We start from the raw sequence: 263200 nt of genomic DNA on the forward strand, positions 1-263200 counted from the left end.
CTGATATCTGCTGGCTGCTCCAAATCAGGCGGCGGTGACCATGGCGTAGACGCGAAGGGCCACGCTGGTCGGGCAAACAGCGTGGCGAGCGCCACCGCACGGAAGGAAACGGAAAGGCGACAATCCGCGCACCGCAGCTTTCAAACTGAAAGGGATCTAAAAACGTTGGAATCAACGTTACTAGAACCAGTCTAGTAACGTTGGTCAGAACAGCTGCAATTTTTTTGCTGTTCTGACCAACGTTACTAGACTAGTTCTAGTAACGTTGGTTCTGACCATTATAGAGAAGAGTTGGTCCGGTGGCGCCATGGGTGGCGCGGCCGCGCTGCTCTGCAGCTCGACAACGACTTCAGCAAAATCTCTCTTTTTCGCTTTTAGATGGCGCTACCATCTGCTAGTCTGCGAAATGGTCATTGGGATTAATCAGGGTTTGAAGCGGAGGCGGATTCCTCAACTACTATTCATCCACGAACGTGACAATGTTTTGGTTCCATTTTTGTTTTTCAACATCATCTGAACTGTTCTCTGCATTTCTTTTTCTGTTGTTTTGTTGCCAGGCGCTTGGGCGTTTTATCGATCACCTCGGAGTTTGTACTCACCACAAGCGTCGCGACAATCTGCTAGCCTTCGCATTTCAGCCTAATCGGAGGTTTAAATAAATGGACGTTCTGAGAAGTATCGCAACTGGCATAGCTTTGGTCCGAGTCCGCGTGCAGTTGGTTCGCTTGTTGTAGTGACGTCAAGGCACAATAATTGTCACGTGACTGGTCCAGTCGCCCTGCACAAGAAAGCTCCATCGCTTCATGCTGCCACCGCAGTGGCGTGCATTTGTTTACGTTTCGTGTGGAGCCCGCAGTCATCGGCGTTACTGGGAGATCCACCTCAACTGTGCATAAAATCAAAGAAGTTCACTTTTGGTAAGTAAAGAAGAGCCGTTGAGTACAGCTACGGATCTGGCGGAAAATTGAGAGCAAAGGCGCTATATATGTGAGAACTGGGAAGGTTGATTTACGATCAAGCAGAAATGCTCAAACGGCCGTCACTTCTGCTGGGCGCCACTGACACAGAGCAGGTATTTTTTAAGCAATCCGTATTAGGCACTTTCGGAGTAGTGTCAGGAAAGGCGACGTATCGCTGAGGCGCGACGTCTTGCGCCTCGAGCGGACGGGCTTCCCTGCGGAGTGCTTTCCTATGAAATTACTGATCCATTGATGTCCTGGAACTCGAGAACAGCAAGAATATTGACCTTTTTCTTGCTCAGCGTAGCGCTTACCGATATGGTGGCACTCTTCGTTCTAGTAATCACGAAGAGAATTGTGACAAATGCATATTACACGAAACGAAACCTCGGAGAGGCTTCCCCACATAGCAATATCGACCGCAACATGGCGGCTCCAGCAAGAATACCAGCAGCAAGAATTCAGCATTGGTAGAGTGAAGTCTTGCGATGGGGTAGCGTGCACGCTCATGAGTAATGTAATCACGAAAGCAACAGCACGCTAACCGAAAAAAAGTAAAACACTAATTATGCACGTAACTGCAGTTTCAAAATTCTGCGATACGCAATGGGAAAAAGCTGTGTGGGGTAGCAACCTTAACGAGCGCATGCGTCCACCTGTTGAGCGGCTGTCAAGTAAAGCCGAACGTGGTGCTAACCTCACCTACCGTACTTCGTGCCCAAATGTATAGATTTAATTTTTTACTTGATTTGAGCGTAGCTTCAGTGGTCCGAATGAGCCACAGCCGTGGTGGAAATAAAGTTGGAAAAAGGGAGCGACTCCGTGAGCGAGCTTCCCTGCATCAGAGACGTCCCTAAACGATGCAGAAGAGTTTGGGATAGCTCTGTCAGTGCGCGCAAGTTCCAAACGCCCGCGCCTGTTCAACGCGCCTTCGTATGAGTGGTGGCCAGTGCGCGTCGCCAATAGTTCAGAATACAAATACAAATTTTAGAAAGAGAGGACATAAATATTTATTTAAAAAAAAAGTACTTTCAGAAATTACCCACGAGCAAAACGGCTTATTTGGCATGATCCTCTAGTAACATATAGAGCACAGATTCAGAAAGATATTGAAATGACACAGTATAATACTGTCAAACTATGCCCATTTATCTATTACAAACAACACTGTTCTACATATACAGTTCAAACCCGATCTAACGGAACCCGATTTTACGAAATTCCCGATCTAACGAACAAATTTTGATTCCCCGCCGAGCACCCATAGGGTGTAATGTTCTTACCAACCTGAAATAACGAAACAAAACAATCTTGACCACCAAATGGGATCTTACGAAATTTTTTTGTGAACATTTGAGTGAAAGTAAAAAAAATGGTGATTTCTAACTTATTTTGAACACAGCGTCTTGCACCTTGTTGGCAGCATGCCAGCAGTAACAGCTATACGTCCTAGTCACAGCCCTAGATTTGTTTTGAAGGGGTTGGACACTGTGTGCTGCACAGAACACTGGACTCAGCAGTTGGCGGCGCTTCCCGCCTTGGCTTCGAATCCGTTCTACCAGATGGCACTTTCACACACAAGCGATACAAGTGACTGGGACCGCCTTTGCGGAGTTTTGTGCATGCAGGCACGGGTTTGGAAAATACGATGCAGTTGTAGCTTTTGGGTGTCGCTACGTTACAATTTTAAGATTTTGAAGGGCCGAAAAATATTGTTCTCGATTTTACGAATTTCCCAATTTAACGAAACTGTTCACAGCTCACATCATGTTTAAATTAAATCAGGTTTTAACTGTATGTTGAGAAATTTCTCTTAACACACTGAGATTTATTCGTACAAAACAGATAAGTGCCGTGTTGAGTTCAGACAGGCTAGTTGATCGTCAGAAGAATTCATGCTGGTCTTTTCAAATGACACAACATTCAGTACATACATGGCGAAAATGTGATACAATAAGTTCAGCAAGATAACATAAAAGGGATTACCAGCAGTTGCTTACTGCAAACCTTTGTTGTAACAAATTTGATTAACCTGAAGCATCATTTTGTTCAAAGTTTTGCTGAGGTCCCAGTTGTGAGGTGTGTGTTGTATATTGGATTGCTTGAAGTGCTGGAGCTGCAAACATTGCTTGGCATAAAGAGCAAAATGGTGAAACCATAAAGGCCTGTATGGAATGCAACATTGAAACATTGCTTAGCATAAAGAGCAAAATGGTGAAACCATAAAGGCCTGTATGGAATGCAACATTGAAACATTGCTTAGCATAAAGAGCAAAATGGTGAAACCATAAAGGCCTGTATGGAATGCAACATTGAAACATTGCTTAGCATAAAGAGCAAAATGGTGAAACCATAAAGGCCTGTATGGAATGCAACATTGAAACATTGCTTAGCATAAAGAGCAAAATGGTGAAACCATAAAGGCCTGTATGGAATGCAACATTGAAACATTGCTTAGCATAAAGAGCAAAATGGTGAAACCATAAAGGCCTGTATGGAATGCAACATTGAAACATTGCTTAGCATAAAGAGCAAAATGGTGAAACCATAAAGGCCTGTATGGAATGCAACATTGAAACATTGCTTAGCATAAAGAGCAAAATGGTGAAACCATAAAGGCCTGTATGGAATGCAACATTGAAACATTGCTTAGCATAAAGAGCAAAATGGTGAAACCATAAAGGCCTGTATGGAATGCAACATTGAAACATTGCTTAGCATAAAGAGCAAAATGGTGAAACCATAAAGGCCTGTATGGAATGCAACATTGAAACGTTGCTTAGCATAAAGAGCAAAATGGTGAAACCACAAAGGCCTGTATGGAATGCAACATTGAATTTTTTCATATCCTCTTTTGGTCTTTCCCACTTTCACTTGAGAAAGAGGGATAGAGAAAAAAAGTGCCCTAAATGTTATGCTGCTGTGCCATGCCAGTTTCCTTAGACTTTACTGCTTTTACTGCATGGTGTCGAAAGGGAGGAGCTGGAAGTGACAAGAAACGTTGAAATTCTGAAACCACCTGCTCAGATATGTCAGCTTGGCAGAGGCATCACTGAGGTCAGCGGCCATCCCCTGATGTGGTGGCCAGTGGTGTCGTCTCCCTCTGTTCCCCCTTCAAGCCCTGCTTTAATGTGGAGCTTGCACTGTACCATGTGCCAGCAAATTAAATAAAGCATAACGTAATATACCAGGTGTCCCAGCTAAATGTAACCAAGCTTTTAAAAAACACGGGATGTCCTAGCCGTCTGAAACCAAAGGAGGGTTGTTTAGAGTCGCCTGACCTAGTCTGAAGTATTTTTTTCATTCTTCAAGGCTGACTAATTAGTTAAGCTTAATTAACTAACTTTTTAATTATTGACTTGAGGAACAAAGTCAATGGAAAAGTTGTAGATCGCTTTGAGAAACAGCTTACTAAGACATTTGCAGCAAAGTAATATTTACGTAAAGTAGTTTTTTTACCTGCCTTTGGCCATAACCCGCACAATAAGAAAAAGCTTCCACATGACAACTGTGTCACTTCAACGTCCCAAGACACGCCTTAAGAATAAAATCCATTTTTTCTGAAGTCCTCTCCTCGATAAGACTTTGGGTGCACATTGGGGCAGAGAAGTGAGCGAACAGCTGGTCACGTGACAACTTTGTTTTAAGGCCAATAAATGAAGCTACGTAAATCGTAACTTGACGAAAACAGCACTACTAGCGGTTTTTCGAGGCGATCTAAAACATTTTCATTGACATTTTCTTCCTGAAGTTAATAATTAAAAAGTCTGATTTAATTATCTAACTTTTTAATTATTAACTTCAGGAAGAAAATGTCAATACTGAACTAATTAATTAACTTTGAAGAGCGAAAAAATACTGAAGACTAGGCCACGCGACTATTAACAACCCTGAGTTGGTTTCACTGGACTAGGACACTTCGCCTTTTTTAAAAGTTTGGTTACATTTAGCTGGGACACCCGGTATATGTGTGCGGGTGCATGTATGTGTGTGTGTGTACATGCATGTTTATGTGTGTGTGCGTGCATGTGTGTGTGCATGCATGTTTATTTTTTCAAGAAGCAGAAATACAAACTTTTAATATTTTTTTATTAAAAGAGCACTAAACAAGAAATAAACTCGGTAAACGTTTCGTGACATGGATGGATGTTTTTATTGGCCCTGCAATTCAACATTAATATGGGTGGGGGGGAAAAATGGTGAGAAATGGAAATGTCTGATCACGAAAAAATGTGTGTATCAAGAAGTATGTGTTAGAGTATGTAGTATGATCGTGGAAAAATGGTGAAAAATGGTGAGAAATGCAAATGTGTGATCACGGAAAAATGCGTGTATCAAGAAGTATGTGCTAGAGTATGTAGTATGTGTTAGAAGGAAGACGAAGACGTTGTTGAGCCTACTGTCACCTCAGCTCTGGTTATTCACCTAATTTTGCCTATTTTACCCAGATTTATTTGAATATTCGAGGACGGCTGCATCTGCAAGGCGGTACAGTCCCTACGGAAAGGGTACGGCTGCTCCGGCGCCAGCGCTAAAGGGACCCGCCAATCTAAGAAGGCTGGCTCGGAAGAGGTGGCCATGGCTTCCGAGGCCGTGGAGCAACCAGAACATGGAGACGACCACCCGTCCAGTGAGACCTCTTCGCTCAGTGGGGATGAGTCAACGATCGGGGACGGTGACAAGTCCGTGGCCAATATGGATGACGTGGACAATGAGGGCTTCACGTTGGTGAGTCACCACTAGCACCGAACGGTCGGGATCCCGGTAGTGGTTGAGCCCACAGAGAAAGGGGTTGATTTAAGAGAGAGGAATCCCATCTTGCTTTTTGCGGCCGTTCAATCACTGCTGCGTTCAGCTCCGATTCGTAGTCGGGTCACCATGCAAGGGGCTCTTCAGCTGGATGTTTCAACGGAAGAGCAGGTTAACAGGCTCCTGCAGTGCTCTCAGATTGATGGCATCAAGGTTAAAGTGCGGTTGCCCCATTGCTACATGAAGAACACCTGTGTTGTTAAGGGTGTACCAAAGTGGTATTCAGAAAGTGACCTACTTGATTACTTGTGACCACAAGGTGTTCTGCACGTGAAACGACTTGTGCATCGTGTGGAGTCTCAAAAAAAGGAATGGGCTGCGAAACCTACCAACTCTATTGGGCTGAAATTCGCTCCCAACTCAGAGCGCCCTGAAAATATTGATCTGGGATTCACAAAACACGCAGTTGCCGATTTCACTGCGGCTCCTCCACGGTTTTTTAGATGCCAACGGTTTGGGCATGTGGACAAAGTTTGCACAAAGGATCAATGCTGTAAGCGGTGTGGTGGCGACCACGACTTTAAAGCCTGCAAGGCCGATTTTGCTTGTGCCAATTGCGGTGGTGACCATCTAGCGAGTTTTGGAGGCTGCCCCTTCCGTGTGAGCGCTCTGCATCGTCCAATATCCTTTATTGCTGGTCCTAAACCCCAACCAACTCAGAAGCCTGTGCCAGGACTTGACGAGTTCCCAGTGTTGGAGTCTTAGGTTGTTGCATCACCCAACAATGTCCCTAAGAGACCTGAGTCCAGCAAGACGCCAGCGTCCATTGCGTGCGAGTCATTTGTTCGTCCTCCAGCAAAAAGTGTCCCTGTTCCTGAGCGACCAGATCACAGCCAGGCTCGACGGCAAGGGGGACTGTCATATGCACAAGTGACGAGAAAACCCGCTACTGCGCCCAAGAGTATGTCCCCGTCGGCATCTTTTGTTGAAGTTGCGAGTGCGTTGTGCAAAATAAGGAGCTCAAGAATCAAGGTGTGTCTGACCTCCTTCATATTTTGTTTGGGGCCCTGCGTTCACATGTTCCAGCGATGCCACCTGGTAACCTGAAGAGTTTCCTAGAGCTGGTGCTTTCTTTTGAGTCCATGATTATCACCTTCGTAGCAAACTTCCTTTCGATCTAATATGGATGGTGTTCAACCTCATGGATCTAATACCCAAAGAAAAGTGCCGTTTATACTGCAATGGAACTGCGCTGGGATATTAAGTCGGTTATTTGAACTGAAACTGTTCTTGAAAAAGACTTGTGTTCCGGTATTGGCCCTGTCGCAAGCTGGCCTGCCAAGCGGGAGACGTTTGACTGGATATGTCGCCCATAAAAACTGCAGCATAAAGTCATTCCCCGCAGGAAGTGCCACGCTTTACATTAGAAGGGACATTCCACATGTTTCTTGAAGCAATGCCAATCTTTGCACGGATGACATCGAGGTAGCGGCTCTGAGAATACATCTCAGCTTTCGAACCCTGTCTATTGCATCTGTGTATGTGTCCCCGCGGAAGAAGGTTGCATTATATTTGTTTCTACAACAGCTCTGCGACCGCTGCCCAATACCTCGAATCATCTGCGGTGATTTCAACGCCCATCATGCTGTCTGGGGTGACATGAACACGGATTCCCGTGGATGCCAACTTGTAGACGTCATTGACAGTTTGGACCTGTGTGTTGCCAATGACGGAAGCCCCACTTTTTTCCGGCCTCCAACCTCAGCGACAGCTATAGACCTGACTTCGCATTCACCTTACGTCCGCATGAGGTGGTCAACAGCGCCTGACCGCATGGGAAGTGATCATTATCTGATTTTTGTGTTCGCGCCTGACTTTCGTATGCGCGGTCCTAAAATCAGCCATGTGGTCAACTGGGACAAGTACAAAGAGCACCTGGAACGTGTTTCTGGTGATGTTATTGACAAAATGATTTCGAGTAAGACGGCAGCAACTACGGCGGTCAAGTTACCTGATCATTTTCCGGCCCCGGATTTAAAACTCAAGAACCTTTCCGCAGCAAGAAGAAGGGCGGAGTGACAACTCTTGTGGAAGAAAGACGACAGGGACTTGAAGACGACCTTCAGCAGGCTGAATTCTGCCATTCGACGGCACACGAGCAAGCTCTACAGGTCACAATGGGCCTCATTCTGTGCTGTGTTTTCACCGATGACGAGAATATGGTGAGTTATTGGCAGCCTTGCTGGAGAATCTCGCCCTTGGAAGCATTTTGAAGCTCTTGCAATGCGCAAGGAAAAACCTATTGCGTACTTAGCAGAGGAATTTGCAGACGCACTTGTACGTGCAAATTCTGGAATGGATGTATATACACCACCTGCTTCCTCCAGGTTTATCATGGGCGTCCCGTTCACGCTTAGGGAGCTTCAGACTGCGCTCAGTGGCCTGCAGCGCCGGTGTGGACCAGGTCCCGACGGTATCACCAACCAAATGCTACATAATCTGCCCTTGGACCTCATGAAGGAGCTTTTAAACTTCATCAATCGAGTTTGGGAGACTGGCGATGTTCCTCCGTCATGGAAGGTGGCATATGTAGTTCCAGTTCTGAAGCCTGGCAAAGACGTGACGGACCTTGCTTCGTATCGCCCTGTGTCATTGACCTCCTGTGTAGCTAAGTTGATGGAGAAGCTGGCAAATGAATGCTTATTATGGTGGCTTGAGGACAGCAAAGCACTGCCATCATGTATGACAGGATTCCGCCGAGGTCTTAGTGCCCAAGATAGCGTCTTAGACTTGGTGAATCACACTGAACACCAGAGAGCTTTCGGCCTTTCCACCTTAGCCAGACTTCTTGACGTTGCAAAAGCTTATGACAACGTGCTTCAGAGCTCAATTCTGAACACTTTGCAAGGCATGGGCATACAGGGCCACGTGTTAAGATTCATTTCCTCGTTTATCAGCGATCGTGCGGTTCGTGTACGGTTAGGGAGTACCATAAGCTCCGAAAGGGTTCTATCACAAGGTGTGCCTCAAGGAAGTGTTCTTTCCCCCACGCTCTTTAAAGTCGTGATGGCTGGCCTTCCCGATTCATTGAAAAAGAATTGCAGGCAAGTGCGTATGTCAATATAAGCTGACGACATTTCTATTTGGATTACTGGCTATCAACACAAGCGATTAGCCCTGATAGCTCAACACGCCCTACTTTTGGTGCAAGCTTACCTTCAAGGTGTGGGATTGTCTCTATCAGTGGAAAAATCTGGCTTTATTCTGTTTCCAGGTGTAGGAAGGCGTCAAGTGCGGTTACGGATAGACCTTGGTCACTCTTGCATTCGTCAATGAAATCACATGCGTTTTCTGGGCGTCATTATTGACTCCCGTCTACAGTGGCGAAAAGCTGCCTACGCGATTATCTCTTCACTATCTTCGCATCTCAATGTGATCCGTAGAATTGCTAGTGAGCAATAGGGAAACCATCCTTCTATGGTTCATCTTCGTGAAGCGCTGTGGTCAGTCGCATAATGTATCAATTACCTTTAATTTCCCCCTCGGCCTCTCAGCTTGAACGTCTCGAAGTTTTCCATAGAAAGGGCCTAAGAAGAGCCATTGGAGTTCTTCAGGCGGCTTTGAGCAAGGAAGTACTTCTTGAGTCACTATCAAAACCGCTTAACCCTGTCGCTTCACAGAGACTACTACTGCATCTTGGCCACTTAGGATAGACGGTAGCTGGGCAATCCCTTCACTAGTGGCTCTGCAAGAGATATGAGTCGAAGGCCTACTTGGCACTTAATACTCTTAGTTCTTTAGACCTTAATGTTCCAAGGCAGAGAAAACGGTTGAAACCACAGTGGTCTTTTCCGACCCTCGACTGTAAGGTCACAATTCCCCATGTGAGCACAAAGCGCAGCTCTCCTTTGGCAGCAATTCGTTTCTTTGTACTTGAACATTTGGAAAAAGAGTATGACCGCCATCTTCAAATTTTCACGAATGGTTCTGTGGACAAGGTCAAACAAGCTAGCACAGAGGCTTTTTACATTCCTTCTTTTGCCTGTAAGTGGTCTGTACGCATTTCTGCTGTCGTATCCTACACAATGGCCGAAATTGTTGCTATTGAGGCGGCTTTACGGAAGTTAGGGTCTTGTCCGGCTCAACCTCTTGTCATCTTAACTGACTCAAAATCTGCCCTTCAGAGGTTAGAGCATGGGTTCCCGACTGACACCTCCTTTATAAGCTCTCTAAGCTTGGTAGAGAATCTGTACAACAGAGGCTTTACTCTATACTTAAAATGGGTGCCCTCTCGCGTAGGAGTCAGAGGCAATGAGGTGGCAGATAGTGTCGCCCATAAAGCTCTGTCACGAAATTCATCAAAACAAGTCCCTCCAGATGCGAAACGTTTCTTCAGAAAATAGGTGCTCGATTATTTCAGTACCCTGTGGAGTGCGCCCCACAAGCCATGTGTGACCAATGGTCTGAGAAGATTCCAGGCCACTCTACTGCATCGAATTCGAATGGGCTCTGCTCGTACTCCTGCCTGAATGCATAAGACGGGCATGGCATTGTCTCCGCTATGTTCTACATGCGGTGTGTGCGGGGATATAGAACATTATATTATGTACTGCCCAGAGTACAACGCGGAAAGGTCTGTGATGTTGGCTTCCTTCAAGAGGACAGGAGCCCTTCACAGTACAGTTCAGGGCATTCTCTACCCGAGTGGAAATCAGACATGCAGAAGAGGAGTTGACGCCTTCTTTTAACATTCCTGCAGGACACTGATCTTGACTCTAAGTGGTGACAGCAGGGACGGTCTATGGTCTTGTGTGATTTAATGTGTGCGTAGATGGTGCCTTCTGGAGTGATCTATGTTATTCTGTGAGTGAATGTGTGCATGGATGGTGTCTCTGCAATGGACTATGTTCTACTGTGACTGAATATGTGTATAGATGGTGTCTTCTGGAGTGGATAATGTTCTGCTATGAGTGAATGTGTGCACAGATAGTGACTGTGGGAGTGGCCTACATTCTATTATAAGCGACTGTGTGCATAGCGGGGCAGATCTGACCAGTTTTAGGACATTATTAACATATAAGTGACAATACGGTGGAGCAATCGCCGCCAGAATAAGCAAGGCTAATTCCACCTGTAGCTTAAAACAACTCAACTCAACTCAACCCTGCCCTGCTTGCAAATTGTGTGAGAGAGAGGAACAGGTATCTTCCCTCAGCCCCCTGCAACATTTCGAACATGAGAACCCAAGTGAAAAGTGTCATCACAGTCTTCTCCTCTGCACCTCATCTCAGCGTTGCACCCTGATGTGGTGTACACATGCTGGCAATGCCTCCACCACACCAGTTTTTTTTGTTGCACCAAATGACACTAAGACAAACGTGATGACTAAAGCACACTGAGCAAGATGTCAAAGTGAAAAATGGGTGGGAATGGGTAACACAGTCTGCGTGAAAGAGGTGGGCTCAAGCACCCTTTTGTGACATTAGGAAAGGCACTGCACCACAAGATGTTCGGTAGGAACACCTGTCAGATACCGTTCACAATGCTTCTTGAAACCTGGTAAATTTGCCATTGCATTAAGGGAGCATTCATGCTTTGCGTCTGCCTGAGTGGAGCCGCAGACCAGGACAAATTTTTCTTCAACTACGAAGATTTTGAGAAAGCTGCCTAGTTTTGTCTTTTGGTCACATGGCTGTGCACAGGTGAGGGCTTCTCTGACCAAAGTCTCCCCCACCTTGGGGAGCTGCTCCAAATATATAGGACTGGTGCCTCCACAGTGTTGACAACAAGCATGGATTCGCTTCACAGTACAGCTAGACTTTGTTTTGCAATTTACTTATTTCTTTATTCTGTGTTTCACTGACATAGTGACTTATAGTTCTTGCTAATTTAAATTAAAGATGTATTTGTAATGCATATAGAAGAAATTGAAATGGGCAGCATTATAAAGATGTACAAACAAGAAGTGATCGGCTGCACTGAAAATTTTACAAATAGTCTCTTTCAATTCTGCCATTCATGCTCATCAACAAGGGTAAGACAATCAGCGAAGTCTGTCTGGACATAATTGGTTTAGGTTACTGAAACGAAATGTTTTACAACTGGTGACGAAGCCAAGTAGCTCAGCCCTAGGAATCTGATCTGAGCACAGTTAGAGATGAGATGGGGGGGGGGGGGGAGCCAACCACCTGTGAAAAAATGTTGAGAGTGGGATCACCCCCTTGCCCTTCCCCTGTCACTGAGTATTTTATGTGCTTGTACAGCGCACATATCACATATCATGGTACATTCAGCGTAATGGCAAAGATGCTTTAGAGCCTGTCCGCTGTTATCAGTATATCACGTGCAGTGAAGTCCTCTTGCCTTCAGATGACTTTTCGCCAAAAAGAGCCTGCTGCATATGGGGAACGAATGGGTGCTCAAAGCAGTTACAAATGGAAGTGCATATCTAAATGGTTCAAGGACAGTTGTCTTATTGTTTGAGTGAAGTGTTGGCAGCAAGTGTTGGCAGCAACTTCATGGCAGCAAATAAGACCATCATTTTCATTCAATAAGAGTGACACGTGCAGATAATAAGGCTTGTTGAGAACAGTGTTTGATTATACTACTGTTTGCTTTCCAGGATATCATGGCACCAGGACAAAACATGCTGCGGTCGCACGCTGCCAACTTGAAGAACCTGTGTCCCCAGTTGCCAAGGACATCCAAACTTGTGCACATGCTTTGTCCAACCATTGCCAGCTCCAACGACTGCAGTGCTGTGTTCGCTATATTTTGCTCAGGCACCGATAGTGGTTGTTCAGATGCGTGCCAGATATTCAAGCACCTGCCTCTCTGCAACAGGCTTCTCCGCTTCATCAACCTGGAGCTCGTGGAAGCCAGTCCGTGGAGCCTAGCTTTCGTCTGTCATGAGTTCCCCATGGATTTGGCGAGCAAGAGCAAGAATTTCATTCGTGCGGCCATCTTGTTCCACTGGCTGCTCTCGAAGCACCAGTGCATTGATTCAGTGACCATAGAATGCAACACATTCGAGCAGTACCCTCAGCTCTTCTCTGACGCCATGCGACGGAGCACGTCCCTCAAAACGGTCCGGTTGGCCACAAACGACGATGAACTCTGCACAAAAAGCGACCTCGTTGCGGCCATTTGTGAAACCAGACAGCTGGAGGAACTCGAGTGTGATGTTAAGCTCGTGGACAATAGCAGGAAGCTTGAGGCTAGCTTTGCGGACTTTGTGAGGAACTCAATTTCACTCAGCAAGCTGAAGCTGCCTCACAGCGACCTGTTCGGCAGTGCCAAAATGGTGATCCAGTCCCTGGAGGACAATTTGAGTATCGCAAAGCTACACATCACGGCTGCCTACCTGCAGCCAGACAGCGGGTCCACCTTCTCCAAGTTTCTCGCAAACAACTCTGTGCTGAGAGAGCTGACAGTGTCGGGTAGACCCAGCGAAGAATCACATGACATGAGGACACTGTGCAAGGGCCTGGCCAGGAACCGTACGCTTCGCAAGCTTGTCTTGAAGAAGTACACATTTAACTTGGCTGATGCAACCGCATTCTCTGACCTGCTTGCTGTGAACACAGCGCTCCAGGAGATCGATGTGCTGACTTGTAAATGGACGTTCCTTTCACATGTCTGCAACAACGAGCAGCCTGCAAGTGAGACAGCGAACAGTACCGAGGCGAAGAAGTGGGGTCAGTGGTGGCGTGTAGAACCATTTGCTAGAGCTCTTAGGAAAAGTTCTTCTATTAGGAGGCTTCAACTCGGGCAGAACCACTTCAGTGATGATGAACTGAGCAGACTCTTCACAGCGGCGAAGGAAAGCCACTCACTTCGTGAGCTCTGTTTCTGCCACATTGAAATGGACCTTTGCAGTTTTCTGAGATGTTGTTTTGACGCTGGCATCATGGACAAAATTATTGTGTACAATAGCCTCTCCAAGCCGATATGCTTTGCTCAAACTTTGAAATTGTTCAAATATTTGATGCCTATCAGACAGCATTGGTTTGACACAACTAGCTCTGTGCACCTACGAGATGTCTGTGACACACTGACTTCATACGACACCATCACTGCAGTTGGCTTCAACCTCGATCTGACAAAGCAGGAGGCCATAGACGTAGAGTGTACTAAATCTCTCGCTGGATACTTGGCGACAACAGACACTCTCAAAGACCTCAAGCTGACCATTAAAGGCCAGAACGCATGCTCTCGCTGCATTATTGAAGGCCTCTCAATGAATAAATCTCTCGGGCAACTCGCCATGGAAAGTTGGAGCCCACATAACAATGACTTGACCACCTTCTGCAGATGGCTTCAGCAGAGCCATACACTGCACAGCCTTTTCTGCACCTTCATCTTCACCGAGACAGCCGGTTTGTTCCTGTTGGAGCTAGCAAAGCGCCTGCGTGAAAACTACACGCTGACTGTGCTTGATGGCGACCAGTTTGATGAGGACCCAGATCGGTGGCTGGCAGTCAAGAGTCTGCTTCGGCGAAACACATCGCTCATCAACCGTGCTGCACATTTCGTTCTCGGCTCAACGATGAAGCGCTGTACCGTTGCGTTTGAGCTCGTCTCATGGCACCCACTCGTTCTGACCAAGGTGCGGGAGCTGGCGCCAGTGAGTGGAGAACTGGCGCAGTTGAAGCTTGAGAAGAGCAAGAGGCGTTTGTTGATGGACTTCTGGCAGTTGGCGGGTGTTGTGAAAGAGCACCTCTGCTGCCACGAGAGTGCGGACGGCAGTATCCAGATAGACGAGCTGGGAATCGATGCCTGGATGGCCATCCGAAAGTTCCTAAGTGTGGGTGATGTCCTTGACAGTGAACCAGAAACGCACAGAAAGGCACGCAAGAGAACTGTTTGTGAGTAGGGCTCTGTGAGGTCTTGCTTTGCCACGTTGCTGCGATGACTGAACTGCGTTTCTTTCCCTCCAGAAAATGTTTGTGTCATGTGATCGCGACAGAGCAATGCAGGTGGCAGCAAACTGTGTGCGTTAAAGGTGATGTGTTGCAGACATGTGCTGGTTAGCTTGAGGCACGAGAACAAAGCTTTGAAATTCCAGTTTACTGGTGTCAAGCTGAGCCTGTGGGGTTTTACTGTGCTGTTCTCTTAGTGCCAGCAGTGGTTTTCAAACGTATAGCTTTGAAGAGATTGGTGCCTGTGTGGATTCATTCATTGCCAAACAGAAGACAGCTTGTAGTGTGACATAAATATTCTTTGATGGGAACAGCTTTAGCCATATCAATGATGACAGTGTGGCTGCTCTGTCAAAGGCCCACATGATGTGCTGGTCCATATGCGAGGCATCGTTTTTTCATGCCAAATGCACATTATCTAGTCCATTGTTCTTTGTTCATTGTGCTTTGTTTTTAAACTTGTGCAAATGCTATCAGAGCTCTTTAATTTCACCACTTGCAAAACTTCCCATAGGGTCCATGTATCAAAAAACAGTGGTCCAAATCGGCCAATATTCTGTGTTTTTACTGATTGCACACACAACCGTGGTCAATAACTTTACTGTATTCATGCTGCAAACTTCGAATTTGTTGATAAATGCCCAGAGGCCTGCCAATAAAGTGAAAGAAACAGAAAATCTATAGATACTAAAGTCCAACGTATAAATTAAGAGGTAATTAAAGAATCAAACAAAGGAATGCTTTTCAGAAGATAATGGTGACCTAAGACAATAGCTTTTATTTGCCACTGCTAGGTGGTGCCACCATCTATAAGCACCGAAAATATCGCGACTGGGACTAGTCACTTTTTTGAAGTGAAGTTATCAAAGAGCTCTGATTTCCATGGCTATTAAAGTGCATGCTGACTGTTGCTGCTGAGACATCAGAATGCAGACAGAGGCAAGTAATGCAGTGAACAGGATGGAACTGCCGTGTGCCCAGAGCAAGACATTGCTGGATAGTCTCTCACACCAGTTTTTTTTAAAATCTTTTTGCCAGTTTCTTTTATGAATCGTCGTAAACGTTTACCAACCTTTCAACAGGTGCAACCAAGTGTGTAATGTGACCTTGAAAGTGACAGAACCAGCTACCTCGACTTAGATACGTACTGCCAGCAAAAAACAGTGGGAGAGACAATTCTACAAGTTTGCAGTGATTGAGCAAACTCTGCTGCCGCAGTGTTGCAACTGAGCTTTGAATTGCATCTGTTAAAATGTGCATGTTGTTGTGCATAGCTCTGTACGTGCATAATTCCCAGTGAGTCAACTGAGACCTTACGGGAGATATAGGGCATTTTTCCTCCTTGCTTGAACCAAATTTGCATTAAAAAGAAACTGGGCTCAGCTCACAATGACTGCAATTTCTGCGGTGTATAACACATCTTTAAAGCGAGCCATCTGTGATGATCTGTGGACTCAAAGCGAGTTCAGTCAGATGCTGGGCTATGCTGCGACCGAAATGGCTCACAATGGCTCGAAATGGCTTGTGCATCTGTCCTGCTCGTTTTTAAAAATGAGCAGGCAATACTGTCTTGTCTTCGATTTGCTAGCTCGCAAGCTGATGCCCTTGTTCTTTAGTCAAGTTTTGCTTATTCATATATATTCTTATTTTGCACAAGGCTGGTGAATATATTCACAGCCTATAACTTTGCGATGTTAACTTTGTCAATAAGCTTCTACACATCCCATAAAAGATTTCAAATGCAGCACAAGCTCTGATGAAATGTTGCCGACAACGCATGAAATTCAGGTCAGTTTTGCATAGGAAGTCCAAATTTGAAAGCACTTAAAATGTAGCCGGGAAAGATGCCAGTTGAGACCAAGCTTGGAAGGTTCTCACCTTGTTGCATTGGAACCGTCACTGTATTCAACAGAGTGTGTCCTAAATGAATTTCAGAGATAAGTCGGCAACACTGATGGCTGTGCTGATCTAGGTAGTGAACAAACTCTCCAGCCGTGTCCTAAGTTAAAATTTAGCTTGTCTGAGATAAAGCAGCTTCTTTCCAAAATATCTGAAATAGACGTTCACATCTCAGACACTGTGTTGCTTGACCCATTCACAAGAAATTAGATACTAAAAATTTGATGGGTGGAACTCGGCCAGCTGCGTGCTTGGCCAAGCCTAATTGCCTGCATGAACAATTGCATAGTTTGACAAGGGCAGTGTTTTATCGTATTTGCCAATGGTCTTACTAGAAATGTAGCAGCTAAAACTATGCTAAGGGCTGTGAGGTAGGCTAGTTGGTTGAATTGCATAGCTTTAAAGGGACAGTGAGGAGAGCACTATTAATATTTTTTTTATAGCAAAATCCGATAGTTCGGCATGTCATGGCTTTGTTGCCACTTGGCCGGCAGCGAAAGATGCATTTATTTCTAAGAAATTTGGATTCGAAGTTGAAAAGTTTTTCCCGCCGCTCTGATTCAAACTTGGGATTCTCCTATGACGACACAGGACTAAGTGACGTAAAACATAACGTGAACATGACGTAACGCAGACTCCGTGATTTCTGATGCCCAGCAGTGCGGCCTAGCAGCAGCCGAAACAAAAGCTACCGCCGGCCACACGTTGAAGGCATCTATCGGCTATTGCGGCCGTCGCTACAGTCGCTTTGCTTACGTTTGCACTGGCGTTTTGCCAGTGTTACAATGGATCTCGTTCTCGAAGTTGTCAACGAAGTTCTCGCAAATAGACACCTTTAGCCTGCCTACGGGCCGGTGAGCAGGCGCTGATTGGTCCCGATGCCTCAGGCGTGCGCGTAGCTGCCGGGCACGTGGCGCCATCTGGCGACGTCAAGGAGATTTGTGCATGCATTGGCTGCGCCTCAGTGATTTACGGCTTCTCGGGTCCTAGAGTTGCTAGAACCATTGGTTCTAGCAACACTGCTTTGTCCTATGACGTCATCACGCTTGTACTTGCGAGTTTGGCCTGTGGCGGCGATACCTGTATTTTGGTTCTTGCTCTTTTCTACGTTACAAGAGCTTTGTTGTCAGTATGAGTGGCGTTTCTGTAATCAGGAGCTGGTATTCTGCCGATACAAGCCAACTTCAATTTCTCCTCAGTGTCCCTTTAACAGTACTAAGACAACAGACGAACAGAAAAAAACAACTAAGACAACAGAGAGAGATAAAGAGGAAGAGCAAAGGCAGCGATGTTAAGCAGAAGGGTGTTCCGGTTGGCTACCCTGCACTGGGGAGGAGGGGACTGAGAAGGGAAATGAAGAAGGGGCGAGGAGCGCGATCACAATTTGTCACGCAAGCCAATCATGCTCAGGTAGACGAGCAGAAAAAGACAATGCGCTGACTTCCAACTTGGCTTCACTTTGGACATTACGTGCATAAACTTCATGAGGATGGGCAAACAATACTTATAGGCATATAAAAAAACTGAAACACAAAGCCAATGCATGACACAGAGCTTCAACTTCACGTTGCTGATGTCTTCAAGTATGATTGCTCTTTCCCACATTAGCATTATCTCAAGAAAGGAAACGACCAGGTCATGGGAAAAGCTGGGAAAGCTTGTACAAATGCAGAACTATGTGATTCCTGTGTCAATGCACCTTTGATGATGCTATCCAAGAAAGAGCAAGTGTACTTGAAGGCATCGACGATGGGCAGTTGAAACTCTGCAGTGGTTTTGTGTTTTTCTTTTTCCTGAGCACTTTAGGGCCTGTTAGTAGGGGTGTGCAAATAAGCGCTTTCTCAAAACCGAATCAAATATAAATAGGCTACCTTTGCTTCCAAATCAAATACGAACGGTGTAGTTAAAAACTGAATCAAATATGGACCGAATAGTGAAACGGCCGAATCAAATACGGATCAAATGTTTGCGTGATTGTTTGCTGCTTGTGCAAATATTCATACAAAACCAATATTCATGCGAAACAATAAAGCACTAGTGGCAGCAATAAAGCTCTAGCTGTCGAAAGACGCCTCACCGATTTAGGCTAATGGGCGCACGAGATGAAGTCAGACTATTGACTCTATAACCGCCATGCCGTACGTTTAGGAAAATTACCATTTGCTATTGATGACAGTGAACAAACCAGCACTGCACTTGTTGATCAGAGGGACAGGAGTTCGAGCCATGGCCTCCATAATTGGGCATAAAGGCAGGGTTTGCTAGGTGGCTGAACACTCTTACGCGCCCACCAATCTTGAAGGCCATATGTACGAGTATTATGAATGTAACCGCTTGAATTGACCCCGTTGCAGTGCTGAACCCTCCATCCAGCACTGACCGATTGCAGCAGCATGCTTTGCGGTCTCCGAGTAGGCACTGTTTTTGAAACAGTCGGCGAAAAAAATTTTGGTGCGCTGCATTGAAATTTTCGTCAGCTGTTCGAAAACTTTAGAATGAATTCGACTTGTTTCGAGTAATTTTGAGCACGCACTGTTTGATTTGTTCAGTGAATCAAAGAGAAGGATATTCGATTCGCTATTCAAAAATTTTAAATGTTCGCACACCCCTACTTGCTAGCCATTCCTTGCACATCTTCATGAAGTTTATGTGTGTAATGTTTAAATTAAAGTGCAGTTGGCCGTCAGTGGCTTGTCTGACAGTTTGTCAATTTCACTGGCTCTAGTGCTGCAAATGCTACGCAAGGCACTGCTCTGTGCTTTGTGTGTTAGCATCTTGGCATTTCTGCCTAACCTTTAAAGTAGTATTCACCTATAGAAATACCTTAGCATTTTCTCTCTTAGAGCCATTGAGAGTGCATTAAATTATATGGCAGAAATCTTGTTTTCACGATGGTTCAGAGTGTTGCAGGAAGACATCTGCCAAGTTTTTTCTCATGTAGCAGAAGTATACAGCAGGTGGTATTGAATGTGCACTGTTATCAGTTATGGCATGCTTGGAAGAGAATGGAATGTGCACAGTATGGAATTAATATAGGGCACAAAAATAATATGTGCAAGGTATCCACCACAGAATACCAATAGCAGTGGTAGACAGCAGTTAAAATTGAGGCTATCTGACATTGCCTTATGTATCAATTGCTTTGCCCTGCCATGTGCAATTTGGGCAGCTAAACAGGCATTCCTTGTTTGAGTGTGGCCCTGAACATCTTGGCGCCCTACCAGTTGGAAAGAACCTTGAATGTTGTTGATAATGTTTGTGTGTGTGTTATGAAAGAAAAGTGAGCTCTTCTCTGCTCTTTAGGGTTCAGTGTCTACAGCAAGTTCCATGAAAGTAATGGAGTGTCCATTTTAAGTGCAGAGTAATCTCCACAGCTTTCCGCATCTGATATGTCACACGCGTAGAAGCAGAGGGTAAAAATACACTTAATGATTTATAACTGTGGTAAAATAGACCCATATTGACTAATTTATACCCCCTTATTACAGAGTATGAACTGAGCACCATTAAAAAATTCACAAAAAATGTATTTTCATTTCATATTTGCATAATTTAGCACGAGAAATTTGTTTAACCCTGGCTTGCATTGACAAAGATGCACTAACAAAGTTTGTGAATCAGATGGGCACCAGAACTATGAGGATTACACAATAGAAAGTGCAGCATGTTGAGTCATATGGTTGGCACCGTTAGTCAATGCCAACTGAATATCCTGCCATGGATATCCAGCACTTCCATGTTTGGTTTCACTTTAAGTGCGAAAGCACATCTAGCCATACTCCCCTGGTTCCAGCGATGTGCATCCTTGGGAACCCTCTGAGGAGAAAGCCTTTGAGCAAGGCTCACTGGGTCATTGGACACCTCAATCACGTTGTGAGTAGATGGTGGTGTCCAAATACAAATTGAGGCACTTGAGTGCCTTTCCTGTTGTCAAAACTAGGGGAAGGTTTAGACTCCGTTGGTTTTGACGAAAGGGAAGGCGCATAACTGGCTCCCTGGGTCAGTGGACACCTCAATCGTGCTTTGAGCTACATGGGGGTACTGACAGAGAAATGTGCGCTGCATGCGCTGTCATTGACAATGTTGTGGCCAAAACACGCGGCACTGGAGCAATAGGACGCTGGCGTTCATTGGCATTGGTGTTGACAACATTGTAGACTTCGACTCCGTTCACTTTGAGGAAAGAAAAGGCACATAACTGGCTCCCTGGGTCAGTGAACACCTCAGTCGTGCTTTGAGGTATGGTGTCCACTGGCAAAAGACCGTGCTTTCGCAAAATATTTCGTGCTTATCAGTGTTAAACCACTAGTCATTTTTTTTTTTTTTCAATGTTTCGCCATGCAACTTACAGTGCATAAAGTGCCAATATGTGGCAGCATTCTTTGTTGCTGATGAAAGACTTCACAACATACAGGTGCCCACAAAAGTTTTCGGAACACGAAAATTGCAACAAAACCGAATTATTGAGCAGCCTAAGCATGCAGTCATAAAGTGAAGTATGTGCTTTGTAGTTCCCAGCGTGACCTGCACAATGCATCCTTCAGTACCTGGTTGTGCTTCTAGTCAGCGAGGAAATTGAGGCTTTTAGTGATTTCAGCATTCCGAAAACTTTCGTGGGCACCTGTATACCAGAACGACTTGGAAAACTTGGCTTGCTCTGCATGTCGCTTATTCCCTTGGCATCATGCTGCGATGTTTCACAGCACGCTGTTGTGGTACATTTTATGTATATTTTGAAGCCTATACCTTGGCCATAAGAGACACCAGAGTGAGAACTTTCTGTCCATCTGTGGTTCTTGAATATGCACCAAAATTTGTGTATAAGCATTTTTACGTTTTGTCTCCATCAAGAGTGTGGCTGCTCCAGCAAGAAATCAAACTTGTAATCTCTTGAGGAAGCTGTAACTAATTGGTATGACTGTTCGTTACTGACCTGTGCTAGTCTGTTGTCATGTCCCTGCACTGCCCCTGCAAGCAGCAACCACCCCTGGCAATGACAGTGTTGTATTTCATGTTCAAAATGAAAAAAGAGCACTGCTAAAGAAGCTGACGCGCACAAAAGACGAGAGGAAATGCAAGCACTGAATCTTGACTGCAAGAGAGGTTGTGATGAGAGCATGTAAGATACCTAACACACACACAAAATGAAACCATGTTCAAGAATGGTGCACTCCACTGACTAGCATGATGCACTGTACAAAGTCATCCTGGCATATTAAAACTGCTGTACGAGTCTCCCACTTGAGCACTTTTTTTTATGCGTGTGTGCGTGTGAAGGGGGAGCGTGGTGTGTGTGTGAGCCCCGATAGTCGGTAGATGTGTAAATGCTGTAGCCAAATTAAACAGCTAACTGGAACTTCCAAAAACACAGTTCGTACTAATTCAAATTAAATTGCTTCCAGTTGGCTTCTAAATGATTTCAAAGGAATGGTCTTCAGATACTGCAGCCGAAATGCCAAATGCAAAGTTTATGGGTGTAGAATAGTTTGTACTAACAATTGTTTTCTGGTCATAATCTGTAGCAAATACTGTTTGTATTTATGTTTGGCATCAAATGCTATTCCAGGTCACAAAAGTTAGAAGAAGCCTGAGGTAACCAGTCTACTGAAGTGACTTTTCCAGAACAGGCGAAAAATTGCTGCTAACAAGTTTAAGTTACACCTGTTCAGATTAAGAAACTGCCACAGCTAATGGCCATTTTTCTAGAAAGGCAGCTTTTCTGGAAAGAAATGTACACAGCTTGATATTTCACGATTATTACTTTGGCTGTGAAAACTGGGAAAGGCTGTTTTGTTCTTTCAAAAACAAGCTCTAGTTATAGTAAGTCAAAGTATAAATGTTCCTTTAAAAAATCCTAACTCAATTCTCCTTACAGTGTTGACCACTTGTCAAGTTGGAAATGCTAATGACTTCACAAATCAGGCAAACTGCATGTATGGAATCGCACGTTTTGCTCACTTTGATCACACGTTTATTTCTCATAGATCCCATCGTCGGGGAAATAAGTTTATGCATGTATGCATGTTCACATATAGGCCGCATTGTATAGTTGTATTTATAAAAAGCATGCTGCAGCTAACTTGTACCAAGATTTTTTAATTGCAATGATTTTCAAGAAATAGAGCCAAATGAATGAGTGAGCCATCTTTAAAAAAATGGAGCTGGCATGAAATGAATCTTGTTTTATAAAATGTGTGGCAGCATCTAGCACTTTTGCCACATGCTTAATTAACTAACTGGGCCACATTATTTAGCAAATTTTTTTGGCTTTTGCTTACAGTGCTGACGTGTCAGTAAGAAAGTTGTGTATGGAGGTCGTGTGGGTTTAGTTCCCACTGGTGGCATATGTGGTTACTTTCTCTTCTACTTTTGATTTGATTACCTTTCAGCCATAAAATGACAGTGCTACTAATTTTTCCCATTGATCAACACCACACATTAATAAACACTGAACTATTCCCCTATGCTTTCCTTGGTTTCGGCTTTCAAATCACGGAAATCTAAAAAAAATCGAAGTTTAGAAAAACACGGATTAGATTTTGTATCTATAAGGTCTTTTAACACTTCGAAAGATTTTTCCCAAAAACAGCCGCTCAGAAGTGACTTTAAAAAATCTTTTTGTGACCGTGGGAGGCATAAAAACTGGCTGAGATCTCCGTGAAAATGCCAGTTTACTCACAAGTGTTTCTTGACCCGACTGCCCTGCTTGCAGAAAGCATAGCATGACAACGGCTTCATGGATATGTATGCGTTTTGCTGCATTGTGTTCCTTGGTAAATTCTTCATGCAGTGGCATTCTTATATTTCTAGATTACTCTTATTTTTTCACTCTGTCACTAATTTCACATGATGGTAACGAGTGTATTAAGCAAGCTTTATGCAAGCATGTTCTGTGTAGAAGAAACTCGGGTTGATAAAAATATTTGGAGAGTGGCACTGCATGAACCATTCCTTTGGCTAAAATTAAAAAGCGACTTCAGGCTCCTCTCATGTTGTCATGCCAGGCTTTCTTCAAGTTTGGTACAGCAATATGAAGCACATAAACATTAATAATGTCAAATTTACTCAAGATATATGAGTGAAAATTTGCATTTATTCATTTAGTGCACTTCCCAATAATCATGCCAAATTCCATCGCTCTACGCCAAAAAATAAAAATTTCACACCCGGAACACGCGTCCCATGGATATTTAGATATGTAACAAGTGAAGGTGGGCTAGTTGGTTGTTGACAATGGAGTGCATATTGCAAACGCGCAAAACGACGAGGGACGAAGAGAGGAAAGCACAGGACAAGACGCGGAACTTCAACTAAGGTTTACTACAAGGAAAACCACATTTATACAAGATTTATCAGGTGTGATTACGAATCTCGTATAAATGTGGTTTCCCTTGTAGTAAATCTTAGCTGAAGTTCCGCGTCTTGTCCTGTGCTTTCCTCTCTTCGTCCCTCGTCGTTTTGCGCAGTGCAGCTGGCACGCTTTATTCACATTCACATTTTACTCACATTTATTTTTATTTCGGGCGCGCTTAGGCCATCTGGTCAGATACCCACAAGGCTTGCGGACCATGAACGTCGAAGAGAGCAACAGTTAAGCAACAGATCCCTTCGAAAACCGATACAGCCCACCGGCTGAACACTTCGGAGCAAAAAAACGCTATTTGAATGCCCGCGCAACTGTGACGGGCCTCGTCGTCCTAGGCTTAGAGTATCTCAATAATAAAAAACTCTATGGCTCTAGGGGGCGTGTTAAAAGCAACAACAGTTTCATTTTGTAAAAATAAACGCTCACAAAACAATAAAGTAAGCATTTAAAGCAATTCACTATCAAAAATAACTGCCCTTAATAAGCTGCATGTTGTTAATTTTGGAATAACATAACAGGTAACATGATTGAATAACTCGGGCGGCTTGGGCAGGCCTCTGTGTAAACTGTCACAAATGCAGAAAGTCACCTGACTGCGGCCTGCTCTCGGCAAGGAGCGCGACGCTGGTCTTGTGACTGATTCTAGTCAATTTTTCTTGGCGCCGCTCTGTGTCCCTGCGCTAACCCGAGCATGACCAGCCAAAGCCAAGGGGTCCAGCAGCTCCTCGCCGCCGAGAAGAAGGCCTCCGAGAGGGTCGCCGAAGCCCGAAAACGTAGGTCCGAACGCTACGCTCGGAGAGGACACTCACGTGAGGAGTTCGTCCGTCGGTTCGGTTTCTCACCTGCGGGCAGCTCTGGCTCCTAAAACTTACTTTCTGTATTGCTCCAGTTTCCCATTCGTCACTGCAAAACCTTACGTGCATACTGTAGCGCATTTTACCGCCGTGAGTGCTGGCGATAGGCAGCGACCATTGGTCTCCGTCCTGTGGGACCTTAATATGTTAACGACGTTGACCAAGAAAATCTCGAAAATCTCACCCCCTTCCGTAGTTTAGTAGTGCAAAACGTAGCACTTTCGGCATTCGTGTATTCGCAGCACCCCAACGGAATTCAGTGAACCCCTTTTTGACGCTCTCCCACTTTTTTTTCACCTTTCTTGGTGGGCGTTCCCAGTCAGCAGCGGGAGAAAAAAAAAAGTCTGCCGCTTCCTCGGTATCTTCTCGCGTAGTTATACTAGTTAAAACTGGGCCGGATTTGCGTCGTGCTTAATTTTGTGGCTGCGCATGACTTCTTTGTTACTACGATGGTTTCGCCCGTCTCTCCTAGAAGTAAATTAACTCCGAGGAGCTTTCTCAAGCAACTGTGAAATGAACCGGCCTGGTGGGCAGTGAACTACGACTAGAGCGCAAAGCGCTAACTGCGTGCAATTGTATTTCCCTGGAAGCGGAGGGAGAGAGGGGACTGGAGGGGAAGGCAACCGTACGTTCACTTTCGGATAGGGCAGTACCGTTTCAGCGTTACATTATAAGGTCTGTTCGATTCAGAACTGGTTCTCTGCACCAATTCTGATAAAGTTCCGTTGGTGCCGACGCGGTGCAATTCCAGTTTCTTGGTGCCGGTGCAGCGCGTCAGCAGCGCCACAAATCACTGGTGCGGAGATTTTCAATCGAGCGCGTGCACTCACGGGCCTTTTCGTCTGCTATCCGATTCTAGTGCAGGAGGGATCACGGTCCGTCGTGGTGTGTTGTGTTGCGGTGCGTCGCGTCTGTTTTTCGTGCCTCGTGTAGTCATGGACGACGAAATCGGCGAATCCATTTTTATGGAATTTTTGGAGTCGTCAGACAGCGAAGATGAGGAAGCAGACGTGGTGCTTTCTTTTGCAGCAACACAGTAAGTTCGGAAAGACCGCAACAGAATTTCAAACTACTACGAAAGCGTAGTAGCTAGGTATTTCAATTCAAGAGGCTGTTCAGGCTGTCACGAGAAAGGGGAGAAACTTCCTTTAGTTGCCCATTGATGTTAACAAACAAAACGCCGGCTGCGCGCGTCATCTGCTTACGCCGTCAAACACGTGCACCACTATCCTGCACCTCCGTCTCTGAGGGTGCCGCGGTTCTTTGCACCGAAGCGGCACCACGACTGCACCAAAATCAATCACGGACGGTGGTGCAGAGGACGCTGTGAATCGAGCGCTTTGGTGCAGCGCACCGTGAACCGGTTCCGGCGGTGCAGAGAACCACGGCTGAATCGAATGCAGCTACTATCGCGATGAAAACAGTGCCATGTTAAAAATAAGAAAGCCATGGTTGTTGTTTTTGTGGGGAAACGTTATGACGTCAATTTTTTTTTTTTTTCACGGACAGTACAGTCCTGTGGAGTATGCGCCTTTTAGTGTCTTTGTTGTAAAGAAATGTAGTTTCTTGCTTAGTAGTGCCCGGCACTCTCAAGGCTGTCTCCACAGCCCTTGTGCATAAGCCCCGCTGTGGTGGCTCAGTGGTTACGGCACTCCTCTGCTGGCCCGAAAGACGCGGATTCAATCCCGGCCGCGGCGGCCAAATTTCGATGGAGGCGGAATTCTAGAGGCCCGTGTACTGCGCGATATCAGCGCACGTTAAAGAACCTCAGGTGGTCGAAATTTCCAGAGCCCTTCACTACGGCGTCCCTTGTACTCGTAGCCTGAGTCGCTTTGGGACGTCAAACAGCAATAAAATAAACCAAACATTGTGCATAAGTTTCTGAACACTTGTGACAGATTTCTGAGTAAGGTGGTGCTTTTGCTTGACCACATTATCATTTGTGCTGAGCGTTGCTGCGAAAAAAAACTGATATGGTCACGGAACTTGAGCTGATTCTGCAGCTGAACCCGCTGTGCTGTGCAGCAGATTTCACAGCATTGTAGCTAGTCCTGCCAGCGTTTCTTTCCTCAGAACCTGCTTCTGCGTACTTTGAACAAAAAAACCCATGTGATATGTGACAGTTAACTTTGAACTATTACTTTCTCACTCTGCAGAACTGAGAAAAAATGGTGAAGAGAATGGGGCAATAAAGTAAACAGGCAAGTCTCGGGTAGTAAAGCCAATTACAGGAGAGTTGAAGTCGTGCTGGTGTAAAGAGTGTTTCAGTAAAGGTGAATTTAAGTTGCCATTGTATGTGGCACATGCGCCTAATACATATTTGCTTGCGAAATGAGCAAATATGTATAAATTGCAAGAGCTATCAGAGTAAATCATTTTCTTTTCATAACTGTATGAGTTGCGGAAAAGCAGTTTTATGAAGAAAACATTCTTTTACCCTAGATTAGTCAGCGAGGATCATCCATTGCACATTCTGTGGGTCTTTCATGAGACCTGCTGCAGTAGCTCAGGGGCGTCGGCATGGCTGCTAAGTTCAAGGTTGCAGAATTGAATCCCGGCCACTGCAGCTGCATTTCGATGGAGGTGAAATGTTGATAGGCCTGTGTGTCAGTGCGTGCTAAGGTACCCAGGTGGTCGAAATTAATCCATAGACTTCTGCTGTGGCATTCCTCTAGGCCACATGCTACTTCAGGACATTAACCCAAACATTCCTTTAGGTTCTTTAAATGGACTTGTGAATCAAACTGGTATGTTATTTTAAAACCTTGGTTATCATTCAGCCAGAAGAAAAGACCTATTTAACCTTGTTTGGTGCATGGTAGTCCTAGCTCCTTGTGTGGCGTAAAACCCAACCAACATAACTCTTTTCTGCATGCCCATATACATCGTTTTTTTTTTCCTAAAATTTTGTGTAAATGTTGGTGGTCATTGACAGAATTCATTGTAGCCGTTGAATTTCTGATACTTTGCAGGCAAGGCCAAACGACTGAAGCAAGCCAAGGATGAGGCTGAGGTGGAGATAGGCAAGTTCAAGGCTGAAAAGGAACGCCAGTTCAAGGAATACGAGGCCAGGGTATGTTTCAAACACCTGATGACCACGATGGCATTCCAAGTTGGTCCTTTTCAAAGCTGTTTGGTGTGCGCACAAATTTTAAACAAATGAGAGCAGCCATGAAAGGAAAATGTGGGACTGAAAATGCATACCATCAGTTCGACATTGACCCGCCGTGGTGGCTCAATGGTTATGGCACTCAGCTGCTGACCTGAAAGACATGGGTTCGATCCCGGCCACTGAAGTCGAATTTTGATGGAGAAGAAATTCTAGAGGCCCACGTACTGTGCGATGTCAGTGCACGTTAAAGAACCCCAGGTGGTCGAAATTTCCGGAGCCCTCCACTACGGCGTCCCTCATAGCCTGAGTCACTTTGGGATGTTAAACCCCCATAACCCCGTCACCACCCCCCTTCCCAAAAAAAGTTCCAATTTGACGGCAGTTTTGTGTGTGTATGTCAAAATTACATAACAGCAGATTAAATGTAGGCAGGAATAAAGACGCAGTGATACAGAACTCTTCATGAAGCAGTGCTTACGGACACAGACAGAGGGTGAGACAAGACAGACTGATACCCCTGTTACACGGGCGTTTTCAACGGCAGTTCAGTTGACTGTCAGTTGAACTGAACGGCAGTTAGCAGTGTTACACGGCAGCGCTAACTGCCGTTCAAATCTCAACGGCAGTTGAGTTCGACTGAGATCGGGGGTCCCAGTTGAACGGCCAACGGACAAGATGGCGTCCAACGGATAAAAAGATTTCCCGTAGTGGATTGTCTTGGCTCAGTGTATTGCGGCAAACTAAGAAAACACTCCAAATAAAACTGGTGACGCATTAAACACAGGTAGACATAGCGCGTGCGTCGAGCAGTCGAAGTGAGAAAACACAAAAAAACGACGACGACCAGCGAACCGACCCACATCGGATAGTCTTGGCTACGAACCGACATCGTCAAGCAAATTTTTGCCCAAAAGCAAAAAAAAAGGCACAAAATTTGTCGCTATAGGAAAGAATATGTACAAGACGATCATTTACTACACACAAAAAAATGTATACGCTGTTTTTCTTTACTTTCGTTTCGCTCTAAAGGCGACGTCACGTGGTTAGTGTGCTAACTGAACTGAACGCGAAGTGCTTGTGTAACAGCAAGCGAATCCAGTTGAAATCAACGACAGTTGAAATACTCAACTGAGGGTTAACTGAACTGCCGTTGAAAACGCCCGTGTAACACGGGTATGAAGGCGCTGAACTTGCAACTGAATTTTAATTCGAAAGTAAGCAGTCATTTTATACACTTACACACGCGTAAAGGCGTCTTGTCAAACAGATGCACTGCATTCATTTCATTCATTCATTTATTAAATCCTCAAAGGCCCCATTTAAGGGGTATTACATGAGGGGCGGGCGGGGAGTACGGCAGTTATGACAAAAAAAAATGATTTTCGATGGCAGTCTTGAATTGTTGAAGATCTTCAAGGGAAGCGATATGGCCGGGAAGGTCGTTCCAGTCCAGGGCAGTAGTGAGGAAAAATGATTTTTGGAACGTTGTGGTATGGGCGCGCTGGGGGTAGACTGCTCTGAGATGGCTGTGACGGGATAAACGATGGGCTGGGCGGATGAGTGCGTTGTTCGGTGGCAAGCTGTGAAGAAATGTATGATAAAGAGAAAGGCGAGCTGGTTGACGACGGGATGCTAGGGTACGAAGTTCAAGTCGAGATTTTAGTCCAGTTACACTAGCGCGATATGAGTACTCTGAAAGAATAAATAGCGAAGCGCGATTTTGAATAGATTCCAGTAAATTCGACAGGTTGGTTTGGTGAGGATCGAATATAGAACTAGCGTACTCTAGTTTAGGTCGGACAAGTGATATATAGGCAATTAGTTTGACGGAAGGGAGTGCTAAGGAAAAGTTACGCCGTAAGTAGCCAAGGACGCGATTGGCTGAGTTAGCTATATTAGTAACATGACTGTGCCAGGATAGGTCACTGGAGGTATGGACACCTAGGTGCTTAATATTGTCGGTTTGAGTTATGGGACAACCGTAAAGGAGGTAGTTGGGAAGTGAGTAGTTATGTCGGCGGTGGAAAGAGACTAAAAGGGTTTTATTGACATTTAGTTTCATGAGGCAGGTATCGCACCACTCTTGCACTTTAACGAGGTCGTTCTGTAGGACGGCAACATCTGATTGGTTATTTATGGAGCGGTAAATCACACAATCGTCGGCAAACAGGCGTATGTTCGATGACATGTTATTTGGCAGGTCATTAATATAAATTAGGAAAAGAAGGGGGCCTAAAACAGTACCAAAGCCACCCATCGCTTGTTTTATCGCATGTGGGTGGTGGCAGTGCATCTGTGTTTGACAAGACGCCTTTACGTGTGTGTGTGTAAGTGTATAAAATGACTGCTTATTTTCGAATTAAAATTCAGTTGCAAGTTCAGCACCTTCAGTTTGTCTCGTCTGATCCTCTGTCTGTGCATGTTAGTGCTGGTTTTCAATACGATGGATCACCACCAACTCGCCCAATCCTCAGTTCTTATACAGTTCATCTTATACAGAACTCTGTTTTGTTTGTCATTCCTCGGCCTTGTACGTATTCCAGGCAATGTTTCCTAATTTTAACATGTGCCAGCTTACTTCGTTCCAATCAGTGCTTCAGCTGGGTGAGCATTTGTTAAAGATGCGAATACCACAAGAATTTTAAGGTTTTGAAACACTAAAGTAGTAACGCTGCAGTAAATGGAAGATGCACTCCTGGAGTTATCAGTAAGAATGAGACTACTGTTTGCACTGAGCCACCACCGGGGGGGCCCGCCGTGGTGGCTCAGTGGTTATGGTGCTCGGCTGCTGACCCGAAAGACGCGGATTCGATCCCGGCCTCGGCGGTCGAATTTCTTTGGAGGCGAAATTCTAGAGGCCTATGTACTGTGCGATGTCAGTGCGCGTTAAAGAACCTCAGGTGGTCGAAATTTCCGGAGCCCTTCACTGCGGCGTCCCTCATAGCCTGAGTTGCTTTGGGACGTTAAACCCCATAAACCAAACCGCATTCCCCCCCCGCCGCGGTGGCTGAATGGTTACGGTGCCCAGCTGCTGGCCCAAAAGACGCGGATTCGATCCCAGCCGCGGCGGTCGAATTTCGATGGAGGCGAAATTCTAGAGGCCCATGTGCTGTGCGATGTCAGTGCACGTTAAAGAACCCCAGGTGGTCGAAATTTCCGGAGCCCTTCACTGCGGCGTCCCTCATAGCCTGAGTTGCTTTGGGACGTTAAACCCCATAAACCAAACCACATTCCTTGGTGGCGGTTAAGCCTGCCGACACCTATGAACACTAAAACGGCTCGCGGTGGTAATTACATGCGCAGCTAAATCTGTTTTTTTTCCTTGCTCGATTTTTAGCGTACTATGCTGATGTTCAGGTGAATGAGCGCAACAACTTCCCCTCTACAATTGGAGGCAATAGAGACCCAGACCTTGCGCTTTACAACCGTGGCCCATTCCCTAATGCAATATTTATCTACAAGAAACATATTGAGGCTCATTTAATTTTCTCTTTTATGCTACTACGCAGACCCCATAGTAATGCAGCTGGTCAATACAAGCTCCTTTTGCAGTGCTCGGACATGATGCAGCCACACAGTCTTTCCAATAGCTGCTGCAGCTGCGTTAGGCACGGGCAGGCAGAACCTGTTTTGCATACTGTGTGAAAGTCTCTACTGGGAGCAGCACCACCGCATCTTCGTGACATCACAACGCGTAGGAGGTGTATAGTGCTACACAAAATTGGTGCAACGGAGTGGGGAGTCATAGAACTGCTACAAACAGACAGGCATATGGTTGATGCGTAAGCAGGAGTAAAGTTGGTCTTGATAAAGGTTTATGGCAGTTTCTGTCTCGCGCTGCTTTTCTGCAAAGATGACAGCAGTGCTTCGGGGTCATTTTGTCCCTCTATTGGTGCTAGGTATTGCAAAGAATATGAGCTGAAATTGGAAAGAACATTTTTGTCATAGTTAACCAAATTCTTGTGGTAACTGAGTGAAATTGCCTTTGGTTCTCAATTCTTTTCTCCACCGCTTTCGTTGATCCACTAGCGGCTTTGTTTTTTATCTCCGACCTACTGGCCCACTTATCTACTTTGACCGATTTGTAGGAGGACTCTGCTTGCTCTCAAGAGGGGACACAGCGTTGAAATTCCAAGAAATGGCCCAAAAAATTATTTTGATAATTTTTGCAATCCGCTTATATGCCTCATTTTTTCCCGAAGTGTCATTGCTAAAATTGACTGGGAAGTACCGTAAAAAAAATAGTTTTGTGAACAGTGGCGGCTTGGAATTGTGGGGAAACATTCGAACACAAGGCATTTTTCTCTGTTAGTTTTCTTCCTAGATACTCACATTATGAAGCAGATTTCTTCAAAACTGTTTTACTTGTTTTGACTCCGTTTCAGTTGCTGGAGTCTTAGGGCCGTAGTGCAGATGTTTTTCAAATTTGTCAATTTTAAATTTCGTGTACGAAATTTTTGTTCTCACTCTAGGTATGTCAATGAGCACTGCACCACAGAAAGTGAAAAAGCAAAATTTATGCTTTATGCAAAAAAAAAAAAAAAAATTCTAGAAATGTCTTGATCGCAATGACAGTTGAGTCAGCTTTCTGCCACGTTTTCTTAATGCTGCAGCCTTTTCACAACATTCAGAGAAAAAAATATGTATTAAAAAACAATTTTCTGGAGATTTAAGTATTATTTTGTGAAAGTGGTTATAAAATTACTTCTGATATGCTGAAAAATTTCACGTGAATACATCAAGAAATACAAAAAAAAATTGTTGAAAGCCGCGTTCCCCCTTAATCACGAAATTGTCTGCCTTAGTACAGAGAAATTTAAGCATAACAGGATCTGGCTCCTGCTGAACTGTCAGGATTTTGCCTGGGTCTTTTGACACCTTTGCACTGGTCGTGATACTTCAGTGCAAAGGTATAAACACATGGGCGGAAGACTGCGCGCAGCGCGGTGCCGGCAGCAAGCCACTTGTCATGATTCCTGCTGTGACTGTGGGTTGATCTGCCGCGCATCTAATGGGTCAAGGAGCCATTTTCGACAGCTTGCCGTGTGCCGTGGAGCGGAGAGACCAATAAGGGGCACCCGGCTTAAGTCACGTGGGGAGTGTCTGCGCTGCCACCTCTTGGCTTCTACTTAAGTTACACTCCAACGGTGGCACGGGTCCGCGCGTGCTCATCCAGAATCATGGACCTCGACCGGTTTGGCATGGAGAGAGCTTCGCACTGTGGCGTTTTCCCGCGTACTCCTCACCGCCGGTATGGCCGTCCCTTTCACGGTGGGGGTTATGCCGCCATTGGCGTGCCGCGCGTTTTTCCGTTAGTGTGTTCATACCTTAACATTGTGGTAGATCCTTGTACACCATCCAAAGTGGTTGCGCCACGATGCTGCATCAATTAGAGGGCACTCTTTTCTATTAAAAGAGGTAATGGTGTCATTCAGTACACACATAGACCACAACAAACATGAAGTTTGAGTGCCACCATTTCGAAAGTTCTGTGACACCATCTGTTGAGTGCGGACTTTCGGTCTATCACACAAGGTGACAGAACACAGGGCGCATACATGAGCAGCGGTTAAAGAGCACTACGCAAACTCTGCACGGTGCCGTAATTGAAGACAATATTTGCAGTGACTGAGTTTATTATCCTGCGACTGACTTCCAGTGAGGCTGTTGTGTCCACTGGCGATGGCCTTTGCCAGCCATTTGTCCACCACTGGGGCAAATGCCTCCGGAAAGAAAAATGTTAGGTGTAACGTTAAGAGATCGGAAGCGGGTGGAGTGGGTGAGGGAACAAACGCCGGTTAATGACATTCTAGTCGAAATCAAGAGGAAGAAGTGGGCTTGGGCAGGGCATGTTATGCGAAGGCAAGATAACCGCTGGTCCCTAAGGGTAACAAAGTGGATTCCAAGAGAAGGCAAGCGTAGCAGGGGTTGGCAGAAAGTTAGGTGGGCCCATGAGATTAAGAAGTTTGCGGGGATACGGTGGCCACAACTGGCAAAGGACAGGGTTAATTGGACAGACATGGGAGAGGCCTTTGCCCTGCAGTGGGTGTAGTCAGGCTGATGATGATGATGAGTGCAAGAACTTCGCATGCGATTTTCTTAAACCATGTGTTGTTAGAAGTCTGCGAAATGAAGTGGCAGGGTTCAATAATGCAGAGAGCACTGCTATTAAGTGTTCGTCTGCATGCCTGCCCTTTGCGCGTTAATTCGGGGATACATGTATGGATAGCAGGTCTGACATGGTTTTGTCAAGCCGCTATCTCGAACCCTCAGAGGCTGGCACTTGGAGAGAGCCATGAATTACGAACGGTAGTAGCCGCGATATCACGAAATCCGGGGATCATGGCGGATCATCCCACTCGACCGAATTCACTGCCTTCTATGTCGTACTGCAGGCCACCGTGCAATTTGAGCGCGACCACATAGATCGATGCCGCTAACATGCAGACACAGAAAACCGCAGCTGGGGCTGCACTTGTCCTTTTGTGTCTGAGCAGCAGCATTGGCACAGGGTTTCACTCGGTCGGTATTGTGGTTACTGCAGTGGGTATGGACTGTCAGTCACCGTGGGTTCGAGATATGCACGAGCCGAAAGTCTGAACCAGCTGTCGCTGCGTGTACACTGGGGCACCGCTGCAGTGTACGCAGCCTCCACAGGGAGGAGAGCGGCAGCGTTGCACACAGCAAGGAAATGGGCCTCCAGGCCCATAAATGAGACGTTTATTCACCTTGTCCCGAATGCTCAGAGCGTGCCTGCATGTTCTCATAACACCGTCACTGAATGCTAAACGTATTGCAATGGCCACACAGCTAGATTGACAGTTTCAAACAGTCTTACATTTCAAGTACAGTACTTGCTCGTGCTTTTTTTACTTGCCATTTATTTATTTTGTTGTATTCACCGCAGCATGTTTGATGCTGGTCGCAATTTTAATGCCTGTTTGGAAACGATGCAGGCTGAACACTCCACGGCAACACAGCTCTTGACGCATGTTGCGCTCATTGCACATAGCGCTGCACAACCCCTCGGCTTCTTTTCCTCTGGCTTCTAATGCATGCGTAGACAATGCGGTGGTGCCCAGATAACTTCTTATACATCCAGGAGGATTGTAAAGCTCGCTCGTTGGGCACGGTGCAAAGGCACATCGTAGCGTTTTGGCAGCCCAGCAGAAGAATGGTGACTGATACCTGAGGTTGATAGTACATGCGAACCGTTCCCAGTGCGAGAGTATCATATTCTGGTCTATAGCTTCAATGGTCACCGACCTCATCTTGTCATGTTGAACGTGTACGAAGGTGCTTGTAAAGCATTGAATTTGTCTATTTTATGCCTATTCTGTTTGAATGTGAATTGATAACTTTTGCTAATTATGTTTCACTGTTTTCTTAACTTTAGTAATTGTCACTTCAGTCGTGACATTCCTAACCCAGCACCCTATCTTCCATGTTGTCAAATTTTTGCATGGCAGTATGGCTGCTAGCTGTCCTCCACTAGTTCCTCTCACAGTGGCTGGATGTGTCCCTGTATGAAATTTTGAGGGAGGTTTCATGACCGGTAGAAGGTTCCGGAGGACCCTGGTGTTTGACTTTTCCATTTTTTGAGAATTTACAACTTTGTGTTGTTTGCCTGTTGCGTGAAAGCATTATTGTAGACGTGCATTGAAGCACACGCCTCTGTGTAAAATTGTACATGCCAACATACGGCGTGACATAAGATGCACTTTCCTTCTGTGCAGCACATGGGCTCCAAGGAGGACATTGCAGCCAAGATCGAGGCGGAGACCCGTCAGAAGATGAACGAGATGAACCAGCTTGTGGCACAGCACAAGAAGGCAGTCATTGAGAAACTGCTCAGCCTGGTGTACGACATCGACCCACAGGTGCACCGCAACTTCCGGCCCACCCAGTGAGCTCAGACACTGCCGACTTCTGGAGAGAGGACGCCAGCATTCCGCCACATTCCTCCATGCGCCCTCCTCCCCCCCCCTTCCCCCCATTCGGGTGTATTGCTTCTGTCTGTGTGTGTGTAGTGAATAAAAACTGTTTGCCCCAATTATATTGGCCTGTTGTTGCCTGTACAATGTCTCGTACAGCTTCTGTGTAGGTGCTCCCATAACTGGACTAGATTGTTTGATATAATAATGCACTGACTGCATACTGATGAAAGTTTTGAAGAGGATTTTTTTTGGGGGGTTCATCGCCATCAGTCGGGCGAGTTCAGCTTAAAAATTAAGGTGGAATTAAGAGCTCAGTTCTTAATGTTGTCAGTTCTCCAATCGACGCAGATTTCTCTTTTGCGTTACGCCGGCGAATATGATTTTCAAATAAAGAGGTTTGGTTTGGTTACTAGAGGCCCGTGTACTGTGCAATGTCTGCACGTTAAAGAACCCCAGGTGGTCGAAATTTCCGGAGCCCTTCACTACGGCGTCCCTCATAGCCTGAGTCGCTGTAGGACGTTAAACACCAACAAACCAAACCAAATAAAGAGGTGAAAGTTTTGGTCTGCTCAAATGTGAAGGGGGAACGGTAAAAGGCGGTCACGACCCGCTAGTAAGCCGCGTTGGAAGGATGAACGGATAAGGCTGAACCCTCGAAATCGGGCGGCGGCTCACGCCCCCTATTTGTAACTCGTAATATATTTTGTACTTGTATATTTTGTATTTCGTAACAAATCCTTAAACTGGAGACTGGGAACCGCGGTGCTGGGAACCATGCTGGGAGCCATATAATTTCTGAGAACCATGGAGGAAGGAAAAAGGAAATTTTTCTTCCTCCAAGCTGAGAACACTCCTCTTCGCGTTTAGCACGACCTCTATCCTTCAAGGTGGGGATGAAATTTCACTCTTGACTTGATTTTAGCTACCGATCAGATGTCCTCTGCAATAATGTGAATAAATCAACCCCGTTGTTTTGAACTGGGGCTGAAAGCCCTTTACAGAAAGGTGTCAAGTGTTCAGCCGTTTCTTTACGTTGAGTTAGCGCACGCACTTTGCGGCACCAAAATGCTCCTGCACAGCACAAACAAGACCTTTTCACACGTGCACTACATTTTTTTTTCAGGTTTTATTGCGACAACTATGAAGATTTAGCGCAATTTTCTAGCCAACTTTTTTTTGTCCGCCTACAACACTGCCTCAGTCCACTTTGCCCCCCTCGGACGTCTTGTGCCATCTGTCTTGTACTCCATACCATGAACGCATGGTGTTTTTGGAAAGGCAGAGCCACTGATCTCCACTAGGGGAGCTGGATGCCGCATCGGGCGCCCGAAAGTGAAGCCACCGGAAGTAAGCGGCCTTGTCCCGGAAGTCAGCCTTTGGCAGTGCATGAAATCGGAGCTCAGCACGGTTTTTCAGTTCCAGTTTTGTTTTCCCACTTGGCATTTCGTCTTTTCGCCGTTCTCGTCTTTTTCCATGACAATGCCTACCTTTTGCGCCGCCAACTGAGCGAGGAGACCAGCGAAGTCTTCGGGAAGGACGTTTAAAAAATAAGGGCCCATTGCATTTCAATGGGGCGACACTAGCAGACGACAGGACGCCGCTACGCACAGCAAGTATGGAGCCTCGTCTACTCGGCTCGGTGTCGTCTCGTTTGCCTAGCTTCGCCAACTGTGCTCTTTACTGCGATGCTTGTTCCCACGCTCAAGCCCAAGTTATGCTATCAATGGGGGATGAATATAAGAAAGAATAGGTTGAAACATTCACCAGGCAGCTTACTTTGCAGCGACCATTTTACCGAATTAAGTTTAGACCGAACCGGAGCGAGGGCTAGGCTACTATCTTGTGAGGTGTCGACGGTGTTCGGTTGGTTCACATTAGCGCCTCCAAAAGGTATTGTACTGCTTTTTCGACGGAGCGTGTCATGTACTGTTTCGTGTTGTAGCAAGTTAAGCCTGAATGGTCTTTAATTCGTGGTGCTTGGTGCAGTTGACTTCTAACAGCGCTTCTCACGCGCACTGCACCGTTCGCCTTTCTTGTCAGTCGTTCCTCTCGCGCTTGCCTTTTCTTTACTGCACGAAAATTCGGTTTTAAGGTGACCTAGCCTCATCGTCATTCCACTACTTCTCCTTTACGCTCGGAATACACGAACCAGGCAAGAACATAGTGTTTAATGCACGTACCCCCTTGCCGAGGCAGGGTGAGACCTGCATGCCTGTTTTCTTCGCTTTCGCAGAAATTACAGGGTTCTGCACACAATGCTCACATTTCTCGCGTTCAGCTTGCTTCTTCCTTTCATATAACAGCAGACATCACACGAAAACCACGCAAAAAACTGAGAACGAAAGGGCGAAAGACACGACTTTTCGCATTGAAATACACAGCAGACACCCGACTTCCGGGACAAGCGGTCCAACTTCCGGTGGCTTCACTCGCGCTCGTCTCGGAAAGCGGGAATGCGGCATCCAGCCACCTAGTGGAGATCAGTGGGCAGAGCAGCGGTGACAGCGGCGCGGGAATTTTCCTTCCTTCGTGACCTCGGTAGAGAACTTGTCATGACAGTGCTGTTCCTTAGTTGTGTTCATGAGCTGTAAAGCCAAGGGAGCCTGTGGCCACTCCAAGTGTAGCCACAAGTGGTCCTGACTCACTTTGCGGCAGGTAGGTAAGTTCTTCGGCGCCGCTATGGCGCCGCGGAGGACGCCATCGGTCAAGGTAAAAGTGTCTTACAGTATTTTACATGCTGCGCTTCGATAAAGTGGCCAGAGTTACTTTGTTAGGTTACTATATGGAATCGTTTTGATGTGAACTCTCGCAAAGTGATCCCGAAGATGTATTTCGTCGTCGCGTTCAAACTCTCCGTTTACCTGCATTCTCCCGGAGGCCGTTTCAGATTCTGTCTAGCTTGACCTGTAACACTGCAAGCGATGACATGGGAGGACGAAATGGAAAAGTGCCGGAGTGTTCTGAAGGGGACTGCATCGCATGGAAACGAACGGAGCGCGGAGAGGAGTGCGCTGTTTATCTTCTTTCTCCGCGGACCGTTTCTTTGTTTCCAAAATGAAAACGTGCTTTTACGCTTGGTCGGAGGTGCTACAGACACGAGTGCCAACTGTGCACACGACTCTGAGATGTTCTTCGCATGCTTGACGCCCCCTTGTAGGCGTAGTCGTTCGTTGCTGCGTGAGCCGCGTCGTTGAGTTTGCTCTCCGGAACTTTTTCTGCACGCAACTCGCGTCGCTCTGCGCTCTGGACGTCGTTATCATTTTGCCTCGGCACTGCTTTTTGAGAAACGCTAGCTCCGAAGAAACGCCTTCACGATTTGAGGCTCTCACCTTAATCAGGGGTGCAACAGCTGAAATAGGATTTGTAGCAATTTCTGGAGCAGAAAAATCTTAGTTTTGGAGCAGTAAAATCCATATTTGGAGCAACTTACGGGAAAAATATTCGGCATTTTGGAGCTAATAGGCACCCTGCACCCGCCAGGCACCGCCACCGTCGAGGCTGCGTTCAGCTCCCCCGCGCGGCCAGTTCCTCGTCCCTGTCAGGAAGGCTCGCCCCGCGACTTCGAAGGGATGGCGTCTGCTAGCGGCTGCCGCTTTTCGTAGAGGCGGGATTTCGACCTATTCATTCATGATGCTGAAAAATTCCTTCGAGGAGCGAACGTCAGGAAAGGAACGAAGATTTTTGAAGCAGGCCATGTACACGTGAAAGAGGCGGTATCTTGAGACGGGAGCGAAGTAGCAGCGCGGTGCACTGCGCAGACAAACATCCCTGCGCCACCGAAAACGACCAAATTAACGCTAAGAAATATTTGTATCTGGTGCCTGTTACCGCTGAACTCTCACTCATTTTTTTTTATGTAGCTATATTCCAGTAGACAGCTTGTTACCGCAAGCTGTAGTTGCAAGGCAGGCATCGCAGGCAAATGTAAATGCGCTGCTACCGTTGCCGTGTTTTTGGAGCGGTGTGAAACGCACTGCAAAACGAGCCAACCGCAAGCCTGGAGCGTTCCTGCATTTAAAAAAACTTACCCTAAACTTTTAAAGACGGCCAGGCGGTATAACATTGAAGGTAATTAGAAAAGTCCAGTTTTTGAGCGAGCGGTGCAAACTTGACTTCATAACATTCTCGTCTGCTGCACCTTCGGTGTTCGATGTGAAATGCCCTGTTCAAACTACGCCTTGAAATGATGTACCCATGGCGTAATCTGCCGCTCATATTTTCTAATTTTTCCAGCAACTGTCAGGTCCTTGTCGTTGCAACACGTGTGTCAGTGTTTTGATGATATGAGATGTCCAATGAACGAGCTTTTGCAAGCAGAAAAGGATGCAAGCTGCGGCGAAGCGCCTGTGCGGACTGAAACTCCTGCGGAAAACAAAACTTTTTGACTGGGATTGTGCAAAAAAGGAGCATCCCAGCTATTTCATGCAGGATTCTTGCAGAAAGCGTGTGCTCAAAAAGCGGGATTTCATTGCAAGCTTTGTTTAATCTCTACACATTCAGTACAAGTACCCTAAATTTTCGACATTAGCATTGTACTAAATTATCGCCCAGTCGTTCAGATGTGGAGGCAAAGATTTATCAGGAACATGTTGCCGTTCCCCTGAAAACATGCCTTTACTGTCGAAAAAGACGCTGGACGACAAGGCGCAGTGGAAGCGAGCAAGGATTCCGCGCATAACTGGAAGTAAGGTAAACGATTCTTTATTGCGCAAAATTCGGGCTTCTTCCTCAGGCGTGACTGCGGGAGAGTTATGCGTGGCTTTTTAATACCACATATTGTTTACATATTGTTTACAGCCATGCATGAGTCAAATAAGCTTCTGCACGGGTTTGACCATTGCTAGACCAGAAACCGCGCGTGCGTGTTGCCCGTCGCGAAGGGCGGGCAGTCTCCCAATGTCGCTTCGGAAATCCACAAAACCTTGTCCCAGGCGAATTTATATACGCATTATTGCATCCTGTAACACAGCAGTGTGTCCTGCTGTTGTTATGTGCCATTTTTTCTCCGTAAGGACGCCCAAAACTGCTTCGGGACGGCGCGCGCAGCACAGCGGGAGCTGTCCGACTGCTCCCGCCTTCCTGACAGGGACGCGCGCGCGCGTCGCGCGGGAGTTAGATGCGCAGGGTGCCTATATTCATAACATGGAGCAATTTCACGGGAAAGAAGCCTTACTTCCTGTACAAAAATAAGATCTGAACATCGGACTATATACATGTGAGCCATAAAATCTAGTTGGTTTATTTTTTAAGGCTGTCTCACTTCAATTATGCTTTAGCTTCATTGGGCAAGGATCTCCAAATCATTTACAAATGAACGCTTGAGAAACACATAAGGTAGGGATCTATGCACAAACCTGTAAAAAAGGTTAATCCGTAGGTACAGGTGCGGCCAGAATAATACGGAGCACAGGAAGGGTCGCGGAGCAGCGGAAACGTGCTCATGCGCGCTGCCTAGCAGTGGCGACAGGAACTATCTTAGTTTGGACGCGGCGAGATGGTGCCGGTAGCACGGACCCACTTTTTCCGCAGGCCTATCAACATCCCAGCATATAGTATGCAATACCTTGCTCTCTGATCGACTGATACTCTGCTGACAGCGCCATGCGCTTCGTTGCCCCGTTTCTCGCATCGAGGAGCGGCGCGCGCTGTAAACGTGCGCAAGACGGCCGCTTTGGCATTACGTGTTATCTCGGACCTTCAGTCCGCGCGTCCACCGAGGCTGGAGTGAGCACGCCTGGATGAAGGCAGCACCTGGCGGTGTTGCCCGAACCAGCTCAGCATCTTTCGAACAGTGATAACGGCAGGGTTACAGGAAAGAGGGGGGCTCGGCGGCAGGCACTCTCGCTGCACGCGGATTGCCAGGGTTGTCTTTGTTGTGCTGATAGGTGGCGCTTAGATGCAGTTTCTGCTAGCTTGGCCGCCTTCCGCGTGCTCCGTATTATTCTGGCCGCACCTGTACACTATACAAGACCAAGCAAAGGAACATACAAGAAATAGTTTGCATCAACACTACAAAAAAATTTCTTGCAGTTCTAATCACATGTAGACAGGAATATCGACTAGAACACATCACGACTAGCACCAACACCAAATAGACAAGAATGTCCACATCATGACTAGGTGCAAGGCAAGCTAAGCCGCTCCTGCACTATTACAATATACATGTCTAGTGTAGATGTTGTTTGCATGTCAATGCCTCGCCTTTTTTAACATTTGCTTTTCCAGTTCCTTGAGGTCTTTAAGGGCTTGCTCAAGGTTTCCATTCCCTGTAGTCAACAGCAAGCGACCACTTTCAACCTTGTCCATGTCTTTCTCTTTCTTTGATGCCGAAGTTTATCATCTCTTCAGCCCTAGTGAGCAACACCTTGCTGGCTTGCACCTGGCCTTCCAATGCTTTCTTCTTTGCTTCAAGAGTACACTGGTTTGAAACAGCCTCCTCTGCTGCCCGCTTGCTTGTGCTTTCTTCAGCGCTCATCCTCAGAGCATACTTCGCTCGTGACTGCCTCACGCATCTCAAAAGGTTAGAGCTGAGGGGCACCTTACTTGCATCACCATCATAGCGCTGAAGATAACTTTTAATGTGGCGCATTCCGTTAACACTAGCGATGTTCAGAGAGCTCCGTCCATCTAAAAGGTGCTTATTTTCACTGAAGCCTCGTTCTAGGTCAGCATTTCCGTGCGGCAGAGAAAGAACTGCTTTTACAAGTTTCGAAAGCATGGGATACTTTGTTTCACCTGTTATTGTTTTCATGCAAAATATCTTTGCCCAGCCTTCCTTCCAGGGTGCCTTTGCTCTGATCGCACTTCAGCATGAGCCATTCATCAACGAGAGATGACACCTGACCATCACCCAAAACCTGAGGAAGTTGCCCCACAATGTAGCGTAAGGACCGCACTTCCTGCTCAGCATTCTCGTATTGTAAACCCAGGAACCTTGCATGCATGACCACTTTATTTGTGAGGGGGAGCTTCTGAAGCAATGCTTTCGAACAAGCAAGGTAAAATGCCCGAGCTCCGAGGCGGAACCTTTTTTTCTCCGAAGGGTCCCAGCCTTCCATAGCTTTTTCTGTGTCCACGCCAACTTCCGGTCGTGCCTTCCAAAAGGCAGCATCATCCAGGTTAAGCTTGGTTAACTCCTCTGCACTCTTGCTACAAAATATTTCGCTTCTTAAAAACCGACTCAAAACTCGTCGCACTAATCCTAGAATTTCTTCATGAAGGACATGCAGAAGTGCCTTTGGAAGAGTTTCTGGAACCCGGTGAACAGCTCTGCAGCATTCCTCAGAAACAGTACCTTTGCATAAAGGTCCGTGCTGCCAAAAGCTGCAGCAAGTCTGCTGTGTTGGGTCTGCACACCTGGTCGCAGTCTACCACAGTTCCCCCCAAAAAAGGACTGCAAGGCAGTGAATTGTTCTTCCACACGGACTAGAGAATCTTGCAATGTCAGCCAGCGATTAGAGACGTGTCGGAGGAAGACATGAGGCTCTATCCCCAAAATCTCTTGGATGTTCTTTCAGGCCCTCGGCACGCACAGGATGCTTAAAATAATAATAAACATCCCTGACAAGTTCTTCAACATCAGAACAAAATGCATCTAAGCCCTTCGAAAATGCATTGTGCACTTTGTGCAAAGTCACTCCCCAACATCAACAAGATTTGGGTTTATCTTTTGTTTCAGCTTAGATTTCACGCTCTTCATGACATTAGGGCCATCACTGAAAAAGCAAAGAAACCCTTGTTTTGGCAACTCAGTTAGGGCATCCTCTATGCACCCTACAATTATATCCCCAGTGGCACGACCGAGGCTAAAAGAGTTCAAGTGCTCGACAACAACTTGCTTTGCACTTTCGGAGAAATATCTAACCAGCAAATCCAACTGCTGTACACGCTGTTCAGGTTTTGGAGTTTCGTCAATCATTAACGAAAAAAAAAAACATTTGGCCGACACAACTCTGTCAAAAGCTTTGACTTGAAGTAAGGCCCCAGACCATCTGAGATGACATAAGAAAGTTTTGCCCTTCCACAGGTAAAACTCTTGGCCACATCACTGTCGGGAAACATCCTTTTATAGATGTGTGTTGCTGTGTCACCCTATGAGTAGGGAATGCCTTTTGAAACAACAGACATTGCAAATATGGTTTCAGCCTCACAAACTTGGTCTTGCAACGAGGAACGAGGCCTCCCCCGTGAAAAATCTATCGTGGCTTGCACGGTCTTGGGCGCCAGTAGCACACCACTAGAATCTCTATGCTTTGCCGCTACCTCCACATGCTTCTTCATGTTTGCATGGCGCTTGACAGCAGCAGTACCATGCTGAGCACAGCAAATTGTCCCCACAGCACCCACCCGAGGTAAGAGTTGGTGAGTTGCGGAGTGAGCTTGCGCCCACTCCTTATGAGCTCGGCCTTAACTTTCTGCCAACAACCCTCGATGTGCTGCGTGTGGGTGCTGGTTGCGGGGTCCACAAAGTTCGTCGAGTGGTTCACGGTCTTGTGGGACAGGCCCATGGAGACACCGTTCCCGTCGACGAGTCCTGGCACGCACCGGTAAGCGGCCCACTCATCGCTGCAGATGGTGGTCCCTGGGAGGACGTTGGCAGCAAATCATGCCGAAAATCCATGGCCCTCGGTCGACGCCGCCGCCATAGTTGTTCTGGCGATGAGGCGGCACGTTGTCGCCGGCCATAAGCCGGCCGCGGTTATATTTTCTCCTACCTCGCATCAGGCATTCGTCTACCTGAACTTCTTCACCCGGGCCACCCATCGGAGGCGCTCGCTGGAGCTCCTTGCAGCACACCTCCCGGACGTAGTTGCTCCAGTCTGTGCAAGCGTCCATGCCTATATCGCCACCCTGCATTTCCATGGCGACACACATCGGCATCCCTTTTGCCATGCAAAACGTCAGGTACAGCACTTGTCCCCTTGACACTTTCACGTTAGGGCGACCCAAACGATCTTTGTTAGCAAAGAAGCTTGCAGAGTCCCCTCCACTTGTCTGAAGAGCAGCGGTGCCGTGTAGTTGAGAGAGCTGCTTCCGGCATCGGTTGCAGCGAAACTGGGCCCGCTTCCCTTTAGTTGAAGGGCGATAGTAGGTTACGACCTCGCCGTCACAGTTGGGCCGTTGGTCATTAAATCCTAGCTGTCTGCAGACTCCCCAGTATTCCGATGTGGCCGGCCGGCCCATGGAGGCTGCGGAGGGCTGGGGTCGCACTACCGACGACTGCGGCGCCAGTTTGAATGTTTTAACGAATGCTTCCTGGACCTCGTCGTCCTCTGTGATGCGACCCATCTCGGCGAACTTTGGGTCCTCTCGGATGGCAGACATGCTTCGGAAGGACGCGCTCACGATAGATGCCGACAAACCACGAAACAGCGCAAAAGGAGCCCGGTGGGCACAGTTCTAGCTGGCCTGTAAAAAATAGCAGTCATCGATGTTCGTTTTGTTGATAGAGCTAATCAACCTGCTTAATGCTGTAAAAGCCCCGCCGCGGTGGCTCAGCGGTTATGGCGCTCGGCTGCTGACCCGAAAGACGCGGGTTCGATGCTGCGGAGGCGAAATTGTAGAGGCCCGTGTACTGTGCGATGTCAGTGCACGTTAAAGAACCCCAGGTGGTCGAAATTTCCGGAGCCCTCCACTACGGCGTCTCTCATAGCCTTAGTCGCTTTGGGACGTTAAACCCCCATAAAATCAAATTAATGCTGTAAAGCCAAGAAACAAGTGTTATTCACTTTGTGCAGTAACTCAGCAGAGTCCATCACCATTACTGTGCCTTTGCATTCGGAGCATGCATCCCTCATGCAGCCAACAGATTAGATGCATGCATAGTTTTCCTTTGGTGAAAAAATTTGGGCAGTCCTGTTGATATCCATTTTTTTACTGAATTTGTCGGGCATAGATGCTTCATAGAGGCACGTCACCAGTCTGGAAGTGCCCTGCTTCTACAGGCTCTTGTTTGCAGCCTGTTAGTGAAGTAAAATTTAAGTAGCTGTAGGCAACTTGGAATGGTCAGCACTGCGTCAGCACCACCAACGCCGGCGCCAAGTATTTGAGGCGGTTGACACGGCCGGGTTGCTTTCGAGTTGTGCGGCGGGAATCATGTCTGTCGTCATTTTTTTTGGTTTCAAGGCCATTGAAGACCTTCAGAGCTATTTCCGACCACCGATACTCGTGAAAGGATGCCGCCTATTTGAGAACGGTCATGTCTACAACGTGAAAGAAGTCTTAAGGGTAAACTTCGTGAAAGACGAAGGCTGAAGGTACAGAAAACACAGTACAAGCGCTGCCTTCCGTCTTAGTTTTTTTGCTCTGTTTACCCTTATGAAATGTATCACCAACTCTTCCGTTTGGTTATAGTGATGAAAGAAGTCGACTGGAAGGACCCCACTCAGCTGACAGCTGCTGAATGTGGCTTTTTAACGCAGCACACCAAGAATTTTTTTTTTTGCAGACATTCATCCATTGTGACAAATAGTAAGGTGCATCGACCAGAAACCTTGTTACTGTGAAGCATGAAACCGCACAGACACTAAAAGGTCATTACTACAGAGTGCTTATTTTTACAGTGCATTTCGCTAATATTCTGCATATACAAATACGAGAGGCTGAACATATAGCTGAGGCACTTGGGATTTTGTTCTCATCGCTGCCCGTATTAACAAGACAAAAATACACGAGTCCCAATGGGCCCCTAGCATTTTCGCTTTGCCCATTGTCCGGGCAGTGAGTTTTTATATTAACGAGGCGTAAATACATTGGAAAAAGTTTGGTCCCCAGCAAAACTGTCCGTAATTCAAGTCGTCCATATTAATGGGGGTCGTATTAACTGGGCACAACTATTGAGTTACTGAGTTCGCTCAGCACTTGATAACTGACTTAGTCATTCCTTGCAACTGATTATTGGCAGCTTGAGATTTGCCAGTTTGCAGCACATATGAAACACTTCTGTCATGCAAGGAATTAGTTCAGTTGGCAGTCTGTTGTTCAGTATGTTATGTCTTAATTCTTGAGATCATCCTTTCAACATGGATCCTAACCTGTGCTATGTTTTCATTTCATTTTATTACCTTTAAGGCCCCAATAAGGGGTGTTACATAGGGGGTGACAAAATGTAAAGAAAAAGTTACGATATGAGGAACTTTCTTACATTTTCAGCAAACTATGATTAGCTTTTGGTTTGGAAGGCTATTCCAATCTGCCATTCCAAAGGAATTTGAAAACGTGACAGTGCGAGAATGACCATGGGCAACTTGGTGGGGTGTGATATGATATAGGGGGAGATAATAAGGAAGATAATAGAGCTATGAAAAATTGTTTGAAATAAAGATAGGCTGGCAGTTCAAGGATGCAGCAATAAGGGTGATAATCCAGATGCTGTTTTCAAGGAGGTAACGCTGATGTCATAGGAATACGAAAAGTGAATGAAATGTGCACGTGATTTTGAACAAGTTTCGAGAGAGCATTAACAAGATAAGCTTGACGAGGATTCCAAACGGGCGATGAAAATTCTAGATTAGGCCTGACGAATGATTTGCAGGCTAATAACTTTACATGTGGGGGAGCATGATGTAGATTACTTTTCAAGAATCCTCACGTCCTGTTCTCTGATACTATGTTAGTAACGTGCAAACTCCAAGAAAGACCTCTAGCAGTTGTTATGCCTAAATACTTGTAGGGCTGTAATAGTTGTACAGGAACTTCAGAGATTATGTAAGGAAAGATAAAAGGATTATGGTGACTGTGGATGGACTGAGATTTACACTTGTGCTGGTTAAGTTTGTGGGCGATTCCTCTGCGCGGGGACGCACAGGCAGTGACTCGAGGCAGGTCTTTGTACAAAAAGGTTTATGCTCTCACATTGCAGGGGGGTCGGTCGTCGTTGGGGCAGCGGGGTCAGGTGGTCCTCTGGCAGGGCTGGTCCAAGAGAGAGAGAGCCTTCGCGGTCGCGTCTTAAGAAGGCTTCCTCCTAGCCTCGCTCCCCCCGCCCCACCACACGGGAAGAAGGGGTCCAGGCTACCCGCGGTGAGCGGCGCGGGATTTGAGCTGCCCGCGAGCAGACCCTACATCTCCCCCCCCCCTCAAACGTCCGTCCTGGGGTCCGCCAGTAGGCGTTCGATGACCTCCGGAAATGGGTCGTTATCCATGGTGTCGTCGAAGGAGGGAGGGGAGCTCGCCGGGGGGCCGCTCACCGCTAGCTGGATGGGCTCCTCACGAGCCGCCTGGGGGAGCGAGGCGCCTGGCCCCACGTTGGGCGCCATTATTTGTGGGCGATTCCTCTGCGCGGGGACGCACAGGCAGTGACTCGAGGCAGGTCTTTGTACAAAAAGGTTTATTCTCTCACATTGCAGGGGGGTCGGTCGTCGTTGGGGCAGCGGGGTCAGGTGGTCCTCTGGCAGGGCTGGTCCAAGAGAGAGAGAGCCAGCCTTCGCGGTCGCGCCTTAAGAAGGCTTCCTCCTAGCCTCCTTCCCCCCGCCCCACCACTCGGGAAGAAGGGGTCCAGGCTAGCCGCGGTGAGCGGCGCGGGATTTGAGCTGCCCGCGAGCAGACCCTACATCTCCCCCCCCCCCTCAAACGTCCGTCCCGGGGTCCGCCAGTAGGCGTTCGATGACCTCCGGATCCGGGTTGTTATCCATGGTGTCGTCGAAGGAGGGAGGGGAGCTCGCCGGGGGGCCACTCACCGCTAGCTGGATGGGCTCCTCACGAGCCGCCTGGGGAAGCGAGGCGCCTGGCCCCACGTTGGGCGCCATTATTTGTGGGCGATTCCTCTGCGCGGGGACGCACAGGCAGTGACTCGAGGCAGGTCTTTGTACAAAAAGGTTTATTCTCTCACATTGCAGGGGGGTCGATCGTTGGGGCAGCGGGGTCAGGTGGTCCTCTGGCAGGGCTGGTCCAAGAGAGAGAGACAGCCTTCGCGGTCGCGTCTTAAGAAGGCTTCTTCCTAGCCTCGCTCCCCCCGCCCCACCACTCGGGAAGAAGGGGTCCAGGCTACCCGTGGTGAGCGGCGCGGGATTTGAGCTGCCCGCGAGCAGACCCTACAAGTTCCATTAGCCACTTGTTACATTAGCTACTTGTTACGTTGTACGTGTCCCTGACCTCCTGAGCTGTAAATTGGGCACCATGCAAGGATGGAGGCATAACAAGCACAGCGTTGTGGTCCCCCAAAGCTGTGCAGATGCCAGGAAACGAGGTAATAATGCCGTTTAGAACTATCTGGCACTGTAGCCTGAATTACTGTGGCTGGGGGACGAAAATTCCATTTTCTGGTCTCAAATGGCATAGCCTTCAAAACACTTTTAAAGTGCTGTGTAACAGATGTTTCACTTACTGCTGACAGACTGGCTAGGGATGAATAGCTAATTCCAAGCTTCAGTTCCAGCAGGAATATGAGCACCCTGTTTTCCATTGGAACGTCATGTTTTCGCTCGGAATTACTCGAGAGCAAAGTACATCAAAGAAAACACAACATGGCTGAAATTGCAAAACACTTTTAAAGTGCTGTGAAACACATTGTTACGTTCGAGATTTCGAGCGTGTCTTGCTCGGTCTTTCGGACTGGGGAGCAGTGCCTGGCGGGTCGTGCCTCGGCAAAGTCCCCCGCAGTTCGTCCGACAGAGGAGTCAGAGATTCAAAGTCATGGACTTGGACTACGCGCTCATCGCATCGCATGGGGTGGCGACAGCGACGCGTACGGCTACGACCATTACGACTAGGTGGCAGAGCCGGCTCTCGTCCCAATAGCCTGGCGGGTCGTGCCTCGACTTCGTTCTGAGAGTAAGCTGCTCAGCTCTGATCTGGACGGGATGAGCGAGCCTCTTTTTAAGGGGTCTCCCTGACCCCGCAGATATTGTCCCAGGGGATAAGGGGAAGGGGGAGAGTGATTAGGCTCCCTCGCTGCACGCTCTCCCGCCCGCTGCTTCATGCGCCATCTAGCCTACGCTGCCGTCACTCTGTGCACCGCTGGTGCCGCCACCTCTCGTGCATGAACGCAAGCCTCTCATTTTATTTTCGTAACAATATTTTCACTCGGAATGCACTGGAAGCATGCTCAAGAGCAAAGTACATACAATAAAACACAACATGGCTGAAATTGCAAAAACACTTATAAGTGCTGTGAAAGATATGTTTCACTTACTGCGGACAGAATGGCTAGGGATGAGTAGCTAATTCCAAGCTTTAGTTTCAGCAGGGATATGAGCACCGTGTTTTCCAATGAAACATCATATTTTCGCTCGGAATGCACTGGAAGCATGCTCAAGAGCAAAGTACATCAACGAAAACACAACATGGCTGAAACTGCAAAAACACTTTAAAGTGCTGTGAAAGAGATGTTTCACTTACTGCGGACAGAATGGCTAGGTATGAGTAGCTAATTCCAAGCTTCAGTTTCAGCAGGGATATGAGCACCCTGTTTTCCAATGAAACATATTTTCGTTCGGAATGCACTGGAAGCATGCTCAAGAGCAAAGTACATCAACGAAAACACAACATGGCTGAAATTGCAAAAACACTTTAAAGTGCTGTGAAAGAGATGTTTCACTTACTGCGGACAGAATGGCTAGGGATGAGCAGCTAATTCCAAGCTTCAGTTTCAGCAGGGATATGAGCACCCTGTTTTCCAATGAAACATCATATTTTCGCTCGGAATGCACTGGAAGCATGCTCAAGAGCGAAGTACATCAACGAAAACACAACATGGCTGAAATTGCAAAAACACTTTAAAGTGCTGTGAAAGAGATGTTTCACTTACTGCGGACAGAATGGCTAGGGATGAGTAGCTAATTCCAAGCTTCAGTTTCAGCAGGGATATGAGCACCCTGTTTTCCAATGAAACATCATATTTTCGCTCGGAATGCACTGGAAGCATGCTCAAGAGCAAAGTACAACGAAAACACAACATGGCTGAAATTGCAAAAACACTTTAAAGTGCTGTGAAAGAGATGTTTCACTTACTGCGGACAGAATGGCTAGGGATGAGTAGCTAATTCCAAGCTTCAGTTTCAGCAGGGATATGAGCACCCTGTTTTCCAATGAAACATAATATTTTCGCTCGGAATGCACTGGAAGCATGCTCAAGAGCAAAGTACATCAACGAAAACACAACATGGCTGAAATTACAACACTTTAAAGTGCTGTGAAAGAGATGTTTCACTTACTGCGGACAGAATGGCTAGGGATGAGTAGCTAATTCCAAGCTTCAGTTTCAGCAGGGATATGAGCACCCTGTTTTCCAATGAAACATCATATTTTCGCTCGGAATGCACTGGAAGCATGCTCAAGAGCAAAGTACATCAACGTAAACACAACATGGCTGAAATTGCAAAAACACTTTAAAGTGCTGTGAAAGAGATGTTTCACTTACTGCGGACAAAATGGCTAGGGATGAGTGGCTAATTCCAAGCTTCAGTTTCAGCAGGGATATGAGCACCCTGTTTTCCAATGAAACATCATATTTTCGCTCGGAATGCACTGGAAGCATGCTCAAGATGGCTGAAATTGCACATGTCTTCGAGAGCACTGCTAGACTTCGAAATGCTATCGTATCCTGCAAAATAGCTTGTCCTGTGGCTGGGGCCACTGTGCTTGTTGATAACATCCGGTTTATGCCGCGTGCCACAGCCCTGAATCTCTCGGTGTGCGACTTTGGTAGATGCCTCTAACCTGTGGATGCAGCCGATGAATACAGAAAAGCTGCCTGCAAAATTGCTTGCACCTTCACTCTGAGTTTCGTGCGAGATGTTGAAAGAGGAATCGAAACAATCTATTCACATTGTGGGACTAGAAAACAGCAGTTGAAGAAGCAGTTGAAAACAACTGATTTTATTTTGATATCTTTATTAAGCACCCTGTTAACAGTGCATAAGAAAAAAACATCCAAAAATTTGAATTATTTCAGCTGAAACAAGTATTTCCACAGATGTGAACATCACTTGTGTTCACCGTGGAGAGGTCAGCCACATCGGTGGGCATCAGTGGCCAGCTCTGTGAAATTCAGCAAAGCAGTTTTTTTTATGCGAAGCATACTAGCCGCACAACCGAGCTCTTCATTGCTGCGCCGCGCGCGGCTGCGTAGCTACCACTTGACCTACATCGGCGCACCACGTGATGTGACGTCACAACAGCTGTGAAAGCTGGGGCTCAACTCGTGCGCTCGCTTGCGGACGCGCAGCCTCCGCCGGCGGCCTAACTCCCGCTCCTTCCGCTAGGGGCGCTGACGTCACAACAGCTGTGAAAGCTGGGGCTCAACTCGTGCTTGCAGACGCGCAGCCTCCGCAGGCGTTATGCTTCGCATCCTAGGCTTAACCATAAGCTAAGCCAGGCCAGACACAGGAAAACATTGCACTGCTTGCACCTTGCCCTTGTTCTTTCCTGCAGTTCTTCTTCCCGCACTGCATTGCGTTTTGCAGCTGGCAATATTCTGGAAAATGATCAAAGTGGTCGCTACAGTTTTCATTGTAGGGGAGTTGCACAGGTCTTGTTGCTTGTTCTCTCTGTCCTGCAGTTCTTTGGGTTCCCCTTGGGCAATGATTCTGCGATGTCTTGCTTGAATGAAGCAAGGGAAGCACTTCTTTCTTCGGAATGCCCAGTTCTTGGGTGTCCCGCCGGTACTCAATCCATGCATTGGACACGGCAAGGTCGGGGAAGTGCGTGAAGAATTGAATTGTCCATTTTCTTGTTTTTTATCTCAATTCTGTAATATGACACTTACCTGTGAGCCAAGTCCATATCGCCTATGTACCTGTTGTACAATGAGACAATCGCTGCCTGGGGAACTGATATTTTCTTTGTATCTTCCTTTGACCATCACTTGCACACACCTACTGGGTCGCACCCAACCGTGCTCAACTGGAAAAGAACTCTTCTGTTGTCTTTCCATTTTACAAGGCAGGCTTTTCTGTCCTCGCGCACGGGGCAAGCTTCTTCACCACGATTCATTCATCTGTATTCGGCAAATTTTCGACGGTCCCTTGCATGCGATTTCCATTCTCAGTGCCAGTCAAAAACTTTTCTTTACAGCGAGGCAGTCTACAATTGACAGTCCCGTGAAAAACCTCTCCGTGAGCAGATGCGCCTTTTGGCCACTTATGGTTGCTGAAAGACTCTTCACAACTGCACCACCCAGGCCGTATAATTTCATGTCTTCAAGAGCCACGGTATTTTATCTGGTGTTAACGAGAAGTCCAAAACAAGGCCGTCGAGGGAAGCTAAGCTTTAAATCAGGGGTATTTGGCTCTAAATGGGCACATTCCCAAAAACGGTATCATTTGCTAATCTTTGAGCATTCTTTTGTGCACGACAATGACCAGCAAGCACTCTGAAAACTGTTGACTGTTGGCCACCCGAGATGTTACCTGTCTTTTTCCTGTCCTGTAACTGCGGAAAGGTCGACAAAATGCAGGTTATTGCGCAGCTTATAGAATCTGTTATGGGTCGTGGTCAGCAACAAAAGGTGTACGTGTTGCTCGAGGCCAGTACAGCTGGACTTGAGGAAGACTCGTAATTCCCATCAGTAGATGTATGGCAGCAAGTGTTCTCGCCTCAGATATGTCTGTTCGCGCAGATTGTCAGTGATTCCGTTTCTGAACAGAATACAAATTCAGCGAGTTCCCTCCAAAATCCAAGTGTAAATATTTGGCAAAATACTGATGTGTTGACAGAAGCTCCCGATAAACCGAGGTTATCGGTTGATCATCACTGTCTGTGCTGTCACGGTTTGCAAATCTGGAATGATACCAGAAAATATTTCGGGTAAGCACATACCAAGCTAAAAGTATCTTTTTACACAAGGCAGACGATTTAGTGCAGCAAACTTCAAGAACTTAATATCCCGGCTTCCAGCGGTTTTTTTGTCTGCTTTTTTGGGGTCTGACGGGGTCTGGTTCAGCTTCATCTTCAGATGACGCGTGCTCGCTTGCAGGAGGAGATGAAGCACGTTCATCTTCTTTATCCGATTCTGAAGGGCCTGCATCGCTCTCTTCTAACATGGCAGCAATCTCTTCATCCATCAGGAATCTGGCTGTTGAGAGCAAGGCCCACTTTCACAACTTTTGTCCACAAATGTGACGCATTGTAAACGCATGCGTTTGAAACCAAAAATAATGATTCAGGATGCCTCCGGGAGTCATAAACTTCATTAGCAAATAAATAATTTTGCAAGAATTAAAAAAAAAGATGCAGTATAATAGGTAAAAACTTACTTCTCAGTGTCGCTGCCAAACTCTCGAACCAGTGCTCGAACCAGTGTGCAATGGCCCGCTTATGAGAGAAGTTCAGCTCGATTTCTCCTCCGCTCGACCAGAAATCATGTTTTATTTGCCCTTTGACATCTGTAAGCCATCGGCCTCACAAGCCATAGAAATTCATTTACTTGACGTGGCGCACAGCCGCTATCCACTTCTCTTGTCGGGTATACCCAGGAAACGATATATACCTTGATGCTTGGGCCCCCTTCGCGGTTGTGGCAATCTCTCACACAGGTGGACCTCTGCTTATTCTTGTAGTTCTTTGTATCCATGGTCACCGAAGCATAACACGAGCTCAGTGAGGCCGTTGAAGGTGAGTAAATTGCGCTCACTCGGATGCAAACGCACAGGCGCTTTTGGCCGCCTCACTGATTGCTCTAGGGAGCCGCCAGGCGCTGCCACATGTAACGGCAAACTTCATTGCAGGGTGCCTGTAGCAAGTAGGTTCTCTTGGTACCTTAGGAAGTCTGGGAGGATTTTTTCCATTTCTCCTGTATAGTCAAAAGAGACGAAAAGATTGCAGCTGAAACCCAGAGGGGGCCTGGAAAAAAAAGAGAATACAGTAGCCGACCGATATTTCGGACTTCGCTAAGGAACTGTCACGCACCTCATAGGAACGTGCACATTTTCACGACCGATTTTTTGGACTTTGTGGAGTCTAAAAGTTCGAATTTTCGGACTAAAATAGACACCAACAATATTGTGGTTATTATTTTGGCCTAATGTAGACGCGAGCGGGCATTGCTGTCACTACCAACCCGTTTGTTGCCACTGTGAAAGGCGCCATCTTGGATTTAAACGGAATCGGCTCGGCGGGCGCAATCGGACTGGCTTGGATAGGCTTTGGAATTTGTTCTCCATCGTTGCCATTCGAGATAATGAGATGCTTTCCATTGCCATTGAGATGGCCTACAAAGGGCGCGCGATTGCATTGAAAACAGTACAGCGGGACAGCTGCAGCGTCCACCGCGGCTTGGACAGCGGGTCAGCAAACGCGGTAGACGGGGGGGAGGAGTGCATTCGGAGGCGCTCACGTCTTCCCATGGGTTACCTCTCTGTCTTCGCGAATGTCATTGCCCCATGCAAACTGACTGTTCTTGCTTCGCGCAGCGAGTGCATTCATTCGCAGCATGACTGCGACCGCGTCGCATTATCTGGTATCCTGAAGTGATAGGGTGCGGACATGAAGAAAGCATGGCTATGACTCAGATAGTCTAATTATCGCTTGCAGGCGGAACATGGGGAGCAGCGATTTTGGTGATTTTGAAAGCCTATTTTTCGCAGAAAAGTTCATTTTTTTTAAGTTCACGTATTTTTTGCACTGTTCGATTATTCGGACCATTTTTCGGGTCCTGCCAAGTCCGAAAAATCGGTCGGTGACTGTAGTCTAGCTTGGCAAAGCAACATCAAAAAGTTGGGAATCACACATATGGCATGAAACAAATGTTGCTTTGGTGAAAGTTATAAAGGACATGCAGTGATGGCATATATTGCTTTGAATTCCCATTATTTACACAAATGGTTGTATGGGGCCACCTGATAAGGAGGAAAAAGTTGAAGCTGTGGTTGTCTCCAGCAAGGCGCACAACTATGAACCGTGCTTCTTCCACGCGCTGCATAACCTATAACCCATTCACTTCCAATGGTCATTCACCATCTTTGCTTTAAAGGGGTAAAGACATGGTCTATCAACAAATCATGCTATTACATAGCAGCTGCTAGCCACGTCGTTATTATGCATACTTAAATACGAAGTAGGGCTCTATGCGCGGTCATTTGTGCTAAAGTTGCAATTTGAAGTTATCGGCTCTAAGCCCCTCCCCCTGGCAACGACGGCCATATTGAAGCAGCCTGAGTGACGCCATAAACTGACAGTGCCATTGTCTAGTGCAAAATTGCCGCGCGCGCTCCTACCCGAGTGCGGCCGTGGTGCATTTTGATGAAGTCGCCGAGAACGGGAAGAAAATAGACAGAACAGGCAAGGACACAAGCCATTGTTGCCTTTGTCCCCTCCAACTCCCCCCTTCACCGTACCGCAACCCAAGCCTGAACAATGAACAACTTACTCCCCTATGCTCATTACGCTAAGTTCAGTCGTTCAGTCACGAGCAAGCACATGACTGTCAATCTGTGTTGTCACAAACTGCAAGTGCGCCAGTGTTGCTTGACTGCCACACTGTTCAGGAGAGGTTTTAAAAATTCAGTAACAAATTACTTGCTGCACCAAATGAGCTCATATTTTTGTCCACTTGTTCCGTTCCTCACGCGAAAATAAACTGTTCTAACTGCAGCTTCCCGCCTGACATCAGTTTTAATGATTAGGAACGCTCAGAACTGGTGTCGGGGTTTTTCCCTCACCCTGAAATTCCTCCCTACGTGGTTGCGCAATCCTCCGCCGAGTGGACTGGATGCACGCAAGATGTTGGGGGCTATCAGACACTTGCAAACGTGCTGGCCTAGTACACAGCACGTCTCGTAACGTGAAAAAACCCAGGTGTCTCGCGCTTGTTTATGGCCAGCAGTGGCTCCCGCCGGGACACGGGAAGCCGGGGGACAGGGGCCCAAGGTCGATGTCGGCAGAGAGCTCCGCCATGTGAAGTGGCAAGGGAAAATGCAAGAATGAACGGGGAGGCCAAACGAATGGCATGGGTGTTCGAACTGCACCTCCCCTTCTAACGGCGCGCACTAAAACAAAAAATGGGACTCGCAGCCTAGGCTTTTGCCCTCTCACGGAATGTTCGCAACACATGTGCAAAAAGAGGCGGCAGCGCGCCGAACCCTACACCTGTGTTGCTTCCTCATTTGGGGAGATTACCCTATCGTCGCTCCTGAATGACTCTGCTATAAATGATGTAATATAGTTCATAGTGTCTCCCTCTGAGTATTTTGCCTCAGCATCTTGAATCTGTTCCTGTTTTCTTTGATTCGTTTTACGCAGCCAGCTTAGATGGCTCCAGAATTTTCTTGGCCCCCCCCCCCCCCCTTTAGTTGCATCGCGAACTTCAGCCAGCCAGCGATCAGAGGGCCGCTTTATTTTAGCCTGGTCGAAGACCTGAACTTTTGCTGTTTCTTTGGTCGATAAGGTTCCCATTTTTGGTCTATTTCCTCTTGAGATAACTGTGCCTTCTTTCCTTCTCCGTGTTCCCTTGAAGCCACTTGTCGTTGTTCAATGGCCTCCTTAATTTCCTTATTCCACCAGCTTCGTAGCTTCCTCATTCCTCTTGAGTGGTTTACCCCTTTTACTTGTTTCATTTTTGTACCGATAAGTAGTTCCATTTGATTATAATCTCACTTTTCCATGGGACGTTTCTCTATTGTTTCTTCTATGCCAGCTGCTATTAGCACTATTTGTTACTCAGTTTAATTTAATTTTGCATTCTCTTTTTGGCTTCTCTGCATTTCTCTTGATCAGGGCTCCTCCCTGCAGACTAGTACGCTTATTTATTTATTTATTACCTCAAATTACATGAGGGCTTATGGTCACTTCTCAGACTGTACTCGTCCTCTTCGTCTATTTCCATTATTGCGAGCTTGCCCTAGATCCCGTGCGACATCAGGCAGTAGGTAATCGTCGTCTGCCTGTTACGGAATTCCCACGTGATTTGTTCCTCACATTTAGTTTCTCTGTTGCCAGTAACTAGGTTGTGCTGCTTACAGAAGTCTAGCATTAACTTCCCGTTTCAATCTGTGTATCCATCCAGATCCTCGATGTGGCCATCCATGTCACCCAGCAGAATAATATTGACACAGTCTCCAAACTGCTTTATGTCATCATTGACGCAGTTATCTAGATCCTTGTTTTCTTGCCTGCATTTGTGCCCTGTCCCTAAATAAATAATAGTGATTATTGTATGCCGCGGAGAAGCGCTGAGGGGAGGGGGGAGGAAACGGGGGGAGCTCAGCCTGGTAATTGCCTCCACGGGGGGGTCACCGCAACCGGGCTTTGCTGGGATGGGGAATAAGAGAATAGGGAAGTAGAAGCGGGTCGGGTTCGTGGGAGGGCACAGGGCAGGAGAGCCCGGCGCGAGGGCAAGGCAGAAGGCGTCGCTGGGCAAGGCCAGGGCACGGCGATACCTGCGCGCGTCGGCACAAAACGCCCCCGTGGTAGACAGTGGCGAAGTGGTCGGCTCTTCCCGAGGTCCAGAGGAATCCGGGGCGGGGGTCAGCCGTGGTTGCTGCCGTTCTCAGCTCGCACGGGCAACCTGATCCCACCTCGGGAGCCGATCAGCTAAAGCCACACACGGGGCGTACACGCACAGGCGCAGTCACTGCTGCTCGTCTAGGAGCGATCTCGATATGAGGGGTTGGGCCGTAGGCCGGGGCGTGGTAGCGGCCGCGGACGCCCGCGAGGAGCGGTCCCATTGCAGACGGCGGCGAAGCGGCCGGCTGGTCCCGAGGTCCAGAAAAGTCCGGGGAGGGGGTCGGCCGTGGGAGCTGCCGTTCCCAGCAAACACGGGCGGCCTGATCCATCCTCGGGGGCCGGACGGCTAGTGCCGCAACTGGGCGCACACACGCGATGGCGCACGGGAACGAAAGGACTGGAGACCGGCACACGGGGAGCAGCGCGAGCGAGCCGCCGCGATGTTGCTTGCTCGAGCGTCAGGCACAGACTGATTGATTGATTGATTGATTACTTTGGGGTATTCTTGGGAGGGGATACTGGTCCCGACGTATGTTGGCCAGTTGGTGGCATCACTCTTGGGGACCAGGGGAAGGGGTAGGGGGATGTAGGGAGGGGAGAAGGGAGGGGGGATGGTCATCGCTGCGCTGTCCACGTGGGGGAGAGCGAACCGGCCGCGCCGGGATTGGCCTGGAAGCCGCGCGGACCTCACGGAGCAAGGGCGCGGCGCAGCCAATGAGAGGGGGGGAGCGGCGGGCCCGCAGAATGCTGGAAAGCGAGGCGCGCGATGGGACCAAGGAATGTGGTTGCACATCACAGTCGAGAGCGCTAGAGTCACTGTAAAAAATTTCAGAGTACCGCAAAGGTCGGAATTTGACTGGCAACACTGAGCGGCGGCTGCCATTTACCTTCCAAGCCGACTGTGTCGCAGGGAGGCCGCCATGTTGGAAGAGCTTGATATTCGGTGACGTATCGGGTTGAGTGTTCACTGAAGTGCAAATACTTCGTGCTCGGAGACAATGGTTGCTCAGAAGAGAAAAAATATTGTTATTTTGTGCAAAGTAATGCAGCCAGCGGTTCTTTTGCTCCGCGGTTGCGTTTATTTATTATTTATTTATTTATTATTCCTCAAAGGTCCAGAAGGACAGTACATGAGGGGTGGGCTGACAAAATTCTATTTTTTTGGACACAGATGATCTTCGATGGCGGATTTGAAAAGGACTGGATTGATGATGGTCGCCACCTCGGATGGAAGGTCATTCCAGTCGTTGGCTGTTCTAAGAAAGAAAGACTGCTGATATGTTACAGTACGAGATTTCTCGGGGTAGACAGCGTTTGGGTGGGAGTTACGGGATATCCGATGAGCGCGTGTGATACGGGGGGCATCGTGGTTAAAGGTGTGAAAAAATTTGTGATACAAGGAAAGACGGGCGATTTTGCGACGGCAGGCTAGTGTGGGAAGACTGAGCTGGGATTTTAATGCAGAAACGCTAGTGTGATAAGAGTAGTCAGACCAAATAAATCTGACAGCACGGTTCTGGACAGATTCGAGCATAGTGATAAGGTTAGCATTGAAAGGATCATACGCTGCACATGCAAACTCAAGTTTAGGACGTATAAAAGTTAAGTAAGCAAGAAGTTTTATGGAACGGGGAGCTAATGATAAGTTACGCCGTAAGTACCCGAGAACTTGGTTTGCTGAATTAGTAACATGATGAATGTGATGGGACCAGGTTAAATTTTTACTTAAGTGGATGCCAAGGTACTTGTAGGAGTCAACTGATATGATAGGAATAGTGTTAATAATGTAAGTATTATCCTGGTGGTTGCGACGGCGATGGAAAGAAAGAAGGGACGTTTTAGTACTATTTAGTGACATAAGCCAAGTGCGGCACCAATCCTCGATACGAACAAGATCTTCCTGAAGGATGGTGATGTCAGTGTGATCAGTAATTGGGCGGTAGAGAACACAATCATCAGCAAATAATCGAACATTAGACCTGATGTTAGACGGTAAATCATTTATGTAGATTAGAAATAGAAGTGGTCCTAATACGGTGCCCTGGGGAACGCCAGACAAGACAGAAGAGAGGGATGACGAGTGTGAATTAGCGTGGACGAATTGATAGCGGTCAGTTAAGAAAGCTCGAATCCAATCCAGAACCAAGGGATGCAGATTTAGGCGTGAGAGCTTATGTGTTAGGCGCCTATGGGGGACTTTATCAAATGCTTTTTCAAAATCAAGGAATATGGAATCCGTGGGAATGTTACGATCGAGGCATTTTATTTATTAATACTGCAATCCCAGGAAGGGATTTTCGCAGGGTGAGCATACAGAAAATAGGTAAGTACAAATATTAAGAAAAAAAAGTACAAAGGCCACAAATTAATAATAAGCAACAAAAACACAACAGCAAAAATGAAAGGCTCAATGACGTAACACAGCAAAAAAGTACAATAAGGTTTGGGACATATAAATACACTACTATCAAGTCATCAGTGAACATGGTCAACAGGGAATTAATTAAATGAATATCATGAATATCATGAATATCATGATGTATATCATGAAGAAAGAGAACAAGTTGGGTGTCACAGGAGAGGCCTTTACGGAAGCCGTGTTGGTTAGGGTGAAAGAAGTTATTCGATGATAAGAACCGGACAGTATGCGAATAAATTATGTGCTCCATGATTTTACAACAAACACTGGTTAATGAAATTGGCCTATAGTTTAGTGGTGAAGATCGTTTACCTTTTTGAAGACTGGAATGACCTTCCCGATCCGCCAGTCGCGTGGTAATGAGCACGAAGAAAGCGGCTGCTGAAAAATTAAAGATAAGATGACACTGCAAAGGTCTTTGGTGTTTTTCAGAACTTTAGCATTTATGCCGTCCACACCTGCGGATGAAGAATTCTTTAGTGTGTCTATGATTTTAGCAATACCGCAAGGGTCGAAGATGATGTTTTCCATAGGAGGATGGAGAAGGTATGGGGCTTCAGGGGGGTTATCAAGAGGTTCCTCTGTGAATACGGAGCAAAAAGTGTGGTTTAGGATATTTGGAACGTCTGATTCTGGAATGGAAGTTCCAGAATTATCTGTCAATGAAATTACATTAGAAGTAGAGGGGCTTATTGTTTTCCAGAAGCGCTTGGGATTATCGTGCAGCATGTTAGGTAAGGTGGTAGAGAAGTAGATATTCTTAGTTCGAGCTACCTCGGTGTCATAAATAGTAGCGACAGTGTGATACTTGTTCCAAGCCTGGGCCGTGCCTATACCTTTAGCTGCACGAAATAGTCGCTTCTTTTTGTTGCCTAGTCTTTTAAGTGTGTTGTTATACCATGGGGAATTTGGGCGTTCTGTTATGGTGATAGTGGGAATATATATGCTGATTAGGCGTTGCATTTCCGACTTGAAAAGTAACCAGTTAGCTTCAAGAGAGCGGAGCAAAAAACTAGATGTAAATTTTTCAGAAAAAGCAGTGAGGTCGCGGTTGAAACCTATGTAATCACCTTTGTCGTAAAGAGTAAGCGTTTTCTTTATCCTTTTGTTATTGTGTAAGCGGCAAGAAAATGTAGCATGAATGGCCAAGTGATCGCTAAGACCGTCTAGATAAGTGATGGGTGAGAAGCTATCAGGTTGCGACGTCAGCACAAGGTCCAGGATGTTAGCAGAATGGTCAGTCACTCGAGTGGGACGGTCCACTAACTGATCCAGCCCGAAAGTAAGACAGGTGTGCACAAAATCGCTGGCAGGGTTAGATTTCGAAAGTGTGGAAGCAAGATCAGACCATATGATAGATGGGAAATTGAAATCGCCAAACAATAAAATTGGAGTGTTGGAATAGAGGGTTGTTATTCTGCTCAAGGCGTCGTGAAATGAAGAATTAAATGAAGACTCGCAGTTTGGAGGACGATAACATACACCAACTATAACGCGTGGATATGATGTATCACAGCAAAGCCATATCATTTCTAACGGGGTTAGAATGTCCGCACGAGAGCAACGTAATAAGCGATCAGTAGCAATAAGAACTCCTCCACCCCTCAGGTCACTACGGTCCGTTCGAAATATATCAAAAATTGGGAAGGGAGGGCAATATCTCCGTGTCATTAATTGCAGATGTAAGCCAAGTTTCGGTTAATAAAACTATATTAGCGGAGCATGATTCAACCAGGTTACATAATGAGTCGCGTTTTGGGATTACACTACGGATATTTGTGAACAAGAAAGATAACTGGGAGCGATCAGACTGCTTTACTGTGCGATTGGTTCGAGGTAATTGCTAGGGCTTGGCCTCAATTACGTTGTTAGTCGTAGGGTCGAATAGATAGAATAGCAGGAACTGTGCTATGATTGTGAGCAGTGTGAGGATCTGTGAGATTGCAGGTCTTATTTTAAACAAACACAAAAGTACAAACAATAAACGAGGCGGCTTTTATCGGAAAGGAAACCAATTTCAATATGAGCGAGAAAAAAGGAAAGGAACAAGAGAGAGCAAGGCAGCAACACACGGGAAAAATACACGGGGGAACAGAACAAAGTGCTTACGAAAAATGCAGAAAAAAAGAAAGTCAAAGAGGAAAGTCACACTACTTGTCTTATTCGAGCAACGAGCGGGGAAGACTGGCTGGGTGTCGGGCAGTCAGGGAGTCTCTGGGTGTTCCAATGTCGATGCAACGCTACCGCAGCGTCGGTGTCTGTGGGCTCCCAGCACGGTTCCCAGGTCTGGTATCCCGGAAAAGTCACGTAGGCGCCAGAAGCCGCCTGCGTGGAGCAGCTGACGGATGGACGGAGAAGAGTGGCGCCTGGGTCTGGTGGTTGAGGTCTCGACGATGGATGTCCAGGTCTGGTGGCCCGGACGTCTGCGGCTGAGGCCCAAGCCCGGAACTCGGGGAGCCAGCAGAACTCGTCCACGTCCGTCATCCACCGCGCTCTTCTCTTCTCTGCCCATCCGTCAGCTGCTCCACACAGGCCGCTTCTGGCGCCTACGTGACTTTTCCGGGATACCAGACCTGGGAACTGTGCTGGGAGCCCACAGACGCCGACGCTGCGGTAGCGTTGCATCGACATTGGAACACCCAGAGACTCCCTGACTGCCCGACACCCAGCCAGTCTTCCCCGCTCGTTGCTCGAATAAGACAAGTAGTGTGACTTTCCTCTTTGACTTTCTTTTTTTCTGCATTTTTCGTAAGCACTTTGTTCTGTTCCCCCGTGTGTTTTTCCCGTGTGTTGCTGCCTTGCTCTCTTGTTCCTTTCCTTTTTTCTCGCTCATATTGAAATTGGTTTCCTTTCCGATAAAAGCCGCCTCGTTTATTGTTTGTACTTTTGTGTTTGTTTAAAATAAGACCTGCAATCTCACAGATCCTCACAAATTTGGCGTCCACTACGACAGGACGAGGTCGGTTTTTATTTATTTGCCTGTTGTGTTAATTTAGGAACAATATGAGCGCTTCAGTTTTGGTTGCTTTAGGCGAGCGCATGGGCTTGTGCGGCGCGGAGTTACGAGCGTGGGTGGAGGACGAGCTTCGTAAGGCACGGGAAGAGAGAGCCGCTGAGCGTGAAGCTGCGAAGCAGAAGCTGGAGTTAGAGGCACGGAATTTGGAGTTAGAGGCACGGAATTTGGAGTTAGAGGCACGGAATTTGGAGACGGGGCGTGAAGCTGCGAAGGAACGTTTGGAGTTAGAGGCGCAGAACTTGCAGCTACAAATAAGGCTCAAGGAGGGTGGCGCAAATCCTCCGAGTGACCGTGGAGAGCGTAGCGTCGCACCGGCTAGCTCCATTAACCCGCACAGCCTCATACCACAGTTCAATGAAGCGCGGGATGACCTCGATGCCTACTTAAAGAGGTTTGAGCATGTGGCCACGGGGCAGAGTTGGCCAAAAGAAAAGTGGGCAACGGCGTTGAGCTTGTGCCTTGGCGGCGAAGCACTTAGGGTCTTCGGTCGGCTCTCGCCTGAGGATTCAGTGGACTATGACAAAGCGAAGCTTGCCTTGCTTCAGAGGTTTAGGTTCACCGCGGAAGGTTACCGGGAAAAGTTTCGCCAGAGCAAGCCCCAGGATGGCGAAACGGCCTCGCAATATGCTGCCAGGTTGTTTAGTTTCTTTGACCGTTGGGTCGAGATGCGGGGAGAAGGCCGCACTTTTGAGGTGGTTCGTGAAATGGTCGTGAGCGAGCAGTTCCTGAACAACTGTCATTCCCGTTTAGCTCTCTTCTTACGTGAACGGGAGGGTAAGACAGTTTCCAAGCTGGCGGAGGCTGCCGATCATTTTCTCGAAGCACAGCGGCAAAATAACTTGTTGTTCTTTAAAGAGGAGGGGGAGCACACGATAGTTAAAGCCAAGGACGGGGTTTCACGTTCACAATCCCGCCTTCGGTGTTTTCTTTGCGAGAAGACTGGGCACAAGGCGTCGGATTGTCGGACAAAGCCGAAGCAATTGTATTGCACCTGGTGCCGCGAGGTAGGACATGATGCCCAGTCGTGCAAAGCTAAGAGGCCAGGAGATCGTGAGGAGTCCTCCTGTTGCATGACACCTCGATATTCACATCCCGATAACCCTGCAGAGGTAACGCGCGTAGAGGGCCGGTTGGGGGAGATGGTCTGTCCTTCCAACCCGGTGGAAACTGCTATGCCCGTGGGGCACGGTGAGGTGTTCGGCCAGCCTGGTTCGGTATTACGGGATACGGGCAGCACCGGTATTGTTGTGCGTGAGTCTCTTGTACCGCCAGCGGCACTAACAGGGAAAAAGGCTACATTATTCTTGGCCAATGGGACCCGTGTAGAAGTTCCGGAAGCGGAGGTGGTGATTTCTTCTCCATACTTCTCGGGTAAGGCTATCGTGCGCTGCTTGTCTACACCCTTGTACGACATTATAATAGGCAATGTCCCCGGGGCTAAACCTCCATTCTCTGTCGACCCGCCAGTTCTAACTGATCAGGCAGTTTCCCTTGCCATGCCGAGTTCGGTCGATGTTCCTTCCCTCACGATGACAGCAAAGGTTTCAGAGAGTAGTAAAAGCCCCACTCTGAACATACTCCACTTGTCACGGCCGGAGTTTCGCCACAAACAGGAAGAAGACCCGACCTTAGAGGTGTGTCGCAGGAAGTTGGGGCAAATATTTCGTGGCAAGGGACAGACCGCCCACTCTTTTGACACAGATGACGGTGTTCTTTTCCGAACATACCAAGTGTGTCCCGGCCGAGTCGTTGAGCAAGCGGTGGTACCGAAGGGCTTACGCACGCAAGTCCTTAAGCTGGCGCATAAGAGTGCATTATCCGGCCATCAAGGAATACGGAAAACAATAGCAAGGGTGCTCAGTGAGTTTTATTGGCCCAGTGTACAGGCTGACATTAAGAGTTATGTCAGATCGTGTGCTAAGTGTCAACCGACTGTGTCAAAGGAAAGGGAGAACAAAGTAAATGACGCCGTTGTTCCATCGGTGCCGGCGGACAACGGCCGGCACAGAGTGTATAACATCGTAGGACGGGGATATTTAAAACCATGGTGGAGACCGAGGTCGGTTTGGAGAAACCGGTTTCACAAAGGAAAACGGAAGTACTAGTTGAAAGAGTTCTCGCGACGGTGAAGTGGTTTGATGTGAAGAATAGAATACGGAAGGATGTAGCCCACACCTGTTCTTGTTGGCATTGTCTGTGTTTGTTCATGTTTGTTTTTGGGTGTCGGCTGCTTACTTTTGATGCTTTCCGTGTTTCTTCGCCCTCTATGGACGCTTCACGTTGACTTTCCATGTGCTCTCTGTGCTGTGTGTGCGAATGTCTGTAAACGCTTCGAACATTGACGACCGTCGTATTGTGTGGGGTGTGTAGTGTGCGCGCTGTGGTGCTGTGTTCTGTGTTGCGATCGTCGAACACGTCTGGTGTCGCTCTCTTGAAGTTGAGTTCTTTCCCTTGGAAAAAACTTCCGAAGAGGGGGCCTTCTGTAAGGAGATAGCGCCACCCAGCGGCGTTCGTGAGGAGAAGAAGACAAAGCACGAGGAGCGCGTGCGGAGGGGAACGCGGGGCTGGTCGAAGAGGATTACGTGGCAGAGGAGAGAAGAGCGCTGTGGGCGACGGACGTGGACGAGTTCTGCTGGCTCCCCGAGTTCCGGGCTTGGGCCTTAGCCGCAGACGTCCGGGCCACCAGACCTGGACATCCATCGTCGAGAGCCTCAACCACCAGGCCCAGGCGCCACTCTTCTCCGTCCATCCGTCAGCTGCTCCACACAGGCCGCTTCTGGCGCCTACGTGACTTTTCCGAGATACCAGACCTGGGAACCGTGCTGGGAGCCCACAGACGCCGACGCTGCGGTAGCGTTGCATCGACATTGGAACACCCAGAGACTCCCTGACTGCCCGACACCCAGCCAGTCTTCCCCGCTCGTTGCTCGAATAAGAGACAAGTAGTGTGACTTTCCTCTTTGACTTTCTTTTCCCTGTATTGTCCGTAAGCATTTTGTTCTGTTCCCCCGTGTGTTTTTCCCGTGTGTTGTTGCGTTGCTCTCTTGTTCCTTTCCTTTTTTCTCGCTCATATTGAAATTGGTTTCCTTTCCGATAAAAGCCGCCTCGTTTATTGTTTGTACTTTTGTGTTTGTTTAAAATAAGACCTGCAATCTCACAGATCCTCACAAGCAGCATCTTAGCGCTTCTATCGAGAGCTTGTGCACGCCTTTTTTCCCTTTCCGCGGAGCAAGCCACGGAGGAAACATTTCGCCACTCCGAGCAGCAAAGAGACAAGCTCGTGCTTTTGGGCAGTGAGCATCGTGGACCACCATGGGACTGCCGTCTCGTTCAAGCAGGACGAAACTACTTGACATTAGCTTCTTCCCATCCACTGTAGGCTTCTCGAAGTCTTCAGCACAAAAGTGGACCTCCAAATGTTTGTTGTTAAAGGGACACTGAGGAGAAATTGAAGTTGGCTTGTATCGACAGAATACCAGCTCCTGATTACAAAAACGCCACTCATACTGACAACAAAGCTCTTGTAACGTAGAAAAGAGCAAGAACCAAAATACAGGTATCGCCGCCACAGGCCAAACTCGCAAGTGCAAGCGTGATGAGATCATAGAACAAAACAGTGTTGCTAGAACGAATGGTTCTAGCAACACCAGGAACCGAGAAACCATGCATCACTGAGGCGCAGCCAATGCATGCGCAAATCTCCTTGACGTCGCCAGATGGCGCCACGTGCCCGGCTGCTACACGCGCTCCTGAAGCATCGGGACAAATCAGCGCCTGTTTTCCGGCGGTAGGCGGGCTCCCGGTATTCCGCTAGCGGTAACAAGGTACACGGTATGCTAAAGGTGTCTATTTGCGAGAACTTCGTTGACGACTTCGAGAACGAGATCCGTCGTAACGCTGGCAGAACGCCAGTGCAAACGTAATCGAAGCGACTGTAGCGACGGCCGCAATAGCCAATAGATGCCTTCAACGTGCGGCCGGCGGTAGCTTTCTTTTCGGCTGCTGCTAGGCCGCACTGCTGGAGGCCAGAAATCACGGAGTCTGCGTTATGTGCACGTCATGTTTCACGTCTCTTAGTCCTCTGTCGTCATAGACGAATCCCAAGTTTGAATCAGAGCGGCGGGAAAAGCTTTTTCAACTTCGAATCCAAATTTCTTAGAAATAAATGCATCTTTCGCTGCCGGCCAAGTGGCAACAAAGCCATGACATGCCGAACTATCGGATTTTACTATAAAAAAAATATTAATAGTGCTCTCCTCTGTGTCCCTTTAAGTTAAAGAGTGATGCTGGTCACCCGAATGCTGGGCTGCCGAAGTAGGCTCCCAGGACTTTTTCGAGTGAAGCCCTGTTTCAAATATGTGGAACAAGAAAAACATGGAAGATAGCTGTAACAATAAGCTGAAACACCCAAATAAAGAGGCGAAGAAAAAGAATACGTTATAAAGGTTTCTAAGTTTACGCAGTGACACTTAAAATAGCTCATTTTGGACGTAAACACTCATGTCGCCGCAAACACGCAGCTTCAAGGATTGCTATCATTTGACCCATTTCCATTTTTCTACCAGTCCCAACACAACTGAACAGAAAGCGGCCGTTATGTGAACGTAAGAAATGCCCGACCATGCTTTTATTGACTGCGATCGTCACGGTTCGCGAAAAACAAGTGCCATGGGTCGAATGACTCGAGGCGCGGAAAGATCGTGCGAGTGCTTGGTGCACGTTAGGACGTGGAATTCTTGCACGATAAATGTGCTTTTGCGTGCCACAAGCACGGAAATGTCAGAAGAGCCGCGTGTGTTGAGTAACAAGCGGGTACACGTGTACCCGCGTCAAGCGGGCAAGCCGCGAACGATCCCTGCGCGACATGCGCGACGGTCTTGCTGTGAACTCCTATTTTCTTAGCATCCTATCGCTAACACCGCGTGCACTGCGCTTACCTTTTAAAACAGCACCAAAAAGCACAAGCAAGGTGCACTTACCTCGCACAAGCGTGTGTTTTTTGAAGGCTTGAAGTTCTCCCGGCCGATTCTGTGCAACCACGCAGAACGACGCTCTCGGTCATTTTTCCCGGTCGGAATCGAGAAAAAAGTCTTTCCGCACTCGGTTCGGTTGCTGCATCCGAAGGCGCAGCAGCCAGGCATGATTTCTTCAGTATCAAACTCGAGAGCAACAGTTGCAACACGAGAAACGTCTGAAACCTGCGCTCTTCTCAGCCGGCCCGACCGGCGCTTGGAAGGTATATGGCACCCCAAGATCACGTGGTACGGTTGGGCCAATGACCGCGTCGGCGGCGCGGGGAAAAGAAATGCGGTACTCTGAAATTTTTTCCAGTGACTCTAGAGAGCGCAGGTCATACGCTCCAATAAAGGTCAGCAGGTGACGCAGGGCTTTGATCTGGCTCCCACGAGAGCGTGGAGGGAACAGGAGGTCGTCCAGAGTGGCGCACGGCAAGCCGAGGTCTCTATACCCCTGTTGCATCTGTGAGCGCTCCCGTGAGAGCGCAGGGCGCACACACAAAATGTGGGTCATTGATTCTGCACCGCCGCACTGCGAGCACACTGATGACGGAGGGGCACAGTAGCGGTGGAGACGGTCGGCGGATCACCCAGAGCCAGTGCGAAGGCGGAGGAGCAGGGTGTAGTCCGCCCACGCGAGTTTGCGTGGGTCAATTGGTGTGAACCTGGCTGCGGTGGCCACACGTGGGTCGGGATGGAGGCGCCGAATGGTGCGTCGGAGGGCTAGTTTTGCGTTGTCGTAAGGGGTGACGAGGCGCGAAAGGGGCACTTTCGGATCGAGAGCGGCCCGGGCAAGTTGGTCAGCCACCTCGTTCCCCTCAACGCCGACGTGTGAGGGGACCCACTGCTGAGTTATCTGGCAGCCGCGGGCACCGAGCAGGTGAAGTTTGAGTGCTGTGAGCTGCAGCAGGCGACAGCCCTTCTCGGGTTGTTGTAGAGCTTGAAGGGAGCTCCTGGAGTCCGTCAGGATGGCTGCTTGACTGACGGCCGGGTTGGAGCTTAGGATGTCAGCCGCGAGCGAGATGGCTGTCAGCTCAGCTGAGAGGGACGATGCCGGCGTTCTGAGTCTGATCTGACGGACGGCGTGCAGAGCGGGGGCAATGCAGGCTGCTGCAGCCCGTCCCATCTCCTTGTTGACGGAGCCATCTGTGTATAGGAGCGTGCGGCCTGCGAAGTCTTGGTGCACTTTCGCAGCCACTTCCTGCTGTAGGGCGCATCGCGGGGTGCTGCGTGTTGAGATGACGTCGGGGAGCGTGGTGGAGATGCTCGGCGGCCGATAAGTATGCGGCGGCGGAAAGCGGGGCGGTGGTGGTGGTGGTGGGCCGAGCAGCTGATGAAGCTGTTTGACAGCCTTCCCCATTCGTGTGCGGGACTGCGCTCTGAGGTGCTTCAGTAAGCCGGCACAGGTGCCCGAGCGCTGCATGCGCTCCACATGGTTCAGGGCAGTCAGTTGGGCGCGCAATGATACGGGCCATGTGGCTGTTTCGGCGTAGGTCGCTGCGACTGGCGAGTTTCGTGGGAGGCCATAAAACTGACGCAGTGCATTGTGGTGCGCCTTGTCGATTTGATTCCATTGCGCTGGCGACAGGCCAACGAGTGGGAGGGCGTAGAGGGTCCTGGCAGTGGTGACCGCATCGTATATGCGCAGGCAGAACGCGGGAGAGCAGCCACTGCCTTTTGCAAGGAAGCGCCGCGCGATGCAGGAGACGAGGGCTGCCTGGCTGCGGATGGCTTTGAGCGCGGGTCCCCAGGTGAGGCGCGAGTCGATGAGCAGGCCCAGATAGCGCACGCTCTTACGCCACGGGATCGGGGTGCCACTCAAGGTGAGCGGGGCTGTTCGATTTTGCGCCGCCGCATTGTTTGGGTGCACCATAAGCGCCTCACTTTTCCCGGGAGAGATCGAATTTCTGCTGCGGTGCTGACTTTGCACCCATGCCGCGCTTGATCATGTGGTTGTTTCCACGTTGGCATTGCATAATCCCCCTCGCTGCTCCAGCCCCTCCTCCTCTCCTTCCCTTCTCTTCTGATCTTCCTCGTCGTTTTTCTTTCACTCCTCTTCATTCATCTGAAGGGAGCCAATAAATCAGCTAGGCGGTCAAACCGATTCATGCATTCTTTGTGTAGCTTTGCCTTCGCCTCTTCCCACTTCTTCTGAGCTTCAAATTGCTCGGCTCTTGCCTGTTATTGTTTTTTTCGTGCTTCCCCAATCTTTTCCAGGGCTTCTAAGAGGGGAGCAAGCTGAGAGCGGCTGTGCCGCTTCCTCTTCGATGTTGTGCCACCCTCAGTTGGCACTGGCAGGTGGTCGGGCATTTCCTCCGTCGTGCTTTCCCTGTTTAAAATGTACACAAACAGATGCCACATCACTTCCAGGCTTTTGCGCAAACTATGTAATTTTAGCTCACCATGGGCTTCCACTTGGTAGAATTTATTTATTTATTCAAAGTACCTACAGCGCCCATGAGGCATTATTGTAGGGGGGTTATTACTATATACAATAACAAATGCAAAGAAGATATTGGAAAACATGTCAGCAAGGATAACACAACGTATTAAAAGAAGACTAAATGAGTTTACAACTGGTATGAGTGATGGCACAGTGCTGGTAAACACACGAGACCTGGGAAAAACTAAAAAAAAAGAAAAAAAAATACATCAGACTATCGCTTCAACAGCACTTACGAAATCAGGTGCACAAACCACATCATTCGGAAGCTTATTCCAGCCCAGGATTGTGTTAGGGAAAAACGAATACTTAAATACATTAATGCGGCATTGATAACTATTAATCTTTTTCGTGTTATCGAGTCTCTCTGAAATGTAATATGGCTGCTTTAGATAAGTGTTTTTATTAATACCGGTACAATCATTGTAAATACTGTGCAAGAACTTCAGCCTGAAGATTTTTCTTCGGGTTGCTAAAGTCTTCCAACCAATACTGTCGCGAAGTTCGGAGCTCTTTATATGAAAATTAAAATTTCCAGTCACAAACCTTGCAGCGCGTTTCTGTACCCTTTCTAACTTGTCAATGAGTGTACCCGTGAAAGGGTCCCATGCTACACATGCATATTCTAATACTGGCCTGACATTTGTCAAATATAATGTTTCTTTTAGTGCCTGGGGAGAGCTTTTGAAATTTCGTTGGAAAAAATACAAAAGACGAGAAGCTTTGGCAGTTATCATGTCAACATGAGCTGTCCAGTCGAGGGATGCTGTGAGTATAACACCAAGATATTTAACCTTATCAGTAGTTTGGATAGTGTCATGGTTTAAAAGGTACGATCCAAGAATTTTCTTTTTTTTGTTTGTAAATTGCACATGGAAACACTTAGATACATTCAATTCCATGCCCCACTTCAAGCACCACTCGCAAACTCTGTCAAGGTCAGCCTGTAATACACAAAGATCATCAAGGCACGTGACAGGGGAATACAAAACGCAATCGTCAGCATACAGTCTGACAGTGGATCTGAGGCCGACAGGTATGTCATTGATGAATATGAGGAACAGTAATGGTCCGAGCACCGAACCCTGTGGCACTCCAGATAAAACATCGACAGGCGAGGATGATGCATCATTGATTACCACCTGCTGCTGGCGTGCCCTTAAATAATCTTGTAGCCAACTGAACAGATAGTCAGGGAGACCAAGGCATGACATTTTTTTTAAAAGAAGGTGGTGCGGCACAACATCAAAAGCCTTCTTAAAATCTAGAAAAATAGCATCTATCTGAAAACAGTTGTTCATTCCGGATGCAATGTCATGAATGAACTCAGTTAGCTGCGTTGCACATGACAGCCCTGATCGAAAGCCATGCTGTGCTGATGTGAAAAAACTGTTGTCTTGAAGGTGTTTTACAAGTCCAGAATAGATTATGTGCTCCAGGTTGCGGTTCCGGTTGCGGTTACGGTTGCGGTTCCGGCTTCACCGCTTCAGAAAAAGTGCCCGTCTCTTCGAAGATGAATCGCTTCCTAGATTATGGGTAGGATATGTTCTCTTTTGTCTTCAAGCTAATAATTTATTTTACTGTCTTCCAAATACGGCACGACCTGGAGTGCGCGCCATGTGCGCCAGTGCAGGTGGTGTCTTTTCAGAGCCATCTACCGAGGAGCAGAAGATTGGCGCCCGCCTCGTTTCCGAAGTGGAGAAGCCGCACAGAACCCTCAACAGTCTCGACGTACACGGTGGCTGCGGGGGTCCGTCCTTCGGTCTAGCCAAAGCTTGCTTAGCAAGCCCCGTGCTCGCAGTCAGCGACAACGAGCACCATTTGACCACTTTGATTATGTGTCCCCAGGCTCCAGGAGCTATGTAGGATTTACACTGTGCTGTTTATCCAGAATGTCGGCCAGCTCTCTCTGTGATGCACAAATTATTGAACCACTGAACAGGTCAAGAAACAAGTTCAACTTACCGTATTTTCCGGTGTATAAGACGCGGCTTTTTTTCAGAAATCTTGCTGGTGCGTCTTATACGCTAATTTTTCGCGTTTTTTTTTTGCGAGTTCAGAAGTTAGTCAGGTTCATGTTCAAGCTTTTTTCATCGAAAAAATATCACTACCAATGACACGGTTGTAACACGGTTAATACTTGAATACGGGGACCGCCGTGCGCAGCTTTTCTTAGGTGAACTTTATCATGAAACAGCTGGGATGACGACTTCCGGGTTCACAAACACGTAACCGTTTCGGAGGCCCCAAGCAAAAGTAATGTGAAATGCCAAAAGATGAAGACAATCGCACTTCTCGCCACTGTCAAGACAAGTCAAGACAAGCCGGTGTTCTTTTTTAGCCACCATTTGCAACTTTGCTCCGTGTACGTAGTACGAAGAGAATGTTTCAGCCTCGTTGCCGCCAGAAATGGGCGAACTTTTTGATAGCGTATACGAAGATGAAGATTTCATAGGTTTTAAGTAGAAATAAAATCTTGTTATGGACATAATGCAGAGCACTTTCGTTTTTTCTTTTTTCTAAAACGTGGGCGGGTATAACGCTGCCATTTTCGATCGCTTAGCGTTGCTTAAGAATTTGTCACAGGTACAGTGAATTTCGCGATGGTCGCGCAAGCGTGTTTCATTCTCACTAGCCTAACCGGTTAAATTGGGGTGCGTCTTATACACGGGTGCATCTTATATACCAACTTTCTCAATGACAGCCTGCATATATGGCGGGTGCGTCTTATACAAGGGTGCGTCTTATACACCGCAAAATACGGTACTGCTTATATTTACAGCTCACACGGTTGTGCCCGGACGAACTGTTGTGTTTCTTTGAGTTTTTGTACGCTCTGTCGAGTGACTTCCACTTGTTTTCCACTTGAGTTGTGGTAACGTTGCATTTTAATTCCTGGTTCACGAGTTCAGCGAGCTTCTGCCACAGCAGTTTTCATGTTCTAAACATGAAAAGAAAGCATAGTTAGAGCAAAACATGTAATTCAACTTTTCTGCAGCAACACTTGACATGTCTTGCATGCCAGGGCTGCAGTGTTTCTTTAGTATTTTTATGCTAGAAATCTGCTGCTGTCAGGTAATCTTATTATCAGAATATTCGCATTTCTGCTGCCACACATTAAAAGTACTCAGTGTGGGATGAAATGTCGTATACTAAGCTGCAAAGCACACACCATGAGGTAATCTTGAGAACATTACCGTAACGCTGAGATTAGAAATCTAACAAAAAATGCAGTGCTGCTGTACATTTCTCTCTTGCACAAGCTTACTTTGGACACGAATGATGTCATACCTGAGGACTCTAGTTCTTCCAACCAAGTCCTTAAGCCCCGAGTATTTGGAAATGAAAAACTTCGTTTTATGGCTACCCCACAGTTCTGAGTCTTCAGAAAACACGGATGGCGCTTCAGAAAGAGGAGTTGCGCCCCGGTCGTTGGTGTCTGAAACGGGTGCCGACAGTTGTGCTGGATGGGGCAAATCCACATCATGGGCCACGAACCGCAGCTAGACACGCTGCCCGTCTGCAAAGACCAATATTTCAAATCTGTAAATAGCATAACATGACGCCTCAGAATGACAAAGGGTACTTAGCTAGAACAAGCGACAATTGCGATCTACTGCTACACTTTGCTATGAAAATAAAACCCCTTCTCACCGCTAACCATGTATGTATTGTCAGCCTGCAGCCAGCTTCACTTATCTGAAGCCTGGTACACATAACCATCTGAGTTCTCCACGACTGAACCATCTCAGTTGCGAAGCAGCTCAACTTCTTTCTCAACACCCTGGGAAACGAGCTTCAGCGTAGTCTGCTCGGGGCTGGGCGGTACGTAGCGCGCCTTGCTTGCACTATCTGGCACCTCTCCTCGATGTGGTGCGCGGAGGCCGAGAACTAGTGCAGCACTAGGCCTGCATCTTGACAAAATGTGGGAAAAAAATGCAGACCTCTCGAAAGATGCTTGTCACGCCTGGGCCCAGGTAAACTTCGCATTGATTTTCGTGACCTTGCTCAGTGGTCGGGCAAGATATGCAAAGTGTTTTACAAACCTCCTGTAGTAGCCACACAGGCCCAGGAAGCTTCAAACCTGTCTGTTGATTGTAGCAAGCCTTGTGTCGCAGATGACGTAAATGTTGTCAGAGTCTGGGCTTATGGTCTTGCCATTGATGATGCAGCTGAGGTGTCAGGTGGTGGTGAAAGCAGTATTGCATTTGCTTGGTTGAAGTCGGAGCCCTTTTTTTTTTCCAGACATTTGAACCAGATCTCATGTAGATCTCACATAGAGTTTCGAAAATAGGATGACGTCATCCAGATATGCCAAACAGATATTCCACAGTAGGTTTGCCAGCACTTAACTTATTGTGTGTAGAGGGTTACTCAAACCAGATGGTACCACATTGAACTCTTAGAGCCCGGTTCGCGTAGCAAACACAGTCTTCTCTTTGTTCTCTTCTCTAATTGGAACCTGACAATAACCGGTGCCCAGTCGAGCTTGGAGAAGAATCGGGCTCCTTTTACGGTGTCTATAACATTGTCCACGTGAGGCAGCAGGTGTATATCTTTCTTAGTGATGAGTTCACCTTCTGGAAGTTCACATTGAACTGCCTTATTCCATCTTGCTTGCTCACCAGCACTATTGGTGATGACCACGCACTCGCACCCTTCTCCAACATCTTGGTGACTTGCTCTTTGATAACCTTTTGTACGTATGTGGAGTAACTGTAGAGGTTCTCAGGATTTGGATGTGCTCCATCAGTGTTGATGTTGTGTACTGCAATGCTTGTGCGCACGATGGGACAACGTTTAATTTATTTATTTATTTATTTAACAATACTGTCAACCCTCGTGTGAGGGTCCTTGCAGAGAGGGTATAAAAATTTCATAGAAAAACAGCACTATTCACAAGCATTGAATACATCAGCATGAAACGGTACATCATTCAGTCAAGCATCAAATGGCACTTTCAAGCAGGTGGTGATCCAGAGATCGTTCGAATTCATGCACATCACTCTGTTCCACAACATTCATTGGCAAATCATTCCACATTTCAACTGCATGAGGGAAGAAGGAATGTTTGAAAGTTTCACTACGGGCGTTGTAAGGCTGAATTATCCGACAATGATTTGTTCTAGAACTGCGTTTGCCTGGTGCTTGTATGTATGTTTCCTTCTGAATATTTATCTGTCCTTGGACAGATGGACAAGATGTGGCTGTATTCTCATACAAGGTCTTCAGATTGCCGCTTCTCTTTGGGTTGTTGAATGACAGCCCATCACCTAGCTTGATGTCTTGTTTGGAAATGGCGATGCGCTCCATTAATTCGTGTCGCAGGCCCCGCAACAGCTAGTACGACCATATAGCTGCGGAACGCCTGTGTCCCAGCTTGTACAGCCTCTGGTTGTAGTACTTCCCTTCAAAGTAATCGCTTGGGGTCATTGTACATTGACTCAACATGGTTATTCATTGTCAGGCCAGTGAGAGTTCATCTTTTCAAAGTACTCAACAAATGTTGTCAGTCCAGACTCAGATTTTGCTGCAAGGAATTTTGACATCAGTCTCTGGAACTGTGCCTTATCAGGGCAGTGCATCAATGCATGCAGTGTGCTTTTCACTGATTTTTTGTTTTCGGACCTATTGACCTTGTTGGTATTTCCCATCCATCTTCGCCACGCATGGAAGATGGAGAGCAGTCATTTGCCAGGAGCGCCCATGACTGCAGTCCAAGCGTTGGCATATGCTTGTGCACCATCTGACAAGAAAGTTTTGGGATTTAGTGCCTCACCAATCCTTTTCTTGATGGCTTTGACAAACCTGAACCTTTTTTTCTCTTGTGTGCTTTTGGAGAGGAGGTGCGCACATGGAATGCCTGGACCATTGCCTCCAATCATCGTTAGTGTTGTCAGCTTGAGGTCGTACCCATTAGTGCCATGTGTCGAGTTAATGCAAACCGCTTGTGGACCGCACTCCAGTAACAGCTCTTTTTGAGAAGTGCTCATTAATGCCATCTCAAAATAAGCCATTTTCTGTTGTATCAGACAATCTTGATCTGCGTACAGGACAACTGGCTCTGAGCAGCTCTTGAACTTGTCAATCCACATGCCATGATTGACGAGATAATTTTTGTTTTTCTGTTCTTTGGTGTGAAGTCTGTACTTCATTTGAAGATTTCGAACATACTTTGAAGTAATCAGGTGCTTTCGGTTCTGTTAACCAGATGATTAACGTGCAACTGCAACAACAACCTTAGATGGTACGCCCAATGAGAGTTTCTCTTTCATGCAACCCTTGTCAGCCGCTGACAAGCTCTGATGTTTCAGCTCTTTTGGGTGACAGTAATGTTCAGCCTGATATACTGAAGTCAGTGTCAGTTGTGGTTGCTGTCATAGTAGAGAAACAGTGATTGTTACACTTCACGCTGCCCTGCGACTTTGCCTGTCATTTCTCATACAAGGCAGAGCAATGGCAAACAGGGACATTCCTTGTCACTCCTGGGGTCGACGGTCCTTCGAGGCAGCATGGCAGTAGGTCAGGGGCAAGAGAGCCATTCCGCCGCGAGCTCCTCTTTTGAACCCTTTGGGCATTCCTCGCTAGGGCCAGCCGGTCGCCCACAAGCTCAGGCATGCGCCCCTTCCCTAAGTAGCCAATAGGTTGTCGTGCCGTCACGGCATTATTGGCAACAGGGAGAGTAGCCAGAGTGCCTTCTCTCCACAGTCCTGGCAGTGCCCGTGCTCGTCTTGTGACTCTGGCGCGTTCGCCTGTGGCGCGGGGACGATAAAGGATATGAAGGATACGAGTGTATCCCTTCAAACGCCACAGTCCACTCCTCTGCAGACAGTTTTGATACCCCTTCAGAGTTAACAATTCCTGCACCCTCACAGTGTTTGCTGAATTGACCACCTGTGTGGTCCTCACCTTGGCCCTTAGCCTGGGAGATGAGCAGTTTGATGAATCTGTCTCGTGTGAGTTCATATAATACAAGTAACAGGTTGTACAACCTCTGTTTGTAGTACTTCCCTTCAAAGTTACAGCTTGAGGTCATTGTGCCTTTACGGGCATTTACTTAATATGGTTATTCGTTGTCAGCCCCGTGCAATCTCTGTAGCACAGGGGCCCATACTCTGGGTGGTTAGAGAACATGCTTTTGAAGTACTCAGCAAGTGTTGTCAGTCCAGACTCAGATTTTGCTGCTAGGAATTTTGACACCAGTCTCTGGAACCGTGCCTTATCACGGCCTTATTCGGACAGCGCCTTATTCGGACAGCGCCTTATTCGGACCTATTGACCTTGTTGATGTTTCCCATCCATCTTCGGCATGCATGGAAGATGGAGAGCAGTCATTTGCCAGGAGCTCCCATGACTGCAGTCGAAGCGTTGGCAATGCTTGTGCACCATCTGACAAGAAAGTTTTGGGATTTAGTGCCTCACCAATCCTTTTCTTGATGGCTTTGACAAACCTGAACCTTTTTTTCTCTTGTGTGCTTTTGGAGAGGAGGTACGCACATGGAATGCCTGGACCATTGCCTCCAATCACCATTAGTGTCGTCAGCTTGGGGTTGTACCCATTAGTGCCATGTGTCGAGTTAATGCAAATTGCTTGAGGACCGCACTCCAGTAACAGCTCTTTTTGGGAAGCGCTCATTAATGCCATCTCAAAATTAGCTATTTTCTGTTGTATCAGACAATTTCCTCTGTGTACAGGTCAACTGGCTCTGAGCAGCTCTTGAACTTCTCAATCCACATGCCATGATTGACGAGACCATTTTTGTTTTTCTGTTCTTTGGTGTGAAGTCTGTACTTCATTTGAAGATTTCGAACATACTTTGAAGTAATCAGGTGCTTTCGGTCTAGTTAACCAGATGGCTGTTATCTTCTGGCTGTTATCTTCTTCCGGCACATCATCGATAACAACATTTTCGCACCCTGCGAGCCGGTTTTCTTGGGCTTGGCAGTTTGCACTGGTGGACGAGGGGGGCTTTCGTCTCTCTGCCAGTGCGGAACTGGCCTTTCTCGGCACCGTTCTGAGCACATAACCGATATCTCTGACCATGTCCGAGATCTCTCGGAGCAGCTGTTCTCTCTCCGTGTACTGCTCCTCCGTTCCGGATCTGCGATGAAAGAAATGCGCGGTGCGCGCGAGAAAAAAAAAATGCGCCAGTAGTTGCGACAGTGTTAGCATGGGAATACATATGCTCAGTATACATACATAATATGCCACTTACTTCCGAAGGTTGGCTCGGTCTTCTTGGGCGGAAGTAGCCCACCAATAGCTCCGTACGGTCCTTGATCGCACGAAGCGTTAGTTCGCGCCCAACAGCAAACATCACGTTTCTCAGTACCGCTGTCCAGTTTTCAGGGCACTGAAATGGATTCTGTGCACACACTTCCTGCAGAAGCAACAAATCTTCATCGATTCGGAAGCGTTTCCGCAGCCTCTGCTGCGATGAATTCGCACCGCTGGCGGAAAAAGCCGACGAGGAGCTCAGCATGCTTGACTCACTGGCGGCAGCCATCTTGTTCCACTGCCGGGGGCCGTCTCGCTGAGTTCGCTCCGCTATGGTCCTCAGCGAGCGGAACGGGAGATGCGCTCTGGTCGCCCGCTCAGGGCCACGCGGGCTGCGCATGCGCAGTTGCGTTTCCGCTGGCTGCCTTTGCGGAGCGGGGCCGTCGCTCCGGTCAACTAAAACCCTCTATTGTTGGGAACGGGCAGAGTAACCGGAGTGCCTTTTCTCCCATTCCTAGCGGCGCTTTCATCTTGAGACTGGCGCCAGGACGATGTAGGATACTAGTGTATTCCACATCCTGCCCTCCTTAAGAAGCCTCCCTACACATAAGCAGGCCCAAAAATACTTTACTTGATCTTGGTGGACCTCAGGTCCAGATCCATGATGCGACCCTCCCCTGTGAGCGTGGCCTCTGCCGCTCCTTCGGATGCTGGCGGGTCCGTGGCCACCGCCACGTGGGACATTGACTGGGGGTCTGGGGCCGGAGTCGTGTCGTCCAGGGCCACAGGCACAGCTGCCATGGGCGGGGGAGCCGCTGCAGCTGAAAATCTCGGCTAGGTCTGTTCCGCTCTGCAGCAGTGTGTGCTGTTCACAATGTGTAGCTGAATGGGTCCAAAGCACGGTCAGACAATTCCCAACCCCTTGGGACACGCTCGTCAGCAAACTGCTGACGCTTCAGCTCTGGATGGACTTCGCGCTGAGTTGCCATTCCACGCAGTGCACGGGTCAAGTGACTGCGATGCGGGTGGTGGTAGCTGGTACGCTTAACTTTCTCAGTGTTGGTTTCGCTACGCTCAGCGAGGCGATAAAGTTCGTCCATCACTTGGACGTACTCTATCAGAGACTCATTGAGGTGCTGGGTGCAGAGCTCCAGCTCTCTCCTCAAACGCCACTCGTAGTTCGCGGGAGGAATTCTTTGCGGAAGCTTGCGTTTAATACCTTCATTGTCCTCGCTCGGTTGCCAGCTAGTCGGTACCAGTAGGCAGCTTGTTCTGTCAAAGAGACAGGCACAACACGCGCGAGCATTTCGGTGTCTGCGATTCCTATCACTTGCTGATAATGTAGCAGATGGGCGAGATACTCATTTGCTCCCGTTCTGTCATGGTACCCTGTGTAGATAGGCAAGTCTATTTTAACACGTTCCTGGGCCGGGGCTTGGAAATTTTTTTGCAAAATACCCGCTAGGCTGTGCATTACTTGCATCACATTCTGTAAGAGCAACTCGTTTGACTCCAGACTAATGCCCTCGGAGTTGGGCGCCGCCGCTGATGGCGGCGAATGATGAGGCCTAAGTGCCTCATTGTCTGTGTCATAGAGCGGCGAGGTGCCCGATGTGGTGCCCCCCCCCCCCCGTATCAGGCCTAAGTCCTTCCAGTGCATTAGGGGATGTCACTCGGCTATTCCATGTGGAACGCCGAAGATTTACAAATCCAAGGCCTTCCGAAGACGCGTCAAGTAGGAAGAGCTGATTCTGTGCCGCTAGCTCTGACAGCATGAACAAAGAGTGCTTCTGAGAAACACATCAGAGACGTAGGGAATCAGTTTCCACCGTGCTGAATAGTTTAAACGAACTCAGGCGATGCATCGAAGTCAAAAGTATCGCTCAATTTTAGATTTGGCAGGAGCGTTGAACAGTGTATAGACCATGGAGCATCTCCAGAATGATAAGATGCTCTTGCACGGACGCGCGGATTGCACACTGCCGCCTGAGCTGCAGTCTGCCGGGCTTTCAGAACTACACCTCTTGAGAGTGTGCCCTAATCCTCGAGCGAGCTCCTTGAATAACCTCAATTACATCTGCACTGGAGCCAGGGTCATTGCCGGAGGTGCCACCTCTTCCAGAACCATCTCAATCCACACTTCTGTTGGAAGCTAGCATGCAGGCATCTCTTACGTTTCAGTCGCATGGGAACAAACTTTTTGTCACAATGTGCTATTATATCTTTTAGTTTCATCCATAGATCATTAACTGCGTCATAATTTTCAAAAGAAAAGGTTTCCAAAGCTACGTCGAGGTAGTCAATAATGCTGACATCGCCAGCTCTATTGACGTCTTGAACAGATAGATGTGATTCAGTTACTGGACCACCAGCATCCATGTTCCCAATAGTAACTGTTAGCAGCAGTAATTTATGGTCTGATATGCCCTCTTCTATTGTGTGATGTCTGCTTCCAGGTGCCTAGAAACAAACGCGAGGTCTAATATTGAATTTGCGAAGTCGGGCCTATCAGCTGCCATCCTTTGTTACGGTGACAGCAGTCGTTCGCTCCAACAAAGTACACTGTTCAATTGCTTAGTTCGCCCCACGTACGGACGACAAGATAGGGTGTCACTGTTTGTCCAGCCAGCCGGGAGGGCGAGCTTCCGTACCAGCTACACGCAGGCGTTACTCTTATGCGACACGTTTCCCCAACCCATGGCGCAGAGTCGCAGCCACGGCAGGTTTGGATGAAATAGGCAACGGCAGAGCACGCTAGGAAATAGTTTTGTCCGAACGCAAGGTAAAGCACACTGTGGAAGGTGTTTTGTCCGATGAAATAAAGTTCAGTAGCTCACCAAGTCGTCGTCGACCGGCGTTGGGTTGTCTGGGGGTCGGTGGGCAGGAAGGGATCCTTCGAGGCAGTGTGATGACCCCACATAATGCGCAGCTCCACACGGGACGAAGAGGCAAAGAGACACCGTATGGCTCAGTTAAAAAAAACAGATATACATGATTGTACATCAGAGGCTTGGATGTCCAAGCTTACATGCCGACGCCTTCATGGAGACGATGGAGGGGCTCCGGAGCTGCGCTCGATCGGTTGCTGGCAGAAGCTGCATGCTGTCGGGCATTATTGGGAACAGGGAGAGTAGCCAGAGTGCCTTCTCTCCACAGTCCTGGCAGTGCGCGGTCGTACCCATTTTTGCCTTGTGTCGAGTTAATGCACACCGCTTGTGGACCGCACTCCAGTAACAGGTCTTTCTGGGAAGTACTCATTAATGCCATCTCAAAATTAGCCATTTTCTGTGGTATCAGACATTCTTCATATGCATACAGGACAACTGGCTCTGAGCGGCTCTTGAACTTGTCAATCCACATTCCAAGGTTGGAGAGGTCATTTTTGTTTTTTATTCTTTGGTGTGATTTTTGTACTTCATTTGAAGATTTCGAACATACTTTGAAGTAATCAAGTGCTTTCGGTCCAGTTAACCAGATGATGAACGTGCAAACTGCAACAACCACCTTAGATGGTACACCCAATGAGAGTTTCTCTTTCATGCAACCCTTATCAGCCGCTGACAAGCACTGATGTTTCAGCTCTTTTGGGTGACAGTAATGTTCAGCCTGATATACTGAAGTCAGTGTCAGTTGTGGTTGCTGTCATAGTAGAGAAACAGTGATTGTTGCACTTCACGCTGCCCTGCGACTTTGCCTGTCATTTCTCATACAAGCCAGAGCAATGGCAAACAGGGACATTCCTTGTCACTCCTGGGGTCGACAGTTTTGTCCCACCAGAAATGACAAAATGGGTCGTCTCTCGGGCTTCCTTGTCATCCTCCCAGACTTCCGAATACTGTGCAGAATTGTGCAACAGAGAAGGATGGTATGGTTAGTGGTAGTTGACAGAGCAACCTCTGAATGTTCATCGGCCTGATCGTGAGAGTCGCCACCATGGATGTGCTTGCACATTCCATTCACACCAGAATCTATGGACAAAGGTGCTGCAGTCGTGACAGGCATATGTGCACTGCTTACATTGATTGGTTGCGACAGTTTTGCAGTTGACACACACCTGGGATTGAGATGCCACTGACCACTCCTCTGCAGACAGTTTTGATACCCCTTCAGAGTTGACAATTCCTGCACCCTCACAGTGTTTGGTGAATTGACCACCTGTGTGGTCCTCACCTTGGCCCTTAGCCTGGGAGATGAGCAGTTTGATGGATCTGTCTGGTGTGAGTTCATATAATACAAGTAACAGCCTGTCCAGCCTCTGGTTGTTGTACTTCCCTTCGAAGTTACCGCTTGACGTCATTGTTCACATACTTAATATGGATATTCGTTGTCAGCCCCGTGCACACTCTGTAGCACACGGGCCCATGCTCTGGGTGGTTCGAGTATCTCCTTTTGGAGTGCTCGACAAATGTCAGTCCAGGCCCAGATTTTTCTGCAAGGAATTTTCATATCAGTGTCTGGAACTGTGTCTTATCAGGGCAATGCATCAATGCATGCAGTGTTTTTTTCACTGATTTTTTTGTTTTCGGACCTACTGACCTTGTTGATGATTCCCATCCATCTTCGCTACATATGGAAGATCGAGAGCAATCATTTGCCAAGAGCTCCCATGACTGCAGTCCAAGCGTTGGCATATGCTTGTGCACCATCCGACAAGAAAGATTTGGGATTTAGTGCCTCACCAATCCTTTTCTTGATGGCTTTGACAGACCTGAACCTTTTTTTTTCTTGTGTGCTTTCGGAGAGGAGGTACGCGCATGGAATGCCTGGACCATTGCCTCCAATCACCATTAGTGTCGTCAGCTTGAGGTCGTACCCATTAGTGCTTTGTGTCGAGTTAATGCACACCGCTTGTGGACCGCACTCCAGTAACAGCTCTTTCTGGGCAGTGCTCATTAATGCCATCTCAAAATTAGCCATCTCAAAATTAGCCATTTTCTGTTGTATCAGACAATCTTCATCTGCATACAGGACAACTGGCTCTGAGTGGCTCTTGAACTTGTCAATCCACATTTCATGATTGACGAGATCATTTTTATTTGTCTGTTCTTTGGTGTCAATTCTGTACTTCGTTTGAAGATTTTGACCATCCTATGAAGTAGGTGCTTTCGGTCAGTTAACCAGATGATGAACGTGCATCTGCAACAACTTAAGATGTCGTACCCGATAGGAGTTTTTTTCATACAACCCTTATCAGTTTCTTTCATGCAACCCTTATCAGCCACTGACAACCGATGATGTTTTCACCTGTTTTGGGTGACCGTAATGTTCAGCCTGATACACCACGGTTACGTGTTTGTCAGTTGTGGTTGCTGTCATAGTGGAGAAACAGTGATTGTTGCACTTCACGCTGCAGTGTGGTTTTGTCTGTCTATTCTCATAGAAGCCAGAGCGATGGCAAACAAGGACATTCCTTGCCGCTCTTGGGGTCAACAGTATTGGGCCACCAGAAATGACAAAATGGGTCGTATCTTGGGCTTCCTCGTCATCCTCCGAGGCTTTCGAATGCTGTCCAGGATTGTGCAACAGAGAAGAATAGCCAGCGGTAGTTGACAGAGGAACCTCTGAATCATGGTTGTATTTCCGGAAATACAAACAAGAAACACTTATACATGTTAAAAAAAGGCATGTATAATGCTATTAAGTCTCAAAAAATCACAAAAATAAAGTGATTCAGTCATACAACAAATGTTATGCCTGAGTCATACAAACACAAGCATACCAAATAAAAGGAGGTATGTGTGCATGTCTATGTATGCACCCACGCATATTTACATATGTATGTCCGCATACACACACATACAACAAAAAAGGTGACTTGAACGGAAAAAAATGAGCTAGTCAGAAGGGCAGCAAAATCATGCCAATTACGCAAAACAGCTTAAGACTAAGTGTTAATGAGGGCACAGGTGTTTAACCAAATGAGATCCCTTGCAGAAAGCCCAATTTCCTTTGCTGCCTTCCTGGTGCCAGCACAAAGGAGCCCAGGTGATCCAAACGAGAGACCCAGAACCTTGCAAGGTTTGTCCCTGGTAAAGATCTCTGGCAAGAGGATGTACTTCTCTCGCTTGATCTAACACATGTGCTCCAATGTCTCGGTGCTGTAATCCCAGGTGACTGCCACATCTAAAATGTACGTGCAGTGGGGCAGGTACAGAACGATATCTGGTCTGTGCCTGGTCCCATCACGATCGGTGAAGAGTTTCTCTCGCATCACGTGGGCACCAGGATGGATTTCTAGTAATTTGGCGGCAATTGCGTCCGCACTGAAGTTGTGGCGTTTTAATGCGTGGGAGGCTGACGGAGTCGCACTTGCCAGTGATGTGCGGGATTGTTTCTGGCTTTCGTTTACATTGACGGCACATGCGGGACTTTGGATCACTGGTTGGTCGGCAGTCAGCGCCCGTCCCGTCCACTTCTTCGTTGGTCCTTGTCTTTTCGCGCTGCATTCGTTAACCATGATCACTGACCAACAAGCCCAAACAGCCACCCTAGTTAACCTCTGAATGTTCAGCGGCCTGATCGTGATAGTCGCCACCATAGATATGCTTGCACATTCCATTCACACCAGAATCTATGGACACAGGTGCTGCAGTCCTGACAGGCATATGTGCCCTGCTTACATTGATTGGTCGCGACAGTTTTGCAGTTGACACACACCTGGGATTGAGATGCCACAGTCCGCTCCTCTGTAGACAGTTTTGATACTCCTCCAGAGTTGACAATTCCTGCACCGTCACAGTGTTTGCTGAATTGACCACCTGTGTGGTCCTCACCTTGGCCCTTAGCCTGGGAGATGAGCAGTTTGATGAATCTGTCTCGTGTGAGTTCATATAATACAAGTAACAGCCTGTCCAGCCTCTGGTTGTAGTACTTCCCTTCGAAGTTACAGCTTGAGGTCATTGTGCACATACTTAATATGGATATTCGTTGTCAGGCCAGTGCACACTCTGTAGCACACAGGCCCATGCTCTGGGTGGTTCGAGTATCTCCTTTTGGAGTGCTCGACAAATGTCAGTCCAGACCCAGATTTTGCTGCAAGGAATTTTCATATCAGTGTCTGGAACTGTGTCTTATCAGGGCAATGCATCAATGCATGCAGTGTTTTTTTCACGGATTTTTTGTTTTCGGACCTACCGACCTTGTTGATGATTCCCATCCATCTTCACCACATATGGAAGATGGAGAGCAATCATTTGCCAGGAGCTCCCATGACTGCAGTCCAAGCATTGGCATATGCTTGTGCACCATCCGACAAGAAAGATTTGGGATTTAGTGCCTCACCAATCCTTTTCTTGATGGCTTTGACAGACCTGAACCTTTTTTTCACTTGTGTGCTTTTGGAGAGGAGGTGCGCACATGGAATGCCTGGACCATTGCCTCCAATCACCATTAGTGTTGTCAGCTTGAGGTCGTACCCGTTATTGCCATGTGTCGAGTTAATGCACACCGCTTGTGGACCACAGTCCAGTAACAGCTCTTGCTGGAAAGTGTTCTTTAATGCCATCTCAAAATTAGCCATTTTCTGTTGTATGAGACAATCTTCATATGCATACAGGACAACTGGCTCTGAGCAGCTTTTGAACTTGCCAATCCACATTCCAAGATTGAAGAGATCATTCTTGTTTTTCTGTTCTTTGGTGTGAAGTCTGTACTTCATTTGAAGATTTCGAACATACTTTGAAGTAATCAGGTGCTTTCGGTCCAGTTAACCAGATGGCTGTTATCTTCTGGCTGTTATCTTCTGGCTGTTATCTTCTGGCTGTTATCTTCTGGCTGTTATCTTCTGGCTGTTATCTTCTGGCTGTTATCTTCTTCCGGCACATCATCGATAACATTTTCGCACCCTGCGAGCCGGTTTTCTTGGGCTTGGCAGTTTGCACTGGTGGACGAGGGGGGCTTTCGTCTCTCTGCCAGTGAGGAACTGGCCTTTCTCGGCACCGTTCTGAGCACGTAACCGACATCTCGGACCATGTCTGAGATCTCTCGGAAAAGCTGTTCTCTCTCCGTGTACTGCTCCTCCGTTCCGGATCTGCGATGAAAGAAATGCGCGGTGTGCGCGAGAAAAAAAAAATGCGGCAGTAGTTGCGACAGTGTTAGCATGGGAATACATATGCTCAGTACACATACATAATATACCACTTACTTCCGAAGGTTGGCTCGGTCTTCTTGGGCGGAAGTAGCCCACCAACAGCTCCGTACGGTCCTTGATCGCACGAAGCGTTAGTTCGCGCCCAACAGCAAACATCACGTTTCTCAGTACCGCTGTCCAGTTTTCAGGGCACTGAAATGGATTCTGTGCACACACTTCCTGCAGAAGCAACAAATCTTCATCGATTCGGAAGCGTTTCCGCAGCCTCTGCTGCGATGAATACGCACCGCTGGCGGAAAAAGCCGGCGAGGAGCTCAGCATGCTTGACTCGCTGGGGGCAGCTATCTTGTTCCGCTGCCGGGGGCCGTCTCGCTGAGTTCGCTCAGCTATGGTCCTCAGCGAGCGGAACGGGAGATGCGCTCCGGTCGCCCGCTCAGGGCGAAGCGGGCTGCGCATGCGCAGTTGCGTTTCCGCTGGCTGCCTGAGCGGAGCGGGGCCGTCGCTCCGGTCAACTAAAACTCTCTATTGTTGAGAACGGGCAGAGTAACCGGAGTGCCTTTTCTCCACATTCCTAGCAGCGCTCTCATCTTGAGACTCTGGCGCCGGGACGATGTAGGATACCAGTGTATTCCACATCCTCCCCTCCTTAAGAAGCCTCCCTACACATAAGCAGGCGCAAAAATACTTTACTCGATCTCGGTGGACCAAAGGTCCAGATCCATGATGCGACCCTCCCCTGTGAGCGCGGCCTCTGCCGCTCCTTCGCATGCTGGCGGGTCCATGGCCACCGCCACGTGGGCCGTCGACTAGGGGTCTGGGGCCGGAGTCGTGTTGTCCAGGGCCACAGGCACATCTGCCATGGGCGGGGGAGCCGCTGCAGCCGAGGATGGTGGGCCAGCGCGAGGATCAGGGGTGTCGCCGGTGTGGCGGGCGGCGACTTGCAAAAGCCGTTCTGTGGATTTACCCTCACGATGCACCTGCTCAAACAACTGTCGGGCCGCTGCAGTGGGAGCTGCCACCGCCCACCGATCTTTGACCCGGGCCATTGCCCCCTGCGTACTCCGATAGCGCTGGGCGCCCGCCTTGTGGGGCCCCTTGTGGATTAGCACAGCCCCACACGGGCACAGCCGAGAGTCCGGAGGCGGTTGCAGGGACACGTCCTCGGCCCGCTGGTCCACATCAGCGAAGGTACAGCCCCGGAAAAGATTGAACTGCTTCTTCGGGGGTGTGTTCATCTTTGTCCTTTCCTGCTGCTTCCTCGGCCGCCACGAGACGTAGCCCACCGGTGTGTCCCTGCCCTCTTGGAATGTCCAGGTCGCCACGTCCTGGTCGGTCACCTCTATCTTACGGTGCGGACGTCGGGGGACGCTCGTGCGGCCGCATGTCTGGCTTATGGTACGCCCACACTAGCGACAAAAACGCGCGCGGCAGACGCGTGCGGACAAGTCCACAGTCGCGTTTTGCGGCACACGGCAACGGCGCATGGAGTCACGCGCTGTCTCGTTCCATTCGATACTTCTCGTGACAACGCGCTCTCTGTTCGGCCGATTTCGTTCCATCGGAAGCGTCTGTGTTTTCTTGCGCCACTGCCGACCATGCTCAGGCATGTCGGATACGGACGAGGAGCTACTCGTGACTGTGAACACTGTAATACTTATTTGTGCTTTACTTGTGCGACGCCGACGTGCCAGAAAGCGGACGAGAATGTTTTGGGTGCGCACTATATGGCGGTACAGGGACACTGAGGGCCAGGCGCATACTCTGCTTCCCCGCTTGCGCGCGAGAGAAGAAGGATACTTCAGAGAGTAAGTGGGATTGATAACTACTTCTTCGATTAAGTGCGTGCCACCTGTAGATCGTAGAGTTTCACAAATGATTGCGCCGTTTCTTGTAGCTACCTGCGAATGCCGCCGAGTGTCTTCGACACTTTGCCGGCCCCTGATAGAGCGGCAGGTGACACCGTTCCGGGATCCCATTTCTGCTCACGATCGACTAGCGATGACGATACGGTAAGATTTATTTCAACCCTATTTCTTTCGGTAATGCAGGAATACCGAATGTATATGCTACACTTGTACCGACACCTAAATGGAATCGTATTTACGCACGGGAAGCTTAGGAATGAATTTTGAAGAGTATTTCTGCACGCTTTCTTACCGGAAGCTTTCTTAGCTTTGTGGCCATCCAGTCTGCCGCCACCTGGCATTCGTCTGGTGGGCTTTCGGCCCTGGGTGCTGCCACCTTCCTAGCAGTCTCGATTGTTCTCAGTGTGCTGCTGCAGCGACCCAGTGCTTCCTGGACAGCTTCTTCAAAAGTGCCATTCTTTCTTCTTTTTCTTTAATGACAATGCCGCAGTTTTCATGGGTAGTTACTCACACACAAAATGTTTGGCAGGAAAAATGAACAGCAGAGCTACCGAGACTGTGGTGTCGACGAAACTCGCACTTGGGAAGGCTGCGCTGGCGGCTGGGCTGTGCTTGTGCCACCGTTGGACCTTGGTGACGCGTGAAAAGAAAAATATCATCCGTTAAGAATGATACAATTTAACATTCCTTGAGACAAGCTCACCTGGAAGATGCTTCAGCCTCAGTCAGGGTTGGACCGAGCAAGCTGAAATACATAGAGAATGTGTTTCGATGTGACAACGGGATATGAAACGTCCAATATGTGGTGCACAGCATTTTACTGCCAGCAAGACAATTTATGCAATGCATTATTATCCGCCTTTGTAAGCACTAAACTATTTCATTTAGCAAGTGTGTTTCATGCATGTGAGTTCTATGATTGATCATTCACAATAAATTCACAAATACCCACCTACAGCAGTCTTCATCCGAATTGCCTATAGTTCTCCCAGAGCATCTGCATTGGCATCAACAAATAATAAACAGAAGGAAGTAGACGTGATACATGGTAGTGCTAATAAAATGTAACAAAGCATACATTTCATCCAGTACTTGTTCAGCAGGCGATGGGCTGGGCCAACTGCATATAAGATTTATCTATGTTGAATGAATATTTGTCACAGTGCCACATGCAGGTCCCAATACGTAAACAGAAAGAAACAAAATACCAATCGCCTGCAGCACTCCAAGTTGACAGTGCCTCTTCGGCCTGCTGCAGGTATCTGTGAGGGCAGGAATCATTATGTAAACACCTAATTTAAGCATTCAAGAACATAGTTAAACATAGGATTAGCACCTACCCATCTTGTGGCAAAGGGATATTCGTGGTTAATCTGGAAAGCAACCACACAGCGAGTATTGTATTCCACGATACACACACATAGATTAACATTTCTCAATTATGCGGCTATATGCAAATAATAAACGATGTCCTGCATCGTACCGTAAAAATCCGAGCAACAAAATAATGAAACAAAAAAGTGAGAGTAATTTAATAGTTTCATAATAACTGCTTCGATAATGTCGCCTATGCGAGAGCAGTGAAATATGAGTTTGCAAGCACGGGATATCGCAGCCATCAGACGGGGGCAGGAAAATATTGAAAATTGGAGTGGTAGGTATGTGGTAACAAATGCAGTCACTAAATGCCGCAACATGGAGAAAGGGCGAGCGCACGGCCGGCAGAAAAGAAAACCGCAAGCAACCGAGTTTATTATTTCTACGTAAAAATGACATGTATGAATGTGTTCTAGGATGAAAACTCCGTATTTAACGAAGAAATACAGAAATACGTCCGGCCGTGCGCCGCCCGAATGCGCCTCGCGCACAGCGCGTAGGCACTTGCCTCTTCAATGTATCGAACAATACAGCACCATTCTTGAACATGATAAGAGAGCGGCCGGATTCAGAAATTAATTCCGCGACTGGACTTGATCAACATAAGATCAAGAATCGTCTGCAATGAACATGCCCGAGAGGGTCATTTCGTTTCCTTCGGCGCGTCAGCTGTTCACGTGAGCCACGGCAAAGCTAAGTCGCATTTCTGAATACGGTAGCAAATGCACCCATGCACTAGCGAGCATACATTTACCCAGGGAGCAGATATTCCAATATATGCACCAGATCAGGTCCCTGGGCGAGCGGGAACAGAGGTGAACCACACTTCACAAGTGCATCTTACTTTTCGGCGTAGTACGGAGTTTGCCGCAGGAAACTGTCAAGCAGATGGTAATATGTCCAATCGCTTTTCGGTTTCCCGTCTCTGCCAGGAGCACCACTCTTGTATGCCTTCCTCTTCTCGAGCGCTACTGTCATCCAGCGGTCGCGGAAATTTTTGACCTTCCCCGCTGCCTGCTCGCCTGCATGGTATACAAACACAATGACATGCTCACACATGTTCCCGACACATTAAGAAAATTTCACCAATTACTCACCTGTCATCCCAAATTGCTGCCCAATAATGTGCCAGCGGTTTGTGCGCAGGTCCTTGTCTTTAAAATCGATGTGCGATTTATCGTATAGGCAGGGATAATCGCGTACAGTTTCTAAAAACGCTTCCATCGTCGTCGAACGTCTTGGTGGCAGTGTGGGAAGGCTTAACAAAAACAGCCCCCTTGACTGGATATGGCCTCTGAGATTTTACGGCGTGCCTGTCTGAGATTTACGGCGTGCGGGTCACGGAGCCCATACATTATGATTCTTAGCATATGCCACAGGTGGCGCCACAGGTGGCGCCACAACAGCGTGGTCGTTTTGCGGCTGCCGCGAAAAATGGGTCTCGCACCCATTCGTGCGTTGCTGCCGCTTTTCGTGAATCTCGCCGCGCGCGTTTTTGTCGCTAGTGTGGACGTACCATTACGATCTCGACTAGGTCTGTTCCGCTCTGCAGCAGTGTGTGCTGTTCGCAGTGTGTAGCTGAATGGGTCCAAAGCGCGGTCAGACAATTCCCAACCCCTTGGGACACGCTCGTCAGCAAACTGCTGACGCTTCAGCTCTGGATGGACTTCGCGCTGAGTTGCCATTCCACGCAGTGCACGGGTCAAGTGACTGCGATGCGGGTGGTGGTAGCTGGTACGCTTAACTTTCTCAGTGTTCGTTTCGCGAGGGTCAGCGAGGCGATAAAGTTCGTCCATCACTTGGTGCGTACTCTATCAGAGACTCATTGAGGTGCTGGGTGCAGTGCTCCAGCTCTCTCCTCAAACGCCACTCCTAGTTCGCAGGCGGAATTCTTTGTGGAAGCTTGCGTTAAACACCTTCATTGTCCTCGCTAGGTTGCCAGCTAGTCGGTACCAGTGGGCAGCTTGTTCTGTCAAAGAGACAGGCACACACGCCCGAGCATTTCAGTGTTCTTTGATTCCTATCACTTGCTGATAATGCAGCAGATGGGCGAGATACTCATTTGCTCCCGTTCTGTCATGGTACCCCGTGTAGATAGGCAAGTCTATTTTAACACGTTCCTGGGCCGCGGGGCTTGGAAATTTTTTTGCAAAATACCCGCTAGGCTGTGCATTACTTGCATCACATTCTGTAAGAGCAACTCGTTTGACTCCAGACTAATGCCCTCGGTGTTGGGCGCCGCCGCTGATGGCGGCGAATGATGAGGCCTAAGTGCCTCATTGACCGTGTCACAGAGCGGCGAGGTGCCCGATGTGGAGCCCTCCCGTATCAGGCCTAAGTCCTTCCAATGCATTAGGGGATGTCACTCGGCTATTCCATGTGGAACGCCGAAGATTTACAAATCCAAGGCCTTCCGAAGACTCGTCAAGTAGGAAGAACTGGTTCTGTGCCGCTAGCTCTGACAGCATGAACAAAGAGTGCTTCTGGGAAACACATCAGAGACGTAGGGAATCAGTTTCCACCGTGCTGAATAGTTTAAACGAACTCAGGCGATGCATCGAAATCAAAAGTGTCGCTCAATTTTAGATTTGGCAGGAGCGTTGAACAGTGTATAGACCATGGAGCATCTCCAGAATGATAAGATACTCTTGCACGGACGCGCGGATTGCACACTGCCGCCTGAGCTGCAGTCTGCTGGGCTTTCAGAACTACACCTCTTGAGAGTGTGCCCTAATCCTCGAGCGAGCTCCTTGAATAACCTCAATTACATCTGCACTGGAGCCAGGGTCATTGCCGGAGGTGCCACCTCTTCCAGAACCATCTCAATCCACACTTCTGTTGGAAGCTAGCATGCAGGCATCTCTTACGTTTCAGTCGCATGGGAACAAACATTTTGTCACAATGTGCTATTATATCGTTTAGTTTCATCCATAGATCATTAACTGCGTCATAATTTTCAAAAGAAAAGGTTTCTAAAGCTACGTCGAGGTAGTCAATAATGCTGACATCGCCAGCTCTCTATTGACGTCTTGAACAGATACATGTGATTCAGTTACTGGACCACCAGCATTAATGTTCCCAATAGTAACTGTTAGCAGCAGTAATTTATGGTCTGATATGCCCTCTTCTATTGTGTGATATCTGCTTCTAGGTGCCTAGAAACAAACGCGAGGTCTAATATTGAATTTGCGAAGTCGGGGCTTTCAGCTGCCATCCTTTGTTACGGTGACAGCAGTCGTTTGCTCCAACAAAGTACACTGTTCAGTTCGCCCCACGTTCGGACGACAAGATAGGGTGTCACTGTTTGTCCAGCCAGCCGGGAGGGCGAGCTTCCATACCAGCTACACGCAGGCGTTACTCTTATGCGACACGTTTCCCCAACCCGTGGCGCAGAGTCGCAGCCACGGCAGGTTGGGATGAAATAGGCAACGGCAGAGCACGCTAGGAAATAGTTTTGTCCTAACGCAAGGTAAAGCACACTGCTGAAGATGTTTTGTCCGATGAAATAAAGTTCAGTAGCTCACCAAGTCGTCGTCGACCGGCGTTGGGTTGTCTGGGGATCGGCTGGCAGGAAGGGATCCTTCGAGGCAGTGTGATGACCCCACATAATGCGCAGGTCCACACGGGACGGAGAGGCAAAGAGACACCGTATGGCTCAGTTTAAACAAACATATATTCAATAATTATACATGATTGTACATCAGAGGCTGGGATGTCCAAGCTTACATGCCGACGCCTTCATGGAGACGATGGGGGGCTCCGGAGCTGCGCTCGATCGGTTGCTGGCAGAAGCTGCATGCTGTCGGGCATTATTGGGAACAGGGAGAGTAGCCAGAGTGCCTTCTCTCCACAGTCCTGGCAGTGCGCGGTCGTACCCATTTTTGCCTTGTGTCGAGTTAATGCACACCGCTTGTGGACCGCACTCCAGTAACAGGTCTTTCTGGGAAGTACTCATTAATGCCATCTCAAAATTAGCCATTTTCTGTCGTATCAGACAATCTTCATCTGCATACAGGTCAACTGGCTCTATGCAGCTCTTGAACTTGTCAATCCACATTCCAAGTTTGAAGAGGTCATTTTTGTTTTTTATTCTTTGGTGTGATTTCTGTACTTCATTTGAAGATTTTCAAGCTTCCTTTGAAGTAATCAGGTGCTTTCGGTCCAGTTAACCAGATGATGAACGTGCAACTGCAGCAACCACCTTAGATGGTACGCCCAATGAGAGTTTCTCTTTCATGCAACCCTTATCAGCCACTGACAAGCACTGATGTTTCAGCTCTTTTGGGTGACAGTAATGTTCAGCCTGATATACTGAAGTCAGTGTAAGTTGTGGTTGCTGTCATTGTAGAAAAACAGTGATTGTTGCACTTCACGCTGCTCTGCGACTTTGCCTGTCATTTCTCATAGAGGCCAGAGCAATGGCAAACGGGGACATTCCTTGTCGCTCGTGGGGTCGACAGTTTTGTCCCACCAGAAATGACAAAATGGGTCGTCTCTCGGGCTTCCTTGTCATCCTCCCAGACTTTCGAATACTGTGCAAGATTGTGCAACAGAGGAAGATGGTTAGCGGCAGTTGACAGAGCAACCTCTGAATGTTAGTCGGCCTGATCGTGATAGTCGCCACCGTGGATGTGCTTGTACATTCCATTTGAACCAGAATCTATGGACAAAGGTGCTGTAGTCCTGACAGGCATATGTACACTGCTTACATTGATTGGTTGCGACAGTTTTGCAGTTGACACACACCTGGGATTGAGATGCCACTGACCACTCCTCTGCAGACAGTTTTGAAACCCCTTCAGAGTTAACAATTCCTGCACCGTCACAGTGTTTGCTGAATTGACCACCTGTGTGGTCCTCACCTTGGCCCTTAGCCTGGGAGATGAGCAGTTTGATGAATCTGTCTCGTGTGAGTTCATATAATACAAGTAACAGCCTGTCCAGCCTCTGGTTGTAGTACTTCCCTTCGAAGTTACAGCTTGAGGTCATTGTGCACATACTTAATATGGATATTCGTTGTCAGGCCAGTGCACACTCTGTAGCACACAGGCCCATGCTCTGGGTGGTTCGAGTATCTCCTTTTGGAGTGCTCGACAAATGTCAGTCCAGACCCAGATTTTGCTGCAAGGAATTTTGATATCAGTGTCTGCAACTGTGTCTTATCAGGGCAATGCATCAATGCATGCAGTGTTTTTTCATGGATTTTTTGTTTTCGGACCTACTGCCCTTGTTGATGATTCCCATCCATCTTCGCCACATATGGAAGATCGAGAGCAATCATTTGCCAAGAGTTCCCATGACTGCAGTCCAAGCACTGGCATATGCTTGTGCACCATCCGACAAGAAAGATTTGGGATTTAGTGCCTCACCAATCCTTTTCTTGATGGCTTTGACAGACCTGAACCTTTTTTTCTCTTGTGTGCTTTCGGAGAGGAGGTACGCGCATGGAATGCCTGGACCGTTTCCTCCAATCACCATTAGTGTTGTCAGCTTGAGGTCGTACCCATTAGTGCCATGTGTCGAGTTAATGCAAACCGCTTGTGGACCGCACTCCAGTAACAGCTCTTTCTGGGAAGTGCTCATTAATGCCATCTCAAAATTAGCCATTTTCTGTTGTATCAGACAATCTTCATCTGCGTACAGGACAACTGGCTCTGAGCTACTTTCGAAATTGTCAGTCCACATTCCATGATTGGCGAGATCAATTTTGTTTTTCTATTCTTTGGTGTGAATTCTGTACTTCATTTGAAGATTTCAAACATCCTTTGAAGTAAGCGCGTGCTTTCGATTTAGTTGACCATATGAAGAACGTGCATCTGCAACAACAACTTTGGATGGTACGCCCAATGAGAGTTTCTCTTTCATGCAACCCTTATCAGCCGCTGACAGACGATGATGTTTCAGCTCTTTTGGGTGACAGTAATGTTCAGCCTGATATACTGAAGTCAGTGTCAGTTGTGGTTGTTGTCATAGTAGAGAAACAGTGACTGTTGCACTTCACGCTGCCCTGCGAATTTTCCTGTCATTTCTCATACAAGCCAGAGCGATGGCAAACAAGGACATTCCTTGTCGCTCTTGGGGTCAACAGTATTGGCCCACCAGAAATGACAAAATGGGTCGTATCTTGGGCTTCCTCGTCATCCTCCGAGACTTTCGAATGCTGTCCAGGATTGTGCAACAGAGAAGAATAGTCAGCGGTAGTTGACAGAGGAACCTCTGAATCATGGTTGTATTTCCGGAAATACAAACAAGAAACACTTATACATGTTAAAAAAAGGCATGTATAATGCTATTAAAAAACCGGCTAAGAAGCCGGCGGCAGCCAGGTTTTGCACAAGTGCACAGGTTTTTCGTACTTTTTATGTACGATAAACAATTCACAGAAAAAAACAAAGGAACATCATATGTCCTTAGCGGCGGTAAGGTGAGTGGCTCAGGGGAAGAAACAGACACAAAAAAAAAAAGGTTAAGAAAAATGGACGAAAAATTTAAAGACAAAGCTACCTGGAGTGCAGGCGACACCGAACTCAAATCAGAAAAGGCGCCTGTAATGCTTTAGGAGAGATAAGGCCTGAAAATAGGGCAAATTTACTGCACCAAAGAGTATTGCTCTTAGAAAAAACCTACAAATGGGAGTGCCATTTAAAAAGGAATAGAAGATGATGCTTATGACAATGAGTGAATGAGAAAAAAAAAATTGAATCACAATAAATAAAGTGATTCAGTCATACAAAAAATGTTATGCCTGAGTCATACAAACACAAGCATACCAAACAAAAAGGAGGTATGTGTGCATGTCTATGTATGCACCCACGCATATTTACATATGTATGTCCGCATACACACACATACAACAAAAAAGGTGACTTGAACGGAAAAAAATGAGCTAGTCAGAAGGGCAGCAAAATCATGCCAATTACGCAAAACAGCTTAAGACTAAGTGTTAATGAGGGCACAGGTGCTTAACCAAACCAAATGAGATCCCTTGCAGAAAGCCCAATTTCCTTTGCTGCCTTCCTGGTGCCAGCACAAAGGAGCCCAGGTGATCCAAACGAGAGACCCAGAACCTTGCGAGGTGTCTCCCTTTGAAAAGATGTCCAGCAAGAGGATGTACTTCTCTCGCTTGATCTGACACATGTGCTCCAATGTCTCGGTGCTGTAATCCCAGGTGACTGCCACATCTAAAATGTACGTGCAGTGGGGCAGGTACAGAACGATATCTGGTCTGTGCCTGGTCCCGTCACGATCGGTGAAGAGTTTCTCTCGCGTCACCTGGGCACCAGGATGGATTTTTAGTAATTTGGCGGCAATTGCGTCCGCGCTGGAGTTATGGCGTTTTAATGCGTGGGAGGCTGACGGAGTCGTACTTGCCAGTGATGTGGGGGGATTGTTTCTGGCTTTCGTTTACATTGACGGCACATGCGGGACTTTGGATCACTGATTGGTCGGCAGTCGGCGCCAGTCCCCTCCACTTCTTCGTTGGTCCTTGTCTTTTCGCGCTGCATTCGTTAACCATGATCACTGACCAACAAGCCCAAACAGCCACCCTAGTTAACCTCTGAATGTTCATCGGCCTGATCGTGATAGTCGCCACCATGGATATGCTTGCACATTCCATTCACACCAGAATCTATGGACACAGGTGCTGCAGTCCTGACAGGCATATGTGCCCTGCTTACATTGATTGGTCGCGACAGTTTTGCAGTTGACACACACCTGGGATTGAGATGCCACAGTCCGCTCCTCTGCAGACAGTTTTGAAACCCCTTCAGAGTTAACAATTCCTGCACCCTCACAGTGTTTGGTGAATTGACCACCTGTGTGCTCCTCACCTTGGCCCTTAGCCTGGGAGATGAGCAGTTTGATGAATCTGCCTGGTGTGAGTTCATATAATACAAGTAATAGCCTGTCCAGCCTCTGGTTGTAGTACTTCCCTTCGAAGTGACCGCTTGATGTCATTGTTCACATACTTAATATGGATATTCGTTGTCAGCCCCGTGCACACTCTGTAGCACACGGGCCCATGCTCTGGGTGGTTCGAGTATCTCCTTTTGGAGTACTCGACAAATGTCAGTCCAGACCCAGATTTTTCTGCAAGGAATTTTGATATCAGTGTCTGGAACTGTGTCTTATCAGGGCAATGCATCAATGCATGCAGTGTTTTTTTCACGGATTTTTTGTTTTCGGACCTATTGACCTTGTTGATATTTCCCATCCATCTTCGCCACGCATGGAAGATGGAGAGCAGTCATTTGCCAGGAGTGCCCATGACTGCAGTCCATGCGTTGGCATATGCTTGTGTACCATCCGACAAGAAAGATTTGGGATTTAGTGTCTCACCAATCCTTTTCTTGATGGCTTTGACAGACCTGAACCTTTTTTTCACTTGTGTGCTTTTGGAGAGGAGGTTCGCACATGGAATGCCTGAACCATTGCCTCCAATCATCGTTAGTGTTGTCAGCTTGAGGTCGTACCCATTAGTGCCATGTGTCGAGTTAATGCAAACCGCTTGTGGACCGCACTCCAGTAACAGCTCTTTCTGGGAAGTGCTCATTAATGCCATCTCAAAATTAGCCATTTTCTGTTGTATCAGACAATCTTCATCTGCGTACATGACAACTGGCTCTGAGCGGCTCTTGAATTTGTGAATCCACATTTCATGATTGACGAGATCATTTTTGTTTGTTCTTTGGTGTCAATTCTGTACTTCGTTTGAAGATTTTGACCATCCTTTGAAGTAGGTGCTTTCGGTCCAGATAACCAGATGATGAACGTGCAACTGCAACAACCACCTTAGATGGCACGCCCAATGAGAGTTTGTCTTTCATGCAACCCTTATCAGCCACTGACAAGCTCTGATGTTTCAGCTCTTTTGGGTGACAGTAATGTTCAGCCTGATATACTGAAGTCAGTGTCAGTTGTGGTTGCTGTCATTGTAGAGAAACAGTGATTGTTGCACTTCGTGCTGCCTTGAGACTTTGCCTATCGTTTCTCATAGAAGCTAGAGTGATGGCAAACAAGGACATTCTTTGGCGCTCCTGGAGTCGACCGTTTTGGCCCACCAGAAATGACAAAATGGGTCGTATCTCTGGCTTCCTCGCCATCCTTCCAGACATTGAATACTGTGGACAGGAAAAGGAAGGTTTTTTTCAATCCACTAATAAGTCTGAAGTCAACAAAAAGATGTCACCAGATCAAATCGGAGCACCCCGCTTGGATCATTGTTAAGGGGGGTCACCCCTATTTAAACAATTTTTTTTATTTGTGGATTTATTGCGATGAAACTTCCATGATTTATGAAGTTTTGTGCATTGATTCTAAATCTGCATCTATTTTTCTATACAATAGATAGTTTTCAAAATATTTACAATTTTGTTTCTCATTTGGAGTTGGATAATTCCCCAACCATGTGGTGCCATAATAAAATTTAGCATACCAAATTAATGTTTAACATCTAAGGAGTGTATTAAAACTAGAATGTGTCTCCTCGGCCAATTAGGCCTAAAGGTAGGGGTTGCCAAACCCATTGCAGCAAAAGTTCCCGCACCTGCCTTATACAGTGTATCTTTTTTTTTTTCAAATATTACTGAGCAATATGTGGAGTGAAATTAGTCTTACTACGAATAGTAGGTGTTTCTATTTTCACGAAAAAAAAAAATTACCGCTCTAGCACAGCTACAAGCAGAGATATGTCCACTCCAAAACTGCTAGTGCGTCAAAATTGTAGTTTTGAGAAAACGAAGGAAAATGGCTTCAAGCACCTTTATGAAAACGAAAGCTGCTCATATTGCAAGAATGCACCTGGGGAATAATCTGGCTGCATCCCAGATTGGTGCTTCTTTTTTGCCATCGTCTGGAGCCCCAGTGATAATGCCAGTTTCTTCCTGGAACCAGTGGTGTGACACTAGTCTTTTTCTTTGGCTCTTTTTGAGCCGGTGTCTATTACAGTCACATTCATTTCTTGAATAATGGCTGTTGCTGCATATTCATTTCCAGTATTGAAGCGTAGTACTGCTTTTGGAATGGCTGCCTCCATAGCAAAAAGGGAGAAGTGCTGCGCTTTGAAAATCATACTCCAGATGACCGAGTGGAACGATTCATTGGAGTTTTGGGTTCTTCCTCGCTTGCACCTCTCCAGCAGCTTTCTATCTGCCAAGCACTCATACACAGGCAAAAGCGCCTTTGCCACATCCGCTGGCAAGTTCTACTTGTGCCTTAGTTGTGGCTCACCTTTTGCTGTTGCCGCATTATGATGGCACCAAGAATCCTTGCCACTTAAGCACAGGCTGTGGTTAGAGCAGCTGTCGGTTGATGTGACGTGGTGGTAAGTTGCCATTACCGCTCTCTGCGTGGCGTCAAAGTCACCACGGTGAGACTTGAGTGCTCGGCCATAATAGGCACTCAGCCTGTTGATGAGGTCTGTTGTGAGCCTCCCCTTCCCGCCAAGTCCCTGCATGCCTTCACTTTTGTGCTTCTGGAGCAGGTTTTAAAGCGCTGCACCCATACGTTTTTGTATATGATTGATGCAGTCTTCTTTCTCTACATCTATAAGCCGTACACCTTTGCATCCTGGATGGCATTAAAAGTGCGGCTGTTACCATCACACAGTATGGTTGTGTACTTTACTTTGTTGCATTGTAAAGACCGCTGGAACAAGATCAATCCAGCTTCTACTTCCATTTGGCCAGATTTGCAATCAGTGTTCCTCTGGCACTGATGGGATTTCCTCCACCCAGCATACTCATCAGAGTCAGGTGTGGGTCCAATTTCACAGCCCAAACAGAAGTTCGAAAGCATGACGTAGTCCAGGATGTAGCCGGTAAATAGCTCCGCCACTGCACCTACTCCTATATGCGAAGAATGGCCCAGCATCATCCAGGTGCCATCAAAGCACACAGCAATCTTGCCTTTGTGTCCAAAACACAAGTTTTCATAAAGTGTAACCGCTTTTTCTGCGCACTGCACCATAACAGCCTCAGCTGCACGTGTCGCACCGGGGTTCAGAGTTTTTTTTCAAATGCCGCTGAAACGTATTGTTGTGGAAACCTCGGCCAGACAGGCCCGTCGCTGCGAACATGTCATTCATGGCTGTTTGGCCGTTACCTGTTGCGAGCATCGCTTGCCCGGCAAGGATATTAATTTCAAACGGGTTGCATTTCTTTTCACCTTGTACCCGTTGCAAACTTCACTCAGTCGCTATCTCTCCACACCACTCGCAGATCAGCATCAGTTTCACTGTTAGGCCATATTCGCGATCTCCTGTCACCACCTCCCTGCGTCCTTCACAAGTCTGGCAGTGCAAAGCCTTGAGGGAGTTTATTGCACACCTGTCGACGACAGTAAATGCTGCTTTACCGATGCTGACACACCGCTGAGTTCCGTGAATGGCTCCATCTTTCGCGCCGTTGCGCTGTCATCGACGCAAGCCGCTCGAGCGTAGCCTTTTTACGAGTGCTTGCCTCTCTCACTTCACAGTCGGTGACAGTTTTCGAGTCGATTCTCACTCGGCCGGAAACTGCAGACACGTTGGGTTCGCTGTCCGTCGATGCAACTTCCAACGAGGCACTGTCTGGTTCTCCGCGGCAACCGGGTGGTTGCCCGTCCGTGTGTCAGTCGGTGAGTCTGGTGTCCGCAGGCGCGTTGGGTGCACTGTCCAGCGAAGCATCGCGCAGCAAAGCATTTTCTGCTTCTCCGCGACTATCGGGCGGCTGACGATCCACAGAAATGATGGGTGCACTGTTCAGCGATGCATCTTCCAGGGAAGCATTGTTTTCTTCTACGCGGCTATCAGGCGACTGCTCGTCTGCGCTTCCTCCTTGTTCTTCAACGCATTTGAACTTTTATGTTTTTGTCACATTTGTGACTTTGACGAACATCTTTCTCCGTAGCCCTCTTGAGGCCTGTTCTTGGCATATTTGTTTTTAGCTCGCCTAGTATTGTGGCAGCTGCATTCTGGCTCCCTGTATTGCGATGCACTGCCTCAGTGACTGCTGCTTCGACGGCAAACAGTGAACGAGTAATGCTCTTTTAGCAGCAGACGCCAGAGGACAGAATGAAAACTTTCATTAGAGTTCTGTGTTTTCGCGCTGAGACACCTTTCCAGCAGTTTTGTTTCAGAAAGCCGCTCATAACTGGCAGCAGTGCACGAGCTACATCCTGTGGTAAATTGTAGCTGTGTTTGGGTGCTGGATCTCCTTTTGCAACAGCGGCATTGTGCCGGCACCATGAATCCGTGCCAGTTGGGCACAACGAGTGGTCAGAGTGATCATCCGTAGATGTCACATGGCGGTATGTGGCCATGACTGCCTTTTCATGTTGTTTGCGTCGCCTTCATGTGACTTCACGACCATAATACGTACTCAGTTTTGAAATCAAATTACCCGTTAGTCGGCCTTTACCTCCTAAGCTTCAACCATCTTCGGTTTTGTGCTTCTGAACGAGGTTGCGAAGAGCTGTTCCCGTTTTTTTTTTTTTCACAGAGGTTAAGCACAGGTTTGGAACCATAAATATAGCAACATTATGTTGCGTGCAGCTGCTTCTCATGTAAAAAAATGTGTATGCTGTCAGTACATACCTGCCGGAGGCGTGCCTGATATTCGGCATCCTGCCTGTTGCATGAGGTCCTCAGTGAGGTCCGCTGTGCGACGCGTTTGGAATAGCAGCTCGTTGACTGCAACGTCGTGAAGATTTCTCCGCTGCAATGGGTGGCTGGGAAGTGTGGGCGGTGCTGGTGGCGCAGTGGGCTGCTGCTGGGTGCCTGTCGGAGGGGAAAACGGACTTAATGTGCACTTGTCATACAATATGCAGCACAATGTGGTGCATATTGCAGCAAACTGTTTGCTGCAATGTCTGAGGGGAGCAGTAGTACTTGGAACACTCAGTGATACGACAAAGGCAGCATTGTTTCGGTGTACTCAATGTGCACATCACCCTCGGCACAGCTCCCGTTGTGAGAGAGAAAAAGCACAACGTGCCAATGCCACATGTGAAGGAAACTTTTGTGGACAGTATAAAACAACTGTGACTGTATGATGCTCCTGCAAATGCTATTCATTTGAAGCACCTTACAAACAGGGTAATGTGGAGCCTGCATACTGGCAGGTCAACTTACTCGCTGTGTCAGCACGCTGCTGCTGTTCCTGCTGCTCTCCATCGCTCTCCAGCACCTCCTTGCTTTCCGCTGCCCAGGACGATTCGGTGGTGTCACCTATGTGAAATCATTACACAAGACACAACTGCTCATTTGACAGTTTCAGCAAAGCATGAAAGGTATAGGAATAAAATGTGTGGTTACTCGGTACTGAGGCACAATGAAGGCGAAAACGCACTACCAGAAAAGGGAAGGTGAAGAAGCTGAGGCTGCGTTTGCAGCCTCTAGTTTATTCACTCCTGCACCTCCCAAAGTTAGAAAAAACACAGATGAGGTCATCAGCACTGTAGAGCAGCTATAACTTATACGCATAAAATGGTTTGAGCAGCAGTTCACCTACCAGCGGCTGAATGGGCCCTGGTCTGCAGGCCGCTTGTGCCCGGCTCGCTGCCCACTGAAACTCTGGGGTGGGGTCGAGGTGGGCTGGGGGGGCGAGTTGGGCTTGGGGGGCGTGGTTGGCTGGGCTGCTCCTGCAAGGGAACACAAGGCCACGCGTTCAAACATGAATGTCTCGAAGTTCGCCATACGGTTTCGGTGAAGAACCCTTCATTACCAGCAAGCTGCAAACTTTGCAATAGTCTGTAACGTCATAGCAGTTGACTAACGACAGTGGACATACCTGCTGCTGGCGGGGGGACATAAACCCGTTGAAAGTATGGGCCCCCGACGCCCGTGGCACTCACTGGCCCGACCAGCTGCACTACGCGGCCAGCCATTCTCGGCAGCCTGCCGCCACCGGTACCCCTGCGATAGGATGCGGAAAATTATGTTCAAGCGGTACTCCACAGGGAAATGTTGACAGGCTCACCCTTGGACAGCTTGCAGCCGCGCCAACTCCGCGCGCCGCCGGCACGCAAGCACGTGCCAGGTATGGCGCTAATGCTCCACTGATTTGACAGCCGGGCCCTCTCTATTCAAAGCGGCGGCAATTTCATCCCAGAGCTCCCGCCTACAAGCCGCCGTATACTCTGGCGAGAGCTCTGACGCTGGCCGTGCCAAGGGCGGATGCTCCTCAAGGAACTCAATGAGCATGAGCTCTTGGGCAAGGGACATGCGAGGCCGCTTTGGTGGAGTCGCCATTTCAACTGATGACAGTTTATAACTCCAATCCTGGGTATCAACCAGGGAAATTAATTCTCTGTAGACAGCGGATAGCAGGGAATACGAGCGATGCATTGAAACAACTTGCAGCAGAGTTATGAAAACAGCAAAGGCGATCGGGACGGTTTAAACTGCGCGCCTAACTGTCTTGCTCGCCCTCGTTCGTACCCATGGTCGGTCGTATTCCTTCAGTTTTGTCATCGATAGTAAGTGACCACCGACAACAAACTAACCTCAACAAGTTGTCTTCGTCGATCTTCGTGCCGAGAGCTCTTTGCAAGTCAATCTCTGCGTACCCACAGCCTTCACTGCCTTCAAGCACATTTTTCTGCGCTTCAGACATCTGCACAGTACTTTGATTGTATACGACACGTAAAAAATGAAGGAACTTGCGTGGAATCAGCTGTTTTCTTGCAAGCTGCCATGTTGACGCTTTACCACTACTAGCGCGCCCTCAAGGCAGCAGAAGTTACCCTATAGCAAATTTTATTGAAAAACTGAGAACGCTTCTAATTTTCCTTCAAGTTGTTGAGTTTTCAACACAGTTTGTTAGCAAAATAAAATGTTATTTTTTTTATTCATGGCATTTTCATTTCTTTTTTAGCTGATAAGTTCACACTCCACCGCTGTTGGCACATCTCCGCGGCGACAAAAGTTACTAAGGAGGAAATTTAATTTCAACACTAAGAACGCTTCTTATTTTGATTACTGTGTTCAAGTTTTAAATACAGTTTTGTTTGAAAATAAAATGTTAATTTTATTTGTCGCGTCTTGACAACAAAACGTTAGCATATGGCCCCTTGTCGTGCGAATAAATGCTTGCGGGGCGGAGCCCTGCTACTAGCCACCGCAACCTTGCTGCTGATTGGTTGATTCCGCGGTTCGCATCTCGCGGTGTCGTCATTTTGACGTCACGCTCTCAAACTTGAGAGCGACATTGAGAGCGGTGCAGAATAGGGCCCCTGGTGTTAATTCTAAATAGGTACTGCAAGTTTTCAAATATTTTAGTTTTTTGTTCCAAAAGTAAGCTTTCTTCTGTGTTAATCTGCTTGAAATTTGAAATTCGTTGCTCCAAAATTGAACTCTCCCCCCCTCCTGTCCGTGACTTGCTACAAGTTTGGATTTTTCTGCTCCAAAAATTGCTCCAAATCCTACTTCAACTGTTACTTGTATTTCCTGGGAACAGTACGTGACTACTTAATTTTTTGCATGCACAATAGTCATGAGCCTGGAAATGAGGCCACATACTTCCAGTCTAGGATGGGGCATCCCATGGCCACATTTCCAGCTGATGAGTTACGTGTGTGAAGTGCGTGTGCACACAAGGAAAGGCGCCCATAAAACTTGGTTTCAGGGGTGGCGCACTCAATGCAGCTGGCTGAACATGGAGCCTGGCAAGCACGAACAAGTAGTGCGTGGACACCATGTGGTATGGTGCCTGAGCACGAAAGGAAAGGCAACTCCAAGTGGACGCTGCAAAATTCTGCAACAAATTCGGTCTTCTTGCCATCGTTCTGTTCGAGCTCTTGACATTGTTCTGCAAGTAGCAGTGCATACTGCTTCTGGCAGCAGAGGAAGCATTAGCGAGACGACTAATACCCGTGCCTCATGGACAAATTTGGTACCAATAAGTGCTTACCATGTTATGTTTTCGTATAATTAGCGCGGTGCCATACACTCTAATGGCATGAGCCTTACTGCCATTCACGACCTACTGAGTCCGCCACAACTCACTTGCCCGAGCAACGTGTGCTCCCATCAAAATTCCACATGGAAAAGCGTGCAATATTTTTAGTAGGAACTTCCTGTCGAGTAGCAAATGGTACAGTCGAAAGCCTTTATAACGAAGCGCTCGGGACCTCCAAAATCCTTCGTTTTACAGGTCACTTCTTTGTATTCAACGATGTAAAATTTATTAAATTGCACCGCAGAAACATAATGAAAAGTTCTGTAAGGCTAGTGACATTGGCAAAAAACATGAAGCTGAGAAAAATGCTTTTATATTTGGCACTGACTACAGAAAATTTTCGGAGGAATCTTCAACAACAGATTTTATTTAGATGTTCTCTATCTATTTCCCTACAAAGCAAAACAGAAAGTGTGTTATTCCATCCAAGGAAACATAAAAAAAATGTCGAAAGTAAGTGTGATGAAGTTGTAAAAAAATTAATTTCTCATGAGGTTATCGGTAGATTTATTTAGAGACAATGGAGTGTAGGGCTAGGGTGTTGAGCTCTAAAGGCAATATTTTGAATCCTGAAAACTGCTTTTTGAGGGATCCAGCAGTCCGGAGCCAAGGAGATCCTAGCCCCCACCATGGCAAGCAGTTGGGTGGTCCTGAAAAGGATCGTTGGGTGCGACGTTCAGCACGTTTACTCTCTCTTCGAGAAGAACTGCCTGGATGTTCGGCAGCACGCTGCCCTGTGCTCTGGAGAATGTCTTCATAGCAATCCTGGACTGTATTCTTTAGTTGCTCCTGTTTTGTGCCGCCTTGTCAGAGTCTCTTTCATATCAGTGCTCTTTAGATGAGATCCATTTGCCTTGCGCAAACGCAGGGCGTCTTTTTCTAGGCTTCGGCGAACAAGGCGGCTACCAGCGGCATAGCCCAGATTTGCAGTGATGGATTCATTGGCTGCCCTCCTTCCTTGGTTGTATATGGCAACAGCCTCAGCAGCAGCCCACTTCACACTTTCCAATGAAGCATTCCCGTTCCTCGAAGCTTGCGTCCAAATGAGGGAGTGTAGGCTCTCACTTTCCTTCACTGCACCGTGCCAACAGGTTCTCATCACTGAACCTTGGAAACACTGGCTCCAGAGCAGCCCCAGCACAAGCCTGGACGGATCTCTTGTGTGGAGGTGGAAGTTCACCGTTGGCCAAGGCTCTGTTGAACTTGCACCAAGAGTCAGCACCCTCAGGGCACTTGGAGTGGTTCGGGACATCATCTGTAGAAGTCATGTGCAGGAGTATAGCGTCCACTACCTTCTTCATGCCTGGAACATCATTACTGTTGCTCCTCAGGGCTTAGCCGTAGTAGTTAGTGATCTTCTTGATCTTTTCCTGCGTCAGCTTGCCTCTTCCACCAAGAAACTCACCTTGAGCCTTCTTTTTTATCAACCAGGTTCCGCAGAGCAGTACCCACTCGCTTATGAACGTGGTTGATGCAATCTTTCTTTTCAATCTTTATGAAGCCATACCCTTCTTCTTCTGACAAAGCATGAAAAGTCCGGCTGTCTCCATCAGAGAGGACGGTCGTGTAGTGCAGACCATGCTTGGCCAGAGACCTCTGAAACATGGTCAGCGCAGCCTCCACTTCCATGCGGCCAGAGTTGCAGTCGATGTTTCGCTGGCACTCGTGGGTGGCGAGTGAGTCACTGCACCCTTCATCTTGTGGCTGTGGTCCCAAGGCACATCCCAGACAAAAGTTCGAATAAACAATGTGGTCAATCACGAGACCAGTGTACAGCTCAACAATGCAGCCCACACTGATGTGAGGGCTACGACCTCGGGGCATCCACGAACCATCAAAAATAGTCAATGTTCCCAACTGGATTCAAGAATTCTCTATAGAGATCCTTGATGACTGCCACACTGGCAGCTTTGCTTGCGGTCGCCGTGCTCTCGCAGGCTTTCACAAAAGTTTTCAGGTGTCCCTGAGAGGTCTCGTGGTGCAGACCTCGGGTGTGACAGGTTCATAGAGGCGCAAAAGTTGGCAAGGGAAGTCACGCCTTTGCCTATTGTCTGTATTCCCTTCATGGCCCTCATGTTGACTTCGAAGGGAGTGATGTTTATAGTTCCACTTACTCGTGGGAAAGAAAATTGCTTCTTGAGGTTGCAGCTGGCGCAGACGAGCTGGAGCTTTACAGCTAAGCCCTACTCCTTGTCTGCTGCCTTGCTCAAAGTCAGACTTCCTGTGCCGCAGGTTTCGCACTTCGCTTGTGCGAAAAAGTTGTTCAAAGCTTTCATATCCACAATCACAAACTCGGTACCAGCATCACCGGTGTGGCACTCCGCACTGACGCCAAGAAGTTCAAACTTGTGCTGGGCCGCTGACTTTTCCGACAGAGTGGACTTCGTGTGCGCTAATCGCTCAACAAGCTGCGCCTGCTCCGCCGCAGAGCAGTACGCGTTTCCCCTTTGCCCAGCCTCTTCCTTTTTTTGCTAAAATGAACATAATCGGAAAATATATATCACCATTACGCAACATGCAGAGCGTATTTTTTTTTCCGTACCGAAGGGTCTCAGACCTGCACCTTGAAAAATCCACTTTGTTTAGAGTCTTCCCAAAAGACGTAGTACCATCTATTCCGGTCATCATTGCAGAAGCAAACATGTTTTCTGACAAGGCCAACAAAGCGTCTCAGTCTAGCATGGTTGCAAAGTGACAAAGCCAACAAAGCGATGGCGAACGATCGCACCAGTGTGGATAGCTTTGGCTTGTATGGGCTTTGACCTTAGCATCTGTCAACTTGCGTGCTTAATAAATTAAATTACATTCATTTAAACAATTGTTATTACTAATAAGCTAGGCTAAATAACTAATTATGGTCCTGCACAAAACGCTCCTTTAAGAAAGCCGCAAGCCATGCTGCTTGCCAGATGCTCAGGGTCGCACCGCGTTTTTCAACCAAGACGAAAGACAAGTGTCATATTGGCACCTCCGCAGCGCTTAGAGATTCCCTTGACCTCTCGTAGTTTTCGTGATGTTCTTCACAGCGGAGGTGATGAAGGCCGTGTGCAAAAACACTAGTAAGTATGCATGGATGAAGATTGTGGACAGGCAAACATACACTTGGCGTGATGGCTCATGGGAAGAGGTGAATCCATTGGAGATGCTGAAGTTCATTGGAATCATCACATAAATGGGAATTTTGACGCGCTGCGACTATATTTCTATCTGGCCTTCTGCCATCAACGATCATTTCTCGAAATCGGTTTTTCGCTTTGCTGTATTTTTTTTTGCACGTAGTGCACCCTGAGGATTCAGTGGCGGCAGCATCTATTGGCAAGACTTGGAAAGTGTCCTTGCTTTAGAACCATGTCAGTGAAGGTGCTACATCCATCCTGATGAGCTTGCCCATCCTGATGAGGTGGTTTCAGGGAGCAGCTAATTCAACAAAACATTGGGTATGATGAGGTAAAAGAAGTCTACACCCCCAGTCCTCCCATAGAATCCATTTGTCACCAACCGAAAAAAGATGAAAAATTAAGAAACTGCAAGCTCTGCTATCAGAGAACAAAACAAGAACAGAGGTCAAATGTTACGTGCAGCACCTGTCAAGTATACCCCTGCTTCATAGCTTCACCGATTACTTTTCACAGTAGCACCACAATCATGACCCCTGACTTGACCGGCCATGGAAAGTGCAATAATTTTTCCTGAGAGCTGGAACTGGGAAGAACGACAGCTATAAACATGTGCAACAGTTTGCGTATTCCAGTCTTCCTCTATTCAAGTTCTGCTTAGTGCAGCCAGTAATTTTAGTTTTTTTTTTGTGTATACTTTTTTGTGTTTTTGGCGTATTTCACTAATAATTGATCATGTACTTTTGCACACACAACTCTGCTGTTTGTTTCATTCAGAAGTGTAACTAATCAGCTACAATTTCATGCATTCCTATATGCACTGGGTTTGTTACTTCTCGTGAAACAACTTTTTCTTTTAGTACACTCCAAATCGTCCATTTTTCCGTGGTAGCGAAAGAGTTGAAGGAACAATAGATTCCAACAGAAAGGGTAGCAGGGCTTGGCAGATAATAGAGCAGATGAGGTTGGGAGGTTTGAGCATTGCAGCGTGCCTTGTTTTATGTTGACAAAGGTAAAAATCGCTCGATTGAGACAGGAGCTCTTGTCGTCACCCCTCAAGAACTTGGGTTGCCTTGGGGTGCTAGACAGCCCACAACATGGCTTAGGAACAAACCCCTTGGGCTGTGTACTTCTTAAAAAGGGTGTACATGTATACATTTAACTGCAGTGAGCAGATATGCTTGTACCGATGAAGTGCTATCGCACAGTTTGACTTGCAACACATGTCGGGTGGTACGAGCTGATGTCACGAAGTAATGCGAGTCGGGTGCTGCTGCAAAGTTATGTTTATAGCTGCCGAGCAGTGTGCCCGCATGCCCGATAGACTGGAGCATAGCATATTCATTTTCTGTCAAATGCAGACCAGTTTACCACTTTACTTTCCACTGTATCCATTTTACCATTGCCGTGCAAATCTAACAAACAAGGAAGCAGCTCCGAAAAATTGAATTTTTTCAGCCGCAGTAAAGTCTTCAACAATTCCATTATTTTCAACACTGCACACATAAAACATACCTGGATCTTGGTAAAGAGCATCTTAAATTGGACCTGGCTGTAATAGCCATTTGGCCTGCTGTTTTGAAGTACAAGTTCAGCTTCTTTGTTGAGCCGTACATCATGCCTGGCACTGTTATGATACACGGTCATTCATGTTAGGATATTTTATTTCGATAATGGCACCCATCACTTCAATGATTTCATCAGGACTAGCAGAAAGCCACGGCAGCTCAGTGTTCGTTTCGCAGTCAGCCCAGTATTTATTGAAAACGGCTTATGGGCAAACAGGCTTCAGTTGCTTGCCACACTTAGTGGCAGCATTGCCAGAAAAGCTGGGTGAAAGCATCCTCATTGCTGCCTTCTCGCATCCTGTGCTTTCCCTTTTCGGAACTTTGTTGACATTTGACACAGTTAAACGCAAGCTAAAAATTTACAAAATGGCACTCTGCTGCTTCATGACCAACACAAAAATCAACAGTTTGCAAGGAAGCATTATGTACAGAAACAGCTCCTTGTCTTGGCCATGTTGATAATGAAATAATGAATTTGAAGTCCTCATGACGGTTACGAGCAAGCCTTGAAGAAATGCTGTGCTAGTACTCCCCTTACTGTGCATCCATTTGCACCACCTCAGTAGTGTGAACCGGCTGTGGGAAAACTGACTTGCAATGGGACCTTTTGCTCCCACTACTGGTCCACACGCTCTCTGAACTTATCACAAATGTTGTTTAGGATATTGATGGCCTTAATTGCTAACTTAGCTATGCTATGGTCACATTCTCGTGTTTCATGGTGAAACTAAACCTCACTTTTAAGTGACCGAAAGCATTTTCAACAATTCGTCTGGTCTTTGAGAGATTATATAGTTGAATGATGCTGCAGGATTTCTGAGAGCAGCTTTTACAAATTTGCTCTCAGGGAGAAAGGCTGATCGCACAGGATGATCAGCAGAACATGCACCCCTTCCACACATTTGTTGGCTCTGGAAGCATGGGCTCTCAACAAGTGTCCGGAGGCTGGAACGGTCGTAAACATAAAAGCATCATGGCACTGCCCTGGTGGTCCAATGATGATAAACATGAAGTGGTATCTATGATCCATGAAGGCCAGCGTGATGATGCTGTACATGCATAGAACAAGATAATCAAAATGAACGGTATGTTAGTTGTGTCAAAAAGGCTTACAAATTCAGAACTATGCCATAGGACATAAATATAAGCAAGCTTTGGCCAGAAAATGAATTTTATGTGTACAAATACTGTTATGGGCACATGCAAAAGTGCATGCAAGCTATAGTAATCTACAAACAAGATAGATGAGGCACAACATACATTACTCCTTTCTGCGGTGCATGGTTTGTAATTGATGTCAGTGGTTTATTTTTGTGCTTTAGGGTCTTCGCGACATAATGCCAAGAGAGTTTGCCAAATGCCTAAGGTCGCGTTGAGTTTTTCAACCAAGACGACAGCCAGGTGTCCACATCTATGCATTGTGCAGAGCGGCGCTCGGAGATTCCCTCAACCTCTTGACTTTTTTGTTGTTCTTCACGGCGGAGGTGTTGGAGACCTTGTGCGAGAACACGAATAAGTATGCATGGATGCATGTAGGCATGGGCCTCTACTAGGCACCTCTTTGTTCCTCTCTTCTTTCACTCCTTTATACCTTTTCTTATGGCACGGTTCGGGTGTCCGCCGAGGTATGGGAGACAGTTACGGTGTCAGTTCCTTTCCTGAAAACCAATTTTCAGTTTTTTCAAACATACGCTTGGCGTGACGGCTCGTGGGAAGAGTTGGAGATGCTGAAGTTCATTGGAATCATCATATGCATGGGAACTGTTGACCTGCCACCACTTTATCTCTGTTGCAATACAGGAATCATCTATTCTTGCCATCAAAAATCATTTCTCAAAATTTGTTTTCACTTTGCTTGTTTTTTTTTTGCATGTAGCGGACCCGGAGGATTCAGTGCCGGCAGCATCTGAGTCCAGGACCTATCTTAATAGTGCTAATGGCCCTCTAGGAGTGCGCCCGTGAAGGAGTTCAAATGTTGACACCCCGGTTGTTTCATTAAGCACCTGGCGATATGCCCACAAAGGCACAAAATCAATCAGTCCCAGCCTAGCTTGTGTTCTTCAGTCACACATCACATTATTTTTTTTAATGTTCCATTCCACCTTTCAACTAGGGCATTGCTTTTGGTATGGCCTGGGGTTGAAAATCTAGGCGAAGCCCCGAGATGGGCCAACAGTTCCTCTGTTAACTTCGTGGTGAAGTTTGTCTCCTGGTCTGAGCAAGCCATTTCTGGCCCCCAAACCCTAGCAAATATTGCCGCTAGGGCGTCGCACACTGCTTGGACTGTTACAGATTTCAAGCAGACTACCTCTGGCCAACGGGAGCACACGTCCATTAAAGTGCATGCTTATTATGTCCTTTTGACGTCGGTTTTACACAGTCTATCAATACTACCTGAAATGGTCTTGCTGGTCATGTTAGAGGTGTTATTGGCACTCTGTCTGCCTTCGTTTGGATGGCATTCTTTTGACACTGTGAGGCACGCCTTCCAAAGAATACCCTGCCTGGTTCTCCTTGCTGCGAGGTGCCCACCAACTTTTCTGTCTTGTGCCACTTGTAACACCGCTTGCCTCTGGCATCTTGGCAGACCCAGCTCTTCCAGCTGTAGTGCCCTAAAGCTCAACGATGTTGCTTCCCCCAGCTGTTCATTTTCATTTGGTTGTGTGTCAACCACCACCACAGTAGCTGGTGGGTTCCCCAAATTGCAATGGTTCCCGGTCTTCTAGTTTTCCTTTTGCTTGACCAGTTCATGATGTCACTCACTGTTAATGAGCAGTCAATTTCGCTTGCCAACTTCTCTGTCACTGCGTACAAGATGGCAACATGTGAAGCCCTCCGATCAACTCTTAGTGCCACATACGGGAGCTCAGCCTCAGGCTGATGTCCGAAGGCTCCCTTCAACGCTTTTTTCCCTCGTGGATCTACAGTTTCCTGCGGCAGCAGTGACTTCCTGACCGCTGTGATATCGGCGCCCGAATCCAATCGTGCCAAGATGACTGATTCACCCAAACACGGAGATAGCCCACCTTATATGTCTCTGCCCACTGACTATGCCTTTAACTCCTGGTTCTCACACAGTTTGTGTTTGCTTCTATAACTCTGGTGGTAATCTTCCTAGCCTCTGTCTCTTCGCATTCTTGGGCCATATGCCCTAAACGGCCACAGCAATAAAGGTTCTCTGTTTCTCAGCTTCATGACACTCCCTAGCCATATGACCTGGCCGGTCACAGCAGACACACTGGCGTGTGGTATATGCTTTCCATTATGCATACTTCACCCCCATCTGTTCTTCATTGTGAAGTTGTGATGCCCCAGCCTCCTCCTCTGTTCTACGTCCTTCAGCCTTGGCTGTACTCTTGCTCAGAACGCTACCCCCTGATGATTTCCTTCGGCTGTTCTCCGCAACCCCGACTACTTATGTAATTCCGTAGATTTTTAGCCAGTTTTTGTTTTCCTGAAGAGCTGTCAGTTTCAGCGCGTCATTAGACAGGACCCCTTTCAGTTTATCACCCACTACCAGCTCCATCAGCTTCTCCGTTTTGGCCACTTTTCTATTGCTGATATAATAAATAAATAATTTAAGTAATAGCACCGCAGTCGGTAGCTGTACTGGTGGCACTGTTTTTCCAGTCCTTGTGGGGTTTCTAGCGCTGTTTCGACCCTGCACTCAGGGCCAACGCCACTCCGCTAGCTCAACCACACCTGTGGCCGCAAAGAACAACACCACCGAGGAATAGCCCGCAGGCAAAACCATTTATTGGGATCTCCCAATTCTGACGGCCTCCCTCGGTCACGCGCAAGCAGCAACGGCAGGCAGCAGGCAAAGGAAACAGGCACAGGAGAACAGTTCGGGTTAGTTCGGGTCACCTGGGCCGCCGCTGGTGTCGCGTCCGCTGTCTCCGACGTCTCGCTCTCCACTCTCCTGCTCTCATGTCCTGTGCGCGCTTGCACGGCCACCGAAACCGAAAGGGGCGGGAAAGGAGGCCTGCCCGCACACGTGATGCTGGGGTCGCTCCCCCCCCCCCCCCCCTCTCCGCCATTGTCGTCCCTTCGGGGTAAACAAAGGTAGGAGGAGGGAAGGCCAGCGGCAAGCTCCGAGCGAGAGAAGGGAAGCGCTGGGCGCCCCCGAGTGGGCGAGGGTAAGGCAGTTTTCTACACCCTCCCTCCCTGAATCAGGACCCCACCTCGGGCGTGATTCCGTGCTGGCCGGCCACTCCCTCCTATAAATCGGTCAGCGGGTCCAGCTCGCCGAACTGCAGGCAGCTGGGCCCCGGGTCGGCTGGACCAGGCTCGGGGACAGCAGCCACGGCAAGGGTGGCGGCCGTGTAGGCGAGGGAGGCCCTCCCCGGGCTTTCGCTGGCCACCGGTCCCGATTCGAAGGCCGTGCTGGCAGCTGGACGACCGCCATCCTGGTGTAGAGCCGATGCTCGGTGACATTTCTTGTTGATGACCAGCCCTCCGCATTGGCTGCAGTAATTTGCGCCGGGGCCATGGCCCCAGTTGGGAACGCTGCACCGTGGTCACGGGGGGTGTGGCTGCAGAGGAGATGGGGCATGGCAAAAAGTGGTAGCTCCGCCTCCACCTGCAGCTGGGTCTTCCACGGTGCGTCACTGTGGTAACTGTGTGGGGGGGAGCCGCCTTCCTGAGAAGTCCAAGTGGTCACCATGCGGTGCTTGTGCTTTCGTCCAGTGGTCCCACCCGAAGCCTCCGGGTGCTTTCCTTTATCGCTCCGAAATCAGCGGGGCTTGCCTGATTTGGCTGTGCTCTTTTCCCGCGAGAAACATGGTCCGCCGTCAGTCCGCCCATCGGTCTGAGGTGCCGGTGACTCCCGTGGCTTGCGCTGATCCTCGGGTCGCTGCTCCGCCTTACTACTCCCCCAATGTCCACCGACGCCCGCTGCGCTGCCCCCTCCGCGACGAGACGGGTCCATTCTTGCTCGCCTTTCTGTCACAAACCATCTGGCCCTCCGTGATCCCGCAGCATCCGGAGCCCACCACCAAATCCTCCCGCACTGCACACTCTCGCACTACCGGGAACCATTTGCAGAACGCATTCCAACCACCGCAGGTGCTCCGCGCCATAAGTCAGCAGAAATCACAAACAGAGCAGCTAGGTTGCTTGCATGTTTTTGCGCGGCCTGCGACTCTATTCCATTCCTTAGATCATGGCTAAACACGGTTAATTCGGATACTGCGACGCCGGTGGCAGATAACTCCGTGCATTGTGGCCTACCAGGGCACAAACTCATGTGTGGCCTGGCCTTTCTGCTGCTTCCGGTGATCTTCCCCCGCCCTGAATAGTGTGACACCTGTAGCAGTCGCGACCTCGTCCGTCGTCAGCTTGGTCTCGCGCAGCTCCAGGAACCACCGCAGCCGCTGCCTTGGGCGATGGTGTCGGAGCAGAGTTCGGCTGCCCAATCCCTGGTCGCGCTATGCTCTGTGTGGCCGTCGCTGAAGCCGGGGCCGTAAATCAGGGCAGCCGGAGGGGCTCTGCTCTTCCGAGCGGGCGTCTTGCAAGGTTCCGAGTACAGGAACTACACGGGCTTATGTGTCTACACAGGCGGGGTGGGCACGGGACCTCGCACCAGGCATTTCCGTGGTCAGCATGGGTCACATTAGGCGATCTCACCCAGTTCGGATATTGGTTCTTAATGAGCAAGGACATCCTTGCATCAGGTCCACCGTGCGTGATCTCGCGCGTCTGGCGTTCCTTTGTTGTTTGCTCATTCTCGAGCTGTTTTGGCAACCGACGCTGCCGTTTGCATGATCTCACGCATTTGGCATTCTCCTGTTCCCCCAGCAAGCTCGCTGGCTTCGGGTATTGTAGTAATGCCTGTAGAAATTTCTCTGGGCTTCACTTGCCTCTGCGCAATCCTGTGCGGGTGCCATTTCTGTTTCCACAGCAGCTTCCCTCTCGGAGTGTTGTGCAACAGCTATTTGTAGAATGCTCGAAATGCTTCTATGTCGTGCTCTCACCGCTGGTCGACAGTGTCTCGGAACATTTCACAAATACCGTGTGCCAGACACAAATTTTTCAAGTTTCCCAATTATGGATTTAAATCGGAACAGTGAAAACTCCTGCAGTGGTCTTCGCTCACGCATGCTGTCGAGATGAATGAGAAGGTGCGCATTGTACGACATGTACTTCTTACCATATAGGTCTTGGTACTCAACCAAAAAGGGCTGCATCTGTCTCTGTATCTCAGCCACTTTTTTAATATAGTTTGATGGGCAAGTGTACAGCACATCTTGTCTACAAAAACCATACAGTTTTTGTAATCCCTTGGTGGATGGTAATCCTTCAGCAAAAGGAGCCAGCTTCTCCACTTTAGCGATTTTGTTTCACTTCAGTGAGCGGGCATGTTAGCCGCGACAATTCCCATGCCGCCTTCATGGCCAGCATTTCTTTCTGCATTCATTTAATGGGTGCTGGGGTGCTAGCTTAGATGCTTTAACAAAACCTGAACAAACAGCATGCATGTAGTCTACAACAAAGCCAGATCTGAAGCTAATTTTGTTCATTGTGGTTTGTACTCCGTTGAACTGTGTCATGCACATTACTTCTGCCCAGCCACAGTATCAACATTGCATTGGCCAGGAAACACTTGTTATGTTCTCTCTCTGTGACAAGATAGAGTCTGCTCACTTGACACCCTCAGTTTTGAACATTAGACATCGTCTGCTAGCAAAGGTAAATCATGACACCGTGCATTCCGAGCAATGCCAGAGACATCATAAGACAATCTGCTTCTGATACAGATCAAGTTTCTCAAGCATGTACACGACTTGTCCTGCAAGGTCAACAGTGAAAAAAAAAAGACTTCTCAAGAGACGTCAACATTTTCCTCTGTACCGCATTTCTTGCACGTCACAAGGTTGTTGTCTTGAACCTCACTAGTGTATCCACTGTAAATACTGCAGTAGAAGTGCCTCTTTTTCCTCATGCTTTACAGCTGAAAAATTCCTAGTACTTAGTGGTGGGAAACATTCTTCCCTCTGGCAAATGAGCATCAGTTACGTTCGGCATACTTTCAGTTGCTTCTTTCTAAGCTCTCCCCTCTTGTCAGTTTTGCACCAGGCTAGATGAGCTGGTCCTAAATTGAAGAGAAGCAAGAATTCCTCATAAAAGTAGGATTCTTAACTGCTATATCCATATTCTCCCGTGGTGCTTACTGAAATTTAAATGTTCCCAGATTGTACTACCGTAAAATTCCAAGCAAGCGTCCTCCTATCCCTGCAAGTCGAAATTACTGGCAAAGTGGGAGGGGGGGGGGGGGGGGGGGCGCTATCCTGGAACGCCCCCGAACATTTAAAGAAGCGCAGTGCACATGGGTTTAAAATTTTATTTTTCTCTAGAAACGTACACTTCATTGAGCAAAAAATTTATGAGTGCTATGTCAATCACTCTCAAAACCATCGAAACACTCCTCCAAGTCTGTTGCAAAAAAAAAAGTTCACAGCATTCTGCTTGAAGTCCACCCCGGTCTTCTGACGCCGGCTCCAACGTCTGCCAGTCCACCGTGCAGGTTTTTGTGATAAAGGCATGGAGCGGGCGAGCGGGTGTGTGTGTGGGGGGGGGGGGGGGGGGGGGGGGGGGCTTGGGACTTTAAACCTCCTCATAAACCATAATATTTCAATAATGAAAAATTTACGTTACGCATGGCAGGTTAGTTATCCTTCCACTTCATACACAATCATCGTCCAGGCAGAAAACAGCTGCGTGGACACAGTGAAATGCATACTAGCACCCTCATGGAAACAAATGTGGAAATTCATGTCACAATTATTCAGAAAATAAATCATATGTGCCTCTTGGCCAGCTTTTCAATGTCGCCCAGTTTTTCAACTACAAAGTAGTCTAGTTGTTTAAGAGCTAGGGAGAGCATGTGCACAGGAACGCCATTGTTTAGCAGCCCCTCCCTCTCACAATGTGTTGACATAAGGAGGAACAGTACATTATTTAAGAAAGAAATCAGGGGAGACTTCTTGAGTTTAGCAATGCAAGATTTCACTGGAGTCTTGCCTGTACAAATAATGCAAGTAGACTTCCAAACTGAATGCAGAAATAGACCTGGTTGCATATTTACAATGTGCTTATACCCGCAGGGGCATCTGCAACATGCAGGTGATGGTGAGAAGTGCGCCACCACAGACATGAGCACCCGCGCTTAGCCGTGCGTGGCATCGCCGTGTCCGGGAAAAAGGGGATCCTGGTGGTTGAGCCGATGGCGAGAGTTTGGACCCTTAAGGCCCCTCGGCGGAGGCAACACACCACTTTGGCCCCTGCTTCCTGTAGACGGCACCTCCGGCCTGACCCGACCGGGGGAAATTGGCAGTCGCCTTTTCCTGCCCTCCCCTCCATCTTTCGCTTTCCTTTCCTTTCAATTTTTTCAACTCTAACACATGCACCCATAGAGAGCGACAAGCATAAATGCTAGTGACTTCATATAAAATTATAGTACATAGAAGCATACAAAATTGCAGACACTTGGCATGTTTGTTTGTTTGTTTACGCTTTCAACCTCTGATAAGTCCCTTACAGGAGCATGAGTACTGTAAATGCATAGCTGCCGTGTAGAAATACACCTATGTTATGCATCTGCATAACAACTAGGCAATCGTATATCTCCATTGTTTGATTTAATTGCACGCTGGTCAGTCCCCAGCTGTGGACATTCAATTCCAGGAGGGGCCAACACCAACGACCGGAAGAAACACTGAGACACTCACCATGTGTGAACTCGCTGTTTTTCTTCTTCAGGTCCATCATCGATAACATTTTCGCAACCTGCGAGCTGATTTTGTTGCGCCTGGTGATTTTCACCGGTGGACGAGGGGGGCTTTCGTTTCACTGCCAATGTGGAACTTTCCTTTCTCAGCACCGTTCTGAGAATGTAACCGACATCTCGGACCATGTCCGAGATTCCTTGGAGCAGCTGCTCCTCCGTTCCGGATCTGCGATGTGAGAAATGCGCGGTGCACAGTGTTAGCGTGGGTATACATATATGGCATGCCACTTCCGAAGGTTGGCTCGGTCTCGAGGCATCAAAATCTAGAATTTTGATGCCTCAGTTTCGTTCAATATAGTCAAGTGCTGAAAAAGCTCATTTCATTGCCTTCGGACCTTGTCGTACTGCCACAAACTGTTGTTTTTTAAGTTGTAACACTGTCAGTGCCCACCGAAGCTTTTCAAAACTGTGGATGTGGACTTTCTGGACACAGCCCTCAATTTTTTGGGCTTTTTTGGCAGCTCTCCAGAACTTTCTTGCTTGGGCGCTAATACGCCACAAACACTCCTTGTGGCGAGGGTCTCATCACCCCATATAGCCTGTGCTGTATATCCTTCACCACAAGCGTGGGCTTCTTATTCTGGAGTATTTTTGCTGCATGCACTCGTTTAATCTAATGCCATCTACCAGATGAAACTGTGGGAATCAACAAACTCTTATTAATCACTGATGGCTTCGGATAAGATAGATTCAAAATACTGTCACTGCATACATAACAACATGTTATAACAATACACAAATATCTGCATGATAATTCCGATGCTTAGGAATTCATGCTTGTAAAGAGCTAGTCGAAGTGCTTGTTGCACCTGAAAGATGTGAAAGAAGTAACTATCTAGTCGGATAGCAAACCACTGATTGCTCCTACAGAAGACAATTTCACCCCTACTCCAGAGGCTTTAACTTAGCCTGTGGTGGTACATCATGACTGATATATGTTCGGGGAAAACTAACAGTCGCATTGCCTCTCATGACGCCAAGAGAGCTCAACAAAATAGAAATATACTGTCACATCCTGCACCTTTACATTTCATAATTAACAAGTTCCACTGACCATAAACCATTGCTTCACCACAACATAGCAATGACAGCAATCTTCTGTGTGTCACTGCCTGTAATGCACCTTTGTCATACAAGATCGAACTGGAAAAGGTATGCGGATCAAGTCACGAACCACATTGTCAACGTACCGGAGGCAAACGCTGTGGTTTGCAGGGAATGGCCAATAATATCTTGCTGAAGCACCACCCCAAAGCCATATCCGGAAGCGTCGGTCGTTACTACAGGAAGGGCACGATAAAAAAAAAATTCAGCACATCGCACAATGTCAGCATCGATTTCTTTCTTTCTTTCTTTCTTTCTTTCTTTCTTTCTTTCTTTCTTTCTTTCTTTCTTTCTTTCTTTCTTTCTTTCTTTCTTTCTTTCTTTCTTTCTTTCTTTATTGTTTCCTCAGACACAGTCCAAGAGGGGGCCGAGGCTAAAGGCGACGGAGCGCCTGACAAGGGCCCCGGCCCCCTTGCACAATGTACATAAAACAAAACTAGCATTACAAAGTTCGGTCAAGCAGTCGTCCTAGGGTCAGTCAATGGGAAAAAAAAGGTGGCTATTTCCTGTCAGAATCACACGGCATTAGAGACAATTTCTTTTGCTATACATTAGAGTGGCGATACAAAAAAGCAGTATTTGAGTGGTACATCGGGAGTAACTGAATACAGCATTAAACCACATGATTTACACATCAGCACTTTATACCCAGTAGACGCAACCGTGAGAATCGTCGCCAAGCGAAGACTTTAGATCACATTACAGTTAGTAGGACATGACAAGAGGAATACAAGATAGAACGAAGGTTACACTTTTCGGAATAGTTACAGTAACGAGAATTTAGTACCACTGTTCACAAGGAACTTCTTACAGTATTTCTTAAAAAATTGTGCACCTTTATTAAAGTCTATCTGCATCATGTCTGTTCTGTTCAAAGCATTCGTTATTTGAAAAGATAATGCTTGTCTTCCGTAGTTTGTTCTAACTGGCGGCATTCTTCGTTTTGGATTTCGAATGCTGTATGAACTTGAACTATGTACTGTGGGAATATGTAGCCTGTGGATCCATTGCAGTAATTTAAAGTAGTATACCTGGTCAGACTTCAACATATTATATTTGACAAATAATGGCCGTGTTCTCAGAGACTGCTTACTTCCTTTGTAATCTTCTAGTATACGTAATATTTTCTTTTGTAATACATTAAGCCTGTAGTAATTAGTTTGTTGTCGTTCCCCAGGTAAGGATACCATAGCTTATTCTGGAGTAAACACAGCGCCTGTTTTAAGCGTTTGGGTATTAGATGTTGTGCTTTTAAATGCAGCCTATTGTACGAGACAGATTTGATTTAAGTTGATTAACATGAGTTCCATGAGAGGTCGGAGCAGAACCAAACACCTAAAAATTTTGTTCGGTAACCTGTTCCAGTGGGTGTCCTTCAAATGTAATACTAACTGAGTTGCAGTCTTGTTTATTTATTGGCTTGAAAATTAAGTACTTAGTTTTATCTATATTTAGACCCAAGCAGTTTCTTTGTAGCCATTTAGATAACTGTATTAGATAATTGTTAACAGAGTTCTCTAGACAGTGCGCGGTTTCTCCAGTAAAAAATACATTAGTATCATCTGCATACATTATAATTTGCGGCGATTCAAGGATTGTTGTAATGTCATTCACGTAAATGAGAAAAAGGAGGGGTCCCAAAATAGAGCCCTGCGGAACACCGTGTTGGATTTCAAGTTTGATGGAGCACCAGTTGTTAACACATACATACTGATAACGTTTCTCAAGGTAACTTCGAATTAGTTTTAGTGCCACTCCTCTGATGCCATACGTTTCCAGTTTTTGTAAGAGAATATCATGTTGAACAGTATCAAAGGCTTTACTTAAATCTAGAAATAAGCCAAGAGTAAGCAGTTTTTTTTTCAATGTTTTCAATTATCTTATCCTTAATGTTAATGAGTGCAAGCTCTGCTGATTTATCAGCTTGAAAACCGTATTGAGCTTCTGTTATCACTCGGTGCTTCTTAAAAAAACCAGTTAACCTGCTATTGATGGACATGTTCAAATACCTTCGAAAACACTGTCAGAACAGAAATTGGCCTGTAATTACTATCATCACCGCCTTTATAAATAGGTGTGACTTTTGCGATCTTTAATTCGTCCGGGAAATCTCTGCTAAGAAGCATTTGATTTATTATGTGCGATAGTATAGGACTTATGAAGCATAAAACATGTTTAATAGGCAAGACCTTTATCCCGTCATCACCGCAGGCGACATGGTTTTTTATTTTTCTGATTATCTCTTCAATTTCACTAGGTGTTGTCGGAGCAAGCATAATGGACTCTAGCAAGCTGGTTACATTCATCCTGTCATCTGCACTGCCGTATCCTCTTGAGTTAGCACCCACCTTAACAAAGTGCTTATTCATTGCATTTACTAGGTCGTTCCGGTCAGAAGCTCATTGTCAATACGGATTTCCTTCACACTGCAACCAGCTTGCTTTGCTATTAATATGGTATTCAGCATGTCCCATGTCTTTTTGCTGTCATTTTGAACATCTTGGAATTTATTTTGAAAATAATTCGATTTTGCATTCTTGAGATCTGAGTTTAATTTGTTTCGTAATTGTTTAAATTCACTCAGTAGACAAGGGTCTCTGTTCTTAATAAAGTCTTGAAACTTTCAATTTTTCTCTTTTATTCTGATATACAGATCCCTAGTTACCCACGGCTTCCTAATTCTTTTGTGTCTCTTGCGACATTCTCGGAGCGGAAAGACCAAGTCGTAGCAAATCTGGAATTTCTTCAAAAACACCTGGTAAGCTACTGTGGCGCTACACTCCTTGAATATGTTATCCCAGTTCTCTTGCTCTATAAGGGTACGAAACCTCATCAAGGCGTCGTCTGTTATTGCACGATACAGACTTTTTTCTACAGGAGAAACACATTTCTTGTTGTAAGGAAAACTCAAGCAAAATACAGGTAAATGATCACTGATGTCATATGAAAGAACGCCAGCTTGAACATTGTTATCATTCCGCTGATTTGCCTGCGGGGGGTCTGTACATCGCACCAACAATAATGTTTGACACTTTGACGAACAGACTTTCAATATCTTGGTCGCATCTGGTCAGGTCGCTCGACACTTCATGCTGTACACTTTCTTTGATAAAAAATGCTATGCCACCACCCCTTTTTACACTCCTGCTAAGGCTTATGCACTTGTAACCAGGCAAGTGTGGTACCGTGTCTTTCTGTGTTAGCGATGTTTCCGTTAAGACTATTGAAGAAAATTTAACGTTCAGTGACTGAAGAAGTATTTCAAGATTGTCCACTTTGTTTTTTATGCTTCGCATGTTTATGTGTATAGCCGAAAACTGCCCTTTGCTTAAACTGTGTTTTTGGTTAAATGATTCACAATCGTAATACTGGCAGACATTCTTACCCGCCATCCTTGTTCGGAATTGCATCACGTAGATGCGTTACCATTCTTAGTTTATTTTTTCAATGTCGGACATTTTAGCGATCCTGATAATGTCAGAGACCTCATTTCTTCGAGCAAGGATTTTCCCTCCAGAGCACCACACGAACTTCCATCCTGCAGATTTCTTCTTGCCAATTGCAGCCCCAAGAATTCTTTTGTTCAAAATGGTTAAGTGCTCATTCACGTATACCGAACAAGCCAGTCCATCATAGTCGAGGTCCTCTGTCGTTATCCTTCTTTTTTGCTTTTCTGGAGGATTGCATTGCGCTTTGTACGCTGGACAAAACGAACCACTATGTTTTTCTCATCTGAGTTGTGCACAGGGATGCGATGGCAGATATCAATGTCAGAGTCAGCGATTGGCTCATCCAAGAGGATTCCAATCTTTTTGACAACATAGTTTGCATCTCCTTCTGTGGGAACACCCTTGATTTCCAGGTTGTTAGACCTTTGATGTTGTTCCAGCTCCTCGACTTTATCGCTTAATCTGCGGTTCTCGGCTGTGAGTTCTTCGTTTTTTTTTCACTAACTCCTGAAAATCTTTTCGCAGTTCTTTCAGCTCTTTCATGACATCATTTACGCCGTCACATGTGTCACTGCAGAATTTGACACTGTCTTTTAGCGATCTGAGGTCCGCTCGAAGTTCCCGTTTCAAGTCATCGAGGGCCTTAAAAAAGTCTTGGCGTCCTTAGTCATACCGAGACTGATTTTAAGACACTTGTAAGTACCGTACAGTTACAAAGAAAGTGGTCGCAGTATGCTCTATTCTTCGAAAGCGGCTAAGGGTGATATGACACTCAAAGGCACTCAAAGGCACTCACGGCACTCAAAGGCACACACATGGCACTCAAAGTGTTCGGCAACAGTGCACAGATTGAACTATTTTTTTTTTTTACGACAAGTGTAAATATTCTCACCTGCAGTGTTGCAAGAACAGATTAGGTGCGCATTCACTGTGCACTGCCGCCGAACTGAGGCCGCAGTTGGTAGTCGTCCTCCTTAAGAAGGCTGTTGTGGCCTGCTTCTTCACGGAGTACGCATGCCCCAGATAGCCACTCGTGCGATGTCCGGGAATGACGAAGGGATAGCTCCTTCGCTGGTCGAGTCGGCCCGTTGCAGGAATTTACCGGTGGCACGGAGATGTCTTAGTTGGCCACGCAACAGAAATGTCACGACAGACCACTGAAGTTGGGGCTCCTTCAGCAGCACCGGTGCCGATAACTGATGTACTCCCAGTCCACGATGTCTTACTGCGGCCACGTTAAAGATGACACCAGGGCCACAGTAGATTGGGAATGTTCAACAGCACCGGTACCGAGAAATGACGGTTTCCAGTTCTTTTAAATCGATGGTCCGATGAAGAAATCCGCCTAACGCTCTGCAGCTATTAGCTCACAGCAGACTCTGGCCACACACAATGCCAGGCGTACCGCCGTCAGGCTGCTGCGCAACAAATATGGCGCTTTCCTGGCACGTGCTCACCAGTAGCTTTCAGTAGCTTGAAGCTTGAATTTGGCCTTCTGTGCAAGCAATATGCTTGTACTCTCCTCCTTCAAGGTCAATGCAACACTCTTGAATTATGACATTAGAAAAAAGGACGCTCTGTCAGCAAATGCAGGAACACCAACAAGGAACAATAGCTTAGTTGGCCACGCAACAGAAATGTCACCACAGACCACCGAAGTTGGGGCTCCTTCAACAGCACCGGTGTGATAACTGATGTACTCCCAGTCCACGATGTCTTACTGTGGCCACGTTAAAGATGACACCAGGGCCACAGTAGATTGGGAATGTTCAACAGCGCCTGTACCGAGAAATGACGGTTTCCTAGTTCTTTTAAATCGATGGTCCGATGAAGAAATCCACCTAACGCTCTGCAGCTATTAGCTCACAGCAGACTCTGAACACACACAATGCCAGGCGTACCGCCGTCAGGCTGCTGCGCAACAAATATGGCGCTTTGCTGGCACGTGCTCACCAGTAGCTTTCAGTAGCTTGAAGCTTGAATTTGGCCTTCTGTGCAAGCAATATGCTTGTACTCGCCTCCTTCAAGGTCAATGCAACACTCTTGAATTATGACATTAGAAAAAGGACGCTCTGTCAGCAAATGCAGGAACACCAACAAGGAACAATAGCTTAGTTGGCCACGCAACAGAAATGTCACCACAGACCACCGAAGTTGGGGCTCCTTCAACAGCACCGGTGCCGATAACTGATGTACTCCCAGTCCACGATGTCTTACTGTGGCCACGTTAAAGATGACACCAGGGCCACAGTAGATTGGGAATGTTCAACAGCACCTGTACCGAGAAATGACGGTTTCCCAGTTCTTTTAAATCGATGGTCCGATGAAGAAATCCACCTAACGCTCTGCAGCTATTAGCTCACAGCAGACTCTGAACACACACAATGCCAGGCGTACCGCCGTCAGGCTGCTGCGCAACAAATATCCCCTTCAGGCGCGAAAAAAATCTGTGAAAGAAATAAAATATGTGAGCACAATTTTGTGTTCTCCAAGCTGCAAATGACGAGTCTTTAAAAGACTGAAACAAAAACTTTATTCTTTCTTAGAATTTCAGGGTGTCCACATTTGTGGACACAGCGCCTCAGTACAGAAAAAATATGGCACACAACTAAAAGAAAGTGCGACAGTGTTCTCTGCATGACGTGGGGCACAAAACATGGGTAAAGGGTTATTGCTTGATTTGTGAATAAAATCAAGCACTTTAGAATCTACTTGTTGTGAAAAAGGTAAAAGCAGTCGTTCTGAGCTGAGAGGCACAAGAAAATGTGGGACTTTCGGCAACGAATCCTGCACTTCGCTGTGCATCCCTCACGGCGGCAGCGCTGCGCATTTGGCGTGCTGACATGCTCCGGCCAGTGATTGTAGCCATCGTACCTGATGGTTGCGGTGGGTAGCAAATGCGGGCTAACCTTCTTCGCAACAGGCTCTGGGCACTCACTGCTTGGCCGACCGCGCTTTTTCGGGGTTGTTCTGCTGCATACGATGAGGCTGTTAGCAATGTCTCTGGAATGCCATCATATCTAAGGTACTTTTCTGTGGAAGCTTCTCGGCACTCGCGTCTCGTAGATATTCTATCCAGCTGTTGCACAACGCAAAAGACAGAAAGTGAGAAATAACCCTCACTGGCCACTTTCTGGTTCTTGCCGTAAGCGGGTACAGTGACATCACAAAGTCAAGTTTATCGACACCTCCCATGTATGCGTTGTACTGCACAATAACTTCTGGGCAGTCAATTTCAATATGTTGCTTTGTTGCCTCGCTCCATCGCTTTACTTTTCCCACATTCCCAATTCCAATTTGTGTGGATGCCATATTGACGACTCCATTATCCTGCCATCTCACAATGGCAATGTCTCCATTCGCGGAAACCTTCTGATCCATGCTTCCCGGTCCTTCTTTCTTCATTTCTTTGTCACTTTTTTAGGGACACTTGAGCAGTCGGTTGGCTCGGATTGTCCCGCTGGCGAGAATGCCAATTTGCTTCAGCTCCAGGAATAATGGCACTGAGGTGAAGTAGTTGTCCATGAAGCACTTCAGGTTCTTTTCCTTAGGCATTGCTTCCACAAGACGCAGGACAACCGATCCGCCAAGTCCGAGGTGTGAATGCTGTGCACTGACCCCTGTTCCCTTCCCTTGGTATAGCTCGAGGTCATGTGCTAAGCCATCGGCGCTGCAGCGGACAAACACTTTCACCCCTTCTGGGTTTGGCTTTCCTTTAACAAACTGTTTGGCGGGGACACGGCCAGTGAATGTAACCATCTGCTCATCTATACTGTTGTGCTCCAAGGGTTCTAGCTGCAAGCACCGTGACCTCACTGCCTCTATGAAGGGCGCACTTTCCAGAACTTGTCCTGGCTGTTTGGGTCCCGTGGAGCGTTCGAGTCCGTGATGTGAAGCGCGGCTCTAATCCTAAAAAATCGATTTGCTGTCATGGATTTAGCTATGGCTGGAATTCTTGTAGAGGCTTGCCAGTACATTCGAATTCTTGGGAATTTTAGAACTCCCATGAGCATTAGGATTCCAAAAAAAATTTTGATTTCTTCCTCAGAAGTCCCAAGCACATTCCCGTCTTTCTGCAGGACGTACATGTTAGTGAATGTGGCTAGATCGCGAAAAAGCATGGGTGAGAAATACCGGCTGAAGTATGCCAATGGGTCCTCAGGGATTGATCCACCTTGAAGCTGGTAGGTGCAGTTAGTGTTCCCAGGTTCAAGAGGTTGTGCAACCCAGTTCAAGGTCTTCATCTTCTTCGATGGCACATCTGGCACCTGCTTGTCCTGCGTGCTTGATGCTCCAGGCAATAACAATGCACTCTGGGCAGTGCCATTTGTAGTAGGAGTCTGAGGAAAAAACAACATACGCCACATTATTTTCTAACTAAACATATAAAACAGACAAAATTACCGTAGTTTGTGTGTCCTGCTCGGTGTACTCGTCATCAGAAAGATCTGCGTCAGAAATATCACCGTCTTGAATTCTTCTAAATATATTTTCGGCTGTGTCATCATCCAGGCGCCTTCTTTCAGTAGCATGCTTGGATATACCTGGAAAAAAAAGAGGTTTTCTTCATTTCAGCGCGTGAGCGGCGCCGTGAACTCTGGAAAAAGCGTGTGTTAGGAAAGGCGGATTTGAGGCGCCGTGTCCACAAATGTGGACGCTAACTTCTGGAACTGCATGCAGGGCTGAATTTCTTCACAAGAAGGATGAATGCAGCTGTTTCACGTTCACAGGACCTTACATTGATACGTAAATGCCAATATTTCGGTGAGTTTGTATTTGGAATAGTGAAAAACGGAAGAAAAGAAGTACTTACTCTTCGCTCCGTAGAAGGTAGACGCGTCCATACTTTCCCGCGCTTTTTCGACAGCATTTTGTTGACATCCCGTGGGATGGCGCCACTTGTCCGTTAAAGTGGCTCAAGGGGCGTGTCTTAGTACATTCAAAAAAGCGCTTTTGGTTGTATTTTTACACACCAGCGCGCGCGAAGTTCGCGTCCACAATCGTGGACACGGCGCCCGAAGGGGATATGGCGCTTTGCTGGCACGTGCTCACCAGTAGCTTTCAGTAGCTTGAAGCTTGAATTTGGCCTTCTGTGCAAGCAGTATGCTTGTACTCGCCTCCTGCTTGTACTCGCCTCCTGCAATTGTTTTTCGATAAGATTTCACCAGATTTGAGTAGTTATTGGCCTTTTCTTGGACGATTGGAGCGTTTTTGTGGCCCCTTTAGGCTTAGGTTGTTTTGGGTGGCTCCGGGCGAGCTTTTGCGAATAACTTCGGATATACTGGTCCGATTGGGACGCGGTTTGCCTTGCGATGATCGGAAACCCTTCGCGAAAGAGGAGTGTGAAAGGAAATTTCGGCACTCACTCGTTGTTAGGGCTGAAAATGAAGAAATCCACGTTTGCCACTTGAAATATGACATTAGAAAAAAGGACGCTCTGTCAACAAATGCAGGAACACCAACAAGGAACAATAGCTTAGTTGGCCATGCAACAGAAATGTCACCACAGACCACCGAGGTTGGGGCTCCTTCAACAGCACCGGTGCCGATAACTGATGTACTCCGATAACTGATGATGGTGCCGATAACTGATGATGTTTGACTACAGATGCACGAAACAACGTGGAGAATTCTGCATTTTTTACCTATGTGAAGCTCTTTTGAATCGGCAGCCGTCGTGCCTACATGCCCGATGCGCTGTCGATGAGGTCGTCAACAGGTGGCAGGTACAATGATCTCCTTGCCGCTGTCATGGTGGTAGGGTTTAGTGCAGCTCTGGTGACGGGGCTGCGGCTCCTTCATCAAGCAGCCAAAGTTATGAAGTGCTGCACAGGCTGGTATTATGCAGGTCACCTTCCCTGGCTTGTGCTGCAGCCCCATGTCGAGGCAAGGGAAGCGACGCTTCCACACTCCGAAGGCCCTTCCACACTGTTCCTTGTCTTGATTTGGGCTTTCTGGTACCTTTGTGAATAAAGGAATATTACGCACTGTCCTGTACGGTTGTACCTCGTTAACACACTTTTTGCAATGTGAGTCACTTGATGCATATTGGATGACATGTAGCCTTTCCATAAAAAAAGTGCATGGATATGGAATGGATATGGAACTCTTCTGGCTTTTCGAGCACAGCTTATCTGCAATTTCCTCTAATACAGGTAAGCTATAGTAAAGTAATCAGTTCTCCCACAGCTTTCCAAAATTTTTTCTTCTGTTGGTCTAGGTGTTCTTTGTACATATCTGGGCAACGAGAGTGCCACCAGCCTTGCTTCAGCATGCCATGGCTCATGTAAAATCTGCAGCTGGTGTCTTCAAGCCACATCTCAAGGAACTGCTGTGCCATTCCTACCAAGATACAATGCATATAGTTCGGGAAAAATCCCCAGACTTGAAAGTGTTTCAAGTTAATAAGTGGCGAGGCAGTTTTGACACCACATACACTTTTCTGTTCAATTACTGCAGACCGCATGTCTCCCACCATCTGCTCTTCAATCCTTTCGCTTCATTTTCCTCCACTGGGTGCTTCACAGAGTTCGCAATTCTTTCTCCTCTTTGTAGGCTCCAGTTGCAGCCATAATAAGCATTAAATTGCATGATGCCTGCATAGGAGCTCTTCTGACAGAATCAACTGTTCATCATTTGCTGCGCATTTATTTCTCTGCCCCTTTGTGTTGAAGGATAAAGCCTTCCTCTGAGAGCTCAGTGATGGCCTCCACGAAAGCCCGCTTAAGACTGCTATACGCAACCCGCGATAGCCAGGCGCCGCCGCTGTCGCGCTGCTTTCAGTGCCGCCAGCATGTTTTTTTTATACTGGGTACTCAGGTGAAAATTTAAAGTGGGCCCACTTCAAAGTGGTTTATGGAAGAGGTACCACTTAGGCTTAAATTTCCAAGGCCCTTCACTTCATGCTTCGTCCTGTGTCTTGGATTTTCTCCGAAAGCACTTTTGACAGGTTTGCAATTGTGCTTGCCCCGTCGATTTGTTTTGTCCTTCCCCAATGGGTGAGTGTTTCTGAAAAGCGGTAATTGCTGAATTAGAACTCTAGCAGAACTGTGGCTGACGTGGCATGAACTCCACTTACCAACCACAAGACTGACTTTTTCTGGAGTCAGTTCTTTTCTTGGCTGAACACCAAGGCTGTTCCTGTCCTTAGGTGACTCGTACGCAGCAGCGAGCATACGTCTGCTTTGTGGCCTAGTTGTCGGCAGTTAATACAAGTGTCCATGTGGCCTCTGTAAGGGGTGCACCGGTGAAGCCCCCCTCCGTAAAGGATTGTGTGAGGGACCGGTCCTTCTCGGAAGGTAATCGATGTAGATCTAGTGGTGCCCATGCGTCGAGCATCCACTATGGGAGCGCAAGGGTTGCCGGTGATCAGGTCCTCTAGTAACTCCTTGGGGGTTTCATTCCAGTAGGCGTTTGAGATCACCCCTCCCACTGCGCCGTCCGGGGGAGCAATGTAGGCTGCTATGGGGTAGTCGTTGGCTTGGTATTGAATTTGGCTGATCTGGATGAGTCAAAGTGCGTCTGCTTGATGTGGCGTGCTCATTGTGTGTGCAGTGTTGTTTGTAGGGTGTACACGGAGCTGTGTGGGTGGGCTCCTGGAGTGTAGAGGCAGCTTGTAAGAAGGCGACGCGAAGCTGGCGTGGGTACCAAGGCGAGCTGAAGTCCTCCCCGGGAGCGGAAAATTACCTTGTAATCTGCAGTCGGTAGCGGTGGCTGCTGGCGTGACCTTTGCGCGGCGACGTGCACGGCGCGCAGCTGCTATGATGTCTGGGCTTTGAACGCGGTCTCCCTGGCGGGCATGCCGGCTGTGATAGGGCCGGCTGCCTTCTCGGCTTGCATGGAAGAGCTGGGGCGTTTCCGCTGTAGTGGACGCTCTTGGGTGCGGGCGGGAATGCTGAGGATGTGCGTCCAGTACCGTGAATTGAACTCGCGACGGTCAATAGTTTCGCCTTGCACGTGCACCTCCATGATGACGGTGTGCTCCAGATTTGCTACTGCACAGCACATGTGAAACACATCTGTCATTAGTGGAATTTGCTCAACTGGCACCCTGTTGTTTAAAATGCTGTGCATTTTGATCCTCTGGATCATTTGCTCGACGTCAATCCTCACTTGTGCCACATTGTACCTGTTCCTGACCGCTTAGGGCCTTGTAAAAATGGAGGTATCACAAGCACAGAGCATTCCATGTTCTCAAAACTGTGCGAATTCCAGGGAATCCTTTGTCTGCTAGAATTAAATCGCCAGCCTCAACCAAGTCAAGAAAGCCGGAACCAACAGTGATGTGGGTGTCGGATATCCTGCCCCCATAAGCATTTGAATGAAAACAAATCGCTCTAGATGGCAATATGCCAACCAGAAATTTCAGTGTGTATCCACCTTTGTACATTGTATACAGGGTTCTCTGTTGCTGAATTATTGGTGGCTGCTGTGTGCGAACTTCTGTGCGGTCAATGATCATAGTGCAGCCAGGATAGTGTTGTGCTTTGAAGCAAGTTGGCATTGTAGCTTGAATAACTCTAGTTGGTGGGAGGAGAAAGCACTGTTTCAAGTGCCGTGGTGCTGAGGTTTCATTTATGTTAAATAGGCTGGCCAATGTCGAATAGCAATTTTTTTTTTTTTTAGTTGAGCACTGCAACTTTACAGCCCTCATGCATATATTCATTTCATTTCCCAGAAATTTACTCACTGATTTTCACCTCCCTCTGTTAGCTCATATTTCAAAACATTCGGTCATTTAGCATACTGCTCCTGACCTGGTAATAAACAAAACCAGTATGATGTGGTGCTCAATAGCTAAAAAAACATCTGCACTGTGGCATCATATTTCTGAGCCCTAGCATAAAGCGCACTTAAGCTGATGCTGGATATGTTCTCTTTGGGCTTAGAGCATATTTATTTATTTATTTGAAATACCCTCATGGCCCTGCGGGCATTATTTAGAGGAGTGGATCAAGACGTACAATAACACAATGACAGAGGCTCATGCTCATATTGCTGCAAACATAGTGCTTGTGCTGCCAAACTGTAGTGAAACGTTCCTGACACGACATTGAAGCTCACCCTAGAAGCAACTGCTGAATGGATTTCAGCTACAGCACACAGCAAGTTGAGGCCATTCCAAGGTTCACCGGATGTGTCCAGCTCTGCTGGGCCAGATGTAGGGGAATGGCCATCGCACATGCTGCGGCTTCTTGTTCTTGTGGACCTGCGGTAGCCAGCATTTTCTATTCTACATGCATGCGTACGTTTAGCTCTAACGCAAAAGAAAAATGTCACAGTCCCATATGAAGTAAATAAATATAAACAAGCTACCTGTTAAATCTTGACAACTGGCCAGCAGAATCCCTCGACCGCTTCCTGTGCACAGGTGGGAAGATTGTCAGGAGATAACCGGGATGAGTTTCAATGGTACTCCTTTCACCATTGACAAAGTGCTTTGAACATATTCTTGTGTTGTCAAAATGGGCTCCAAAGTTCTCACCTCTGAAATATAATGCAACCTAAATTGAATGACACACAACACTGCAAAAAGCAATTCTTCCCCATAGAGAAAGCATGCAAATCTGCACGAGACGTGCAGACACATAAGAGAACGACAGACGGGAGTGGGACCTGCGATTCGACCCACGAGGCCTGCTGCGTTAATTCAAGGTACCTCGACACGTACACGCTAGCATTGTGCATACGCACAATGCTAGCATATGCTGGTACCTGAGTACCAGCATAGGACACGACCAGGAGCCCCACTTTCGAATGCGACAAATCTCGATTTGAAGTCCATTCTGACAGAACCAGAAAAAGGGCTTCTTAAGTGGGCGCACGACCGCAGTTCGACGATACCAAGTGAGAAAACTACTAGCGGTGAATTTAATGAATGCTCAACATTATAGCTTTATTCAGCCGTTCCGCATTTATGCTTTTTTTTCCCCTTAGCTTCACTCGAATTATAACTCCAGCACAACTTTTTGACACGACACACTGCGACGATCCACTTCAGTTGCCGGGTTGACTCGTCCGTCCTTGCAGGAAAATGAACCAGCTTCACGTCTCCGTTCCCCTCTCGGCTATGGCAGTCCTTCATGCAACAGTATCTCTGATTAGTTTTTTTCTGAGTACCACCGATGGTGTAGGATGGCCGAGGTAAAGCTTCCAGAAAATCCGCTAAGTTGCACAACCTCGCTGTTGGCGCCTTTCTCGCGAAGCGGAGCCGGCCGGACCACGCTGAGCTGCCTACTAGTCCCCTTTGGCCACGAGATGGCGCCACATGTACCGGCTGCAGGATGCGCTTATCTGTTTTTTTTTCCTAAACCAGGGGGCAGCTAAGTCTGGTACGTTCATTCTTTGGGCTGCTGGCAGCTTATTCACTATGACCTGTGTAGGCCAAATGGCAGTGCCACTGTGAAAAATATAGGTGTGCCATCTGAATTAAACATCAGGCTTATCTGGTCTGGTCTGGCTTATCTGCATCTGTAGCTGAGGAGACAAATGTTTCATATAGTTCAATATATATATCCTAATATGTCCCCTTATCTGGAAGAGGTTTTGTCAAATCTAGGATGTCACACCCTTTTAGAACTTTTTCTGGTTGAGATGGTATGCCAAAAGCAACAGAAAACAATCCTTCTATTAGAGGAAAGTTTTAGCCCTACAGAACTTGGTACACTTTGAGGGGGCTCTTCACCAATGTAGGTGAAACAATTTGAGCAAATGAGGTGAAACCTCATAGCTGTGGTGCTACCATTTATCAGCTTTCCAAGCATATTCCATGATTCCAGTAGTACAGGCTTCTCAAAAAACAAATTGATCATTTCCATTAAACTTGTCACTGCTGTCAGAGATTGATTTTTACGGCATGCTTTGTCGCCCTTTGACACTACAACCTTTTCAGAGATGTCATTAAAGAGGTCATTAATGTGTTAGTGAGGTGTACATCCAGTTGTACTGCAAGGAGTTGGAATTTCTCAGGTTGACGAGATGATTACGTTTTTTTTTTGTCTCTATGTGGTCAGTGTGCATGCGCTCTGTTCTTGAACGAAGGAGGCGTTGGTGCAATAAACCTGTTGTTAGTGTGCGCTCGTCCCGTGTGCTTCTTCTATCTTGCCCCGACCTTTTTGCGCAGTTACTGATTGTTCTTGTACTTCTTGTTTTTCTTCTAATGTGTGTAATCATTTATTCAGTGTCTTGTTCCCACACATGCCTGCCACGGTTGGCAGGTGCAGGCTTCACACAGACGAATCTGGCCTGGGGATGCCACTTTCCCCAGGCAACGGGCATCCACCAGACTGGTGATGTCACCTCCCTTCTGCCAGTGGGATTTCTCCGCTCTGGTGATGTCACTGCTTGCCAGTGTGACAACGCCAGTTGCCAGGTTTATGCTGTCTTGAGGCTTCCATGCCAGCGTGTATTAGTGCCCTCTGCTTACCATCAGTCCTGCTTGTCTAGGAAAATCATGCCTGTGGCCATTAAATTATGGTTTTTTTAAACTACATAAAAGTTAAGAAAGAAGGTGTGCTAGTTATGTCTTCTAAAACAACAAAATGAGCATACTCTGCTATTCTGCTGAAAAGTTTCCCTGTGTTGCCTTTCATTTGACGTGCAGGCACTTGAAAAGGTGCATTTCATGCTGCCAGGCCAACTTGAGCTGTTCTGTGACGCATTGAGGAAGAGCGTGCTGAGAAGACTTCGACTGGGCGCGTGTTCGCTGACAGAGCATCATCGCTGCCATACGTGACTCTGAGCACATTGTGGAGCTGTCTTGGAATGCGTGTCTAGTCACCTCTGGTAAATTGCAGGCTGCTAAGGATGCCTTTGCTGCCTTTGTCACCAACTCCAAGTCTCTTCGCATCCTTGATGTGACGAATTTTCAGCTGTTCTGCAAGTCGGTGAAGCTTGTCAAGTCGTTGGAAAAAAATGTGAGCATTGAGAGCCTCCTGATCGCCTCTTCAATGCTACTTGGTGAATGCAGATACCTTTTTGTCATTATCTCGCTCAAAATGCAACAGTGAAGAACCTTATAATTTTCTGCTTATATATATCAAAGGTGGAGAACGTCTTTAAGGCCCTCCGGAAGAACTCTCAACTCTCCACTCGTTGGCCATCGAAAAATTTTACAGCCTTTTTCAGCTGTTCTGCAAGTCGGTGAAGCTTGTCAAGTCGTTGGAAAAAAATGTGAGCATTGAGAGCCTCCTGATCGCCTCTTCAATGCTACTTGGTGAATGCAGATACCTTTTTGTCATTATCTCGCTCAAAATGCAACAGTGAAGAACCTTATAATTTTCTGCTTATATATATCAAAGGTGGAGAACGTCTTTAAGGCCCTCCGGAAGAACTCAACTCTCCACTCGTTGGCCATCGAAAAATTTTACAGCCTTTTTCAGCTGTTCTGCAAGTCGGTGAAGCTTGTCAAGTCGTTGGAAAAAAATGTGAGCATTGAGAGCCTCCTGATCGCCTCTTCAATGCTACTTGGTGAATGCAGATACCTTTTTGTCATTATCTCGCTCAAAATGCAACAGTGAAGAACCTTATAATTTTCTGCTTATATATATCAAAGGTGGAGAACGTCTTTAAGGCCCTCCGGAAGAACTCAACTCTCCACTCGTTGGCCATCGAAAAATTTTACAGCCTTTTTCAGCTGTTCTGCAAGTCGGTGAAGCTTGTCAAGTCGTTGGAAAAAAATGTGAGCATTGAGAGCCTCCTGATCGCCTCTTCAATGCTACTTGGTGAATGCAGATGCCTTTTTGTCATTATCTCGCTGAAAATGCAACAGTGAAGAACCTTATAATTTTCTGCTTATATATATCAAAGGTGGAGAACGTCTTTAAGGCCCTCCGGAAGAACTCAACTCTCCACTCGTTGGCCATCGAAAAATTTTACAGCCTTCCACCCTGCAGTGGTTTGCTAGTCTGGCTACTCAAAACACAACCCTACATGAGGTCAAGTTTCTGCAGGGCGTTCGGATGTCTCCTTTCTCTTATGGAAGTGAAAGTGCTGCATTTTTAGAAGAGGATATGGTCTCAGCTGTCGTGACGGCCGTGCGGGGGACATCTTCGCTGCGAAGGCTCACTTTTACTGCAGCCTCTTTCCCCGAAAAGTGGGTCTGCCTGCTCTTGGAAGCAGCCACTGCCTGTCACTCTCTGGAATAGATCACCTTTCATGGGGTCATGTTGCAGTCTTCGTCTGAGACGTTTTACTACACATTGCTGAAAAGGTCAGGTTGGACTCTTTTCATTCGCAGCCAGAGGCATTCATATCGGCCCTGCAGTCATGTGGCAAGATTCTGGGCAAGGGGCACCACTGGTTGTCGGGACTGGATCCATTGAGGTTTTGCAACATTGCACGGCCGTCACTCTGCATGACCACATCACCAGGTTAGAGCTCGAAGCTAGGCATTGCAGAATTGGCATTGAGCACATGTCCCTGCTTGCTAACTACTTATCTTCGACGCGAGCCTTGAAAGATGTCTCCTTTGTGTTTCGTATTTCCTGTCTCAGTTGCTTTCTAATAGCTACACGCTTACCCATATATGCTTCTTATCGTACCCCAGCGACCTCCGCGCATGGGAGATTGTCGAACAACTGAGTCTGCGCAACCTGTCACTTGTTGAGTGCGCTGTGGCATTTGAGCTAGGCTCGACCGTTAAGCGGGCAGCAGCTGCTTTCGAGCAAGTGTCATGGCATCCGCAAGTGATTTCCAATGTTCTGCTTAAACTCCAGAACAGCCCCGCGGGAGTGAACACAATGCTTGAAGAGTTATGCGTGCAGATGGATTTCTTGCAAATTACTGGCGTTGTGCGCACTGAACTCGTCTGCTATGAGAGACTCGATGGGCGAAAGCAAATCGATGAGCTTGATGTGGATGCCTGGCTGCGTGTGCGGGCCTTATTGCGCATCAGTGACGTGCTGGATGAGACAGCGGGGGTGAAGTCACCCAAGAGGAAACGACCATGAAGATTGGCTGCCGATGACAAGCATGGCTGCCCTATCCCCTTTGTGCATTATGTGGTCTTTTCTCTCATTTTTTTTCTCAACTCCACAAATGCATCACTGGGGCTGAGTATGGAACTTGAACTTTGCAACGTCTCAACTTCTGCACTCTCTGGGAGGGCCTTACTACTGGATGCACTGCACGTTGCAGTTTCTTTTTCACTTTTGTGCCTGTTATCAGGAAGCTGCAGCTGTATGCCCAGCACAGTGTCTCATGCTGCTTTCAGATCTTGTTTTCTGTTCACGAAGCCCTGTTCTGTGCAGTAAATTTTGTCCAATGTGGAGTTGTTTTGCTAGAGCGCTCATTTGTAGAGTTTCTGCAGAAAACATTGATGCTTGCCTCTCTAATTTTTTACTCATACACCTAGTCATGGTTCATAACCCATCTCTTCTGGCCTGTGCTGTTTAACCGTAGGCAAAATCACTGCTGTTAATTCCAAACACTGCCCTTTCATAAAGCATTATGAATATTTAATATTTAAGGGGGATAGGACAAAATACAGCTGTGTTTTCGTGGCTGCTTTACAGTTTAAGTTTTACGTTAGAGCATAAAATGAAAGGAACATGAACAGTCTTTCTTGCCTATTTAAAACCTTGGCCACTTGCCGCTTCAGAGCTTGCTGCGAAGGAGCTGAGTCGATGTCCAGCCTTGGTGGCTTGTTCTGATGTGCGATTTTTGCTGTCCGCGTCGACTTCGGAGAGTCCTTCTCTGGATTTCGTTGTTCACTTGGTGATTCCAAGGGTTTCTTCGATGGCTTCACTTCACTGTGAAAGAAGCTGAGCAGTGGCTGCCACTGCTCAACAAGCCGTTTCAAGCTCCTACCAAGAGATAACCAACGAGTGTTGACATGTTTCAGGATTTTTTTTTACTCTACTTCATGCAAGCATTGAAAAGCTCTCAGTTTGTCTTTCCTTTTTGAACTCTTCTCCAGGTAGTAGTAGACATCAATCAGCACCTCCTCCACACTTACAGGAAGGCAGGCCGAACCCTTCTGAGCTGCCAAATTGATTAAATGGCGACAACATCCAAGGATGGCAATGTTTTCATGGTTTTCTTTGAGAACAGCAGCAACCCCATTCTTAGATCCGATCATCACTGGCGCGTTATCGCACGCCATGCCGACGCAGTTCCGTAACCATAAATAAATATAACCAAATTTGGCATGTGTGTAATTTTTTATTGATTTCAGAACTGCATCTTATTTTAAGTCAGCTGTTAAGTCATTTCCTGAGTGCTCAAAAGGTAAGAACAAATACTCAGTTTTTAATGTCAGCATGTTCAAAAAACCCTGTGTCGTGCAAATAAATTGTCAGTGTTTTTCTTTCCTTACAAAAGTAACTTCCAAAATCTATTTCATATGTGCATAGAAAACATCTCAGGATTTATGAGCAGCAAGCAGTATCATTCCACCGTCTTTCAATCCGAAATGCTGTAGGGATGGCTGATGGCAATGGCAAGAAAAGTTCATCCCTTTCTGGCCTCATTTATCGCCTCCAGTTCTTTTGCTTTTGGCCAGAGGAATATAACATTGGAACTAGCGAAAGCTCTGTTCTCTCCTCTTCATGGTGACACGAAGAAGCTAGTACTTTGTTGATGGAAACCTACAGAACCTACAGAAAGTGAGTTTTGGCAAATTGATCCATTCATTTGTCATGTCCTCCCTTGACTCAAAGCTTGCCAATTTAATATACCGTATTTTCCGGTGTATAAGACGCGGCTTTTTTTCAAAAATCTTGCTGGTGCGTCCTATACAAGGGTGCGTCTTATATGCGAATTTTTCGTCTTTTTCTGCGAGTTCACCAATTATTCAGGTTCATGCTCAAGATTTTTTCACCGAAAAAATATCAGTACCAATAATGCGGTTGTAACACGGTTAATACTTCAATACCGGGACCACTGTGCGCGACTTTTTTACGTAATCTTTATCATGAAACGGCGGGGATGACGACTTCCGGGATCACAAACGCGCGGCCGTTTAGGAGGCCCCAAGCAAAAGTAATGAGAAACGCCAAAAGATGGCGACAATCGCGCTTCTCGCCATTGTCAAGACAAGCCGGCGTTCTTTTTTAGTCACCCTTTGCAAGTTTGCTCCGTGTACGTAGTACGAAGAGAATGTTTCAGCCGCGTTGCCACCAGAAATAGGTGAACCTTTTGATAGCGCATCTCAAGATGAAGACTTCGAAGGTTAAAGTAGAAATAAAATGTTGTTATGGACATATGGGGATCTCTTTCGTTTTTTCTTTCTTTTTTTGCTAAAACGTCTGCAGGTATGGCGTGAGTGTTGCCTTTTTCGATCACTTAGCATTGCTTAAAAATTTCTCACAGGTACGGTGTATTTCGCGATAGTCGCGCAAGCGTGTTTAATTAAGCCTCACTAGCCTAACTGGGTAAACTGGGGTGCGTCTTATACACGGGTGCGTCTTATATACGAAATTTTTCAATGACAGCTTGCATATATGGCGGGTGCGTCTTATACAAGGGTGCGTCTTATACACCGGAAAATACGGTAAAGCAATTTTATCATGGGCACCGCAATCTTCTGATTGTGGTGTTATCTAATGTATAGGTTGGAAACGGCCTCCGGGAAATATGTGCGATCTCATTTGCAGTGAACAGCTGCAGCGTTTCAAACTGCAATGTCAGTTACCCGTTTACTGTGCGATGTCAGTGCATGTTGAGTTCCAGGTGGTTGAAATTTTCCGGAGCCCTCCTTTACTCATAACCTTAGCGTTGTGGGGCGTTAAACCTCGTGAAACTCTTTGTGGTCCTTAGTCAGGCCCAGCCCAACAATGCAACTCAACAGTACTGCATATTGGGCGAGTTGGTTGACATACATCTTGCAAAATTTTAGCGCGAAAAACACGGACAGAAAGAGTAGACAAATGATATAAACACTCGTCAGTGCCTACCTTCTCCATCTGAAGTGGTTTGCCACGGCCTTGCAACATCACTTGTGCCTTATAAAGATGCAATGTAAGCATAACGCAGTGGGATAGAAAAGCAGTTAGGCAAAAATTACTGAGGAACAAGCAATAATGTAAAGACAATAGAAAAAACGACACATTGTAACCAAGCGTTTATATTTAAGAAAGTGGTGCTGTGAAAATATATATTCACAAGCTGCAAAAAAATGTAGTGAAAATCAACATAAACATATTAAGCCTGATGGCATTTTGTTCAAGACCTGGCAGTGCTTTCGTTCACCATTTCAAGAGGTTTGCTGTTGTCTCGGAACGTTGCTTATGCCTTACAAAAATAAAATGGAAGCTTAATGCAGTGGGATACAAAAGCACTTAGGCAGATATTACTAAGGAACAGCAGTAATGTAAACACATGAAAAAAATCATGCTGTAAGCAAGCATTTACATTAACCAAGTGGCACTGCAAAAATATATTCACCAGCTGTACAAAATGTATCAAAAATGAATAGAAGCCATCCCACTCAATAAAACCTTGCAAAGCATGCTTCATAACTAATTGCAAAATCATGAGCATTATAAGAACTGCATTTGAAAACAGTGAATATGCAATAACTTTGATGTGGCTGCGAGACTTGCTATCAGAGCCTCGTTTTCTTTCATGATTCGACTGGCTGCTGCATTAGAGTATTTTACAGTTTTAATCTTGCAAAAAACAGACAATAAATGCACCTCATTAGATTACCTTTCTGCATGTGCAACTTAGGACGGAGTTTCCGGTGCCACACTCAGTCTTTGAACTCTCTGAGAAATCCAATTCCGAGCTGTGGAGAATGAATAGAATTTGACAAACGTGATGTGCAACACCAAAGTAGTTAAAAGCAATAAAAAAAGTGATCACACTAAAATTGGTTCTTTTTCACATTATTTTTGATCGTATATTGTACTGAACTCGAGGGGAGAAGTTTTAAAACAAATGAGAATGTAATGCCAGCATGCAGCAGTTGGCCGTAAAAATGTATAAATATTTTGAATTCAGAAGAGCAATGCAAAATAAACTCTTGAACCAGTGAAACTGTAATGCTAGCGAGCACATAAGTATGACACCTCGACAGCGAAATCGGCGCTTCAAGATAATCGTCTGTGCTTGCTAGTGCTCCATCTTGCTGGCCGCATATTTTTCTTTTAGGGCCGACGACTTCGTCACCGCCAGACAGGTCCGATGTGAACTGTGCCGCTCCCAGCATCTTTCGACCCTCTTCATATGAGCCTAGAAAAAAAAAATTCTGGAAACGTCCTGAACTCTTACCAAACAGCCACATACTTGCGAAACTTTCGCTTGGTTGTCACTCCGTACTCGACAAATTTTCACCCCAGTGAGTCTCACTTCCTGACCAGTCTCGCTAGTTTCTCTACGGGCACAGTCGGCTATTTGTATATAGATCCATTTATCCATGGACACGGAATAAGCTCAGCTTCTTGCGAACTGGCTTTCAATGACAACACTGCCGCAGACTAGCTGTGAACTGTCGCTGCACGTGCTGCACTGTCACGAATTTGCAAGCCCCGCGTTTGTAAATGTGACGTGGATGGTGAAAGTGGTCACATCCTCCACTGAGCGCTGAGAGTGGCTCCGAGGTCCCTCCAGGGGACGACGCTTTTTAAACTTAATTATTTTTATTTTACTGTTTTTTTTGTTCAGAACATTATCAAACACATATTGAAGTCCTATTTTTGAGTAATTGTCACAATGCTAGCTGGGGGGAATAATTTTTTCAACTTCCCGCCACAGCTGTATTGATGCTGAGATCAACGCCGACTCGTCAGTTTTATTTTTCTTGCTGGTAGAGCATATTGGTTAGAAAGTACATATAAGACTGATCAAACATTGAGACCCCGCATTTTTGTGCACAAAGTAGATATTTCTGTAAAAAATTTTGCTTACGTCACTTTTTTCAACTGTGCTTCAATTTTTTCGATCATCGCGACGAAAACTTTTTAACTCGCTGTAGAAAACGTAGGGCTTTGGTACAAACTCTTTATTTATGCGCAGAGAAGGAAATTGTCTTCCGCCCGACAACTGGACGAGACACCGATGCGTTTGCAAGCCAAACTAAGCCAAAGTAGGGTTCGTGCATCCCGAACGGTAGTCGAAGATATCGGTGGTATGTTAGTGAGTTCGGTAGCCCGTAAGATTGCCTTTGAGCATTTTGTATTGCCCTGAACCACTCCTGGACTTCCTGAAAGCTCACGTCGATCAGCAGGCTGCTTCTGTTTTTCATTTTCATTCCAGCCGCTTTGGCTGCGTTCGGTGGAGGCAAAAGGCAGGATGCGCGCATGTGCTGGCGATGGTATAAATTAATCCGGAAGCCTTCCACTACGGTGTCCCCGCATAGCCCACATGTTGCTTCAGGGTGTTAAACTCTAATGCACTTTTGTTTTTAGAAAAATGCGCCACGCTTTTTAACAAAAAAAAAAGAGGGCAGATGAATAGAGCGTCTACACTAGGCGTGTAGTACAGAGGGAAAAATACTTGTCTAGGACGAGCTCCTTGTCCTCCTGACTGCAGACGTGGCTGCCCATGCAGCGGTGATTGAATAAGATGTTATGAGTGTAGGCAGTGCTCACACCTTGCACATTTTGGACTCAGTGTTATTGCTAGGTGATGCATGGGAAGTGAGGAATGCGATCAGAGCGCGCAGCTCACGTGTCCTATAGACAGCTGTTTTGGGCTGTTATGTGCACCGTATGTCTCGTCCCTCCCATGTGTGCTTTTGTTTCTCAGCCAGTCTGCCGCATTTTTTTCAAGTTAAATAGCCTACTAGCCCACTTTCTTGCCTTGTTGACATTGCAGAACCATTTGCTAATTCATGCGCATCTTCCATTCTGCAGGTCGTCATGCCTAAGCTACAAGAAAAGGTGTACACAAGCAAGAAGGTGTACCAGCAGACAAAGGCAACCTTTGATAGGCTTGGACGGGAGGAAATGGTTGCTGTTCAACATGAACAGAACTTCGAGCAAGAAGCATGGGACAGTTCTTTCGATGACAGTGACCATAGTGACCAGTGATGACAGTGACCAGTTTTGATGGCTTCGGTATTGCTTATGATGAGGTCTCCAGCAGAATACCTGCAGCGACAGATATGCGTGGAAAAACATTTAATGATGTTTCTGCAGGTAGAACATGATCCAAGAGGTTTGCTATCCTCAACACTTCAAGTTCCTACAATTCTTGAGACTAGCTTCACTGATCATGAGAATCCATATTCAGGTGTTGTACCCACTGATTTCTTAGGAGCGTTGAGATGTAGGGCACTTGAAGAGAATATAAAACAAAGTGTTTTACATCTTTGCTGAGGATACTCAAATCCAACATGTAGACCCTGCTACTCGTACAAGTGATACTCGTACCTTGCTGCAAAATACCTCGAAACAGGCAGTTGAGATGCCCCCTGGCAAATATTGCCATTTCGGTCTGGAGCAACAGTTAAAACTCGTCTTTTCTCAAGTGGCTCCTGAAATCTTTGATTTCTCTTTCTTGTAATGTTGATGGATATCCGCTTTCAAAAAGCTGAAGAATTCAGCTTTGGCCAATCCAGTGCATGGTTGTTGGGTTAGGCAAAATGTCTCCTTTTGTCATTGGGCTTTTTGCTGGCCCATCGAAACCAGCTTTGTCTTAAGACTTCTTGGACCCATTTGTGAATGATTTCAAGCAACTAATGTCATATGGGATTTGCATCAAAGGGCGACAAGTTCAGGTGTGTGTTAAAGGTGCACTGAAGAGGATTCTGAACTTGTCTTTTTGCCGCGGGAACCCGATCTACACGTTCCTAGCATTCTTAGAAACTGCAACTTATTGCCCTGTATGGCGGATTTCCCTAATTAAATCGAATTAACGTCCGGTTCCCGCCCTTAATTTTTTAATTCTGCCTCGTACGATGGGCGGAGTCGACCAACGCGTGAAGTTCCTTTCAGCCAGCTCCGTGGAGGCTTTGCTTTCACTTTATTTTGTTTTTCAGGTTTCCATGAATAAATAGTTTCATTCGCACATAATAGAGCCGCAAAATAAGCCCGCAGAAATAAAAATACGTGCGGACTATTTGCTACTACGGACTACTACGTATTACTCCGCCGATGGCAGAGCGGCAAGCCGCCACGGGACTGGGTGAGAGGCACTCCACGCGTTGGTCGACTCCGCCCACCGTACGAGGCAGAATTAAAAAAATGGCGGGAGCCGGCCGTTAATTCGATTTAATTTGGGAAATCGGCCATACAGGGCAATAAGTCGCAGTTTCTAAGAATGCTAGGAACGTGTAGATCGAGTTCCCGCGGCAAAAAGACAAGTTCAGATTCCTCTTCAGTGCACCTTTAAGAACTTCATCTCTGACGCACCAGCATATTCTTTGGTCTTTTGCATTAAGGGCCATATGGGCTATTCTGGATGCCCAAAGTACATTGCTGAAAGAATTTACATGAACCGACAGGCTGTTTTCCCAAAAAAAATTTCAACGTTAAGGACTGACGATTCCTTCTGGCGGCAAACTGACCCAGATCACAATGAAACATCGATGCTGACAGCTCTACCAATTGACTGTGTAAACACTGCTCCCCTTGATTATATGCATCTGCTTTGCCTCGTAGTCGTCAAGAAACCTGAATCTTTGGGTGTGTGGGCCTTTGCATATACGCCTTGGACGTCAACACCGGAAGGAACCATCTGATGTTTATGTTTCCTTTGCTGAGCACGTGCTAAGCAAGTTTGTGCGGAAAACAATGGAGCATAGCGGAAGTTGATAGGTGGAAAGCAATAGAGTTCAGGTTTTTTTCTCTTCTGCGCTGGGTCACTGGCAGTCAGATCGGTTTTGCCTCGACCACTTTACAGTAATTTCCTAAGCCAGAAAAACACTGAGGCTAAATCCGGGAGGATGGAAGTATAAGCAGCTTTGATTCTTTTCAACCATTCAGTATCGAAGCAAAATCTGTGTTACACAACGCTTGTTTCTAATGGCGACAGCGTCATCTTCTCAGCCCTTGTGCAAGAGTTAAAAGAAGAGTGCCTCAACCACGTCCAAAAGAGGATGGGCACGGCATGCCACCTTGTGCAAAAAAAGTGAAAAGTCACTGGGAGGGTTGGGCAGGCTGACAAAGGCTCTCATTAATAAATTGACAGACTATTATGTCCGGGACCTGAGAAACAACTCCAACAATGTGGCTGCAATGTAGCGTGTAGTGATGGCATCATACTACCGTGTCACATCAACTGAAGAGGAGCCTCGCCGCAACTTCTGCCCAGAGGGTGCCAACTCGTGGTGCCGTCAGAAGGTTGACGAGGCAAGTGAGTCACCACAGCCGAAGCCCAAGTACACCCTTCCTGGCTATGTCGCTGAGGCTATGTTGCCTGTTTACCAGCTCCTCTCACAGGCTTCTCTTCTGCAATGCTGCCTGGGTGCAAAGACGCAAAATGCGTCTGAGTCTTTCCACTCCGTCCTGGGGTCCCTGATGCCAAAGGAGCAGAGCGTGTTTTTTTCATGCTGTGCAGACTGCACTGCATGAAGCGGTAGTGCTGGCTGCCAAAGGGCCACCAAAGAAATGTCTGTCAGTGAGGCTCACACCTGGCCACCTAGCCATCCAGTGAGCTGCTGAGAAGGATGCTCTGCTCATGGGCAAGACCAAAAAAAGGAATCAGGTCAAGAATGAGAGGCGGCAAAGGAAGAAAGTGCACAGGGACACCTCCAGCTATTCTCCAGGGTCATTTTAGACCTAGGAATACTGTTGCAACTTTCTCAAAGGCCATGTTTAGAAATAACTTTTTTTCCTGGTGTGGCTGCTCATTCTGGCTGCATCTTGGGAACCACTTATCAGATTTCCACGGGCTTTTCTTCTATAGCTGAATAAATTTCTGAGGGCAAGACAAAATATTGTCTAGAATTTGTCATTAGCAATTAAAGGGAAGCTGAAGAGTTTTTCGAATTCATTAAAATGCTCACGTGTGGATGTGGGAACTTTATAAATCATGCGGGTGAAATTTTTTACAGATTCATAACTTAGGAGCTGTATCGGCTGTCACAGTCGATAGAACATGACAACACGGTTGCAGGGCAAAGGAGCCTTCGTGCTTTATTGCGCGCTGGTTTTATAGCCACCACTGGAAAGAAGGGCGACCTCCTCTCCCCAGAAGCCGACTGTGTGCGCATGTCCCGTGGCTTCCGGGACGATGACTTAGCTACCGATACATCCTCCTTCGTTTGGAAAAAAAAAAAAGAAAGAAGAGGAAAAGAGAAAAGAGAAGAAAACTCTGTTACAAACAAATCTGAATGGTGTATGGCCCTCGCACAGACGCCTTGTTGACTTCACTTGCATTGGAAATTTAGGGCACCTGTACAAAGTCCTTGTTGTACGAGAGCCGCCGAGGTGGTGCTATTTGTCTTGTTGATCTCCTTAGTGCTGGTGCTGGCGAGGCAGTGCGCGGGGGATCCTGCGTTGGAGGCGCTGTGCCGAGCTGTGGCATGATAGTACGCGACTGCGGTGGACCAGTGCGGGCCGAGGTTGCCGAATTGTCCGAGCTGTTTTCGTCGTCGACGAAGTCCGGCAGCTCCCGCTCAAAGGGTTCACTGGTCGGTAGCAGGTGCCGCCGGTTGCGTCGCAGAACTCTTCCACCTTCGGTGAGTACGTCGTACGACCTGGGAAACCTGGACTGACGCAAGATCCGAGCTTTCGGTGACCACGTGTTCTGCCTCACCCGAACGACGTCACCTTTCTGCAGTGGAGCCAACGGCCGCTTGAGGCTTTCGGTCTGGCGATGCTTGTACACCTGGTAGTTGGCACTACAGCGCAAGTCCGGCAATGTGGTGCGAAGCTCGCGGCCTTGGAGGATCTCTGCAGGGGTTCGACCGCACTCTAGAGGTGTGGTCCTGTAAGCAAGAAGTCCCAACCAAAAATCTTGTTTAAGTTCGGTGGTTTTCTTTAGGATGCGCTTTACAATTTGCACACCCTTCTCCGCGAGACCATTTGATTGAGGGAATCGTGGACTCGAGGTGGTGTGTTTGAAATCATATCGCTTTGCAAAGGCAGCGAAGTCGTTACATGCGAACTGCGGACCATTGTCTGTGCATACCTCCATTGGTATGCCGTATCGTGCAAAAATGGAGCTAGTTGACTCTATGACGCTCCTCGCTGACAAGTCGTTAAGCAGTTCTACTTCGGGGAAGTTTGACAACGCATCGTATAAACACAAGTAGGATTTCCTACCATACTGGAAGATGTCGATGCCCACTCGGTACCAGGGCTTTTCAGGCACAGGACGCATTTTCAATGGCTCTCTTGGTTGGCTGTAGGCGTACTGCATACATACGCTACACTTCTTGACAAACGCCTCAATGTCCGAGTTCATTCCAGGCCAGAAAACTAGACGCCGTGCCCTGAGTTTGTTCTTATTAATGCCCATATGACCATGATGTATTTTTTCTAACATTTCCCGTTGTAAAGTAGTTGGTATTATAACCTTGCAGCCTTTTAGCAGGACGCCTCTAACTTCGGACAGTTCGCCCTCGCTTGACTTCAGCGGCCCTTCGATAGGAATACCATTACTTAGGCATTTTAGAACGAAGCTCAGATAAGGATCGTTCCTCGTCTCTACGGCCAGTCGCTTCCACGTGTCGTCGCTGACAAGTGAGCAAACCACACTTACGGCATGAACTTCCACGTCATCGCTCTGGATGCTCTTATCGTCCTCGGCGGGGGCCCTTGATAGCATGTCGGCGAGCAGAAGTTTTTTTCCTGGAACGAAGAATATTGTGATCTCATAACGCATCAGCCTAAGAAAAAACCGCTGCAGCCTTGGCGGCATATCGCCAACTGCTTTTTTGTGGATGGCAACTAATGGGCGGTGGTCTGTTTCCACAATAACCTGCCGGCCGTAGACGAAGTGGTGAAACTTTTCGCACCCGTATACGATAGCCAGTGCTTCCTTCTCTATTTGAGAGTACCGCTGCTGCGCGTCAGTGAGCACTTTGGAAGCATAAGCCACGGGTTTCCAGGAATCGCTATGACACTGCATTAAAGCTGCAGCAATCCCATTCTGTGATGCATCACAGGACACTTTTGTTGGTTTTTTGGGGTCAAACATTGACAGGAGCGGTTGTTGGCTCATGCTATGGCATAGCAGTTTCCATTCACTCGCATGGTTATCTGTCCATTCAAAAACTGCATCTTGTCTGATTAGGCTCCTGAGAAGAGCCGTTCTTTCCGCCAGCGTGGGTAAAAATTTTGCAAAGTAGTTTGCGACCCCCAGCATTCGCAGAACTCCCGATTTGTCAGAGGGGGCGGGCATTTCCAACATACTTTTCACTAGTGAAGGGCTCGGTTTTATACCTTCTGCACTGATAACGTCGCCCAAGAACTCAATTTCTTGAACGCCAACTGTGCACTTCTCACGATTAAATGTGAGACCGGCCTGCTCAGCTGCTTGCAGAGCTGACCGAAGGCGTACGTCGTGCTCCTGCCGGGAAGTGCCCCAGACTAGTATGTCGTCGACGTACACTTTCACGCCGGGAAGAGATTCAAAAACTTCATTTAGTGTTTTCTGAAACACTTCAGATGCCGACGAAATACCGAAAGGCATCCGTAAAAAACGATATCGACCGAACGGTGTTGCAAAAGTACAAATCCTGGAGGTTTCTTCGTGCAATGGGATCTGATGGAACCCCGAGTTTGCGTCAAGTCTGGAGAACACTGTTGCGCCCGCTAGCTCGGATTCTATATCTTCTCGCCTTGGCATTTCGTAGTGTTCTCGCTTAATGCATTCGTTTATCTTTCTAGGGTCCATGCACACTCGGATATTGCCGTCTTTTTTGCGAACGATAACGAGAGGACTCACCCAGTCTGTGGCTTCTGTGACTTTTGTGATGATCCCAGCCTTTTCCATGCGTTCAAGTTCTAGCCGAAGCGGTTCTCGCAGAGCCAGAGGTACCCGTCTCGCTGTTTGGACAACAGGTGTGGCGCCTTCGCTCAGGGCCATGCGGTATTCGCGTCGAACACAGCCTGTGCCGCTGAACAGGTGTTGGTAATCGTGAATGACTTTATCAGAACTGTTCACTGTTACGTTGTGAACTTCCCGCGGCAGAAGACCCAGTTCTTCGCTTGCTTCAAGACCAAGGATTGCTTGATTTCCTTTGCGCACTACAAAAAAGTTGCAAACGCTCTTTCGGTTATTCAGCTCCACTTGAGTTCTGAGGACACCCATATGTTTGATAATGCCGCCGCCATACGATCTCAGGATCACACTACTCGGCATTAATGATGGCTTGGGATTCATCTTCCTGTAAAGACCGAAGGGCAACAGGTTAGCTTGGGATCCCGTGTCCACTTTCAACTTCACCAGCAAACTGTTCATGCATACTTCAACGGTCCATTCACGTCGACTGCTGACGCTGCTAACCGACACGTCGAGTACGTTAAAGTCTTCTTCGGATTCTTGCAGTGCGTCCACCTGATTATTTGCCTTGCAGCAGACCGCGAAATGGTTCCTTGCTTGACACTTTCTGCATGTACGTCCGAACGCTGGGCAGCTTCGCGGCGCATGAGTTCGGCCGCATTTTCTGCACTTGAATTGCTTTGATTGCGCTTTACCCAAAAACGGGCTTTCCTTTCGCACCAAGTCCACCGTTTGCTGCTGGCGCTCATTCCATATCTTTTGGTGTTCAGCTGCGCTCTCAGCGGCTTTGCAGATTCCTTTTGCTTTTTTGAGGGTGAGCTGGCTGTCTGCGAGCAACTTCTCTTGTACTTTGCTATCACTGGTGCCAAAAACTATTTGGTCTCTAATCATTGACTCCGTCAATGAGCCGAAATTGCATGAATGGGCTTGAGTCTTCAAATCACGCAAAAAATGTTCAAAGGGCTCACCGGAATCTTGCATCCGTTTCCTGAAGATATACCGCTCGTGGACTTCGTTCCGTTGGGCAGCACAGTATTCTTCAAACTTTTTCACCACCGTCGCATAGTCGAGCTTGTTCTCGCCATCCGCAAAGGTAAACGTGTTGTAGATTGCGATGCCTTCCTCACCTGCGATGCTCAAGAGCAGCGCGGCCTTCGCAGACTCTGGTCGAGGTTTTTCGGTTGGCTCCGATGCAGTCAAGAAGAGCCCAAACTTCTGTTTAAAGAGCTCCCAGTGCTTGCTGATGTCCCCTGTCACACGCAATGGCTCCGGTGGCTTTAGGAATTCCATCTTGTTGGTCGGTGGCATCCCACTTCTGACACCATATATCGGCTGTCACAGTCGATAGAACAGGAGCGACATAATCGCCGTTTAAAATTACGCGGTAGCTCCGCCCCCCGCGGTCCGCCAAGCGCTGCTGAGGACCCTGACGATGCGAGCCAAAACCGGAAACCGCGGAGTGGTGACGTAAACACCGGTGATCCGTCGCTTCAGAGCCTCCGCGGCCGTGCTTGTTTCTGCATGCCATCATAAGCTGCTTCGAGCTGCCGTGTGTTTCTTTATTTGTGCGTTTTTATGTTTGTGGTGAGGTACAGAAAGGTGTGCAGCATCGAATGAAGCGATGGACCCATCATGCCGGCGTTCTGCGCAGCCCTCGGCTGCACGAACATCCGCGGCCGCGACGATGTGGTCTTTCATTATTTCCCGCAAAATAAGAAGCTCTCCGCGAAGTGAGTCGCTGCTGTGAAGCGAAGGGATTTCAAGCCGTCAAAGGCAACAGTGCTATGCTCTGGCCACTTTCGTGATTAGAACTATCACCAGAGACTGTCGACAATGCATTCACTGGGCCTGTCAACAGTCGGCTGGACTGAAACCGGGTGCAATACCGTCTGTTTTCTGGTAATTTCATTAATTTCATGGCAGAACCAGCAGTCTTCTTCATTCCCCTCTGGAATGCAGCGGGCGCAGGAACACCTGTTTTGGAGTTTTGGAGTGTTTACAATGACGTCACTCAACTGCCAGGAATACATTTCTAATAACGCATGTAGTTGTAAGAAATTGCCGACTGCCGCATGGCTTCATGCATTAATAATAATATTATATAATTGTGCGCCAAGTGTGCTACAGCCAGCCTTGCTATTCGTCCTGCTCGGTTGCAGCACGAGTCCATCTAGTTAGTGAAAAAATCACTTGCCGCTAGATCTGAGAACAAGCACGATAAAGGCGGCGCATATGGATGAAAGTATTCTTACAAGGACTTGTAGCATGAACCAACTCACCTAAACAAGGATTTTAATTTACTGCTAGCTCCCATCTTAGCACGCAAAACGGAAAGCGCACGTTTGTCACCTAGACGAGTTTTGTCGCAAAGCGCTGCGAACTTGTATGCTATGAATGGAGCCGGCATGCAGCGACCATGAAGTGGTGCAAGCATAAAATTTGCGTGCAAAAAGAGTCTGATAATTCTTGCGCATGCCAATGATCTTTGTGGATTACAAGCAGATTTGCGGCAGCACTGACAAGCGACAAGACAAAAATGCCGACGATCGCATCCCGCTTACATTGCATTAGGAAAATTACGTCGGGCAGTGCTATACTGCATTTTCTGGCCTCAAAATTCATTCATTGTATCTCTAAATGTAGTTTGGCAAGAAAAGTATACTTACCAAAGTCATTTCCAACACGTGGAGATGCTGACACTTCGCTTTCGTTCGAGTCAAAATCACGGCTTGCGCCAGCATCGTTTTTCTTGGAGAGGTTTGCTCTTTGCAATCGGTTCTAACATGTAGGGGATGACGCCAAGATACTCCGGGTAATCTTCGATGTGTTCCATCGTCGTATAAGAAGCAAAATAACCTCGAACCGCCGAGCGCCGCGCAGTCGCGACAGGATTTGCTACATATTTCTGCTCGAGGTATCTGATGGAGGGTCGGAAGATCAAGTCGGTGGACAAGCTGCAGAGCGGTACGTCCTATAGGAGGAATGTGAGTCAGCGTCATAGAGCGACGTTGGAAGCTTCGGATACTGCCGGTCAGTGTCAACGGGACGTAGGAGGCTCAAGTCAGCGAGTTGCTGAAGGAGCCAGGCGACCGACGTGTTGTGGAGGTGCCAAGTCCGTGAGCTGCGGAAGGAACCAGGCGTCCACGTTGAGGTTCAAGACGAACCAGGCGACCAGCGAGTCACACGAGGCAGGTCAGCAAGCTGCTGAATAAACCTGGCTGTCGCATCGAGAAACTTCAATCTGCAAGGCGACATCATCAGGGAGGTTCAAGTCAGCGAGCTGTTGTGAGAGCCGGGGCTCAACTCATCCCCATCGAGGAGCCCGCTGTCGTCACTCAGGGCGACGAGCTTACCGTGGCAGAGGAAAGCAACCAGTGAGGTAGGAGACCTTTCTGCTTTCTCCGTACGGTATAATTGGGAGGGCATTATGCGACGTGTGGAAGTTGAGCAGAAGGCAGAGCAGCTGCTTGAAATAGAGAATTTAAAACTCACAATTGAGCGAGAAAAACTAAAGCTTGCACAGATGCAACTAAAATTAAAGCAGGGACCGAAGGTTGCTAGCGAGATCCAATTAGCTGCAGTTCGATGTTTGGATTGCATGAAATTTCGGTATTTAATGACTGAGTGTCCGAACTCGAAGCGAGAACAAAATATTTCCGCTGTGAGGAGAGAGGTGGGCAAACTAGCAGCCCATGTGGAGATGCTGGTGCCTGATAAGATGTGTTCCTAATCGGAGACGACAGTTAATAAGATCAGTCAACCAGACAAGACGGAAGACCAGGCATGCGGCGACTTGCATACTGAAGATCAGAGTCCCGAAGCCAGTGTGTAGATTCAGGGACCGAAATAGCGCTTAAAGGAGAAACGATTTCGTCACTTTCCAGTGAGGGCCCCGATAAAACAAAGCGGGAAGGTGTGGTTCTCCAGGTAGTGGACGCTGATCTAATGTGTGTTCCGATGTCTACAGCTGTGAAAGCTGCAAAAGTTAGTCAGCAGGTCCTAATATTGTGCCGTGCCAGAAGAGATGGCTAAAGGCATAGGGGCGTTAGTGACGCCTGTGAAGCACTGCCTTTCACAGCAGACTCAAGAGACACATGACTATATTGCTTGTGAACAAGAGTTAAGCATTGTGCCAGAGCAGGTTGGCGTTAACTCCGAGGCAGTAGTAACGCTCAACGAAGCGGCAGAGCAGGCGCCAGTAGCGGGAACACTCTTCAGGCGAAAGTAAGCTGGCTGCCAAAGATTAATCGGTTAGCCAGCCGGAGCTGACACTGCACAGCAGTGGCAGCAGATATAGCTGAAGGTGTAGGAAAGTTGATAACTCCTGAAACGCTCGCATTGTTAGAGCAGCCAGAAAGAGAGCGGCTGCATGAAGAAACAGAGAGAGGTGATTTTGAAGAGCATTTTGAAATTCCCCACGAACCTGTTCGAGACAAACCCGAGACGCCGGTAGAGCTTCAGGCAGATCAGGAAGCAAAAGTTTTTCCAGCAGATTGTCAGCTAATTGAGATCGCTGCAATGGGTTCCACTGCAGGTAGGGAACTGGGGGATTCAGATAATGCGTCTGTCCCTGTGGGTATCAGCATGGAGGATAGACAGTGTGTTTCATTGCCAGAAGTGCGGAAGCAAGCTGTTTGAGGCAATTGTGAGAAAAGAAGGCTCGAAGGCACGATTTTCTTTGAAGCGAACGTCGGTGGGCAGTTGTACGAAGAGCTCGCGCTACTTGAATCTCAATGCAAAACTGCATGTGAAGTAGCCGATGAGAGGCCTGACCCTACTGTAAAATCGAGTTGCCCAAGTGGGCAGCCTTGTGGCATGCATGAATATAAAACACCATCGTTGCGGTCCTCAGTGGTAGACTCAATTATTGACTCAATTATTTGAAGGAAAATACTCAGTTCACAGTAGAATATATTTTCGTGTTAGTGAATGGTAAGAACCAACTCATAGTCACATTTTGTTAATGTAAAGATGTGCCTAAGATTCCACTCCCGGTCACCTGGTCTCAAGTGTTTTAGGTGTTGCATCCTAATGACAGCTCGTGTGTTCTTGTGAGCATGTGGGCAGTCTTGTGCTTGCGAAAGGGTACTTGTCTAGGCTAGTCGGTACATCTCGCAGGAAAAAGGCACAGCGCAAAATAGGACTAAAGAAGTGCAGTGCCAGTGTCTGCCCACTTCTTTAGTGCTGTCTATTTTGCACTGTGCCTTTTCCTGCGGGTCTTGTGCTTGTTGACCAGCACCCAATTCGTCATCTTTATCGGGATTTATCGGGATTTTAACGTCCCAAAGCGACTGAGGCTATGAGAGACGCCGTAGTGAAGAGCTCTGGAAATTTCGACCACCTGGGGTTCTTTAACGTGCACTGACATCGCACAGCACACGGGCCTCTAGAATTTCGCCTTCATCGAAATTCAGCCGCCGCAGCCGGGATCGAACCCGCGTCTTTCGGGTCAGCAGCCGAGCGCCGTAACCACTGAGCGACCGCGGCACGAATTCGTCATCTATTTGCTTCAAACCTTGCTAGGACCCCGTGACTTTACGGTTGCTTAGAAGCCAGCACCACCCAGCAAACGGCGGTGAGAGTACTACAGGATCACTGTGGCACAGCCGGCGTAGTAGACAGAGTAGCATGGCGTGCCTGCCTTCTCTCGGCCACAGATCTGACAAAGTTAGGGAGCAATGCTTTGGTGGCTGCAGGTGATACAACAATAGAAATTTGACTCTTGTTGGAATGCAGCACGCTTTCTGCCAATTTGGCTGAAACTGGTGTAACCAGGGAACCCGTTACGGTGAAATTTTTTTCAATCTATCTTGCATTTATATGCATAATACTATAATCACCCTTTTGCTGCATGACGTTACGTTCGAGAATTCCTGTGCTGTTGCAATTTATCTCGAGCTGTTCAATAGGTCTCGTAGCTATAAGCCACATCAAGCCCCACATACCATACCTTCAGTATTAAAATGTAATGCAACACGCTTAAGCTTCGCCTTTAATAGTGGAATGCGACAGCGTGTTGCAGCGCTGCCTGGGTATTACTCACGTAGGCATCAGTTCACAAAAACAGTTCACGAAGACATAGACCACAACGGATTCACTAGGTGGTGCCCTTTTATTCAGTTCGAACCAATGAGCCAGTCTGAAGTACTTGGATTCGATTCCTCATATCTCTTCAAGTTTTTTTTTATTTGGAGGTTATTGTGTTACAAAGCCAACACCGGCTTTTCTGCGACACGAGCTCCTTAACACTGTCGCATTAAAAACCTGGCAGCTCCTTTCAGCAAAACACACAAATCACAAATGAAGTGCTCAAAACATGAGGTTTTGTTATTTATTTACAAAACTGCAGGTCTCCATTTAGACCAAAGCATGTGGGGAGTCAGTACAAGTAGGAAGTTCAGAATAATTAGATGCGTCGCAAACATTGAAATTGAGTGAACTACCCAATATTTTACAGCTACAAGTTTCCGGGTTAGAAAAAAACATAAAAGATCGAAACATTTTAAAAAGAAGGCTTGAGTGCATCAGTTCGAAAAGTATGCTCGGACACATGCTTGTGCCACGATTGTGAGGAGACATTGACAGTTTTATATTGCAACTGTTGTGACTGACAAATAAAAAACCCGAGATGAAATTCTTGTGCCGTAGATCAAAACAATGATAGGTGATGGTCTGTTGTGTTACTTTAATTTCTTTATTTTAATACGTAGACCTTAAAACCTCTCTCTGAATTTGCTCTGTGACACATACGTGCTGGACGTGTAAAACCTTCCAAGCCTTTTAACTCTCCTTGTCAAAATCTCTGGTATAAGTGCATGCTTGCTGAAGTGCAGGAGTCCTGGCTGTATTTCATGAGTCCAGAATTCTTCATTGAAGTTTATTCTCTCTACATATATGTATGACGGGTCTTCTGGCGTGTCTCCCTTGGTCGAGATGACAAGGTCGCACCAGTTATGGCCCATAACTGCCATCTGGCCTTGAACCTAAATAGGCATGGCCCCGCTTCAGCTCCGCACCTTCTTCAGTTAGCCTACAGCTGAAGTTTTTGTCTAGGAAGGCTTCTTCGCATGTCATACCTTTTTTGGAGAAGGGGCATTTAACCTCAAGTAGGCCTTCTTCTCTATCTAAAACAACCATTCTGTCTGGTAAAGCAGTTAGGAAGGGGTACTGGCTATGTACATGAAGGCCAGATTCCTGGACTGCTACACTCAAATCTTTAGCGTGCTGCAGATTTACATAAGCCTGTACAGCATCTGCCTCGTGCTCTCTGCCGTGGGCTTCAGATGTGGCTCTATTACAACGGTACAGTAGTCCCTGTAGCAAACCATCTGGCTTTGCACAACTCCAGATATTTTCAAATACCGATGCTGCTAGCCGGCCAACCTGAGCTACATGCCACTTCTCTTTGCCTGCGTGGCCTACCGTTTCATGGCATATCTCATCCTTCTCTTCTTGGCTTAGTAGCTTCAGTGTCTGCATGCATGAGTGCTCCTCAGTCGCTGAAGGCTCGCTCCAGAGGTCGTTGCTGTCTTTTATAGGCTTCTCTTTCTTACTTGGTGGCCTTGTCTTGGCTTTGTGAGTGGAACACAAGTATCGAAGTGCTTTCAGGTCTGGACAGGAGGATGGTAGTTTTTTTTTCTAAGTGACTCATTGTCGTGGGATCTAGGGAGTGGTGTAATAGGGCAGGGGTTATAATCGCGCTACCTCTTCCCACATGGAGGCTTGTTGATTGAGTACTTTAGGAATTTTATTTCACCCAAAGGCTTCTGAGGAGCTGTCTTTTTTTGCTGCAAGTGAAAGAAGAATAGGCTACTTCATCTATGCAACCGAATTAATTTGCATAAACATGGTCCCCGCAGGGAGGCGTCTGCAGCATGCAGACGTTGGTGAGTGGCGACACCACGGGGTTAACCCGAGCATCCGCAGGGACATCCCCTCAGGGGGATGATGGTGAACAATGCGTCACCACGGACCCGAGCATCCGCGCTTAGCCGTGCGTGGCATCGCCGTGTCCGGGGAAAAGGGGATCCTGGTGGTTGAGCCGATGCCGAGCGTTTGGACCCTTAAGGCCCCTCGGCGGAGGCAACACACCACTTTGGCCCCAGCTTCCTGTAGACGGCACCTCCGGCCTGACCCGACCGGGGGAAATCGGCAGTCGCCTTTTCCTGTCCTCCCCTCTACCTTTCACTTTCCTATTTCCTTTCTTACAACTTTCCTGTATCCTCCTCTCTTCTTTGTTTTTTTCCTTTTTCCTGGCGGCGAGGGTTAACCGTGTGTGACCAACTACCCTGAGTTGAGTCATATTAGGTTATAGTTAAGGTGTACAGCTGGCGTGGGCAGGACTTTCTTTCAAGTACCTGTCGCGTCCCCTTGTTGGACTCCATGGTGGGTGGCTGGCACCATGACCGAAAAACTACATTTTTTTATGGCTCCCCCTCTTTCAAAACTTGATCGCTCTCTCAAGAGAGGGCGGACCGAAGCAGATGACTTTTTCCAGAAAAGAAAAGTATCCTTTCCAAAATTTCATGTCATTCACAGTAAAGCAGAAGAAACACAAGCAAGGATAATATCCCCATTCCAAGTCTCAAAACGCTTGACGGATGCCTTAGGCCTTGGCTACAAGGTGTCAAAAATGGCCAGTGGCGACTTACTTCTTGAACTGCGCGACAGCATACAACACTCAAAAGTTGCAACAATTGTATCCATTGGGGACATCCCTGTCTCTGTGACCCCACATCGGTCTCTGAATACTGTACGAGGCGTCATTTCTGAAATAGATTTTGTCCACCTTTCTGAAAAGGAAATGCTCGAAGGACTTACTGACCAAGAAGTTATAGATGTCCACCGGATCAAGATCCGGAAGGATGGCAAAGAAGTGGACACCAAACACCTGATCTTGACATTCAACATGAGCACATTACCCGAATCCATTGAAGTAGGCTACCTGAAAATAAATGTAAGACCGTATATTCCCAACCCACGCAGATGTTTCAACTGCCAGAGATTTGGCCACGGCTCCCAGAGTTGTCGCGGCCGCAAAACTTGCGCAAAATGCTCTTCGAAGGACCACCAATCCGAAGAATGTGTTGCTAACCTACGGTGTGCAAACTGTGATGGCGACCATGCTGCCTACTCCAGGGCTTGTCCGTCCTGGAAAAAAGAGAAAGAAATCATTACTCTCAAGACTACGCAAAACATTTCTTTCAAAGAAGCAAGAAGGCAATACTCTCAAACAAACAAATTCACCTTCACTGCAAAAACAAACTTCGCCGATGTGGTGCGTGGGCGCGGCGCACCACACCAGGCTTCGGCACCTGTCCAGGCCACACGTAGTGAGCCTGTGGCGGGGCCATCCGCGCCGTCTGGTGGAGTAGCTCATGCTACTCCGCCTACCCCAAAGGAGGGGACGCAGACCCCCGGGTCGGCGGGCCCAAAGACCTCTTCCCACAGGTCGAGGTCAAATTCGAAAATCACTGTGCCTCCTGCACGGTCGTCCAGTGCCTCCGCAGAGGCGATGGACACGACCCCGGGCAGCCCCTCGCCGTCCACGTCGGATGGTCGGCGGAGCTCCCTGGATCGGTCAAAAAGAGACAGGCCCCGAGTCACGGGGCCATAAACAACTTGATCTAGCTTTTCAATCAGTACAAACACAAAACTAAGATGGCTTTCATAATACAATGGAACTGTAGAGGAATGTTGAGGAACTACAATGATATAACTCATATTCTAGGGTCAGTGATGCCTCTAGCCCTATGTCTCCAGGAGACCAATCTTGGTCCACAACATTCAAATATCTTAAAACATTATACAACTTTTAGGCGTGATCGCGAACATGCAAATAGACTCTCGGGAGGCGTCGCAATCATCATCCAAAGCGGCGTCCCGGCTCAAGAAATCAAACTGAAAACAAAACTTGAGGCGGTTGCGGTTAGCGTCATCAGCTACAAAACCATTACAATATGTTCTGTATATCTTCCCCCACACATCACATTAACTTGCCAAGATCTAGAAAGCCTGATCGATGAACTGCCGGAGCCATTTCTGGTAGTTGGCGATTTTAACGCTCACTCTCCGTTTTGGGGAAGCGAACGCTGTGACTCTCGAGGCCAAACAATCGAAGATTTTATACTTTCGAATAATATCTGTCTTTTAAATACGGGAAAAGCCACATATTGCTGTCCAAGCACAGCAAAAATGAGCTCTCTCGATTTAGCTTTCGCATCACCATTACTTTTTAACGATTTTAAATGGGATGTTTTAAATGACCCCATGGGCAGCGATCACTTACCTACCGTCATCAGGCTCTCATCGTCCACTCCAATCATCCCCACAAGGCCACGGCGCTGGAAAATTCAGCTCGCCGACTGGTCACTTTTTACAAAAAGTGCCACTCTGGAAAAGGAATTTTTTGACCACCTCAGCACAGATGAAATTAATAATAAGTTTACTGAATGCATCATATCGGCCGCAACACTCGCTATACCACAAACAACAGGACTTGCACAAAAGAAACACAAAGTGTGGTGGACAAAAGAATGCACATTAGCAAAAAAACAACAAAAGAAAGCCTGGAGCGCTCTGCGTCGATATCCCACTGCAGAGAACCTACTCACCTTTAAGAAGGCAAAAGCCAGAGCGCGGTATGTGCGAAGAAATGCAGAGAAAACCTCTTGGCAGAAATATGTCTCCTCAATAAATAGTTCAATAACATCAAAGAAAATGTGGGAAAAAGTGCGTAAATTTACTGGTGACCATACCCCTTTCACACTTCCTCTCTTGACAGCACCCGGGCCACAAACATCTTTAGAAGAACAGGCCAACTTACTGGGCGAGTATTTTGCTGAGATCTCAAGCTCATCCAACTACACAAACACATTTCAGAAACACAAAGCAATAGCTGAAAAACAAAAATTTCCATCTGGAGCAGGTGTTCATGAGGATTATAACCAGCCTCTCACACTACAAGAATTAAATAAGGTACTATCTTCTGGCAAAAAGACAGCACCAGGACCAGACAACGTGCATTACGCTATGCTTGCACATCTCTCCGAGGCTGCTGTAGAGGCACTGTTAAAATTCTTTAATAAAATCTGGATAACTGGAAATATACCTGACGAGTGGAAAAAAGCAGTCATAATACCTTTTCTCAAACCCGGAAAACCACCAACAAGTCCTAGCAGTTACAGACCAATAGCCCTCACCAGCTGCATTGCTAAATCTTTCGAAAGTGTAATAAACATTAGATTGACCTTCATACTTGAATCTCGGCAACTATTAGATACACACCAATGTGGGTTCAAAAAAGCATGCTCGACCACAGATCACCTTGTCCGTCTAGAAAACACCATCCGGGAGGCGTTCATCCACAAGCAGCACTGTATTGGGGTCTTCTTCGACCTGGAGAAGGCCTACGATACTACGTGGAAGTTCGGCATCCTCCGTGACCTAGCAGAGCTAGGTATCCGCGGCAGGATGTTGAACTGCTTGAACGACTTCCTGGCTAACCGCACATTCCGAGTCCGCCTAGGAGCAACTCTCTCCATGACTTTCACCCAAGAGAACGGCGTACCCCAGGGGTGCATTCTAAGCACGACACTCTTCATAGTAAAAATGAATTCCTTAGCTAAAGTAATACCCAAGTCCATAATGTATTCAGTCTATGTAGATGACCTACAAATAGCATGCACGTCCTCTAGCATATCAACCTGTGAGAGACAAATACAAATCACACTAAATAAATTAGGTGCTTGGGCAGACATAAATGGGTTTAAATTTTCTCCTCAAAAAACAGTAGCTGTTCTTTTCTCATTGCGACGAGGCCTACAGGTCGATCCCAGTCTATACCTGAATCACACTGCGCTACCAATTAAACAAGAACACAAATTTTTAGGGCTAACTTTCGACAAGAAACTCACATTTCTACCACACATTAACAACCTTAAAAAGAAAGCTTCTCAAGTCCTCAATATCTTAAAAGTTCTCTCACGGAAGCGGTGGGGGTCCGATAGAGCAAGCCTTTTACAAATATATCGCTCTCTGGTGCGCTCCAAGCTGGACTACGGGTGCATAGTATATGGTTCGGCAAGAGCATCCTACTTGAAAAGATTAGACCCCATTCATAATCTTGGTTTGCGACTATCATCTGGAGCATGCAGAACATCACCAGTAGTTAGCCTTTACGTTGAAACTAATGAAGCCGCTCTTGAGGATCGAAGAATCGCCCTTACATGCTCATATGTCTTAAAAATCCGTTCTCTTCCGAAACATCTCTGCCATCCAGTTGTCACCAAGTGCCCATCTAAAAGATTATTCATCAACAAACCACATTCTATCAGACCATTACTGCTGCGCTTTGAAGATAAATGTGAAGAGCTAACAATACTAGATGCCCTACCGAATATTGCACAAAGGAATGAATATTTACCACCATGGTACAGCCTGCCTTCAGTATGTGACCTCACAATGACACATTTAGATAAAAAGCAAACGCCAAATGAGTACATATTACAGGAATTCTTTGCACTACAAGAAAAGTATGACACTTACATTGAATTTTATACCGATGGCTCAAAAACAGAAAGTCACGTTGGAAGTGCAGTAATCCAAGGAAAAAACAAACAGATAATGCGACTACCAGAATTCGCATCGGTTTTTACTGCTGAGTGTTATGCCATCTTTGTAGCTGTGGAAAAAATAGTAAGAGAGAATATCAAAAATAGCATCATTTACACCGATTCCCTGAGTATGCTCAAAGCACTGCACTCCAGAAATGCTGCTGAACCCATAATAGGTAACATCATACATAACATTGATAAAATCACAAAACAAAAACATAACATTAAATTCTGCTGGGTTCCTAGCCATGTTGGAATCATAGGGAATGAAAAAGCAGATGTATGCGCTGCACAAGCCCGGAATGGCCAAATAAAACAAGTGAGCATACCGCACAGGGATTGCTTAAAGTTTATCAACAGTAAACTCAGAAATAAGTGGCAGGCCGCGTGGCAAGATCACGTAAACAACAAGTTACATTCTGTGAAACCAATTTTAGGGGAATGGCAATCATGTAGGCATCAAGAACGTTTTACCGAAGTTATTTTATGTCGGCTCCGCATTGGACACACCCACCTCACGCACAACTTTCTGCTAGCCAAACAAAACAAACCTCTCTGTGAAATGTGTGGTGATGAACTCACAGTGAACCACATTTTAATTTCATGCATAAAACTAGAAGAACTAAGAAAGAAATATTTCACAACATTTTACAGGGAAAGCATCCCATTACACCCCATGCTACTCTTAGGTGATCGAGCACTGGTTGACATTTCATGTATTTTTAGGTTTCTCAAGGAAGCCAACGTTTTAAACAAACTCTAAGTATTTTTAAAAAGCTTCACCATTAACAAAAACTCTAACCTTGTGTTTGGCGCAGCATAGCCTCAGTTGCTTTTGCGCCATAAAAATCAATATAACTAACTAACTAGCATAAACATGGCTGTTCAGTATATGAGAAACTTGAGTTATGTTTTGTAGTGAGTAAACAATGTAACACTTAAATAAATTGTCATGACTCTATAAGCGATCATGCAACTGTGCCGGGACTTCCTTTAGTTGTACATTTTGTGAAGCAAACAATGACGTATCTCGATGGTGAGAACAGACAGCACCTCCATCAAGTGTAGTGTAGGACGTCTACGAAGGCGCTGCGTCGCGAACGGCTAGCGGTACGTCTCGGCTCAGTCCAGAGGCAGCGATCAGTCCCAGCGGCAGCGATCAGTCCCAGCGGCAGCGATCAGTCCCAGCGGCAGCGATCAGCGCACACGATCGAGCATCGGCGCCACTGTCTTCGTCCTCTTCTTCCTCACGCCAGCCGCCCAAGGTTCGGGAGCCGAAGGCCTGTCTTACATGTGAAATATCTTTCACAGATATTCAACACATGATAACCTTATTATTTTCAAAAAGGCAAGAGCACAAGCGCAATCTATTCGGCGCAAGGCCGAGAAAGCATCATGGCAGAGTTACGTCTTGTCTATAAACAGTCAAATCAGATCTAAAAAAATTTGGGAGCAAGTGTGAAAACTAAATGGCAGCTACTCACCCTTCACAATCCCCAAGACCAGCCTCAAATTCTGGTATGCTTGGGCAAAGCATCAACTTGTGCAGTTTCCTTGACCAGTTTCTCATTTTCTTTTCCACTCACTTGAGTGAGATTCAAGTTCCAATTCCGCTTTACATGCCAAGTACAGAGCAAGCGTTTCTGGGGGCTCCCCATTACCCATGCCCAAGCATTGTAATATGCTGGCGCATCATCTGACATGAAGAGCTCAGTGCAGAGTGCCTCACCAAGTCGGTTCTTGATTGCCTGAAAAAAAAAATGGAATTATAGTTTCTTTGGTAGTACTCCTTGGAAGAAGGTATGCACATGGAATTCCTGACCAGACAGGATGCCAGAAATTTTCAAGAACAGCCTCAAATTCTGGTATTGCTGGGCAAAGCATCAAAGTGTGGAAAGTTTCCTTGACCAGTTTCTCATTTTCTCTGCCACTCACTTTACTGACATTCAAGTTCCAATTATGCTTGATGCCCGCAGCGGGGCGTCGGCAGCATGCAGACGTACTACTGACAACTGAATTCTTTATTGTAAGACACACAGAATATATAGGTCATCGTCACGCCACCTATCAGCTGCACTAAACGTCCTAGTTGGTCCCCACTGCAACTGGTCCCCATTGATCCCTACTGCAACTGTTTTTTATTGGTACCAGAGGCAGGTGTAGCGAGCTCCAAATGACGCATTCGACAATGGAATACATGGATTACAGTGTGGTGCTACTACGTAGTTTCCATTCAGAACAAAGCTACCCTGCTTAAATAGCTTGGAATGACATGTCAGCAGTTACATATTGCAGTTTTTCATGCCATATATGACCCAACATTATTTTGGCAGCCATAGGAGACCACCATGCTGTAGTCCATCTACTCTAATGTCTAATGCATTATTTGAAACAAGGGAACATACAACTTAAAACAAGTCTTTATACTCTTAATATTTTATTCCTTCATTGAATTCTCATAGTTGATTTTTGGAGCACTTTCCTCACGTCCTGAACTTTTTCAGTAAGCAGGCGTGGCACGCTTCGCACAACGTCCGACACACGTCGATGCCTTTTGTAGCACCCCAGTTCTTTATTGTGGCTGCGAAAAGAAAATGAAGTATCATTTAGCCTTAGAGCAAAACCAGCAAGCAGCAATGCATGACTTACGTGTCACGACGTCAACTTTTTGTGGCGTCAAGGGCTGCTTGGGCTTCTCGCCTAATGCTCGCTTCTTGGGTGCGATCACGCCGCTGAAGCTTCGCTTCGCAAGTACTTCGCTTGTCCACACTGCCTGTGCAGTGTCCTTACACACAAATGTGGCCTTTTTGTTTCCCGACATCTTTGCGGCCTGTGCACTAGAAATCATTATTCCATCTGTCAAATGGAACTGTAATAGAAAAAAAAACAGCCAATATATCATGAACCAAAGGACAGTTTAAAACCTCACCACTGCTCTGCATGAGACGTACAGCAGGAAGACTGTTTTGTTAGCGTGGTAATTACATCATAATTAGAAGTGCCACTTTTTGTTGGCATACTTCAATAAAGATGACAGGCATCTCTACCAAATGTGCGAAGTGCGCAAACAGGTGTTGCATCTTTTGCACGAAGGACACCGCGGGATGACGCGCATGAAAATGCTCCCCTGTAGCATTGTGCAGATTGTGAAAAGCTGACACGTGTCAGTTAACACAAAATGCTCCGCCACGTATTCCACTGCTAACTTGGGGTTGGCCAACTTGCAGATGGCAAAGAATCCATCTGGACTTCGCTTTACAGACAACCAATGGCTCCTAGTTCTAGTGGATGTGCATTCCAAGTGGACAGAAGTGTTCGTCATGCCATCCACCTCTACCGAGAAGACCATTGAAAAGCTGCGGAGTGTCTTTGCGTCCTACGGCCTACTGGAAGAAATAGTTACAAACAATGGCCCACAGTTCTGTGCCAAGAATTTCGCAGACTCTGCTCGCCGCCTCAGGGCACTCCACTGCTAAAGGCAGCGAAGTCCTCGTGCCTGAGAAGGGCTCAGGGGCATCATCTGCTACCACTGCTGTGACAGCAACATCTTCAGTTCCAGGCTGTGTCACGTCTAGTTCCTCAGACCCCCTGAAAGAATACATATGTTCTGCATTAAAGTAGCAGGGATGATTCTACATGCAGTTGCAGGGTACTTTAGTTTGAAAAAATTCAAGAAAATGCAAAGTGCGGCATAATGGGATTTTTTCAGTACTGCATGCTGTTCCCTGTCGCTTCAAGTATGCGCTGCATTCAGTGAAATCAATCTCATAAACCGTTTTGTGCACTTACTATAAACAAAAACAGTCTATATGACTACACACCTGCTCAGTGGTTTCATTCTCATTGCAGCTTGATTCCTCCATCAATCTGCACTCATTAACTGGCAGGGAGCCCAGGAACCGGTGCAGGTCCCAGTAATAGCACCAGGTAATGCCCCCGGACCAAGTTGTCTTCCCACGACTGAGAAATCTCCAAAAACAAATGCATAAGCTGTGATCAACACTGCTTGACCTCATGGCCTTTACTGTAAATAAAGTGTTTCAAAAATATGGAAATCTCGCAAGGTAATGCATGGCCTGTCCTTCAATGACTATTAAAGTCTGAAATGAGGAACTGGGCATGGTGCAACGTAATGGGCAAACAAGGGAATTAAGGAACCTTTGCATGAGAGAAACATGAGCACCGAGTGTCCAAAAGTTACACGCGGCTAGCAATTTACAAATGCGTATACAGGTGTATAATTTGACACATGTACACCTTAAATGAGTTGTACGTAAACAGCAGGCATGGAGCACTTGTATTTGCAGCTCTCACTAGACACTGTATCAATTCAAAGCCGCAATCGATTTTGAATATGCCCAAGAGTGACTATGAGCATAGCAGAATACAGAAAATAACTGACAATAGTCTTTAGTTTCCACTTGCAGCGTGCTAGGTGTCATTACTGAAAATACTGCGGCGCAACGATGACAACACAAGAAAAGGACAGCACGTGTGAGTGTTGCATGCGTTGTCGCCGTTGTGCCGCAGTATATTTTTCAGTCATGCACCAACTTGCCCCACAGGCCGTCATTGTATAGCATCATTGAGCACGCAGACAAGCTGGCTCAAAACCACACAAAGCGTACACGGAAGCAATGCAAATCATGCCAATTTACGAGAGCGCCCCAAACATATAGCTCACCTATATTTATTGCCCATGTTTTTGATTTTTTTTTTCACTTCCTTGGTGCTTTTCATGATGCCGGCTGCTTGCAGCTTTTCCGCGGTATTTACAAAAATGTCTGCGGTATTTACAAAAAGGTACTTCGGTCCCGTCAGAATCCCGTATTTCAGTGCGACGAAACTGCCGGCAGTACACGCTTATTCAACGGCCGTACAGTTTACCTGTCCTGACCGATGATGAAGCACGGCAATGCAGCGTGCTGCACGCGGCCATCGTGTTTTCCACAGCCCCCGGACCGATAGTCGATCTATGAAAGGCCATTACATGCACTATGCGCGCATTGCTTGGTGTGGGTTGTGGTCTTTGCGGCTGCTTCACTGCAGTTTTTTTTTTTCCTTGCGCTGTCACGGCGTGGGGCCAATTTATTTTAGAACATGCGAGGCCGATCGAGTGGCATCTATGAGGCGCCGCTAATGCTGCCAGCTAGTGCTGCGGTCGCATAAGAATGACAAGACCAGTGAATGATTTTTCGGTCCCCTTACCCTTAATTTCAAATCGGCATGATTTGAACAAATTTTCATACCCTTAAGAGTTTGAAGTATTAGACGTCGAGATATGCCCGACCATTGGCGCTTGGCGTTGCAACGATATATATCCTTTTCATGGCGCGCGCACAATTTGGCTCTGATGGTCCTTGCCTTCATCTTCAAAAGTCTTGGCACAAATCTCAAAAGTTTACTTACAACAAAGATAAATATAAGACTGCTCAAAGAGAGCACGCGGCTACAAAACCACCGTGCCGCACACACGTGTCCACTCCTGGCACCCTCAGTTCGAATAGAATTTGACCAAAAGTTTGAGCTAAAAAAGCGAGCACGAAACAACGAGAGTTCACCGTGAGTGCGTGTGTTTGAGGTAGGGTCGTGCTCAACAGGTTTTGCCACTAAAAGCACTGATCGTGGTGCATGCGTGCGGTACAGCGAAACGGTGATATCGATACGAGATGGAAGTACGCGTTATATGTTGTTCCGCAGCTGGCACTTCTATAGTCCTCACAATGAAAAGTGGAAGGATTGATTTAAAAAAAAAACAAACCTTGAGTAGAACCCCGCTGTTACGTTCGCGGTTGCTGCGTTTTACCAGTGCTACGTTTTCATGAGCCAGTCCAGCTGCCGCAGATCGAAGCCCATGTATACGTAATTGAAACTCGATCGCCTGTATCTGTTACATAATGCAATTGTTGCATCGTATGCCGCGGAAGTCGCCTCGCGGTGATAGTTTACACCGTTCCGGCATTCGTTCAATGCGTATGCAATGTCAGTGCCGGGTAGAAAAAGCGAAACTATACGCTATCGGCGCTTGTCCACCGCTGTGTTAGACGACTTCTGGCGGGAAGCCCCCACGCCATAGCGCGCACGCTTACAGAATAGGTGATTTTTGGTGGGGCTGTTGGCACAGTTACATCACCGCTGTGATGCCAGCATGAATCGACCCTAAAGCGCGAAAACGAAACTATGCCGCGGCAGACGGCACAAGCAGCACTGTACGAGATGCGGTTGCGCGCGTTGGCTCCGATGGTTTTGTTTCTGCCATCCGCTTTATTCTTGTCACCTGCACCTTAAGATACACAATTTCGAGATTTCAATAGGCGATGATTCTATGGGATTAACGCGGCCACCGCGATAACAGCGAAGAGGAGCACGCGTACCGCAGCTTCGCACGCTTTAGGCATGGTCCCTCTTAGCTGCTAAAACCCTTCCACAGACAGCTGCTCAGAAGCGGAATGGACATTTGAGCTACAGTTGGCATAGTATCACATAAAAAATAGCACACTCATCACTTGTGTTGTTTGGTCTTCTTTGCTCATGCAGAACAATCCAGAGAAGGATATGGCGCACACGTCATAATAATAAAAAAAAACTGCAGGCAACAGTGCACAATTTTTTTTCACTCTAAACATTCATCTGATACGTTTCCTGGCTGTTAATTTTTTTTTTGCGGTCCTATGAAAAACTCTGCAGCTCCCCGCAGGGAGGCGTCTGCAGCATGCAGACGTTGGTGAGTGGCGACACCACGGGGTTAACCCGAGCATCCGCAGGGACATCCCCGCAGGGGGATGATGGTGAACAATGCGTCACCACGGACCCGAGCATCCGCGCTTAGCCGTGCGTGGCATCGCCGTGTCCAGGGAAAAGGGGATCCTGGTGGTTGAGCCGATGCCGAGCGTTTGGACCCTTAAGGCCCCTCGGCGGAGGCAACACACCACTTTGGCCCCAGCTTCCTGTAGACGGCACCTCCGGCCTGACCCGACCGGGGGAAATCGGCAGTCGCCTTTTCCTGTTCTCCTCTCCATCTTTCACTTTCCTATCTCCTTTCTTACAACTCTCCTCTATCCTCCTCTTTTCTTCGTTTTTTCCTCTTTTTCCTGGCGGCGAGGGTTAACCGTGTGTGACCAACTACCCTGAGTTGAGTCATATTAGGTTATAGTTAAGGTGTACAGCTGGCGTGGGCAGGACTTTCTTTCAAGTTCCTGTCGCGTCCCCTTGTTGGGCTCCATGGTGGGTGGCTGGCACCATGACCGAAAAACATCAATTTTTTATGGCTCCCCCCCTTTCCAAACCTGATCGCTCTCTTAAAAGAGTGCGGAACGAAGCAGAGTACTTTTTTTCCAAAAAGAAACCAACATTCGCCAAATTCCATGTCGTCCACAGTGAAGTGCAAGATAAACAGGCCAGAATTCTATCCCCCTTCATCGTATCGAAATGCTTAACAGAAGCTTTGGGCCCCGGCTACAAAGTATCAAAAATGGCCAGCGGCGATCTATTGCTGGAACTCGGAGATAATGTTCAAACTTCCAAACTCGCAAACATAGTGTGTATGGGGGAGACACCTGTCTCCATCACAGCGCACCGATCCCTCAACACTGTCCGTGGCGTCATCTCCGAGAATGATTTTCTACATCTCACAGAAAAAGAAATGCTGGAAGGCCTTTCCGATCAAAACGTCATTGATGTGTACCGAATCAAAATCCGCAAGGACAACAAAGATGTAGATACCAAACACCTGGTCCTGACTTTCAACACATGCACATTGCCAGAAACCATCGACGTTGGATACCTCAAAGTAAATGTTAGACACTATATCCCTAACCCCCGAAGGTGCTTTAATTGTCAACGGTTTGGACACGGATCACAGAGTTGCCGAGGCCGCAAAACTTGCGCGAAATGCGCGTCAAAGGACCACCATTCTGAGGAATGTGACGCAGCTCTACGCTGCGCTAACTGTGAAGGCGACCATGCTGCGTACTCCAGGGCATGTCCGTCCTGGAAGAAGGAAAAGGAAATAATCACCATAAAAACAAAGGAGAATATATCATTTCGAGAAGCAAGAAAGCGATTCGCAGTCACGAACACTTTCTCTTTCACAGCGAAACCAAACTTCGCTGATGTGGTGCGCAGGGGCGTAGCACCACACAGCACTCCTGCACCTGCCGCGGCCACTTCCACCGCGCCTGTGGCAGTGCCACCCACGCCCCAGGCAGAGACAGCGAAAGCTGCTCTGCCAACCCCAAAGCAGGGAATGCCGGCCCATGGGCCAGCATCCCGCAGGACTTCCCCCCGTCGGGGGAGGCCTGAACCCCACACGCCCGCGGCTTCACCGCGGTCTTCCAGCACCTCTGACGAGGTGATGGATCTAACCCCCAGCCCGCCTGCTTTACAGCGGCGGAACAGCTCTCTTGAGCGGAAGAAGGACAGGGCCCTCATAACGGGCCCAGAAAATAAGTAAACACTTTATTGTCCCTACCCCAAACATAAACATGGCTTTTCTAGTTCAGTGGAACTGTAAAGGATTGTTGAGAAATTACGATGACATAAAAAACATTTTAGGGTCAATGTCACCCGTAGCCTTATGTCTCCAGGAAACCAATCTAGGTCCACAACATATGAACATCCTGAAGCATTATAAAACGTTTAGACGAGATCGTGAGCAGGCAAATAGACTCTCGGGAGGCGTCGCGATTGTCGTACAAAGCGGCGTCCCTGCTCAAGAGATCAGACTCACAACAAAACTGGAGGCAGTTGCGGTCAGCATTGTCAGCTACAAAACTATAACTATCTGTTCTGTATATCTTCCTCCACATATAACATTAACAGTCCGTGACCTACAGGAACTCATCAATGAACTGCCAGAACCATATCTAGTAGTCGGGGATTTTAACGCTCACTCCCCTTTTTGGGGAAGTGAGCGCTATGACTCTTAGGGGTCAAATAATCGAAGATTTTATCCTCACAAATAGTGTATGCCTTTTAAATACAGAAAAAGCCACATACTGCTCCCCTGCCTCAGGTAAAATGACCTGTCTTGATTTGTCTTTTAGTTCACCTTCTGTTTTTAACGATTTTAGCTGGGACGTTATTGACAACCCTTATGGCAGTGATCACCTCCCTGTACTAATCACTTTAACATCCACACCGGAAATAATCCCCGCAAGGCCACGGCGCTGGAAGCTTCACCTCGCCGACTGGTCGCTTTTTAGAGCAAATGCAAATTTAGAAAATATACTTTTAGATAATCTCTCCATCGACCAGATAAATGAAAAGTTCACTAATTGTATCATAACTGCTGCACTCACAGCTATTCCACAGTCGTCAGGAGTGGTGCAACAAAATCATAAAATATGGTGGACAAAAGAGTGCAAGGAAGCAAAAAAACTACAAAACAGAGCTTGGGGTAAATTTCGCCGGTATCCGACACATGAAAATCTCTTGAATTTTAAAAAGGCAAAAGCTAAAGCTCGGTACGTCCGTCGCAGTGCCGAGAAAGCTTCATGGCAAAATTATGTTTCATCTATCAACAGTCAGATCCCATCTAAAAAAATGTGGGAGCAGGTTCGAAAATTAAATGGCACCTTTTCACCATTCACAATTCCTTTTTTAACAACACCCGGCACACAAACAAGCATAGAGGAACAGGCAGACATATTAGGGGAACATTTTGCTGCAGTCTCAAGTTCATCTCACTATACACAGTCTTTCTTAAAATACAAAAACACAGCCGAAAAACAAAGACTTCCAACTAGTGGAGGGGCAAACCAAAAATATAACAGTGTGATTACCCTCCAAGAAATAAATACAGTACTGTCTGCTGGAAAAAAAACCGCTCCAGGACCCGACCAAATCCACTACGAAATGCTGGCCCCCATCTCTCTCAACCTGCCGTAGAAGCACTTTTAAGGTTCTTTAACACAGTTTGGATATCGGGAAAAATACCTGAAGCCTGGAAAAAAGCTATTATTGTGCCGCTTCTTAAACCTAGTAAACCCCCAACCTCTCCTAGCAGTTATAGACCCATAGCCTTTACCAGTTGCCTCGCCAAATCCTTCGAAAGTGTTCTAAATATACGACTAACCTTTGTTCTTCAATCCTGTGAACTTCTTGATATCCACCAGTGTGGTTTTGAAAAGGGATGCTCAACTACAGATCACCTAGTCAGTCTCGAAAATACAGTCAGAGAAGCTTTTATACACAAACAACACTGTCTTGCAGTCTTTTTTGATTTAGAAAAAGCATATGATACAACCTGGAGGTTCGGGATCCTCCAGGACTTAGCTGAACTTGGCATCCGTGGCAGAATGCTGAACTCCATTAAAGACTTTTTATCTAACCGTTCATTTAATGTCCGTCTAGGCTCAACCCTTTCGAGGGATTTTATTCAGGAAAATGGAGTGCCTCAAGGATGTATTTTAAGCACAACTCTTTTTATTGTAAAAATGAATTCTCTTAACAAAATAATACCAAAGTCTGTTATGTATTCACTTTATGTGGACGACCTCCAGATAGCTTACACATCCTCCAACATATCAACATGTGAAAGACAAATACAGCTGACAATAAATAAACTGACAACATGGGCAGACAAAAACGGTTTCCGATTTTCACCACAGAAAACAGTGGCCATTCTGTTTTCACTCAAACGAGGCTTACAGGCAGACCCCACCCTACACCTGAACGAAATAGATTTACCCGTAAAAAATGAACGTAAATTTCTAGGCATAACATTTGACAGAAAACTCACTTTCCTGCCTCATATTAACGCGTTAAAAAAGAAAACTTCCCGATCACTTAACATACTCAAAGTCCTTTCGCATAAACACTGGGGTTCTGACATAGTAAGCCTTCTAAAAATTTATCGTTCCGTGGTACGATCCTCATTAGACTATGGTAGTATAATATATGGTTCAGCAAGACCCTCGTACTTGAAGCGACTTGACCCAGTGCACAATTTAGGTTTACGTCTTTCAACTGGTGCTTATAGGACGTCGCCTATAACCAGTCTTTATGTTGAATGTAATGAACCATCACTTACAGACAGACAAATCATGCTCACATGCTCATACATTCTAAAAATCCGTTCCCTACCGAAACATATCTGTTACGAAATAGTTACAAAGTGTCCATCCAGAACACTTTTTAATAACAAACCACAAACTACCAGGCCACTCCTCCTGCGTTTTGAAGAGATGTGCGAGAGTCTCGGGGTACTAAACACGTTGCCTAACATTGCGCTCAGAGGAGAGCCACTACCTCCATGGTACAACTTTCCTCCAATATGCGACTTCACTCTTACACAGTTTCACAAAACGCAAACCCCACAACAACATATAGTACAAGAATTTCTCGCACTCGAGGTAAAATACAATGGTTTTACGGACTTTTATACGGACGGTTCAAAAACAGATGCCTACGTAGGAAGTGCAGTAGTACGGGGTCATGAGAAAGAAATAATCAGACTTCCACAGTGTGCATCAATTTTCACAGCCGAATGTTATGCTGTAGGCTTAGCCGTAAAAAAAGTATTAAATGAAAACCTCAGAAACAGTATAATTTACACAGACTCTCTTAGTTTACTTACAGCTCTCCATTCTAGAAATGCAATTACTCCGATCCTCGGTGACATCATACACAACATAGCAAAAGCCATAGCTCAAGGAGCCGCCGCGGTGGCTCAGTGGCTATGGTGATCGGCTGCTGACCCGAAAGACGCGGGTTCGATCCCGGCCGCGGCGGCTGAATTTCTTTGGAGGAGAAATTCTAGAGGCCCGTGTGCTGTGCGATGTCAGTGCACGTTAAAGAACCCCAGGTGGTCGAAATTTCCGGAGCCCTCCACTACGGCGTCTCTCATAGCCTTAGTCGCTTTGGGACGTTAAACCCCATAAACCAACCAACCAACCATAGCTCAAGGAAAAAACATAAAACTTTGTTGGGTGCCGAGTCACGTCGGAATTAAAGGCAACGAGAGAGCAGACTTCTGCGCTGCGCAGGCTCGTGGCAAGCAAATAACGAAAGTAGATATTCCCTTTAAAGATTGCATGAACTCGGTACTTTGTGAAATAAAGAAAAAATGGCAGTCTGCCTGGGACAATGAAGCCAACAACAAACTACACTTCATAAAACCAGTTTTAAGAGAATGGAAATCCTGCACCCACCAAGAACGCTTCAAAGAAGTCATTCTTTGTCGTCTTCGCATAGGACACACTCACCTGACACACAATTTCCTACTGACAAAAAAAGATCAACCTATTTGCGAGGAATGCGGAGTTGAAGTTACGATTAACCACATTTTATTCTCTTGTACGAAATTGGAAAAAATAAGGAAAAAGTACTTTACTCAATTTTATAACGAATACATCCCTTTTCACCCTAAACTGCTTTTAGGAGATAATGCAATTGTTGATATATCACATGTTTTTAGCTTTCTTAAAGAATCAGGATTTCTTAAGTGTCTCTAAATGTGTTTTACCCACTGGTCTGTTTTAATTCTAATGCACCTCGGCCACTTTCTCACTCCCGAGAAGACGGCTGAGGTCCCTATTCCATTGGTTGGGGACCTCGAGATCCTTGCACAGCCAAGGATGGCTGCTGAGGTGTCCAACCCTCTTTAAAGTTTTGACCATAAGTCACTTCTAAACTTTTGTCTTACGTTTATACTAGGTTGCATGAATTAACTTTTTAGGCCCTTTACACCACCGTTCATTTAGTCTTTTGTATAACATCCTATATAAAACATATTTCTTTACCCCGAGCTTGGCGCATGATAGCCTTAGTTGCTTATGCGCCATTAAACACAACAACAACAAAAACTCTGCAGCAATGTGTTTTGTTGCATTCGACGCTCTGGTGCATTTAACAACTATATGTGGACACTTGAGTGCACTCTCAACTCTCACTTTAGGTCGTACACACATATGTTGCCCAAAAATTTAACTTTATATTGTCTCTCCCAGATGCACACAAATCACGTACATCACCACCTGGACAACATGACCACAGGTGTCATGCATATTCAAGAATGCTGATTCCATGGCTGCAGTTGAGGTTTTCGGCCAGAAGCACGGGTAACGGGGTGAGCTGGCACAGGTTGATGCGTCCTAGTATGTGCACCGACATTTGCAGCTGAACTGGTTTTTACTGCGATGTGAAATGTGTAGTAGTCACTGAAGTAGAAAATAAGTAAAGTGTGTACTGCAAAAACAAAAAATAAAATAAAATTCATTCAGCAGGTGAATGTGAGAGTTTTCAATTACAAGGTATATATGCCAATCCTAATCTATTTTCGAGAAAGTTCTCTACAAGCTATAATTAGTCCAAAATTGATGGTCTACGGAGTGTTTCACTGAAGATGTGGCAATTTTTTAAATAGATTAAATACAGCTAAGATGTTTATTTAACCCGCAGGCTTGTAAATTAATATATAATATTTAACTTTTTATCAGTCGCAGTAATGCACCTTATTTATTGAGAGGTTGATTATAGCTGGCCGCAATATTCGCATCAGTATTTAGGTTTTTCAAATTGTGATTCTCATTGTGGCTGCAGCGCACTGAGTTTGAGGTGTATAGAAGGAGGAAATAGAAGTAGAAATAATTTGCTCATTGTTAAGATGTCAGGTTGAAAGCTCTTGACTTTAGTTGTTATCAAAGCTGCTGAGGCAAGAAAATTGTGTAAAGCACACATTTTACCCCATTGAAGGCGAAGCATGGAAGAGCATACCATCAGATGAACCTGTGCTCAATGAAAAAATGATGCAGACAGTACAATAAGTGCCAACAGCCCCTCTAGAAGAATTTAGATGCCCAGACTGCAGTAGAATTCAATCGTAAATCAATATTTTCAGAACAATGCTTGCAAAGTTTCAAATCAGATCATTTACTGAGCAGAACAAATAAAATGCACTGCATGCACTCGTTCTGTCCACGCATTTTTGAAAAGGCATGAATGCCTGACACTGTAACAGACCTCTTTGCTATTTTTCTTCCATTCACACAATATTATATTAAATATTAAAAACAGCCTGGGAATTGGGGCAAACTGTGCAATTACTCCTACCGGAAGCAAAAGAATCAAAACAAGCAAAAGCTACAAGAAACAATTATTACAGGCACAACAAATACAGATTAATTTTTTTCTTTTTGAAATGTTAGTCATACTGATCCTAGTGTATCGGTAATGAGATTTTGCAAGAAGTGTGCTATCAAGTAGAATTGCTTTTCATGACATAGATTCTATTGTGCTGTGATAAAACATTTTCAGCCTCACCTTATTTTTGTTCTTGCCCAAGATGCCATCTCGGAAAGGCACTTTCATTTAACTTGCACGCACACACACACACATCTTTTTCACTGACAGAAGACTGCGCGTGGTAATGCAGCAAAACACTGAAGAATAATACAGCAGCTTCAGCTGGCCCTTTAGGCTGTGCATTGATGGTACAGTAAAGAGCTGTTCGTGTGATCCACCAAAGTTGTCAGGTACATATATGCCAGTGTGCTGCCTTTTTGTACCTAGCTAAATTTTGTGGTTCCACAACTTTCGATAGGAAGTGGATTTTGTTGAAAAGTTTCATATCTAAAAATGGTGATGAGTAATTTCTGTTTGTAAAATATGGTGATGTCTGTTAGTAAGAAAGACTATGGAAAGACCTAGAAACAGGAAAATGTGTAGACTTGGTGACAGAAGACGGCTATTCAAAACACATTTCAAACATTCTTCAAGCTATATTGCCCACATGGCAAACATGAAGGAGTTGAAACAAATATTGTAATTCCTTATCTAAGAGTATCATATCTGAGTTCTGATATTGTTTTTTTTCTCATGGATACTAGAGCCAAGGATTTCACATTAAAGAGCAACCACAGAATCTTCCGTAATGTGACACAAACATACCATAATAAGCTACCACTATAGTATAAGAGAACATGCTAGGATATTTGATTCAGTTCACATATTCCATTGAACTACAGCTGCAGGAGAGAGAACCATGATTAAGTAAAATACCACTCTATTTGTTAGCCTTTGAAATATTCCTGAAAAATATCATTTTTTTTGTGCGTTAACTGAAATTTCATTGTCAGAAAACAATTTAAGCATATAATTTATGTTTTCCTGCAACTAATGCATTGTTGTCTCAAAGTGTACTTGATCTGTGAGCAAAACTGCTGTCATGCACTGGAAGACCAAGCACCTGAAGTTATCGAGCTGAAGCCATTAGTGATTAAATTTTTTTAAAGAGTACGGAAGATAAAATAGAATCCAGCAGTTTACCAGCCTCTATATATTGGCAGTTCACCACCAGATTCAGCTTGGTTATTTAATTTAATAATGAACGACTATACAAAAAATTCTCAAGGATAGCGAAAAAGGGAGCTCAAAAGCCAAGCAGGTACAGTTTGCTTGGTAAAATCCTATGTTGCATCACATCAAAGATTTTCTGAACACTGACAAAAAATGCACAGTTAAACAATTTGTCAAATGATGAATACAGCTCAGCTGCAAATTTGTCAAGAATTAATGCAATGCCCCTTCTTGTAATATCACCTTCCTGATGATTAAAAAAAACAGAGAATGTTAAAAAATTTTGTCATGCATTGAAATAGGAATTTTTCTAGTATTTGATATGGAGTCAATAACAGGTAAATTGATCAGTAGCTCTCAATGCATTTTTTGCCTTCCCTTTAATAGTGGCCTATATCAAAGCTTATCAAATCATACAACAGAATTTTCCTGAAACCGTTCATTCAAAAAGAACGGAATGTTTGCAAGAGCATGGTAGCAATGAAGTGGGCTTATTTCACCTAAAAGTGCACTAACCTGGCCAGATCGCCCTTCGAGAGGCTCAGAATGTATGTTAAAGCAGGTGAAAGTTTCTTCTAGTGCACAAGTGGTGTCATGTTGAGTTACTGCCATTCTTGTTGCAAGCCTGAGATATTGATTGAAATTATCAGCTTTTTATGATGGATTATTCAGCAAACCATCAGTGCATTGAGAGACCTTATCTCTTTTGTGAAGGGGGTTAATCTGCGACACCTTTGCAGGGTTTTTGTTTAATTAATAATAACAGTAACAATGATGATAATGCTTTGTATGCATTAAAACAATTCTATGTCTAAGAAATGCTTCTAAAATACTTCAGATGCAACTGCAGCACAAGCACTCACATTCGCATGAAGGCACAAAATAACAACATGAGAGGATCTCCTTTGCAGCCTTCCTGTTCCTGACAAACCTCTCACCACCCCCCAACCTCGTTTTCTTCAGTGCATTCTCTTAAGATACACCCCTCACCCCTGGCAATTTTTTTGTCTACCGTCTCAGAGCTTCCCCCTGCATGCCCCATTTGCTATCATCCCTATGCTAATCAGCAACGTGCCCTCTTTTCTGCCCCATAATCATCATCATCAGCCTGACTATGCCCACTGCAGGGCAAAGGCCTCTCCCATGTCTCTCCAATTAACCCTGTCCTGTGCACAGTTGTGGGCACTGTATCCCCGCAAACTTCTTAATCTCATCCGCCCACCTAACTTTCTGCCGCCCCCTGCTATCTGTTTGCCTTCTCTTGGAATGCACTCTGTTACCCTTAAGGACCAGCGGTTATCTTGCCTTCGCATTGTGTGCCCTGCCCAAGCCCATTTCTTCCTCTTGATTTCGACTAGGATGTCATTCACCCGCGTTTGTTCTCTCACCCACTCCGCCCTCTTCCAAACTCTTAACGTTGCACCTATAATTTTTCTTTCCATAGCTCACTGCGCTGTCCTTAAGTTAAGCTGAATCCCATTGACTTTCAATTACAGCATTACCCTTAGCATCAGACAAGCTGATATGGACCAGATGGCTTTGGTGACCCTGGCACAAGATATCCACGGCGCTTCATGTTGCATGGTGCCATATATCAACTTTCTTCCCTTTGTGTAAATTAAATGGATGATTTGTTGCTTCACCCCACGTCTTTAAGTAATGCTGCTCATTCACCTACTTCTTTTTTGTACCGTATATAGGACAGTTGACCACTTGCTTTTGTTCTGCTGTTCAATATGCTGTAATGTGTGTGCAGTTTATGACCAAGTAGAATGAGCCCATGCTTGTCTATGGTTTGGCTTTATGTGGTTTATCGTACGTCCCAGAGCGACTCAGGCTATGAGGGACGCCGTAGTGGCGGGCTGTGGATAATTTCGACCACCTGGGGTTCTTTAACGTGCACCGACATCGCACAGCACAAAAGGCCTCTAGCATTGCGCCTTCATTGAAATGAGGCCAACAAGACCGGTATCAGGCCCGCATCTTTCAGGTCATCAGCTGAGCACCACAACCCCTAAGTCACCATGGCGGCTTGCCCATGCTTTTCATTCAGTGTTTCGGTATATACACTGCATTTGTCATCACCTGTTGGGTCACCTTGTCAAGCCAGTGACAGCAGTAGCTTTTTATGGCTGCTCCCTCTTTGCATGAAAAGAAAATTCAATTTGAATTTAAAGAAATTATGCATTAAAATATTTCATTCCATCACCTTACTTATCCACTCTCAATGCTCAAGGGCATTATTTAGAGAAATGGGTGAACAGAACAAATTATTAACAGAACAAATCAGTTGCAGCTTTCTTGAAGGCGATGTTATTGACGATCACAGTGACAAAGGCAAAAAAGTAGTTCCAGTCGTTACTGGTGTGTGGAAAAAATGAATATATGAGATGTGAGAACACAGACTTTAAACATGTGGTCATTATGTGATGAAATATAGGGCTCATTGTAGTGCTCGTGAAAAGCTAAAAATCAGTGCACCAGAGGAAAGAAATAGAAATTGTAAAACAGAAAACAAGACTTTCTGTAGTGTTGAAACTGAATAGTAAAAAGAAAGAAAAATTTATAGTAAAGCAAAAGAAATATCAATATTGTTGTGACAAATTTGGCGTCAAATAAAGGACATTTGAAATGTTAAAAACATCTTGCCATCCAAATATCACTCCCAAATTTTGACAAGAATTGCAGACAACTTTAGAATGTGTGGTAAAATAACTATTTTAGTAGGGGTGTGCGAATATTCGATAATTTCGAATATTCGATCGAATAGCACGGTATTCGATATTCGCTTCAAAACGATTTCTCGGTATTCGAAATTTCGAAGTATTCGCCTCGCGCGAATAGTGTTTCTGGGGTGCTTGCCCGCTTGCTTTATGTGGTTTCAGTTCCGAGTATTGCCGCATAGATGGTTTTTTTTATCGCGCTTTCAACGCTCGGGGGTCAGTCAATACACGAATCACAACCAGGTCGGGGTGCGAACCCAGCTACAAACGAAATAAAGGTGAGGGCGACGCGCTCTTGCGCGGAAGATCCTGCGTTCTGGCCGTCTCCGAGCCTCCGCGGCTGCCATAAGCCGCGGCACGCTGCCCAGACGCAAAGAAGGAAGAGTTTCAAAACAAGAAACCTCAGTTTACTGTTGTTGCGACTGAGCGAAGGATGAAAAGGAAAGGGGCCTGCCGACTGACTCTAGCCGAGCCACCACCGCTGCCACGTGCAGATAGAGGAGAGTTCAAAGATAAGAGGAAAGAAAGAAAAACGAAAAAAGACGCGCGTCACACAACGCAACAACCGCGTCCGCCGCTGGCTGGAAAATCAGATAAGCACCGAAGACGCGCCCGCTCCACCGCCTCTCGATTTTTTTTTTCCGTTAGAGTTGCGGAAAAGATTACCAGATAGGACAGATGCGAAGATAAACACGCAGCCCTACCGTGCTATCGCTTCACCCAGTCAGGTGACGAATCATGCGTACGGAACATGAGCGACCGTTCTCGGCAGCTGTCAAGCAAGCCATCATATTACCGGCGGAGGCGCGAAAAATTCAGCGGCAGCGCGGGGACTCGATGTCGATGTCGCCGAAGTGTATATTTACGTCAATGGGAAGGGCGCCTTTGCGTGTGATAACGCTAAGCTTGTGCACCCGTGGAGGATTACTGCCGTTACGCTCGGCATCTACGACTGGCGTCTTTTCTTGCTATTCTGACTGCTTGCGCGTTGATGGGAACGGAACGCCGCCGTAATCAGGGCATTGAGCCATCTTCGGTGGTGTGCCGAACTCCGTCGCCGCAACTCGGGCACTCCCATACGTTGGAGGCTGAGAGCATTCTTGATGGAAGCGTGATGCTGAGTGCTGCTCGGAAGTACTACCGGGGACAATTTTGCCAGGACGCGCGAGCGGTGCGAATGACGTTTCGCTTGCGGCGCTAGAGTTTTGTACAGCCGTTTCCATTCTTGCTCGAGGCAATGCAAGTCTGGGAATGTAAAAGTTGTTCTTCCAGTATAAATTGCCAGAAAATTGTTCTTCACTCTAGGTGTTAAAATTTTGAAGTGTGGTTTTAAATAAAGCCTCAGTGCAGTGTGTAATGGCATCGTGTGTTGGGAAAATAAATGGTTTTGGAAATGCCTACAGTCACTCAGCCTCTTTTTAGTGCCAGAAGTACTATTCGAACTATTCGCTTCGAAATTATTCGAAGAAAATTGCTATTCGCTTCGAATTCGCTTCGAATCAAAAAACCACTATTCGCACACCCCTATTTTGATTCAAATTTAATGCCTGCCTTTGCTGCTCTGCCAATGCTAAAACTGGTAAAAATTTTTCTCGAAAGAAGCACAATTTGAAACACTTTTTGTATAACGTGCCCATACCTCTGGATTGTAAAGTTGAGATTTCGGGGCATGGTCAAAGTTGTCTACCACTCATATTAATAAGACAGCAAGAGCTGAATTACAACTATCCAACATTAAAATGATCATTAAACTGCAAGATCAAATAACCCCAGTTGAAGGACTCATCATGCTTTTGCAAGTTCCAGTGGTTCTCCCTAAGCTGGTGCCAACAATACATGATCCCAGCTCTTTGAACAGCACTTCAACAAACCTTGTTAAGTTGGCAGTGCACAAAGTGCCATGAAATTGCGGCCGACCATGCTCACGTCGAGGACCTCATTTCAACAGCAACTAACATACACAAATATCTACACAGTAGCAAGATTTATTACAACGAATAAAGGGTTTTCCTTGCTGCTAACCAATACCAAGTTGCCTATCTTGAGTCCTTGTGACACTTGCGGCCAAGTGAAATGTGCCTTGTGAATTACTTCTGCTTATATGCATTGCTTACAAGGTGAGTTATTATTGAGAAAGTTGACTTAGAATTGAGCAAAGCATATCAGTTTGAGTAGTTTAAGCACACAAAAAAGGAAGGAAAACATGGGAAATGAGCTGCAACCAATCAATTTATTTCCTGGCTGAAGCACTGTACACAGGAAATGAATCATTATTAGTATGGCTTCAATGCCAAGCAATACTGCAATTAAATAAGAAATTCAAAAGACAAGCCAGTTATGAAAGTTGTTCACGTGCCATCATGTCTATGCTATTATAACCGGTACCCTAATCTCTTAAAAGACGTTCAATCTCATAGGTAAATGAATGTGTCTTAAAGGGGGGGGGTATACTCTATTGCCACGCCATCTAGCATTACCTACTGACAGATTTAAGTATTCCCACAGAACACCAATAGTTTGTAATGTCTTTTCTGCCACCCATATATTTCTAACACAAAATGTGTGTGGATTCAGGCAAGACAGCTTGAGAGAAGTGGTACAAAACAATTCAGGATTCCGAACTGCTGGCCACCTTTTTGACGTTAATTGGAATATATTGTGGGCTTAGAGCACAACTGCTGTTAGCTTCGGTGCATAGGACACACGTCGTGAAGTTTCCATTTTGCCTTAATAGTAGAATGAAACTTTGGTCACTGACAATGTCGAACATGTTGATTGACATTGCAGAACCCTAACAGGTTGCTCGTTCAAAATGAAGGACCGGTCATGGAAAGGCAGCTCCTTAACTAATCAGGGCAATGACTTTGCATATGCCTGGGGAAGGTTTCCCTTTGTTCTGATGACTGTCTTCAGCATCATCTGTATTATAAAGGACTCCAGCTGCAGCCACACTTACAAATTTCTTTCAGTGGCAAATATTTCCACATTCTCCCAAGCAATTTGATGCCCTGGTTGTGCATGTTCTGCCACAGCAGCTGTTCGATTCCTGCCGACATCACTGCGATGCTTTCAGATGCCTGGGTATGTTTCTAGCTGTCTCCCCCTACGTAGACCGAATTAATCGTCGCAAGGTAAACGATTCCAGGGAACTTCGAACGAGGCAGAGCATCTTCAACATTTCAAAAAATCCCTATGCAATTTACTAGTTAGCACGTGGGCAATATTCACCTATTGCCTTTTGATAACTCCTGCCCTTCGTCTGGAATGTACAGGGTCGTCAACTTGTACGAACACGCGAGTGCGTGGCCCCACTCTGGAGGGCCACTGCGCACGACACGGCCGCGCGTCGAAGCGAAGTGGTAAATGACGTGAAGCACCGCGTTCAAGTCCAACTTCTCCTGCGCTACTTGGCTGCGATGAGCGGCCGTGAAGGACGCAGTGGCCCTCCAGAGTGAGGCCACGCACTCGCGTGTTAAGGGTGGACGACCTTGTACATACGGAACCACTGCTCGCTTCAACTAACGAATGCCTCGGGGACTGCAAAACCACCGTGCTTGGATCGTATTTATGACCCTGGCCCCACGTTGTAATGAATTCACATTAACTTGCATATATTCTGCGCAAATCAGGTTGAATGCTCAAAACGAATGAGCGCGCATATGCCTACTCGCACAACCCATAAATTACGCGACATGAAAGCATATTTATGTCGATTAATTATAACAAGATTTTCCGGAGAAAGCTGGAGCGTCTTCCAAGGCACTGCACAAGCGCGAGCACCCAAACAACGCAAGCACACAAGAGTCCTTTCACAACGAATCAAGCGATCACAACACGCCACGCAAAAGCCAAGGTCACATATACAGGGTGAGAATGATGCAAAACGCCTGCATGACTTTACCACACCGTCTAAAATCCAAGTGCAACCCCGAAATCACACGTCCACGCGTTGACAGAGGCGGATCAAACAAGCAAACGATGCAAAAACGGGGGCTCAAATCCCGTCCGACAACAATAAACGAAGCCAAGGCAATCCATGGGTGAAAATAACGCTTTGGGCCGGCTTTTCGTTATTTCCACCGGGTCTCAATAACGCTTTGGCTTGGATTTCCGTTATTCTCACCCGGTCGAAATAACGCCGGCCCTTGTCTGGCGAAGAAGCAGCCGTTGGCGCCGAGAACTGCGAGAAGTAGGCAGAAAGCTTCCGCATGCAACTGGGAGGCAAGCGGACAATTTCGGCAAGACGACATGGCGTCAGCTGGCGGTTCCGAACGTTACGTTCGAGGAATTCATCTGTGCAGATGACAACTTGGCTGTGGCGCCCGAACTGACCGACCAAGAAATTGCTGATCAGGTGGTTTCTGCAGATGATGCTAGAAACAGCGATGCATGTGAAGATGGCGAAGTGCGAGCTCTCAGCAGCGCCGAGGCCGCTGACATGGCCAGGAAGTTGGGGGGGGGGGTACCTCGAGAACCTACCTGTGGCCAAATCAGCTGACATCGCGAAAGCGCTGCTCTGTGTTGATTTCGTCGAGAAATATAACCTGTCAAATAGTGTGAAGTGCCGCCAAACGGAGATTACGTCGTTTTTTAAATAAATCAGTTTTTGCACCTGGCCATGCATCCCGATTTGTGAGTTCGCTCTTGCTTTCCAGTACGAAATGTAAGGCGAGGTTTCATATGCTTATACCACGCGTTAAATTCAAAAATAGTGCATTTTTTCAACCCTGTGCTGTCCATCTTAAAGTACTCTTTACTTGGGCTTATTAGCAACCTTTTCTGCGGGAATTTGAGTGCATACTTTTATAACGAATATTGGATATAACGAACGAATTTCCGCGCAAAATGCAACTTCGTTATAACGAGGTTGGACTGTATATATTTAATGGCAAAAGTAAGTGAGTTCGCCAAACTCACTTCTTGCCGAGTGCGTTCAGCAGCGAATGTCATTAAAGTTCATCATGTGACATGATGCGAATGACACTACAGGCGAGTGTCACTCGTTGAAAATGACACTAAACTTGCTCGTCTAACACGGGTATAAGATGGCGTTCTTGGTCTCCTGGCAACCTGTACATAGTAAAATTGTGTCATTGCTTCTGTCCACTGCCAATAAATGCAAATTATGCTTACCACTTTGTTTTTCACAGCGGCTCCAGAACTTTTTCCCTCATTGCTCGACAACGCTGCTTTCAGATTGTCGCTCAATACTGTTTTATAGGCAGCAGACTTTGCCGCTTCCTAGTGAGCTTTCTGCCTCTGCAACCATAACAATATGTTCTGTATATCTTCCCCCACACAGCACATTAACATGCCAAGATCTAGAAGGCCTGATCGATGAACTGCCGGAGCTATTTCTGGTAGTTGGTGATTTTAACGCTCACTCTCCGTTTTGGGGAAGCGAACGCTGTGACTCTAGAGGCCAAACAATAGAAGATTTTATATTTTCAAATAATGTCTGTCTTGTAAATACGGGAAAAGCCACATATTGCTGCCCAAGCTCAGCAAAAATGAGCTTTCTTGATCTAGCTTTCGCATCACCATTACTTTTTAACGATTTTAAATGGGATGTTTTAAATGACCCCATGGGCAGTGATCACCTATTGTCATTAGGCTCTCATCGTCTACTCCAATCATCTCCACAAGACCACGGCACTGGAAAATTCACCTCGCTGACTGGTCACTTTTTGCAGGAAGTGCCACTCTGAAAAATGAATTTTGTGACCACCTCAGCACAGATGAAATTAATAAGAAGTTTAATGAATGCATAACATCGGCCGCAACACTCGCTATACCATAAACACCAGCACTTGCACAAAAGAAACAAAGTGTGGTGGACACAAGAATGCACATTAGCAAAAAAACAAAACAGCCTGCCACCATAGTATAAAATATTTGCCACCATGTTTACAGCCTGCCTTCAGTATGTGACTTCACAATGACACATTTAGACAAAAAGCAAACGCCAAACGAGTACATATCACAGGAATTCTTTGCACTGCAAGAAAAGTATGACACCTACATTGAATTTTATACCGACGGCTCAAAAACAAAGTCATGTTGGAAGTGCAGTAATCCAAGGAAAAAATAAACATAATGCAACTACCAGAATGTGCTTCGGTTTTTACTACTGAGTGTTAACCTAGGTATCCGCGGCAGGATGCTGAGCTGTTTGAGCGACTTCCTGACCAATCGAACGTTCAGAGTCCGCCTAGGCGCAACCTTCTCCAAGACCTTTATCCAAGAAACTGGTGTGCCCCAAGGGTGCATCCTCAGCACGACCTTATTTGTCCAACCTTGTGTTTGGCACATCATAGCCTCAGTTGCTTTTGCGCCATTATAATCAATATAACTAACCAACTTTCTGCCTCTGCAACATACAAGAAAAGCCACTGATCAAGCACTTGCACACATAACATGCATAAGTATACACATTTCAACATAACATGCATGATCCATATGCCACCATGGTATTTTGTGCAGTAGGAACTAGAGGCAGTGTCTGTGCTGCTAGCAGATAGGAGAACCACCAGGATGAATTCTCCACGCACTACTCTCTGATTGACTACAGAAAACCATTATGCTATGGAAATAGTGATTGATTTTTGGCCGTCATAACGGTGGCATTCAAGAACACATGCACTCACCACACTTCATACCACACCATACAGTCATGTTTTCAATCAACAGAAACTTGCACGTTGTCTCGTTTGTAAGCAAAGGCAACCTTTCATATATAGTCATATGAGAGGAATAAATCCCAGCTTGACAACTTGTAAGACTTGAAAAAAAAAAGCGTAACCAAATCGGAGATTTGAATTTTTGCACACTGAACATTAAACTAGTGCAGTCCACTAGAAAATGTACTCGTCAAAATAACAATGAATCATGAAATAGGAAAACAAGAACGTTAAACACAACAGGTGTGTGCAGTCTGCGCACGGACTGTAAACCACTAAAAAGCATAACTTAAATCTTGGTTACACTTGGAACACGGTACATTGTTTTCTGGTTGTCAGACGCAAAGCGCTGCAGAATTTAATGTCTGTGTTGGAGTCCAGGCCGCGCGGTTTCATTTTTACTCTGCAGAGTGCGATGTCGTTACAAGAAATGTCGGGGAACTTCTCGGAAAGGAACAACATGCAAGGATGCTGCACAGAATGTGAAAAAAACTACTCTGGCAGGAAGCTATTTCAGCATGGCCATTTCTTCTTGACGTTGCTGCTACAGTTGCAGCTGATCTCTGCTCGACGATAAAGAAGTGTCAGATGCCCTTTTTGACCGGCTTGAAGATACTGCGGAAAATAGAGTGGAGGGCATGAGCGACCTTACAGATGGCTACTTATACAAAAAAAACCGAGCCAGTCTTTCCAAGTATGACCTCAGGTTCACACTCAATGTCGATGGAGCGCCCATCTTCAAATCGTCAAAGTAATCCATCTGGCCTATTCAGGTCACCATCAACAAGCTACCAGCACACCTGCGCTGCAGAAACATTAATGCCAGCTTTGTGGTACGGACAAACTCATGCCGACATGACTCTCTTCGTGCAGTCATTTGTGCGAGAAATGAGTGAACTTGGAAAAAAGGGAATCACTTCGAAAGCTGGGCTGCAAACCATGCATTCAAAGGTAAGTTACTTGATTTTTATCACAACCATTCTGTGGCTTCTGTTCTTTGCCTGCCAACATTAATGTATTTTAGGCGCATTGGTATGAAGAGAATACAATATGATGCTTTTCCCCGTAGGGAGGCGTCTGCAGCATGCAGACGTTGGTGAGTGCCGACACCACGGGGTTAACCCGAGCATCCGCAGGGACATTCCCGCAGGGGGATGATGGTGAACAATGCGTCACCACGGACCCGAGCATCCGCGCTTAGCCGTGCGTGGCATCGCCGTGTCCGGGGAAAAGGGAATCCTGGTGGTTGAGCCGATGCCGAGCGTTTGGACCCTTAAGGCCCCTCGGCGGAGGCAACACACCACTTTGGCCCCAGCTTCCTGTAGACGGCACCTCCGGCCTGACCCGACCGGGGGAAATCGGCAGTCGCCTTTTCCTGTTCTCCTCTCCATCTTTCACTGTCCTATCTCCTTTCTTACAACTTTCCTGTATCCTCCTCTCTTCTTCATTTTTTCCTCTTTTTCCTGGCGGCGAGGGCTAACCGTGTGTGACCAACTACCCTGGGTTGAGTCATATTAGGTTATAGTTAAGGTGTACAGCTGGCGTGGGCAGGACTTTCTTTCAAGTTCCTGTCGCGTCCCCTTGTTGGACTCCGTGGTGGGTGGCTGGCACCATGACCGAAAAACCTGAATTTTTTATGGCTCCCCCCCTTTCCAAACTTGATCGCTCTCTTGAGTGCGGAACGAAGCAGCAGACTTTTTCATGAAAAAGAAACCGACTTTCACTAATTTCCATGTTATACACAGTAACTGTGAAGAAAAGCAAGCCCGAATCATATCCCCATTTCTTGTTACCAAATGCCTAACAGATACCTTGGGGCCTGGCTACAAGGTATCCAAAATGTCCAGCGGCGACCTACTCCTCGAACTACGCGAGAGCATCCAGTGCTCGAAACTTGCAAACATTGCTTCTATAGGGGACATCTCTGTCTCCGTGACTCCCCACCGATCCCTCAACTCAGTCAAAGGCGTTATCTCAGAGGCTGACTTTATCCACCTCAGAAACCGAAATGCTTCAAGGACTCTCCGACCAAAATGTAATTGACGTCCACAGGATCAAAATCCGCAAGGATAACAAGGAAATAGACACTAAACACATGGTCCTTATATTTAACACCAGCACCTTACCCGAAACAATCGAAGTAGGATACCTGAAAGTCAACGTAAGACACTACATACCAAATCCCCGTCGCTGTTTCAATTGCCAGAAGTTTGGCCATGGCTCACAAAGCTGCCGCGGCCGCAAAACCTGCGCGAAATGCGCATCAAAGGACCACCAGCCTGAGGAATGCGACGCAGCACTACGCTGCGCAAACTGCGAAGGCGACCACGCTGCGTACTCCAGGACGTGTGCGTCCTGGAAAAAGGAAAAAGAAATCATCACCATTAAGACCAAAGAAAACATTTCATTCAAAGAAGCCAGAAGGCGTTTTGCACTTAACAACACATTCTCCTTCACAGCGAAACCAAACTTCGCTGATGTGGTGCGCAGGGGCGTAGCACCACACAGCGCTCCGGCACCTGCCGCGGCCAGTTCCACTGCGCCTGTAGCAGGGCCACCCACGCCCCAGGCAGGGACAGCGAAAGCTGCTCTGCCAACTCCAAGCCAGGGAGTGCCGGCCCATGGGTCGACATCCCGCAGGACTTCCCCCCGTCGGGGGAGGCCTGACACAAACACATCCGCGGCTTCCCCGCGGTCTTCCAGCACCTCCAGTGAGGTGATGGAGGTAACTCCCGATCCGCCCGCTTTACAGCGGCGGAACAGCTCTCTTGAGCGGAAAAAAGGCAGGGCCACAATAACGGCCCCAGAACATAAGTAAACTCTCAATCGTTCCTATTCCGTTGGTGAGTGGCGACACCACGGGGTTAACCCGAGCATCCGCAGGGACATCCCCGCAGGGGGATGATGGTGAACAATGCGTCACCACGGACCCGAGCATCCGCGCTTAGCCGTGCGTGGCATCGCCGTGTCCGGGGAAAAGGGGATCCTGGTGGTTGAGCCGATGCCGAGCGTTTGGACCCTTAAGGCCCCTCGGCGGAGGCAACACACCACTTTGGCCCCAGCTTCCTGCAGACGGCACCTCCGGCCTGACCCAACCGGAGGAAATCGGCAGTCGCCTTTTCCTGTCCTCCCCTCTATCTTTCACTTTCCTATTCCCTTTCTTACAACTTTCCTGTATCCTCCTCTCTTCTTCGTTTTTTCCTCTTTTTCCTGGCGGCGAGGGTTAACCGTGTGTGACCAACTACCCTGAGTTGAGTCATATTAGGTTACAGTTAAGGTGTACAGCTGGCGTGGGCAGGACTTTCTTTCAAGTTCCTGTCGCGTCCCCTTGTTGGACTCCATGGTGGGTGGCTGGCACCATGACCGAAAAACATCAATTTTTTATGGCTCCCCCCCTTTCCAAACCCGATCTCTCTCTTAAAAGAGTGCGGAACGAAGCATCAGACTTTTTCATGAAAAAGAAGCCAACTTTCACTAAGTTTCATGTTATACACAGTAACTGTGAACAAAAGCAAGCCCGAATCATATCCCCATTTCTTGTTACCAAATGCCTAACAGATACCTTAGGGCCTGGCTACAAGGTATCCAAAATGTCAAGCGGCGACCTACTCCTCGAACTACGCGAGAGCATCCAGTGCTCGAAACTTGCAAACATCGATTCCATAGGGGACATCTCTGTCTCCGTGACTCCCCACCGATCCCTGAACTCAGTCAAAGGCGTTATCTCCGAAGCTGACTTTATCCACCTAACAGAAACTGAAATGCTTCAAGGACTATCCGAACAAAATGTAATAGACGTCCACAGGATCAAAATCCGCAAGGATAACAAGGAAATAGACACCAAACACATGGTCCTCACATTTAACACCAGCAGCTTGCCCGAAACAATCGAAGTAGGGTACCTGAAAGTCAACGTAAGACACTACATACCCAACCCCCGTCGCTGTTTCAATTGCCAGAAGTTTGGCCATGGCTCGCAGAGCTGCCGCGGCCGCAAAACCTGCGCGAAATGCGCATCAAAGGACCACCAGTCTGAGGAATGTGACGCAGCACTACGCTGCGCAAATTGCGAAGGAGACCATGCTGCGTACTCCAGGGCGTGTCCGTCCTGGAAAAAAGAGAAAGAAATCATTACCATAAAGACAAAAGAAAACATTTCATTTAAAGAAGCCAGAAGGCGTTTTGCAGTTACAAATACATTCTCCTTCTCAGCAAAACCAAACTTCGCTGATGTGGTGCGCAGGGGCGTAGCACCACACTGCACTCCGGCACCTGCCGAGGCCAGTGTCACTGTGCCTGTAGCAGGGCCACCCACGCCCCAGGCAGGGACAGCGAAAGCTGCTCTGCCAACTCCAAGCCAGGGAGTGCCGGCCCATGGGTCGACATCCCGCAGGACCTCCCCCCGTCGGGGGAGACCTGACACTCACACACGCGCGGCTTCCCCGCGGTCGTCCAGCACCTGTCGCGAGGTGATGGACGTATCCCACAGTCCGCCTGCTTTAGAGCGGCGGAACAGCTCTCTTGAGCGGAAAAAAGGCAGGGCCACTATAACGGCCCCAGAAAATAAGTAAACTCCCAATCGTTCCTATCCCAAACATAAATATGGCTTTTCTAGTTCAGTGGAACTGTAGAGGAATGTTGAGGAACTACAATGACATAAAAGATATCCTAGGGTCAATCTCGCCCGTAGTCTTATGTCTTCAAGAAACAAATCTAGGTCCACAACATACAAATATCCTGCAACATTATAAAACTTTTAGACACGATCGTGAGCACGCAAATAGACTATCTGGAGGCGTTGCGATTGTCGTGCAAAGCAGCGTCCCTGCTCGAGAAATCACACTCAAAACAAAACTTGAAGCCGTTGCGGTCAGTGTCGTCAGCCATAAAACAATTTCTATCTGTTCTGTATATATTCCTCCACATTTTACATTAACAGTCCACGATTTACAAGAACTGATCAATGAACTTCCAGAACCGTATCTAGTAGTTGGGGACTTCAACGCTCACTCCCCTTTTTTGGGAAGCGAGCACTGTGACTGTAGGGGTCAAATAATCGAAGATTTTATCCTCACAAACAATGTATGTCTTAAATACAGGAAAAGCCACCTACTGCTCCCCTGCCTCGGGGAAAATGACCTTTTTAGATTTGTCTTTTAGCTCACCTTCTGTTTTTAATGATTTTAAATGGGATGTCATTGACAACCCATATGGCAGTGACCACCTCCCTATACTAATCACTTTAACATCCCCACCGGAAATAATCCCCACAAGGCCACGGCGCTGGAAGCTTCACCTCGCCGACTGGTCACTTTTTAGAGCAAAGGCAAATTTAGAAAATATACTTTTAGATAATCTCTCCATCGACCAGATAAATGAAAAGTTCACTAATTGTATCATAACTGCCGCACTCACAGCTATTCCACAGTCATCAGGAGTGGTGCAACAAAGTCATAAAATATGGTGGACAAAAGAGTGCAAGGAAGCAAAAAAACTACAAAACAGAGCTTGGGGTAAATTTCGCCGGTACCCGACACATGAAAATCTCGTTAATTTTAAGAAGGCAAGAGCCAAAGCTCGGTACGTCCGTCGGGGTGCCGAGAAAGCATCATGGCAGAGTTATGTTTCATCCATTAACAGTCAGATGACATCTAAAAAAATGTGGGAGCAGGTTCGCAAATTAAACGGTAGCTTTTCCCCATTCACAATTCCGCTTTTAACAACACCTGGCACACAAACAAGCATACAGGAACAGGCAGACATATTGGGGGAACATTTCACTGCAGTTTCAAGTTCATCACACTACACGCAGTCCTTTTTAAAATACAAAAATACAGCTGAAAAACAGCGGCTGCCAACAACTGGAGGTGCAAATGAAAAATACAATAGTCTAATTACCCGCCAAGAAATCAACAGAGTACTGTCTGCCGGAAAAAAAACTGCTCCAGGACCCGACCATATACATTATGAAATGCTTGCACATCTTTCTGAGCCTGCCGTAGAAGCACTTTTAAGATTCTTCAACACAGTTTGGATGTCAGGGAAAATACCTGTAGCCTGGAAGAAAGCTATTATTGTACCGTTTCTTAAACCTAGTAAACCCCCAACCTCTCCGAGCAGTTATAGACCCATAGCCTTAACCAGTTGCCTCACCAAATCCTTCGAAAGTGTCCTAAATATAAGACTAACCTTTGTTCTTCAATCCTGTGAACTGCTTGATATCCATCAGTGTGGATTTAAAAAAGGATGCTCCACTACAGATCACTTAGTCCGCCTTGAAAATACTGTCAGAGAAGCTTTTATACACAAACAACACTGTCTTAGCGTCTTTTTTGATTTAGAAAAAGCATATGATACAACCTGGAGGTTCGGAATTCTCCAGGACTTAGCTGAGCTCGGCATCCGTGGCAGAATGCTCAACTCCATTAAAGACTTTTTGTCTAACCGCTCATTTAATGTCCGCCTAGGCTCGACCCTTTCGAGGGACTTCATTCAGGAAAATGGAGTTCCTCAAGGGTGCATTTTAAGCACAACTCTCTTCGTTGTAAAAATGAATTCTATTAGAAAAATAATCCCAAGGTCCATTATGTATTCAATGTATGTTGATGATCTTCAGATAGCATGTACATCTTCCAATATATCCACATGCGAACGACAAGTACAACTTACAATCAACAAAATGGCAACATGGGCAGACAAGAATGGTTTCCAGTTCTCAACACAGAAAACAGTGGCCTTACTTTTTTCACTCAAACGAGGCTTGCACACAAATCCAACATTACACCTCAACCAAACCGAGCTGCCTTTCAAAAACGAACACAAATTTCTAGGCATCACCTTCGACAAAAAACTAACTTTCCTACCTCACATAAACGCACTGAAAAAGAAGGCGTCGCTAGCACTGAACATACTGAAAGTCCTATCACGCAAACACTGGGGTTCTGATCGGGTATGTCTTCTACACATTTATCGCTCTGTAGTACGTTCCGTTTTAGATTATGGTTGCATAGTGTATGGATCAGCAAGGCCATCGTACTTGAAGCGACTAGATCCTGTGCACAATTCGGGATTGCGCCTTTCGACTGGTGCTTACAGGACGTCACCCATAAATAGCCTGTACGTCGAAACCAATGAACCACCACTTGCAGACAGACGAACAATGCTCACATGCTCATACATTTTAAAGATCCGTTCCCAGCCTAAACACATCTGTTACCCACTCGTTACAAAGTGCCCATCCCGAACACTATTTACCAACAAACCTCTAGCAATCAGACCACTTCTTCTCCGCTTTGAAGAGAAATGCCAAGAACTAGACATAATAAACGTATTACCTAATATTGCCCGCAAACCTGATCCACTCCCGCCTTGGTACTGCCTACCATCTGTGTGCGACTTCACATTAACACAATTTCAGAAAAAACATACTCCACATGAACAGATATTACAGGAATATTTAGCACTCAACGAAAAATACGGAGAATACGAAGCATTTTATACCGATGGACCAAAATCGGCGCACTACGTGGGAAGTGCTGTAGTTCAGAATAATTGGGAAAAAATAGTACGGCTACCTGAGTGTACATCCATTTTCACCGCCGAGTGTTACGCAGTCTTGGTGGCTGTAGAAAAAATAATAAATGAGAGCATTCAGAACAGTATCATTTACACTGATTCTCTGAGCATACTAACCTCACTTCACCTTAGCAATGCAGTGACACCACTAATCGGGGATATCATACACAACATAACAAGCGCGATAATACAGGGACAAGACATAAAATTTTGCTGGGTTCCCAGCCACATTGGAATCGCTGGCAATGAGAAAGCAGATGAATGTGCTGGAAAAGCTCGGAATAAAGAAATCAAGAAAGTGAACATCCCCTACAATGATTGTATGAAGTTGGTACAGTGCAAGCTAAGAAATAAATGGCAGTCGCAATGGAATATTGACAGAAATAATAAGCTACATTTAGTAAAACCCATCCTAGGCGAATGGAAATCATGCTCACACCAAAAACGATTCATCGAAGTTATTTTATGCCGTCTCCGTATTGGACACACACATCTCGCACACAACTTCCTACTTAGAAAAGAAGACAAACCTGTTTGTGAAAAGTGCGGAGATGAACTAACAGTAACCCACATATTATTCTCATGTACGGAACTTGAATCTATAAGGAAAAACATTTTACTACCTTTTACAAAGAACAGATTCCTTTTCATCCAGCATTGATTTTAGGCAAAGATGCACTTGTCAGTATACCCTGTGTTTTTAGCTTTTTAAGGGAAGCCAGTATTCTTCATCAACTCTAATCTACTCACCCTGTGCTTCACTACATACAGTTATACACCTCAGCCACTTTCTCAATCATGAGAGGGAGGCTGAGGTCTTTATCTGAGCTGTTGGGAGCCTCGAAATCCTTGCCGAGCCAAGGATGTCTGCGGAGGCGACCCAACCTTTAAAAGTTTCTGCTCTCAGACATTTTTAAAATTCTTGTCTTTCATCAGCTAGTTAGTAAAAATAACTTTTAGGCCCTTTACACCACCGTTTTTATCCACTTTGTTTTCAAACTCTGACCAAGCCAATTTTTCCATACCTTGTTCTTGGCGCATGATAGCCTTAGCTGCTTATGCGCCAATAAACTCAACACAACACACAAATCGTTCCTATCCCAAACATAAATATGGCTTTCCTAGTTCAGTGGAACTGTAGAGGAATGTTGAGGAACTACAATGACATAAAAGATATCCTAGGGTCAATCTCGCCCGTAGTCTTATGTCTTCAAGAAACAAATCTAGGTCCACAACATACAAATATCATGAAACATTATAAAACTTTTAGACGCGATCGTGAGCAGGCAAATAGACTATCTGGAGGAGTTGCGATCGTCGTGCAAAGCGGCGTCCCTGCTCGAGAAGTCACACTCAAAACAAAACTTGAAGCCGTCGCGGTCAGTTTCGTCAGCCATAAAACAATTTCTATCTGTTCTGTATATATTCCTCCACATTTTACATTAACAGTCCGCGATTTACAAGAACTTATCAATGAACTTCCGGAACCGTATCTAGTAGTTGGGGACTTCAACGCTCACTCCCCTTTTTGGGGAAGCGAGCGCTGTGACTCTAGAGGTCAAATAATAGAAGATTTTATCATCACAAACAATGTATGTCTTTTAAATACAGGAAAAGCCACCTACTGCTCCCCTACCTCGGGAAAAATGTCCTTTTTAGATTTGTCATTTAGCTCAGCTTCTGTTTTTAATGATTTTAAATGGGATATCATTGATAACCCATATGGCAGTGACCACCTCCCTATACTAATCACTTTAACATCCCCACCGGAAATAATCCCCACAAGGCCACGGCGCTGGAAGCTTCATCTTGCCGACTGGTCACTTTTTAGAGCAAAGGCAAATTTAGAAAATATACTTTTAGATAATCTCTCCATCGACCAGATAAATGAAAAGTTCACTAATTGTATCATATCTGCCGCCCTCACAGCTATTCCACAGTCGTCAGGAGTGGTGCAACAAAATCATAAAATATGGTGGACAAAAGAGTGCAAGGAAGCAAAAAAACTACAAAACAGAGCTTGGGGTAAATTTCGCAGGTATCCGACACATGAGAATCTCATAAATTTTAAAAAAGCAAGAGCTAAAGCTCGGTACGTCCGTCGTAGTGCCGAGAAAAAATCATGGCAAACTTACGTCTCTTCTATAAACAGTCACATCACATCTAAAAAAATGTGGAACATGTGCGAAAATTAAATGGTAACTTTTCACCATTCACAATTCCTTTATTGACAACACCTGGCACACAAACAAGCATAGGGGAACAGGCAGACATATTGGGGGAACATTTCGCAGCAGTTTCAAGTTCATCACACTATGCGCAGTTTTTTAAAATACAAAAACATAGCCGAAAAACAAAGACTTCCAACTAGTGGAGGGGCAAACCAAAAGCAGACAGTACTGTCTGCTGGTAAAAAAACCGCTCCAGGATCCGACCAAATCCACTACGAAATGCTGGCCCATCTCTCTCAACCTGTCGTAGAAGCACTTTTAAAGTTCTTTAACACAGTTTGGATATCGGGAAAAATACCTGAGGCCTGGAAAAAAGCTATTATTGTGCCGCTTCTTAAACCTAGTAAACCCCCAACCTCTCCTAGCAGTTATAGACCCATAGCCTTTACCAGTTGCCTCGCCAAATCCTTCGAAAGTGTCCTAAATATAAGACTAACCTTTGTTCTTCAATCCTGTGAACTTCTTGATATCCACCAGTGTGGTTTTAAAAAGGGATGCTCCACCACAGATCACCTAGTCCGCCTTGAAAATACAGTCAGAAAAGCTTTTATACACAAACAACACTGCCTTGCAGTCTTTTTTTATTTAGAAAAAGCATATGATACTACCTGGAGGTTTGGGATTCTCCAGGACTTAGCTGAGCTTGGCATCCGTGGCAGAATGCTGAACTCCATTAAAGACTTTTTATCTAACCGCTCATTTAATGTCCGTCTAGGCTCAACCCTTTCGAGGGATTTTATTCAGGAAAATGGAGTGCCTCAAGGATGTATTTTAAGCACAACTCTTTTTATTGTAAAAATGAATTCTCTTAAAGGTGCACTGAAGAGGATTCTGAACTTGTCTTTTTGCCGCGGGAACTCGATCTACACGTTCCTAGCATTCTTAGAAACTGCAACTTATTGCCCTGTATGGCCGATTTCCCTAATTAAATCGAATTAACGTCCGGCTCCCGCCCTTTTTTTGAATTCTGCCTCGTACGATGGGCGGAGTCGACCAACGCGTGAAGTTCCTTTCAGCCAGCTCCGTGGAGGCTTTGCTTTCGCTTTATTTTGTTTTTTAGGTTTCCATGAATAAATAGTTTCATTCGCAGATAATATAGCCGCAAAATAAGCCCGCAGAAATAAAAATACGCGCGGACTATTTGCTACTACGGACTACTACGTATTACTACGCCGATGGCAGAGCGGCAAGCCGCCACGGGACTGGGTGAAAGGCACTCCACGCGTTGGTCGACTCCGCCCACCGTACGAGGCAGAATTAAAAAAAAAGGGCGGGAGCCGGCCGTTAATTTGATTTAATTTGGGAAATCGGCCATACAGGGCAATAAGTCGCAGTTTCTAAGAATGCTGGGAACGTGTAGATCGAGTTCCCGCGGCAAAAAGACAAGTTCAGATTCCTCTTCAGTGCACCTTTAACAAAATAATACCAAGGTCTGTTATGTATTCGCTTTATGTAGATGACCTCCAGATAGCTTACACATCCTCCAACATATCAACATGTGAAAGACAAATACAGTTAACAATAAATAAACTGACAACATGGGCAGACAAAAATGGTTTCCGATTTTCCCCACAGAAAACAGTGGCCATTCTGTTTTCACTCAAACGAGGCTTACAGGCAGACCCCACCCTACACCTTAACGAAATAGATTTACCAGTAGAAAATGAACATAAATTTCTAGGCATAACATTTGACAGAAAACTCACTTTCCTGCCTCATATTAACACGTTAAAAAAGAAAACTTCCCGATCACTGAACATACTCAAAGTCCTTTCACATAAACACTGGGGTTCTGACAGGGCAGGCCTTCTAAAAATTTATCGCTCTGTGGTACGATCCTCATTAGACTATGGTAGTATAGTATATGGTTCAGCAAGGCCATCGTACCTGAAACGACTGGACCCAGTGCACAATTTAGGTTTACGTCTTGCAACTGGCGCTTACAGGACATCACCCATAAATAGTCTTTACGTTGAAACAAATGAACCATCTCTTACAGATAGAAGAAGCATACTTACGAGCTCATACGTTCTAAAAATCCGTTCCCTACCAAAACATATCTTTTACCCTATTGTTACAAATTGCCCATCAAGAACACTGTTTAATAGCAAACCACTAGCTATCAGACCACTCCTCCTGCGTTTTGAAGAGATGTGCCAAAACCTCGGCCTACAAGATGCATTACCCGACATTGCTCGAAGACAAGACCTACTGCCTCCATGGTACAATTTTCCTAAAATCTGTGATTTCACCCTTACTCAATTTCATAAAAAACAAACTCCACGACAACATATACTACAAGAATTTCTTGCACTCGAGCAAAAATACAGTAAGTTCACAGATTTTTATACAGATGGCTCAAAAACAGATTTTTACGTAGGAAGTGCAGTGGTGCGAGGTAATTCGGAGAAAACAGTAAGACTTCCAAATTGCGCATCCATCTTCACTGCAGAATGTTACGCAGTCTGGCTGGCCATCGACAAAATATTAAAGGAGCACCTCACAAACAGTATAATCTACACAGATTCCTTAAGTGTGCTTACAGCTCTCCACACTAGAAACGCTACCACTCCTATTCTTGGTGACATTATACACAGCATAGTAACAGCCGCAGCTAAAAGACAAAATATAAAACTCTGCTGGGTCCCGAGTCATATCGGAATAAAAGGGAACGAGAAAGCAGACTTGTGCGCTGCTCAAGCTCGTAGGATGGAAACAAAAAAAGTAAACATAGCTTTTAACGATTGCATAAAATTAGTACAACGGAAATTAAGGAAGAAATGACAGTCGGCTTGGAACAGTGAAGTCAATAATAAACTACACTTAGTAAAGCCGGTTTTAGGGGAATGGAGGTCGTGTGACCACCAGGAACGCTTCAAGGAAGGGATTCTCTGCCGTCTCCGAATAGGCCACACTCACCTTACACATAACTTCCTGCTAACAAAACAAAACAAACCTGTTTGCGAAGAATGCGGAGATGAACTTACCGTTAACCACATTTTATTCTCTTGTGCGAAACTGGAAAAACTAAGAAAAAAATACTTCACTGAATTTTATAATGAATGCATTCCTTTTCACCCAGCACTGCTTTTAGATGATAATGCCATTGTTAACATACCTTCTCTTTTTAGCTTTTTAAAAGAAGCAGGCGTGCTTGAAACACTGTAAATTTCGATCCGCTAGTTCACTTTATTAGGTGATACACTTCAGCTACTTTCTCATTCATGAGAAGAAGACTGAGGTTTTTATTTGTCTGGTTGGGAGCCTCGGGATCGTTGCCCAGGCAAGGATAGGCGCTGAGACTACCTGTCCTTCTTGATGTTTTTAACATTAGCCATGTCTAAATTTCGTTTCTTCCATTATTACTAGGTAGTACAGTATTATTAGGCCATATACACCAGCGATGATTTTTAACATTTTTGAAAATTATACAGAAAACTCATTCTATACCTTGAGCTTGGCGCATGATGGCCTTAGCTGCCTATGTGCCATAAAACCCAACACAACACCCATCCTACGCGAATGGAAATCATGCTCACACCAAAAACGATTCATCGAAGTTATTTTATGCCGTCTCCGTATTGGACACACACATCTGACACACAACTTCCTGCTAACAAAGAAAGAAAAACCTGTTTGCGAGCAATGCGGACATGAACTTACCGTAAACCACATACTACTATCATGCACAAAACTTGAATCAGTAAGGAAAAAAATATTTTGCTACATTTTACAAAGAACATATTCCATTTCATCCAGCGTTGATTTTAGCTGAACATGCACCCGTTAGTATGCTTGATGTTTTTAGCTTTTTAAAGGAAGCCGGTGTTCTTCAAAAACTGTAATGTTCTTACCCTGTGCTTCTCTACTTAAAACGATACACCTCAGCCACTTTCTCAGTCCTGAGAAGGAGGCTGAGGTTTTTATCTGAGTAGTTGGGGGCCTCGAGATCCTTGGCAAGCCAAGGATGTCAACAGAGGTTAACCAACTTTTAAAAGCTTCTGCAAACAGCCATTTCTAAAGTGTTTGATTTAATTAGCCAGGTAATAAAAATAACTTTTAGGCCCTTTACACCAACGTTTTTATACACTTTGTCTTCAAACTTTGCCCTTGCCTATTTTTCTAAACCTTGTTCTTTGCGCATGATAGCCTTAGCCGCTTATGCGCCATTAAACACAACACCACACAACATATTGCCTAATATTGCCCGCAAACCTGATCCACTCCCGCCTTGGTACTGCCTGCTATGTGTGTGCGACTTGACATTAACACAATTTCTCCCCGCAGGGGGGCGTCTGCAGCATGCAGACGTTGGTGAGTGGCGAAACCACGGGGTTAACCCGAGCATCCGCAGGGACATCCCCGCAGGGGGATGATGGTGAACAATGCGTCACCACGGACCCGAGCATCCGCGCTTAGCCGTGCGTGGCATCGCCGTGTCCGGGGAATAGGGGATCCTGGTGGTTGAGCCGATGCCGAGCGTTTGAACCTTTAAGGCCCCTCGGCGGAGGCAATACACCACTTTGGCCCCCGCTTCCTGTAGACGGCACCTCCGGCCTGACCTGACTGGGGGAAATCGGCAGTCGCCTTTTCCTGTCCTGCCTTTTATCTTTCATTTTCCTATCTCCTTTCTTGCAACTTTCCTGTATCCTCCTCCCTTCTTGGTTTTCATTTTTCCTGGCGGCGAGGGTTAACCTTGTGTGGCCAATTAACCTGAGTTGCGTCATATTTGGTTATAGTTAAGGTGCACAGCTGGCGTAGGCAGGACTTGCTTTCAAGGTCCTGTCGCGTCCCCTTGTTGGACTCCATGGTGGGTGGCTGGCACCATGACCGAAGAAACTAAATTTTTTATGGCTCCCCCCTTTCCAAACCTGGTCGCTCTCTCAAAGGAGGGCGGAACGAGGCAGCAGACTTTTTCGCAAAAAAGAAACCGTCATTCACAAAGTTTCACGTAATACACAGCAACTGTGAAGAAAAACAAGCACGAATCATATCCCCATTTCTTGTCACCAAATGCTTCACAGATACCTTAGGGCCTGGCTACAAGGTATCCAAAATGGCCAGCGGCGACCTACTCCTTGAACTACGCGAGAGCATTCAGTGCTCAAAACTCTCAAACATCGATTCTATAGGGGACATTTCTGTCTGCGTGACTCCCCACCGATCCCTCAACACAGTCAAAGGCGTGATCTCAGAGGCTGACTTTATCCACCTAACAGAAACTGAAATGCTTCAAGGACTATCCGAACAAAATGTAATTGACGTGCACAGGATCAAAAACCGCAAGGATAACAAGGAAATAGACACCAAACACATGGTCCTCACATTTAACACCAGCAGTTTGCCCGAAACGATCGATGTTGGATACATGAAAGTCACCGTGAGACACTACGTACCCAATCCCCGCCGATGTTTTAACTGTCAGAAGTTTGGACACGGCTCACATAGTTGCCGCGGCCGCAAAACCTGCGCAAAATGCGCTTCGAAGGACCACCCTTCTGAGGAATGTGACGCAGCCCTACGCTGCGCGAACTGCGAAGGGGACCACGCTGCATACTCCAGTGCGTGTCCGTCCTTGAATAAGGAGAAGAAGTCATCACCATAAAGACCAAAAAAAAACATTTCATTCAAAGAAGCCAGCAGGCGTTTTGCACTTACAAATACATTCTCCTTCACAGCGAAACCAAACTTCACTGATGTGGTGCGCAGGGGTGTAGCACCACACAGCACTCCGGCACCTGCCGCGGCCAGTTCTACTGCGCCAGTGGCAGGGCCACCCACACCCCAGGCAGGGACAGCGAAAGCTGCTCTGCCAACTCCAAGCCAGGGAGTGCCGGCCCACGGGTCAGCATCCCGCAGGACTTCCCCCCGTCGGGGGAGGCCTGACACCAACACATCTGCGGCTTCCTCGCGGTCTTCCAGCACCTCCAGTGAGGCGATGGAGGTAACTCCCGATCCGCCCGCTTTGCAGCGGCGGAACAGCCCTCTTGAGCGGAAAAAAGGCAGGGCCACCATAACGGCCCCAGAACATAAGTAAACCCCCAATCGTTCATACCCCAAACATAAACATGGCTTTTCTAGTTCAGTGGAACTGCCGAGGAATATTGAGAAATTACGATGACATAAAAAATATTTTAGGGTCAATGTCACCCGTAGCCTTATGTCTCCAGGAAACCAATCTAGGTCCACAACATATGAACATCCTGAAGCATTATAAAACTTTTAGACGCGATCGTGAGCAGGCAAATAGACTCTCGGGAGGCGTCGCGATTGTCATACAAAGCGGCGTCCCTGCTCAAGAGATCAGACTGAAAACAAAACTTGAGGCAGTTGCAGTCAGCATTGTCAGCTACAAAACAATTACAATCTGCTCTGTATATATTCCTCCACATCTCACACTAACAGTCCACGATCTACAAGGCCTCATTGATGAACTTCCAGAACCATATCTAGTAGTCGGGGATTTTAACGCTCACTCCCCTTTTTGGGGAAGTGAGCGCTGTGACTCTAGGGGTCAAATAATCGAAGATTTTATCGTCACAAATAGTGTATGCCTTTTAAATACAGAAAAAGCCACATACTACTCCCCTGCCTCAGGGAAAATGACCTGTTTAGATTTGTCTTTTTGTTCACCTCTGTTTTTAACGATTTTAACTGGGACGTCATTGACAACCCATATGGCAGCGATCACCTAATCACTTTAACATCCTCACCGGAAATAATCACCACAAGGCCACGGCGCTGGAAGCTTCACTTCGCCGACTGGTCACTTTTTAGAGCAAAAGCAAATTTAGAAAATATACTTTTAGAAAATCTCACCATCGACCAAATAAATGAAAAGTTCACTAATTGTATCATAACTGCCGCACTCACAGCTATTCCTCAGTCGTCAGGAGTAGCGCTACAAAACCATAAAGTATGGTGGACAAAAGACTGTAAGGAGGCTAAAAAACAACAAAATAGAGCTTGGGGTAAATTCCGTAGGTATCCGACCTATGAGAATCTATTGAATTTTAAAAAGGCAAAAGCTAAAGCTCGGTACGTCCGTCGCAGTGCCGAGAAAGCTTCATGGCAGAATTATGTTTCATCTATCAACAGTCAGATCCCATCTAAAAAAATGTGGGAGCAGGTTCGAAAATTAAATGGCACCTTTTCACCATTCACAATTCCTTTTTTAACAACACCCGGCACACAAACAAGCATAGAGGAACAGGCAGACATATTAGGGGAACATTTCGCTGCAGTTTCAAGTTCATCTCACTATACACAGTCTTTTTTAAAATACAAAAACACAGCTGAAAAACAGGCTCCCAACAAGTGGAGGCGCAAATGAAAAATAGAATAGTCTAATTACCCTCCAAGAAATCAACAGAGTACTATCTGCCGGAAAAAAAACTGCTCCAGGACCCGACGAAATACATTATGAAATGCTTGCACATCTTTCCGAGCCAGCCGTGGACGCACTTTTAAGATTCTTTAACACAATTTTCATATCTGGGAAAATACCGGAAGCCTGGAATAAAGCTATTATTGTACCGTTTCTTAAGCCTAGTAAACCCCCAACTTCTCCTAGCAGTTATAGAGCCATAGCCCTGACCAGTTGCCTTGCCAAATCCTTCGAAAGTGTCCTAAATATACGACTAGCCTTTGTTCTTCAATCTGGTGAACTTCTTGATATCCATCAGTGTGGATTTAAAAAGGGATGCTGCACTACAGACCACCTAGTCCGCCTTGAAAATACTGTCAGAGAAGCTTTTATACACAAGCAACACTGTCTTAGCGTTTTTTTTTATTTGGAAAGGCATATGATACTACCTGGAGGTTCGGGATTCTCCAGGACTTAGCTGAGCTTGGCATCTGTGGCAGAATACTGAACTCCATTAAAGACTTTTTATCTAACCGTTCATTTAAGGTCCGTCTAGGCTCAACCCTTTCGAGGAATTTTATTCAGGAAAATGGAGTGCCTCAAGGGTGTATTTTAAGCACAACTCTTTTTATTGTAAAAATGAATTCTCTTAACAAAATAATACCAACTTCCATAACATATTCAGTCTATGTTGACGATCTTCAGATAGCGTGCACATCTTCCAATATATCTACATGCGAAAGACAAGTACAGCTTACAATCAACAAACTGGCAACATGGGCAGACAAGAATGGTTTCCAGTTCTCACCACAGAAAACAGTGGCGTTACTTTTTACACTCAAACGAGGCTTGCACACAGATCCCACATTACACCTAAACCAAACCACACTACCTTTAAAAAAGGAACACAATTTTCTAGGCATCACCTTCGATAAAAAGCTTACTTTCCTGCCTCACATAAACGCACTAAAGAAGAAAGCGTCGCTATCACTGAACATACTTGAAGTCCTTTCACGCAAACACTGGGGTTCTGATCGGGTATGCCTTCTACAGATTTATCGCTCTGTAGTACGTTCTGTTTTAGATTATGGCTGCATAGTGTATGGATCAGCAAGGCCGTCGTACTTGAAGCGACTGGACCCTGTGCACAATATGGGTTTGCGTCTTTCAACTGGTGCTTACAGGACATCACCCATAAAAAGCCTTTACGTAGAAACCATTGAACCACCACTTGCAGACAGACGAACAATGCTCACATGCTCATACATTTTAAAGATCCGTTCCCAGCCTAAACACATCTGTTACCCACTCGTTACAAAGTGTCCATCTCGAACACTATTTACCAACAAAGCTCTGGCAATCAGACCACTCCTTCTCCGCTTTGAAGAGAAATGCCAAGAACTAGACATAATGAACATATTACCTAATATTGCCCTCAAACCTGATCTACTCCCGCCTTGGTACTGCCTACCATCTGTGTGCGACTTCACATTAACACAATTTCGGAAAAAACATACACCACATGAACAGATATTACAAGAATATTTAGCACTCAACGAAAAATACGGAGAATACGAAGCATTTTATACCGATGGATCAAAATCGGCGCACTACGTGGGAAGTGCTGTAGTTCAGAATAATTGGGAAAAAATAGTACGGCTACCTGAGTGTGCATCCATTTTCACCGCTGAGTGTTCCGCAGTCTTACTGGCTGTAGAAAAAATAATAAATGAGAACATTCAGAACACTATCATTTACACAGTGGCTATGGTGCTCGGCTGCTGACCCGAAAGACGCGGGTTCGATCCCGGCCGCGGCGGCTGGAATTTCTTTGGAGGAGAAATTCTAGAGGCCCGTGTACTGTGCGATGTCAGTGCACGTTAAAGAACCCCAGGTGGTCGAAATTTCCGGAGCCCTTCACTACGGCGTCTCTCATAGCCTCAGTCGCTTTGGGACGTTAAACCCCATAAACTAAAATAAACTAACTAAACTAGTATCATTTACACTGATTCTCTGAGCATTCTAACCTCACTTCACCATAGAAATGCAGTGACACCACTAATTGGTAATATCATACACAGCATAACAAGTGCCACAGTACAGGGACAAGACATAAAATTTTGCTGGGTTCCCAGCCACATTGGAATCACTGGCAATGAGAAAGCGGATGAATGTGCTGCGAAAGCTCGGAACAAACAAATAAAGAAAGTTAACATTCCCTACAAAGATGGCATGAAGTTAGTGCAGTATAAGCTCAGAGATAAATGGCAGTCTGAATGGAATATTGAAGGTAATAATAGGCTCCACTTAGTAAAACCAGTTATAGAAGAATGGAAGTCATGCTCCCACCAAGAACGTTTCATCGAAGTTATTTTATGCCGTCTCCGCATTGGACACACACATGTCACGCACAACTTCCTACTTACAAAAGAAGACAAACCTGTTTGTGGAAAGTGCGGAGATGAACTAACAGTAAACCACATATTATTCTCATGTACAGAACTTGAATCAGTAAGAAAAAAACATTTTACTACCTTTTACAAAGAATTCATTCCTTTTCATCCAGCATTGATTTTAGGCGAAGATGCACTTGTCAGTATACCCTGTGTTTTTAGCTTTTTAAGGGAAGCCAGTATTCTTCATCAACTCTAATCTACTCACCCTGTGCTTCGCTACATACAATTATACACCTCAGCCACTTTCTCAATCATGAGAGGGAGGCTGAGGTCTTTATCTGAGTTGTTGGGAGCCTCGAAATCCTTGCCGAGCCAAGGATGTCTGCGGTGGTAACCCAACCTTTAAAAGTTTCTGCTATCAGACATTTTTAAAATTCTTGTCTTTCATCAGCTAGTTAGTAAAAGTAACTTTTAGGCCCTTTACACCACCGTTTTTATCCACTTTGTTTTCAAACTCTGCTCAAGCATATTTTTTCCATACCTTGTTCTTGGCGCATGATAGCCTTAGCTGCTTATGCGCCAGTAAACCCAACACAACACACTATACGCAGTCGTTTTTGAAATACAAAAACACAGCCGAGAAAAAAGACTTCCAACAAGTGGAGGTGCTAACGAAAAGTACAATAATCTAATTACCCTTCAAGAAATAAATAAAGTACTGTCTGCCGGTAAAAAAAACTGCACCGGGACCCGACCAGATACACTACGAAATGCTTGATCATTCTCAGCATGCCGTGGAGGCGCTCTTAAATTTCTTTAACAAAATATTCATAGAAGGTAAAATACCTAAGGAGTGGAAGAGAGCTGTTATAGTACCATAATATTCCTTAAATCTGGGAAACCGCCAACCGCTGCTACCAGTTATAGTCCCATAGCCTTGACCAGTTGCCTCTCCAAATCCTTCGAAAGTGTCCTTAACATAAGATTAACCTTTGTCCTTCATTCGTCTAAAGTTCTCGACAGCCATCAGTGTGCTTTTAAAAAGGGATGCTCGACTACAGATCACTTGGTTCGTCTCGAAAACACTGTTCGAGAGGGTTTTGTTCACAAGCAGCAATGTCTTGCTGTATTTTTCTATTTGGAGAGGGCGTATGACACGGCCTGGAGGTTCGGGATTCTTCAAGACCTTGCAGAGCTTCGCATCCGAGGCAGAATGTTGAAGTGCCTAAAAGACTTCTTGCCCATCCGCTCATTCCATGTACGACTGGGTGCAACCCTTTCGAAGAACTTTTTCCAAGAGAACGGGGTACCACAGGAGTGCATTTTAAAAGCAATGCTGTTTTTTTGTAAAAATGAACTCACTAAGTAAAACAATCACAAGGTCCGTTATGGACTCAGTCTATGTAGGTGATCTCCACATAGCTTGCACATCCCCCAACATATCAAGATTTGAAATACAAATACAGTCAACAATAAATAAACTGGCAACATGGGCAGACAGTAATGGTTTCTGGCTTTCTTCACAGAAAACAGTGGCCATTCTTTTCTTACTCGAACGAGGTTTACAGGCAGATCCCACCCTGCACCTGAACGAATTAGAGTTACCCGTAAAAAAATGAACATTAATTTCTAGGCAGAACATCTGACAGAAAACTAACTTTCCTGCCTCACATAAACCCATTGAAAAAGAAAGCCTCGCGATCCCTGAACATGCTCAAAGTTCCGTCGCGAAAATACTGGAGGTCCGATAGGACATGTCTTACAAATTTACCGCTCTGTGGTACGCTGTACCTTGGATTACGGATGTACAGTGTATGTGTCAGCGAGACCATCGTACCTTAAACGACTAGACCCGGTGCATAATTAGAGTTTCGTCTTTCCACAGGTACATACAGGTCGTCGCCTATAAAAAGTCTTTATGTAGAAACTAACGAACCATCACTTACAGAGAGAAGAACAATGCTAACGTGTTCATACATTCTAAAATTCTGGTCAGTACCTAAACACATCTGCCACAAAATAGTCATAAAGTGCCAATCTAGGATACTTTTTAACAATAAACCGCAAACTAACAGGCCACTGCTCTTGCGTTTTGAAGAGAGGTGCCAAAACCTCGGCGTACTAGACACATTACATATAATTGCTCAAAGACAAGATCCACTGCCTCCATGGTACAATATTCTTTTCATCTGCGATTTCACCCTTACACAGTTCCGTAGAAAGGAAACTCCAGAACAACATATAATACAAGAATTTTTTGCACTCGCGGAAAAATACAGTACTTTCCCGATGGTTGAAATGCTTACGCAGGAAGCACAGTGGTGCAAGAGAAACGGAGTGAAATGGTAAGGCTACCACAGTGCGCATGCATCTTCACTGCCGAATGTTACGCTGCTGTTTAGCAGCCATAAAAAAAGAGTAAACGAGAACCTCCCAAACACTATTAATTACACAGACTCCCTAAGGTTACTTTCAGCTCTAAACACGAGAAATGCAATCATTCCTACACTTGGTGAAATTATACACAATATAAAAATAGCCACAACTCAAAAACAAAACATAAAACTCTGCCGGGTACCGAGTCATATTGGAATCAAAGGAAATGAGAGAGCAGAATTCTGCGCTGTTCAAGCTCGTGACAAGAAAATTAGAAAAGTAAATATTCCCTTTAAAGATTGCACGAACTTAATGCAACGTAAAGTAAGAAAAAAATGGCAGTCCTCTTTGAACAATGAAGAAAATAATGAACTGAACTTAGTAAAATCAGTTTTAGGTGAATGGAAGTCCTGCATCCACCAGGAACTTTTTAAGGAAGTGATTATTTGCCGTCTGCGTATAGGACACACACACCTCACACATAATTTCCTACTGAGAGAGTACATCCAGCCCAAATGTGAATTATGCGAAGTAGAGCTAACAGCAAACCATGTTTTATTTTCAAGCAAAAAACTCGAAACACTGAGGAAAAAAACATTTTGCAATTTTTTACAATGAAAACGTATCATTTCATCCAGCTTTGGTTTTAGGTGAAGATGCACTTCTTGACATTTCACAGGTTTTGAAGTTTCAAAGAGGACATGTGTAGCAGCAGCGGCGGCCCTACGCAGCAGGAGCAGCACCAGCCGCCGAAGACGATGACGCCGAAGTTCCTCCGGATGGAGCTCGACTCTTGTGCCGGCGAGATGCACCGTTCGGCTGCACGCCACCTTACATCTCAGCACTTCCGCCAGTAAATCCATCATTTCCTTCATCGTGCCGGCCTCATACTTTTCTGGTGCAATAAACTGGTGACTCCGGACGTCCGCTAGAACATCCGCTCCCACTATGGCCAACGCCGACGACAACGCCTCCGCCATGCCTGGTGACGGAACTTCCAGCGCAGTCCCTGCGCTGTCCCTTCGCCTTCCCCAGTTCTCAGCCTCCGATCCTCAGATCTGGCTCGCTCAGGTCAACAGCCAGATCACTATTGGCCGCATCACTAGCCAGGCGCAGAAGTTTCGTGACGTCTGTGCGTCGCTACCACCTGAGATTGCCGCCGAGGTTCGCGACTTCCCCATAACTCCGCCCGCCTCGGCCCCGTTTGACACGTTGGCTGCTGAGCTCATCAAGCGAACAGCCGTCTCGGAACATCGCCGTCTGCAGCAGCTCATCTCTGAAAAAATGGGGGACCGCTAGAAAAAACAGTTACTGCGGCGGCTCCAGCAGCTCATGGACGACAAGGCTGCTACCTTCGACCAATACTTCCTGCGTGAGTTTTTCCTTCAGCGCTTGCCGTCGTCGGTCCGCATGGTGCTTGTGCCCGCCCAGGGGTTACCTTTGGAGAAGCTTGCTGAGCTGGAAGACTCCGTCATGGACGTTTCCTTCTCCGCAATTTCTCTCGGGGCAGTCTCGAAGCCTCCCACCCCGCCATCATCTCTTCCCTCCTGTGTTTACCTTCAGAGCCTTCGTGATGAATTCCACGCCCAGATTGCACGTCTCTCCGACCAAATCGCCGCACTGTGGACTTCCCGCTCTCTGTCGCCTTCCCGTCGGAGAAGCTTGCTGAGCTGGAAGACTCCGTCATGGACGTTTCCTTCTCCGCAATTTCTCTCGGCGCAGTCTCGAAGCCTCCCACCCCGCCATCATCCTGTGTTGGCCTTCAGAGCCTTCATGATGAATTCCACGCCCAGATTGCACGTCTCTCCGACCAAATCGCCGCACTGTCGACTTCCCGCTCTCTCTCGCCTTCCCGTCGCCAGACCTCACCTCTCCGACGCAGTACTACTCCATGCACCTCTTCAAGGTGTTTCAAGTGCTGATATCCCCGCACCTTTGGTGAAGCAGCGCGTCGATGCCCCCTCCCTGTCGCTTCCAGGGAAACTGCCCACGACACCACTAGAAGCGGCAAGTGGCCTCATCCCACAGACCACCCGCTTGATCTTCATTCGCGACCGCAACTCCGGCCTCCGTTTTCTTGTTGACACCGGAGCAGAGGTGAGCGTCCTCCCGCGCAGCCTTACATCATCAACTTCTCGCAGTCCTGGCCCATCGCTCCAAGCCGCAAACATCACACCCATCGCTACGTACGGCGAACGTGCTCTTACACTCAATTTGGGCCTCCGACGTGTGTTCGGATGGGTTTTCATCGTCGCATACGTACGCTACCCAATCCTCGGAGCTGATTTCTTGCGCCACTACAATCTGCTGGTCAACATGCACAGCAAGTGTCTCGTGGATGCCATGACGAACCTCTCTGTTCAGGGCCTCCGTCTTCGAGAGCCGCTTGCCAGTATACCCAGCCAGCACCAGTCCGCCTACGAGGTCCTCCTAGCTGAACGCCCTTCTCTGCTACGACCTTCCAACTTCTTACTACCCGTCAAACACCAGGTCACGCATCACATTGTGACCACTGGCCCGCCCACACACGCTCGAGCGCGTCGCCTTGCTCCAGACCGTTTACAGATCACCCGCAACGAGTTCGAACACATGCAGGAGCTCGGCATTATCCGACCTTCATCTAGCCCATGGGCGTCCCCCCTGCGCATGGTACCGAAGAAATCCGCAGGGGACTGGCGGCCCTGTGGCGGTTACCGCGCCCTCAACAACGCTACTATTCCAGACTGTTATCCCCTACCTCGCATCGGATTTCACCGCCGCGTTGCATGGCGCCACAATTTTCTCTAAAATCGATCTCGTCAAGGCCTACCATCAAATCCCTGTAGAACCATCCGATGTACCCAAAACTGCGATCATTACACCATTCGGCCTTTTCGAATACCTCCCCATGCCATTTGGCCTCCGTAACTCTGGCCAGACGTTTCAACGCTTCGTTGACACAGTTACACGGGGTCTACCTTTCTGCACGGCCTACATCAATGACCTCCTCGTATTCAGCCGTGACACAGAGCAGGACTTGCAACACCTCCGGCAGTGTTTCAACGGCTCTCTGATTACGGCCTGATCATCAACAGAGCAAAATGTGAATTCGGCAAGTCGGAGCCTGAATTCCTTGTTCACCGTGTCAACCGCTCCGGCATCCGGCCTCTCCCATCAAAAGTCCAGGCCATTCAAGACTTTCCGCAGCCTGCCTCAATCCGCAAGCTCCGTGAATTTCTCGGCCTTATCAATTTTCACCGCCGTTTCATCCTTCACTGTGCTGCACTCCCGAAACCATTGACAGACATGCTTCAAGGCAAGGAAAGAAACTCCGCACAACTCACATGGTCTTCAGCTGCTCTGGATTCTTTCCGGGCCGCCAAAGCGAAACTCTCCGACCTCGCCTTCCTTGCCCATCCGCGCCTTGATGCACCCCTGCGCGTAATGACCGACGCCTCCGACTCCGGCGTTGGAGCCGTGCTACACCAGCTCGTTGATGGTGCTTGGAGCCCTCTATCTTTTTTCTCACACAAGCTTTCCGCTGCCGAAAGCCGCTACAGTATTTTCGGCCGTGAACTTCTTGCCATGTACATGTCCGTGCGGGATTTCAAACACCTCCTAGAAGGTCGGCAGTTCCACATGGTCACCGACCAAAAACCACTCATTTTTGCCATCAAATCAGGGAGCGGTAAATTCTCGCCTCGTGAAATTCGTCACCTTTCGTACGTGGCAGAATTTACGACCGACATCACACATGGGAGGGTTTCGACAATGCCCCGGCGGACGCTCTGTGCCGTGTTAATTACCGCTTCCTTCGCCTCTGCTGCTCCATCACCGAACATCGACTTTGCCGCCCTCGCAACAGCACAGCAATATGACTCGGAAGTTACGGACCTTCGCAAGGACCCTCGCTCACTGGTTCTCCGTGAAATTCTCCTCCCTTCCAGCCCCGTCCCCATCATCTGCGACACTTCGGCCGGCACTCCGCGCCCTTTGGTCCCCTCTGCCTTTCGACGTCTTGTTATCGATGCCCTCCATGGCCTTTCCCAGCCCGGAATTCGCGGCACGCAGCATCTTCTCACAAAACGTTACGTCTGGCCCGGCATCAACAAGGATGTGCGCGCCTGGGCCCGTGCCTGCCTGGCTTGCCAGCAGTCTAAAACTCAGTAACAAATGACCTCTCCCTTCGGCTCGTTCCCTCCGCCGTCAGCCCGTTTTGACAACGTCCACATCGATATCTTGGGTCCCTGGCCACCTTCCGCGGGACATTCATAACTTCTTACTTGCATCGATCGGTTTACTCTCTGACCCGAAGCGTTCCCTCTGCCTGACGCCACCAGTGACACCATCGTCTGAACATTCGTCGCCGGTTGGGTCTCCCGGTACGGGGTTCCCTCGACCATCAACACCGACCGTGTAGCCCAGTTTGAATCTTTTCTTTTTAATAACCTTATGAATGTACTTGACACTTCACGAATCAGAACTACTGCTTACCATTCCATCGTCAACGGCATGATCGAACGTTTCTATTGTTCGCTCAAAACATCCCTCAGAGCCCAACTCGACACTACCCACTGGACTGCATCACTACCACTGGTTCTGCTCGGCCTCCGTGGTACGCTAAAACAAGATCTTCGTTGCACTCGAGCAGAACTTGTCTTCGGTTCGTGCCTGCGTCTTCCTGGTGAATTGTTCGAATCCACCCATTTGTCCACAAGTCCCGACCCTACCGATTACGTGACGCAGCTCCGCCATTTTTGCCGTCATCTCCGAACGCCACATCTCCGATGCCAGTCTCGGCCGTCTTCACACGTTCCATCCGAACTAACGACTTGCACACACGTCTTTGTACGCCGAGACTCTGTCCGCAAGCCGCTTCAGCGCCCCTATGACGCCCCATTCCGCGTACTCGAAAGAACACCGAAGTTCTTCATCGTGGACTTTCATGGGCGCACTGACGCCATTTCAATCGACCGCTTCAAGCCAGCCTTCACAGAAGACGCCCCGCCCACTGGCTCTACATGCGTGGCTTCTCTGCCCCAACGGGCCGGATGCCCTCCTCCGACATCTTTCCCCGCTACCCTTCAGCAGCGGAAAGTATCGTTCTGGCTTCCAGCTTCACCGGACTCCTTCACTAGCGGGGGGGGGGGGGGGGGGGCTACTGTAGCACCAGCAGCGGCCCTACGCAGCAGGAGCAGCACCAGCCGCCGAAGACGATGTCGCCGAAGTTCCTCCGAATGGAGCTCGACTCACGTGCCGACGAGATGCACCGTTCGGCTGCACGCCATCTTACATCTGAGCACTTCAGCCAGGAAATCCATCATTTCCTTCATCGTGCTGCCCTCATACTTTTTGGGTGCAACACATGTATTTTAAACAAATTGTAGGTTCAATAAAATATATTAAATTTATTACAACGAGCAGACTCTTTTACCCATGCCTCAGCCTCTCTCATTCCTGAGAAGAAAGCAGGTTTCTTTTTTCGGTAGGTTGAGAGCCTCCACATCCTTGCCCAACCAAGGATGGTTGCAGAGGTTTCCCAACTTTTTTAAAGCTTCTACTGTGGAAGATTTTTGAAATGTCTGTGTTGACATCACTAGGTAGTATAGCTAACGTTTTAGGCCTTCTACACCTCCTACCACATTCTACTCTTTTTATAAAAATCTGCTGAAAACTTTTCTACACCTTGTGGCTGGCGCATGATGGCCTTAGTTGCCTATGTGCCACTAAACCCAATACACCACGCCAATCGTATGTCTTAAAAATCGTGGCAGACATAACTGATACCAATGCTTCCATGTTTCTGCGTATTTAATAAGAAAATATCACACGAAGTCTAGAACTATATCTGTCCGAAACCAGCAATGGAGTGTATGCCGCTGATATGAAACACGTAATGGCCATGAAATGAGTAAGTAGAGAACAAATTTTAATAAATCTTTGTCGTTCAAGAACCTTTACATTTTTGTACATATGCAACGGCCAGGGAAAAATCTCAATGCCGCTGTCCTTCGTTCCAGTGTACTGCGCAGGAGCAGCTGTCACCGGCCATGTATTGCAGTTGCACCGAAATTTTAGTCGCAACAGCGAGCGCATGAACAAACGAGGAGTTCTGCAAAATATACATTAGAAGTGCCAAGATAAATTGGTGTGTTAGAAATGCGAAAATACCACTTGATAAAGGACAAAAAAATGTCGCTGGAAACAGTCACTGTATGTATACACATAACCTCGCAACAAGATTTTTAATCCCCGCAGGGAGGCGTCTGCAGCATGCAGACGTTGGTGAGTATCGACACCACGGGGTTAACCCGAGCATCCGCAGGGACATCCCCGCAGGGGGATGATGGTGAACAATGCGTCACCACGGACCCGAGCATCCGCGCTTAGCCGTGCGTGGCATCGCCGTGTCCGGGGAAAAGGGGATCCTGGTGGTTGAGCCGATGCCGAGCGTTTGGACCCTTAAGGCCCCTCGGCGGAGGCAACACACCACTTTGGCCCCAGCTTCCTGTAGACGGCACCTCCGGCCTGACCCGACCGGGGGAAATCGGCAGTCGCCTTTTCCTGTCCTCCCCTCTATCTTTCACTTTCCTATATCTTTCTTACAACTCTCCTGTCTCCTCCTGTTTTCTTCGTTTTTTCCTCTTTTTCCTGGCGGCGAGGGTTAACCGTGTGTGTCCAACTACCCTGAGTTGAGTCATATTAGGTTATAGTTAAGGTGTACAGCTGCCGTGGGCAGGACTTGCTTTCAAGTTCCTGTCGCGTCCCCCTGTTGGACTCCATGGTGGGTGGCTGGCACCATGACCGAAAAACCTCAATTTTTTATGGCTCCCCCCTTTCAAAACCTGATCGCTCTCTTAAAAGAGTGCGGAACGAGGCAGCAGACTTTTTTTCGAAAAAGAAACCTACATTCACAAAGTTTTATGTGATACATAGCAACAGTGACGAAAAGCAAGCTCGAATAATATCCCCATTCCTTGTAACCAAATGTTTAACAGATACCTTAGGGCCTGGCTATAAGGTATCAAAAATGGCCAGCGGCGACCTACTTCTTGAACTACGCGAGAGCATCCAGTGCTCAAAACTCTCAAACATCGATTCCATAGGGGACATCTCTGTCTCCGTAACTCCCCACCGATCCCTCAACACAGTCAAAGGCGTAATCTCAGAGGCTGACTTCATCCATCTAACAGAAACCGAAATGCTTGAAGGACTTTCCGATCAAAATGTAATTGAAGTGCACAGAATCAAAATCCGCAAAGACAACAAAGAAATAGACACTAAACACATGGTCCTCACGTTTAACACCAGCAGTTTGCCCGAAACGATCGATGTTGGATACCTGAAAATCACCGTCAGACACTACATACCGAATCCCCGCCGCTGTTTCAACTGTCAGAAGTTTGGCCACGGCTCACAGAGTTGCCGCGGCCGCAAAACCTGCGCGAAATGCGCTTCGAAGGACCACCCTTCTGAGGAATGCGACGCAGCCCTACGCTGCGCGAATTGTGAAGGAGATCACGCTGCATACTCCAGGGCGTGTCCGTCCTGGAAAAAGGAGAAAGAAATCATCACCATTAAGACTAAAGAAAACATTTCATTCAAAGAAGCGAGGAGGCGTTTTGCGCTTACCAATTCATTCTCCTTCACAGCAAAACCAAACTTCGCTGATGTGGTGCGCGGAGGCGTAGCACCACACAGCGCTCCGGCACCTGCCGAGGCCAGTTCTACTGCGCCTGTGGCAGGGCCACCCACGCCCCAGGCAGGGACAGCGAAAGCTGCTCTGCCAACTACAAGCCAGGGAGTGTCGGCCCACAGGTCAGCATCCCGCAGGACTTCCCCCCGTCGGTGGAGGCCTGACACCCACACACCCGCGGCTTCTTCGCGGTCGTCCAGCACCTCTTCCGAGGTGATGGACCAAACTCCCAGCCCGTCTGCTTTACAGCGGCGGAACAGCTCTCTTGAGCGAAAAAAAGGCAGGGCTACCATAACGGCCCCAGAACATAAGTAAACCTCTCGTTGCTCCTACCCCAAAACATAAACATGGCTTTTCTAGTTCAGTGGAACTGTAGAGGAATATTGAGAAATTACGATGACATAAAAAACATTTTAGGGTCAATGTCACCCGTAGCCTTATGTCTCCAGGAAACCAATCTAGGTCCACAACATATGAACATCCTGAAGCATTATAAAACTTTTAGACGCGATCGTGAGCAGGCAAATAGACTCTCTGGAGGCGTCGCGATTATCGTACAATGCGGCGTTCCTGCTCGAGAAATAAAACTCAAAACAAAACTTGAAGCCGTTGCGGTCAGGGTCGTCAGCCATAAAACAATTTCTCTCTGTTCTGTATATATTCCTCCACATTCTACATTAACAGTCCACGATTTACAAGAACTTATCAATGAACTTCCAGAACCGTTTCTAGTAGTTGGGGACTTTAACGCTCACTCCCCTTTTTGGGGAAGCGAGCACTGTGACTCTAGGGGTCAAATAATCGAAGATTTTATCCTCACAAACAATGTATGTCTTTTAAATACAGGAAAAGCCACCTACTGCTCCCCTGCCTCGGGGAAAATGACCTTTTTAGATTTGTCTTTTAGCTCACCTTCTGTTTTTAATGATTTTAAATGGGATGTCATTGACAACCCATATGGCAGTGACCACCTCCCTATACTAATCACTTTAACATCCCCACCGGAAATAATCCCCACAAGGCCACGGCGCTGGAAGCTTCACCTCGCCGACTGGTCACTTTTTAGAGCAAAGGCAAATTTAGAAAATATACTTTTAGATAATCTCTCCATCGACCAGATAAATGAAAAGTTCACTAATTGTATCATAACTGCCGCACTCACAGCTATTCCACAGTCGTCAGGAGTGGTGCAACAAAATCATAAAATATGGTGGACAAAAGAGTGCAAGGAAGCAAAAAAACTACAAAACAGAGCTTGGGGTAAATTTCGCCGGTATCCGACACATGAAAATCTCGTTAATTTTAAGAAGGCAAGAGCCAAAGCTCGGTACGTCCGTCGGGGTGCCGAGAAAGCATCATGGCAGAGTTATGTTTCATCCATTAACAGTCAGATGACATCTAAAAAAATGTGGGAGCAGGTTCGCAAATTAAATGGAAACTTTTCACCCTTCACAATTCCTTTTTTAACAACACCCGGCACACAAACAAGCATAGAGGAACAGGCAGACATACTAGGGGAACATTTCGCTGCAGTTTCAAGTTCATCTCACTATACACAGTCTTTTTTAAAATACAAAAACACAGCTGAAAAACAGAGGCTCCCAACAAGTGGAGGCACAAATGAAAAATACAATTGTCTAATTACCCTCCAAGAAATCAATAAAGTACTATCTGCCGGCAAAAAAACTGCTCCAGGACCCGACGAAATACACTATGAAATGCTTGCGCATCTTTCCGAGCCAGCCGTGGACGCACTTTTAAGATTCTTTAACACAATATTCATGTCTGGGAAAATACCGGAAGCCTGGAAGAAAGCTATTATTGTACCGCTTCTTAAGCCTAGTAAACCCCCAACTTCTCCTAGCAGTTATAGACCCATAGCCCTGACCAGTTGCCTTGCCAAATCCTTCGAAAGTGTCCTAAATATAAGACTAGCCTTTGTTCTTCAATCTGGTGAACTTCTTGATATCCATCAGTGAGGATTTAAAAAGGGATGCTGCACTACAGACCACCTTGTCCGCCTTGAAAATTCTGTCAGAGAAGCTTTTATACACAAGCAACACTGTCTTAGCGTCTTTTTTGATTTAGAAAAGGCATATGATACTACCTGGAGGTTCGGGATTCTCCAGGACTTAGCTGAGCTTGGCATCCGTGGCAGAATACTGAACTCCATTAAAGACTTTCTATCTAACCGTTCATTTAAGGTCCGTCTAGGCTCAACCCTTTCGAGGGATTTTATTCAGGAAAATGGAGTGCCTCAAGGGTGTATTTTAAGCACAACTCTTTTTATTGTAAAAATGAATTCTCTTAACAAAATAATACCAAGGTCCATAACATATTCAGTCTATGTTGACGATCTTCAGATAGCGTGCACATCTTCCAATATATCTACATGTGAAAGACAAGTACAACTTACAATCAACAAACTGGCAACATGGGCAGAAAAGAATGGTTTCCAGTTCTCACCACAGAAAACAGTAGCCTTACTTTTTTCACTCAAACGAGGCTTGCACACAGATCCCACATTACACCTAAACCAAACCACACTGCCTTTAAAAAAGGAACACAAATTTCTAGGCATCACCTTCGATAAAAAGCTTACTTTCCTGCCTCACATAAACGCACTAAAGAAGAAAGCGTCGCTATCACTGAACATACTTAAAGTCCTTTCACGCAAACACTGGGGTTCTGATCGGGTGTGCCTTCTACAGATTTATCGCTCTGTAGTACGTTCGGTTTTAGATTATGGCTGCATAGTGTATGGATCAGCATGGACGTCGTACTTGAAGCGACTGGACCCTGTGCACAATATGGGTTTCCGTCTTTCAACTGGTGCTTACAGGACATCACCCATAAAAAGCCTTTACGTTGAAACAAATGAACCACCACTTGCAGACAGACGAACAATGCTCACATGCTCATACATTTTAAAGATCCTTTCCCAGCCTAAACACATCTGTTACCCACTCGTTACAAAGTGTCCATCTCGAACACTATTTACCAACAAACCTCTAGCAATCAGACCACTCCTTCTCCGCTTTGAAGAGAAATGCCAAGAACTAGACATAATGAACATATTACCTAATATTGCCCGCAAACCTGATCCACTCCCGCCTTGGTACTGCCTACCATCTGTGTGCGACTTCACATTAACACAATTTCGGAAAAAACATACACCACATGAACAGATATTACAAGAATATTTAGCACTCAACGAAAAATACGGAGAATACGAAGCATTTTATACCGATGGATCAAAATCGGCGGACTACGTGGGAAGTGCCGTAGTTCAGAATAATTGGGAAAAAATAGTACGGCTACCTGAGTGTGCATCCATTTTCACCGCTGAGTGTTCCGCAGTCTTACTGGCTGTAGAAAAAATAATAAATGAGAACATTCAGAACAGTATCATTTACACTGATTCTCTGAGCATACTAACCTCACTTCACCATAGCAATGCAGTGATGCCACTAATCGGGGATATCATACATAACATAACGAGCGCCACAATACAGGGACAAGACATAAAATTTTGCTGGGTTCCCAGCCACATTGGAATCGCTGGCAATGAGAAAGCAGATGAATGTGCTGGAAAAGCTCGCAACAAAGAAATAAAGAAAGTGAACATTGCCTACAAAGATAGCATGAAGTTAGTACAGTTTAAGCTCAGAGATAAATGGCAGTCTGAATGGAATATTGAAGGTAATAATAAGCTCCAGTTAGTAAAACCATTTATAGAAGAATGGAAGTCATGCTCCCACCAAGAACGTTTCATCGAAGTTATTTTATGCCGCCTCCGTATTGGACACACACATCTCACACACAACTTCCTACTTACAAAAGAAGACAAACCTGTTTGTGAAAAGTGCGGAGATGATCTAACAATAAACCACATATTATTCTCATGTGCAGAACTTGAATCACTAAGGAAAAAACATTTTACTACCTTTTACAAAGAACACATTCCTTTTCATCCAGCATTGATTTTAGGCGAAGATGCACTTGTCAGTATACCCTGTGTTTTTAGCTTTTTAAGGGAAGCCAGTATTCTTCATCAACTCTAATCTACTCACCCTGTGCTTCACTACATACAGTTATACACCTCTGCCACTTTCTCAATCATGAGAAGGAGGCTGAGGTCTTTTTCTGAGTTGTTGGGAGCCTCGAAATCCTTGCCGAGCCAAGGATGTCTGCGGAGGTAACCCAACCTTTAAAAGTTGCTCTATCAGACATTTTTAAAATTCTTGTCTTTTATCAGCTAGTTAGTAAAATAAGTTTTAGGCCCTTTACACCAACGTTTTCATCCACTTTGTTTTCAAACTCTGCTCAAGCATATTTTTTCCATACCTTGTTCTTGGCGCATGATAGCCTTAGCTGCTTATGCGCCAATAAACCCAACACAAACACAAAAACTATCGTCCCCTCTATCTTTAACTTTCCTGTCTCTTTCTTACAACTCTCCTGTTTCCTCCTCTCTTCTCGGTGTTTTCACTTTTCATAGGCGGCTAGGGTTAGCCTTGTGTGGTGTAACTACCCTGAGTTGCCCATATTTGGTTATAGCAGTGGTGTACAGCTGGCGTGGGCAGGGCTTGGTTTTCAAGTTCCTGTCCCGTCCCCTTGTTGGGCTCCATGGTGGGTGGCTGGCACCATGGCCGAAGAACATAATTTTTTATGGCATCCCTTACATCAAACAATGATCGCACTCCAAAAAGAGTGCGGACCGCAGAACTTACAGCCCAGTACTTTCAAAAAACAAAACAAACGTTTTCAAAATACCACGTCATCCACAGTGAAGCTGAAAAAACTGGCAGAAAATTGTCCCCCATCATAGTTTCCAAATGTCTGACCGGTGCCTTGGGCACGGGCTACAAGTAGTCAAAAATGCCTAGCGGTGACCTGCTTCTGGAAATTAAAGACAGCAACCAGCACTCCAAACTGTCCAGCATAGTCTCAATAGGGGACATTCCTGTCACAACAACTGCACACCGATCCTTGAACACCGTTCGTGGTGTGATATCAGAGTTTGACTTTCTCGACCTGACTGAAGACGAAATGCTTGAGGGTCTCGAAGACCAAAATGTCACAAATGTACTTCGCATCAAAATCAGAAAAGAAAACAAAGAAATACCAACCAAACATCTTGTCCTCGCTTTCAACTCCAGCTCCCTCCCTGAATACATCGAATTAGGCTACTTGAAGATCAAAGTCCGACATTACATCCCAAACCCCAGAAGATGTTTCAAGTGTCAGCGATATGGCCATGGGTCGCTGAGTTGCCGTGGTCGACAAACCTGCGCAAAATGCGCCTCACACGAGCATGTCTCTGAGAACTGTGAAGCCGCAGCCCTGTGCTGCGCAAACTGTGAGGGAGATCATCCCGCCTACTCAAGATCCTGCCCAAGATGGAAAACTGAAAAATAAATAATTACTCTAAAAAGAAAAGAAAACATTTCATTCAAAGAAGCTCGTAATCGACTGTCACACAACATCAACACATTCTCTTTCACTGGAGGAACAAATTTTGCTGATGTGGTGCGCAGGGGCGGCACACCACACCGGTCTCTGGCCAATGCCCAGGCAAAGCCTGAGGCAGGGCCTTCCCCGTCCCCGGCAGGCGCAGCCAAGGCTGCCCTGCCACCTCTCAAAAAGGGCCCGCCGGCCCCTCAGTCGGCTGCCCGCAAGGCTTCCCCCAGTCGGGAGAGGCCTGTAAACCGAACACCCGCGGGATCTCCGCGGGCCTCCAGAGCCTCTAGCGAGGCGATGGACACAACGGAGAGCTCGCCTCCGCTGCAGCGGCGGCGCAGCTCTATTGAAAGAAAAAGAAAAGATAAGAGCCCAGTAATGGCACCCCCAAAACCAGTATCGTAACTTCTTAACTACACTCCCCAAAATTGTCCAACATGGCTTTCCTTATACACTGGAACTGCCGTGGAGTATTAAATAATTATTCGGACATAAAAGAACTTCTAAACACACTTTCCCCTGTGGCTCTATGCCTACAGGAGACAAACTTAGGTCCCAAACAGCAGAATATCCTAAAGAAGTACAAAGTGTTTCGGCGCGACCGAGAGCAGGCTAACAGGCTCTCGGGAGGTTTTGCTATTGTTGTGCAGAGTGGAGTTGCAACACGTGAAATCAAGATTAAAACCAAATGTGAAGCTGTTGCAGTCACCATCCTCCATTTTAAACCATCACCATATGCTCTCTATATCTACAGCCACATCTATCAGTAACACTTCATGACTTAGAAACACTTTTACAACAGCTGCCAGAGCCATATCTGGTAGTCGGTGATTTTAATGCTCACTCTAATTTTTGGGGAAGTACACAAACAGATACTAGGGGTCGTATTTTAGAAGATTTTATTCTGTCAAATAATCTCTGCCTGCTTAATACAGGCAAACACACATACTGTTCTCCAAGCTCTGGAAAAATGAGCTGTATAGACTTGTCTTTTAGCTCACCATCTATTTTTATGGATTTTAAATGGGATGTCCTTGACAACCCCTACGGAAGCGACCATCTGCCAGTAGTAATCACCTTGTCGTCATCACCATCAATCATTCCTAGCATACCACGTCGATGGAAACTTCACATAGGGGATTGGGAGCTGTTTCGGGAAAAAGCCTCTCTAGAAAAAATATTTGCGGATCACCTTAATGTAGATCAACTAAATGAAATAATGACATCCTGCATAATTTCTGCGGCACACCTGGCTATCCCTCAGTCCTCTGGGGTGGTTCGACACAACCACAAGGTGTGGTATGGCAGAGAATGTAGAGAAGCGAAGAAGGTGCAAAATAAAGCCTGGGGAATTTTTAGAAGATACTCCACACACGAGAGCCTTATAAACTTTAAAAAGGCGAGAGCAAATGCACGTCGTATCCGTCGAAATGCCGAGAAGACCTCCTGGAAAAACTATGTATCATCTATCAATAGTTCAATTACATCAAAAAAGATGTGGGAACAGGTGCATAAATTAGACGGCAAATTCTCTCCCTTTACAGTACCATTTCTAACAGCCCCTGGAACACAAACAAGTATAGATGAACAGGCTGACATACTAGGACAACATGTCTCTGACGTTTCAAGCTCTTCACACTACACACAGTCATTCTTAAAACACAAAAACACAACTGAAAAACAGAAACTTCCAACGACTGGCAGTACAAACGAAACATACAATACATTATTTACAATTCTGGAGATCAAAAATGTACTGTCCTCCGGTAAACAGACAGCACCTGGCCCGGATGGTGTACATTATGAAATGCTTGCCCACCTGTCCGAAGCTGCTGTAGGGGCACTTTCGCAATTTTTTTTATAAAATATGGGTGTCCGGACAGATGCCGAAGGCTTGGAAAAAACCAGTTATCGTACCGTTCTTAAAACCTGGAAAGCTGCCCACCTCCCCAAATAATTATAGGCCCATAGCTCTTACAAGTTGTACAGCAAAATCATTTGAAAGTGTGCTCAACATTAGGCTCATGTTCATTCTTGAATCACGCGAACTCCTTGACATCAACAAGTGCGGATTTAAAAAAGGATGTTCGACAACTGATCATCTCGTCCGCTTAGAAAACACAGTCCGAGAGGCATTCATACATGAACAACACTGTCTGGCAGTCTTCTTTGGCATGGAGAAGGCATATGATACCATATGGAGATATGGCATTCTACGCGACTTGGCAGATCTTGGCATCCGGGGTAGGATGTTGAACTGCCTGAAGGATTTCCTGTCAGACCGGTCTTTTCAGGTGCGCCTGGGTGCAACCCTTTCGCAGAGCTTTGTCCAGGAGAATGGGGTACCGCAGGGCTGTATCCTAAGTACCACTCTTTTTCTAGTGAAAATGAATTCTTTAGCGAAAATAATTCCCAACTCAATAATGTAGTCCGTGTATGTCGACGACCTTCAGATTGCTTGCACGTCCTCCAGCCTGTCAACGTGTGAGAGGCAGGTACAACTCACATTAAACAAGCTAGCAATCTGGGCAGACAAAAATGGGTTCAAGTTCTCTCCACAGAAAACAGTGGCTGTTGTTTTCTCCCTTAAAAGAGGCTTGCAGATCGATCCGAACTTAAACCTAAATGGAGCCACACTACCGGTAAAACAAGAACATAAATTTTTAGGAATAACATTTGATAAAAAACTTACATTTCTGCCGCACATAAACAACTTGAAACTAAAGGCCTCCCGTGCAAAATGAATATCCTTAAAGTACTCTAAAGGAAACGCTGGGGATCTGACAGAACATGCCTCCTTCATATCTACCGTTCTCTAGCGCGCTCATGTCTAGATTATGGGAGTATAGTGTACGGCTCGCAAGGCCTTCATATCAAAAAAAAATTAGATCCAGTTCATAATCTAGGTCTTCGCCTTTCTTGTGGAGCATACCGAACGTCTCCGGTAATGAGCCTTCATGTTGAAGCAAATGAGCCATCACTAGAAGATAGAAGGAAAGCACTTACATAATCATACATTCTTAGAATAAGGTTGCGACCAAAACACGTGTGTTATTCAATCGTCACAAGATGCCCTTCTCGAATAATATTTACAAATAAGCTCCAAGCAACCAGGCCTTTGCTAATGCGGTTTGAGGAGATCTGCCGAGAACTTGACTTATCAGAAACATTACCAAATGTTGCAGAACGTGGCGACGCATTTGGCCCTTGGTACAGTTTTCCGTCGGTCTGTGATATAAGTCTTACACAGTTCAATAAGAGACAATCTCCAGCAGAACACATCATACAAGAGTTCCTTACACTACAGAAAAAATACGATAGCTACACGGAGTTCTACACAGACGGATCTAAAACTACAGGTTATGTTGGAAGTGCAGTAGTGGAAGGGAACTGGGAAAAAATAGTAAGGCTTCCTTAGTGTGCATCAGTTTTTACAGCCGAGTGTTGTGCTGTGTTTCTTGCTACGGAGAAAATAATGAGCAAAAACATCGAAAACAGTATTATCTACACAGACTCCCTCAGTGTACTGAAAGCACTACAGTCCAGAAATGCAGTCATGCCATCAATAGGTACTGTCATACACAACATAATAACGATCATAACACAAGGACATAACATAAAATTATGTTGGGTTCCAAGCCATGTTGGAATTGATGGTAACGAGAGAGCGGACGCATGCGCCTCTGAAGCCCACAACACGGAAATACAGAAAATAAGCATCCCACACAATGATTGTATGAAGCTAGTTCAGAGCAAACTGAGAAACAAATGGCAGAGCATATGGAATAGTCAGATAAATAACAAGCTACACGTAATAAAACCAATATTAGGAGAATGGAAATCATGCACTCATCAGGAACGCTTCTTTGAAGTTATTTTATGTCGTTTACGTATTGGACACACACACCTTACCCACAACTTTCTACTAACCAAACAAGACAAACCTGTTTGCGAAGAATGTGGAGACGAACTTACGGTTAACCATATTTTAATCTCTTGTGTTAAACTTGAAAAACTAAGAAAAAAGTACTTCAGTCAATTTTATAAAGAATGCATTCCTTTCCATCCAACACTGCTCTTACATGATAATGCTATTGTTAACATACCTTCTATTTTTAACTTTTTAAAAGAAGCAGGCTTACTGGAAAAACTGTAAACATTGAAACACTGGCTCGCTTTATTGCATGATACACCTCAGCCGCTTTCTCGTTCCTGAGAAGAAGGCTGAGGCTTTTATTTGATTGGTTGGGATCCTCGACATCCTTGGCCAGCCAAGGATGGCCGCTGAGGTTGCCTGACCTTTTTTTAAAGCTTTTACCATTAGCCATTCTCAAATCTCGTTTTGTCTGTTATTACTAGCTAGTTAAAATTTTTAGGCCCTTTACACCACATATTTATTAAATCACACAGAAAACATTCCCTACTACCTTGTGTTTGGCGCATGATGGCCTTAGATGCCTATGTGCCATTAAACCCAACACAACACAACACAAGATTTTTAAATACACGTATACGTCTCCATTAAATCTACGTATCTGAGCAAGAGTCACTCTTATAATTCGTGAAACACGGCCAATAACCATCTTGCGCAATCGCAGATAGTAAACTTATTACACGGAAAGACAGACGATCCAGGCAAGAACAAAACTATTATAGCAGGAGTCGCGATGTGTACTTGGGCCATGCTGTGGTCGATGACAGTTTGGAAAAAAATTCGAGGGGGGGGGGCGCTAAAGTCCATTAGCCCCCCCCCCCCCCCCCAGGCTACGCCCCTGCACTAGAATGATGTCTCATGTGTTTACATCCAAGTTGCAGTACATGCTTGAGCTGTGCTTGTGAGTTCCACTTCGCCTGCAGTAAATTTTCAAAGATTGCGAGATTAGTTTTCTTGAAAATTTTCAGCGCCGTGTGCTGAATTCATTCAGTACATTACGGAATACCCAGTCAGATATTTTGGATAGTGTTGGAACACTTCTGGGCAGAGGGAAGCATGGCCACATGTAACAAAACTCTCCGCATTATTGGACAGTCCTCTCGGTTCAGCAGAGGCTGTGCAGGCTTTTGATGCCGAGCTCACGGACAATATGATTGAAGCTTTGGTAGGTGCTAACCTACACTTAGCGATTGTGGGCAAAGGCTGTTGACATTAATTCTAGCAGTGCAATGGTCTAGGTTGCAAGCATAGTCACAAGGATAACTCATTGGCCGCCGTTTTTAGTAATATGTAGGGCTTCAAATCTTAAAACTTCCTTTTTCCTTGTTGTCTGCTTGACTGTTGTTATGTTTTCTGTACATCTTATGTTATTCTTTACCAAGAGCCGTTTTCCGGCTAGTTGGTGATCGTCTACATAAGCACGTTATATTGCGCTAAAACTACGACACGTAAGAGAAGAACACATAGAACAGGACGAGCGCAAACTGTCAACTATTCAGGGGCCGTGCCCCTAAATATAGAAAAAAGGTGCTCATGTGCGCAAGGTACATTCACGACAAGTTCTGATACACGTGTGCACTCATCATACCCTAAAAGACAGAGCTCAAAAATTGCAACTCGTTATCGTACAGGCCTACTGACGCATCACTTACAAAATTGCTGTCGTTCTTTATAAGAAACACTTCCGAAATTTCGCGTGCAATGATACTACTGCCCCTGCCAAGAACCTTTGTCTCAAGAAGACATGGTAGGCATTTGAAATCTCTGCAATGACTATCCTTATCGCCTTATGAGCGCTCATGCTTACCTGCGCGATCATTTACGCAGTGCCCTGTCTTGCCGATATAGGCCTTTCCGCATGTCAGTGGTATTTCGTAAACCACTCGTGTCGCGCATTTTACAAAGGGCTTCACGTACCTTTTTCCGCAACCCCTTTTCCTCTCTTTATGCTTTCCTGTGCGTGAGCGCAGCTGGCTTAGCCTCTTTGGCGCTGAGAACACCATCGGTACTTCGTACCTGCTGGCCACTTTCTTCAGGTTGTGCGCGATCTTGTGTGCATCAGGCATCACAACAGGTTTCATAGCATTGTTTGGAGCCCTTTTTCGCGTTTCTCCTTTCAACTTCTGGAGCAGGGATTCACTTACCGCCGTCACGATCGCACAGGGGTTGCCGGCAGCGTCCAATCTAGAAATCTGGTTTCCAAAGCTTTCACTTATTCTATGCTAGCGCGACTTCATGAGCGCTGACACCCGACAAATGGCACCAATATCTCTTAAAAGTTTTCGAGTGAGCTGAATCGAATGGCAGTAAATCCTTCGCTCCCCTGGAGTGGTACATGCAACACAGGTGAAAATCGGAGAGGATCAGTTGCATGTCCCAATACTGTAAAGTGTTCGTACTAGGGAATTCGTGCGTGAAGGTCAAGCCCTTACCAAGTCTTATGAATTGATCTAAAATATCAGTGTTCAATTCTTAATACACATCATTCTTCCTTGCTAAAAGAATTAAAAAGTCATCTACAAACCAGAATACTTTTAAAACGTTCAAGCCTTCCTTCGTCAAGGATTGCTCATTGTATGACAAATTCTCCCCACAGGAACATCTGCAGCGTGCAGATGTTGGTGAGTGTCGACGCCACAGGTTCCTGAGCATCCGCAGGGACATCCCCGCAGAGGCATGGAGGTCAGCAGTGCGTCACCACGGACCCGAGCATCCGCGCTCAGCCGTGCGTGGCATCGCCGTGTGCAGGGAAAAGGGAATCGTGCTGGTTGAGCCGATGCCGAGCGTTTGGACCTTTAAGGCCCAGCAGCGGTGGCAACACATCACTTTGGCCCGAGCTTCCTGTAGGCGGCACCTCCGGCCTGACTCGATCAAGGGAATCTGCAGTCGCCTTTTCCTGTCGTCTTCATATTTCACTTTCCTATCTTCTTTCTCACAAATTTTTTCATGGTGGAACAACAGCGCAAACTTATACAGAGAACACAGAACAAGAGAGGAGACACTACAAGCGCTGACTCGCAGCTCAGGTTTATAAGAAAAACGGAAGCGAATATATACACTAACCACCTAAGACTGCTTACGTCATAACCACGGGGAAACAGATTACGTGCATCGCGTGAAGGAGAAATCTAAACAAGAGCGGCGCGCATGTGCACCCGGTTGTTGAAGTATCTGATAACAAATCTGACAGGGCCACTGAAGGTTGGCTGGCGCACCGGTTGCCGTTTTTCCTAATAAAGAAGGCTTCCATCAGCTCCCGGGTCACCTTGTCTTGGTGGCGCAAAAAGCGCATTTGTTTTCGGGAAAAGGACGGTGCATTTGCAAACCCGGCCGTGTGCGGGTAGGTGGTCTCGCGAGTCACTGCCGAGTAAGTTGCGGTGCTCAAAGAGCGTTACGTTTACACAGCGCCCCGTTTGCCCGCATACTCTTTACCGCAAGACAGTGGCAATCTATAAACAACACCCTTTTTACAAGAAATGAAAGGCGACACATGTTTAGTTGTACAAGTCTTCGGCTTCTTGTGGGCACCAGCGGACAGTTTTTGGTCCACTTGTGGACAAATGGCAGCGAGCTTCTTTGGTGCTGAGAACAGCACCCCAACTTCGTACCTTTTTGCCACGCTCTTTAACCCATGTGAAAGCCTGTGAGCGTACGGAATGGCAGCTGGCCTACGGCGCTCACTGTCAACACGGCCTATTCCGTTGGCCCCTGTCTTTACCTCAGAGCTTTTTCTCCTGCCCTGGAGATAACGAGACCGGGAAAACCACTACCTTTTACTACTTGCTCTGACACACTTTCCTCAACACGGTGATGGCAGGACCTAGAAGTGGCAGTCTTAAGGCACGAAACAGCGATACCGTCCTTGATCAGTTTTCAGTGCCCTGACTCATACCCGAGGCTTTCCCATGGGTTATAGAGCGTGGCAAAAAGGTACGACGTTAGGGTGGTGTTCTCGGCACCAAAGAAGTTCTCTGCAATTTGCCCACAAGTGGACCTAAAAGTGGCGGCTGGTACCCACAAGAATCGGAAGGCTCGTACAACTAAACATTTGCCGCCTCTCATTCCTTATAAAAAGGGTGTTGTTTATCGATTGCCACTGTGTTGCGGTAAAGAGTATATCGAGCAAACAGGACGCTGTGTAAACGTAAGGCTTTTTGAGCACCGCAACTTACTCGGCAGTGACTCGCCAGACAACCTACCCGCACACTGCCCGGCTTGCAAATGCAGCCCCCTTTTCCCGAGAGCTAATGTGCTTTTTTGCCACCAAGACAAGGTGACCCGGGAGCTGATGGAAGCCTTCTTTATTAGAAAAAATGGCAACCGGTGGGTCAGCGAACCTTCAGTGGCCCTGTCAGATATGGAATTCAGATACTTGAACAACCGTGTGCAGACGCGCGCCGCTCTTGTTTAGATTTCTCTTTCATGCCATGCACGTGATCTGTTCCCCCTGTTTACTGCATATATTCTGTTCAGATTTTCTCATAAACCTTAGTTGAGAGTCAGCGCTTGAAGTGTCTGCCCTCTTGTTCTGTGGTCTCTAAGTTTGCGCAGTTTTTCCGCCGTGAATTCACATCAACTAGCCCAAATGTCGGCTCTGCTACAAATTTTTTATCTCCTCCTCTCTTTGTTTTGCCTTCTTTCCTGGCGGCTAAGGTTTACCCTGTGTGCAGACTACCCTGTGTGTCGTCTTATTAGGTCATAGTTAGGGTGTACAGCTGGCGTCGGCATACTTGCTCGCAAGTTCCTGTCCTGTCCCCTCGCTGTGCTCCGTGGTTGGTGGGTGGCACCATGACCGAAAAACTAAAATTTTTGTATGGCTCCCTCTCTTTCCAAACATGATTGCTCTCTCTAAAGAGGGCGGAACGATGCAGAAGACCTTTTTCAGAAAATAAAAGTAAGTTTTCCCAAATAGCACGTCATCTATAGCGAAGTAGAAGATAAGCAAGCAAGAATTCTATCCCCCTTTCTTGTATCAAAGTGCTTGACAGAAGCCATGGACATTGGCTAAAATGTATCAAAAATAGCCAGCAGTGACTTATTGCTCGAACTGCGTGACAACGTCCAGGACTTACTTGCAAACATTCTGTCTGTAGGGTACATTCCCTTCTCCATAAATTTCCACCGATCTCTGAACACTGTCCCAGGCGTAATATCTGAAACTGGTTTTGCCCACATAACAAAAAAAAGAAGAAATCCTCGAAGGACTGAGTGACCAAGATGTCATAAATGTTCACCGAATAAAAACGGAAGGACAATAAGGAAATAGACACAAAACACTTGATCCTTACGTTCGACACCAGCTCATTACCCGACACAACCGAAGTGGGATATTTGAAAGCGAATATAAGACCTTATATACCCAACCCTCGCAGATATTTCAATTGTCAAAGGTTCTGCCACGGCTCAAAGAGTTGGCGCGACCGAGAGACTACCGCGAATTGCACTTCAAAGGATCACCATTCTGAGGAATGTGACGTTGCCCCACGCTGCGCAAACTGGGAAGGAGACCATGCGGCATATTCCAGGGTTTGTCCGTCCTGGAAGAAAGAAAAAGTGATAATGATTATAAAGACCAAGGAAAACACTCACATTTAAAGAAGCGAGAAGGCAGTATGTGCCTTCGCTGCCCAACTTCGCTGATGTGGTGCGCAGGGGTGGAGCACCACACAGCACTCAGGCGCCTGCCTAGGCCACTTCCACCGAGCCCATGGCAGGGCCATTCACGCCCCAGGCGGGGAGAGCGAAGGCTGCTCCAAAGCAAGGAGTGCCGGCCCACAATTGGGCATCCCGCAGGACTTTCTCCCGACGTGGGAAGCCTGAAACCGACACACCCGTGGCTTCTCCGCTGTCTACCAGAACTTGCGGCGAAGTGATGGACGTAACTCCCAGCCCGCCTGCTTTACAGCGGCGGAACAGGTCTCTTCAGAGAAAAAAAGACAGGCCCATCATAACGGGTTCAGAAAATAAGTACACCCCTTTTCATTCCCACCCAGAACACAAAAATGACTTTTTTACTTTGATATCGACTGATTGTCTGAACTGCGACCGGAAAAAGCTGGGCTGTAACCAGCTGAGGTTGTCATGCTGAGTCGAGGACATCTTCTCGACCCCACATGCTCTAAGGGTGCCTGGGATGGGAGTGCACATAACCACTGAGCATTGTGACCCTAACTAATAGAGCGCCTGTCATACCAAGCATACAGGCTCATGTTGCAGTGAACTAGAATACAGAATGTACTTTTTTTCACATATTTTCCTTTCCAAGAGAAGGCAAGCGTAGCAGGGGCGGCAGAAAGTTAGGTGGGGGGATGAGATTAAGAAATTTGCGGGAATACGGTAGCCGCAACTGGCGAAGGACAGGATTAATTGGAGAGACATGGGAGAGGCCTTTTCCCTGCAGTGGGCGTAGTCAGGCTGACGATGATGATGACCCACCCTACCACATGAACTTGCACCGTGCCTACCCCAACAATGTATACACCTGACCTACATGACGCGAGCACTGCCTAAGACAAAAGCTGTGTGGTTTGTGCCTAGAGTTACGTAATACGCTTTTCCTTCGCTGCGTAGTATAAGTTGTCGTTGTTTCTGTTTGCACTAGCGTAAACGAACGGTCGTGTTTACACTTCGTTTTTTTTTCGCATTGTCTACCGCGCGGAAGGCCAATATTATGAAGTGGCGACGAAGAAGAATATCACCTCAGGTATTCAGCTATCTGTGCCCATTGATCTACACCTTGTCAGTACTTCAGTGAAGAAGACCTCAGCCAAAGCGCCACCGCGGCTTGTTGTGGACGCCTGTACCGCAGCGTTTAGATCGGTGAGTGAGGTTGTCATTGCTTGCTCAGCACCGTGTTGCCCTGTCGTGTGTGTCACCCAGTAGGACTGAAAGGCGTTTAGAGCGTTAGCTATTCTCAGCTCGTTCCACAGATATCCGCCGCTACTGGTGTCCGCAGGAGAGGCCGTGGGAGCGCTTCAGCATAGCGGCACTGTGCGTTTATGTTTTAAAGGGAGTGTTTGCAGCCATGGCTGGCTGGACGACCTTGGCAGCGGGCCAGGGCACTGCTGATTTCGGCGCGCGTGTGTAATGTATGGCGCCATTTAGTAGTGACTGCTTTGGTATCTCTAACGCGGCAAATTTTCGCAAGAATGCTGATGGGAATAGGAAGTGCGTATATATTGCCGACAGCTGGCAGAATAGCTTTTAGGTAGCGTTCTGAGATTCTTTGCGTTACGGTTGATTGCCGGCTGCCGAAACGTTTTGTGCGGGGTACTCTGCCCGCGGAACAGCTGGAGAAAGAGAATTCCGGCAATGCCCTTTCATTGTCACTGTGTGTCGTAATGCGACCGGAGTCAGCCAATAAGGTGAAACGGCCGCAAATTTCACTGCGAGCTAGTTTGCCGGCTGCCGACACACTAGTATCGTCCACATGCATACATGAACCTAGCTAACCTTCTGGTCGAATTTATTAGAGACTAAGGCCGCCGCGGTGGCTCAGTGGTTATGGTGCTCGGCTGCTGACCCAAAAGACGTGGGTTCGAACCCGGCCCCGGCGGGCGAATTTCGATGGAGACGAAATTCTAGAGGCCCGTGTACTGTGCGATGTCAGTGCACGTGAAAGAACCCCAGGTGGTCGAAATTTCCGGAGTCCTTCACTACGGCGTCTCTCATAGCCTGAGTCGCTTTGGGCCGTTAAACACCACAAACCAAACCTTATTAGAGACTAAGCGACCGTTACGCCAGGAGGAGGAGGAGAAAACATTTATTGCAATACTGTACTGAATTTTGAAAGGAGGTGGGGATATTCGTTGACCTGGGTGGCAGTCCCTATTCCGGGACGCCATTTGCCGCCGCCGCTGCCCGTGCTCTCTGGACAAGGGACCACTGGGCCTCCAGGTCCTAGCTGGATAGGGGCGCCGCCTCCCAGGCCTCCCTAGCTGGCTGACCTATAAGAACTATGTGCATTGTACTGGCAGGCCCACACCATGCGGTGTAGGTCAGCATACTGCCCGCAGAATTTGCAGTTGCCCGTAAATGTCGGGTTCACTTGTTTTAGTACGGCGGGATTTAAGAAAGACCTGGTTTCGAGCCGTCTAAAGTGGCGCTTCACGCTTCTGCCGAGACCCGCCATACCCTCCTGCAGAGGTGTAAATGGTTTGTAATATCCGCGTAAGAGTTTAGCAGAATCGGTATGATTGCAGCGGCAGAACCGGGGGAGGGAACGCTTGCGCAGCCGCGTGTGCGGCGTCGTTTCCCTCAACCCCCTGGCGGCCGGGCACCCATACTATCTGTTTTTTTTTTTACTCATAGCCGCATCCGAATTGCTCTCAAATGCGAATAGTATTCTGCGGGCGAATGGCGCTATCTTTAGCCGAGTTTAGCTGAATTCGTCGTAGGCAAATTAATTTTCGCGTTCTCTTTTTCGTGCTTGAGGGTATTCAGCGCAACTTGATTCATGCTGGACAGGGTGTAGTCTGCGAATGCCTTTAAGGAATGTCTTTCCAGTCCGTGATAAAATTCGTGAGCTCTGATCTTGCGTTACTTAATATAAGCAAGCTGACACACGATTGATTAATGACTCCTCTATTTATGTGGGATTCCTAAAGCCCTTAGAAGCGAAGCTCAAATGCACCAATGGACAAGGAGAATAGGCAAGGTGCTTCTCACCACAGTTTCTTTCGGTAGCATCTTGTAAACGCTCATGTTCACAGATTTCTTCCTTTAATTTTATGGAGGTGGGATGACTTTTATATTTGTGAAAGTTTTATGCAGTTGCTTATAAAGTTATAGAAGCCTTTAAAGTTACTTAAAAGCTTAGTTTAGATTGAGATGAAATGCAAAAAGTCTGGTACGCCTAATTTTCATTACACGTCGCAGAATGACAGGGCATAAAAACTAATTCGGAGTTTTTCACTGTGTTCTGACTCAGAGCCTGCAGTGCAGGCTTGGGGCATTAAAATTCATTAACAATGACTGCACTTTACTCTGGTGCTAAGGGGCTGTCTCAGTGCAGTATCGTAGAAGACAGGGCGAAAAGCGACAAGGTCTTGTCTGGACCCGTATGGTGTTTTTTCATGCGCAGGTTTTCACCTTCCGAGCCAGCGTGATGTACGGCGACTTCGACCCGGCGGGGAATCCCCAGCTGTACAGCGTCAACACTGCTGCTGACGTACGATCTACTTTTGTCCAACCCTGCTTCGCACAACCAGCTTATACACAACCTGCTCCCGCGCACGTCAGACCCGTTTACCCACCACCTGTTCCAGCGAACACCGTACCAGTTTAAGCCTGCCCCCGCGAACGCTCAACACGCTTCCTCACAGCTTCCGGCCACAAGCACACTACCCCGTAGGGGCATCTCTTGCATGCAGATGTTGGTAAGGTGCGACACCACGGGTTCTTGAGCAACCGCAGGGGCATCCTCGGAGGAGGATGACGGTGAGCAGTGCGTCACCATGGACCCGAGCACCCACGTTTAGCCGTACGGGGCATCGCCGTGTCCGGGGAAAAGGGGATCCTGGTGGTTGAGCCGATGCCGAGCGTTTGGAACTTTAAGGCCCCTCGGCGGAAGCAACACACCACTTTGGCCCCAGCTTCCTGTACACGGCACCTCCGGCCTGACCCGACCGGGGGAAATCGGCAGTCGCCATTTTCCTATCCTCTGCTCCATCCACTTTCCTAACTTCTTTTTTACAACTCTCCGGTCTCCTCCTCCCTTGCTTTTTCCTTTTTTCTTGGGGGCTAGGTTAACCTTGCGTGACCAACTACCCTGAGTTGCGCCATATTTAATTATAGTTGATGTGTACAGCTGGCGTGGGCAAGACTTGCTTGCAAGTTCCTGTCCCGTCCCTTAGTTGGGCTCCGTGGTGGGTGGCTGGCACAATTACCTAAAAACTAAATTTTTTTATGGCTCCCTTTCTTTGTAAACATGATTCCTCTGTAAAAAGAGGGCGGAATTATGCAGGAGAATTTTTTCTAATAAAGAAAGCAACATTCACAAAGTTTAATGTTATCTATAGTGAAAGTGAAGAACAACAAGCAAGAATTCTATCCCCCTTTCTTGTATCAAAGTGCTTGACACAAGCCATGAGCATTGCCTACAGGGTATCAAAAATGGCCAGCCGTGACCTACTTCTTGAACTGCGCGAGAGCATCCAGTGGTCGAAAATCTGAAACATAGTGTAAATAGGGGACATCCCTGTCTGCGTGACTTCGCACCGATTACTTAAAACAGTCCGAGACTTCATTGATGTAAGATAAACCAAAATGCTTCCAGGGCTGACCGACCAAAATGTAATTGACGTTCACAGGATCGCAAGAATAACAAAGAAATAGACACTAAACACATGGTCCTCACGTTAAACACCAGCAGCTTGCTTGAAACCATCGAAGTTAGTTACTTTAAAGTCAACGTAAGGCACTACATCCCTAGCCCCCGAAGATGCTTCATTTGTCAACGGTTTGGCCATGGCCGTAGAAGTTGCGCTGAATGTGCTTGGAAGAACCACCATTCTGAGGAATGTGACGCCGCCCTACGCTTCGCGAAGTGCGAAGGAGACCATGCTGCATATTGCAGGACATGTCCGCGTTCGAAGAAGGAAAAAGAAATACTCACCATAAAGACAGAGGAAAATACTTCATTTGAAGAAGCAAGAAGGCGATTTGAACGTACGAATGCATTCTCCTTCAGAGTAAAATGCAAGTTCGCTGATGTGGTGCGCAGGGGCGGTGCTGCGGGGTGCACCGAAAAATAACAGGGCCCTCATAACTGGCCTAGATCAAAAGTAAACCCCTTTGCAATCCCACCCGAAAACATAAACATAGCTTTTCCAGTCCAATGGAACTGCAGATTACTACTGAGGAATTACAGCGACATGACACACTGATTTCAGGGTCAATGTTTCCCGTAGCTTTATGTGTTCCGGAAACAAATCTTGGTCCCCAACACGTGAATATCCTTAAACATTTTAAAACTTTTCGACGCGATCGCGAGCACGCAAATAGACTTTAGGAGGCGTCGCGATTTTCGTTCAAAGCGGCGTCCCTGCCCAAGAAAATGAACTGGAAACAAAACTAGAGTCAGTCGCGGTCAACATCGTCAGCTATAAAACAATAACAATCTGTTCTGTACATCTTCCTCCACACTTTACATTCACAGTACATGATCTACAAGAACTCATTGATGAATTTCCGGAGCCAGTAGCTGGAGATTTTAACGCTCACTCCCCTGTTTGGGGAAGCGAATGCTCTGACTCGAGGGTACAGATAATAGAAGATTTTATACTCCCAAATGATATACATCTTTTAAACACGGAAAAGGCCACATACTGCTCCCAAACCTCGGGGAAAATGAGCTGTTTAGATTTGTCTTTTATTTCACCGTGTGTTCTTAGCGATTTTAAATGGGATGTCATCGACAACTCATATGGCACTGATTACCTCGCTACTAATCATTCTAACGTCTGCACCACAAATCATCCCAACAAAACCGCGACGCTGAAAGATTCATCTGGGCGACTGGCAACTTTTCAGAGCAAAAGCAAATTTAGAAAATATAGTTTTAGAAAATGCTCTGCGTCGATATCCCACTGCAGAGAACTTACTTACCTTTAAGAAGGCAAAAGCCAGAGCGCGGTATGTCCGAAGAAATGCAGAAAAAAACTCTTGGCAGAAATATGTCTCCTCAATAAATAGTTCAATAACATCAAAGAAAATGTGGGAAAAAGTTCGTAAATTTACTGGTGACCATGCGCCTTTCACACTTCCTCTCTTGACAGCACCCGAGACACAAACATCTTTAGAAGAACAGGCCAACATATTGGGCGAGCATTTTGCTGAGATCTCAAGTTCATCCAACTACACAAACACATTTCAGAAACACAAAGCAATAGCTGAAAAACAAAAATTACCATCCGGAGCAGGTATACATGAGGATTACAACCAGCCTCTCACACTGCAAGAATTAAATAAGGTATTATCTTCTGGAAAAAAGACAGCACCAGGACCAGACAACGTGCATTACGCTATGCTTGCCCATCTCTCGGAGGCTGCTGTAGAGGCACTGTTAAAATTCTTTAATAAAATCTGGATAACTGGAAATATACCTGACGAGTGGAAAAAAGCAGTCATAATACCTTTTCTCAAACCCGGAAAACCACCAACAAGTCCTAGCAGTTACAGACCAATAGCCCTCACCAGCTGCATTGCTAAATCTTTCGAAAGTGTAATAAACATTAGACTAACCTTCGTACTTGAATCTCGGCAACTACTAGATAAACACCAATGTGGGTTTAAGAAAACATGCTCCACCACAGATCATCTTGTCCGCCTAGAAAACACCATCCGGGAGGCGTTCATCCACAAGCAGCACTGTATTGGAGTCTTCTTCGACTTGGAGAAGGCCTACGATACTACGTGGAAGTTCGGCATCCTCCGTGACCTAGCAGAGCGAGGTATCCGCGGCAGGATGTTGAACTGCTTGAACGACTTCCTGGCTAACCGCACATTCCGAGTCCGCCTAGGAGCAACTCTCTCCATGACTTTCACCCAAGAGAACGGCGTACCCCAGGGGTGCATTCTAAGCACGACACTCTTCATAGTAAAAATGAATTCCTTAGCTAAAGTAATACCCAAGTCCATAATGTATTCAGTTTATGTAGATGACCTACAAATAGCATGCACGTCCTCCAGTATATCAACCTGTGAGAGACAAATACAAATCACACTAAATAAACTAGGTTCTTGGGCAGACAGAAATGGATTTAAATTTTCCCCTCAAAAAACAGTAGCTGTTCTTTTCTCATTGCGACGAGGCCTACAGGTCGATCCCAGTCTATACCTGAATCACACTGCGCTACCAATTAAACAAGAACACAAATTTTTAGGCCTAACTTTCGACAAGAAACTCACATTTCTACCACACATTAACAACCTTAAAAAGAAAGCTTCTCAAGCCCTCAATGTCTTAAAAGTGCTCTCACGGAAGCGGTGGGGGTCCGATAGAGCAAGCCTTTTACAAATATATCGCTCTGTGGTGCGCTCCAAGCTGGACTACGGGTGCATAGTATATGGTTCGGCAAGAGCATCCTACTTAAAAAGATTAGACCCCATTCATAATCTTGGCCTGCGCCTATCATCTGGAGCATACAGAACATCACCAGTAGTTAGCCTTTACGTTGAAACTAATGAAGCCGCTCTTGAGGATCGAAGAATCGCCCTTACATGCACATATGTCCTAAAAATCCGTTCTCTTCCGAAACATCTCTGCCATCCAATTGTCACCAAGTGCCCATCTAAAACATTATTCATCAACAAACCACATTCTATCAGGCCATTACTACTGCGCTTTGAAGGTAAATGTGAAGAGCTAACAGTACTAGATGCCCTACCGAATATTGCACAAAGGAATGAATATTTGCCACCATGGTACAGCCTGCCTTCAGTATGTGACTTCACAATGACACATTTAGACAAAAAGCAAACGCCAAACGAGTACATATTACAGGAATTCTTTGCACTACAAGAAACGTATGACACCTACATTGAATTTTATACCGATGGCTCAAAAACAGAAAGTCATGTTGGAAGTGCAGTAATCCAAGAAAAAAATAAACAGATAATGCGACTACCAGAATGCGCATCGGTTTTTACTGCTGAGTGTTATGCCATCTTTGTAGCTGTAGAAAAAATAGTAAGAGAAAACATCAAAAATAGCATCATTTACACCGATTCCCTGAGTATGCTCAAAGCACTGCACTCCAGAAATGCTGCTGAACCCATAATAGGTAACATCATACATAACATTGTTAAAATCACAAAACAAAAACATAACATTAAATTCTTCTGGGTTCCTAGCCATGTTGGAATCGTAGGTAATGAGAAAGCAGATGTATGCGCTGCACAAGCCCGGAATGGCCAAATAAAGCAAGTGAACATACCGCACAGGGATTGTTTAAAGTTTATCACCAGTAAACTCAGAAATAAGTGGCAGGCTGCATGGCAAGAACACATAAACAACAAACTACATTCTGTGAAACCAATTTTAGGGGAATGGCAATCATGTAGGCATCAAGAACGTTTTACCGAAGTTATTTTATGTCGGCTCCGCATTGGACACACCCACCTCACGCACAGCTTTCTACTAACCAAACAGAACAAACCTCTCTGTGAAATGTGTGGTGCTGAACTCACGGTGAACCACATTTTAATTTCATGCATAAAACTAGAAGAACTAAGAAAGAAATATTTCACAACATTTTACAGAGAAAGCATCCCTTTACACCCCATGTTACTTTTAGGTGATCGAGCACTGGTTGACATCTCTTGTATTTTTAGGTTTCTCAGGGAAGCCAGTGTTTTAAACAAACTCTAAGTATAAAAGCTTCACCTTTAACAAAAACTCTAACCTTGTGTTTGGCGCATCATAGCCTCAGTTGCTTTTGCGCCATTAAAATCAATATAACTATAACTATAAGAACTCATTGATGAATTTCCGGAGCCAGTAGCTGGAGATTTTAACGCTCACTCCCCTGTTTGGGGAAGCGAATGCTCTGACTCGAGGGTACAGATAATAGAAGATTTTATACTCCCAAATGATATACATCTTTTAAACACGGAAAAGGCCACATACTGCTCCCAAACCTCGGGGAAAATGAGCTGTTTAGATTTGTCTTTTATTTCACCGTGTGTTCTTAGCGATTTTAAATGGGATGTCATCGACAACTCATATGGCACTGATTACCTCGCTACTAATCATTCTAACGTCTGCACCACAAATCATCCCAACAAAACCGCGACGCTGAAAGATTCATCTGGGCGACTGGCAACTTTTCAGAGCAAAAGCAAATTTAGAAAATATAGTTTTAGAAAATCTCACCGTCGATCAGATAGATGAAAAGTTTTCGAATTGTACCATAACTGCCGCACTCAAAGCAATTCTACAGTCGTCAGGAGTGGTGCCAGAAAACCAGAAAGTCTGGTGGACATAAGACTACAAGCAAGCAAAGAAACAACAAAATAGAGCTTGGGGTAAATTTCGCAGGTACCCGACACAAGAGAACCTCGTACATTTAAAAAAAGGCAAGAGTTAAAGCTTGGTACGTCCCTCGCAGTGCCGAGAACGCATCATGGCAGAGTTACGTCTCACTTATAAAGAGTCAAACCACATCTAAAAATTATGGGAGCAGCTTCGGAAATTAAATGGCAGCTTCTCACCGTTCACATTTCCTTTTTTGACAACACCTGGCACACAAACAAGCATAAGGGAACAGGCAGACATAATGGGCGAACACTTCGCTGCAGTTTTCAGTTCATCACACTATACAAAGTCACTTCTGATATACAAAAACATAGCCGAAAAACAATAATTTGCAACAACTGCAGGTGCAAACCAGCGGTACAAACAGTGTAATAACCCTCGAAGAAATTAATACAGTACTGTCTGTCGGCAACGGAACTGCTCCAGGACCTGATCAGATACACTCTGAAATGCTTGCCCATCTTTCCCAGCCTGCTGCAGAGGCACTCTCGCATTTCTTTAACAAAATATTCATAGAAGGAAGAATACCTGTAGAATGGAAAAGAGCCGTTAGTTGCATTCCTGAAAGCAGGAAAGTCTCCAACCTCTCCCGGTAGCTATGGACCAATAGCCCTTACAAACTATCGCCAAATCTTCTGAAAGTGTCCTGAATATAAGACTAACTTTTGTCCTTGAACCATGCCAACTGCTCACTATCCATCAATGCGGTTTCAAAAAGGCATGCTCAACAACTGACCATTTAGTTCGCTTCGCGAACACATGAAGAAAACCTTTTATACAAAACTAGCACTGTCTTGCAGTCTTCTTCAATATGGAGAAAGCGTATGATACAACGTGAAGGTTTGGGATTCTCCGCGACCTAAGGGACGTAGGCATCCGCGGTAGGATGTTGAACTGCCTTAATGACTTCATTTCCAACCGTTTCTTTCATGCACGACGAGGCACAACCCTGTCAAGGAACTTCATCCAGGAGAATGGAGTACCTCAAGGGTGTATTTAAGCAGGAGCTTGTTTATTGCACCCCGCCGCGGTGGCTCAGTGGTTACGGCGCTAGGTCAGTGGCTGTCCTCTTCTCGCTTAGAAGAGGACTGCGCACCGATCCCACCTTTTTTCTGAACCAGCTAGGTCACGTGACCAGTAAATGACGAGCACAAAGCTTTAGGAATAACTTTTTACAAAAGACTCACATTTCTGCCACACATAAGTACCCACAAAACGAAAACTTCCCGATCCCTTAATATACCAAAAATACTCTCATAAAAAACACTGGGCTCCGATAGGACATGTCTCCTACAAATTTATCGCGCTGTAGTACCCTCTACATTAGATTATGGATGAATAGTTTATGGGTCAGCGAGACCATCCTACCTTCAACGATTTGATCCAGTGCATAATTTAGGTTTGCGTCGTTACACTGGTGCATAGAGGACATCGCCCATTAACAGTCTGCATGTAGAAACTAACGAACCATAACTTATACAGAACAGCCATGCTCACATGCTCGTACATTCTATAAATTCGTTGACTGCAGAAGCATATATACCCAGTCACTACTAATTGCCGATCTAGAACACTCCTTAACAACAAACCGCAAATTACCCGGCCACTGCCCTTGCGATTTGAAGAGATGTGCCAGAGCTTCGACGTACTAGGCAGACTTCCAAGAATTGCTAGAAGATGAGACCCACTGCCGCCATGGTACAATTTCCCTGCAAGCTTTGATTTTCCTCCTACACATTTCCGTAAAAAACAAATTCCACAAGAACATATAATACAAGAATTTCTTACACTCGAGGAAAAACTGTTTCTTACGTTGGAAGCGCAGTGGTACAAGGGAATTGGTATAAAGTACTAAGGCTTCCACAGTGTGTATCCATCTTAATTGCCGAATGTTACGCCATCTGTCTAGCCGTAGAACAAATAGTAAACAAGAATTTCGCAAACAGCAGTGTTTACACAGAGACGCTAAGGGTGCTTACGGCCCTTAACTCTAGAAATACAATGACTCCGCTGTTTTGCGGCATCATACACAACATAACAGCCATAGGTCAAGGACAAAACATAAGGCTCTGCTGGGTACCAAGTCATGTTGGCATAAAACTGAACGAAAGAGCAGATTTGTGCGCTGCCCATGCTCGTGACAAGCCAATTAAAAATGTAAATATGCCGTTGAAACCGTGCATAACCATAGTACTGCTTAAAGCAAGACAAAAATGGCAATCCACTTGGAACTACGGAACAATTAATAAACTGCACTTGGTAAAGCCAGTTTTAGGAGAATGGAAATGTTGCGCCCACCAGGGACTTTTCAAGGAAATCAATATTTGTCGTCTCCGTATAGGTCACACACATTACACAGAGCTTTCCGCTGTTGAAAGAAAAAAGTTTGTACAGGCGCGACCATAAGTAAACGGAGCACGCTGCTGCGTTCGAAGTGCAATCACGCTTTCTCCATTGGCAATGAAGGAGCGTTGTTTCTCTACAAGAAAGCTCACCAACCTCGGCTACCAGCATGCGGGCACCACTGCTGGAAATTTCAATTAGGTGACGCGTGAAAAATATTGGAAGACAGTTGCGTGCTCCGTTTATTTTTGTCCGCACCTGTACATGTGGATATGAACTTACAGTTAATCACATTTTATTTTCATTCTCGAAACTCGAAAAACTAAGAAAAAAGTGCTTTTCTCTGTTTTATAATTAATCCCTTACTTTTCACCCAGCGGTGCTCGTAGGCGCTAATGCAAATGTGGACATGTCTAGTGTTTTTAGATTTTTAATAGAAGCAGGATTTCTCAACAGGATCTAAATCATGACCCCGTGGTTCACGTGATGTCCCTCAGCCACTTCCTCATTCTTGAGAAAAAAGGCCGAGGTCTTTATTTGATTGGTCGGGAGCCTCGACATCCTTGCTCAGCCAAGGGTGGCCGCTGACGCAACCTGACCTTCTTTTTAAAGCTTTTACCATTAACCATTCCTAAATCTCTTGTTCTGTGTTATTTCTAGGTAGTTAAATATTTTAGGCCCTCTGCACCACCGTTAACTTTCCTCATTTCTATCAAAATCCCGCAGAAAACATTTTTTATACCTTGTTTTTGGCGCATAATGGCCGTAGATGCCTATGTGTCATTAAACCCAACACAACACACAAGCACACAACCCGCTTAGGCACGGCCTACTGCCGCCAATGCTCAACCTACTACACGCAACCTTCTCCGCGACAGGCAACGCCTGTCCCGATGGCGGTCGCAGAACCAATTTACACACAACCCGCTACTGAAGAGGCAGCACCTGGGCTGTCGGTAGTGGCACCGGACATCACGCAGGACCTGGTGACCACGGCTGAAGGTAGGAAATTACACATTTTGGCGCGGTGCCGAAAATCATCTACGCCTCCTTCTGAACCAATCATTACCGTTCTACTGTATTCAGCAATTGTCACTGTCACGTGAGGCTAGATTTCGTTCGTTGCTACGGAGGATGAGATGAAAAACGGGCCGGGGAAGTCATCTTGGGATATCTGTACAGGACCTTTGTGTACACTCCAGTGAACACATAACCCTTGCTGCATATATTCGATTTTTTGACAGTCCTCGTGCAGAATGGGAGGGAGCCTTAATGCTGTCCTGTGAAAACTTTGAACGCTACTAAATAATATCATTTACCTCATTGGCCTAAGGAAATGCCTTCTAGCAAGTTTCGGTCGCACGCGTTCAGTGGAACATAATTTCATATGATTTTTAATGTTTTCACTACGGCCGATCGGAATTTCCACCGGCGTCGAGTGGCGCCAAGGTTCACTTGTCCCAAATATTGTGGCGTCATCGAATCTAGTGGGTTTCGACGGTAACAACAAGTCGTTGCCAGCGACGCTGCCGTTATTAGTATTGTGGCTGACTGGTTGACCGGTCGACCGTGTCGTCAAGTTCCACTTGAGCGCTGGCGCTGACCTAGAGCGAAACTGTCGGTGCAAAATCCTTTGTAATGAAATATTCAAGCGGAACACTGGTTTTATTGAGCTAAGTTCCATGATTAATAAACATGTATTCCTATGTCAAGGCAAAAAACGGATACCCAAAACCTTTGTGTTTATGCCCGTTTATGACCTAATTTATATTTTTGTGTACGACTGAGAGAGAAATTTAATTTTGCTGAGCTTTAAATGCAATTCAGCTCTTAATTCACCGCATCGCAGCATGCGGTGATTTGCTCTCAAAAGCGTCAGGAAGGGCTGGACTAGAATGTTAAACCTTTAATTCGTTCTCTTTCAGAACCAAAGGGGCAGCCGTAAGTAAAGTCGTGGGCAGTAAAGCTGTGTGAACCACTGCAAGTACGCGTTTCTTTCAGGTCGTTCCAAAGTGATTGGGGGGTTTCGCATTTCTCGCGAAAGTTCACCGGCAGCATTCTCTGTTTTCCTTTGAACGTTTTTAATTTTTCGACTTAGCAGTAACGCCTCGCTAAAAGTAAAAATGAGAAACACTGTGCTAGTGTGCAATGCATGGTATCCGCATGGTATGTGAACTAGTCAGCGCCAACTGATAATTAGCCGCACTCAAAGAGAATATAAATTTTGAAGTGAATAAATTACAAATTATTGGCGCAAACAATTATCCGCAACCGTCTGGACCCGCACAGAGCGACATTAGATGGGAGAAGTGTCGTGATATCAGCAATCGCAAGCTATGCGAAAGAAGAAAAGTGCGTTAATCTTCAGCTGTAATCCTGGGGTGTGCGTTTTCTTTATATTGACAGTCAGTGTCTCCGCGTAGGAGAAAATAGCTGCGTGAACTAAGACACCAGGCAGCCTCATTTACCAAGCCAGCCTTCGTAAGTTCTGTTTATTTCTTCTTTATGTCGCTACGGTCTTCAAACTCGGCTTAACAGCACCTCGCCACCCTTACTTCGCCACAAATTTGACTGAGGAATCTGGTTGACTAGTTTCAAGGAGCAAAATTATAATCTGGTGGAGTTATAGGTTGAGGGCTTCGTGACCATTAAGTAGATGCTTTTGTTAGGGGGAATTAATACAGCTGAAGCTGTCAGTGAGAATGAGAAGTACTGTTTTTGTCAAACGTAAACAGGCTGCATATTTTCTTCTCAGTCGTAAAGTGGAACACTTATGTCACCTGTCAAGCTCTAAATCGATGTAAACGGAGCTCTTGTCTTCACCGTTCAAAATGCTTTGCCTTTAGAAAAGGTGTAAGATCTCCAGTATACGGATGATATGCAAGCCGGGAAAGATCCTACGTTTATTCAATTGCTCAGAACTATCCCCGACGCGTTATCACGTGACTTATCACATTCAGTGCCACGTATTAGTGTTCACATTCTATTTTGCTTTTTTGTGGTGATTCAGAATTCTGACGGGACAGGCTCCCGAAGTGTTCTTGTTTGCCAATCTTTCACAGCTCTCCTGCTGTAGGCCTACACTTTCGGTGAAGACAACATCGCAACGACAACAGAAGCTGTCCTTCTGGTGTTATCGTCACGATACGTTTATTCTTAAAGGCAGGAAAAAAAAACGATTCCAACGCAGCAGTAAATGTTTTCTTTCATTGACATTATCAGCGCTGTACTGGGCCGTCGAAATTTTGAAAAGTTAGCCATTGTAGCCACGGGGAAGAACTGAAGATGCATGATTCCAAGTCAGGTAGGAACATTTCAAAATTTCGAAAATGAGCTCGGATTGCCGACTTTATAGGTGGAATCCTGGTGCTATTGCTCACTTGGCTTGCTTTGCTTAAATAAAATGCACGCACATTATGCAAAAAAAAAATGAGAAAACGCCTTAAACCTGGAACTTCATTCTCTTCAGTATCTATCTTTCATTTCCAATCCATGCAGGGAGGCGAACGCGACAACCCTGTGGGTCACCCTGTGCGCCTTGCTATTCTTCCTCAGCAGTGTGTCCCTCACCACGGTGCTGGTGCTGTCGGGTGGTGAGCACTAACGACGACGCTCACATGCAGCGCCTTTGTTTTGCTGTTCCAAATAAGGAAGAGCTTTACTGACGCTCGTATAGCTGTAGATCATGGTTTCAAATCTGTGCCTTTCGGAAAAAGTGCTCGGGAATGTAGTAGTCAAGGTAGTGGAGGAAAACCAGTAATCAAATGGAGTGAAGGGAGGCAAGCTACATTTACGCTGCTTTCAGCCGTAGTCTAAGTGTATTCCGGTAACATGATGATTTCCGGAGTCCCTTTAACGAAATTCTTTGATTTGTCGATAGGGCCGTGACGTCATCAGACCGCCAAATTTCAAAATCTGAGGACCCGAATGCGGTATCGAGGGGCGATGGAAACAAACGTGAACAACGCGGCGCCTATACGCTCTGTTGTTCGCATTTCTTATCATGCTTTTAAGGCGAAAGCCTTTAATGGCTCATACTCGTGGCCATGACTCTGCCCGTCCGTTACATCTGAAGTGAAAGTCATAAGTAGTCATTACTAGTCACAAGTCATTACTAGCTAGACATTAACCAGAAAAAATCATAAAATCTTTTGCACGGCGAGAATCGAACACCATCCTTCCGTTCCATGCCGAGCGTGCTAAACACTATGCTACGCCGACTTTTTGCCAAGGCGTATGCAGTTCTCCTTTTTAACGTAAGGACGCTGCAGAGCGTTGCGGGAAAGGCTTTCGCCTCATCGCACTTTTCCATCAACGGAGTGCTCCCTCGAAATTTTTACTACGGCGGTAGCAAACTCTAGAGCCGTCCGTGATGCCTTCTAGGACGGCTGTAATTTTTTTCTTATCACCCAGGTAAAAGCAATAATAAAAGTAATTCGAACAGCGGCGCGTGTAGGCGCCGGTTTGTTCGCGTTTCTTTGCATTGCGATAGTACCTTCCGTTGGATTATCTTATGTGAGTATACTCACGCGACCCACGCTTTCACCTTAATTCACTGCTAAAACCCACTAATCTACCTTAATCCACTTTCTGTAGTGGCCCTACCTCGAAAATATTGGAAGTTCTTTGGGATGTTTGGGGGGTGGGCTAGCTTCAATATGCTGTCGCATTTTCGTTAAGAATGTGGTTCAAACGCCCCTCTTTCCCTCCGTTGCAACAATTCACCGCCCTCCTGCCCCCAGCTCAGCTGCTGACGATTGCTATGCCCGCCTCACCGCTGCTGTTGAGGAGCTAACCCGGCAGATAGCGCGGCTTACAGCTGAGGTTGCAGCCCCCGGTCCAGTCGCCTCTTACACACCACTGACCGTGTTATGAAAGCCCGCTACCCCGTCGACACTGGTGCCGAGATCTGTGTCCTTCCGCCTACGTTGGCTGAGCGGCGCCCTCCTTCAGACTCTCCTCCTCTGACCGCAGTCAACGGATCGACCATACCGACATACGGCTAAAAGTCGGTGTCTCTTTACATCGGACTCTGCCGTACCTTTCGCTTGGTATTTGTCATCGCGGACGTGCGCTCAGCAATAATCGGCGCAGACTTTATATGGCACTACAGGCTCCTAGTTGATATTCGGTAAAACCGCATCCTGGATTCTGAAACCAGTCAAGTCGCCCAAGGCTTCGCTTGCCGCGATCCACCACTCTGGCTCGTCCAAGCGTACAGCACCGTTTCCGACTCTTGGTCCAGCGTACTTGGCGAGTATACGGATGTGTCCGATCCCCGTCCCTCCAAGCACCGATCGCTCACAACGTGACTCATCGTATTGTGACGACTGGGCCTCCCGTGTTTGCTCGCGCTCGTCGCCTCGCACCGGATCGCCTCGCTGTCGCCAAACAGGAATTTGAGCATATGCTTGAGCTTGGCTTTATCCGCCCCTCCTCCAGTCCTTGGGCGTCGCCTCTCCACATGGTGCCCAAAAAGACCGGCGACTGGCGGCCGTGCGGCGATTACCGGGCCCTCAACAAGGGCACAATCCCTGACCGCTATCCGATTCCCCACATCCAAGATTTTACATCGGCTCTACATGGCTGCACAATCTTCAGCAAAGTCGATCTTGTGAAGGCATATCATCAGATTCCTGTGGAACAGTCGGATATCCCGAAGACCGCCATTATTACACCTTTTGGCATGTTTGAATATCTGAGGATGCCTTTCGGTCTTCGCAACGCGGCCCAGACTTTTCAGCGTTTCGTTGACCAAGTCCTACGCGGCTTGACGTGCTGCTTTGCCTACCTTTGCTTTGCCTACCTATTCTCGTCTTCAGCCCTACGGTAGAGGCCCACAAGCTCCACCTGCGTCAAGTGCTCGAAAGACTCCGCTTTGGTCTCGTGGTCAACGGACCGAAAAGCGAGTTCGGCGTTGCTGAGTTGGACTTTCTCGGCCATCGCGTCAACGCCCATGGCATTCGCCCCTTGCCGGCCCGTGTCACCGCCATCAGTCAGTTTCCCCGGCCCACCACCATTCGACAACTGCGCGAATTTCTTGGCCTCGCCAACTATTATCGGCGCTTCATTCCTCGCTGCGCTGCAATACTGCAGCCTCTCCACGACCTTCTCTCGGGCCACGGCAAGCCGACCGCTCTTGTTGCTTGGACCGATGTCGCTGACCGCCCATTCAGCGGCATCAAAGCAGCCATTGCCGGAGCGACGCTGCTGGTTCATCCTAAATGTGACGCGCCCACGTCCGTCATGGTTGACGCATCGGACACTGCTGTCGGCGCGGTCTTGCAACATTTCGTCGCTGGTGTTTGGCAGCTAATCGCTTTCTTTTCCAATAAACTTGCGTCCCTTGAGCGCCGCTTCAGTAGTTCCGGCCGAGAGCTGCTAGCAATATATTCCGCCGTGAAGCACTTCCGTCATTTTCTCTTCTGACGCACCTTTCATATCCTTACTGACCACAAACTTCTGACGTCCACGCTGGCATCCAGAAGTACCTCCTGTGTTCCTCGCGAAATCAGGCAGCTCGCCTACATTTCCGAATTCACCCGCGACATTCGTAACGTCAGCGGCAAGTCCAACATAGTTGCCGAACGCTTTTTCTCGTGCTGAAGTCAAGGAGCTGATGCAGAGCGACAACGGCTTCGCACGCACGATACCTCTCTGGTTTTGGAAGACGTCTCGCTCCCTGACTGCGCCGTTCCCCTCGTTTGTGATATATCAACCGGTCGCCCTTGCCCCTACGAGCCTCCACCATACCGACGCACCGTCTTTGATGCTCTACATTCTTCGGTCCACCCTGGCATCCGTGCAGCACAGCGCCTCGTCACGGCTCGTTGTGTCTGGCCTCGCATAAACGTCGACGTTCGCCGCTGGTCGCGCACGTGCCTCAGCTGTCAGCAAAGCAAAGTGCATCGACACTCTGCGACTCCGCTTGGCACCTTCCCGTCCCCGGACGCCCGCTTCAGCCACCTGCACGTCGATATTACTTTGTTCAGTCGAGTTTCAACTGTAATACTCTTTTCAAACTGTTCAGTTACCTTTGAGGGGCTGTAACTTTCCAATGAAATCAGTTACATTTCAGATAAAGTAATTTTAATCGTAATTGTTTTATTCTTTTCTGCTTTTGTGGAAAAATGGGTTTCTCGAGCTCCTACTTCGCAAGTAGAAACAGGCATATCCCTGGTTGAGCTTCTTTTTTATTTGCATCATGTCCGCGCCAGTCAGTTCTACTGCAAGACCCGCTAATGGGTGCCCACACTGAGCCGTCGTGTAAGTAAAGCCCCTAATAATTGTTGTCGTATGAATCCGTATGCCAGCTACGAAAGAGAAGAGAGAAGCTAAATCAACTCAACAGAGATAAGAAGAAGGTAAATAAGAGGTTAAGGCTGAGAAAATGGAGGGGCATGACGTCTCTCGCAGAATGCATACACTGAGTAGTAACCAGTTTAACCAGTACTTTTTTTTTCACTTCTCATTTTTTGCGTACATAATTTCTGATGCCCAGTGACATACACTAGGAGTTGTAGAGCGAATTTCATGCCAGCTTTCGCTGACTAAACTGTTTAGCAATGTAAAATTCACATTTCATTAGAATCACCTCTGGGAACTTTTATGAAGGAGTGCTACCTCTCTTACCTCTTGTGGCGGGGTGACAAGGTAGGGATGCATGGCGTATGGAGGTGAGAGGGATATTTAAGCGCGCCGTGTTTTGACGCGCGAACACCCCACCTCTTCCCTGTTTCTCTCACTGCGAACCTATAGCGTTCTCATCGTGGGTGACACGCCTGTCCCTTCGTTGGAATATTCATTGATGTCGTTCTTCTATTCGTTCTGCGTAAAATTTTATGACCTTGAACTTACTAGCCTGTACCAAAGTTTTAAAGAAGCAATCATCACAATTCCATCTATATTTTTCTTAATAAAAGTAGTCTGCGTGGTGCTTTCTGCCTAGGTGATATTTGTTCGGCGACAAAAACGCTGTTATTGAGGATAACCTGGATTTAAGAAAGGAAGAACTTTGAAGGGAAAGCTGCGCTACTCTAGGTAAAGCCAATTTCGCCGTGGTCGCAAGTTTGACCTTCAGATGACCTTCATAGCCGAAGCCCATGTCACGTTGTCAACAGATAGAGCAAAGGAAAGGCGCATAACTGACCACCTGATACAGTGGACACACCAGTCGTGCTTTAAGCTAAGAAACCGATGAAGAGCGGCAGCTTCGAAAGCAAAGGCGCATTACGGGCCCCTTGGTACAGTGGACACATAAGCCGAGCTTCAGATGTGCGCTACATGCGTTGGCATTCACAACTTTGTGGCAGAAACGCGGCACTGAAGCCATAGGTCGTCGGCGTTCATTGGCGTCGGCATTGACAGCGTTTTAGACAGCCGATGATTTTGAGGAAAGGAAGTGTGGAAGAATTGAGGACTCCCTCAATTCTCCTGGGTCGGTGGACGCCTGAATCGCGCTTTAAGCTACGAAACCGATGAGAGCGGGAGCTTCAAAAGTAAAGGCGCATTCCTGCCCCTTGGGTACAGGTACCGGAGCCAAAACTGTTCTCTCAGATAATAAAGCGGCTCTTAGGAATTTCGGCAAAGGCCTAATAACTTCCAGCCAGGCGGCTAGTCTACTGAGGAAGCACCTGCTCAACCGGGAGGTTTCTCTCATCTGCGTTCCAGCTCATGAGGGTCTACCAGGCAATGAGGCTGCCCATCGCCTCGCTCGAGAAGTATACACCCGAGCGGCCGCAGAGACCCCGCTACACCGAGACAAAGACCCCCTTATCACCTACAAGGAGTTCTCTGAGACTCCCAGACTAGGTCGAAGGATCTGTCCGTCACCAGATGTAGGGCCTGGCGAAAAATTCAGGCCAATCGCTTCTTCCCTTATGTTACTCTGCATAATGAGCTTACGGTGACCCAGAGGCTCGCAATCTCTGCAACGTACAGCCCCCTTCAAAAGTATACAGCCCAAGGGGTTTGATTCTAAGGAGTTTAGCGGGGCTCCCTAGCATATCTAGCAGCCCAAAGTGTGGCAGAATTGAGGACGCGATGCCGTTCCTCGTTCGAGAGGTTACGGTCGCTGAGGATGTATAACGAGGCATGCAGCAGGCTTCTCAAGCAAACCCCTTGGGCCGTATACTTTTGACGGGGGGGTGTACGTCTGAGTCAAAATCATCTAATTTGACAATGCCCCGTATCTCCGGGAGTTAAACAGACTGATCCCCTTGATCAAGTTGCCTGGGAGTCCTAAATCTGCAGCCCAAAAGCGAATGTACAAAAGATCGTCCTACGCCGGGCGAAGCAGGCTTACCCCAAGACCTTTTCTGCGGTCACGGCGCAGGAGGGCCGGCAAAGGGGAGACCCTCCCTCTGGCTGAGCCCCTGCCCCGAGGCCCATGCCGGTGTGGATAAAGTCGTCTCTCTCTCTCTCCCTGGGACAGTGGACTCATCAGTCGTGCTTTAAGCTACGTGGTGGTACTCACAGATGTGCGCTGCATGCGTTCGCATTGGCAACGTTTTGGCAGAAACGCGGCAATTTATTTTTATTAGGACGAAAGCCTTTCTTGGCTATGTCGACGATTTAGCGTGTCGGCAGCATTGTGGGGAACTCTAAAGGGATGTCGTATAAAAAGTGGTTATAATCGAAGGAGGGTGATGTGAGGATGGCGGGCAAAAAATGTGGTGTTATTAGTTATTTAGCAGAGCCAAAAAAGCAACCAAAAGTGGGCGTGGTCGGCGCGAGTGGCTCGAAATTTGAGTCGCCGGAAGTGTCATTCCACGTGTCGCCCCATGTGACCTACCACGTGATAGGCCCACGTGACCGGAAAGGTGGGCGGAGCCAACGCGCCGCGCGAAATTTCAATCTTCGATACGAATACTGAGGTGAAACGGTGGGGGCTTTGGGGTTAATCAAAATGTAATCAATAATAACAAATTATAGAAACGCCAGTAGCAAATGAAGATGTATTAAGGTGCATTACAGTGAATTAAGGTGAATTAATTATAAATTTAGGTTAATTAATATGGGTATAACGCGACTTATGATAAGTTGGATTGAATTTAATGAGAATTAGAGTAATTCATGTTTGAATTAACTGTGAATTAAATGAATCAATACCAAAATAACTGAATTGAGTGTAAAATGGATAGATTAATTCCATCAATATTTTGAATTAAGTGTGAATGAAATGAATTAAATGCGAATTGGTTATGGGGTAAGGGGCATTAACTGCGGTTTAAAGTGCATTATGTGATTCGATTGTCAGACACGATGTCACAATTGACATAGAGGCAAAGAGGAGGAACTAGACGCAAAGAGGAGCAATTGGAGACGGCGAGTAGGCGCCAGTGCTTTCGCATTACTCCAATGCGGTTTCAGCCGCCGCGGTGGCTCAGTGGCTATGGTGCTCGGCTGCTGACCCGAAAGACGCGGGTTCGATCCCGGCCGCGGCGGCTAGAATTTCTTTGGAGGAGAAATTCTGGAGGCCCGTGTACTGTGCGATGTCAGTGCACGTTAAAGAACCCCAGGTGGTCGAAATTTCCGGAGCCCTTCACTACGGCGTCTCTCATAGCCTCAGTCGCTTTGGGACGTTAAACCCCATAAACCAAACCAAACCAATGCGGTTTCCGCAGTGACCTCTAACGTTTTACTGAAGCCATAGGCCTTCGGCGTTCATTGTCTTCGTTAGCGTTGGCGTTGACAATGTTTCAGGCTGCGATAAATTTAAGGAAAGGAAATGAACTGGCTCCCCGGGTCAGTGGGCGCCTTAATCGCGCTTTGAGGTACGTGGGGTGGTGGGAGAGTGATGTGGGCTGCATGCGTTAGCGCTGACAGCGTTGTGGCAGACATGCGGCACTGGAGCAATATGCCGCAGCGTTCATTACGCGAGCAAGCTCTCGCGATCAGCCATTAACTGCCACCCAGCGAACCCTCCACGATATGTCGGATGATGTATATAAGGTGAAGCTGCAACGATGTGCTGCAGCTAGGAAGCGGCGGCGTGCGGAAGAAACGGATGAAGAGCGGGTTGCTTTGGCAATCCACTAGGCTTAACCAAGCTAAGCCTCTGCCAATTTTTTACTTCGCCACTAGATTCAAACTTTTGATGTGCATACTTGAAAATGAGAGGAAGAAAACTCTCTTGACGTCACTTGAGTTTGTGAAGACTGCGGATAATGGCTGTGCCTATAAGAAATTTGTAATCATTACAGAAACTTTGTTTTGTCTTAAAGAGGCATTCGGGGCAACTCCATCCAAATATTGTTTTAGTAAAACTTGATTCCCTTAATCCTTTTGAATAGGTTGAAGTTTATTCGCAAGCAAAAGAAGAGCGCCCAAGCCGAGAAAACTGCGTTTAAAAATCATTGCGCGGATCGATTCATATTCGTGACGTCCTTACCGAAAAACAGGTTGCCACCGTTTTGAAGTGAATGGCTGGGTCATCATCATCATCATCATCAGCCTGACTACACCCACTGCAGGGCAAAGGCCTCTCCTATGTCTCTCCAATTAACCCTGTCCTTTGTCAGTTGCCGCCACTGTATCCCCGCAAACTTCTTGATCTCATCCGCCCACCTAACTTTCTGCCGTCCCCTGCTACGTTTGCTTTCTTTTGGAATCCACTCCGTTACCCTTAAGGACCAGCGGTTATCTTGCCTTCGCATTACATGCCCTGCCCAAGCCCATTTCTTCCTCTTGATTTCAAAAAAAAAAAAAAATGGCTGTGTATCGTAGCTTATAATATCCGCGCGCAAAATTCTGCGTTGTTGCAGGCATTTTACTTGCGATATTGGCTTTCGATGGCGACCTGTGCTTCGTTTCTCGTTGTTTATTAGCTTGAAAATAAAAAGAACCACGCTTTTGGTTAAGGTCGTGTCTCTGTATATACAACTTGAAATACTACCGATACAGACCAGCATGTATTTATCCACAGTGTGACTGTAAAATATCCTCTTTGTAGTTAGAACGGGGTAATGTGTTGATACAGGCGAACTTAATTTGTTCCCAGTGACTCGTAATGACGGCGAGGCGTCGTGCTTTACCTCTCACAAGTATCCAAACTCGCGCGCAGCATCCCTGTCCGAGACCACGGAGGAGAGTGACGTCAGCGAAAGTGTTCACCTTCGGGCTGGTCGTCCTGTGGGGCTGGCGACGCTTATGCCCGAGGTACCGAGGCCGACGGTCACAATGAACACCCCGCCGCCGAAGGGTCAGTGCAATTCTCTGTTACGGCAAACTACTGTCCACTAGCAGAACCTTTTAGCTTAACGTGTGCTGTTACCGCAATACCACAGCCAGGATTACTTATGGCCGGGCCATCATGTCTCCGAGAATGGCCAAGCGCAGTCGTGCTCCAATGTCCTACATCTTGTAAGGAACTCTCTGAAGTCATCCCGCCTGAGTACTATATGCGGCTTCATTTTTCTCATCTGTGTGTACTCACCGTCATCGCTTCGTGGTGTTCTCTCGGGCGCGCGAATCTGGCTTCGGGTTTCAATAAACATGCGGTATGCGGTTTTCAAGGAAAACACGACCAACGGCGCCTACACAACCTTTATGTCTATGTTTTTGAAAATCTGCAGCTCTTGTTTTCCTCTAAAAAACCTTAAGCTTCATAAGCATGCTCGAAAACCTTGGATTCATTCCGAACACATGCAGTTAATTCGCCAAAAGAACAAACTATATGGTGCATTTCTGAAAAGCAAGGATCCGTTAATGTTGGCAGCATTAAAAAAACTTCGCAACAAGATTAAGGCCGAACTAAGGAAAGCAAAAGCACACAATTACCACCAATTGTTCAGTGACATGTTTATGGGTCGACCAGACCAAACTTGGCGAATCAATGACGTGCTTAGAAAGTGCCCTAACCACCCTGATATGCTCGAGATCATCGTTGATGGTAAAACAATTTCTGGACCTGCATTATCTGATTGTTTTAACGCCCGCTTTGCTGCCAGACCAAAAAAAGACTCGTCACCAGGTAAGGTCTCATGCTGTCCACAGAAAGACTTTCCTGAGATGATGTTTTTAAAACCAACAGATGAATCTGAAGTTTTTGACACGTTTCTAAGCCTGAAGAATAGCAAAGCCCTTGACATTGACAGCATTCAGATTAAACCTATAAAAGATGTTCTTGATCTCTTATGTCCCTACTTAGTGCATATATTCAATCTTTCGCTAGCATCTGGCATTTTTCCTACCGACATGAAACGTGCAAAGGTTTCTGTTATATATAAGGGCGGTAACAGGAACGATCTAAGCAACTACAGACCAATATCTATAATTCCAATCTTCTCAAAGGGCCTTAAGAAGATTATGCTTACCCGACTGGATGGCTTTTTCACTAAACACAATATCTTATCAGAAAGTCAGCATGATTTTCGTAAGGGTAGGTCAACGGAATCTGCCCTTCTGTTACAAAAGGAAATCATCATAAAAACATTGAAGCTAATAAATATACACTGGGAATATATATAGACTTCAGTAAAGCCTTCGATTCAATATGTCACACAACCCTCCTTAATAAGCTAGATCATTATGGTGCCCGTGGGCTAACAAATACTCTTTTGCAGTCGTACCTAACCGGCCGATTCCAGTGTGTTGACATTAATGGTCGCTGCTCCACTTTCCAACAGATTTCATCCGGTGTTCCACAGGGTAGTATTCTTGGGCCATTTTTATTTAATGTCTATGCAAATGACCTTATGTCTATTGATGACAATGCCGTGTTTGTTATATGCGGATGATTCAAGCTTGTTCTTTAGCTCAAATAATGAAGTTGATTTGTTTAAAATGGGAAATAATGCGTTGTCAAAACTACTGAAATGGTCCGAAAAAACAGCTTAAAAATAAATGAAAAAAAAACAAAAGCAATTTTATTTGCGCCTAAAAACAAACGCTTGGCCTCTAGCAGTGAGCGAAAATTGGGACGTAATGAAATAGATATCGTGAAAGAACATACTTGGTGTCGTATTCTCTAGTCACATGAGATGGGACAGTCATGTTGAGCAAATGGCTAAAAAACTCTCATCTGCTGTAGGTGCCTTATTTCGAACCCGTGACCTCTTACCAATATCCATTAGACTACAACTTTACCACGCACTCTTCCGTTCACATCTTAACTATTGCACACTAGTATGGGGAACGACTACAAAAAAAAAAACGTCGGTACACTTCTGCGTCCAGAAAAAAAAAGCCATGAGTTGCATGAACAATGTACCATATTTACATCCTTCAGCCGCGATATTTCGTCAGCATCATATCATTAATATTGAGTCTCTTTATAGTTACCGCCTCCTCTACCACTGTTATTTTGCTAACGAAATGTATAAAGAATTCCTTCTCTCACTCTCAGGTGCAACGTTGCGCTGTAATATTTCGAAAACACGCGCCCCTGAAAAATGGTTGATTCCACACCACCGAACTAATTACCTTCTTCAGTCATTAAGCTATACAGTGCCAGTGTTACTAAATCAGATCAGTCTATCTAGTGTTAATAACGCTGGAATAACGCGTAAAATTTTTGCGTTCAATGTTTCTGGAGTAACCCGTGTTTGCTGTTTCTGTCATAAAATGGTAACGTGTTCAATAAAAACATACACATGGTAGTTTAACCTCTCATATGTGCAATTATCGCTTTTTTTGCAGTTTTATGTGCATGTTAACCCTGGCTTTTGTATGACATATCAATATCTTTTTTTGATTAATTTACTTCACCTCTTATTTTTGTAAATCTGTGATAAAATGTGACTGTGGTCAAATGTAATAGCAATTGATATCTTGTATATAATTTTTTTTGTACCACTGTCACTGCTGCCTGCCGCCGGCTTCCAGGCCTCGTCAAGCTGTTACTACAGCTTTTTGCCTGGGAGAACGTCAAAATTGTAAAAATGTTGAAAATAAAGATGAATTGAATTGAATGCATATTGGGTGGAAGAGCGTCGACGGGCGAAAGAAAAAAGAACAAGGGAACAGCACATAGAGCGCTCATTCCGTTTGCGCTGCTACACCCAATATGCACCGTTACCAACTCGCCCGATTTTTCATCCTGTTACTGCAATAAACATGGTCGGCTGAGGCTTGCTTTAGAACATGTGCAACTGGTTGGAGGGGAGCAAACCCCCTTTACGTGTTCACTGTCTAGTAGTGATGCAAAACTATCGATAGTACTATCGATACTATCGATAGTTGAGTCACTATCGAACTATCGTTTGTCTTTTTTACCATGGATAGTACTATCGATCGCGCTATATCGATAGTACTATCGATAGTTATTACTATCGATAGTACTACCGATAATTCTGTTGATAGTACTATTGATAGCCGTATCAATACTGCTTGCTATATATAGTACTATCGATTCTATAAAATCAACCACGCGTACTCACTGCATCCTAAACTTGGCTTCCTGAGTGTGTGGTATGGAGGTGATGGTCTGAGTAACGACAGGACTCGCCCGTTTTCGCGGCCTATGCAATAGTCTTACCATCGACAGTTTCACTATCGATAGTCTTGCAATCGATAGCGGTACTATCGATAATACTATCGATAGTAGCATTATAGATAGTTTTTTTACACTATCGATAGTTTCAAAAAAACTATCGATCCTATCGATAGTCAATTTTTCGATAGTTTTGCATCACTACTGTCTAGCCATAACAGACGGGACACTTCGTGTGGATGAGAAAAATTAACGTCGACCAGCCATAGCTTTCCGAAGCGCAGGGACTACAGTCACTTCTCAACCTGCAGGCCTGAAGAAGTGGAAACTAAAACAACGCAAATTTTGGCTCTCATTAATAGATACAACGTACCTAACAGTTCGACACAGGCATGTGCAGACAGTGTCCGATGCGCCGGACACACTCCTACAGCAAATCGATGCAGATGTTTCGAGACGACGGGCTCTAGAATTACTACTTCGAATCGATCTACAAGCTCAAGCACAAAGCAATTCACGAGTGACCTACACTTCTTAACTAAATTTCTTTTCCTCCATGTGCACCCGTTTGAGTGGCCATTTCTGTCGATACAATGCCTTTATTTTACCACGGTATGAAACTCATTCTAATTGTCTTATGCGGGGAGCAGAACGGATATTCAGGGAAGCCTACCTGCCATGGCTCCCGCGATTAAAGGTTTTGCCGGCGAATGTTGCCAGATTGTGTCAGGGAGAGTGAGAGCGGGCTGGTTGCAAAGGGAATGGAAAGTGCACCGTCTTTTGTAAATAAATCTAGAATTAGTTCACGTTGTGGAGTAAGCCCCAGAAGAACAACTGCAATCTAGCAGCTTGAAAGTGTCTGACGCCTTACAAACATAAGGAAGATTTGATGAATAAAGAATAATAAATGGTGCAGAGGAATCGCGATGCTCACACTGAACGCATAGCAAAACGCCAAACGAGAATCTGTTAGAATTTCTTACAAAGAATCTCCGAACATAAACTCGAAGCAAAATGTCGCGCGGATTGGCTGCAGAAAATTAACAAAACGGTATTTATTTCTAAATGGATGCATACGAAGTTCTTAGATTATCGCGGCGATTACAAAATTTTAATGCTGGCTTTTAAATGTACGTACATTATTTAGCAAAATATGGTGGGAACATTTTTTCCTTTCAGTGGACAATAAAGGGTTAATACGCTGCAGTACCACAGGCAAATGTTCTTTGTTTTTATGGTTTGTGCTAAACTATATCGCTATAAATGAACTATGAATGAAATAAGACTGCTGTCTATAGGTTCTATCACAAATCTAAGGCCAGCGCGGCGGCACAAATTTCCCGCTGCGGTTTGATAGCGCCTGTTCACCGAAACAAGCGCACCAAGTTGCCGCAAGGAATAAGACGAGTGTGTCCAAATTCTTTGGCTCTGTTTTTGATGTGCTCTGAATGCTGCATCTCCTTGTGTTCGCCCTCCGTCCTTCATAGATAAGGAGTCAACCACAGCGTTAAAGGACGCCCCCTAGTGTTTGTTTTACATGTTTTTATACCCTGTTAGTACCACGTGCTAACGCTTCGTCAGAAAGGCGTTAAACGCAAAAATTTATTCATTGTGTGCCCCTGGCGACTACTTCTGTCTGGAATGCGGAACCGATGGAGTAGGAAACTTTGCTTAAATGAACATTCTTAGCTCACCGTCTAACTTGCTAGCGTAGTGCAGCCAATTTTCATTGTCATTCTAGACTGAGCCCAAGAAAGTCTGACTAGCGTCGGCACAACGGAGCATTCCGTCGGTTTCGGCTTGCACGTTGCGTTGCCCTTAGCTGCTGGTAGCAGCTCACAGTTGAGAGACGCGGCGACCGCAGCTGTGGCGTATTCTTGTAACGTAGCGTTGCTTGAAGTCGCGGCAACAGCAATAGCTGTTGTAAAATTTCAACTACGTGGGGACTGTTCTTGAGAAAGATGTCTGTGGCTGGAGCCACAGTTTGTGAGTGTCCGGATGGTCGCGACCTTTGTGGGCAGACACATGACCGGTGTACAAACTTCTACACTGCTCTTGAATAGGAGACCACTAGGGATGAGCGAATGTTAATGGTTCTAAAAAGTAATATTGCCACGTATCATTCCAGAGTTTGTTCGTTCACGCTCGAGGCTGCAGGAAATGGGTTGTTATCACTTTTGTTCGTGACGCGAGAAGCGACCGGACTAATCTCGATTGTTCACAGCCATGAACAGCTGCATCTACTTGTTTCTAGATTACTGTAGATGATCCCGACCTGTTATCTCGAAGTTTCCTTGCCGGCTTTAAATTGAACGATGCCGCGAGCGGCGGGAATTCGTAGTTCGACGACCGACGAGCACGTTTGTTGCTTACGCCGCCGCCGAGTGATTCAGTTATTTTGCGGGCGCAAGTCAGCCCAAATAAAGAGCTTCGTTTCCAAGACGGGTTGGTGTCTTCCTGACCGCTGGACTGCCGTCACTACAACGTGACATCTGGTGGAGGTGCGGGGTAGCCTACCATGTACCGGACACCCCCTACAAGCCGTGACGCCAGCCCTCTGAGTCATCAACCGCAGGACCTGAGTGCAGTCCACCGCGCTAGCCGACGCCTGCAAGGGGACGCACCAGAGTTCGGGAATCTGCCGGACCCTACCCGGAAGCGGAAGCCAGCCGCAACGTCTACCATGAGCTTGCCCCAGACGACGACTCCAATCATTTGTCTCCGTCTCCGTCCAGGATCTCACTAAAGAAATCAGTTGATCAATTTAAGACAAACTTGCAAAAGGCGCGATCGGAAATTGCTAATTACTGCACCAAGAATTTTAAAAACTTTGGTAGTATTTTAACACCATAGCGGAAATGGGCTTGTGTCGCAGAAAATACGGCGTCGACGTCGGCGGCGTCGTGGTTTACCGTGAGCGAAAATAGTCCAAAAATCTTCAGAGAAGCAACCTAGGAGGCACGTGGGCCACTTAGGTCGCGTAACCGTGTGGCGCCATCGTAACCTGTCCACCGTATTGTGAGAAAACTGCGCACCGTAGCAGTTACATTAATGATTGGTAGCGAGAGGTTGCTCGGGAAGAGCAAACTGTGTCGCAGAATCCCCACCTCTGATAGCACCTGCCATCGCAGGGCAGTGGCACATTGCCTGACTGCTGCACCACTGCGCCAGGAGGGGTATGAACACTCCCAGCGATATACGAATGATATATGAGCACTAACCGATTGAAGCTGTCGCTTGGTTTGGTATAATTATTGGGCTTTAACGTCCCAAAGCAACTCAGGCTATGAGGGACGCCGTAGTGAAGGGCTCCGGAAATTTCGACCACCTGGGGTTCTTCAACGTGCACTGACATCGCACAGTACACGGGCCTGTGGAATTTCGCCTTCATCGAAATTCAGCCGCCGCGGCCGGGATCGAACCCGCGTCTTCCGGGTCAGCAGCCGAGCACCATAACCACTGAGCCACTGCGGCGGGGGAAGCTGTCGCGTCATACCCTTAATGCGTAGTAGCTTAAGTGTACGCTCCTTTTTTTTATTTTATAATATGCCGTGCGTACGCTCGTAGCTGGGCGAAAGGAAAGAGAGGGGAGGGGTGGCTCGAAAAGACCGGAACGAACACGAAAAGCGCAGAGGACTCAGT

General features: G+C 46.6%; 3 protein-coding genes, 1 long non-coding RNA gene and 9 pseudogenes across 5 annotated transcripts; 5 read left to right on the forward strand and 8 right to left on the reverse strand.

The window, feature by feature from the left end:
* Nucleotides 1-672: 672 nt before the first annotated feature.
* On the forward strand, nt 673-21768 carry LOC149370130 (uncharacterized). 2 transcript variants are annotated; one of them, XM_089560260.1, is made up of 3 exons: nt 674-917; nt 5408-5687; nt 12331-21768. In XM_089560260.1, exons 2-3 carry the CDS (start codon nt 5538-5540, stop codon nt 14581-14583), a joined length of 2403 nt encoding a protein of 800 aa, XP_089416386.1. In that variant the 5' UTR covers nt 674-917; nt 5408-5537; the 3' UTR covers nt 14584-21768. The 2 variants fall into 2 exon arrangements, with proteins under 2 accessions (XP_089416392.1, XP_089416386.1); XM_089560266.1 differs by lacking the exon at nt 5408-5687 and having other exon boundaries at nt 673-917.
* Nucleotides 21769-24448: 2680 nt separating this feature from the next.
* On the forward strand, nt 24449-35916 carry Vha13 (V-type proton ATPase subunit Vha13). The gene is made up of 3 exons (XM_089560273.1): nt 24449-24667; nt 27721-27821; nt 35597-35916. Exons 1-3 carry the CDS (start codon nt 24586-24588, stop codon nt 35768-35770), a joined length of 357 nt encoding a protein of 118 aa, XP_089416399.1. The 5' UTR covers nt 24449-24585; the 3' UTR covers nt 35771-35916.
* A 2369-nt stretch (nt 35917-38285) lies between these two features.
* LOC149370132 (uncharacterized) lies at nt 38286-145260 on the forward strand. Its single transcript, XR_016285581.1, has 2 exons — nt 38286-38506; nt 144376-145260. It is a non-coding gene; the product is annotated as an uncharacterized LOC149370132 (long non-coding RNA).
* LOC149370133 (uncharacterized) lies at nt 42999-44140 on the reverse strand (annotated as a pseudogene).
* On the reverse strand, nt 44143-44730 carry LOC149370134 (uncharacterized; annotated as a pseudogene).
* LOC149370135 (uncharacterized) lies at nt 67900-70689 on the reverse strand (annotated as a pseudogene).
* Nucleotides 70686-78103, reverse strand: LOC149370136 (uncharacterized; annotated as a pseudogene).
* Nucleotides 79933-88156, reverse strand: LOC149370137 (uncharacterized; annotated as a pseudogene).
* Nucleotides 100380-108378, reverse strand: LOC149370138 (uncharacterized; annotated as a pseudogene).
* On the forward strand, nt 137404-139674 carry LOC149370139 (uncharacterized; annotated as a pseudogene).
* Nucleotides 145261-146529: 1269 nt separating the features above from the next.
* Nucleotides 146530-152308, forward strand: LOC149370140 (uncharacterized; annotated as a pseudogene).
* Nucleotides 147757-151723, reverse strand: LOC149370141 (uncharacterized). Its single transcript, XM_089576943.1, has 3 exons — nt 150359-151723; nt 149171-149259; nt 147757-148394 (listed from the first exon to the last, which is right to left on the reverse strand). The coding sequence occupies exons 1-3, from the start codon at nt 151721-151723 to the stop codon at nt 147851-147853; spliced, it is 1998 nt and encodes a 665-aa protein (XP_089433069.1). The 3' UTR covers nt 147757-147850.
* A 4820-nt stretch (nt 152309-157128) lies between the features above and the next one.
* LOC149370142 (uncharacterized) lies at nt 157129-168885 on the reverse strand (annotated as a pseudogene).
* Between the last annotated feature and the right edge of the window lie 94315 nt (nt 168886-263200).

The sequence above is a fragment of the Amblyomma mixtum genome, chromosome 1 (assembly GCF_055824585.1).
Source record: "Amblyomma mixtum isolate Tamu chromosome 1, ASM5582458v1, whole genome shotgun sequence".
NCBI classification, from domain to species: domain Eukaryota; kingdom Metazoa; phylum Arthropoda; class Arachnida; order Ixodida; family Ixodidae; genus Amblyomma; species Amblyomma mixtum.

Bases quoted from the DNA above. Each gene is read 5' to 3' on its own strand.
- LOC149370141 (XM_089576943.1), bottom strand. From the start codon at position 151,723: ATGCCACCGACCAACAAGATGGAATTCCTAAAGCCACCGGAGCCATTG. The intron at 149,260-150,358 runs GTGAGTCCTCTC...TCTTCGTTCCAG, and splicing joins TCACAGAAGCCACAGACTGG to GAAAAAAACTTCTGCTCGCC. The intron at 148,395-149,170 runs GTAAGTGTGGTT...TCTTGCTTACAG, and splicing joins ATGACGTGGAAGTTCATGCC to GACCACACCTCTAGAGTGCG.
- Vha13 (XM_089560273.1), top strand. From the start codon at position 24,586: ATGACCAGCCAAAGCCAAGGGGTCCAGCAGCTCCTCGCCGCCGAGAAG. The intron at 24,668-27,720 runs GTAGGTCCGAAC...GATACTTTGCAG, and splicing joins GGTCGCCGAAGCCCGAAAAC to GCAAGGCCAAACGACTGAAG. The intron at 27,822-35,596 runs GTATGTTTCAAA...CCTTCTGTGCAG, and splicing joins TCAAGGAATACGAGGCCAGG to CACATGGGCTCCAAGGAGGA.
- LOC149370130 (XM_089560260.1), top strand. From the start codon at position 5,538: ATGGCTTCCGAGGCCGTGGAGCAACCAGAACATGGAGACGACCACCCG. The intron at 5,688-12,330 runs GTGAGTCACCAC...TTTGCTTTCCAG, and splicing joins ACAATGAGGGCTTCACGTTG to GATATCATGGCACCAGGACA.